Source organism: Pan troglodytes, chromosome 1, assembly GCF_028858775.2.
Source record: "Pan troglodytes isolate AG18354 chromosome 1, NHGRI_mPanTro3-v2.0_pri, whole genome shotgun sequence".
Taxonomy (NCBI): Eukaryota; Metazoa; Chordata; class Mammalia; order Primates; family Hominidae; genus Pan; species Pan troglodytes.
This window is the reverse complement of record NC_072398.2, coordinates 118816551-119104908: the sequence shown is the minus strand read 5'-3', so window position 1 is coordinate 119104908 and position 288358 is coordinate 118816551. Positions and strand designations below refer to the sequence as shown.

The following is a 288358-nucleotide window of genomic DNA, read 5'->3' as shown; positions in this document are numbered from 1 at the left end:
CATAGCTCTTTAAGAACACAGCTATGACAGTGAGGCAGATCATCACAAGCATCATGCCAAACAGAGGGTGCATTCTTAAACATTCTGTGCGTAATAGCTACCACTGCAAAGTGGATCACGATTTTTGGTAGTTTCTCGATTCTGCCAGGTGCCATCAATAAATAGGCATTAGCAATGTAAGTTTTCAGAATTCAGCTGAGCTCCCAGCTAAGTGAGAAATCCTAGGGCAACAGGCAGCAACTCTGTTCTGAATTGTATATTTCTTCCTCTTCATGATCTATAAACATTGGTCTAACTTACTGTTAAAAAGAAAGGTTTATAGAGAGCTAATGACATGCCAGGCACTCTGATAAGGGTTTATCATGCATGATCTCAATCCTTGAAACAATTCTACAAGGTGGGGCAACATCATGCCCATTTTATAGAGGCATGAATGGAAAGTGCTTCTAGGTCAAGTAACATAACCAAGGTCACACAGATAATAAAACATTTACAACTGGCTTCTCCCTTGATTTCCTTGCTATAGAGATTAGAAAGCTAAAATATTGCATTTTTTTTTTTTAGACGGAATCTCGCTCTGTCACCCAGGCTGGAGTGCAGTGGCGTGTGTGATATTGGCTCACGACAAGCTCCACCTCCTGGGTTCACACCATTCTCCTGCCTCAGCCTCCCGAGTAGCTGGGACTACAGGTGCCCACCACCATGCCTGGCTAATTTTTTTGTATTTTTTGTAGAGATGGGGTTTCACTGTTTTAGCCAGGATAGTCTTGATCTCCTGATCTTGTGATCCGCCCGCCTCGGCTTCCTTCCCAAAGTGTAAAATATTGTTTTTTATACTTTCTCTTGCAATAAGAAAGTCTGGTCAATAAGAGGTAAGTCAAAGTTTCTAGGTGAATCTCCTGGAACAATTTTTTTAAGAGACAGACTCATCTTCCATGCTCTTTGCCTATTCTTCCTGCCCAAAATGTGAACATGAAGCCTGGAACTCTAGCATCCATTTTATAACTCTGAGGATGGAAACCACATGATACCAAGACATAGCAGGAAGGAAAAAGGAACTTGGGCTCATAATGGCATTCCTGAGGAGATTCACAGCCTTAAACTGCCTAGCTCTGAACTTAGATGAGGAAAAATTAATCCCTGATAGCTCATGAAACTTTTGTTTTCTCTTATTTGGAACTATGCCTAATCCTAATTGATACATATGGTGATACTATTGTAATTTTTACTGTTATGGTTTCTTCTGGTTTGTTCTTGAGGTCTCTCTGTTAAGAGTATCCATAAGCCAAGACAGCCACTCTCCAAGAAAGCCCTAATTTGGGTAGAGGGGGAGGTGGAGTTACATTCAGTTGTGTTTGTCAGGTGAGCCACAATGAGGACATAAAACCAAAATGCATAAAACAGGAGAAATGTACAACTCACAGGTCCCCAAGAAGTTAGGGGTGCTGACTGGGGAACTGCTGGGAAGTCTGAAGGCAGCAGGAAGCTCAACCAGTGGACGGACAGTGAGAGGGAGTGAGGAAGTGAGAGAGGGAGAAAGGTGGAGGGAGGGGGAGCGAGATAGAGAGAGAGAGAGAGAGAGAGCGCCTGTGGGGCTATGCCTTTATTAATGTCCATGGGCATTATTCCTTAGGCTTTCCTGTGGGGGTTGCATATTGATTTGTTTTTTTTTTTTAAACACATGCATACGAGAGAACTTATTATTTACATGACTCTGGTGTTGATCATTAGGTTGTATCTTGGCCAGCAGCTGTGGGGTGTACCTGGCTTTCCATCTTTGAAAGGAGGAACAAACAGGCTGTGTTGAAACAACCACACAGGGAAGGGGAGCTTTAACTAGACCAAAGGCAACAAGGCAAAACTGGGTTTTGAATAACTGATGTCAGGTTTAAAAATAGATGCCAAAGCAGCAACTATATTAAACAAGTTTATGACAGATATGAAATTCAAATCTGAGACTATCAGACTCTAGACTCAAGTTTTTAGCTATTATATCTGCCTCTTTCCTAAATTCTACTATTTTCCCAGTAGAAAAGGACAAAGCATTAATGTTGAGTAGATAGGAGGGAAGGATTACTTAGTGCAGCTAGGGCATATACCATTCCTCCCACTCTCTCTCCCCTATCACACCTATAACCAACACAATGCTAACCAGAGATTTCAAGGATTCAGATATCTTAAGGACCCTTTTCCACTCTCTCACTCCTAGAAAGGATGGGTCACTCCACAGATGACATGAATGCTATTTCTACAGCTTAATATCACTTGGTCCTGGGGGAAGGAGAAAGGAGGAAACTTCAAAAACTTAGTTTCATTCATTACTTAAACAATGATGAGAAGAAAAGCATCTGTCCTGCTGATCCTTCAGAGGGTTGAGTGATGACCAAATGCAGTCCCTGATAGTTTTCTCGTTCACATATAGTGAGAGCAGCTGTTTTCAGCACCTTGGAGAGGGTTTATACTTTTCTGACTTTAAAACCTTGAGACAACGCAGAGATCTCCTGAGACTTTTCCAGATGCCTTGTGGCATAACCTGCACTTTATGGGGTCTGAATCAAGGATGTTGGCATCCAAGAGATTTTCTCAGCCTGTGTGGGGAGTTGACCTGCCCTGCTTTCAACCAGCTACTAAGGTCACATAGCAAGTTTCAGAACTTGTGTAGTGTACCACTGCCAAGAAAGGCATAGATGAAAGAGAACACTGAGAACAGTGCCTGGCATATGCTAGGAGTTCAATGTTATTGTTTAATAAATGAATCAATGCTGTATATCTGTCACCAGTGATTGTACCAATATCTTATGAGGACTAAATAAGATAATGCTTGCTTAACAAAATGCTAAAATATAAGATATGCATAATAAGTGTTAGCTATAATCCTAAGAAAACTACCTAAAATGTGAACAAAGATGCTTATCACAGCATTGTTTATAATACAAAAGTAGAAACAACCTAAATATGTAAAAATATCATAATCCATATGATGGAGTAAAGGAGTCATGAAATGATGTTTTCAAAGTTCCTTTGTGATAGGATGGTACTGATTGAGATGTTTACCCTTAGGAATAGTGCAGTTTATAGCACAGACAGAGAACTGTCAAAAACAAAGTGATTAAATATTACAGGGGCTGAGTTTAAAGGGAATCTGATTTTTAATCTTGAGATTCCTCATACCAACAGAGTTGACAAAACTAGAACTGATTTGGTGGCTTTTTATCACTGAGATATAAAATAAAGCTACCTTTTAATGAAGAACAGTGTTATGAAGAAAATTTACTCATTTTTATCTCTCCATGGAAGAGGAGATGAAGAAAATTTAACTTATTCTCATCTTCAAACCAAAAGAGGGGATCCCAGTGGGTGTCTCCAAGAGGGAGAGACTAACATCTTATTCCAAGGTTCTGCCATAGCTGGAGACAGAACACTGCAGGGTGTAGGGAGAGGTTTTGTGGTATGGTCAAGTGATGAGGGACAAGAACATCACCTGGGTGCCCACTAGACATTTTTTTCTTTCTTTCTTTCTTTCTTTCTTTTTTTTTTTGAGACAGAGTTTCACTCTTGTCACCCAGGCTGGAGTGTAATGGCGTGATCTTGGCTCACTGCAACCTCCACCTCCTGGGTTCAAGTGATTCTCCTGCCTCAGCCTCCTGGGTAGCTGGGATTACAGGCACGTGCCACCACGCCTAGCTAATTTTTGTATTTTTAGTAGAGACTGGGTTTCTGCACATTGGCCAGGCTGGTCTCTAACTCCTGACCTCACATGATCCACCCACCTCGGCCTCCCAAAGTGCTAGGATTACAAGCGTGAGCCACCGTGCCCAGCCCCACTAGATATTTCTTATACCCACTGGCCATAGAGTAGGGCCATAGAGAGTATATAAGCACGGCAGGAATGCTGAAGTTTGAGACAAAAGGGAGTAGCATGGGGATGGTCCCCACATCAGTAAGACTTGCAGGGTCCCCTGCCCATCCACGCAGACCTAGTGACTAAGAGCCAGACTAGCGGTGATGACCAACAGGAAGGGGCAGCAACTTGCCAAAGGTAGTCATGTAGGTAGGTGTTTTTTTTCCTTTTACTCCCCTACATATCCCTATACAGCAGGGGGTAAAGGCAGGGAAAAGAGAGGGTATGCATAAGAATGCACAGATTCTCCTTCTGCTCCCTCTTTACTTTTTAGTATAAGCTGCAACTGCAGCCCACCCTTTGGGGATAGGAGGAAATCTGAGGACATTCATGAATCAATTAAATACAAAATTAAATGTTTTAAATATGAAAGACTAAGCTTAAAACCAAAACAATGCCACCTTAATAACTGAATGTGACTGAAAGCTATGGAACTGGATAGTGTTGTCAAGAATCTCTTTTCCCCAGTGAGAGAGAGATGGATTTGACATGGCACAGTAATCGGGAAATATTGTAAAAGTAAAAGCATTCCATGTTTAAAACCTGGTGAGTTTGAGATTTTATCATCAAACTTGTTATAGCCCTAATGTAAAGTGCAAAAATCAAAATATAAAATTGTATATGTGGTAAGCTTCCATTTTGTAAAATATACAAAAGGCTCAAAGAAAATACATGAGAATGATATGGGTAGATGGAATGATGAGTAATTTTAATTTTCTTCTTTATGTCTTTTTTATTTTCCAAACTTCCTCAGTGGGTACATATCACTTTTATAAGCAGGAAAAAATATCCAGAAAACGTTTGTTTGCTGTGTAAGTTTCTTCCTCTGAGGTCCCACACTTTAGGGCAGGTGCCCCACCATTCTTGGCTGCCCTAGTGCTAAAGTTCCCTTCAAGGACAGAGAGACAAGTCTTATTCGGGAATGAAATAAGGTATCTGTCTAACCAAGATCCTATTTTAGATGTTGATTTTAGTGTTTGTGAAACCTTTACTTTAGGGATGCTGGGTCATAGCAATCCCAGGAGCTGGACCCTCAAAGCTCTATGGCTTTCCCCTTGGAGTCTCTGAAAACTTTTAAAAGAACCACATTCTCAGGAGCAATGGACTACTGTGTCAGCCGCAGTTGGTTTTCCTAGGGCCAGAATAGCAGAATAGCATGTGCTTGTTGTACATCCTGAGCAGCCTGGTGGGATTTTATCCATATAAATAATCCACATTATGTCAGCTCTGATTTTTCGTCCCTTGATATGGAAGTATGAATGGAATAAGGTTAGCGAAACAGGACTTTTCTAAGACATAGCTGTTTGCCTGAAGATGAAGCTTGAGTAAAATGGTCTCCACAAAGCTGCTGCTCTAACACCTGCAATACAGGCATCCAGAGGTGCTCAGAAGCAGTTAAACGGTTGGAACTATGCAACGGCCACTGGCTTCACTAAGGGAAGCCAGGAGAAAAGGATAGTCATAAGGGTTTGAGAGAAGGCAATAAGATGAGACTGCATTTCTGCCAACAATGAATTTTATTTGTCTCCAAGAATTTATGCCATTTTAAGTCCATTTCTATCAACAAAGAACTACAAAGAAGGAAAAGTAGCAGCATGCCAGAGAGAGAAATACTCAAAGACTCTGATCATTGCTGGGCTGTCACTTCAGAAAGTGCCTGTGTGTCCTGCCCTGCTTTTGGAAGATTTGGGAGGTTATAACAAGTGCTCTCTCTCCAGATTCTGAGTGTCTAACACCTTCTAAGAGGGATCAAAGCCTTTAATAAAATTAAAATGGAAGACTTGTGTAACCATGCCTCTGGGAGAGAGTAAACAGTTCCTTAGAATTACATTAAGGTGTAAATGACCAATGTAACTTCAGATCCTATGCTGAAAGCCAGTTTTCATGGCAGGTGAAGAGTAGTGATTAGGAGGTGGAGTGCCTGGAGGAGAGAAAAGAATCTACCTGCTAAGAAGGGAAAAAGGACAAAAGAGGGAGGCTCAGGGCAGCAAACTCAAACTAACTTCACCCTCTGGCTTATAATTGGTGCAGTTCCCAGGAGGATACAGAAAACTCCTGCTTTGGAAGTGTCAGACTGTGCCCAATTGGCCCTTTAGATAGTATGTTCAACTAGTGTTAATTTTTTAAGTGAGCTATACAAGAGCTTGGGGAAGAATCAGGAGATACAGAGTTAGGGACATCTACCTGCACAGTAATTACAAGACTAGCTACAATTTGCAAATCATTTATACTTCCTTTTTGGAGTGCTTTTTCATTATTGGCAATGTCTCCTTGACACTGCCTCTATGAATTATCCTCATTCTTTGACCACAGTATTTGGCTTTGTCATATACACGGGCTATTAGCCAGAGCTTGGAAAGCTTTTGTTGTGTATAGAGATTTCTATCACAGGGATGTCCAGTCAAAAAGTTGTGATGTGATTTCCCCCAATTAGCTCATGTTAACCTCAAGATGATCAGTTTCATTTCCTTTCCTGCTTCTTCCTCCAGTCTCACAACTGTTACCTTATCAATAGCTTCACCCCTTTCCTACCTCCCAAGGAAGAAGCACTGTCTTTCCTCCTGTCCAAGGTCACACCTTCTTCTGTGCTCTGTATCTTATTCCAACCAACCGGCCCTTGCCTCCTCAGGGGCCAGGAACCTTGTTCCTTCAATTATCTCCTCTCTTTCTTATATCTTCCTCTTCTCTTTTAAGACTGGCTTCTTCCTGTAGTCACACTCATGCTCAAGTCTCTCGTACCTTAAAATAAACAAAAACTTCATCGATTCAGTGTTCCCCACTTCTCTTTGCAGTTCAGCTTCCAGAAAGAGAAGATTTCAATTGCTACCTCCATTTTCTTATTTTCATTCAGTTCTCAACCTGCCTCATTCTGACTTCCACCTACCAGCCATCCATTCAGGCTGTTTTCATTGAAAAATTCTTATGTTTCCTGAGTGTATGAGACCTTTCCAGTCCATAAATTTGCTCGACCTCTCTACATTCAGTTTTGATGACCACACTCCTTGAAATGTGTCTTGACTTTCCTGACCCCATTCTATCTTTGTCATCTTCCAATGCTGAGGACATTCTTGATCTCTCTCATGGGCTTATCTTTCTCTGTCCACCTTTTGAATGCTGATGCTTCCCAGGATGCTGTCCAGAGCTGTTGTTGACTCCATGCACTCATCTTGGGGAAGTTCATCTTCTATGCTGGCTCAAATACCACTTATGCAATGATTCCCCTTTCTGTATCTCCTCCCCAACTCCAGCTTCCCCTGGATTCCAACCCAATATATCCCCATTGGATAGTTTAAATTAGATATATCTACATTTAACTAATTTAGATAGGAACTTCAAACTTATATCAAAAACTGAACTCATATCTTCCTCCTAGAATGTACAAATTTAAAGTTAGTTTCCTTTTTACAATCTCTCATTGCCTTCCTTTGACATTCAGGATAAAAGTCAAGCTCCTTAGTGTGGCCTACAAGGCACTTTACAGAATCATCGTTAGCCCTACCTATGTCTCCTGAAGATTTCCTGGTCCTTCCACCCATCCTGAAGCACTCATTTCCACTTTTTCCTCAGCAAGACAAGATTTCTCATAGTCCTATAAAAGGACCTTGCTGTTTCATGCTTTTCCACCTGTCTATCCTCTGTCTGCAATGTTCTATATCTCACTTCTCTTTTCTATTTACAAAATCCTACTAAGGACCTCTGAGGTCTCCCCATTATATTAGAGAGATGAGTCATTGTTCTGGTCCTAAACTTTGTACATACTTGGACTATTTTCTGTACAATCCTACTTTTTTATTATACATCTGTCTTTCTGACTGAGATTTTCTGCTTTTTATGGGCTAGGTCTGTAGCTTATTCTTTTTTGTTTTTTCTGACAGAGTCTTCGCTCTGTTGCCCAGGCTGGAATGCAGTGGCACAATCTCGGCTCACTGCAAGCTCCGCCTCCCGGGTTCATGTCATTCTCCTGCCTCAGCCTCCCAAGTAGCTGGGACTACAGGTGCCCGCCACCACGCCCGGCTAATTTTTTTGTATTTTTTAGTAGAAACGGGGTTTCACCGTGTTAGCCAGGATGGTCTCGATCTCCTGACCTCGAGATCCGCCTGCCTCAGCCTCCCAAAGTGCTGGGATTATAGGCAGGAGCCACCACACCCGGCCTCTTATTCATCTTTATGCCTCCTGAATCTTTACTTTTCTGGTTTCTAGTAGATGCTCAGTGAATGCTTTTGGACTAGGCTGATTTTTTTCCCTTGTGGATTGAGAAGCAAAAGAACTAATACCTGTGGGTATTCATTGTGAATAATGAATATCTTTGAAATGTTTATCATTGTTTTTGAAAAGGAAAACCAGTGCATTTTTTCCCTCCTATCCTTCCTCTTCTCTTTCCACCCTGGTTCTTCTTAACCCCTGAAAAATTTATTGACATTCCTCAAAAGTGCCAAAAACATGGAAGGACTCTTGTAGGAAAGTGGAGGAGTGAGGAGTGCTCAGCAGGTTGCACATTTGTTTAAGATTTACTCCCAAATGAACATGCATGGAAAATCAATACCATGTTTACTTTATTATGGGACAGCAGCTCAAAAAGGAAAACTCACTCATTCCAATGAGTATCAAAGTCAGCAATGTCAATGGAGAGGCAAACAGATGTTCCCAATTCTAAACATTTCAGGTGGAGGGGCAGGGATTCTGGATTGAGTTAATAAAGGAGTAGAGAGCAGCTTGGGAGGCATTTTATTTCTAATACATTGGAAAAGCCACTCTGTGAGTAACATCAAGAAAAACAGTGTGCATGGGAGCTGGAGGAAAGGCCTGGTAGATATCAGTATCTTCATATAAGGGCTTCTTTCCCTGTGGTTCAGAATCCTGGCAGAGAAGTCAGGCTAACCATGGGAAGTGTAAGGGCGGAAAGGGGGATCACCCCCTTTCCTCCCCATCACAAGGGTCGTGGCCAGCACTCCTGTAACAAAGGACAGGTTAACAAGAAAAAAGCACAACAAATTGATTTGATGATAGTTTTACATAACATGGGAGCTTTCAGAATGAAGACTCCAAGACACAGGGTAGCTATCTGACTGTATGCTTAGGTTCAATGAAGCAGGGATGGTTGTCTAGAAATGTGATTTTACAAAAAGGGTATGATCTAATGGTAATAGACTGAGTGGAAAACCAAGCAAGGCCTGTCCAGATTCTCCTTGGCCTCTCTGTCATAGCCTTTCTTCTTCCCATGTATGGGATAGGACCCCTCTGGAATGAGGGTCTTACTTCCTTTACAACCAGCTGTTACACAGAAAGAAATGAGAAGGTTAGAGTAATATTTGTAGGCTTTATGGCTGGTTTGGTAGGGGGAAGGGGTTCTGATTTCTATGACCCACATTAGGGAAGAGAAATTCTAGTTTCTATGGCTGCCATGGGGGAGGATGAGAGGTGAGAGACAGGAGGGCAGGAGAAGGTAAGAAAAAAACTTTGCCTTGGAGGCTTTCACTTTGGGTTATCATTTTCTGAGCTCCAACAGAAGAAAAAATAAATATTTAAACTGAGACAGAAACCCAAGATAGTGGTGCTTGTGAACCAAGTGGGCTTTTTCCTGAATGAGAAGCACATCAGGAAATATCTGTCCTTAGGCAAATCAGTCCTTGGCTGGGGTGGGAGGTAGCAGCAAAGACCCAAATCCTTAATGGCCCAGAGTACTCCTCTCTATGAGGGACCAATAGACCAATGCTGCTCCAACTTCTGCCACAATTTCAAATTGTGTGCTAATGATTTCACTGGAGGTTCTTTAAACACCTCAAACCCAACAGATTGTCTCTCTGAAACCCTCATCTATAAAAATCTCCATTTCCCCCTACTTTCCTGTTCCTCTTGCTGTCCTGCACTCGCCTTTACTCCTTCCCTCTCTGTATACAATCGGATGGCAAGTCTTTCCTGTCCAGTTTCACTGCCACTGCCTTTGCTTAGGCCATTATCCCTGTGATTAGATTTCTTTATTACAAAGGCCTGTTGGTCTGTACAACAGATGCCTAATACCTCAATTCCTCTATGTGGCTATTGGAGTTACTTCTGACCATTTCCCCCAACCTTAAAAACCTTCAAAGTCTCCCCATTGCACCCACTATAAAATCCAGACTCCTTATTCTCTAACACTTACTATTCATTCTCAAGTATGCTCTCTAATCTGTAAAGTTCTTTCTATTTTGACCACAATGTACATTTTCAGCATTATGTCTCCTGTTTACCTCACCCAGGTTCCTTTATCCGAGCCCAAATATTGCTTTTGCATTGCCATTTTTATACTGTCTGTTAGCCTTGAAAAATGTTATCTTCAAAATGAATACATCCCTCCAAACCTTCCTTCCCTGCCCCTAACCCAGGTGATCTCCCCCATATCAGTTCCCTTGCACTTGATATCTCTAGTGAGATACTAGGGACTTGCTTCCTTGCACTGTAATGTACATGTACTATCAACCCAACACTAGCCTGCAAGTATGTTTAGGGAAAAGACTGCATCTTATTGTATTAGCATTCCCACCATATTAATATAGTGTCATGCTCATAGAAGAAGGCAAGAGTGAATAGAATAATAGAAGAACAGACTCCTAGGACTTTAAGGAGGATGCCTCACCTTGGACCAAGATTCTCTAGAAGTATGGTCTTCAGTGTCACCCACCTAAAAAGTTCTCTTTCTTGGCACCCCCACTTGCCTCACACCTACCCCCTAACACAGCCACAGATAAATTTGAATTAGGAGATAGGCAGGACTGGGTAAGACCAGAATGTTGTCCTGGGCTAGGTGATTTAGGAATAATTTTGGAAGGAGAGCAAGGTGATATTTCAATTGGGGTGGAGGAAGAAGGGAAAGCATTCAGAGAAAGAGGTGGCAGATGAATAAACACAGAATTGCAGAGGGAGTGGTGTGGTTGTGATAGAGGACAGGGAGAAATTTCTCTTGGCTGGAGCAGAATCTCCACAATGGGAAGTGGGGGGAAATGAGAATGTTCAGATGGGATGGAGTGGGGTCCACATAGGGGCCCTAAAGTTCAGACAAAGCAAATCAGAGACTTTCTTCTCCAAGGCCTACTGCTCAGCTTATCTGCAGGGACTCGCTTGCTCAGGAAGTTTAATGTCAAGGTTAAACGTGAGAATGACCAGGTAATAATTCTAGCTCTGCTACTTCCTAGCTTATCTGGCATTGGGAAAGTAGTTTAATCTCTTTCTGTCTCAGTTTTCTCATCTTTAAAATAAGTACATAATAGCGCCTACTTTTTAGGATTATTATAGGATTAAATGAGTAAAGCACTTAGAATAGTGCCACAGCTATGTAAGCTAATTATTAGCTTATAATATTATTAGATAATAATATTTTATTATTCCTGGGGAGACCCCAAGACTAGATCCAATACTTGACATCATAACATTTGTCAAAGCAGAAAAATCTCAGGTCTTTTTTATACCAGAAAATATCTCTTAACATTCTTAATAAAGTCATACAAAACAGTACCAAAGCCGGGGGAAGGGCAAAGCCAAGACTCTAAAGCCAAATGTGGAGACCCATGTGGGGTCCTGATCCGGGAAGCCAACCCAGGAAGGCATCTGAGACAAGGCCTTGAAAGATGCTACCAGTTCCAGCAGGGGACAGGACTTAGCCGAGAATGAGTGTCTGCCCTGGGGACAGGAAGAGGGGCAGAGCGGGCTCCCCCAACCCCTGCCTGGAGTGCTGGGGAGAGGTGCTGAGCTGAGCCTCATTAGCAAGAGGAAGCTGACTTCAGAGACCACACATCCTTGTGCCATCTCAGAAACGCTCTGAGAAAGTCAGTAAACAGGTATTTGGGGAGGCTTTTAAAAAATCCCTGTGAACACATTCTTAGCTAAGAATATAAGTTGAGAGAAAGGAGCTGCCAACTTGTGAGAGTGGCTGAATATTATGAAGAGAATATTACATCCCCCTCTGGGAAAGATGACTGACACAGCAAAGAAACTTAATGAGACTCAATATCCTGCTTCCTCTCGCTGCTCCTTTGCAGAGATTGGAACGCAAATCTCTGGAGTTGGGGAGGTTATTTGATGCAGGGTAAAAAGCAAGGTGTTTTGCAGCAAGTGTTTGTTAAGTTTTCCTTGGGCTTAAAAGGCCAGCAGGGGCCTTTCTTTGCAAAACAAGAAGTAAGGGAAAAACAAAGCCTGTGTGTTGAGATCCTGCAAAGTTTACCTTTTCATTAATTCTTCAGAAACTACAAGAAAGGAGACCTCAGTCCTGACATGATGCCATCAGTTCTTCCAAGTGTCCCTGAGGGGGCTGGGCTATACCATCTGCAGGGCACAGCTCCCCAAGTAGAGGAAACACAAGCCAAGTTGGACAGACTTTCTTCTCACCAGGTAGCTGGAAAGAGCATCTCTTTTCTATTTACCAGGGAGGGAAGTAGCAATAAAAAACTTATCTAGGTGATTTGGGGGCAGGGATTAACATGATTCAACTGCCTCCAAATACTGTGTGCCAAATACTGAGGTAGGCATAATGTATAAATTATCTCTTATGAATGCAAAGATAAGATTCTAACCTTAGCTGAATTGATACATGATTAATTGAAAAGAAACAGAGAGAGACAGAATGAGGGAGGGAGGAAGGAGGAAGGAAGGAAGGAAGGAGGAAGGAAGGAAGGAAGGAAGGAAGGAAGGAAGGAAGGAAGGAAGGAAGAAGGAAGGAAGGAAGGGAGGGAATGATCTTACAGTTAAATAGACATCAAATCCTGGGTTGGCCCTGACAGTGCTAACAAGCTAGGCCTTCAGTTTCCTCCCCTAAAAATCAAGATTGTTGTTAGGTGGATGTGAAAGTTCCTAGCACAGAACTTCTTGTATAGTAGGTGCTCAGGAAATGCTTGCTTATTTATTAATTTGCCTAAAAGGTAAGGTTGTAGTTGTGAGAAGAGTGATATTCAGAATCTGCAGACCTGAATTCAAGTTTGACGTTGCCACTCATTAACTGCATGACTTTATGCAAATCATTCAGTCTCTCTAGGCTTCAAATTTCTCCTTCTTGATAAAAAAAAATCTATCAAATAGGATTGTTGTGAAGGTGAAATGAAATAATATCTGTAAAATGCTTAGCACAGTGCCTTGCCTTTTGAAAACTCTCTGTAAACAGTACTTAGTACCAGCTGCTTGGTGAAAGGGGTTTGGGGGTGGGAATGTGTAGAGAGCAGTTAGCATCCCGGTCATTTAAATAGTTACATGTACCGATTCCAAATATCTCAGCTTGATCTTGCATGAACGTGTAATGCTATAACTAGCCTGGCAGTTACAAAAGTGGAAGTCCACCACCTAATTGAGCTTTCATTATGATTGGTGAGGGCCAGTGAGTGGGGAAATGCTGCAAAGCTGCTCCCAAGGAATCTGCTGGGCCATCTACACAGGAGCCTGCTGATCCTTCCAACTCAGGCAGAAAAAGTGTTCGGAGCTCTGGGAGATCTGTTTCTACTTATGGTACTGTAACATCCAACTTGGAAAACACTGTTCACCCACCACTCATTGCAAAGAAGAATGTGTGGGCACCACAGACCACACACCAAATTGTCTTGCTGAAAAAGAAACAGCTAGACAGTCTCTCTTGACTGCAGACACAGTGGTATCACTGAGGGAGCATTTAGGGGAAGAAGGAGAAGGGAAAAGAGAAGGCAGCTAGCTGACTTTTCTGCACCATCCACAGAGACCTGTCCTCGAGGGCACTCCCCTCCGGATTCCCAGCACTTGGCAAGCTGGGGAGTTGGGATGCTCGAAGTTTTGCAGTCTCATCTTTCATCTTCAATGACAGTTTGAGTTTATTAAGAAGTAGGTACTGCATCTCTCCTGCCAGGTCTTGGGGAAGGTTGAAGTTGATTAATGCTCATGGGGCCAGAAAGAAGAGGGAGCCTGTGGTTTGGCCATCACACAGAGAGGAAAATGAGGTCAAATGGTATCTAAAGGGTAGCAAAGGGTGCAAAGTAGGCCCTGCAGGAACATCCCCTGCAGATTACCCTCTTTTGAAGTCACATGAACACAGTCAACCCAGGGCTTTTTTGGTTTATAGAGTCTCAGCTGACGTTCATTATGTTTGCTACCAGCTCCTTTGATTGGGACAGTCTTGCATTTTGGAAAACATCATGTGATACGATGAGTGGTTGCCAATTTACCTTCCAGTGCTTTTTTGACCTGGATGAACTGAGTTCTGGAAGGAGCTATCTTGGAAAAAGCCTAATAGAATTTTAATTCTTGCAAGGAATATCCATTGAAGAGGTAATTGCAAGGCGATTACCCTCAGCATGGCTAAGAGAAGATCTGAGTTGATATCGCCATTCCTTTCCTTACTGTCTGTTGGACTTGGAAAAGTCGGTTATCCCATCTGAGCCTTGGTTTCTACATCTGTAAAAAGAAAAAAATAATAATTATAGGGGCAGAGGGAAAACTTCCCGTCTGACTTCTGAAGGTTCACTGAAAAATCAACTGACAAAAGGCAGATTAATAGGAAAAATGGCACACAAATTTATTAGTGTTCACGGGGGAAATCACAGAGTTATTACCCCACCACACATGAAGATGGTACAGATAACCATCTTCTTAGGGGAAAGAGAAATGGGGAAGTGTAAATGATTTTAGAGGAATAGTAAATGATTTTTAGGGGAATTCAATGGAATTGGGACAAAGTCTGTTGGACCCACAGACCAGACAATTGTTGTGATAAAAGTCTGTCCAGATTTGTTGATAGACTTCAGTCTTTCTTCCTGTATTGTGAGTTCAGTTACTGAAAATTCAGGAAAGGGACCAGACATAATTGTTTTCTTCTTTGGTGGGTCCCAAGTTTAGGCAGATAAAGAACCTTCAGGAAACAACCTCATCCTGTGATTTGGGAGAGACAAAAGGCTGAGAGACAGAAAATGGGGGCAGGTGGGAAATGTAAGTGTCAGAGAGATACTGAGGCTTCTTCTTCAGTTAAGCATGTTAATCTTCTTCAGTTAAGCACCATATTTTGGGGTATCAATTTCTGAGCCTAACACCACTCATCCAATTGAAATTAACAGGTATTTATTGATCAATAGAATTATGTGCCAAGAATCATGTTAGGGATTCCAAGATAAATAAGATGTGGCTCCTACCCTCAAGGAGCTTACAGTCTAGTCTTCCTACTTGTGTCAGACATTCGTATGCACTACTTCAGGTTCTCTTGGAGTCATCGATATCTTGCCTCACCTACTACTGAGGTTTCCAGCTTTATGTGGGTTCCAGCTGACTTTACATAGGCACGGGCTGATAGTGCTTTATTTCATGCCCTTGCTGCATAACTCTTGCCTCCTTCAAGGCTTTCTTGTTGACACTGAGGCATGGAACATTTCTGGCCCCTGCTTGGTACCTACTTATATGCAACACAGAAACTTCGTTCTGAGTTTTGGAAGAGACAAAGGACTGAGAGGCAGGAAGTGGGCGGGGTGTAATTGGGGGTAAATCTTTGACCATTACATAACGAAATTAATCGGCAAATTGTTCCTCAGTTCTCTCCCTGAAACAATCTTGCTAAGATGCAGTTTAAATGACTTCTCGGAGGACTATCCTGTGAAGTCAAGTAATCGTCACAGTTAGCAGCTGCTAGTTGATAAAACATCCTCATAATTTGTCCCTGCTTCACCCTCTTGATATCATTCTTGTTCCCTGGGATGGCACTCCCTAATAAAGTAAAAGCACATAAGTCTTTTTGGCAGTCTTGTACTCTGGGGAACCCAGGATAAGACAGTTGGTATCAAGAATGGTCCTGGAAAGTAAAATCTCAAGGTGGGATTTTGGAGATGAATTACCAAGAATCTGATGGCAAGAAGTACCTCATTGCTATTGGTGAAAAGGGTAGTAATAATTCTGGCATACAGTGATATAAAAATACTAAACTTTTACCTGATGTTAATTGGAGAAAGTGTAGGATGAACTATTGAAATGTGTGATGGCTGTGGTACTTGAAAAATATGGAAGCATTGAAATTATATGGAGTGAGCTAGACTTTGTTAACTGCATTGGAAGACTTTACTAAAGAAAATGATAAGTTAAGGAAAACTAACTGCCAACTCAAGGCACAGTGTGAAAACCAGAAGCTCTCTATGACAGCTTTAAGGAGACTCATCTCCTGAAGCTGCAGAACACACAGTGCTGAAAATCAAGCCCACGGTCTAATTGTAAGGGTGCTATAACTTCCAAGAGAGTATATGCACAACCTTCCCTCTCTTATGTTTGAGTCAAGGCTTGGATAGGAAAAGAGAGGGCTTGTGAAACCAAGAATGGGGCATATGGGTGGACAAGCCTGAGAACTTTTAGATTCCCTTGAACGTTGAAAGTTGGTAAAAGCAGGTCCTTCTCCCTTGACAGGGAAGAACATCCTTCTCTTGCCTGGAGACCATGTAATGAATTCACCTGAGGTAGGTGCTTTATGAGATAATGACTATTCTCTTCAAAATCTTCTGATATCCCTCAAAATGAATCTTTGTCAAAAGGAGTCAAATGGAGGAATAAGTGTAAAATAGGAAATATTTTTAATATGGGAGATCTCACCTACATCCTGGCAAGGATACTTACAGCTTCTTCTTATAATCTATTTGGGTGACTCCTTAAACCTTGGACAGATAATGGCCTATAGTAAATTAGGTGAAGATTTTGGTAATTCTTTGGTATGGTATTGAAGGAGAGATCACAGGGCTCAAGAAAGCAGGAATATTAGAAACAAGGTACTATACAAGACTGAGAACCTACCACCTGACCATGTCTTTGAGAAGCTTAGTGACAGCTTTTGCTTTTTTTAATAGTAAGATAAAATTGCTGATGGGAGATGCTGCCAAGTAACTCGGATTCCTAGTATCAATAAGTTTGATACAACCAGCTTCTGGAAAAAAAAGCTGGTTTGATACAACCAGCTTTTGGAAAAAAAGAAAGACAACCCTTATTTATAGCATTTGCCAGTTTCCGTGATGTAAATACTTTCATCATGACCATTTTTAAAGCTACGAATCTGACTTCACTAGACATTGAGTTGAGGAGATATGCACAGTTCACTAGACTGGCTCCAGCATACTACATGATCCTGTCATGTAGGGTGTTTCTTGACTTGTGTATATAAAAAAGAAAAAGTAATTTAGCCATCAAAATGGAAAGTCATAGTCCCTCATTTATTTTCTTGATCTAAGGAAGTACGTAGACTTCGAACCCAGTGATTGGAGAGAAGACAGAGTTTCTTCTATGAAGGACCCTGCAATGCAACTGCAAGTATAAATGGTAAATATTCTTCTGATCCTTCCCAATGGGGACATGTGGCCATTTGCCAGTGTAAAACCAGGAGAATATCTTGACTTTTCAATAACTTTAAGAATTGTCACCGTGTAATATAAGTTCTGACCAAGGGACCTGAAATGCCATCGTAGTCCTAAAGTTAGAGAAGGAGTTTATGGAGGCCAGGTAGTAAATAGAATCCTAGCTGTAATCCATCTTACAATGGGTTCAATGAGTCTGCAGACACATTCTACCATTATATCCTGGTCTCCAAGTATATATTTGGGATAGATATAGCTGGCAGAATCCTCACATCGGTCCTCTAACCTGTGAAGTAAGGGTCAGTACGATAGTGATAGCCAAGTGGAGGCCTCTGAAGTTGATCAACTCCCCACTTTCTGCACTGACCAAAATAGTACTCAGAAGCACAACCCAGGAGAAATTGCAGAGGTCAGTACTGTTATCAAAGGCTTAAAAAATGTAAGGGTGACGGTCTGATTATATCTTCATTTAATTTACCTGTGTGGTCTCTGCAAAACCAACAAACAGACAAGCCAGGAATTAAGATTCATTTCATGCTGGACTAACATAAACTTAAGGAAGTGGTAGTCCCAACCATAGTTATGCTGGATGTGATATCTTTATTAAGACAAACTAACTCAGCCTCTGGTATGCAGCCACTGAGCTGGCAAATGCATATTTCTCAATCCCCATCGATAAGAGAATCAAAAGTAGTTACCTGCATATGACAGAAACAGCAGTATACATTCATTATCTTTCTCTAGATCTTTGTTAACCTTCCCTCTCTCCGTCACAATATAGTTCACATGGATTTTGATCATCTTAGAATTCCACAGCTTATCATTACGGTCTGCTATTAATGATATCTTTCTAACTGAACTCAGTGAGCAGGGAGTGGCAAGCATTCTAGACGCCCTCGTAAGATACATGCATATCAAAGGATGAGAGATAAAACATAGGAATGTTCAGAAGTCTGATGCATTGGTAAAGTTTTAGGGGTCCTGTGGCTTGGGGCACACAAGAACATTATCTCTAAGGAAAAGGTCAAGTTGCTGCACTTTGTACCTTCTCCCATTGAGAAAAAGGCACAATGCTGGTAGACTTTGTATTTTGGGATAGAATTTACCACACCTGGAAATATTGCTCTGACCAAAATGTTGAATGACTCAGAAGACTGCCAGTTACAAATAGGGCCAAGAACAAAAGAGAGCTCTGCAGTAGTCCAGTAGCAGAATAATCTACCTGCCACTGGGGATATATGACTCACCATATTCGATGGTGTTTGAGTTACCCATGGTGGATAAGATTGCACCTAATGTTCCGGAAAAAGACTATAACTTCTACAACAAGAACTACTTTCCATTTGAAAGACAGCTCCTGGTATGCTACTCGACTCCCTAGCAGAAACTAAATGCCTGACCATGGGATACCAAGTGATCATGTGACTTGAACTACCCATCATGAGCTGAAAATTATCAGATCCACCAAGTCATAAAGTTGAGTGAACAGCAACAATCAACTGTCTCAAAGAAATTATATTTTTGGAATCAGACTGAATTAGGCTCGAAAGGCATTAATAAATCACATAGATATGTGGTCCAGAGTTCCATGTCATTAATGTATGCTGCATTGATGTCTATCCTTCCATGCAAACCTATGGCCTCATGAGGGTTTCCCCATGACCAACTGATGGAAGAAGAAAAACTCAGGCCAGATTCACAGATGACTCAGCAGAATATATTGGTGCTAACTGAAAATGAACTGCTGAACTGATGCCACAATGCAGTCCCTTTCAGGGGTGACCCTAAATGTGACAGGGAAGAGAAATCATCCTAGAGGACAGATCTAGGAGCAACACACTTGTTCATCCATTTGAATGGAAGGAAAAGTGGCCTGAAATCTCCGCCCACCCCCCTCTTCATATATATCTCTATCCATCCATGTAGACACACAGACTCTTTGGCATTAGTCAATGGTTTATCTGATTACTCTGGGGTTGAAAAGGAGTAACATCAGAAAACTGGGAGATGAAGGCCTAAGGAATGGGAATAAAGTATGCAGATCTTTGTGTCTGAGTTAACACCCTCCAAAGAAAATTCACCAGAGAGAAGGCGATCCACAACTGGGTAAATGGGTGCTACATCATGTAATTGTCCTCAAGCCTCTCTTCTGCCACTCCAGTCCTGGTACAATGAGCCAATTAACAAAGTGAACATGGTGGCAGGGATAGATGTCATGGGTTCCCATTCACCAAGACTGATCTGTAGACTGCCACTGTGCTGATCCCTTGATATGCTACTATTCCTCAAAGAGATTAGGCAAACACTTGATTATGGATTAATTGTATTGGACTCTTGCCATTCTGGAGGGGCAGGAAACCATCATTGTTGGCCAATTCCTTCTGAATTCTATATAAGCTCTCGGTGCTGGTTATTCAGAAGGAATTGACTTATCAATATATTAACTTACCAATATATTAACCCATGCGGCATCATATAAAACCAAAGGACTTACTTTACAACAAAAGAGATGTAACAATGGGCATATGACCATGGGATTTATTGCTCTTACCCATCATCTCCACCTGGAAAGATGCTAGTCTCGTAGAATGATGGAATAACCTGTTAAAGGCTCATCTAAAATTCCAGCTTGGTGATAATAATTGCAAGTTTGGAGCACTCTCTTCCAGAATGTGGTCTGTGTGTCAAATCAAAGGCCACTAGATAGACCTGTAATCTAATAGGCTGGAATACATGGATCCAGGAACCAAGAGATGGAAAAAGGATTAACGCTCACAACCCCATTCTCAGTGAACCATGCTGTAGTCCTAGGTTCTACCAAGTTAGAGATTTTCTCTGTCAGGTGTCAGTAGAGTATGATTCCATTCAGGAACATGACAAGGGCTACAATTAACTTGAAATTATTTTTGCCACTTACTCACTTTGAAATCCTTATGCCAAAGGATCAGCAGACAAATAATAGGATTCCTGAACTTGTGAGAGTAATCACAAGTAAATCCTACCGAGAGAAGCTAGAGTTGCTTCTACTTGTAGGGGCAGGAGGTGATGGTGGTGGCAGAAAATATGTTGGAAACTCAAAATATTTTACTAGGAAATCTCTAACGCTTCTGAGTAATAACGATAAATGGGCAGCTTCAGCAATCATAACTCTACAACAGCTCAGACTTTGTGGGGATGAAATCCTGGCTTACCTCAACTGGCAAGCAGTCCAGACCAACAGAAGTGTTGGCCAAATTTGAGAGAAGTCTGGATAGAATAGATACGGCAAGAGAGAGATATGAGTATCAATTACAGTTTGTAACTATAGCTAGCTATAGGGATTGTATCTTATTTCTCTAACCCTCTTGCTTTTCATTTTTAAGAGGTTGCACATGGCCACCAATTTGAAAAAGACTCTTTGGTCAATTGTATTTGTATCTGATTTCTCTGGGAAGAATTGAGACCATTTTGTTATCACAAAAATGGAAGCTCCATATTGTAAAATGGGAACCAGACATACTTGAGAGAACAAGAATATTTGAGTAGTGCAAGGGGTGGACTGTAGCAGGCACCTTTTGTGTACCACTTGATTCTCTTAGAACTTGTCTCCTGTCTCTAGTTTCAGTCATCACTGTGTTAACCATCTCTGCTTGAGTGTTGACTGACTTCAAGTAAATACAACTTTTCAGTACCTGAACTTATGCCTGCACCTAGAGCATTTTGCCTCTTGTCATGGGTTTTTCCTGTTGTCCCTAAGGCTTAGCATGCTATAGGGTCCTGTTTGGCTCCCATATACTTGAAGCCCAAAAGTTTAATGGCCTCCAAAAAGCCAACCCTTGACTAGTGAGAGAAGGTAGTCAGTGGATAAATTTTTTCCCCTGTTTTATCCCATATGGACTAGGGTGAGATGTAATTTACACATTTCTCTGAGAGCTGCACCATAAAATCAAGCAATTAGTCGCAGTCACAGCAACCAGCTAAATAATGCCTCCATATACTATGCACTTTCCTTGCTTTGAGCTCATTTTCCCTTACTCCTGCTCCCTGAGCTTGCATTCCCTAATAAATTAGTGTTGCATAAACTTTATCTCATTCTCTGCTTTCTGGGAAACCCAGATGAAGACACTACTTGACAAAATTTCTGTGAGAAATATACTTAAAAATAATAGAAATCAAAATGCTTTGCAAGCACATTATGTAATAGCACAAGATGTAACTATTAGCTTATAGTTATTGAGTCTATTTCAAGTTTATGTTGCAAATAGAGTGGGACAGGAAAATCCATAGGCAGTATAGCAGGTAAACACGCTCTTGTCTCCACTCCAGTCCCTTACTTTGATCCTGGTAATTCTGATTTACAGAGTGATTGTCACTCCACCTACTCTCCTTAAATTTCCAGGGTTACCTTCTCCAGGAAGGCTCCTGGATTGACATAGCTCCTTCAGCCCTATCATGATCATCACCACCACTAAGAAACACAATTTCAGACCACATTTTATGGAAATCCTTGTTGACTAGAATTTCATCTTGTGTATTATATGTGAGTTCCCTGAGAGCAGAGTCTGAGTTCACCCTTTAGCATAACTTTAGGATAACTTCTAAGCTACGCGGCTGATTCTCCCTCAGGATGGCAGGTTTTCCTAATACGTTAGGACTGATTTATGCAAATTATTCCATACTTTCTCACCTGAGTCCCTTCTGACCAACAACCTAGGCATGATCACAGGGAGGCAATTTACTGTGGGTGACAGTAACTGGGAAAATAGGGATTTGTGGTAAGAAAACTTGACTCAGGTCCTGGATCTACCACTTAAATGCCGCATGATTCTGAGCCTCATTATCTGTGATGATTAATTTTATGTATCAACTTGACTGAGGTACAGGATGTTCAGATATTTAATTAAACATTATTTTAAATGTGTCTGTGAAGGTATTTCTGGATGAGATTAACACTTGAATTGACAGACTGAGAAAAAAGATTGCCCTCCCCACAACTGGTGGGCCTCATTCAATCCATTATAGTTCTCAGTAGAACAAAAAGCTAAGAGAGAATTCACAAAAGGTGGAGTAAGAGGGAATTCACTCTCTACCTGACTGTCTTTGAGCTAGGCCATCAATTGTGTTCTGCCTTCCAACTCAGACTTGGACTGGAACTTACATCAGCTCTCCTGGTTCTCACATCTTCAGACTTGGACTGGGCTATACCATTAGGTATCCTGGGTTTCCAGCTTGCCAACTGCAGATTCTGGACTTTTGAGCCTCCATAATGGTGTAAGCCAATTCCTTATAATAAACCTCTCTCTCTCTTTCTGTATCTTTGTGTGGGTGAAGAACCAATAAACAGAACCAACAGGAGATAGATATATATAGATATATAGATATATACACAGAAAGTGTGGGTGTGCATGTAAATATATGCATAAATATATAAAAATATATCCATAAATACATATATATATTCTATTATGTATATATAATAGTGTTATAGATACATTGCATATGTAATATATGTTATCTATGTAACATAATGCATTATATTATATATAATATTAGATTATATAATATATAGCACATTATATAATATATAATATATTATTGGATTATATATTATATACTATTAGATTATGTACTATATTATATAATGTAGTATATAATATGTTATATAATATACAATATAATATTAGATTATATAATATATAATATTAGATTATATAAAATATTATATAACACATTATATATTATATTGTATAATCCAAAATTATATAATATATTACATATTATACATTACATATCATTATTATATAATAAAAAATTATATACTATATAATACATAGTATATTATATTCACATATCTCCTTTTGAAGATATATGTAATACAGAATATTAGATTACATTAGATTATAATATATTAGATTATAACATATAATATAACATATAACATATAATATATTATATATGACTATATATTATATATTATATTTTATATTTATTTTTATATTTTATATTATATTTTATTTTAATAAAATATTTATATTTTATTATATATATTATAATATATAATTATATATGCAATAATATATTATATATTATAATATGTAATTGTATATGCAATAATATATTATATATTATAATATATAATTATATATGCAATAATATATTATATATTATAATATATAATTATATATGCAATAATATATTATATATTATAATATATTAATATATATTATAACATATAATATATAACATATAATATATAATATATTATCTAATATATAATATAACATATAATATACAATATGTTATATAATATATTATTACATATATAATATATTGTAATATATATTACATATATCTTCAAAAAGAGTTATGTGTATATAATACATATATATACCATATTATTGTATACATAATATATACATAAAATATTATATAATATGTATAATACTTTCTATCATATATTATATATACATATATATCTCCAGAAGGACATATATATAACAGTATATGTATATGTATAATATATATTATATAATTATATAGAGTATATATAGATATAGAGCTATATAGATATATGTATATACAATATATAATATATGATAGAATGTATTATACATATTATATATTATATGCTATATAGAATACATAGTATTATATAATATATATAATATATACATATATTATGTACAGGTGTATCTCAGAGATATTGCCCGTTCTGCTCCAGACCACCAAAATAAAGCAAATATTGCAATAGAGTGAATCACATGAACTTTTTGGTTTTCCAGTGCATATAAAAGTTATGTTTACACTATTAAGTGTGCAATAACATTATATCTAAAAAATGTACATACCTCAATTTAAAAATACTTTATTGCTAAAAAATACTAATGATATCTGAGCTTTCACTAAGTCATAATCTTTTTGCTGACAGAGTGTCTTGCCTCAGTGTTGATGGCTGCTGACTGATCAGGGTGGTGGTTGCTGAAGATTGGGATAACTGTGGCAATTTCTTAAGAAAAGGCAACAGTGAAGTTTTCTGCATCAATTAACTTCCTTTCACAAAAGATTTCTCTATACCATGGGATGCTGTTTGATAGCATTTTTCCCACAGAATCTTTTGAAAAATGAAGTCACTCCTTTCGAAAACTGCCACTGCTTTATCAACTAAGTTTATGTAATATTCTAAACCCTTTGTTGTCATTTCAACGATGTTACATCATCTTCACCAGAAGTAGATTCCACATCAAGAAACAAATTTCTTTGCTCATCCCTAAGAAGCAGCTCCTTATCTATTCACATTTGATCATGAGATTGCAGCAACTCAGTCACATCTTCAGACTCCACTTCTCATTCTAGTTCTCTTGCTATTTCTACCATATCTGCAGTTATTTCCTCCACTAAAGTCTTCCTTCCTCAAAGTCATCCATGAGCATTGGAATCAACTTCTTTCAAATTCCAATTAAGGTTGACATTTTGACCTTCTCCCGTGAATCACGAATGTCCTTAAATCTAGAATGGTGAATCCATTCTAGAAGCCTGTCAATTTATTTTGCCCAGATCCTTCAGAGAAATCACTGTTGGCAGCCTCATGAAATGTTTTCTGAAATAACATCACTTGAAAGTCAAAATGACTGCTTGATCTGTGGGCTGCAGGATGGATGTTGTGTTAGCAGGCATTGGGAAAATCTCAAATACACTCAAAAGTGCTTTTTTCCTATTCTCTCAATATAACAATCATCAACAAAAAGGAAGACTTCTGTGACAAAATTTAAGGGGGGTTTCTCCCTACCACCAAATGACTAATCAGTTCTGCAGCAGACACCCACAGGGTGTTCTCCAATTCAATTCCAGCACTATCTACCTGAAGTTAGTGTCAGATCCCACAGGTTTGGGGCTCAGTCCCCAAAACTTCCCCTGCTCCCGACACCAATCACAAGTCCACACCTCCCAAACTCCTCACTCACTGACATCAAATTGGAGTTCCCATAATCTCCTCTTTGGGTTTGGTTAATTTTACTGGAGTATCTCACAGCACTCAGGGGAACACTCATATTTATCAGTTTATTGTAAAGAACATTGCAAAAAATACAGATGAAGAGATGCCTAGGATGAGGCATATGAGAAGGGGCACAGAGCTTCCATGCACTCTCTGGGTGTGCTACTTTTCAGAAGCCTCCATGAGTCCACCTATCTGGGAGCTCTCCAGGACCCTGTTCTTTTGGGTTTTTACAAAGTCTTTATTATGTAGGTCTGATTGATTAAACCATTGATCATTGATGATCAACTTGACCTTCAGCCCCTATGGCCTTCCCCAGAGGTTGGGGAGTGGGGCTGAATGCTTTATTAATGCCTTTGTCTTCCTAGTGACCAGCCCTATCCTGAAGTTAGCTGTCAATCATTAGCATACATAAAGACATCACTTTGGAGATTCCAAGGATTTTAGAAGTTGTATGTCAGGAAACAGGGAGGAAGGCCAAATATATATTTCACAATATCACACCAGGCATGAAAACAACATTCATTTTCTTGTAGATCTCCATCAGAGATCTTGGATGACTAGATATATTGTCAATGAGCAGTAATATTTTGAAAGGAATCTTTTTTTCTGAGCAGTAGGTCTCAACTGTGAGCTTAAAATATTCAGTAAATCATGCTATAAATAGATGTGCTATCATTCATGCTTTGTTGTTCCATTTATAGAGCACAGATAGAGTAGACTTGGCAAATTCTTAAGGGCTCTAGGATTTTTAAATTCATTCCTCTTTTTATTTTTAATGCCTCTATTGTAGGTCTTTGTGTTATGATTTCCAAGAGGTTTACAAAAACCATCTTATGGATAAAACAAGTTAATTTAAAGAGATGACAACTTATCGTACATCACAAATAAAAGAATAGAAACAAAGAAAAAATAAAAAGTGAAAACTTCTACACTTTAACCCCATCCCTATGCCACATTTTGACTTTCAGTTGTCTCAATTTACACATTTTTATATTACCTATTTCTTGACAGGTTGTAGTAGCTATTAATGTTTTTGATAGATTTGTGTTTTGGGATTCATACTGAAGTTATGAGTTGATTGCACACCGTAATTAGAGAATTAAAACTTTCTGGGCTTGTCCATAGTCTTCATTTTACCAGTGGGTTTTATGCTTTTTTTGCACATTAGTGGTTTTTTTCTTTCAAACTGGGGAACTCCCTTTAGCATTTCTTGTAAGATAGTTCTGATGGTTGGGAAGTGTCTCAGCTTTTGTTTATCTGGGAAAGACTTTATCTTTCCTTCAAATTTGAATGATAACTTGGCTGGATACAATATTTTTTGATGACAGCTCTTTTTTTTCTTTCAGCACTTTGGAAATATAGTTCCACTCCCTCCTGACCTGCATGATTTCTGTTTAGAAGTCTGTCACCAGACCAACTGAAGCTTCTTTATGTATTATTTACTTCTTTTATCTTTCTGCTTTTAGAACTCTCTCTTTGTCCTTGACCTGTGAGAGTTTGATCATTATATGCCTTAGGGCAGTCTTATTTGGGTCAAATCTGTTTGGTGTTCTCTGGCCTTCCTGTACCTGGATATTTATATCTTTCTCAAGTTTTGAAAAGTTTTCTGTTAATATTTCTTTGAATAATCTACCCCTTGCTCTTGCTCAACTCCCTCTTGAACACCAGTGATTCTTAGACTTAGTATTTTGAGATAATTTTCTGTATCTTACATGTAATTTTCTCCTCAGACTGTGTATTTTCTTTCTTTCTTTATTATACTTTAAATTTTAGGGTACATGTGCACAACGTGCAAGTTAGTTACATATGTATACATGTGCCATGTTGGTGTGCTGCACCCAGTAACTCGTCATTTAACATTAGGTATTTCTCCAAATGCTATCCCTCTTGTCTTTGAATTCACTGATCCCTTACTCTGCTTGATCTAGTCTGCTTTTGAGAGCCTCGAATAAATTTTTCAGTTCAGCAAATATATTTCTCAGTTCCAAGGTTTCCGGTTTTTATTAATTATTGTTTCAATCTCTTTGTTAAATTTCCCTGTTAAATTTCTGAATTGCTTTTCTGTGATATCTTGGAGATCACTGAGTTTCCTTAAAGCTGCTCTTTTGAATTCTTGCTCAGAGACCTCACATATCACCATCTCATTAGAATCAGTTGCTGGTCCCTTGTTTTGTCCAGTTAGGGAGCTCATGGTTCCCTGTTTGCTGCTGTTTCTTGTGGATGTATGTCTATGTCTTTGCACTGAAGAATTAGTTACTTATTCTAGTCTTCTTTATCTGGGTTGTTCTGTTTTTCATTGGATATATTTGCTTAGAGGTTCTTTACCACTAGGTCACTGCCTCCCTTTTGGTTCTAAGGTGGAGCCTTAAGCCCGGATTCGCCTTGGCTCTAGTAAATGATCAGAGCACTGACCTTCCTGAATGGGGGAGGTCCCAAAGGGGTTGTCCTGGCCATGTGGGAAGGCTGGCTAGGGGACCTGTGTGATAAACCTCCTACTGCATGGTGCTGCTCAACAGCAACTCTTATTTGGCATCTCCTTTGGCTGTGTTACAGAGCAGAGCCTCCGTAACTGACGGTGGTAGTCCCATCTCCCTCCTTTGTTTCTGCCTGTCCTCAGGGATATTTCTCCCTTCAGGCACTCACAATGTTTCCCATGGGTTAAGGCAGGGATAAATCTCCTTTCAGGAAATCCAAGATAATAGGGAAGCTTGTTGTCCACCTCTATCTCAGTTTTTCTAGTATAGAGTAATTTGGGTGGGGGTAATTTTCATACATTTGGTGCAGGGAAGAATGTGGGGAGAGGCATCACAGATGTGGCAGTCCAATTCTCTTACTGTCTACTTCAAGTTTTTTCACTTCTTTGTAGCCCCAGAAACTATCTTATCTTCATATTTGAGTTCTGGGATATCACTGGTGATAAATGCAACACTGTATATTTGTTTTTGGTTTCTGGTTGGGAGAGTGATGCCAGCTTCTTTCTATGCCACAATTTTGGAATCAGAAGTCTCCTAGGGCCCTGGGATTTTTGAATGATAGACGAGCATTAGCTTCAACTTAAAGTAATCAGGCGCATTAGCTCCTAACAAGAGATTCAGCCTGCCTTTTAAAATTTTGAAGCCAGGCATGGATTTCTCCTCTCTAGCTACGAAAGTCCTAGATGGTATCTTTTCCCAATATAAGGTTGTTTTGTCTACATTGAAGATCTGTTGTTTAGTGTAGCCATTTTCCACAATTATCTTAGCTAGATCTTCAGGATAACTTGATGCAGCTTCTACATCAGCGCTTGCTTCCCTACCTTGCACTTTTATGTTATAGAGATGGTTTCTTTATTTAAACCTCATGAACCAACATCTACTAGCTTCAAAAGTTTCTACAGCGGCTTCCTCACCTCTCACAGCCTTCATAGACTGGAAGAGACTTAGGGATTTGCTCTGTATTTAGCTTTGGCTAACAGGAATGATTTTGCTGATTTGATCGATGTGTACCACTAAACTTTCTCCATATCAGCAATAAGGCTGTTTGGCTTTCTTATCATTTCTGTGTTCTCTGGAGTAGCACTTTTAATTTTCTTCAAGGACTTTTCTTTTGCATTCACTACTTGGCTTACTGTTTGGCACGAGGCCTTGTTTTCAGCCTGTCTCAGCTTGCGACATGCCTTCTTCCCCAAGCTTAATCATTTCTAGCTTTTGATTTCAAGTGAGAGATTTGAGACTCTTTCCTGCACTGAACACTTACAGGCCATTGTAGGGTTATTAGTTGGCTTGAATTCAATACTGCTGTGTCTCAAAGAATAGGGAGGCCCAAGGAGAGGGAAAGAGACAGGGAAACAGCTGGTTAGTGAGGCAGTAAGAGCACACACAACATTTATCAAGTTCACCATCTTCTATGGGTGTGGTTCATGGTGCCCTCAAACAATTACAATAGTACCATCAAAGATCACTGATCACAAATCATCATAACAGACATAATCCTAATCAAAAGTTTGAAACATTGCAAGAATTATCCAAATGTGACACTGAGACAAAAAGTGAGCACATGCTATTGGGAAAACAACACTAGTAGACTTGCTCAATGCAGGGTTGCTGTAAACCTTCAATTTGTAAAACATGCAATACCTGTGAAGTGCAAAAAAGCAAAGTGTAATAAAATAAGGTATGCCTGTGTATAATATACGTATATCTCCTGTTGGTTCTGTTTCTCTGGAGAACCCAGACTGATACAGTATCTTTGTGTACCAAATGGGCATACATCCACACTGAAGCATCCCCCAAGTATCATTGTGAGGCACATGTAAGGAAGCATATTGAAAGCAGATTTTGAAACTACAAAAGCATCATAAACCTATTAATTTGACTTATCACTGCTCTCTATGCAGAGAGGAAAAAAATAACAGGCCTCTTTTACTTGAGGAAGGATTTATTTTGCAATTCACAAAGCACAGTGGGGACCTTTTCTGACATTTGACTTTAGGGCCAAGAGATTTTCCCTAAGCAGCTGGGATCAAGGAAAGTGAGAGGAATGTAGCAAACAAAGCTTTGGTCTAATATTTCATTTTAACCAAAAATAACTTATATTTGTAAATCATGTTAGCATTTACAAAGTACATTTCATAAAGTGCATGTCATTTTATCCTCACAACTCTGTGAGGCAAGTATAGTTTCCCCCCCATTTTACAGATAAAGAAACTGAGTATAAGAGAGTTTAGAATCTGGTCTGAGGTCTCACAACATGAGAATACTGGGTCTGGAACTCAGCCAGCATCTCTTAGTCCTTACTGCATTCTTTTCTCATTAAGATTTGCTAGCTACACTTGGCCTGGTCCATCTTATGCCTTTTTTCTTCTTTTGCATCCTGGCTTCAGCTGTAGATCTCATATACTCCTGACCTTTAGGAGAAACCAGCCAGGCTGAGAGGAAAAAGGAAATCTCAAGTTTTTCTTAGGATCCTGACTCATAGATTAGGTGCTGCCCAATACCTTTGAAAAAACAACAAACAAACAAACAAACAAACAAACAGCACATTTGGTGTTTTGTCTTATTGCCTATTGAGGCTAAAATTATGGTCTTATCCTTTCAGAACAAACACCAACCCAAGGAGACCAGCCAAACTTCAGATTCTCCAGATGAGGCAGGAGAATAGAGTCTGGAGGCAGGGAACCTAAGACCAATTTGCACTGACTTCCTAGAACTGGATCAAAAGGAAAACCCCACCTATCCACACCCAAGTGACAAAAGATTAGAGGCTATTCCCTTTGCAACTCCCCTTTCCACTGCATTGTAGATGAAAAATGGAAAAGTACCTCTGATTGGCTGCAGGCCACACACGGGCCAATCCTCATTTGCATAAGGTGCCAATTCACTTCAGCCTTTGAGTAGTCATGGAACAAGCCTCCACTTCAATCTTTCATTTACATAGGGTGTAACCAATGGGAAATCTCTAGAGGGTATTCAAACCCCAAAAAACTTTCCTGCCAGGGCCCTCAAGCTTCTTGCTCAGGCCTACTCCCATTCTGTGGATTGTGCATTCACTTCTATTGCCTTTCACTTCAGCAAATTTACACTTTCATTGCTGGTTTGTGTGTGCTGTCCAATTCTTTGTTGAATGCACCAAGAACCTGGACAAACTCATGATCAGAACCTTCTATTCAGTAACACAGACACTTAAGAGGCTACTCATAGGTCAGGGACTAAGGAGAGTACACCCAGTCCTACCACATCTCAGTTACTGGGACACTTGTCCAGATCCAAAGGTCTTGATAAACAAGCATGAAACTTTCTGCAATGCTTCCTTCCTTGGGTCCTGACTGGGGTCCTCAAGGTTGCAGGAGGAAAAAGTGGTCCAATTTGGAAAGTCTCAGGAAAATAATAATAATAATAATAAGAGACAGCATATGGAAAACAGAGTAAAATTACTTTAGTGTGGCTCTTTGGAGAGAGATGGGTAATTTACCAAATGCAAGACTTTTCTTGCAGCTGGCTGGCACTGTGGAGCACCATGGAGTAATTGAGACTGAATTACAGAGACTTTGATTATGAGATTGGATTTTCTGTAAGGCCACCTAGGTGATACCAGCCACTTGTATCTTCTCCAATGGGAACGTGAATAGTTCACATTGGCTCAGATTTGCAAATGACTCTTCCCCTTCATTAGCAGCCCCATGGTGGAATAGAATTGGTGGTGAGATTTTAATGAAGCTGTTTACATTCTTCCTTGGGGCCACTGATAGTGCCAATAACCATTATTTCCCTTCATCAGACCAAAAGAAAGGCAACCAGGTCCTTCAGAGGTCATTCAGCCATCCCCTTGACTGTCCTTGTAGTTTTTCCTGAAGATTTGCAGGAATAGAAGCAATGCTAAATTTTCAGAGCATTTTCTTTCCTTCCCTCCTTCCATTGAGGGTCAAAGCTATAAAACACGAGACAAGGAAAGGGTTGTCTAGCATGTGACTTAAGACCCTGGGACAAAATGACAATCAATACAGTGTCAAGACTTCTTCCCCTCAAAGGGTCAGAGCAACCTGGTCTGACTGCTGTTACTGTCTCTTGCCTTGGTACTCAGTTGAGTACTGCTGGAAATCTTTCTCTGGTAGCAAGTAATTGAATGAGTCACTGACTCCGAACCTCTAAAACAGAAGCACAGAGTTCCCACGGACATTATGCTTTGGCCATTGAGATTTTTCCATCTCTGGCTTTTGTTTTTTATGCTTCAATTGTCTTTTTTTAAATAAATACATAAACATTTTTGTTTGTTGAGAGGCTATTATCAGCTGATCACTAAAAACATGTATTTTTGCATATTTTTTCTCAATCCTCCAAAAATTGAAGGAAGAGGTGTTATTTCCATTTTACTAATAAGGAAACTGAGGTACAGAGAGGTTAAGAAACTTGTCCAAGTTCATACGATAGTAAGTGTAATGGAGCCAGAATTTGACCCCACATCTGATCAATTCCATAGACTACTCCTTATCCCAGACTCCATGAACTTCTTTGTGTCTCTGGTGCTTTCTAAACACTGGCCCTGGCGTAGACAGAGCTTCTGGAGGTCATTGTATGTTAAATTTTGATTCATGTAGTACCTGTGCAAATAGATTTCTAATAGATATCGCAATGTTGTGATTGCTCACAAGGTGTTTTCGTGTTAGTTATTCCAGGTTTGAAAATTATTTTTTAGCTTAGTAGGTACATGACCTTGAACAGGTCATTCTTCCTCCATAGGTCACTATTTCCCCATCTGTAGAATGAGGATAGTGTGAGGAATCAATTACACAATGTATGTAAATATCTTGCAACATCTGGCACACACTAAGAATTTTATAAATGGGGATGGTGATAACACAGATGATGAGGAGGAGGAAGAAGAGGAGGAAAATCGATCATAGGGTGGCTCTAAGGAAAAACTGTTGGAAGAAAAGAAGGAGGGGCCTCTAGAGATGGTGCTTTTGTCTCCCAGAAGGGAAAGTCTCTTAGAGGAGAGGAAGTGGTTGCCTAGTGTATTAGTCAGCGTTTTCCAGAGAATCAGAACCACAGGGTTGGAAAATGAAGAGAGAGAGAGAAAGAGAGTGGTTTTACAGAATTGGTTCACATGATTGTGGAGGCTGGCAAATCCAAAATCTTCAGGGTAGCCAGCAGGCTGGAGACCCAGGGAAGAGTTGACATTGCAGCTCAAGGACAAGGCAGTCAGCTGGCAGAATTCTCTCTTCGTTGGGGAAGGTCAGTCTTTTTTCTCTTAAGGCCTTCAACTGATTAGATGAAACCCACCCACATCATGGCTTACCCATGTAATCTGCTTTACTCAAAGTCTGCTGATTTAAATGTAATTTCATCTAAAAAATACCTTCACAGAAACATCTAGACTAGTGTTTGACCAAATATCTGGATACTGTGATGTATTAGTCTGTTTTGCATTAGTATGAAGGAACACCTGAGTCTGGGTAATTTACAACAAAAAGAGGTTTATTTGGCTCATGGTTCTGCAGGCTGTACAAGAAGCCTGGCACCAGCATCTGTATCTAGTGAGGACCTCAGGAAGCTTTCAATCATAGCATGCTTGAAGGGGGAGCAAGCATGTCACATGATGAGAGAGACAGGAAGCAAAGCAGGGCTGGAGGGAGGTGTCATACTTTTAAACAACCGGCTCTTGCATAAACTCATAGAGTGAAAACTCACTCATTACCACACGGTGGCACCAAGCCATTCATGAGGGATCCACCCCCATGACCAAAACACCTCCCACTGGGCCCCACCTCCAACATTAGGGATCACATTTCAACATGAGATTTGGAGGATCAAACATCCAGACTATATCATGTGGCCTAGCCAAGTTGACACATAAAATTAACCATCACCACTGGCCTCCCGATTTAAATGTACTTGTTGTTTAAATGTACCAGAACCTCCAGGACAGGGACCACAGTCTTTCCCTATCTAAGCAGAGATGTATAGTCCAGCAAGCTATCCTTAGTGTGGCCAGGGCAAAAAGAGAGGGAAGGCACACAGGCTGGCCTTAATGGTACAGTGACTGGTTCTTTGTGCCTGTTTCCCTGCCCAAGGCTCCTTTTCTCTCTGCTCCCCTTTAACAAAGTCACCAAGCAAACAGAAAAACCAAAGCAGGAGATCGTGGTGGGCACCTGAATTGCAAGATGGAAGAGTTACTACAAATATTTTGGTCAACCAGCCCCAAGTCATGAAAGAGAGACCAGCCCTCCCCACTTTGCCCTCTCATCTCTGGATGCCCCAAAAGAAATAATCTGGATTATGTGGGCAGCTGCCTCCTGGAGAAACTCCAGTGTTATCTCTGGAAATTCTAGGCCCTCCTAAGCAGAGGATATAATATCAGGATGTAAAGAAATTTTGACAGGCTGAAATGAGTCTAACTCTAACAAAATGAACCTTAACAGATATAAATGTATAATCTTTCATTTAGGACCAAAACAAAATAACATAAAACAAAACACCTACTAGGAAGGATTCAAGGAGACCTTCCCGTTTAAAATTGCACCTGGCTAACATTTCTCAGTGAAGCCTTTATCAACTTCCTCACTAAAACGCTCATGGAAACATCAATAAGGATGAAAATCATGACACTGAAAACTAAGACTGATGGAAAACTTAATGACAGAATCTGGAGGGAATCTCTGCTTTCAAAGAGGCAAGCAGAATTGAGATAGAAAAAATATTCCCAGGTTTCATTTCATATCACATGGAAGCTCTGCCTCATTGTGGCAGAGCCTGCTGGTGCTTGCCAACATCCGTGCTCTCCTCTGCTTCATGGACCCACAGAGCCACTGCATTTTACAGCCTCCCTTACAGTTGGGTGTAGCAACATGCCTGAGTTCTGGCCAAAAAATATGAGCACAAGAGATGAGGGCCACCTCCCAAACACAATACTCCATACTCTCTCACTTCTCAGACTGAGTGGAGATGGTGCCAAAGACACAGAGGATGGTGGAAACACAGATAGAAGAAGCCTAGGTTCCTCCATGAGTAGGTTGTCCAGGACATGGACCCTGCTTCACTCTCCAACACCAGTGCATACTGTATTGTGATGTGCATGAGAAATGATCTTTTACTATGTTAAAACACCAGGATTCTGGAATTGTTTGTTATAGAATTTGTCTTCCCTGATATACTCACAAAATGGAGGTGACCTAGAAAGTTCACAAGATATGACATATCTGTCATTCTCTGGCTACTAATAGATCCTATCAGTGCATGTAAGAAAAGGGTCTAGTAGAAAAGGAAACACGTTGGTAGCTGTACATACTGCTTATTGTAATTGTCCACTTATTCATGCATTTAACAAATATTTATTATGTACTTACTATGTGCCAAGCTCTGTGTAAGTATTGGGGGTGCACAAGTAAGCAAAGTAGACATGGGCCCTGCCCTTGTATAGCTGACAGTCTGGTGGGATACCAAACATGAAACAAATTATTCTTATATGAACAGCTATTATGAAAGAAGACATTATAGACCACTGTTGGGAACAGGGGTCTCACCTAGACACCAAGGAGATCTATTTTTTTTTCCTATTTAGCACATCAAAAAACCAGGAAATGGGAGCAGGAGAGCCTGTGTTGCTAGGAATTAGACGGAATCATGAACATCACTCTGTCCACTGACTTGCTCCAGTGGATCCAAAGGACGCCAAGATAGTTCACATACCCTGCCTATAAGAAAACATCAGGTCTGGAAGATATTGCTTTGCTCAAGGTGAGTAAGAGAAAATGTCTGATAAGGAGCCCAAGATACAAGGAAAATATCATCCAGAAGACCAAAAAAGAGATATGCTAGTAAACACATGCAGAGCTCTGAGGCCAGGCAGGGGGTAGGTAGGGTAGAGAGGAGAGAAGATCACAATTTTTTCTGTTAGAAATATGATAAAACTATTAAAAGCATATTAAATCATTTGTAAAAGAAAACTAATGGTTTATGATTTTATTTAATCTGCAATCATATAAGGCAGATAGTTTTAAAGATCTTTTCATCAAGACAGAAAATTAAGACCAACTCATTTTCTAGTTTTCACTTAAACACACTAGACCACTAGACTTCACTTCCTTAGTGTCTAGGGAGACCCCTTCCCCCTAAGGTGGCCTATAATGTCTCCTTTCATAACACTCATCCATACTAGTAATAATTTGTTTCATCTTTGGTATTCCACTAGACTGTCAGCTATACAAGGGCAGGGTTCATGTCTATTTTGCTTACTGCTGTATTTCCAACACTTAGCACAGAGTCTAGCACATAGTAAGTAAATAATAAATATTTGTTAAATGAATGAATAAATGGAAAATTACAAAAAGCAGTATGTACAGCTACAAAGGAATTTCCTGCTGCTGATTCCAGCTACATCCTTTTCTTATGTGTACTAACAGGGTCTATTAGGAACCAGAGAGACAGATATATCATATATTGCAAACTTCTTAGGTCATTGCTTTATCCAAGTAATTTGTGTAACCATCATTTTTGTCACTCTGCTTTTATACCTCTTAAAATGATGTACTACTGGAGCTAGAAGAAAAATTCCAGAAATTATCTGACATTTTTAATAGAATGCAAAAAGACAGTGCTTCTAAGTAATATAGACAAAACTCAAGACACGATGAAATTAAAATAACATGGGTAAAAGAAATATAAATGATATATGGAAGAATTTGGAGGAAATAAAATATACACATAGATTAGAAGAGTTAGTGTGTACTTTGGAGTTAGTAAAGAGGAATACCTTTACTATGGAAAGTGGAATCATAATTTGACAATCTAGTGGGATACCAAACATGGAACAAATCATTCCTATATGATTTAGATGAAACAAATTGTTCCTGTATGATATATTATTCCTGTATGATATATTATTCCTATATTAATTTAGAGGCAAAGAATGAAGAGATGAAAGTGGGGGAGGGAAAAAGAAGACCATAAGAAGACCACAGGCATGTTGTAATGAATTGGGAAGGGGGAAAGAGTAAGCAATAGTTAAATTTTAGTCACCCAAAGATAAAATTTGGAATACCAAAGATAATGTTTCACTGTTTACTTAAAACATTCCATAAAATATAAAAAGTACATTTTTAAAATTTAAGAGAATTCAATATGGTACCACTGCATTCAAACAATGGAGATGACAGGAATAAAAGAATAAAAAAGAAGTCCAAATACCAAAAAATAAAAAAGGCGTCATGAGCGACAAATGCGTACATGGTGGATATTTGTTTTTTCTGGGTACTCAGCATCTGGCAGGTCTCTGACTCCCAGAATGGAAGCTGACAGGAGCAGATCATCATTTTCCTGGCATTTGGCCCTGGACTTCAATCTTAGCTCAGGCAGTTAGATGCTACAACCTGAGGCTTTGAAAGTTGAAGCAGTGGCACAAAGTATACTTATAGTCAGAGATTATTTGGGGTTGGCTGCTGTGAGATCAAGAGTCCAGCCATAGAGTGGAAGTAAGAAGAAATAGCAGAGTTGAGGGGTGGCAGCTGCAAGGGATCAGCTGCAATGTCCTGCCACATCCTTTTGCATAATTTCTGCTCTGCCTTGCCTTCCACAGTTCCTATTTATTCTCAGAACTTGATTTTCTCTTCTAGATATCCCTCTAGTACTTCGTTTTTCTGCCTGTGTTATATTAGGTTTCTGCTGTGTGTAAACAGGAACCCAACTGCTATAGCATAAAGCATGATAGCAGTAAACACAAATGTGTTCCTTATAACAATAAAAATAAATGGATCAAAAATCCTTTCCAAAGACAAAAAATCTCAGGTTGAATTTACAATGTTAAATGAGTTATTACAAGAGAGATACCTAAGTCAAAATAGCTCAGAAAGATTAAAAGAGTTGGTAAAGATACATCAGGTAAATGCAAATAAGAGAAAGCAAAGGTGGAATGTTACTACCATTAAAGTAGAAGTTAAGAAGAAAGATTAAATGGGATAAAGAGGTTAATTTTATTTTTTTATTTGTGTTTAATCACACAAATCATTATTATGAGAACAGGTTATTATAAAAATTAAATCAATACAGAAATATTTTTAATGTGAAAATTCCTTCTTCTATTCTTTGAATATTACTCCATTCCCAGAAGGTAAACTTCTGTTCAGTCGTTGGTGTGTATATTTCTAAAACTTTATGCATGTATATACTCACATACAAATATATGACTTTGAGGATTTTGTGAAATCATAGTTGTGGCCATGTGGTATGTCGTAGCTATGGCAGTTGAGGTGCAATTCTGAGAACTGGCAACAGCCTCCAGCCACTGCACCTTCAGGCCTACTTTAGTGTTTGAGCCAAGGTTATGCTCTCACTGGGCTGCAGCCAGCCAATCACTGAGCACAGAGGGGCTCCTAGGGTCTGGACAGTTCTGCCCAGGGCAGGACTCTTCTATGAGTGATCCTTATGCCAAGTCCCCCTGTTGCACCAGCTCGGAGCTGCAGTGCAGCCTCTGGCTCTTCCTTCCTAATCTCCCTTCCTTCCTCCTCTTCTTTCATGGAATGTCTGCAAAATGGTTTGAAAGTTTTCCTGTCTACTCCAGATTTCTCTTCCCTTTATCTTTCATGGGCATCTTTCCAATGAATCTCTTGCACTTCTAACCCCTTTCTGACATCTGAACAATACAGTTGGTACCAGAAGTGGTCCAACAAAACAGGGACTGAGATGGGGTTTTAAGACTGGATCACTCACTGCTCAGCAAGAAGGGAGGACCCTACTGAGTAGTATGTCAATCAAATAATATTGTGTTTATGATAATGTGCCCACAATCTAGGGCTTAAGGAATACTTAATAAAACCAACAATAGATTAGGACCTAAAAATAAATCAGTATATTTCAAAAAGCAGAACTTCTATAGGACACCGTCTCTGGTCACAATATAATGAAATTGAAATTAAGAAAACACACACACACACACACACACACACACACACACACATATAAAAAGCCCCTAACCACTTTGAGGTTAAAAAAAAAAAAGAAATATTCTGAAATAACTACTAGATCAATGTTGAAACCAAAACCACAATTACCAATCATTTAGAAAATAAGAATAGTATATACCATCAGTAACAAATAGCCTACCAACCAGAAAAAAAAAGCCCAGGACTTGATAGATTCACAGCCAAATTTTACCAGGTGTACGAAGAAGAGCTGGTACCATTTCTACTGAAGCTATTCCAAAAAACTGAAGAGGAAGGACTCCTCAACTCATTCTCTGAGGCCAGCATCATCTTGATCCTAAAATCTGGCAGAGACACAACAAAAAAGAAAAATCTTCAGGCCAATATGCTTGATTAACATCGATGCAAAAATCCTCAACAAAATACTTGCAAACTGAATCCAGCAGCACATCAAAAAGCTAACCTACCATGATTAAGATTAAGCTGGATTCATCCCCAGAATACAAGGTCAGTTCAACATACAAAAATCAGTAAATGTGATTCATCACATAAACAGAACTAAAAACAAAACCCACAAAATTATTTCAACAGATGCAGAAAAGGCTTTCAATAAAATTCAACACTCCTTCATACTAAAAAAACTCTCAATAAACTAGGTATTGAAGGAATATAACTCACAATAATAAGAGCCATCTGTGACAAATCCAGAGCCAACATCATACTGAATGGGTAAAAGCTAGAAGCATTCCCCTTGAAAACTGGCACAAGGATGCCCTCTCTTACCACTTCTATTCAACACAGTACTGTAAGTCATAGCCAGAGCAATCAGACAAGAGAAATAAATAAAGGACATCTAAACAGTAAGAGAGGAAGTCGAACGATCTCTGTTTGCAGATTACATGATTTTATATCTAGAAAACCCCACAATTTTGGCCCCAAAACTCCTTCAGCTGATAAACAACTTCAGGAAAGTTTCAGATTACAAAATCAATGTACAAAAATCACTAGCATTCCTATACATCAAAGCAAGCCAACCCGAGAGCCAAATCAGGAAGGCAATCCTATTCACAACTGTCACAAAAATAAAATGAAACATGTAGCTCCCGCAGCTAACCAGGGAGGTGAAAGCTCTCTACAATGAGATCATTGAGAATTACAAAATAAGAACTACAAAACACTGCTCAAAGAAATCAGAGATGACACAAACAAGTAGAAAAACATCCCATGCTCATGGGTAGGAAGAACCAGTATCATTAAAATGGCCATATTATCCAAAGCAATTGATAGAGTCAATGCTATGCCTATTAAACTATCATTGACATTCTTCACAGAACTAGAAAAAAAATACGTTTTAAAATTCATATGAAACCAAAAAAGAGCCTGAATAGCTAAGGCAATTGTAAGCAAAAAGAACAAAGCTGGAGGCATCATGCTACCTGATTTCAAACTATACTATGGGCTTCAGTAACCAAAACAGCATGGTTCTGGTACAAAAACAGGCACGTAGACCAATGGAAGAAAATACAGAGCCCAGAAATAAGGTCATACAGCTATGACCATCTGATCTTCAACAAAGCTGACAAAAACAAGCAACGGGGGGAAAGACTCCCTATTCAATAAACGGTGCTGGGATAGCTGGCTAGCCATATGCAGAATATTGAAGCTGGACCCCTTCCTTACACCATATACAAAAATCAACTCAAGATGGGTTAAAGAATTAAATGTAAAACCCAATACTAGAAAAACCCTGGAAGACAACCTAGGTAATACCATCTTGGATATAGGAACTGGCAAAGATTTCATGACAAAGACACCAAAAGCAATCACAACAAAAGCAAAAGTTGACAAGGGGGATCTAATTAAGCTTAAGAGCTTCTGCACAGCAAAAATAAACCACCAACAGAGTAAAACAGACAACCTACAGAATGGGAGAAAATATTTGCAAACTGCATTTGACAAAGGTCTAATATCCAGCATCTAGCATCTATAAGGAACGTAAACAAGTTTACAAGAGAAAAACAAACAACCCTATTAAAAAGTGGGCAAAAAACATGAACACTTTTCAAAAGAAGGCATACATGAGGCCAACAGACGTGAAAAAAAGTTCAGTATCACCGAGCGTTAGAGAAATGCAAATCAAAACCACAATGAGATACCATCTCACACTAGTCAGAATGACTATTATTAAAAAGTCAAAAAACAACAAATGTTGGCAAGGTTGTAGAGAAAAGGGAACACTTATACACTGTTGGTGGGAGTATAAATTAGTTCAACCATTGTGGAGAACAGTATGAAGATTCATCAAAGAGCTAAAAGCGGAACCACCATTCAACCCAGCAATCCCATTACTAGGTGTATACCCAGAGGAATAAAAGTCATTCTACCATAAAGACACATGCACGTGAATGTTCATTGCAGCACTATTCACAATAGCAAGGACATGGAATCAACCTAATGCCCATCAATGACAGATTGGATAGAGAAAATGTGGTACATGTACACCATGGAATACTATGTGCCTATAAAAAACAACAAGATCATGTCTTTTGTGGTAACACGGATGGAGCTAGAAGCTATTATCCTCAGCAAAATAACATAGGAACAGAAAACCAAATACCATATGTTCTCACTTATAAGTGGGATCTAAATGATGAGAACTCATGAATACAAAGAAGGGGACAACAGACACTGGGGTCTGCTTGAGGGTGGAAGGTGGGAGGAGGGAGAAGAGCAGAAAAGGTAACTATTGGGTACTGGGCTTAATACCTGGTTAATGAAATAATTTGTGCAACAACCCCCCATGACATGAGTTTACCTATGTAATAAATATTCACATGTACCCCCAAACCTAAAATAAAAGTTTTTTAAAAAAACAAAACACGATAAAGTCAAGAAACAAGCTAAAAAGCAGAATATCGTATACCAAAATTTATGGAATAGAGCCAAAGTTTTTTTTGAAGGAAAACACATAGAATTAAATGCTTTCATTTTAAAATAAGAAACATAAAAGTTAGCGTTCAACTCAAAAAGTTAGAAAAGACGAAAAAAATAAGTAAAATGGGAAGAAAAACATTAACAAAGTCAAAAGCATGAAATGAGGAAAATTTAAAAGTCAAATTGTTAAATAAATCCAATAGATGATTTGTTGAAAGTATTTATAATTAGACACATCTGTGGCAAATGCAATCAATGAAAAGACAGAGAAAACACAGGTACATGGAAGAGGTATGAGAGAGTGAATATGACCACAGAGGGGAACTAAATGGGAAAATATTAGAAACAATGGTATGCTAATAGAGTTGAGAATGTAGGTAAAACAAACCAACTTTTGGAAAATAGAATCTCCAATATTGCCTTGTGAAGCAGAAAACCTGATCAAAGCAATAACCAGGGGTGAAATCATAAAGATTTCTCATGAAGATCTTAGACCCAGAGACTTTCATTTCTTTCAAACATCCTAAGAAGGGAAGACGTTCCCACTAGTCAACCTGTTTCAGAGCCTAGAAAAAGATTTTTAAACTTCCATATTCATTTTATGAATCCAACATGTCCTAAAACTAAATCATAAACTAGGCCTCCTCCAAACCTCATCTACTAATATAGTAGTAAAAGTCCTAAACATGATGCAAACCATATTACATATTTCAAATGCACCATAACCAAGTAAGGCTTATTTTAGAAATGCATGGGCAGTTAGTATTGGGAAATACATTAACATAATTTGCAATGCAAACAAATTATTGATAGATCAAAGGAGAAAAATTATGATTAACAGATACCCCAAATCAAATAAAATTCAAGATGTCTTTTTGATTACATATTTTTAAAAACTTCTCAGAGAACTATGACAAGAAAGATATTTCCTTGACAAATGAATTTTTTGTCTCACACTAATAGCCAGCATCATACTTGATTATAATGTCTTAGACATAGCCCTATTAGTTTTAGAAAAAACATAAGGATGCCTGTTATCACCACTATTATTTATCACTGTTCTGAAAGCCCCAGCTAATTAAATAAGGCAAGGTGTACAGATAATAATAAAAAGACTAAAATTTTATTATTGCTATTAATATTATTATTATTTTAAGGTGGAGTCTTGTTCTGTCGCCCAGGCTGGAGTCCAGTGGTGCCATCTCAGCACACTGCATCCTCCGGCTCCCGGATTCAAGTGATTCTCCTGCCTCAGCCTCCCAAGTAGCTGTGACTACAGGAGTACACCAACATGCTCGGCTAATTTTTGTGTTTTTAGTAGAGACACGGTTTCACCATGTTGGCCAGGCTGGTCTTCAACTCCTGACCTCAAGTAATCCGCCTGCCTTGGCCTCTCCAAGTGCTGGGATTACAGGCGTGAGCCACTGTGCCCGGCCGAAAGACTAAAATTTTATTGAGTGCTTACTATAGTCCAGGCACTGCTCCAAGCACTTATTGGTTTTCACTTAACTCACATAATAACCCTAGGAGGTATCATTATTATGCCCATTTTACAGATAAGGAAATAAGTCACTGAATGGTTAAATAATTTGCCAAGGCAGGTAAAAGTAAATACTGAAAAGCGATAACACAATGATCACAATTTTCAGATGTCATAGTTGCCTTCCTGGAAAGCCTAAGAATTAGCTGAAACCCATTTAAAAAGTATTACTGATAACAAAACCTCCTTTATTTCACTCTTCTCAAGCTTCTCTAGAATGCCACAGAAGCCATCAGGCAAGACAGATGTTTAATTTAGTCCTGGCAAGAGGGTAAGATATCTATCTGTCTTCCCCATTGACTCATCTTAATCCTTAATTGCCACCCATCTTCCCCAAGCAGTCTATCTCATTTACTTTGCTCCCATCTGCAATCAAGGGCTGAGCCTCAAAGTCATCTGGAGTCTTAAAACCCAGTAGTAATAAGTAGAAACCAACACAAAACAAAACAAAACAAAATCTTTTAGAAATCTCTGACCATAGATAATGTGGCCCCAAAAGCTCCAGTCCCCAAAAGCTCCAGTCCCCAGGCTTAATATCAGTGGAGAAGAGGGAGGGTTGGCAGAGGTACATCCCTCTTTAAGACTCAGCATCAGATTTCAGAATTGACTGTGGCTGCCACTTAGCCAGGCTCTGGGTCACAGCACCAGGCTCTGTAAGTTCTTAGAGAGCCAGGCTCAGGACCCAGGGACCTGCCTGTGAAGGAGGCCTGTGGAGGCAGCATAGAAAGGGCCCAAGGCAACCTGCGGCATTTCAAGGACCCTGGACATCTGTGGGGGCAGTATCAGTATGTTAAGAGGAAGGAGAAATAAAAGAATGAGCACAATAACTAAAGCTTGCCCTACCAGGACAAAAATTACTGTTCTAAGGTCATTTGGCCTGAGCCACTATAATGGTTCCCAACTGTTTGAGAAACAGCATGGTGGAGTGAAAAAAACACCACACCAAGATCGAAAGACCTGCATTCATGCCCTCTCCAGGTCACTACTATCTGTATGTCATTTGAGGAACCCCTTTATCTTTCTGAGTCTATGTGCTGTATCAGATGGTTGTGGGAAGCATTACATAAGGCTAGAGTTGAGACTGACAAGAGAATGTGAGGAGCTAATGTCTATGTCTTGACTTTAATACACTAACTACTTTTCCAGCCTTTCTTGGGGATATGACACCCAGCAGTGGTCTGAGGTCTTGGACATTGTGTTTGTGAATCTTCATTGTAGGATTTTCCCTGCCTGCTCTGTGGAGGTCATCACCCAAACCACAGACTCCTGGGTGAAAGAAATATTCCTCTGCTTTCAATACAGTGGGCCTAGAAGAAATGCATAATAAAACCTATAACATGGAAATAGCCATTCCTTCCCAGACTATTTCCCAAGATTGTCATGAGTATTAAAAAAAATAGATATGAAAGTGCTTTGTAAACAGCAAAGCGTATACAAAGGTGATGGGTTTATTATCATTATGCTGATGTATCTTAAAATCACCTCTCATTTCTCCCTTCTGAGTTATCAGCAAAACGGGCATCATAATACCTTTCTCAGATTGACCTTGTTAGGGTATGGGAGACGTCACATGTAGAGCACATGTAAAGTGCATGGCCCACACATACTAGACGTATTTGTCAGGGTTCCTTAGAGGGACACAACTAATAGGAAATATATAAATATAAATATATATGTATATATTTATAAAGGGAAGTTTATTAACTTACACAATCACAAGGTCCCACAATCGGCTGTCTGCAAGCTTAAGGAGCAAGGAGAGCCAATCTGAGTCTCAAAACTGAAGAACTTGGAGTCTGATGTTTGAGGACAGGAAGCATGCAGCATGGGAGAAAGATGTAGGCTGGGAGGCTAGGTCAGTCTGGCCTTTTCATGTTTTTCTGCCTGCTTTATATTCGCTGGGAGCTGATTATATTGTGCCTACCAAATTAAGGGTGGGTCTGGCTCCCCCAGCCCACTGACTGGGGGAGTGTTAACCTCCTTTGGCAACACCTTCACAGACACACCTAGGATCAATACTTTGCATCCTTCAATCCAATCAAGTTAACCCTCATTATTAACCATCACAAGTCCACCCCTTGTCAATTTGAACCCATATACATTCCCTGAGATCATACATAATCTTCAAATGTAGACAATAATAAGGTTATAATTATGCCTAACATAATACAACTATCCTTCATACAACCGGAAACACACCAATCCCCAACCCAAACACTATTACAGAAAGTTAACAATACTTAAGTGCTGATATGAAGTCAATAAATCATATGTCACATGATAAAGAAGAAAGGAAATAAAATGAAGATAGTTTCTTAGCACAAGTGTACATATGCACAAACATGTTTTTAACAAAAGAAGGAGGAAATACTCATAACAATTACAATCCTCATTTCTACAGTTGGTCACGTGGTCATAGCTGGTATTGGTGACTACCTTCTTTTACTACCCATTCTGTATTCCCTTGGCTTTCAGTAAGCATCTTGGCAGGTCATGGTTTTTTTCCTGGTAGAGTGACCCAAACCTTCATTCCGGAGGGGTCTGGGCCATTTGTAGTCCTGCCTGGATTGGGCTGTTGTAGTTTCCCATTGACCTTAATCACAGTGCATGGTAATACTAAGAGACGCCCTAATGGATCTGCTGTATTCCGTTCAGCAGATCTTCCTTACCTCCGTTGTGGAGTAGTAGACTGATTTCATCTTGATAGTCTGGGTGAATCACGCCAGCCAACACCGTAACTCCCTTCTTAGCCTGTTGACTTAAAGATGGGAGGAGCCCAAAGTCTTCAGGGGGCAATCTTAACTTCCAGTTTAATGGAATCATTGTTCTGTCTCCTGGTGGCAACGTTCCTCCCTCTGGAGCTAAGACCTCCAGGACAGCAGAACATAATGTAGCAGGAACAGGAAGCAAAAATTGTGGTACTGGATCACTGGGGGTGATGGTGAATGGTGCCACTTCCACCCCTTTATTCCTGGACCTGTGGATCCTGGCTATGGGAGAAACAGTACCATATATTGGATGTTGATTCAGAGCATACACAATTTTCTGGAGAACTTTGCCCCAGCCCTCCAAAGTATTGTCACCCAGTTGGCATTGTAATTGTAACTTCAAAAGGCCTTTCCGCCATTCTGTCAATCCAGCTGCTTCAGGATGATGGGAAACATGGTAAGACCAGTGAATTCCATGAGCATGAGCCCACTGCCACACTTCTTTAGCCATAAACTCTGAGTGCCTTGGTCAGAGGCAATGCTGTGTGGAATACTATGATGGTGGAAAAGGTATTCTGTGAGTACACAGATGGTAGTCTTGGCAGAAGCATTGCGTGCAGGATGGGAAAACCCATATCTGGAGTAAGTGTCTATTCCAGTGAGGATGAACTTCTGCTCTTTCCATGATGGAAGAGGTCCAATATAATTAACCTGCCACCAGGTAGCTGGCTGCTCACCCCGAGGAATGGTGCCATATCAAGGGCTCAGTGTTGATCTCTACTGCTGTCAAATTGGGCACTCAGCAGTGGCCATAGCCAGGTCAGCCTTGGTGAGTGGAAATCCATGTTGCTGAGCCCATGCATAACCTCCATCCCCGTCACGATGGTCACTTTGTTCGTGGGCCCGTCGGGTGATGACGGGGTGGCTGGGGAAAAAGGCTGAATAATGTCCACAGAATGAGTCATCTTGTCCATTTGAATATTAAAATCTTCCTCTGCTGAGGTCACCCATTGGTGAGCACTCACATGGGATACAAATATCTTTAGTTTTTGACCACTCAGGTCCATCCACATACATTTTCCCCAAATTTCTTTGTCACCAATTTTCCAATCATGCTTCTTCCAAGTCCCTGACCATCCAGCCAAACTATTGGCTACAGCCCGTGAATCAGTATATAATCGCACATCTGGTCATTTCTCCTTCCATGCAAAGTGCACAACCAGGTGCACTGCTTGTAGTTCTGCCCACTGGGAAGATTTTCCTTCACCACTATCCTTAAGGGATGTCCTAGAAAGGAGCTGTAGTGCTGCAGCTGTCCACTTTCTGGTGGTGCCTGCATATTGTGCAGAACCATCTGTGGACCAGGCCATAGTCTTCTCTTCCACTGTCAACTGATCATAAGGAATTCACCATGGGGCCATCGATGTAGGCCGAGGAAGACAAGGCAGGTGGCAGGAGTGGAGACCAGGGGCATTTGAGCCACTTCCTCATGTAACTTACTTGCACCTTCAGGACCTGCTCAAGCCTGATCACGTATATAACACTTCCATTTTGATGATGGAATGCTACTGCGCATGACGCACTTTATGGCTAGATGGGTCAGAAAGCACCCAATTCATGTTAAGCAGTTCAGGTTGCATGGTGACTTGATGACCCATAATCAAATGTTCAGTTTCCACCAAAGCCCAGTAACAGGCCAAGAGCTGTCTCTCAAAAGGAGAGTAGTCATCTGCAGAAGATGGCAGGGCCTTGCTCCAAAATCCTAGAGGCCTCCGCTGTGATTCACCTAGAGGGACATGTCAAAGGCTGCAAACAGCATCCCTATCTGCCACTGACACCTCAAGCACCATTGGATCTCCTGGGTCACATGGCCCAAGTGGCAGAGCAACTTGCACAGCAGCCTGGACCTGTTGCAGAGCCTTCTCCTGTTCTGGACCCCGCTCAAGACTGGCAGCTTTTCAAGTCACTCAATAAATGGACCAGAGTAACACACCCACTTGAGGAATATGTTGCCTCCAAAATAGGCCCACTAAGTGTTGTGCCTCTTTCTTGGTTTTAGGAGGGGCCAAATGCAGCAACTTATCCTTCACCTTAGAAGGAATATCTCCACAGGCCCCACATCACTGGATTCTTAGAAATTTTACTGAGATAGAAGGTCCCTGAATTTTAGTCAGATTTATTTCCCATCCTCTGGCACACAAATGTCTCACCAATAAGTCCAGTGTGTTTGCTATTTCTTGCTCAGTGGATCCAATCAGCATAATGTCATCAATGTAATGAACCAGTGTGATATCTTGCAGAAGCGAAAAGTGGTCAAGGTCTCTCTGAATAAGATTATGACACACAGCTGGAGAGTTGATATACCCCTGAGCTAGGACAGTAAAGGTATATTGCTGGCCTTGCCAGCTGAAGGCAAATTGCTTCTGGTGGGCCTTATGGACAGGAATGGAGAAAAAGGCATTTGCCAAGTCAATGGTTGCATACCAGGTACCAGGAGATGTGTTAATTTGCTCAAGCAATGAAACCACATCTGGTACGGCAGCTGCAATTGGAGTCACAACTTGGTTAAGCTTACAATAATCCACTGTCATTCTCCAAGACCCATCTGTATTCTGCACAGGCCAAATGAGAGAGTTGAACAGGAACGTGTTGGGAATTACCACCTCTGCATCTTTCAAGTCCTTGATGGTGGGTGGCACTAATCTCCACAATCCCTCCAGGGATGTGATATTGTTTTTGATTTACTATTTTTCTAGGTAGAGGCAGCTCTAATGACTTCCATTTGGCCTTTCCCACCGTAATAGCTCTCACCCTACCAGTCAGGGAGCTAATGTGGGGGTTCTGCCAGCTGCTAAGTATGTCTATGTCAATTATGCATTCTGGCACTGGGGAAATGACCACAGGATGCGTCCAGGGACCCACTGGACCCACTATAAGTTGGACCCGAGCTAAAGCTCCATTAATTACCTGACCCCCCAAAAGCCCCTGTTTTAACTGGAGGACCACAGTGATATTTGTGTCCCCTGGAATCAACATCAGCTCAGATCATGTCCAGTAGTCCCTGAAATGTCTGATCATTTCCCTTTCCCCAATGCACAGTTAGCCTGGTAAAAGGCTAGAGGTCTCTTTGGGGAAGGATGGGAGAAAGATTCACTGCATAAATTGTTGGTCCTTCCTCAAAGAGACCCAGCCTCCCCTTCATTCAAGGGGTTTTGGGTCTGTAAACTGGCTCAAGTCTGGAAACTGATTGAGGGGGCATGATTCTATGTTTTTATAGTTCAAATTAGGCTTTTGTTCATTTGACCTAGAAGTTTTCTGTTTGTATAATTTTAGTAGGAATGCATTAGGCTTCCTATCAATTTCACTTCTAAGAACACCATGATTAATTAGCCAATGCCACAGCTATACACAAGTCACATTATTCTAATTGTTGCTTTGCCTCTGTTGTCCATTATGGTAGCTATGCCAACCTTTCCTTTGACAGTTGAGTGCCACCACTTGGCCCCTGCCACCTCAGGAATCAATTATTTCCATTGTATTTCAATTTTGTAGTTGAGTGACTACTGTTCCCACTGTTTGATCTGACATACGGAGAAGACCAATTACAGGGCTCTTGAAAGATGCAGGTGCTGCCCTCACAAATCTATTTCTCAAGGCATTGGTCAAGGGTATATCTCATTCCTAGCTGGGATGAGTAGGTCTAAAGTGACTAATCCACTCCACAATCCCAATCTCCCTAAACTTTTGGGTCCCTTACTTTATATTAAACCAAAGGAGATCAGGCATTTCCAGCTTGCTCACAGTGGGCCATCTTTTAATCCATATTTCAGCTAACCAAGCAAATAAGCGATTAGAACTTTTATGAACCCCCTGAGCTGCAACATTAAATGCAGAGTCCCTACTTAGTGGGCCCAAATCATTAAACGCAGCCTGATCCAACTCTGTGTTCCCTTGACCATTATCCCACACCCTTAATATCCATTCCCATGCCTATTCTCAGATTTCTGTTTATATAAGTTAAAGAACTCAAGCAGTTCTTTTCGAATGTGGTGCACCTCCTCATGGGTCACACTCTCAACCTCACCTCTAGGGGCCCGCTGGGACTTTAGTCTAGTTATAGGTCTAAAAGCAAATAGGGGTGTTGGGGGAGGCTCATGAGGAGACTCAACATTATTTTGCCTGGCAACTGCCTCAGGGGAGGCCATCACTGTTGCCACAGGCAGCAGGGTTTATCTTCTCATACAAAAGTGGAAAGGCTGATGGCAGCATGGGTTGGGGTGCAGATGTTGCCACTACTGGGGATGGGGAAGCTGCTCCTTCTGGCAAGAAAGTTTCATCAGAGTTTACAAACTCAGTGTCCCCAGCTTCATCAGGGTCCTCCCACACATCCCCATTCCAAGTTTCAGGGTCCCATTGTTTTCCTATCAATGCCCTCACTTTAGCAATAGACACCTGGCAAGGCTGTGCAAGCACCTTTCATTGCATGTCAGCCACTCACATGATAAGAGCTTGTTTCTGTTTTTCCACAATTTTAGCTCTTTCTCTACAGGAGATAAGACTCTCACTAAGAGCAATCTTAGCAGATTGAGACTCAGTATTTGCTTCTGAAGCCAGGAGACAGAATCCCTGAGAGTTCATCATTTTCTTTCATCACTTTGTCCACTGAACTTAAGGACAACCAACCAGCTTCATTACGTTCCTCGGTTCTATACATACTGTCAAAGGTATTATGTATAGAGTCACTAAACTCCTTGCCTCTCATGAGCAGTGAATCAGGAGGGTCAAATGCATTTATTTTGCATAACTCTCTAAACAGTTTATGCCAAGGACTATCAGTGTTCTCCATACTATTAGAAGTACAGTCCTTAGCATTTTTGGGTCTAATTATATTAAGCAGCCAACTCCAGAAACCCCAAAACCAATGAAAGAACTCCATCCTTAATATCTGTTCCTCTAGAATCACTCCTGGTACCAAAATCAGTTTATGGGTCCCCTAGAGGGGCAGAAGAAACAGGACATGTGTGTGTGTATATATATATATATATATATATATATATATATATATATATATATACACACACACACACACATATATATATATATGACAGAAGAAATAGTATATATATATATATATATATGAAGGGGAGTTTACTAAGTATTAACTTACATGATCACAAGGTCCCACAATAGGCCATCTGCAAGCTTGATGAGCAAGGAGAGCCAGTCTGAGTCTCAAAACTGAAGAACTTGGAGTCTGATATTTGACAGCAGGAAGCATCCAGCATGGGAAAAAGATGTAGGCTGGGAGGCTAGGTCAGTCTGGCCTTTTCATGTTTTTCTGCCTGCTTTACATTTGCTGGCAACTGATTATATTGTGCCCCCCAAATTAAGGGTGGGTCTGCCTTTCCCAGCCCACTAACTCAAGTGTTAATCTGCTTTGGCAACACCTTCACAGACACATCTAGGATTAATACTTTGCATCCTTCAATCCAATCAAGTTGACACTCATTATTAACCAACACACTAGGCAAGACCACAAATCAGGTTCCAGGGGCTCAGACCCCAACTACTCCCTGCCCTTCCACATTCCCTTTTAATTCGTCCAATAACCTTAAGTCATTTGCAGGATGATCACTTCCGATCTTGGAAACTGTTTTTTTACCCTTCCACTTCCCTTCCCCCTCCTTAACATCTTTCTATCTCCACACGTGTTCCCAACTTATGAGGTGCTACATATTTCGCCTTTGGATTATGTGAAGCCTGTTCTGCTCATGGGCAGGATGAGAGGAGTCCTTAAAAAGAAATCAGGGTCAAAAACTCCCTGGGGAGTGTTTTCTCATTTCAAGCCATGACTGCACCTTCTGCCTTCTATCTTTTCCCAACCCTTACAAAATGACAATGAGTGCACTTCATACCCGCTCTGTAATCCAAAGACTCTAGGCCCATGAGAGTCTGTCAGCCACACTTATCAGAGAAACTGATGCAGGGAAAGCAAAAAAGAGTAAATAGGAGATGAAAGGAATAATCCCAATCAAGATGGAAGATTCTTGGCCAGGCGCAGTGGCTCACGCCTGTAATCCCAGCATTTTGGGAGGCCAACGCAGGTGGATCTCGGGGTCAGGAGATCAAGACCATCCTGGCTAACATGGTGAAACCCTGTCTCTACTAAAAATACAATAAAATTAGCTGGGCATGGTGGTGGGCACCTGTAGTCCCAGCTACTCGGGAGGCTGAGGCAGGAGAATGGCGTGAATCCAGGAGGTGGAGCTTGCAGTGAGCCAAGATCACGACACTACACTCCAGCCTGGGTGACAGAGCTAGACTTTGTCTTAAAAAAAAAAAAAAAAGAGAGAGAGAGAGAGAGATGTAAGATTCTTTCCTCCATGATAAAATTACACCACCTCCCGGGCCTGTGGGCCATGTCCAAAGACAGGACTTTGGAGTGGACAGCAAGGAAAATTCCAGCCCCGTGTCTTTGGTGAGCAGGCACATTGGGGTTGGAGGTGGTGTGGGGATGCTAAAGGATAGTCTAGGAGGCCCCATAGAGCAGTAATGCCAGCCCCAGAAGTGGTTGCACCTCACAGGAGACTGGCTCGGTTCAGAGCTCTCCAAGGTCCTAGCCAGGAAGTCCCAGAAATTTCCAGATTTTTAGTGGCAAAAATAAAGGCAGTCAGGAGAGGCTGAGCTGATATAGAAGGATGCACTCTGCTAGCCAGCCAGGAAGGTGGAAGCCAGGCTGAAGGCTGAAAACAAGTGTGCTCCCTCACTCCAGCTCCCTCCTCTTGTGTTACCAGCATGACTTGTAAGTCACCAGAATTGTCTCTGGCTGGGAGAAATTCTACAGATATTATGTGGAGACTAACACTTGAATTATAACATGAAGGTGACTCACCTCCTGGGAGACCAGAGAACTGGGCAGTCATTGAGGTCTGCAGGTTTGGGGTGTAGAGATGAGAGGGGAAGCTAGCCTCAAGCAATCTGTCTTCATCTTATAGCCAGTCCCCGAGGTGCCTTTGCTAGCCTGAAGGTACAGAGTAATGTCCCATACAATTCTCTTGATTTTGAATGATCGACACAGGCTCTGTTCTGTGCTCTTTTTGCCTCATTCTCTCTGCCGACTCCATTTCTGCCAGACACCTTCCAAATAGGGCTGAACATATGAACTCTCTTGGTCTGGGGTCCCTGGGCTCCAAATTCAGTGTAGCCTCCTGATCCTTGATAGCACTGTAACCATGGGACACACAGGACTAAAACTGCTTGCAGTGACAACACTAGAAGCAGCCTTAGGCTATAATCAAACACTCCACCATAGTAAAGAACCTGAGGTCAAAGCCTGCCTTGAAGATGTTAAGAGCCACCTCATAAGCATCCTGTCTGTGTGAGAGACTTCTGGTGTTCTTGTTCCAGAGAGGGCCAGTTTATTGATGCCAGTCATCCTTCAGAGGACTGCAATGCAGCCTACATTCAACAGATGTGAGGCTCTTTGGGAGCTTGTCTTTTCCGTGAACTTGTTGGGGGATGGGTAAAAGCTTTGACTTCTGCTCTCAAAGGCTATACACCAGGGTTCTCTTCTCTCCTCCCCAGTCCACCCTTTCCCATCAGGCTCCCAATATGCTCTCTAACCTTTAAGCCTACTGTTTGGCCAGCTCCTCAGGACTACCTAAGATGGTCTCTCAAGTTGAACTGACTCTACAGGTGCTGAAGAAGCCAGTTACCTGTGCTGTGTGATTTCACATTCACCAAAAGATCTACTGCTTGGCAGCACTTCCTGTATTAGGAAGAGTACCGGCCAGAGTGTCTGAAATCTTACCAGTAAAAACAAATTCCAATGGGGTAAAGCAAAATGCCTCCAGAGTCCTCCATTAGGGTGAAAATGCCCTCACCAGAGAAAAATGCAGTGACCTGTAGCCCAGTGTAAATGCACCTCCTGTCTCCAAAATAGTGCCTGGGCATTCCCAAATGAGCCAGGGCCATTAATACACGCAGTTCTGAATGTTAAAGGATCAGGTTGTGGATGGCAGTACTGCCTACTGATGGAAATTATGGGCTAGGAGTCAAAATTAGACTCTAAACCCAGCCAAGAGAACTTGGGCAACTCATTCAACCTCTCTACGACTCAGCTTCCACCCCAAAATTATCTTTATTCTGACTCTCAGGGAAATCATTAGAACTTAGTAGAATTGCTCTGAGAATATGCTCTCTTTCTCTCTCTCTCTCCCCCTCTCTGTCTCCAACAGTCATTTATTTCACAATTCTCATGTACCAGGTCTTAAGTGAGTAGGTGGAAATTCTCAGATGACTGAAACTTGGCCCTTCTGTGCAAGGTGCTTCAAATTTAGTAGGGTAGATGATTACCATCAATATACTAAGTGCAGATACTAGACTATGCACAGGAGTCTATGGAGCCCAGAGGGCCAGCTAACCCTCTGGATATGGGCAAAGCAGATGACCCCTGAATTGGAACACTAAATAGAATAAACTAGGGAAGGGGGTTGGAAGAGGGGAAAAATAGCCCATATAGAAAGAATGACTTCAGCAAAAGTATGGCAGTGGAATATTAAGATATATGGGTAAATATGACCAATTAAGAATTACTAGAGTTTAAATTATGAAAAATGGAGTGTCAGGATATAAGGCTGAGGAATATGCAGGAGCTAAACCGGGGAGGACCTTTTGTATTAAATTAACGAAATTGGAGTTCATGTATCAAGCAACCCACCACAGAAGGGTTTTAACCAGGTGAGTGACAGTCAGTTTACTTATGGATCCCTTTGGGAGCAGTGTGACAGGTGGATTATAAAAAGATAGGCTAGAAAGTGCTCCGCAAGGTAATGGCAATAGAGGCATGGCCAGTCCCTTTGACTCATTGGTTGAATAGGATGCCGATTGAGAGCTGCTGTTGCTTGGAAGTTATGGCTGCCTGGCCCCATACAAGGCTGGGCCCTAGGAAGGGACTTCTGGCAACATCTACAGGGTGTTTTTCCAGTAGCTTTTTTTTAATGCCCTGGTATCCTAGGCTCATAGGAACATCTTAAAGGGAAGTCTTTAGTAGGATGCCACAGATCTATCTCCTGCAACATCCTGGCCAACATATCTGTCGATAATTGAATGAGACATCACCCCTTTAGGTGACACAAAGCTAAACACAATAGCTAATGTATTGTATGATAGAATGAAGACTAAAAATATTTTGATGGGCTGTAACAACAAAACCATTAGATCAACTTAACCAGATAAATGTTAAACCCTGCTTTTAGATTTCTTCAAAATCCATTGCCTAATTACAAGATTTGGGATACCTGGCTTGATGGCGAAATATTTATTCCTTCAGCAAATGCTTACTGAGAACCTACTATATGCCAATCTCACCATTCCCTGAGCTTACATCTATCACCATATACCATACATTTTATTAGAACCAGGTCTGCTTCCCTTCTTATAAGTTTTTCTAGGTGAGAAAATAAGCCTCACTTTGATATCTCAGGAGGCTAGGGTCACGTACAGGGAAAGACAAAGACTTCATGAATGCCTACAGGTGCCAATACCTTCCATCCAAAACCTATTTAATTCTTTTTTTAAATTTTACTTTAAGTTCTGGGATACATGTGCAGAAACTGCAGGTTTGTTGCCACATGTGCCATGGTGGTTTGCCGCACCTATCAGCCCATCATCTAGGTTTTAAACCCCGCATGCATTGAGTATTTGTCCTAATGCTCTCCCTCCCCTTGCCCCCCGTCCCTTGACAGGCCCCGGTGTGTGATGTTCCCTTCCCTTTGTCCATGCGTTCTCATTGTTAAACTCCCACTTATGAGTGAGAACATGCGGTGTTTGGTTTTCTGTTCCTGTGTTAGTGTGCTGACAATGATGGCTTCCAGCTTCATCCATGTCCCTGCGAAGGACAAGAACTCATTTGGTTTTATGGCTGCATAGAATTCCATGGTGTATATGCGCCAAATTTTCTTTATCCAGTCTATCATTGATGGGCATTTGGGTTTATAACAGCCCTATTATATTCGTTTTATAGTTGACAATGTTAAGTCTCAGAGGTATTAACTAAATTGCCTATAGTTTTGCTGCTAGTAGATTTCCAAGCTGACATTTGAACCCAGATCTATCTTTCGACTACAGCACACTGACTCCAAATTTGCATATAATCCCAATAATGTGCATGGGTATTGAGCTGTAGCCAGAGCTGTACAAAATGGAGCCTCTCCTCAGGTTCTGGAAGTTTAGTAGGTTTATTTTACCTCAGGAAGTGAGAGGTAAGGTGGAGGAAAAGGTACCAACTCCATATGTGCCTCCAGTTAGATGTAGCTACCCAGAGGAAATGGTTGCTGAGTCTGCTCTGATAGGATTATGAAATCCAGAACAAGGACTGTGTTGGCCCAGCTGTGCTCTGTGTTGCTCAGACTATATCTGGACTTCTGGTCCAGTTCCAGCCAAGACACCTGGGAGGGAACAATTGCCAACTAGAAATTATTTAGAAGAGGATAGTCAGCATGGTAGGGGTCTAGAAAGCATGTCATATGGAGAATTATTGGGGGAAAGGTAATATTTGGCTTGAAGAAGAGAAAGCTTAATAAGACAAATGATCATTGTCCTCAAATATTTGAAGATGCAATTGCATAGGTTTTCTGTTATGTGGGTAGACAATTACTGGTGTTTATGTATTGTGATTTCTGAATGTTGAAGGGGTTGTGGAGAAGAGAACTAACATTGATTTCAAGAGACCTTCAAGGTCTTTTATAATCTAGTCCCTGTTTACAGATACTTCCTATACATCTAATCTAATTCTCATAATTGCCCTGCCGAGTCCTCTACTTTATAGATAAGGGAGACTCTAAGAAATTTGCCTAACATCACAACTTGTAAACAGCAGAGCCAAGACTTGCACTGAAGTTTGTTTGTTGTTGCTCTTATGCAGCATGCCCTTATCTTTCTATATACTTCCTTATAATTATGTTTAGCCAGAGAGGACACCTGCAATGAACGGTCATCTTAAAGAGCATTTCCCTACATGAAGAAGAGGGCTCACAAATTCAGGAAGAATTCCTCTACCCATGTGTCAACTTCCACACTCCTGCCAACCAACTAGAGCCCTCAGTCCAGAATCCAGAACTGGGTCAAAAACTCTCAGGCTCTTTAGTGAAGGTGGCATAAAACTTGGGTCCAGCCCCTCATGGAGACCTTCAAGGTCCTTTATAATCTAGTCCCTGTTTATCTCTACATTCTCACCTCTCAGTGTCTCCTGCCTTCATGCCTTTCCCTCCACACTTTCCACCAGACCACTTGCTTGTTTTCCCACCCAGACTTTGTACACACTCTTCCCTCTGCCTAAAATACATTTACCACATCCCCTTCACCTGCTCTTCACCTGCTTGACACACCTTCAGTCTTGACATTGGAATTTGAGCATCATTACCTCTGGATGACTCCCCCTACCCTTGACTGACTCCAGTGTCTTGACTGCACTGACTCTGTGTCTATCTACATCCTAGCACTTTTCTCACTGTTGAAGCTATTCTGTAGCCACTTGAAGTCTGGGACAGTGTCATGCTCTTTTTATCCCACTATGTAATAGGCACAGCACAGTATGCCTATTACACAGTGTTGTTGAATGAATGAATGAATATGGGCTTTGGAGCCAGTCAAATCTGGGTTTGAAGACAGGCTCTAGAACTCACAGATTAGGTTAAAACCTTAGGCAATGTACTCAGTTTCAGAATTTCAGTGCCTTTCTCTGTTAATTGGGAATAATAACACCTATATCATAGAAGTTATTACGAGAATTCAACATATCAGTAAAGAAACTGGCCAATATAACATACATACAGTTAAGAATGATGAGGCCAATAGAGTATAATATTAGAGTCCAAACTGATTCACTCACTAAAAAGTTATCTTATTCTGGAAGGCATTTTTTCAATACCAAGGATTACAAGAATATATTAACTAAAGCATTTGATTCTGTGTCTCTGTATGGACAGAGTCCAAGTGGAGACTTCTACTTAGTGTCCTATCTATGCTTTCATGTCCAGTGTGGGTTGAGGAGGTGGATGGAACGGGCCAACTGCCTTGGGATGCCACAAACCAGTCATGCAAAATTTCCCTAGGTTCCCTGAAGACCTCACTCTCACCTGGACAGCCTGCCCTTACCTTTCCAGTAGCTAACTCCCAGGAGATTAACTCAGGCATTACACCCACCCTATTCCCTAGTCCTTACAATACTCAGCAGGGGCCACGTCTGTGTTTAGGTAGCTCCCTGAGATACCTCTCTGAACACCCGTCCCACTGCCCTGCTTCTCTCTGTCACTAGGCTGTGAGCAACAGGAGTAGAGGGGATAACTGCTGTTCAGCTGTGCAGGTCCACCTCCAGTCTAGTGCCTAGTCAAAGGAGGTATCACAGACTTCAGTGGGATTGTCTGACCAGCACCCAGCAGCTCTTCTCTTGGAATCATGACACAGTAGGTGCTCGTGCCACTGGGTTGGTCCAGAATATGGGCAACTGATCCAAGTAAGCCCATGTCCTCTTCCCGAGACTGAGAGACCTTCAGAGCCATTTTGTCCTGGTGGCTTGTATCTTAAAGATGTAAAGCCTGGAGCTCGAGACCATGTTTCTGAAGTGTGAAGAAAGCCAGTCAGGGATAGCGGAGAGTAAAGGAGGGATGAAGAGTCCTGGTAGCACACAGGGGTCATGGTTCAAAGTGCTCCTGAAACTCAGCCACGGTCTTGGGCTCCTGGCAGCTTGGGCTTTAAGCATGTTAATGACCAAATGAATGAATGCCTTCAAAGAATGTCCACATTGAACTTAGATGGCACAAGAGCAGTGGGTCAATTCAGTTAACCAAAACAATCAGAACTAACTCCTAGATGGGAGCTGGTATTAAAACAAAAAACAAAACAGTAGCTTTCTTGTCCCTCAGGGAGCTGACACTGCCTCTCATTTCACCTCATCTCTAGGGGGTCCCTATAAAGAGAGAGCTTTGGTTGCCCACAGCAGCAACCTGCCCATTAAGGCATGCTTTATGGGCTCCATCCCTTCTCTGACTTACTCCCCATTCCCTCATAGTGCTCCTGGGATCACCTCCCAATACACTCTTTACATACTCTTCCTCCCTATAAAATTCTCCAAGAGGAATACAGTAAGAAAGGATGCCGAGAAGAGGCCCCAAATAAAGCACTAATCAATTTTCCCTAATCTCCTTCCCAAACCACCATAGAGACAGCCACTCATATCTGGATATCTGGTGACTTTAAGAACCTCTAAATATGTAAATACATTGTGTTAAGTCATTAAGCTTGTAAGAAATAAGAAATTAATTAGCATTAGCATGTTGAATTGCTTAGGTGTCAGTAGCTAATATGGCTAATTGACATTTAATAAGTCTTGCCGTCTAATTTACTATGAATTACATTAGATATTAACTAATTGCTTAGCTATTCTTTACACAATTATTATATGTTAATGTGAATTTAATAGCTTATTATTTGGATGATTGTCCTAATGACAAACAAGTTACCTGTTAATTCTGGTTTGAACATATTCAAAACATTTCTAAAACCAGTCTTTTAAACATAATCAATTAATAGATTAATTAATATAATTTAAAACCTTTGAAAAAATAACCATCAGTTTACTGAGCCACAATCCTCTAAATTAGCAGAGCTTTCAGGGTTTGATCTGCTATCAGCAGCCATAACACAGAATATCATTACCTATTACATTAAGCCATTTCCTGGTGCTGATAAACTAGCACACTTTATAGTCTGTTATTTTTGGCCCATGTTTAAATCTCAGAAGTTTCATTAACAGAGTAATGTGGCTGACACAAAAGCGGTTGTGATTTTGGCTGCATTAGTAGAAGCATAATATCTAAAACAAAGGAGGTGATAGTCCTGTTCTTTCCTGTGCTGGTCTGACTGTATTTTGTCAATTCTGGGAATGACATACTTAAAGTGACATAAATTATGCCACATGAAGAATTCATAAAGAAATTGAAGATGTTTAGCCAGATTAAAGAGAAAATTCCTGGGAAGACAGAATCTCTGTCTTCAAATATATGATGAAGTTTGTGGAAGATAAATTAGTTGTTATCTTTTTAAACTTATTGACTCCATTGAGAATATTAGGATCATAAGTTTGAAGTTAGAGGAACAGATTTCGGGCTCAGTCAGAGCTGTCTGAGGAGGGAATGAGCTGCCTCTGGAATAATGAGCTCCCTGTCACTGGAGGAGTTCAAGCGTAGTCTGCAATCACTCGTGCAGAAGAGATTGGAGCTGTGGGTGGGTGGCTGGAGGTGACCTTTCCAATGCCTTTTAAGGCGGACATTCCACAATTCTCATGATAAATTATTTCCCCAATACAACTCACTGGCCTGAATACAGCCTGGAGGCCACAGAGACCACATTATGGGCTCACTTTCAACTTTAGAAAGAACCTCACAGGAATGCATAAGCACTTGGAATTCAGTTCTCATTGGTCACCTGGCAATGAACACTGTCTCTCCATCGTGGTGGAAAAGACTGACTTGGGAGGATCATCTGATGCGTTGGTTTCCTCTGGGTCTCCTGCACTGTGGCTTCCCTTTAGGTGTCCTCCAGCAGCCCACGGTTTGAGGCAAAGCTTAGAAGGGATCAGCTGAGCCACTGGAGCCATTTATCTTTGACAGGACAGCACGGGAGAAGGGGCAGGTGCCTGGCAGGCAAATAAACTTAATGAAGTTTGTAATAGACTGCGGAAATATCAGCCTCATGATCAAAGCAGGACTACAGCCACAAGAAACTATTAATTAAGACTCTCTCACTATCTCCCTCATCCTATTTCCTTCACCGTCGCGGTAACCACTGTAATTGTTCCCAGCCTTTCAAGGATTCCAGGGCGGCTTTTTCTTCCCAGGTTTCAAAGGGCTGTCAGAGGTCAAGTGTTTGGTGCAATCACTGGCAAGTCCTGAGGGTCCCTATGTTCCCAGCTTTGTCCTCTGCAAGAGGGAGAGATGTCTTGTGCCAAACTCCTGCTCCCCCATGCCCCACGCACACAATGTTCTGCCCTAGAATGTCCTTGCTGACCTTCCAAGCCTGACTTAAAATTCCTCTCTCCAGGAAGCCCTCTCTGACTCTGACCATTCGCCCTTACCACTTACTGCATGGTCATGCTGACACACACTGGTCGCTGCTGCTGGATCAGGGTACCAGGCTTGGGTCTGTTATTTTGACCATGAAACTATTCCTGTAATTAGGGTGGTTGTATCTGGGCAAGGGTAACATTAAATATTCAAAATATTTAATAGCCAGTATAGTAATATAAAGCAGCACACAAATCAATATATCAATAAAGAATTTCTAAATCTGTTCCCTTTAAATCTATTCTCTAACTTAAACTGCTTACCAAGTGGTGCAAGCTGTACTGCAGGTCATTCATCAAACAACTCCAATAGCATCCTATTTGTTGATTTTTTTTAAAGCTGTTGTGATCTTTTGTTTGATGCCGTTGTCACTAGCTAAATGATGGCCCTCTCTGTCTATGACTGGACATAGAGAACTGCATCAGCTCTTCCAATAACCTTCCTATTCACTTGCTAGTCCGGAGGTCCCCAGGGTCAGATCTTCGTGCAGAAGTCACACCATGGTTGGATGTGCACCTGATGCCAACGCTTACCACATGACCTAAATCTGAGGACCTGTCTTAGGTCCCCCAACAATGCCACCACCAACCCTACCTACCCTATGCCCTCTTCCATGTCTCATCAACAGTGGGCTACGTTGGAGAAGGGGGCGAAGGCTGTGTACACCCCCATGATTGATCTCAGTAAGCTCAGCAGTGGCCCAAGGTCCCCAGATCTGCTCCCCGCTGTTCCCAGACCTCATTATCCACCACTGTGGCCACCTCTGGGCAACATCAAATGGCGGCTCAACATCAAATGGTGGCTCAATAACTTATACGATTTACCAACTAGCATGGAAGTGGCTTAATATTTCAACAACTGGTTTGCTGCATTCACATATCCTGCCTTCCCACGTACCCTATCACCCCACTAAGAGCAGGTGTTCTAGAAAGCATCTGCCCCTTTCAAAAGAGAAAGCAAGTCTGCAAAGAGTCCCAAGATAGCAAAAAATGACAATGCTGTTTTGCCAGCCCATCAGGTCTCAAAAATGATCCCCACATTCTCTGTCCCCCAACACATCTTTGGACAAGTGGGGAATCCAGTCTCCATTCTCTGCTCCCCCAGTATACATCTCCCTATGAAGCAACAACGTATTAATAGATTCTGATTTAGGAATATATTATAATATAATATAGTATAATAATCCCATGGTTCTCTTCCTGGAAGTGTCAGAGGTAATCAGAGGGGCCAACAGACAGGGGCAGCCTCAGTTCCTGTATAAATTTCTACCTGCTCAGGAGATTTATAGAGATGGATGGCTGCATGGGGATGGGAGGGGTGAGAGCCAGTAGCAGAAGGGATGACTTGCGATTACTGTCGACACAGGCAGGCCCTTGTTGCTGGAAATGGCTTTCTTGTTGCCTCTGTTGGTTGAAGCCTCAACAAATGTAGAAAGATGAACTGAGGGTCTCATCAGGGGCTGAGGTTTTCTAAGGCGGAGATCATTAGCAAGAATAATTCTTCCCCATGCATAGCATTTATCATCCCTGCCCTTGGCAGGGGCTGGTGGATCTAGTAGTTCCAGAAAAGAACGGTGGCAGAGGTCGGTCAGGATGTGAATGACAATTGCCAAATCCAAAGTTATTATTACCTGCTCCCCTGCCATCACCGCCTTCCTGAGAAAAGTTGGCCTGTTCAGTTAGCTTAATGACATGGTGGGAGATGGTATTTTCAAACAGTGAAAACAGCTGGGCTGCGATCGCTGTGGTTTCTGGCATGAAGCACGTCTGGCAGCCTTGACTGTGGCACAGGGACCTTATCAGCATGACACACATTTTGGGAAATGTTGTAATTCAGCATTGACACCTCGATCAATAGCGTCATTTTGGAGCTGTCTTCCCAGGGAAACAGACAAGGTATTAGCCTCAAACGGTTCAGCAGTCTCTGCAGTGGCAGTAGGTACTTGTCCCTATCCCCCATTCTGGTTCTGCTGGTTTCTATGTGTGGCCATGCCATGTACTGCACACACTGTCTGAGTGCGAGCTCTGAAGTCAGGCATGGGCTCAAGTCCTGCTCTACCACTCAATCCCAGTGTAAGCCTGGGCAAGATACTTAATTATTCACCTTCCCCCCCTTAAGAAATGATACTGACAATCAAGTGTTATGGGCGTAAAACCATAAAGAGAATGTATATAACGAGATCTGGTCCCCGCCTGGCACACTGGAAGTTTCCCCTAAGCGTTAACTGTTGGGGCTGTCCTCTCTTCTCTCTCCTTTTCTTTTATTCTGCTCTCTTTGGTCTGTGCCTCTGTCTCTGTGTACCCATCACTAAACCTTTCTTAGTATCTCTCTCTGCTTTGGTCTTTGTCAGTTTGCCTCTGTTTTTAGTTCCTCTCTCTCTCCTCTGTGCTCTCTGGGTCTCTTTGTCTCGGCCTTCATTTCTTCCTCTATCTCTCTCCTTGGCTATTTAATATTTCCTGGAAGCTTAGACTTGGGGCATTATGGTATCAGAGGGTTTTCAAATCTTGTGCAGGGAAAATGAACTCTCCTGAACGTTGATCACCATAGGCTCAGTGAAGCTCGAACTGTGAAATCTAGAGTTTACTACTTAATTATCTTGCCTGAAGCTGTGCCAACTTGGCTGGACTGGCAAAGAAACATGCCAGTCAGGAGCCATTCTCCACCTTCCCATTGAACATGGAGATGCAGCTGGGTGCTAAAAATAGGCATCAGGAGGCTGGGGCAGCTCAGAGCAGGAGGCAAGCTAAAAATACACTTCTGACAATGCAGCCTTCCTGTGCCCCACAGACTGCAGGCTGGCAGGGGCAGGGGCTTCAGGAACCCTGGGGTCTGCAGCTGTGTGGCCCCAGCTGGGCAGGGGGAGGATGGGGCAGAATGAACACAGGCAGACGCTCAAGGCTGGCAGGTCCATCAGTAACTTGGGAGGCACACAGCAGGCTACAGAGTCACAGAAACTGTGAGGCTGCAGAGCACACTTAGGCAGTGAGATGGTTTATGGCTGCCACCCCATAACCAGAGCCAGTGAGAAGGGAGGTCAGCAGTGGGCACCTGGGTACATCCGAGGTTCCTTTGGCTTTGCCTCTTCACTCTGGCCTCCGTGATTCCCCCCAAAGACTACAACTGCATTCACTTTTTGCTTATGAACTCTTCTATTCCACCCACAGATGCCTCCTAGTCCCCAGAAGGGAGAGGTTTCCTGCCCTTCAACCTAACCCCCAATCATGCAGTCATCCAGAGCTGCCATCCTCTCCAACAGAGAAGACAGACATTTATCTTTGCTGATCACTGACTGGAAATCCCAGCAATCCTGTAGATTGGTATTATTATTTTCTTCAAATTACAGATGAGGAAACTGAGGCTTAGGGAGGTGCAGTAAATTGCCTGAAGTTTTGCAGCGAGTCAGTGAGAGACCAGATTTGAATCTCTTTTTGTCTGACTGTAACTTCTCTGCTCTCTCCTCTACATCAGTGGCTCTCAACTGAGGGTGGTTTTGCCCCACAAGGGACCCTTGACAATGTCTGGAAATAGTTTTGGCTATTATAACTATGGGAGGGATTGCTATACTGGCTTCTAGTGGATAGGAGCCAGAAACACTGCTAAACATTCTACATTAACAGCCCCCCAACCCCCGCCACAAGAAAAGTTGCTAGCCCCAAATGTCGAGAGTGCTGAGATTGGGAAGTCTCTGGTCTTCATCATGCTGCATCAGTGCTTTCAACAAAGTGGTTGTCAAACTTGGATCGCATCAGAATTACCTAGGGAGCTTGTTAAATCAGAGACTTGTACCCCACTCCCAGACACTCACATTCACTGAGTCTGTGGAAGCCCTGCTCCACCCTCCACCCTCATTCCAGGAAGTGCACACTTAGATATTCCATGTTTCCACTGAGAAACACTTTCCAAGAAAAGGGTGCAAAGGGGCAGATGCCAGGTCCCTGTCAGCTGTGAATAGACCCCTGACACAAGGTGAGCACTTGGAAAACATTCCCTTAGAGGGACCAAGGAACCAGGTAGCCTCAAAAGGTAAAACTCCTGTGGGCCCAGAGCACTAATTTTGTGGCCTCCCTTACCAGCATATCAAATGCCTGACAAATTGCTTACCTTGGCCCATGGTCAATGGAAGTGTGAATCAGTATGTCCTGCTCCCAACTCTTCTTCTGATATAAGCAAGGTGATACATAGCACAGATGGGACTGTTTGGATTAGCAGCTAAAATAAGAATGAGTGAAACCACAGGTGCATTGTCAAGATTAATATGCAGGCAGCTTCAGAATTGGAATGGTACCAGGTAACATCATGCCTCAATAGGAAGAGTAATATGAATTGACTTGAGACAAAGGGAAAACAAATGGAAAGTGACAAGCACAAAGGGGAGCAGCAAGAACCAAGGGGCTGTGTAACTAAGAATTCCATGTGGCCCATCACACAGCCTGCCCCCCTTGGCTATTTCTTCCCCATCATCCAGGAAAATTGCCCAGGACTAGGCTTCTAAGCATCTGGATACACAAAGCACCCTGCCCCATGTCAATAACACCTCCCCTATTGTTGTCAATTTGGTTCAACAGATGTTTACCTCAGACAGGGAAGATAAATGAGACACTATTGTAGGAAAGAAAAGCCAGGTGCTCTGAGCATCTTCACTTCATAGGAATCACAATTAGGAGTGTGAGCAGAGGTCTGAGCCAGGAATAAAGAAGGCTTCCTTCTTTCCTTCCTTCCTTCCTTCCTTCCCTCCCTCCCTCCTTTCTTCCTTCTTTCCCTCCTTCCTTCCTTCCCTCCCTCCCTCCTTTCTTCCTTCTTTCCCCCTTCCTTCCTTCCTTCCCTCACTCCCTCCCTCCCTCCTTCCTTCCTTCCCTCCCTCCTTCCTTTCCTCCTTCTTTCCCCCCTTCCTTCCTTCCCTCCCTCCCTCCCTCCTTCCTTCCTTCCCTCCTTCCTTCTTTCCCTCCCTCCCTTCTACCCTCCTTCCTTCCTTCTTTCCTTCCTTCTTTCCCTCCTTCCTTCCTTCCTTCCTTCCTTCTCACTCCCTCCCTCTCTTTCTCCTTCCTTCCCTGCCTGCCTTCTGAGAACATGCAAGTGTAGGAGCCCTGGTGGAAAGCACCCTCCATCCAGACTGCTAGAGCATCCCTAAGCAAGGCTTATGGGGAATGGGTTTTTAGTTTGTGATTTGGGTTAGTGGCAGCTTTGCTTTTGTCTCTACTGCTCAGATGGCAGGAACTTAGAGGTCCAGCAGGGCTCTATTAATTGGAGATTGTTACTGGATAAAGATAGGTGATCCTCAGAATCAAGAAGAAAATGAGTTTATACCCACAGGAAGAAGAATATTTTTAACTGTCAGGCTGACAAATTGGGAAATCTTGAGAGACCCAGAATTGGTGTGGAAGCAGGATTATACCAAATAGCTCTGATGTAGATCCTGCTTGCCATAGATTTCTACTATCTGCCAGGCTAGAGTAGGTGTTCAATAAATATCTGTTGAATGAGTAACTAAGCCCTCATTATACCAATGGAGATAAAGAATGGTGAGCCCTTTTCTTATAGCACACTTTCCATTGTGTTCTTTTTATTGTCATATTGACTGTTTTATACATCACTGAAATCTAGAGAGATACCCAGACTCTTACAAATGTGAGACTCCTAACATGCATGGTGTCCAATTTATACAGTAGCTTCCCAGTCTTGTATCTGTTGCTCATGGTACATATGTAGATTTGGTCTCAGGTTCCAATCCCTGTGGCTTCAGGTGATGGGGCTAGGCATGGATCCAACTCAAGCTGGGCCATTAATGCATGTAACAGATTTTTATTGAACTCCTAGGAATGCAAGCCCTAGTGCCAGACAGGGAAGATACAAAAATGAACAAAAAGATTATCCATTTTTGTCTAAACCACATCCTACATTTGGAGAATGGCATCAATCAAATGATAATAAAACTATAAAATTTAGCTGTGATTGAGTATCCTAGATGACAGTTACAGGACAGGATGTGATTGCTTGATAAAGTTGACCTAATGAGGCAGCAAGAAAGTTTTCCCTTGAAGAAGTGACGTTTTAGCTCAGAGCAGATGGATAATAGGATTTAAAGATGGTGGAGTGAGTGGGTGCAGTTTTCTGGGGAGAGGCCTAAAATGGTTCATCTCTGTGTCCCCGCTCAAATCTCATCTTGAATTGTAATCCCCATGTTACAGGGGAGGGACCTGGTGGGAGGTGATTGAATCATGGTGGTGCTTTCCTCCAAGCTGTTCTTGTGATAGTGAGCAATTTCTCACGAGATCTGATGGTTTAAAAGTGTGTGGCAGTTCCCCCTTCAAGCTCTCTCTCTCTTCTCCTGCCACCATGTAAGATGTTCCTTGCCTCCTCTTCCCCTTCCACCATGATTGCAAGTTTCCTGAGGCCTCCTCAGCAATATGGAACTGTGAGTCAATTAAACCTCTTTACTTTATAAATTACCCAGTCTCAGGTAGTTCTTTATAGCAGTGTGAAAATGGACTAATACAGAAAATTGATGCTAGAAGAGTAGGGTACTGCTATAAAGATACCTGAAAATGTGGAAACAACTCTGGAACTGAGTAACAGGCAGAGGTTGGAACAGTATGGAGGGCTTGGGAGAAAACAGGAAGATGTGGGAAAGTTTGGAAATTCCTACTGACTGTTGAATGGTTTTGACCACAATTCTGATAGTGATATGGACAATGAACTCAGGCTGAGGTGGTATCAGAAGGAGATTAGGAACTTATTGGGAACTGGAATAAAGGTCACTCTTGCTATGCTTTAGCAAAGAGATTGGCAGCATTTTCCCCTGCCCTAGAGATATGTGGAACTTGGAACTTGAGAGAGATAATTTAGGGTATCTGGAGGAAGAAATAACTAAGCAGCAAAGCATTCAAGATGTTACCTGGCTGTTTCTAACAGCATATACTCATATGCATTCACAAAGAGATGATCTGAAATTGAAACTTATGTTCAAAAGGGAAGCAGAACATAAAAATTTGGAAAATTTGCAGCCTGACCATGCTGTAGAAAAGAAAAACCAATTTTCTGGGGGAAAAATTCAAGCTGGCTGCAGAAATTTGCATAAGCAACAAGGCACCAAATGTTAATAGCCAAGATAATGGGGAAAATGTCTCCAGGGCATTTCAGAGATCTTCACAGCAGCCTTTCCCATCACAGGCCCAGAAAGCTAGGAGGGAAAAATGGTTTCATGGGCTGGGCCCAGGACCCCACTACTCTGTGTAGCCTCAGAACATGGCACCCTGTGTTCCAGCCACTCCAGCTCCAGCCATGGCTAAAAGAGGCCAAGGTACAGCTTGGGTCATTGCTTCAGAGGGTGCAAGTCCCAAGCATTGATAGCTTCCATATGTGTTGGGCCTGTGAGCACACAGAAGACAAGAGTTGAGGTTTGAGAACCTCCATCTAGATTTCAGATGATGTGTGGAAACACCTGGATATCCAGGCAGAAGTCTGCTGCAGGGGTGAAGCCCTCAGAGAGGACCTCTGCTAGGTCAAGCAGAGGGGAAATGTGGGGTTGGAGCCCCCACACAGAGTCCCCACTAGGGAACTGCCTAGTGGAGCTGTAAGAAGAGGGCCACCATCCTCCAGACCCCAGAATGGTAGATCTACCAACACTTGCACCATGCACCTGGAAAAGCCGTGGGCACTCAATGCCAGCTGTGAAAGCAGCCATGGGGGCTGAACCCTGCAGAGCCAAGGGGCAGAGCTTCCCAAGGTCTTGGGAGCCCACCCCTTGCCTCAGCATGCCCTTGACGTGAGACATGGAGTCAAAGGTGATTATTTCAGAGCTTTAAGATTTAATAGTTGCCCTCTGGATTTTGGACTTGCATTGGGTCTGTAGCCCCTTGGTTTTGGCCAACTTCTCCCTTTTTGAATGGGAACATTTACCCAATGCCTGTACTCCCATTGTATCTTAGAAGTAACTAACTTGTTTTTGGTTTTACAGGCTCATAGGCAGAAGGGACTTGTCTCAGGTGAGACTTTGGACTTGGACATTTGAGTTAATGCTGGAATAAGCTAGCACTTTCAGAGACTGTTGGGAAGGCATGATTGGTGTTAAAATGTGAGAAGAACATGAGATTTGGGAGACTGCAGGGTCTGAATGATATGGTTTGGCTCTGTGTCCCTGCCCAAATCTCATCTCAAATTGCAATCCCCTCATGGCAGGGGAGGGACCTGGTGGGAGGTGATTGGGTCATGGGGGTGGTTTTCTCCATGTTGTTCTCGTGATAGTGAGTGACTTCTAATAAGATTTGATGGTTTAAAAGTGTGTGGCAATTCCCCCTTCATGCACTCTCTCTCTTTCTCCTGCTGCAATGTAAGATGTGCCTTGCTTCCCCTTCCCCTTCCACCATGATTGTAAGTTTCCTGAGGCCTCCCCAGCCATGTGGAACTGTGAGTCAATTAAGCCTCTTTTCTTTACAAATTACCCAATCTCAAGTAGTTCTTTATAGCAGTGTGAAAAAGGACTAACACAAGGCCCAATATTGGAGGGAGCTTTCTAATTTTAAAGAATTTAAAACAAAGGCCAGCAAGAGATGAGGAGAGAGAGAGAAAGCCAGTATGAGTTACCAGCACAGGTGATTTAACAGTACACCTTCATGAGTGGTTGCCCAGAAATGTTTTTCCACTGAGTTTGTCCTCAGTAGCCTTGACTAAGCAAAAGCCAGTGTGGCAGAAATGGGAGAAGAAAGAGTGCACCAAAATATGAGATTGGAGAGACAGGTGGGCCAGAAAACGTAGGATGTCAAGGATTTAGGATTTTATTCTAATCCCAGGAGGAATCTTAAATCAGAATCTTAAGTCTATTTTCATTTACGCAATGAAGTGCTTTGATTAGGTTTGTATTTTTAAAAAAATTCTTCTGGCCCAATATAGAGAATGGTCAGCATATTAGAGAGAGTGTAAAAATGGTGTGGAGATACTCATTAAGAAGCTATCATATTAATCTAGGCAGTCTAATAGCTTGAACTAAGGAAGTGTCAAGGAAGATAGAGAGAAAAGATATTTAGGAAATAAAATATATAAATTTGATGATGGACTGGGTGTAAGGAACAAAGAAAGGGAAAATGTCAAGGACAATGACAATAAGGATATCCACCCATGGAAAGGAAAATGTCAAGGACAATGACAAAGAGCTCACTCTTGAATGGATAAGAATGTGTGAACACTAGAAAACTACCTAACTGGGTGGGGTGGGAGTGGGGAGGAAGGTGGGTGGAGAGAGTGTGAGCTTTGTTTTGCATATATAAAATTAGAATTGTCTTTGAAATTTTTTTTAAAATGGAGCAATCAAGTAGGCCAGTGGATGTATGGGTCTTGAGTTCAGAAGGAATGTCTAAGATGGTTTATACATTTGGGAATCATCAGTGTAGTCACTGAAGCCATGGGAATGGATGAGGTCACCAAGAGGGCTAGCATAGAACAAGAACAAAAGAGGCAAAGGTGGATACATCTGCAAAGGACTGAAGGGGTGCCAAGACAGGGGGAAAACCAGGCATGCAGTACCAATTGAATTCTCTCCCTGACAGGTGTGAGTTAGGACCCAGAGATTAACGTTAATTGGTTTTGAGCACCAGCACTAAAGGAGCATGGGTAGTAGGGCAGGGAGGGGACATTTCTGCCACATGCACACAGTGCCTAGAATGCCGGTCTGCAGGGAGTAATGAGGGGCAGAGCAGAAGCAGAGAGAAGAGGCCACACACCACACAGCCCAGACAGATGGGGTCTGGGCCTCCAGCTCCCCACCTTCCTTAAGCTCCATGGCCAAGGAGATACCTATGTGTGCTTCCTGTGAGCCCACTTTTCACCGTGAGCTGGTTTGAGTGTTGTTTTTCTTGCTGGTGAAGCATGAAGCCAGGAGACAGCAAGCCTGTGTTGGAGGTAGGAAGCTGATGGTCCTGAGCAGGGCAGGCACAGGTAGACAGAGCCCAGAGAGTGAGAGAAAGCCAGATCTATGGGGCACCACGAGCTTGGCACTTGCACACAGTCTCAACTGAACTTCATTGCAACCCTAAAAGATAAGAATTCTTACCCTTCAATTTAGGTGAGAACACAGAGGCTTAGGGACTTTCTCAGGGTCACAACACTAGTGCTCAAAAGATGAGACTAATAACTAATCCTTCCGATGTCTGGTGCAAGACAGTAGTTATATAGGGGAGAGAAAAGAGTGACTGTTTTGTAAGGGTCTGTAAGGAGAAATAATTAGGAACCAGTATAGGTATATTAGTTAGTGATTAATGGAATAAAAATGGCACCTGGGAAGGATGACTTGAATTGCTATGATAAGGATAGATTAAAGAGGAAAGCTGGAAAAGGGGAAGTTTATTCCAATATCTAGTCCTAGTAGGAAGTGGCAGCATCTCCTGACCCTACCACAGTGGGCAGGGGTGGAGAAAGCAGAAAAGGATCAAGCCCCTTCATAGGCTCAGAGTGAAATAAAGCTTTCAAAGACAAGTAAAGAACCTCTACAAGTAATGGATGAGCTGATTTGCTTGGACCTGTTTTAGGTCTCAGTGACCTTATAGCTCCTCACACCCTAGGTGTGTTGCTCTTTGGTTCCCACTCACCTGTGGATGGAGGATGATGAGAAAAGGAAGAGGCTGGTTTGGGAGAGGGAGACTAAGGTGATCAGGAAAGCTACCAACGTCCCCACAAACCAGGGGTGGGCTCCAGATGCAGAGGGGACAGGGAGAGTGATCTGTGACACCTATGCTAATGCTCCTTGAATTGGGTACTAGATTCTGAGAATGAGGGGCTGCCCTGAAAATGGGAGTCTGAGTTAAGAGTGGGAGAAATGAGCTTGGAATACGGGATGATCTGGAAAGGCAGGGTGATGCAAGGAAGGGGTCACTGTTGATTCTGGAGTGTTCTCGAATAGGGGGACTTGCTCGGAAGGGGAGAATAAGATCCGGGCATGTAGAGCTGCTCTAGGAAGGTGGAGACTATGGGAAATAGGAACCAGAAAGAGATGTTCTGGGAACAGGGCCGTACTGGAATGGAGCTTAGTGCAAGGAGTTGGAAAGCTAGTGAATGTAGGAGGCCTCAAGCCTATCCATGACACAAATTGCTTTCCTGAACTGATTTGGCAGGGATATCCCTTTTCAGAAAAGAGTGTCTCCGTGGCAAGTGTGAGGAAGGGACTTGCAGAGGGGGTCTGCACCCGCCTCAGTGGTGATGAATGGGCTGCAATCAGGCCAAGGGCTTGAAAATATTTTCCGTCAGATAGAAAAACCCTGTCATCTCTTTCCCCATTTTATTTCATTCTGTTTCACCTCATATTTCACTTAATGGGAGCTGCCAAGGAGACTCTGATTTTTTTTCCCCTCCTTCTCCAGCAGCTTATGCAGTCTGTCAGCCTGAGACATGGGTCTTTGGAAGACCCACAGTGAAATAAATTATAAAAGCCTCTAGTTTTAGGGTGTGTGTCCATGTGCATTTCTGTGTGTGCAGGCTTGCCTGTGCTCACCTGTGCACCTGAGCATGCATGCGTGTGTCAGCATAGGTGTGAGTGACAAAACTGAATCCATGTGGAACAAGGAGATGAATGTATGGGTTTGAGTTCTGCCTCTGATATTTAGCATCCCTGTGCACCCTGAGCCTCAATGGCCTCACTTGTAAAATGAATATAATAATACAGTCCCTTCATACTTCAGAGGCTTGTGTCACAGGGACATAAATACAGTCTGTGATCAATACATGCTACTGATAAGTACAACCACTATCTGTGTCCTTGAGGGGTTCCTCCTGATCCAGCCTGAGTTCAGTGTGGTCTGGTTTGATGCTGCCTCCTCTGACATGCTGGACCCCCAATGCCTTGATCCCCTCAGAGCCAGCACGCCAGTCCCTGATCTTAGCCCTGCTCCATTGACTGCCTCCTCCATGCCTGCCCACAGGCCAGAGAAAGTCAGCAAACACATTTTAATGGAGAACCCCTAGACTTATTCACCTATTTGCTTAACAAATACCTATTGAGCATTTATTATTGAAGAGATTCTTTCCTGAGTCTGGGCAAACAGTGTTGGATAAAACAAAGGCCCTATGCACAAGGACCTTTCAAACAAGTTCAATACTTAGAGTTTAAGATAAGGAGTATTATGGTAGATCCAAGCCTGTGGATGATAGCAGTGCAGAGGAGGGCCCCTGGCCTCAAACTGACCCCTGAAGGAGGGGAGGGAGTTGGCCATGTGAAGGGAACATGTGCGAGGACCCTCAGGCTTTCCACTGCTCAGCAAATCTTTAAGCCCTCTTTTGAGATCCCCCAAGTCTGTCCGCTAATTTCTCTTCCATTTTTTTTTTTGATGAGGTATCCATCACCTCAAGCATTTATTCTTTCTTTGTGTTACAAACAATCCAATCATACTTTTTTAGTTATTTTTAAATGTACAATAAATTGTTGTTGACTGAAGTCACCTATTGTGTTATCAAGGACTAGATCTTATTCATTCTAACTAACTACACTTTTTTTTTATACTTTAAGTTTTAGGGTACATGTGCACATTGTGCAGGTTAGTTACATATGTATACATGTGCCATGCTGGTGCGCTGCACCCACTAACTCGTCATCTAGCATTAGGTATATCTCCCAATGCTATCCCTCCCCCCTTCCCCCCACCCCACAACAGTCCCCAGAGTGTGATATTCCCCTTCCTGTGTCCATGTGATCTCATTGTTCAATTCCCACCTATGAGTGACAATATGCGGTGTTTGGTTTTTTTGTTCTTGCGATAGTTTACTGAGAATGATGACTCCCAATTTCATCCATGTCCCTACAAAGGACATGAACTCATCATTTTTTATGGCTGCATAGTATTCCATGGTGTATATGTGCCACATTTTCTTAATCCAGCCTATCATTGTTGGACATTTGGGTTGGTTCCAAGTCTTTGCTATTGTGAATAATGCCGCAATAAACATACGTGTGCATGTGCCTTTATAGCAGCATGATTTATAGTCCTTTGGGTATATACCCAGTAATGGGATGGCTGGGTCAAATGGTATTTCTAGTTCTAGATCCCTGAGGAATCGCCACACTGACTTCCACAATGGTTGAACTAGTTTACAGTCCCACCAACAGTGTAAAAGTGTTCCTATTTCTCCACATCCTCTCCAGCACCTGTTGTTTCCTGACTTTTTAATGATGGCCATTCTAACTGGTGTGAGATGGTATCTCATTGTGGTTTTGATTTGCATTTCTCTGATGGCCAGTGATGGTGAGCATTTTTTCATGTGTTTTTTGGCTGCATAAATGTCTTCTTTTGAGAAGTGTCTGTTCATGTCCTTCGCCCACTTTTTGATGGGGTCGTTTGTTTTTTTCTTGTAAATTAGTTTGAGTTCATTGTAGATTCTGGATATTAGCCCTTTGTCAGATGAGTAGGTTGTGAAAATTTTCTCCCATTTTGTAGGCTGCCTGTTCACTCTGATGGTAGTTTCTTTTGCTGTGCAGAAGCTCTTTAGTTTAATTAGATCCCTTTTGTCAATTTTGGCTTTTGTTGCCATTGCTTTTGGTGTTTTAGACATGAAGTCCTTGCCCATGCCTATGTCCTGAATGGTAATGCCTAGGTTTTCTTCTAGGGTTTTTATGGTTTTAGGTCTAACGTTTAAGTCTTTAATCCATCTTGAATTAATTTTTGTATAAGGTGTAAGGAAGGGATCCAGTTTCAGCTTTCTACATATGGCTAGCCAGTTTTCCCAGCACCATTTGTTAAACAGAGAATCCTTTCCCCATTGCTTGTTTTTGTCAGGTTTGTCAAAGATCAGATAGTTGTAGATATGTGGCATTATTTCTGAGGGCTCTGTTCTGTTCCATGGATCTATATCTCTGTTTTGGTACCAGTACCATGCTGTTTTGGTTACTGTAGCCTTGTAGTATAGTTTGAAGTCAGATAGTGTGATGCCTCCAGCTTTGTTCTTTTGACTTAGGATTGACTTGGCGATGCGGGCTCTTTTTCGGTTCCATATGAACTTTAAAGTAGTTTTTTCTAATTCTGTAAAGAAAGTCATTGGTAGCTTGATGGGGATGGCATTGAATCTATAAATTACCTTGGGCAGTATGGCCATTTTCACGATATTGATTCTTCCTACCCATGAGCATGGAATGTTCTTCCATTTCTTTGTATCCTCTTTTATTTCATTGAGCAGTGGTTTGTAGTTCTCCTTGAAGAGGTCCTTCACTTCCCTTGTAAGTTGGATTCCTAGGTATTTTATTCTCTTTGAAGCAATTGTGAATGGGAGTTCACTCATGATTTGGCTCTCTGTTTGTCTGTTGTTGGTGTATAAGAATGCTTGTGATTTTTGTACATTGATTTTGTATCCTGAGACTTTGCTGAAGTTGCTTATCAGCTTAAGGAGATTTTGGGCTGAGACAATGGGGTTTTCTAGATATACAATCATGTCGTCTGCAAACAGGGACAATTTGACTTCCTCTTTTCCTAATTGAATACCCTTTATTTCCTTCTCCTGCCTAATTGCCCTGGCCAGAACTTCCAACACTATGTTGAATAGGAGTGGTGAGAGAGGGCATCCCTGTCTTGTGCCAGTTTTCAAAGGGAATGCTTCCAGCTTTTGCCTATTCAGTATGATATTGGCTGTGGGTTTGTCATAGATAGCTCTTATTATTTTGAAATATGTCCCATCAATACCTAATTTATTGAGAGTTTTTAGCATGAAGAGTTGTTGAATTTTGTCAAAGGCTTTTTCTGCATCTATTGAGATAATCATGTGGTTTTTGTCTTTGGTTCTGTTTATATGCTGGATTACATTTATTGATTTGTGCATATTGAAGCAGCCTTGCATCCCAGGGATGAAGCCCACTTGATCATGGTGGATAAGCTTTTTGATGTGCTGCTGGATTTGGTTTGCCAGTATTTTATTGAGGATTTTTGCATCAATGTTCATCAAGGATATTGGTCTAAAATTCTCTTTTTTGGTTGTGTCTCTGCCCGGCTTTGGTATCAGAAAGATGGTGGCCTCATAAAATGAGTTAGGGAGGATTCCCTCTTTTTCTATTGATTAGAATAGTTTCAGAAGGAATGGTACCAGCTCCTCCTTGTACCTCTGGTAGAATTCGGCTGTGAATCCATCTGGTCCTGGACTCTTTTTGGTTGGTAAGCTATTGATTATTGCCACAATTTCAGCTCCTGTTATTGGTCTATTCAGAGATTCAACTTCTTCCTGGTTTAGTCTTGGGAGAGTGTATGTGTCGAGGAATTTATCCATTTCTTCTAGATTTTCTAGTTTATTTGTGTAGAGGTGTTTGTAGTATTCTCTGATGGTAGTTTGTATTTCTGTGGGATCGGTGGTGATATCCCCTTTATCATTTTTTATTGCATCTATTTGATTCTTCTCTCTTTTTTTCTTTATTAGTCTTGCTAGCAGTCTATCAATTTTGTTGATCCTTTCAAAAAACCAGCTCCTAGATTCATTAATTTTCTGAAGGGTTTTTTGTGTCTCTATTTCCTTCAGTTCTGCCCTGATTTTAGTTATTTCTTGCCTTCTGCTAGCTTTTGAATGTGTTTGCTCTTGCTTCTCTAGTTCTTTTAATTGTGATGTTAGGGTGTCAATTTTGGATCTTTCCTGCTTTCTCCTGTGGGCATTTAGTGCTGTAAATTTCCCTCTACACACTGCTTTGAATGCGTCCCAGAGATTCTGGTATGTTGTGTCTTTGTTCTCATTGGTTTCAAAGAACATCTTTATTTCTGCCTTCATTTTGTTATGTACCCAGTAGTCATTCAGGAGCAGGTTGTTCAGTTTCCATGTAGTTGAGCGGTTTTGAGTGAGAATCTTAATCCTGAGTTCTAGTTTGATTGCACTGTGGTCTGAGAGATAGTTTGTTATAATCTCTGTTCTTTTACATTTGCTGAGGAGAGCTTTACTTCCAACTATGTGGTCAATTTTGGAATAGGTGTGGTGTGGTGCTGAAAAACATGTATATTCTGTTGATTTGGGGTGGAGAGTTCTGCAGATGTCTATTAGGTCTGCCTGGTGCAGAGCTGAGTTCAATTCCTGGGTATCCTTGTTGACTTTCTGTCTCATTGATCTGTCTAATGTTGACAGTGGGGTGTTAAAGTCTCCCATTATTAATGTGTGGGAGTCTAAGTCTCTTTGTAGGTCACTCAGGACTTGCTTTATGAATCTGGGTGCTCCTGTATTGGGTGCATATATATTTAGGATAATTAGCTCTTCTTGTTGAATTGATCCCTTTACCATTATGTAATGGCCTTCTTTGTCTCTTTTGATCTTTGTTGGTTTAAAGTCTGTTATCAGAGACTAGGATTGCAACCGCTGCCTTTTTTTGTTTTCCATTTTTTTGGTAGATCTTCCTCCACCCCTTTATTTTGAGCCTATGTGTGTCTCTGCATGTGAGATGGGTTTCCTGAATACAGCACACTGATGGGTCTTGACTCTTAATCCAATTTGCCAGTCTGTGTCTTTTAATTGGAGCATTTAGTCCATTTACATTTAAAGTTAATATTGTTATGTGTGAATTTGATCCTGTCATTATGATGTTAGCTGGTTATTTTGCTTGTTAGTTGATGCAGTTTCTTCCTAGTCTCAATGGTCTTTACATTTTGGCATGATTTTGCAGCAGCTTGTACTGGTTGTTCCTTTCCATGTTTAGCGCTTCCTTCAGTAGCTCTTTTAGGGCAGGTCTGGTGGTGACAAAATCTCTCAGCATTTGATTGTCTGTAAAGGATTTTATTTCTCCTTTGCTTATGAAGCTTAGTTTGGCTGGATATGAAATTCTGGGTTGAAAATTCTTTTCTTTAAGAATGTTGAATATTGGCCCCCACTCTCTTCTGGCTTGTAGAGTTTCTGCCGAGAGATCCGCTGTTAGTCTGATGGGCTTCCCTTTGAGGGTAACCCGACCTTTCTCTCTGGCTGCCCTTAACATTTTTTCCTTCATTTCAACTTTGGTGAATCTGACAATTATGTGTCTTGGAGTTGCTCTTCTCGAGGAGTATCTTTGTGGCGTTCTCTGTATTTCCTGAATCTGAACGTTGGCCTGCCTTGCTAGATTGGGGAAGTTCTCCTGGATAATATCCTGCAGAGTGTTTTCCAACTTGGTTCCATTCTCCCCATCACTTTCAGGTACACCAATCAGACGTAGATTTGGTCTTTTCACATGGTCCCATATTTCTTGGAGGCTTTGCTCATTTCTTTTTATTCTTTTTTCTCTAAACTTCCCTTCTTGCTTCATTTCATTCATTTCATCTTCCATTGCTGATACCCTTTCTTCCAGTTGATCACATCGGCTCCTGAGGCTTCTGCATTCTTCACGTAGTTCTCAAGCCTTGGTTTTCAGCTCCATCAGCTCCTTTAAGCACTTCTCTGTATTGGTTATTCTAGTTATACATTCGTCTAAATTTTTTTCAAAGTTTTCAACTTCTTTGCCTTTGGTTTGAATGTCCTCCCGTAGCTCAGAGTAATTTGATCATCTGAAGCCTTCTTCTCTCAGCTCATCAAAGTCATTCTCCATCCAGCTTTGTTCCGTTGCTGGTGAGGAACTGCGTTCTTTTGGAGGAGTAGAGGCGCTCTGCTTTTTAGAGTTTCCAGTTTTTCTGTTCTGTTTTTTCCCCATCTTTGTGGTTTTATCTACTTTTGGTCTTTGATGATGGTGATGTACAGATGGGTTTTTGGTGTGGATGTTCTTTCTGTTTGTTAGTTTTCCTTCTAACAGACAGGACCCTCAGCTGCAGGTCTGTTGGAATAGCCTGCCATGTGAAGTGTCAGTGTGCCCCTGCTGGGGGGTGCCTCCCAGTTAGGCTGCTCGGGGGTCAGGGGTCAGGGACCCACTTGAGGAGGCAGTCTGCCCATTCTCAGATCTCTAGCTGCGTGCTGGGAGAACCACTGCTCTCTTCAAAGCTGTCAGACAGGGACATTTAAGTCTGCAGAGGTTACTTCTGACTTTTTGTTTGTCTGTGCCCTGCCCCTAGAGGTGGAGCCTACAGAGGCAGGCAGGCCTCCTTGAGCTGTGGTAGGCTCCACCCAGTTGGAGCTTCCAGGCTGCTTTGTTTACCTAAGCAAGCCTGGGCAATGGCGGGCGCCCCTCCCCCAGCCTCACTGCCGCCTTGCAGTTTGATCTCAGACTGCTGTGCTAGCAATCAGTGAGACTCCATGGGCATAGGACCCTCTGAGCCAGGTGCGGGATATAATCCCGTGGTGCGCCGTTTTTTAAGCCAGTCGGAAAAGTGCAGTATTCGGGTGGGAGTGACCCGATTTTCCATGTGCGTCTGTCACCCCTTTCTTTGACTCGGAAAGGGAACTCCCTGACCCCTTGCGCTTCCCAAGTGAGGCAATGCCTCACCCTGCTTCGCCCCGCACATGGTGCGTGCACCCACTGACCTGTGCCCACTGTCTGGCACTCCCTAATGAGATGAACCCGGTACCTCAGATGGAAAAGCAGAAATCACCGGTCTTCTGCATTGCTCACGCTGGGAGCTGTAGAACAGAGCTGTTCCTATTCGGCCATCTTGGTTCCTCCTCTCTTCCACATTTTTATCAATTACTCAAGTTGTTTTCACAGCCTCCAGATCTTCCTCCTCCATCAGCCCAATCCGTGACCACTGGGTTAATCTTCCCAAAGTATTGATACAATTAGGTCACTCACTGCTCAAACATTCCCATTTTATACAAAATGAAGTTCCAACCCCTTAACCTGGCTTCAAGACCCTCCACAAACAATGTTTCCAACTTCCTATCCCACAGTACCCAAATATTGGGTCAATGATAGCTCATTTCCAGTCTTTGCAAATACTGTGTTCTTTCCCCTTCTCTATCATTTCTTCCTGCTCTTCCATATGCTGGGAAAGTCCTACCTGCCTCCACATCCTGTTTTCCCCTTTGGGGATCACAGGCACACTTTGAGTCCTTGCCAAGATTCCACTGTCTCAGGATGCCTTCTAGAATCCCCTACCCCACATGCGAAGGAGATTTTCTCTTATCTATTGGATCAGGTGACCAAGAAAGCTCAATGTTGGACCCCACCACACATAGACAAAAGGGATTCTTTTCATACCAGGGACAAGAGGAAACAATCATGGAACTTTGGGTATCAAGATCAATGGCAGGGTGGGCATAGGAGACTGAGGTGCTCATAAACATCATTTCACCTAGGTTGCTGTGAACATTGACTCATGACAGAATAAATGCACATGGTTATATCTATTTCTTTCAAAATGCCAAATTTCTAAAATGACTTCAAATTATTTTTAAAATATAAATTCACAAAGACAAAGATCATGGAAGTAGAGACCATAGTAAATGAGAAATATCACATAATCTTTGAACCTGGAAAGAAGATGGGAAACAACTGATTTCCCAGGACAGTGAAACTTAAGTTCCATGGTGAAGAAGCAATGAGAGGCATCCCACCTGCATCAAATGCCTCCTATGCATCACTTCACAACCTCCTGGTCTTGCCTTTTGCCATTTACTCCTCACCATGTATTATGCCATAGCCAGCTGTTCATAGGATCTAAACAGATTCATGCAGGCACCAGCCACCAGTGCCTCACCTCATGTTTGCGCTGCCCTGCAGCTTTCCTGTTGACACTATGGGACTTGCTCAGTGCCCATCCTGCACAACCCAGAACTGCAGAGAAGTTAACTCCCTTTAGGTGAACTTTTGACCGGTGTGATCAAGGGATTAGTAAGTAAATTCATCCCTCTTCCTTCCCTCACATAGATTATACCAAGGTGCAGTCATATTTAAAAGCCATCGACTCCACTGCAGGAGTCAGTGGCTCTTGAACCATGTTAGATTTTCTGTTTCCTGGACTTGATATATTTTTCTTTTTTGATTTATTTGTGGCTTTTGATTTATTTGATGGCCAGCACAGGAACACATTTTGTGTTTGCTCTCCTTTACCCCTGCCTCACTCCCATTTTCCCTTACTCCTTTGTTCCTGGGATTGAGCTGCCTACTATAACACAGTACATAAAGGCTATGTTTTCTTAATCACGCTGAGACCACCAGAAAGCCAGAAAAATAATCAAGGACAGATAGCCCCCAGAGATCTTTGAAGGCAAGTGTGAGGGATGGGGCTAAAAACAGGAGGGTCTTTTAAAATCTATATGAGAAGTTTATGCTCTGAGATCCCCTTCCAGTCCCAGATGCCAGGCAACTGCACCTCTACCACCCTGCATAAGTCTTGAGTAAAGTTTATGCATTGGAGAAGCTTATTTATCTATTTTCTTTTTGAGAGACAGGGCCTCATTCTGTCGCCCAGGCCGGAGTGCAGTGGCATGATCATAGCTCACTGTAACCTCAAACTTCTGGGCACAAACAATCCTCCTGCCTCAGCCTCCCAAGTAGCTAGGACTACACGTGTGTACCACGACACCCAGCTAATTTTTAAATTTTTTTGTAGAGATAGGGTCTTGCAATGTTGTCCAAGCTGGTCTCAAACTCCTGGTTTCAAGCGATAATCCCACCTCAGCCTCCCAAGTTGGTATCCTCAAGTTCAAACTCTTATTGAAACTCCTGGCCTGGAAAAGTTTCAATAAGACTTTGAACTTGAGGATACCAGACACCACTGAGGGCAGGGCTGAGTAATCTTACTGAAAACGTGGAGACTGAGCATCTAAATATTAGAAAACAAAGTCCAAAGAAACAAATAAAGACAATAAACTTGAAGGGAACAGAGACAATGTATACAACAGAAAAGAACCATTTTAAAACAATTTCCCAAAAAATAAGATATTGCATCCATGAAACAAGAGCAGAGTACTATAAAAAATTGAAAGCACAGAAGAACTTTTGGAAATTAAAAATATAATAGCATAAATAAAAGTTTTAATAGATTGGGGGGGAAGTGAGGAATTGTTTTGATACTGAAACAAGAAGACAAACAGATGGAAAGCTATCTTTTTTTAAAGCGGGGAATCAATCTAGAGGTCCAATATCCAGCTAATAGAACTTCCAGAGAAAGAATAAGAGGATACTGAATGTGCCTAATATAATGAGTTTTAAAAGAACCACACAAGACACATGCTCATGAAATTTTAGAACAAGGATAAAGAGAAAAACTTCAGAGGGAAAAATACATTTAAAAAATCAGATAACAAAATGGCATTTGATACATCTACAAAAATATTAGAAGCTAGGAGATAACAAACCAATATCTTTAACATTCCAAGAGAAAAAATAAATTTCATCTAACCCGGAATTCAATAGCCAGCCAAACTTTCTCTTACTCTGTCTTACATGTTCAGCAAGGTCTAAAAAAAGACTGATCTACCATAAATCTTTCTCAGGAACCTCCATCAAAGTGAAAAAAAAAGGCAGGGTATGGTGGCTCATACCTGTAATCCCAGCACTTTGGGAGGCTGAGGTGGGTGGATCACTTGAGGTCAGGAGTTCGAGACCAGCCTGGGCAACATGGTGAAACCCTGTCTCTACTAAAATACAAAAAAATTAGCTGGGTGTGGTGGCACATGCCTGTAATCCCAGCTACTCGGGAGGCTGAGGTGGAAGAATCACTTGAACATGGGAGACAGAGGTTGCAGTGAGCTGAGATCATGCCATTGCACTCCAGCCTGGGAGACAGAGTGAGACTCTGTCTCTCAAAAAAAAAAAAAAGCCACAAATAAATCAAAAAAGAAGAAGATATCAAGTCCAGGAAACAGAAAATCTAACATGGTTCAAAGGCATGATTTCTTGGGATTAGAGTGAAGGGAAATCCCAAGGTCATGGCAGTGTAGTGAACCTTGGAGAGTGAGCGGCCCAGGGACAAGGCTGGTTGAAGGCTCCTGGCGGGTATTCATCCTAGGAAGAACTCATTAGGACACACAGACTACCTCATGTGTTCAACTTTACTGAGGGGAGTTTGATAATTTTGTTAAGGAGTCTGAAGATGAATTATGTATTTATTACATATTAAACAAACAACCAAAATGAGCAAAGATTGATCCCAGGGAAAACAAAAAGTTATTCAAGAACAGAAATGTAATCATTACAGCTTGACTGTTAACATTTGCATAGCAACAATAACAGATACGCTATCTAATCAAAAGTATTAAATAACTATATTAGATTGGGGGAAGGAAATATTTATGGTACGGTAGGTGGAGGGAGAGAGGGTGGTGAAAGATCCAATTCTCCCCTTCTGTGTTGGGAAAGCAATAAATAATAAGTAAAAATTTTTAAATCCAGAAGTGGTTATACATTTACATTATTTAGAAGTAAAAATGTAATTATCAAGAGAAATAGAAAAAGTTGGATGTGTTTGCCTTTGGGAAATGGGACACAGCATCAGGATGAATAGGAGAGGCAACTGCTTTCTTCTGTTATTAATCTTGTGAATTCCATTTGACTTTTAAAACTATGTACATTGTTACTCTGATTAGAAGTGGGGGGTGGGCAGGCTGGTTGTGAGAACTATAACAGTATGTTACATGGAATTTTTTTTTATTGTCTTGGAATTTGGGCTGAGGCTCCAAAACTGAGAAAAATGATGGTGAAATGCCCACACATTCTGAGAGAGTGCTTAGACACATCTCATATTCAGGGTTTGCACAGGAAAATTCCATCTGTGACCCTCACCCCATCACCTGCTTCAGTCCCATAAATAAAAGCAGGTAAATCAAGGACGGTTCAGAGAGCGGATTTCCTGGGACTTGTTACCTTAGTAAGGAGTCCTGTCCCCTCACCTCAGTCTTGCAGAGAAACACATTTAGAAAGCATAGGCCATCCACAATGAGCAGAAGGAAACCTTCACTCCATACGGCTGAAGCAAAGCAGGGAAAGAGCTTCTGGAGGACCTAAACTACATCTGGGGAGTTTGAGGGGCACAGAGACTAGGGACTGGCACCTGATCCTCACCTGGCAGCAGAAGGTCGGGGCCGGCTGGAGCTGCCTGTCAGAGCTACCTGGGAGCCCCGAGTCTAGTGGGGCTTTCCCTGGGATAAGCAGATGTCACAATAAGAGCCAGATTAGAGTTATCTTAAGAGGAACCTGCCCTAAAGGACTGCTTGCTGGGATAAAGTGACCCCAGCAGAGAGGCTGGGTAGGGGGCATGATCCTGGAGAAGGAGCTTAGGAGAAGTCATCGGAGGTCATCCAGAAGTCCTCATGTTAGAGAACACTGAGGGAAACATTTAAAGGACCCACGAAAGCACCCCATGAGGGAAAGAGCCAGCATCTGGACATCCAAAGAGCACAGGTCCCTGCTACCAAACTGCAGCAGCACCAATCTAGTTAGATGTGTCCTTCTCTCTGCTTTCCCCTCCCACCTGGCCCTGCAAGAGCCCCAGGCAGTGGCCAGTAGGGGGGATGGGATGGAACAGGGAGCTTAAGAAATAAACAGCCACCTTCCACCCCACCTCAGGCGGCTAAGCATGAGTAGGGCCTGAGTTGGGAGGAAAGAGAAAAGCTTAAATTGGATGTGAAATGAAAGTATTGATTTAGATCCACCTGGCCTTTTTAATACCTGTAAATAAAACTTCTAATATCTGAAAGTGACTGGAAAAGCTATAGAATCTGTCCAGGGGCAGAGAAGGGTTATCCAACAGGGCAGGTTTGAAGGACAAGTTGTTATTTGCTGGTTCATTTTTTGAAAGTTACCCTATTTTTTTTTAAAAAGGAACCAACATGGGTTGACACCTACTATGTGACAGGCATATACACAGATTATCTCATTTAATCCTCACAACAATCTTTCATGATAGTGGCTATTATCCCTGTTTTGCAAGTCAGGGAATTGAAATTCAGAGAGGATGAAGTTCTCAAGATTACATAGCTAGAAAGTAAGGGGCCAGGCTGGGCGGTGGCTCACACCTGTAATGCTAGCACTTTGGGAGGCCGAGGCAGGCGGATCACAAGGTCAGGTGTTCGAGATCAGCCTGGCCAGCATGGCGAAACCCCATCTCTACTAAAAATACAAAAATTTGCCAGTATGGTGGCACACACCTGTAGTCCCAGCTACTTGGGAGGCTGAGGCAGGTGAATCGCTCAAACCCAGGAGGCAGAGGTTGCAGTGAGCCAAGATCAGCCACTGTACTCCAGCCTGGGTGACAGAGCAAGACTCCGTCTCAAAAAACAAAAAATTAAGGGGCCAGGAATCAGATGTAGGACATGCCCCAGAGTCCATGCACATCCCAGACAGAGTGATTCAACACCCAGCGATTGATGTCAAACAGGACTTTAAACTCCTACGAGGCCAGTAACTGACACCATCTCTCCAGGGACAAGTTATTTCCTCTCCCTCAGCCTCACTTTCCTCATCTCTAATGTAGGAAAATAATGCTACCTATTTCACAGGCTTGTTATGGGGATTAAGGGAGATCATTCACACTGAGTTCAGCCTATTGCCTGGCACATAGCAAGACTTGATGAACAGTATCTACTGTTACTAAACTATACTGCACCCTGAATAAAAGATGATGAAAGGAAGCAATAATTCAGGAGTGCCTGGAATACCACAAATACTCAATAATTGGTTGAATGAAAACTGAGTTTCTTCTCTCCTGTAAAGATACATATTCTTGTATGGAATGGATTGCATTCTGCATTGTATTGTAGATATTTCATAAAAACAGAATCATAAAATCGGGAGGCATCTGGAACTCATTGAATTAGATATTATTTTCCCTGATAGACTGTGAACTACTTAGAGGTAGAGGCCAAATCTTGTACTTTATTCATTAACTTATTTATTTACGCATTCAAGAAATATATATGTGAGATCTGTGGGTAAAGTATTGCATAAGGTATTTAGAGAAAGAAAGAGATTGTTAGAACTTAGATCCTGCCCTCAGGAGCGTAAAACCTAAGCAAAGATGAGAATAGTGGCAGGAACAGAGGTGCAGATGGTGTCCTGGGACAGCGCAGCACATTTCACCCTGTGCAGCACTCCTCACAGTGCCCAACACAGAGAGAGCATGCACCAAATGGTGTGAACCAATAGTGAACAAACGTGCCTGTGACCAGGAGAGTATGCATGCCTAGGACAGGAAAATGAGTGACCTGAGCAGACACTGTGGGCATTCAAATTTGATGGTGCCATGGGAAGTGAATGAATGGTGTGCCAAGCTCTCTGTCCCAGGTTATCTCTTCAGTCCTTTCTTCCAGCCTGCTCTGTGCCCATGTTGCCCTCTGCACTATAGAAGTTTATTGGACTCATTTGGGAGCTCAGTGTTGATCTGATTAGATCATTTCCCAAATTCAAGACAGATACAATATCTGGCCAGGGCCTTCATTATGTCAGAAGGAAGAGAGGACTGAGGAGAGGGAGGCACGAGGAAGGTGACTGGCTCCAACTGCATCAGGTGTCTTCCCTCTGGGGCCCTTCCTTTAATGGTGTTGCCTCTGGAGGAGAAGTAGACCATGTGCGGTTCATCTTCACACTTTTTTTCTCTCGCTCTAGGAGCTCAAGTATTCACGAGAGCAACCACAGTTACATGTGCATTCACAGCATGCTCCAACAGATGCACCCCCAAGCTCTCACAAGTAAGAGATGCCACTCTTCACCCAGACACTTTGCATTGCAATGGTACATCAGGGAATCATCAGCCTTTCTTCTCCAACGCCCCCTACAACCACCACCACCAAAAACTGGGGCTTCCAATACTGGAAATTCTACATTGGCAAACACCCCAAGAAGGGACCCAGCATTCAACCTTCTCAGTCACTCATGCCTCAGGACAAGTGGGAGCAATGGATCCTTTCTGAGTGGGCAGTAGGAGACATGAAAATTGAGCAGACAGAGAGGGTCTAACTCCGTGCAGTAACAAAGAATTTGGACAAGGGCAGTTGGAGTTACCTTCTACTGTTTAGCTTAATTTCATCCAATTTCCATTATACTGTCCACCAACCACATCCTAGGCATTGTTCTGAGCACCAGGGAGAAACAGGGAATATGACCCAGATCCAGAGCAACTCACAGCTTAGCTGCTATCAAGTAAATAAACAAGTGGTACGTGAACAAAAGCAATAAGTTCTACAATTGAGGTAAAGATTAGGGTGATAGCACAGTGGAGGGACAACTAAACCCAGGCCAAGAGGCAAGGGTTAGGAAGGAGAACTTCTTAGAGATGGTACACACAAGAGCTGAACCTTTAAGCTTAGAATTAAGGGTGCACCCTGCCAATATTTTAAAATGAAATCTCCATAGGCCATTGAAATTGGACAGGAATGCTCCCTAAGTCTGGACAATTTCCACTCTCTAGAGATGTAGGGTGATATAGCAGAAAGCACAGAGACCCAGGCTGGGGCGCTCTGAGTTCATATGCCAGCCTCAACGTCCTCCAGCCAAATGGTTTGGGAAAGGCACTTAGCCTCTCTGAGCCTCATTTTCCTCAAGGTTCTATCCACCCTGTCTGCCTCCTCTGGTTGTTGTGAAGACCCGATGAGATAACCTGGGTGTAAACACTCTATCAACTATTACTGTATGAGCCATTGCCTTTCTCTGTTTTGGCAAATCCCTCCTCCCTGCCTCCCTGAGTGCCAGGGTGTGCTTAACAAAGGGCTTTCTTTCTTGACACACCAACTCCAAGCTTTCTGAAATATCCCTTGGGGCTGTCATGAGGGCCCCAAGCATCTGTTCCCGGCTCCAGGCTTCAGTCTCAGGAAGCAAAAGTCTCCATGGGGAGAAGCGTAAAGTGGAGACCCAACAGGAAATGAGTTGCTTGGGGTTTGGGAGTAATGAGCATATGAGCCAGCCGTATTAATAACTGCACAATAAGGACTCTAGCAATGGTTTGGCTCAGAGTCCTCTCCCTACAAGTGCCAGTGACCTGTCTAAGCAATAATTGTAATATTAAATATTAAGTGTTTTTATTAAATTAATAATACCTTTTTTGCTCTCTGTAATCACTCATATCCTTTCTTTGTACTCCGTTTATTCTGAAAATCCACCGACAAGTAGAAAATAAATAGAAGTTCAAAGATGGAAGGAAGGCCAAGAGCTAGGGCTGTCTGAGCCTCCTTGATTTTGTCTCTCAGAGATGTATCAATGTCCATGGCTTTGAGGGTTACAGTCTCAGTTACATGATAGCATTTAATGGAAGAACCAAAGGTTTAACTCCCGGACGGGCTGACCTTTGGCAAGAGTATGAAATATGTGAGCATGGCAAAATGGTGAAAAGTGCAATTACATTCCAGAGACTTGGGCTCAAATCCAAATACTGTCAGCTCACCTTTAGATAGGAAAGCTGACCTCTGTGATATTCAGTGTCTTATTCGTAAAATAATCACTGTCTCATCTCCCTCCTAAAGCTCTTGTGAGAACAAAATGAAATATTGGAGGTAAAACTGATCTGTCGATTGTAAATTAGTTAACAACATAGGTAAATATTATCCCACAGCTACCTCCTGTGTTGCAGGCATTTTCTTGTTCCTAGTCTGTTGCCCCAAGTACCATACTAGAGAGCCCTGTTAAAGCCTGCCCTCTGTGGACAGTTCCTCTTTTTATAAATGTAGCCCAGTTGCCTAATTTTCATGAGTTATTAGAAAACAAAGTGGCCATTTTACTAGTTTAAGTTAATGTGTGAATAAAGATTTATATTCAGGAGCTGTCAACCCTACAGGACCTGTTACTCCCAATGCACTAATCTCTAATGGAAACTCAAATTAAACTCTAATGAGCTCAAGGAAGACATGTTACAGGTGAATGGGACCTTTCCCATGTTCTTCAAATTGAATATACTCAACCTGGTCATATCACTGTCTATCTGTAAAGTCCATAGATCTCAGGATGATATTCAGGGTCCTTCATAATTTGGCTCTAACATTTCTTTCCAACTTTATTTTCCATTACCTCCATGAATTCTTCCCTTTGGTCACATGGAACCTCTGGTTATTCCACATTATATACCTCATGCTTTCTGGTCTCCATGCCTCTATTTATGCTATTGCACTTGCCTGGAATGTCCATGCCCTCACCTCTGCAGGTCCACATTCTACTCATTTTGTAAGACTGAGCTCAAAGTCCCATTTCAAGCACAAAATATTCCCTGATTCCTCAATACAGGGATGATCTCCTCTTCCTACATCAGGAAGGATGCCTCTCCTATAGCTTCCATTTTCTATCCTGTGTGATGGTTATTTGTACACACACTTTAGCTCAAGAAGGACCCCATTCCCAAAATATACCCCTCATTGATATCTGAACTTTTGTCTGTAGACTCTCAGTTAATCAGCATATTAATTTGCTTCTATTTGATTCAAAACAAAGTAGGAACCACGGGGAATATTCAGAAGTTTCTCTGAGGGAACCTGTGATTTCATTGAGGTGACTAGTAGTTGATACAAACAAGAAATGCTTTGGTAAAGACCAAGAAGAGCTCACCAACATTGAAATAGACCTTTCTTTGGGTTAAATATTGCCTTTCCAGAAATCTTCTTTTAATGCACATGTATTCCTGATAGTGAGTATCTCAGCATGCTTCCAACATGATGGCATGATGGGTGACAGAGCGAGACTATGTCTGAAAGAAGGAAAGAGAGAAGGAAAGCAAGAAAGCAAGCAAGCAAGCAAGAAAGAAAGAAAGAAAGAAAAGAAACACAGAGAGGGAGGGAGGAAGGAAGGAAGGAAGGAAGGAAGGAAGGAAGGAAGGAAGGAAGGAAGGAAGGAAGGAAGGAAAGAAAACCCAGAGAAGCAACTGGGAGATGAAACTGTGGCTGGTCTTAAATATTAAACTTTCAACAGAGTCCACAGCTCCTAAGAACTCTAATATATTAGAAATGCTGCTAAGACCCTTCATTCGATGTGCATCTTTCAGATTATTCTAGAATCAGATCAGGCTTCTAACTACATCATAACTAGTATAAAAAGAAAAAAGTTATAATAGCGCTTTACATTTATATAATTCTGTATAGTTTACAAACCAGTTACATATATCTTTTTTCTCTTTAGCCTGTCACACTGGAGATCCAACCACGTGCTGCAAGAAGTGTAGTTCACATTTCTTGAATAACAAAAACCAGAGGTGATATGTTGAGAGATCCCCATCCTCATTCCACAAGATGTCTTAGAAAAGTTTCTGCATTCTTTTGGTTTCATGACTTCTACTCCACATGGCTGTGTCTTTCATTCCATTTAGAATCAGGGAATCCAGGGGGATAGAAGGGGAAAATCAAAGATGAATCAAAATCTGGTGACCTCATCAGAGAGCTGTAATATGATGATGTCAATCCAAACGATGCAGTGAATTAGTGTTTATAATCTCTGATGGCAAAACCCCACTTATTTATGTCAATTCTACACAAATATCCTCAGTACACTCCTACTTCATATCAGTGTGATGTCCTTGTGCAGCTATGATGGGTCTAGTCAGTCTCCAAGAAACCCCAGAAAGCCTTCAGGGCCCAGAAGGCCAAGGCTGGCCACCAGAAGTCACAGCGGTGGGAGTTGTGACCCCTTGTTGATTCAGTAGATGCTTCTATGTGTTTTCAATAAAAATTTAAGGCAGTGATTCAACCTAGCTGCACACTAGAATCACTTATGAAACTTTTAAAACACACCAAAGCCTGAAAAATATTCTTACATATTCAGATTCTATTTTTGAGGCATGCTGCTGGTACCTGGCCTCAATATTTTTACAAGGCTCTAGGTGATTCTAAAGTGCAGCCAGTGTTGAGAACCATCACTCTAGATGCAGAGGTTCTCATATTTTAGTAAGCACCAAAATTACCTGGAGAGTTTGTGAAAACACAGATTTTAGGGCCTGCTTCCAGAGTTTCTGATTCAGCTGATCTGCAGTGGGAGCTGAGAATTTGCACTCACGACTGATTCCCAGGTGATGCTTATGATGCTGACCCAGGGACTATACTTTAAAAATCACAGCTCTAAAGTGTCACAAAGCCTTTTACTTACATATCAAAACCAATTCACCTAAACCTTTCTACTTATGAGAAACATCCCTCACTGGCTACCAGACAGTTCTACTTATTTAGGCTTAATTATTTGCCTGACTCAGTGTGAAACAATGAAGTACAGTGAACTCTCAATTTCGAGCCCTCACTCTCCCATTCCCTCTCTCTTTCCCTCCTCTCTATGCTTTGATGGAACCTGGAGAGCAGTTTGTTTTTTGAAAATCCCAAGAAGGTCATTTCTGAAAATTTGCCTGGGAGCCCTAAATGTCTACTCAATAGTTAGGGTTGCGTCATGCTGGGTCAGTTCTTGGCAGAGACTGATGGGCTCTAACTTCAGCACCTTGGAGAGTGGCCTCTGTGCTACACTCAGAGATGGAACAAGGACAATGGAACTGTGGTAATCATTCCCAGTGAAAAGGAGGAAGAATAAATGGCACACAGAATTCCCTGATCTGTGACAAATTTATAAATCCCATTAGGCAAGCATTGTAAAGTTCCTTGATATTACAAGTCCCTTAAAATTTAATGGGCTTCTGATCTATTTACTTCTAGTTACTTGCATGTGCCAATAACCATATAAAATTTTTCAGCTTTGCTTTACTTGCTTACTTTCCTGCCCATATGCCTTTTTCCTTCTATTTCCCCTTCCCTCCCCACCTGCTCTCTCTTCTCTATTAACGACAGCTATTTTAAGTCTATCAGGCTGTGAAAGGCTGTCTCTATCATTAAGAATAGTGCCTTGCACCTGGTAAGTGATCAATAAATAAATAATCATTGAATAAAGTATTTAGGAGGAAGTATACCAATATCTTCAATTTATCTTGAAATGCACCAAGATATTTAAGTGTGTCTGTAGTTTGAACACTCACCTGGAAGACTCACCTGGAGGGTTTGTTAAACCACAGATCATTGTCCCACTGTAGAGCTTCTGATTCAGTTGTTCTGTGGTCTGGAGTGGGACTGAGGTGGTTTGATAGATGGTTAGAAGGAGTTCGAGACCAGCCAGGCCAACATGGTGAAACTCTGTCTTTACTTTAAAAAAAATGCAAAAAATTAGCCAGGCGTGGTCGTGGGCGTCTGTAATCCCAGCTACCCAGGAGGCTGAGGCAGGAGAATCACTTGAACCTGGGAGGTGGAGGTTGAAGTAAGCCAAGATTGAGCCATTGCACTCCAGCCTGGGTGACAAGAGCAAAACTCTGTCAATAAAAAAAAAAGAAGGACGAAGAGATTATTATGTAATAATATAAATATACTAAATTGCTAATGGCAGAAGCTGGGTAGTGGGTATATAGATCTTCATTGTAAAATTCTTCATTGTGAAATTCTTTCAACGTTATGTATGCTTTTAAATTTCTATAATAAAATGTTGAAAGATGACAATGTAGTGCCTAGTGTTTGTGTACCTGGCTTTAAAGAGCACAGAAATTTACAGTTCAGATCTGTGCGTTCTCTCTCTCTCTCTCTCTCTCTTTCTCTCTCTCTTCCCTCACCCCCTTTCCCACTCTGCTTCAGCAGCTTGGCTAGCAGAATCCTGGAGTGGGTATGTGGCTCATTCAGGGATGGAGGGGCACTCCAATAACTGCCTTCTCCCAGGGACCAAAAGCTACATAGGAAGTGCTCTAAGGGCAGGCGGTTGGGAAAGATTGGAAGCCAGTGAGCAGTTGGAGGAGCCCCAGGAATGAGAGAAAGTAAACACAGCTGTCCTCAGCCACCAAGAGGCAACCTTAAGCCTACCACCTCCCTCCCTCCAGCTGTGCCACAGCAGGGGTTGCACCTCTTTCCACTGTCCACCCTGCAGGTCCAGGAAAGGAGTCTCCATTTGGATGAGGTTGCATTATAAACTGTGAACCACTGCAGGACAAAGCCTATGCCACATCCAGAATGGAGCAAATCGTCAGGCTGGAAAAGCCCTCCTGAGTTGTTTCCAAGCAAGAACAATGATCACGATGCCAAATCTGTTCCATTCTTTCCCTCCAAGAAACATGTGATTTTGGGCAACAACAAAAAGATTTGGATTAAATATAAGAAAGGCCTGTCCCAACATGTGGGTGCTCCACATATTGGCTGAGGAATCTGTGACATCTTATTTTATAAAGGTTCTCAAGCAACAGCTCTACATGGGCATGCTCCTTCCAAAGCCCATCAGCAATTTTCAGACTGTACTTCTTGCAGTGTGTTAGAAAATTGTACAAGTGGGAGAAGAAGGGGTATGGAGACTGCCTTGGGGCCTGGAAGCCTGGGCTTTGGCTCAGCTGCTTGAGAAATGTCTCTGTCTTCTCTCACTCCATCCTTTTGCTGCTGCTTCTGTCTTTACCCCCACCCCACAGCCACAGGACCAGAAGAAGCCCAAACTGGAGAAAAGGAAAGCAGAGCCAATGCTCCCACCTATGCCATACAAGAAAGCCCAAGTGGTTTTCTGTCATGCTTTCTCCCTGGTGCCTTTTTAATTAGCTTAATGAAGCTCTCCCACTTGTGGGTGCAGAAAAAAAAAGGAGATGGGAAAAAATGTGAGACTAAACAGCCCTGATGACTCAGTGCTGGAGGTTGTGTTGTACCCTGGAAATGGAGGAGGCTGGCTTTGAAGAAACAAACTATCCCTTTTGCCATCCCATAAAGCATCGCTGCAGCAGCTGGCGAAGGAGACAGCTCCACATCCCTGCCTTACTGGGGCCCCTCACATCTTGATCTCCCTAGGAGCCTGTCCCGGGGCAAAACAAACCAGAGTTTGTCCCATATGAGCAGTCATGGTGCCTCACTAGTCCTGTGATTCCAGTGTCCAGCATGCAGCTTGGCATACCACAGGAGCTCAGTTGATGCTGGATCCTTTTGTGTGTAAATGTATGACAGCTTCCCACGCGTTCACTCCCCTTCTCATTGCTCATTCCATCTGGATGGTAAGGTAGAGCTCCAGCCAGGGAGATGGCGGGGTCCTCAGTGCGTGAGTGCTTAACACTCTCCTCACAGAGCTGTCACTCTGGCACCAACGTGCTCTCCCTACAGAGTAGGTCCCACATAGATTTTTCTTCTCTGAATTATCCAGGAAGATATATTGATCCAGTCCAAGTGACATCAATAGACCCAGGTAACTGAATAAAACTTCCAGAGTTTGCCTTTAAATATGCATGATATAGCCTCAAGACAGCACCCGGTAGCTTTGCTGCCCTCCCTTCCCCTGTTCTTAATCCACTGTGACTATTAAACATCATCCTCATCTCAGCTCTAGCCTCCCCTTCCCAACCCAGGTACTTCTGGTCCAGTCCCAGGATAACGTGAGGAGGCCATGGGTAAAAATTAAAGGTGATAGTGACAGAAAATGGAGGAAACCATACAATTCCATCCCATGTTCCAAAGCAGACCTCATCAACTACCTGATTCAAGGATTCTCAGGGCTCTGGCCACTTCTGCTACATCTCTCACAATAAAATTACTTGAGGCCTATTTCCTCCTTAGGCTGGAGAGTGAACTCTGCCCTTCACCCTTCAAGAAGTCCCATGCCTCTGTGCCTAGTCAGTTTCCTCCTGGAGCTGGGACTGGCACTGACATGAGCTTGAAAGGAGGTGGTTTGATTCTCCTTGGACCCTACCCAGCCCCTACTGTGACTCCTTGGGACTGCTATATCATTTTCTCTCCTTAGGGATCCACAGGATATATGTTCACATAGACCACTTTGCCACCTACAAGTCCTGTGACCTAAAGCAATGTTCTATGCCACAAATCCCTTCTGTAACATGGAAATAATAATACCTACCTCATAGGGATTAACTGACATTAAATACATGAGGTGTTTAACCTACTGCCTGGTATACAGCATTAGTGGTAAAACCAACAGCTTCCCCCTCCTGAGTACTTATTGTACATTAGGCAGTGCTTACATTAATCACTCCAATCCTCATGACAACCCTGTGAGATAATTGTCTGAGCCATTTCACAGATGTGGAAACTAAGATATAGAGAGCAAAGTAACTTTCCCCAAACCCACAACTAGTAAGTGAGAGAGCTGGAATTTGAACCCAGTTCTTTTTTATTCCAGGGCTTGTGTTCCTAACTACTGGACCTATTCAAAATACATAAATAAATGTTACTTCCCTTCTCCGTTTCTACTCATCTCTCCCCACAACTACCACCTGACTGTGGAATTTTTTGTCAAGATGCAAGATTTGACAGTAAGGGTCAACAAATTTTCTATAAAGGGCAAAATAGTAAGTATTTTTAGCTGTGTGGGCCATATAGTCTCTGTTACAATTACAGTCGTGTGCTAATGACACACTTCAGTCAACATCAGGCCATGTACATGATGGTGGTCCTATAAGATTATAATACTTTCTTATGTCTTATATTTATATTATATACTTTTTATGTGCCTTTTCTATGTTTAGACACACAAATACTTACCTTTGTGTTATGATTGCCTAGAGTATTCAGTACAGTAACATGCTGTATAGGAGCAATAGGCTATACCATATAGCCTAGGTGTGCAGTAGGCTATATATCTAGGTTTGTGTAAGTACACTCTGTGATGTTCACACAATGAGGAAATTGCCCAACATTTCTCAAACTTTATCCCATTGTGATTCATGACTCTACTTACCTCTGCCAGTGTAGTATGAAGGCAGGCACAGACAATAGGTAAATGAATGGGCATGGCTACATTCTAATAAAACTTTATTGACTAAAGCAGGTGGCTAGATTTGGCCCAAGGGCCATAGTTTGCTGGTCCCTGCTCTAGAGTAACAGCACAGCTCTAGAGGAAACAGACTTAGGATAGAGAGTACCTGACAAACTGTGGGTGGTCAGTAAATACTTGTGGGTTGATTTTGAGGTCACTTTGTCCATCTTCTTGAATCCAGGTGGTAGCACCAATAGCCAGTTCTTCTTTGATTACAGTTTCGCAATAAAGCTGATTTCACTTTTACCTACATTGTCTTTGTGTCTCATTTATGTTGGGAAGATGCCTTTCTATCTTGGCTCATCTGTGAATTAAGATTTTCACTATTGAGAACTAATAGTGAAAATATATGCATCAAAACTAAACCTGCCTCCTCCCCAGGCCTTGAACAACTACATTCACCAAGAGACAATGCCACTCTCCTTGCAAAGCCACTGCATCCACAACAGAGGTTCTGTTTTACTGAAGATGGAAAAAGTCAGAAACTTCCTCCCTGGTATTTAGGCCATGTACTGTTGGAAGGGAAGCTCTTCACAACACCTCTGAGAGGAACTCGAGTTCCTGATACCACAGCAATGACTACAGCTTTTTGGTCTCCTAGAGGTAAGAAACCACTGTGGGTGGAATAGGTCCCTTCAAAACAAGGCCTGTGTGATGAAAGGATTGCCAGTGCAAGAGGAGCTAGGGAGACAGCCTATCAGATGGCAGCACCAGGGATCCTCACCTCCTCTCTAGTTGTTGCCACTGGGGCCGAGCCTGCAAGATACAGAGAGAACGTATTTTGAGCTCGTTTGTTTTCATTTGTATTTATTGGTTTGTGGGCATGGGATGTCTGAAATGCCCATATGGTCTTCAACACAAGCTACAGCAAGAAAAATAGTCTTGGGAATTAAAATGAAGCCAGAATTAAACAGCCAGTCCCAAGAACCACGCCATCTACAGTCCTGAGCACTCTAGAGAGGAGCAGAAGGCAGGAGAGAAGTTAAGTTCTGATGGCCACCAAGGATCCAACCAACTGAGCCAATGCCTAATTATTGGGGTTGCTTCATTGGCTCCCTTGATTTTTCTCATTCTCCCCTCTACTTCTTTCTGGATTCATCCTCTGCCACCCCATGCCCCATAAGGGCTCTCCCCAAGGCTAATGTCTCCAGAGGGCGTCAAAACCATGACGACAACGAGACCCCTCCACTCTTGGAGCAGGCTTAGCAAAAGAAAAAAATGAAGCTACCAGCTGCAGGGCAACATCTGTGGTTTCCACTCCTTGGAGCATCTCTGGCTCTCCCACAGTCACTGTTTGGTGTATCTCCCATGACAAAGAGAATACACCTAATCCTTTCCAGACTAACCTCCCCCTGCCCCCACCTTTCACAGCATAATCGAATTCTCACCAGTTGGCACTTTGCTACCCATCATCTTATATTCCTCTCTAAATATTCCAGATGTTACCTCCCCAAGTATAAAGGAAGCTCCTTAAGGGTAGGGTATATTCTATTAGGAGAATAATGATATGTGAAAATATTGAGGACAAAAACAATAATAAATCAGTCTTGGACTAGCAGTTCATACTATTCTGCCCATGGGCTTTGGTAGGCAGGTTTGTACTCATTCCTACTTTACAGCCTTTGCAAGATTGTTCCCTTCATCTGGTATACTTCTCCTGTACCCCCACCCTTTACATGTTGATGCCTTCACATCAATCAGATCTCAGCTCAAATGCCAAGTCCAAAGAGTCTTTCTCTTGTGACTCAATCTACAGTAATCCCAGTGGTAATCAATAAACATCTGTTGAATGAATGAATGATCTCCACTTTGCAGATGAGGAGAATGAGACTCACTGTGATTACAAAGTACTTAGCCACGGCCAAAGAACTACTAAAGGCATAAACTGAGGTCTTCTGACACCAAAATGCTTATTATTATTTCTCCTCCACTGTAAGTGCAACTTGGCAATTATAATTTCTTATTCAATATCTATCCAGCTCTGCATGCATCATGAGGACAGGGCCTGTATCAGTCATGTTCCTCCTTGTGTAGCTCCACTATCTAGTACAGGATGTGGTACATCCACATTGACTGTGGTAATGACATACACTAGTATAAATGAGTCAACTAATTGCCATCTAGTTGGGTCTCAATAAATATTTACCCATATACTGAGATTGGTGAACTCAAGACATAGATACAGGAGACACCCTTCACTTATTCTAGTCCTCTTTCTTCAAGTACTAAAACAGCCTATTTCTGGAATGTCACCTGGAATGCAGGAGTGACAAGGATGCTAGGGGAATTTCTTTGAAAACCTGGAACAAGAACAGGGAAATTGAATATCTAACATAAGCAGTTTTTGTGCCAAGTTACATATCTCAGCTAATTACAGCTCAGTACTGCTCCTTTGGGGTCCTTCATCTGGCATGAATTGCCTTCACTTGGGAATCAATGTTCATACTGCAATCTTCCCCAGCCCCTTCATTCCCAGGGTGAGCCTTGGTCTGGGTCAGAGGAGTAAGGTGCTGTTGGCTTATCTCAAGACAGACAGTTTCATGGCTGGGAGCAGAAACAGCAATAAAGACAGAAGTTATGAGTCTACAGCCAGCAGAGAAATAGAATGGGAAGCTGCTAACACACCATATTCATCTCTAGAAATTTCATAAGATTTGATTCACTCTCATGTCATATACTAATTTACTTTTTTTCCTTCAGGTTAGATTCCCCTTCATTTTAGTCAACTACTTTTTTTTGCAATATCAGTTACACTTGTCCTCTTAGGCTTTCTCTCCCTCTCTTTACATGCCACCTCTGCCTTCCATTGAGTCTTCCCAGTTTTAAGAAGGTAGTGTAGTATAATTGATTGAACAGGCTTTGCAGTCATGCTAATCTGGAGCTAAATCCTTGTTCTACCAGTTACTAGCCGTTTTTCTACAAGCAAGTCACTGAAATCTTCTGAGGCTCAGTTTTCTTATCTGTGAAATGGAGATAATCCTCATAGGTGATTTGTGAGGACTACACCGCATGTGTTGTCTGAAGGGTTTAGCATAATGCATGACAAATTCAATAAATGGTGGCCACATTATTCCTGTTACTTGTCTCATTTCCCCACACCCAGCTCCCTCTCTTTTTCCCTTTGACTGTGTGTGTCTACACACATGCATAGCCTGACTTAATAAAACACTGATTACCTTATCCATTTTAGTATCTCAAATTGGTCAAGATACTTGATCAGGCAGTCCCTGGTATTTCTGAATTTGTCTCTCTCTCTCTCCCTCCATTTCCCCATATCCTTTGCTCCTTGATACATTTTAATTTCTCCATCTTTCCTGAAAATACCTGGGGAGACAGTGGCCATCAGCATTACTTTGCAGTCATAAGTCCCACCTGGATTCTATTCAGAACATTTGGCTAAAAGAGCCAGAATATCTGCCACTTAGAGCCTCTCTCACTTAGCCCACCATGTTTAATTCATGTGTGTTGCAGGCCATTTAAAGGGGCTCAATGAGCTGTGAAGATCAAGATATGAGCCAAACAGATTGTACATTATTGAATTAAGATGCTAAATATGGAGACTAAGTGATGCCAAGGAGAGAATAGTGAAAGCCTTAATGGTTTATAACGATGGAAAGCAGGGTGGATCAAGTCAGTAGAAAATTGAAAAGATGCATGACTTCAAAGAAAGGGCCATTTATCATACTAGAGTCATCCTCAATTTCTCCCTCTCCCTCACCCTCTACACTCAATCCGTCACTAAGTCCTGTCAGTTCTGCCTCCAAATAAATCTCAGACGTCCACTTCTCTTCATTCCCACTGTCACAACCTAAGGTCAAGCCCTTATTCCTCTTCTTTGACTATTACCATTAGACTCACTGGTCTCTTTGGTTCTATTTTAGCTTTTTGTAAACCACTCTCTACTCGGCAACATTTCTAAAATATAGACCAAATCATGTCACTCTTCTGTTTAAAATCTTTCATTGCTCTTACAAAATCCAGATTCATTAGCACAGTTTTAGAGCTCTTCATGACCACTCATCTCGGCCCATACTTCTTCCCTCTTGCTTACTCTCCTCTGGCCAGTCTCGTCTCCTTTCTGTCTTTCCAACATGCTAAGCTCATTCCCACCTTAAGGCTCTTACATTGTTGTTCCCTCTGTCTATGTTTTATACAACCAGTGGCTTCTCATCCTCCAGGTCTTAGTATAAGGCAGCCTTCTGTGGCCCCCTATCAACATAGTCTGCCCTACTTACACTCCATCTCATCATCCTGCTGATTTTCTCAACAACCTTGCTTAATTCCTTTTTTTTTTTCTCTTACTCTGTGAAGACAGAGACTATATCTTGTTCATGATGTATCCCTTGTACTTTACAGTGCAAGTAATATAGTACTTGATCAATAAATATTTGTTGAAAAACTAAATGAGTGAATTTATCACAGGAATTTCCATTCCAGGATTTGATTTTTCATTAGCCAATTACATACTAAAATCACTTCTCACATTCCTTCTTGTTTTTGGCTCTAGGCTGCAAATCCATAGCTATAGAAATTATAGAATGTAACAGGAAGATACGGATGGTTGATCTTCAACAAAACAAGAGAAAACAACAAAACTTCCACATTAGTGGAAATAAACCACTCCTTCATTCAGTAAATACTGAACACCTATGTTGTGCCAGATAGTGTCAAGCACCCATAATACCCTGACATTTAGCATAGCACTTGAGTGAAGCTTACAGTCTGGGACAGGCAAACATCAAACATATAAATATGTAATTATACCTTGAATTAACTGCTCTGAAGAAAAGGGAAAATAACTTGTTGAGAATAACAATGGGGCAACAAGATGGTCAGGAAATGCCTCTCTGAAGAGAAGATAAAACATTTCAGCTGCAACCTGAAGGCTGATGAGTGAAAAGTGAAAGGGAGATGGCCCAAGGGAAAGAGTCTGACCCCCTGGATGGCCTGTATCCATGGATGAGGGAAAGTGAGGTCCCTCACTCCAGGGATCATGCAGGGAGCTCTTTGCCACTTTCTCACACACCCTTTTAGCCATAAGGGAAAACAAATTTTTAAAAATGAATTCTTTGTCTACAGATGTAACTTTTGCACTCCAAGTCTGGGTATTCGGACCTCAGAAGGAATACCAGACAGGTTTCTTCTTTGTTCCAACAGCTTTGTTCTGTATCTTCATTGTGTGTCTTTGACTTCTTGAAGGATTTGAACTGATTTGAAGAACCTCAGCATATTGATCTCTCCCTAGGTGGCGTGGATTTGTCTCTCCCATCTCCAGAAAGGAAACCATTTACCTCTTCTGATTCCTCTGAGTGTCTGACAGCAGCCCATTAGGGCGACACTTAGGCATTTATGGCATAATTTTCTGGGCATATTTATTTAGGAAAAATACCTTAATTATTTAATAGTCCATAACTCCTGCCAACTCATTATAAAGTCTGGGCATGTGAACCAGATGGGGAAGGAAGAATAAATAAAAGATCAGTGCCCTGCTGGAGCCCTGGGGCACTGATTCTGCTCTGCACAAGACCTTCAGTAAGCAACCACTCTTTGGTATGCCAGGAGGGTTCCCCATTCACTATGCTCCCAGTGAGCACATCCGGGGCTTCCCCCCTTGGACCTGGAGGGACCTAAGAAGAACAATGGACAAAACACTGGACTAGGAATCCACACACAAGATCGTAGATCTACTCATTGGCTACTAGAATTTGTCCCTACCTGCTGTGTGACTGTAGGCAACTCTCCTTTCCTTTCTAAATCTCAATATCCTATCTTTTTCTCATAAAATCAAGTCATCAAACCAGACCAGGGGTTTTCTAATATGTTTTTATCTGTAAAACCCTGTCTTCGGTGGAAATTTATATGGAGGTCTAATACAGTAAACAGGTAAAGTAGAGCCCACTTGTACTTTGTCCCCAGAAAGTGCTCCTTGGGATGCCCAATGCTCCTAGAAACACTGCTTGGAAGCCACTGAGTTAGAAGCTCTCACAGTCTTTGATTATAAAGGATTCAGAGATTGGTTTTCCCCATGCTATGAATTGAATTGTGTCTCTCCCACCAGCCCCCTGCAATTCACATGTTGAAGCCTTAATTCCTGATGCTACCGTAATTGGGGATATGGTTTTTAGGAGGTAATGGTTAAATGGCATCATGGTGGGGAGGCGCCTAATCCAATAGGATTGGTGGCCTTACAAGAAGACGAAGAAAGAGCAATATCTCTTTCTCCACAGCGTGTACCAAGAAAGGACACAGCAAGAAAAAAGCCATCTGCAAGCCAGAAAGAGAGCCACCACTGGGAATCAAAGGAGCTAGCACCTTGATGTGGGACTTCTCAGCCTCCACAACTGTGAGAATACATTTCTGTTGTTTAAGCCACCTAGTCTTTGGTATTTTGTTAGAGCAGTCTGAACCAATAAGTCCCAGCTGTGGAGCCAGTGGCCTCTTGGTCCAAAGATGAGAGTTGCCACATAACTTTGAATTTGACTCCTTTAATGTCCATAAGTCAGTGTTCCAGTTTGAAGGCAAAGGAATGTCCAGTTCCTCCACAGGACTTCCTCGTCTGCTCCAGCTCATAGAGACATCTTTCCTCCCTGGACTCTTCCTGTCCTCGTGTTTTGTTTGATTATCTCTTAATTGAATAAGGATAATCTATGTAACTTAAAATCATATAGGCAGGCAGTTATATCTTTTCAGTGCTCCCACTTAACTCTTATTTTATTCCTCTGTCCAACAATATTTGTTGACTCCCCAGCAAAATCAAAGAAAGATCAAAATTTCACATGCCCCATCCTTGCCTTTACAGCTCCCCTACACATAACCTAGGCAATGGACCAATCATTCTTCTACATGCTCTGTGTTTTTCTGCTTCTACACATTGTTTACTCTGCTTTTTCATATGGGACACTACCTACCATCTACGGCTGTCTAAATTCCTCCCACCCATCAAGGCCAAACTCAGATGCCATCTTCTCCATAAAAGCTTCCCTGAAACCTCTAGTTGGAAATATTATTATTACCTCTTCTGCACTTTCATTGCCACTGACTCTGCTGATGGTGGCACATAGCACCCGTTTTCCTGCTATAGCTATCTGACAGTGTCTTAAATCTCCTTCTAGACTGCAAATGTCTTGAGAACAAGAACCATGTCTTATTCATCTTTTAATCTTATACAATGCCTGGCATAGTGCCTTGTAATTAGAAGGTACACAATAAATAATGGTTAAATGAATGGATGGATAAATGAATTTGAGTATAACTGTACCTGATTAGGTGAGGAACAACTTAAATATAGACAGAGATTTTAATATGCCTGTGCATAAAAGAGGAAGTACGAACCTGGAATATGTGATGAGCTTGGGGGCAGATGTCAGAGATGAAAGGTGCAGTAACTCATAATGCATTCAACAGCTACATGTGTGTTAAGCACTAACCATATCCCAGGAAATGTTATGCTGCTGGTGAGCAAAACAGACAAAGCTCTTGCCTTCTTGGGACTTGCAGTGTAGTGAGAGAAACAGATATCAGGTATACACTTGAATATTATGTTAAATAATAATTATAACAAGTAGCTTGTTATATAAAGAAAAAGAAGACATTACTCTGAAGGAGAATGAGAAGGACACATAATTTAGATTGAAGGGTCAGCAAAGGGCTCCTCAAAGACTTGGCATTTTAAACAAAGGTTAACTAGGTTGAGACCTGAAGGGCCAGTAAGAGTCAGGCAGCCTTAGAGACATACAAGGCCCCAATATAGGAAACCGGTGACTGCAAGAAACTGCAAAGCCAGGACGGCCCAAGTGTAGAGGCAGAGGGATTGTTAGGAGAAGAAGATGGAGGGTAGATGAGGACTTGATAGTGTGGGGCCCTCCAGGTGAGAGGTCTAGGTTTCTTCTAAGCACAGTAGGAAGTCACTGAAGGATTTCAGCAGAGAAGGAACATAATCCGCCCTTCACTTTGACTGCTGCATGGAGAAAGATTGGACCGGCTACAGAGTTAAGTTAGGAGACTGTGGCAGGGAAGAGTTTAGACTAAAGGGGTGGCAATGGATGTGCAGAGAAGTGACAATATTGGAGAAATATTTTGGGAGATATAATATTTGAGATACAGTTATTGCCACCAAATTTCTTGAATGTATTTTCTTATTTATTGTCAATGTTTCACAATTAGAACATAAGCTCCATGAGGACAAGGACTTGTCTTATACACTGCTGAGTCCCACTGCCTACAACAGTGCTTGGCATATAGTGGGTATTGGGTAATATTTGTCAAATGAAATTATGATGGAATGACTTATAAATTTGAGGTAAAAATGAAAAAGAAGAAGGTGTAGAGAGAGAATTCCAGGATTGAAGGTGATATTTATTGAAATGAGAAAAATGAGGAGAAGCTATTTTGGAGGATAAGATCAAAAACTTATTTTTTGACCTCTTAAGTTTTCTAGATGCCTGTGAGGTATCCAAATGGTTACTGGTCTGAAAATTCTAATTTAGGTAATAGCTACACAGGTACAGCATCTCAAATCATGGTAACATCTAATACAGAATTTCTTGACTTGGAGAATATAGTGGCCAAGGATCTGTGCATAAAGGATTTCATAAACCTGAATGGAAAAAATATTATATCTTCATTTTTACTAACTTCTACCTGAAATTTAGCATTTTTTTCAGTTATGACTGACTGTAGGCAGCAACCTACAGCAGTATATGCAGTACCTGTGACTTTTGTGAACAATAGAATTTACAGATATTTCCATACATGTTACAACCATCACAGATACCTTGCAAGATCATTTGTGCTCATCACTACCTCAACATGATAGAAATCATTAGACTCACCATTATATCTTCTTATTTAACACACTGATTTTAAAGTATATCTATTGTTATAGTACAAATTTGGTTTTTTATGTTTTTGTAACTGTTTTTCAAAATAACATGTTTCCTTTTTTGTCCTATAGAATTTACTTAATGTATTTAAAATCATTACTGTGACAAAGGGTGCACAGGCTTTGCCAGGCAGCTGGAGGGTCTGTGTCTCAGGATAGGTTAAGAGCCTCTAAGAGGAGCTGGAGGCTGCATCTGGGGAGGAGGGAGCTACTAGGAAAGCAGGAGCTGTTGGAGGAGAAACAGCCAAGGGGAGAGAGAAGCTGACTAGAAAAACTAGATCAGACCAAGGATGAACTAGTTAGGGCTGAGAGAAGCAGGAAGCTATCAAGAACAAATTGGAAAAATGAGGAAATGAATGAACAGCTCCAGGAGCTGACCAGGGGGCTTCACACCCAGTGGAGACCAGAGAGAGAATTCTGGAAATGGAAGAACGGGGAGCACAAGTTAGGCTGCGGCCTGTGAATGGCCGAGCTTGGGCTGGAGACCCTGGACGACATCTTCCAGAGAGAGGCTGGGGGCTCCCAACCTGGGTATAAGGATGCCTGGGGCAGGCACGTTAGAGAAGGGATCACTGGGCTGGGAGAACAGGGATCCAGGCCCTGCCCTTGACCAGCTCTGAGACTTTAGTCCAATCTATGTTCTTCCCTTGGGAGGGTGAAGGGTGGTCTGTTTTCTTATCCTATAGCTGAAGAAGTTGAACTAGAAGATTCCTCAGGGTCCCCTAATACAAACAGTGTAGGATTTGGTTAGTCCTCTGTTCTGGGCCTGCTGTGATACCAGCTGGCTGGAAGTGGAGTCTCCTGTATTCACCTGGCTGCTCAGAGCCTCCCTTCTTTGTATTCTCCTTGTACATTCTTCAGGCTTCTATTACGACACCTTGTGGCACTTACCCATTTATAAACCTGTCATTCCCACTCCCAACCCTACCCATAGACTATGAGGTTTTAAGACTAAGGATTTTGCCTTGCAGATTCACTTTTTTTCTCTGCTACCTAGCTCAGCAAACATTTGCTGAGTGAAAGAATGAATTGATATAACAATTCCATGAATAAATGATACAACAATTTATATACTTTGAGAATAATTATTTGATTGGGACAAGAGTAATTGAAGTGCAAATAGATGGTTAAATATATCAGCGTCTATACTAAAAATGGTCTATAGTCAACAGGTGGTATCAAATTTTGTTCCTTCACTTTACCTACATATTTATCTCTACACCCTAGAGAAAAATAATTTTCATAATAAATTCCCTCTGGTCTCTCTCTGGCAAGTGAGGTCTCCACCATCATCCCTATCCCTCCCTCTCCTAGGCCCCATGGAGAATGAGTCAAATTCTGATCTCACTGGTCTGATTTCAGGCTATTGATTGGCCCTCTCTTCTGCCTCCTGTCTCAGGAACAATAACTGAGCCCACCCACTCAAGCTTGAAGACCAACTGCAGAGAGGTCCTCCTTGGGCTTAAGCTCAAGATGCATACTCTAATTGACTTTACTCAAAGCAGCTGAAGTATCAAGCCCTAGCTCGACCAATAACAGAGTGCTTCATGGTTTCCCATTTGCCATGTATGTATATAGCCATCTCAGGCACATTAAGGGATAATTTGTGGCTAAGTCAAGGCAAGATTTGACTATTCCTAGATCCACCTGGCCTTTAACAGAGAAATCCCCATTCCTTTAGATGCTTGAGGGAAAAGCACTCTGAGTCAGAGTATGCAAGTCTTGTGTAGGGTTGGAGAGGTGAACCGAGGAAATAAGAATGTCTCAAAAGCTGTTTAGTTACAAGGAACAGAAAATCACTTCAACTAACTTAAGAAGAGAGACATTTATTTAAAGATACAAGAAAATTCAGAGAAAAAAATTGTATCATGAGGAAAGCAGAAGATAGATGGCACAGAGATAAGAAGTTAGTGAAAGAAAGTTTATGAAGTAGAGATAACAACCGAGGATGGCTCTTTAAGAAATTCAGCAATAAAACAGAGATGTGCGTCAGTAACCCAAGAGAGTATTGCAGAAGACAATGTTCTCAGAATGTAAATTGAGGGATAGGAGTTAGAGAAGGGGCAATAGGGAAAAGAAAGATGACATAATTGATACACAGTAGATGCTCAATAAATACTTGCAAATCAATTGAAACCACCTGGGCTGAGGAGAAATGAAGTTAAATGTCTCAAGGGACACTGAGCATATCTTTATCTCTGTCCTACAAGGTAGGCAACTACTTTCTGATTTCTCAAGCGCTGCAGTATGAGACTCAGACATCACCCTCTGAGGAAATTGACAGCTCTCTCAGGCCACAGCCAGGGGAACAGGCATATTGTTGAAGTCTCAAAGCCACCATGAGTTTCTCATGCCAGCTGCCTGTGATTCCTACATATTGTGAGACCAAACAGATTTGAAGAGAGCAAAAAGTAGTCAGGAATAGCCAAGATCACATTTATAAATTGGCATTATGAATTATTACTTGCCAAATACAGTCCCAACAGAGGCTGGCCTTTCTCTTAAACAGGATTCTTGCTTTTGGGTCAGGACTACAGGAGGTCTGGAGAAGGGGCTAGTAGTTCAATCTAATTATACTAGCCATTGTATAAGAATTAAAGAGGTAAACTGAGTAAATGAGATGTCTTAGAGATATTTTGGTTGCAAGGAACAGATGTTCACTCAAGCTAATTTGAATAAAATAGAATTTATTTAAAAAAAAATCAGAGAGATCTCCTAAAGCAAAATTGTCAGAAAAAATTATAATGAGCCTTAGAAGAAATGGGGAGTTGACATGCTGCTGTTCCCTCTCTTCCTCCTTCTATCTTCTTTCCTCCTCAAACCGCATGTCTTTCACATCTTCCATGTTATCTTCATGATAATAGTTCTCTGTCCCTAGACCAGTTTCTGTACTCATGATGCCACTTTTACACAGTCTGTCATGAATGCCCTGAAATGGTGACCTCAGCCCCTAGTTAATGGAATCTTGCAGGAATGCTCCCACAAATTAATGACTCAATCTCTGCACTCCCATTCTAAATTCCCTACAAGAGCCATCTATTGGCTCAGCTAGGACCAGCTGTCTACACTATGTAATCAGATATTACTGATGTAAAGACACATGGTAATTAAAGCCATCCATTTCAGGCTGTGAATGGGAAGGTTTTCTACGAATGAGGTGGCATGAGGAAGAAATGACTGACACACTTAGTTCAGAGGATCTGGCTGAATGCCACACTGGGCTGAACCTGATTTGCCAAGCACTGTGGGAAAAGCTGACTCTGTTTTCTTACCTTCCTTTAGGGAAACTCTGTTCAGATTGGGAGCAAAGGGAGGGAAATGCCTAAGGATCTGCCTAGTAGATTACAACACCTCCCTATTGCTTTATGCCATGCTTCCATTTCCATACCTTATCCTGCCCAAGATGTGAACTAGCCAACACACTGTGACTGGATGGGAACCATTAAGAACTTGTCACTGTATTTGAAGAAGCATAACTCCCTTGGGAAAAGCTGGTGGCCTCAGCTTTTCTTTCTCTGTATTGGACCAAGGCAAACTCATTCTCTCCCTTTCAGATATAGCTCTAATGCCATCTCCTTTGCACTGCTTTCTGCACTCCCCCAGGGAGAGCTGTCACAACTCTGTGCTTCCATTGATCTCTTTTCACATCTTCATTAACCTATTAATACATGATCAACATCTGTCATAAATCTGCCTTTTCCAGACTGTGAATCCCAGGGGAAGCATCTGGATACTTATTCCAGTACCATCATCCCACAGCATGACACATGTTGAGTGTTTGATTAGTTTAGTGAGTAAATAAACCAGCAGTGGCCACTCTGGATCCATCTAACAGTCTGGCTTGATGCTCCCAGAGACTTGTTGAGGTGTGGTTTGGGGTGGTCCCCAATGACTAAGGACATGCCCAAATATCCTGAAGTTGGGAAGATGAAAAGGGGGAGATGTTTGGGTAGAAAAAGAATAGGCTAACTGTCTTTATGTGTCTGAAGGCCTTTCATGTGGAATTAAAATAAAACTTCCAATGAATGACCACAAGGGAAAAAAAAAGGATCAAAGGCAAAAACTCTAGGGAAATAGATTCCAGTTCAACATGAGGGTATTCTAAGAGGCAGCAATATCTAAAGATGGATTAGGCTAGCTACAGAGGTGGTAAGCAACTTGTCACAGGGATGCTGAATAACAACACAATTCTGAAATGGCTCATTGGACAAGATATTTGATTTAGCTTCATTTAAAATTACACAATTAATCTATGTTTATTGTTTAAAAATTTTTAACGGTGAGTGAAAACAAATGCTCTTAATTTCACAACTCAGAGATAATCAGTGCTAAAATGTTGATGTAGGGTACAGTCATCCCTCAATATCCATGGGAAGTTGGTTGCAGAACACCCAAGGATGTTCTGCAAAATTCACGGATGCTCAAGTCCCTTATATCAAATGGTGTAGTATTTGCATATAACCTGTGCACATCCTCCTATAAAATGTAAATCATTTCTAGATTACCTATAATACTTCATATAATATAACTGCTATGTAAATAGTTGTTATACTGTATTGTTTAAGAACAATTATGACAAAAAAATCTGTACCTGTTCAATACAGATATAGCCATCCTTTTTTCTGAATATTTTCAATCTACTATTGGTTGAATTCACAGATGCAGAACCCACAGATATGGAGAGCTAACTGTATATCTTTATAGTCTTTTTCTTTGTATTTAAACACTTAAAATCTATATTTGTTTACAAATATAAAATATATTACTTGTAATTTATTGTATTAGTAAAACTTTGAGTCTTCTTCAAATCCTACATTACCTTAAAACATCTATGCAATACCACTCATGTTTACTTAAAGTCTTCTTGAAGCTATTTTTTTTTTTTTTTTTTTTTTTTTTTTGAGACGGAGTCTCGCTCTGTCACCCAGGCTGGAGTGCAGTGGCGCGATCTCGGCTCACTGCAAGCTCCGCCTCCCGGGTTCACGCCATTCTCCTGCCTCAGCCTCCCGAGTAGCTGGGACCACAGGCGCCCGCCACTACGCCCGGCTAACTTTTTGTATTTTTAGTAGAGACGGGGTTTCACCTTGGTCTCGATCTCCTGACCTCGTGATCTGCCCGCCTCGGCCTCCCAAAGTGCTGGGATTACAGGCGTGAGCCACCGCGCCCGGCCTTCTTGGAGCTATTTATTCACCAGAGGTAGAGTAGTAAATACTCATTTGTATTTATGTATTAATTACTGATGACCCCTTGTGATATAGTCAGGCACAGTGAAAGCAGTACTTATTGAGTTACAGGTTAAGAGATCTGGATTCTAGTCTCAAGTAAGGTACTTATTGGCTGTACGACTTGTCTCAGTCTTAGTTTACCCAGCTGTAAAATGTAGAGTCTGGATGAGGTAATCCAAAAGCTTCTTTTGGGGGTTAATTACTTCACTAGTAAATGAGCACAATACTCTGAAAGTCACTTAGGGGGCTACAGATTGGTAAAATGTTTTCTAGAAGTTTACAGTTTCATTGAGAACTTACATACATGAAATTGTTGAGTAAAAATTTAAGATCATCGTTGATGGAAGTGCCAAAAATCATAGTAGGAGTAAATTATACTGTAGTGAGCCTATTTCACCACTAGCACTGATGATTTCAAGTTCATATTACTAGAAACCACTTCTATAGAGGGTACTGTGTGTACTGCCTACATTTCACCTTTGGGAGTGCGAAACTTAATACCCCAACTGCCAGGATTGTGGACTGTAGATAATTTACAGCTAAATCCCTCTCCAGAATTTTCTTTTGGCCAAAGAGAGCTTCCTCGCTTATGGTTATGCCACCTTCATAAGGGCAGCCCACACTCAATGATCAGTCAGTGTGGGGCTTAGCCCCCTTGTCTGAATTTTAGACAACTCTGAAAGGCCACTTCAGCTTCAGAGATCCCCATAGGATCGGCTAGTAGCTCTCTTCTCAGTGCACTGCAGTTCAGATTTTTCACTCTGCCCAATGCTGCTCCTGTCAGTTGTTGTTCTTGAGTGTGTACCCCAATAAACCTCCTGCATGAAAATCTACATCTAAAGATGTGTTTCCAGGGAACCTGACCTATGAAAACCACCTTTTATTTATCCTAAAATTTAAAAAATCAAACTACAGATCCACAGATCCAAGAAGCTCTATAAGTACTGAGCAGAAGAAACATGAAGAAAACCACACCAAAGAATATCAAAAATCATCACATTGTTGGAAACCAGTAATACAGATAAAATCTTAAAATAAACCAAAGGAGGGTGGGGGTGGGAGGAGATATGTTACATACAGAGGAACAAAACTTAGAATTACAACAGATTTCCCATCTGAAACAGTGCAAGTCAGAAGATAGTGGAGTCACATCTTTAAACAACTGAAAGGAAAAATCCTGTCAGTATACAGTTCTGTACAGAGTTAAAATGTCTTTTAACAAAAGAAGGCAAAATAAAGCGTTTTTAAGGTATGCAAAAACTGAGATAATTTATCACCAGAGGAGTAGCACTGTAAGAAATGTTCAGATTTCTTACGGGAAGGAAAACAATGCAAGATGCAAATTAGGATCTACACAATGGAATGGAGTGCACCAAAAACGGCAAATATGAGAGTGAATATAAAAGATGTGTTTTCTTATTTCTAAATCTCTTTTAAAAATAATTGACTGTTTAAAGTAAAAATATTAACACACATTTGGGGTCTTTTTAAACATATGTAAAAGTAAAATGTGTAACAACAAAGACATAAAGGCCAGGAGGGAAAAATAAAAATGGAACCATTTACTATTATACGGTTCTTATATAATATGTGTAATGGTTAATATTATTTGAAGGTAGACTGTGTTAAATTAAAAGTATGTACTACAAACCCTAGAACAACCACTGAAAAACAAAAGCAAAAGCAAAGCAAATAAGTCAATAAAGAAGATAAAATGATCATAAAAGATATAAAATTAATTTTTTAAAGTCAATAAAAGTAAAACTAAAGGAGGGGGAACAAGAACACATGAGTCAAATAAAAAAGAAATATGGTGGCAAACTTAAACCCAACTATATTTGATCATCATATTAAATGTAAATAGTGTAAACACGTGGATTAAAAGGCAGGATTATAAGAACGTATTAAAATACATAAGGTTAAGAGAACAAAACTAACAAACCTAGAATTCTGTGTCCAGCAAATAAAAACTGAGAAAATTTTCCACCAGTAGACATGGTCTGCAAGAAAAAGTAAAAGTTCTTCAGAGAAAAGAAAAGAATATATGTCAGAAACTTGAATCTACATGAAGAAAGAGCACTAGAGAAAGAATAAATGAAGCCATAATAAAATCTTTAGTTTTCTTATTCTTATCTGATCTAATAAATAACTGGTAGCTCAAAATAAAGATGTCAACAATTCTTTAGGTTATTATACCTTATGGATAAGTAAAATGAATAACAGCAATGATATAAGGAATAGAAGGGAGAGATTAGAAATACCTTCCAATGCCAACACTATTTGTGAAGCAGTATAGTGTTACTTGAAAGTGGACTCAGAGTAGTTGTAAATGTGTATTGCAAATACTAGGACAATTACTAAACTAATTTTTGGAAAAGAAGTATAACTGATAAGAGAGGAGAGAAAATGAAATCATATAAAATGTTCAATTAAGATAGGAGATGGCAGCAAAAGAAAGGAAGATTAAAAAAGAGTCCAATAATAGAAAACAGTTACAAATTTGGTAGATATTTGTCCAACTATATCAATAATCACTTCAAGTCGAAATGGTTTAAGTACAGCAACTAAAAGACAGAAACATCAGAGTAGATTTAAAAAAAAAACCCATCTTTAAGTTGTCTATAAGAAATCTTTTGAATATAAAGATACATATAGATTAAAAGGAAAGGAATGGAAGCAGGGCAGGGGGAGGAAAGAATTAGTGTTTAACGGGTATAGAGTTTCAAGTTTGCAAGATGAAAAAATTCTAGAGATTAATCGCACAACAATGTAAATATGCTTAACTCTACTGAACTGTACACTTAAAACTGGTTACAATGGCAAATTTAATGTTATGTGTTTTTTGCTACAATAAAAAGGTAAAAGAATGGAGAAATCTATAACATGCTAACACTAATTAAAAGAAAGCAGGAGTAGCTATATTAATTTCAGACAAAGCAGACTTCAGAACTAGAAAAATTAGCCCTGATAAAGAAGTCAATTCATCAAGAAGACATAACAATAATAAATATTTATGTGCCTAATAACAGAGCTCTAAAATGCATGAAGCAGAAATAAAAGTGCAGAAAGAAATTGACAAATCCACAATTCTTGTCAGCGATTTCATACTGCTATCTAAATAATTGATAAACCCCATAAACAGAAAATAAAGATATAGAAGACATGAACAACACTACCAACCAACTTGACCTGACATTTATAGAATATCCTATCCAACAGAAGAAAATACATTCCTTTCAAGTGTATACACTAAATATTTACCAATATTTACCGTATTCTACATCATGAAACAAGTCTCAAAAAATTTAAAAGGATTAAAATAATCCGGAGCATATTCTCTAACCACAATGGAATTTAAGTAGATGTCAATAAAAAAATACATGAAAAAGATCCAAAAATCTGAAACTAAGAAACCTCCTTTTAAGTAACCCAACTTACTTAAGAGCCAAACAATAAATTGCAAGGAAAATCAGAAAATATTTTGACTGAAAAAAAAAGAAAACATAACATATTAAAATTTCTCCTTGAAAAAAAAGCTAAAGCAGGGCTTACAGGATAATTTGTAGCATTAAAATCTTATATCAGAAAAACAGAAAAATTTAAAATCGATGACTAAGCTTCCTCTTTAAGAAACTAGAAAAATAAAACCAAACCCAAAGTGAAAGGAAGTAAATAGTAAAGAGTGGAAATCAATGAAATAGAAAACAGAAAAAATAATGGAGAAAACCAATGAAATCAAACCTCTTTCTTTAAAAATAACAATAAAAATGATAACCTTATAGACAGGCTGATCAGGAGAGAGACAGAACAAATTACCAATATCATCCTGAATGACAGAAGGGCCATAACTATAGATCTTACCAACATTAAAAGGAGACCAAACAAATATAAAAATTTTATGTCAATAAATATAACTTTAGATAAGATAGAAATGGGAAAATGAAATAATATAAAATTAAAATTGGAGAAGGCAGAAGATTAATGGAAGATTTAAAAAGAGTGCAAGAATAGAAAACAGTTACAAATTTGGTGGATATTTATCCAACTATACCAATAATCACCTTAAATCTGAATGGTTTAAACTCCTTTAAAGACACAAACTGTCAAAACTCACTAAAAAAGAAATAGCTTGAATAGCCCTGTATCTATTAAAGAAATTTGGGTTTGTAGTTTTAAATTTTCCCATAAAGGAAACTCTAGGTCTAAACAACTTTACTGAAGAATTCTACCAAAATTAAGAAATATGTAATATTTATTCTACATAAACTCTTCCAAAATTAAAATTTGAGGGAGCACCCTGAATTCATTCTATTACTTAAGCATTATCTTGATCCCAAAACCAGGTGGTTATTCTAAGAAAACTCACCTACAAACTAATTTCCACCATGAACATAGAAGCAAAAATCCTTAACAAAATTTAAGCAAATTGAATCCAGCAATATATAAAAAAGCTAATACATCATGACCAAGTGGAGTTTATCTCCAGAATGCAAGATCAGTTTAACATTTAAAAAAATGTATCAAAGCGTGGTGATTAGGTTTTCACACTCATGTGTGAGATGTGCCTCCCTTGAACTTTGTTACATTGGCACTTTACCCATTTGACATGGGGGAAAAAAAGAAAATTTAAAAAAAAATCAGTGTAGTGGCCATATTAACATTCTAAAAGGAAAATCACATGATCATCTCAATAGTTACACAAAAATCATTTGCCAAAATTCAAAACACACATTTATGATAAAAACTCTCAGTGAACTTAGAAGGGAACTTTCTCAACCTGGTAAAGCTCATGCATGGGAAACCTACAGCTAGCATAATAATAAATGATGAAAAGCTAAGTTTTTTATCCTAAGATCAGAAGCAAAGAAAAGATGTTTTCTCTCCCTACTCCTAGTCAACAGAGTACTGGACATACTAGCCACGTGCAATTCGGCTAAAGAAATAAATAGCACCCAGACTGGAAAAGAAGAAATAGAACTATTCTAAAATTAACTTTCTCCAATTTCATTAGCCATGATACTTGGGTACAGACTTAGGTAGGATGAGGCTCAGAGACTCAACTTCTCTCTGTTCTTGGTTCTGAGCTGCCTTCCACCAGGCAAAAGGAGTCATCCATATGGCATACAAGAAGAGCCTGTGAGATGTAGTGCCACAGCCTCACAGTGGTAACACTGGAGCATTTGCCTGACCTTGCCCTCTGCACACACTGCTTTCAGGAACACTTCAGAGTTGTCAATGTCTGGCACAGACAGCCAGGGACTCAAAAACCTAGGTATCTGTCACGTCTTGCTCAATCTTTCCATTACCAGCACTGTCATATGCCACATAACAACGTTTTGGTCAATGACAGACCATGTGACATGGTCCCAATGACAGACCATGTGACATGGTCCCATAAGATTAAAATTGAGCTGAAAAAGTTCTATCTTCTAGTGACGTCATTACCATGATAATGTTGTAGCATGATTACTTTATTTTTTTTCATAAATTTGGTGTAGCCTAAGTGGATAGTGTTTATAATCTCTACAGTAGTGTAGACTGTAGTGTACAGTAGTGTAGTACTGCCCTAGGCCTTCATGTTCACACACCACTCACTCACTGACTCACCCAGAGCAACTTCCAGTCCTCAAGCTCCATTCATGGTAAGAGTCCTATACAAGTATATCATTTTTTGTCTTTTATATCATATTTTACTGCACCTTTTCTATGTTTAGATGCACATACACTTACCACTGTGTTACAATTGCCTACAGTATTCAGTACAATGACATGCGGTAGAGGTTTGTAGTGTAGGAGCAAAAGGCTCTGCCATATAGCCTAGGTGTCTAGTAGGCTCTACCATCTAGGTTGTGCAAGTGCACTCTGTAACGTTCGCACAGTGATGAAGTTGCCTAACAATGCATTTCCCAGAATGGATCTCCATCATTACATGGTGCATGACTATATTGTGATTACCCCACAGAGGCAGAATGAGCCATCCCTCCTCACCCAGAATTTGCTTCCAGATGTCAAGATTGATGATGCCATACACCCACATGCCAAGAGGGTAAAAATGTTTATTCTTCATATAATGAGATTCTCTGGGAAAAGCAGGATAGACTTCTAAGTAGGGTCAAAAATGGTTTTTAGAGAGAGTAGCAAGGGACAACTGAGTTGGAGTTTTATGGTGATTATGGAGTGGGGCTGGGGTGAGGGCCTGGGCTTGCATGGTTTGAGCTTCCCACTGATACGAAAGCAAAAAGCACCCTGGCTCTCATAAGCCTCCCCAGATGAGAGGGTAGAAAGAGAAAAGGGATTGGTGGGGCTAGGAAGCTGTCAGCAGTCAAACACCACAAATGGAGTCAGATTCTTTATTACACCAAAACTATCGGTAATTCCTTTAAAGAGCTGCCTCCCAACTCTTCTACCCTCAGTGTGACAAGCATCCCCCCAAGCTCTCACCCCAGAAACACCTGTCTTGGGAACAGCAGGCTATGGGGGTGGGAGTGTCACTCCCACACAAGGAACAGCCATAAGGTGACAGAACCTAATGAGCTTGCAGGGAATATTTAAATTGCTAAACAACATAGTATATTTACTACCGCATTTATCCCTAAGCATTTGCAGTAAAAATCAAACTGATGCCATTAGGTGGTCCTCCAGTGGCATGTACTTGGAAGCTCTCCTTTTTTAGCCAAAATTGATTTCAGGTTGTGTATACTTCTGTCTTTCAAACAGCAATTGAAAATCTGAATGGTGGGGAATTAAGCAGAGAAAAAGGGATGAGCTTAAAGCAAGGGCAGGAAAGAATCTGTTCAGCTACCCCTGGGAGATGGTTATGACAGCCTCATCTGTCTCTGCTGTCCTATTACAGGGACTATCAGCAGCATAGTGTGAAAGAAAGCACCTCAGCTTTGAAGCCAACTGACAAATTTCAACTCTGGCTCAGTCACTTAATATGTGACCTTAAGAAATTTATTTTCTCATAACCTTGTTTATATCATCTATAAATTAGGGATAGCAATACCTACAACAACAAGATTGTTATAAGGAATAGATTATAAAGTTTGTGTAAGTTTCCAGTATAATGTGTGCCACATATATAATAGGTACTCAGCAAATGTTAGTGCGTTTCTACCACCGTACTCATCCTTAGGACAACCACCAATAACAAAGAATTGTGGGTTTTAAGAAACATCCACGTTTCTTATCTCTCCATTATTCTATCCATCGTGCATACATTGCTCTCCAAAATTACCAAAAAAAGATCATCTTGTCTGCACTCTAAAACCTCCAGGAACTCACCACCTCCTCAGCACATTCCATCTTCCAGACATGCTAACAGAAAGCTCTCTCTTAAACCAAACTGAAATCTGGCTTGCCATGGCACAGAATCTTCCAAAGAGCTGTTAATAGAAAAGTATTCTGGAAGATGCTAGCAGTTGAGTAGAAAATAAAGGAAGCCCTTGATTTCAATTCCTGACCATATTTCAGACCAGAAATCTTGAAAAACCACCAAAGTACAAAGAACCCAAGAAGGTAGTGTGAAATATTTTCAGATATGTTTTTTGTTTGTTTTGCTTTTGCTTTTGTTTTGTTTTGTTTTCTTGGAGACGAGCTCTCACTCTGTTGCCTAGGCTGCCATCATAGCTCACTGTAACCAAACTCCTGGGCTCATGCTATCCTCCCATCTCAGCCTCCTGAGTAGCTGGGACTAGATGAATGCCACCATGCTCAGCTTATTTTAATGTCTTTTTTTTTTGGAGCTTTTATGTATTTATTTGTATATATTCCTGGGGTACAAGTGCAATTTTGCTACATGGATATATCGCATTGTGGTGACTTCGGGGCCTTCAGTGCATCACTGGAACAACACACACTGTACCCACCAAGTAACCCCCCATCCTCCACACTGCCTCCCATCCCCTCAGCCCCCAACCTCTGAGTCTCCACTGTCCATCATCCCACATGCTACATCCATGTGTACACATTTTTTTAGCCCCCATTTATTAGTGAAAATGTGTGGTATTTGTCTTTCTTTCTTTTCTTTTTTTTTTTTTTACTTAAAATTGATTTTTTTTTCATAGAGAAACTAAAATCCAACCCACTCTTTATAGGGTGATTTCCATTTTGCAGTGTCTCCAAAATTGCTTTTTATTATTATTATTATTATACTTTAAGTTTTAGGGTACATGTGCACAATGTGCAGGTTAGTTACATTTATATACATGTGCCATGCTGGTGTGATACACCCATTAACTCATCATTTAGCATTAGGTATATTTCCTAATGCTATCCCTGCCCCCTCCCCCCACCCCACAACAGTCCCCAGAGTGTGATGTTCCCCTTCCTGTGTCCATGTGTTCTCATTGTTCAATTCCCACCTATGAGTGAGAATATGCGGTGTTTGGTGTTTTGTTCTTGCGATAGTTTACTGAGAATGATGATTTCCAATTTCATCCATGTCCCTACAAAGGACATGAACTCATCATTTCTTATGGCTGCATAGTATTCCATGGTGTATATGTGCCATATTTTCTTAATCCAGTCTATCATTGTTGGACATTTGGGTTGGTTCCAAGTCTTTGCTATTGTGAATAATGCCGCAATAAACATACATGTGCAGGTGTCTTTATAGCAGCATGATTTATAATCCTTTGGGTATATACCCAGTAATGGGATGGCTGGGTCAAGTGGTATTTCTAGTTCTAGATCCCTGAGGAATCGCCACACTGACTTCCACAAGGGTTGAACTAGTTTACAGTCCCACCAACAGTGTAAAAGTGTTCCTATTTCTCCACATCCTCTCCAGCACCTGTTGTTTCCTGACTTTTTAATGATTGCCATTCTAACTGGTGTGAGATGGTATCTCATTGTGGTTTTGATTTGCATTTCTCTGATGGCCAGTGATGGTGAGCATTTTTTCATGTGTTTTTTGGCTGCATAAATGTCTTCTTTTGAGAAGTGTCTGTTCATGTCCTTTGCCCACTTTTCGATGGGGTTGTTTGTTTTTTTCTTGTAAATTAGTTTGAGTTCATTGTAGATTCTGGATATTAGCCCTTTGTCAGATGAGTAGGTTGTGAAAATTTTCTCCCATTTTGTAGGTTGCCTGTTCACTCTGATGGTAGTTTCTTTTGCTGTGCAGAAGCTCTTTAGTTTAATTAGATCTCATTTGTCAATTTTGGCTTTTGTTACCATTGCTTTTGGTGTTTTAGACATGAAGTCCTTGCCCACGCCTATGTCCTGAATGGTAATGCCTAGGTTTTCTTCTAGGGTTTTTATGGTTTTAGGTCTAACGTTTAAGTCTTTAATCCATCTTGAATTAATTTTTGTATAAGGTGTAAGGAAGGGATCCAGTTTCAGCTTTCTACATATGGCTAGCCAGTTTTCCCAGCACCATTTCTTAAATAGGGAATCCTTTCCCCATTGCTTGTTTTTGTCAGGTTTGTCAAAGATCAGATAGTTGTAGATATGCGGCGTTATTTCTGAGGGCTCTGTTCTGTTCCATTGATCTATATCTCTGTTTTGGTACCAGTACCATGCTGTTTTTTTTACTGTAGCCTTGTAGTATAGCTTGAAGTCAGGCAGTCTGATGCCTCCAGCTTTGTTCTTTCGGCTTAGGATTGACTTGGCAATGCGGACTCTCTTTTGGTTCCATATGAACTTGAAAGTAGTTTATTCCAATTCTGTGAAGAAAGTCATTGGTAGCTTGATGGGGATGGCATTGAATCTATAAATTACCTGGAGCAGTATGGCCATTTTCACGATATTGATTCTTCCTACCCATGAGCATGGAATGTTCTTCCATTTCTTTGTATCCTCTTTTATTTCATTGAGCAGTGGTTTGTAGTTCTCCTTGAAGAGGTCCTTCACGTCCCTTGTAAGTTGGATTCCTAAGTATTTTATTCTCTTTGAAGCAATTGTGAATGGGAGTTCACTCATGATTTGGCTCTCTGTTTCTCCGTTATTGGTGTATAAGAATGCTTGTGACTTTTGTACATTGATTTTGTATCCTGAGACTTTGCTGAAGTTGCTTATCAGCTTAAGGAGATTTTGGGCTGAGACAATGGGGTTTTCTAGATATATAATCATGTCATCTGCAAACAGGGACAATTTGACTTCCTCTTTTCCTAATTGAATACCCTTTATTTCTTTCTCCTGCCTGATTGCCCTGGCCAGAACTTCCAACACTATGTTGAATAGGAGTGGTGAGAGAGGGCATCCCTGTCTTGTGCCAGTTTTCAAAGGGAATGCTTCCAGTTTTTGCCCATTCAGTATGATATTGGCTGTGGGTTTGTCATAGATAGCTCTTATTATTTTGGGATATGTCCCATCAATACCTAATTTATTGAGAGTTTTTAGCATGAAGCGTTGTTGAATTTTGTCAAAGGCCTTTTCTGCATCTATTGAGATAATCATGTGGTTTTTGTCTTTGGTTCTGTTTATATGCTGGATTACATTTATTGATTTGTGCATATTGAAGCAGCCTTGCATCCCAGGGATGAAGCCCACTTGATCATGGTGGATAAGCTTTTTGATGTGCTGCTGGATTCGGTTTGCCAGTATTTTATTGAGGATTTTTGCATCAATGTTCATCAAGGATATTGGTCTAAAATTCTCTTTTTTGGTTGCGTCTCTGCCAGGCTTTGGTATCAGGATGATGTCGGCCTCATAAAATGAGTTAGGGAGGATTCCCTCTTTTTCTATTGAATGGAATAGTTTCAGAAGGAATGGTACCAGTTCCTCCTTGTACCTCTGGTAGAATTCGGCTGTGAATCCTTCTGGTCCTGGACTCTTTTTAGTTGATAAGCTATTGATTATTGCCACAATTTCAGAGCCTGTTATTGGTCTATTCAGAGATTCAACTTCTTCCTGGTTTAGTCTTGGGAGGGTGTATGTGTTGAGGAATTTATCCATTTCTTCTAGATTTTCTAGTTTATTTGCATAGAGGTGTTTGTAGTATTCTCTGATGGTAGTTTGTATTTCTGTGGGATAGGTGGTGATATCCCCTTTATCATTTTTTATTGCATCTGTTTGATTCTTCTCTCTTTTCTTCTTTATTAGTCTTGCTAGAGGTCTATCAATTTTGTTGATCCTCTCAAAAAACCAGCTCCTGGATTCATTAATTTTTTGAAGGTTTTTTTGTGTCTCTATTTCCTTCAGTTCTGCTCTGATTTTAGTTATTTCTTGCCTTCTGCTAGCTTTTGAATGTGTTTGCTCTTGCTTCTCTAGTTCTTTTAATTGTGATGTTAGGGTGTCAGTTTTGGATCTTTCCTGCTTTCTCTTGTGGGCATTTAGTGCTATAAATTTCCCTCTACACACTGCTTTGAAAGTGTCCCAGAGATTCTGCTATGCTGTGTCTTCATTCTCATTGGTTTCAAAGAACATCTTTATTTCTGCCTTCATTTTGTTATGTACCCAGTAGTCATTCAGGAGCAGGTTGTTCAGTTTCCATGTAGTTGAGCGGTTTTGAGTGAGTTTCTTAATCCTGAGTTCTGGTTTGATTGCACTATGGTCTGAGAGACAGTTTGTTATAATTTCTGTTTGTTTACATTTGCTGAGGAGAGCTTTACTTCCAACTATGTGGTCGGTTTTGAAATAGGTGTGGTGTGATGCTGAAAAGAGTGTATATTCTGTTGATTTGGGGTGGAGAGTTCTGTAGATGTCTATTAGGTCTGCTTGGTGCAGAGCTGAGTTCAATTCCTGGGTATCCTTGTTAACTTTCTGTGTCGTTGATCTGTCTAATGTTGACAGTGGGGTGTTAAAGTCTCCCATTATTATTGTGTGGGAGTCTAAGTCTCTTTGTAGGTCTCTAAGGACTTCCTTTATGAATCTGGGTGCTCCTGTATTGCGTGCACATATATTTAGGATAGTTAGCTCTTCTCATTGAATTGATCCCTTTACCATTATGTAATGGCCTTCTTTGTCTCTTTTGATCTTTGTTGGTTTAAAGTCTGTTATCAGAGACTAGGATTGCAACCGCTGCCTTTTTTTGTTTTCCATTTTTTTGGTAGATCTTCCTCCACCCCTTTATTTTGAGCCTATGTGTGTCTCTGCATGTGAGATGGGTGTCCTGAATACAGCACACTGATGGGTGTTGACTCTTTATCCAATTTGCCAGTCTGTGTCTTTTAACTGGAGCATTTAGTCCATTTACATTTAATGTTAATATTGTTATGCGTGAATTTGATCCTGTCATTATGTTAGCTGGTTATTTTGCTCGTTAGTTGATGCAGTTTCTTCCTAGCCTTGAGGATCTTTATAATTTGGCATGTTTTTGCACTGGCTGGTACTGGTTGTTCCTTTCCATGTTTAGTGCTTCCTTCAGGAGCTCTTTTAGGGCAGGCCTGGTGGTGACAAAATCTCTCAGCATTTGCTTGTCTGTAAAGGATTTTATTTCTCCTTCACTTATGAAGCTTAGTTTGGCTGGATATGAAATTCTGGGTTGAAAATTCTTTTCTTAAGAAGAATTTTAACATTAAGAATGTTCAATTAAGAAGAATTTAACATTAAGAATATTCAACATTAAGAACGTTGAATATTGGCCCCCACTCTCTTCTGGCTTGTAGAGTTTCTGCCGAGATATCCACTGTTAGTCTGATGGGCTTCCCTTTGTGGGTAACCTGACCTTTCTCTCTGGCTGCCCTTAACATTTTTTCCTTCATTTCAACTTTGGTGAATCTGACAATTATGTGTCTTGGGGTTGCTCTTCTCGAGGAGTATCTTTTTGACATTCTCTGTATTTCCTGAATTTGAATGTTGGCCTGCCTTGCTAGGTTGGGGAAGTTCTCTTGGATAATATCCTGCAGAGTGTTTTCCAACTTGGTTCCATTCTCCCCGTCACTTTCAGGTATACCAATCAGATGTAGATTTGGTCTTTTCACATAGTCCCATATTTCTTGGAGGCTTTGTTCATTTCTTTTTATTCTTTTTTCTCTAAACTTCCCTTCTCGCTTCATTTCCTTCATTTCATCTTCCATCACTGATACCCTTTCTTCCAGTTGATCGCATTGGCTCCTGAGGCTTCTGCATTCTTTACGTAGTTCTCGAGCCTTGGCTTTCAGCTCCATCAGCTCCTTTAAGCACTTCTCTGTATTGGTTATTCTAGTTATACATTTGTCTAAATTTTTTTCAAAGTTTTTAACTTCTTTGCCTTTGGTTTGAGTTTCCTCCTGTAGCTCAGAGTAGTTTGATCGTCTGAAGCCTTCTTCTCTCAACTCGTCAAAGTCATTCTCCATCCAGCTTTGTTCCGTTGCTGGTGACCAACTGCATTCCTTTGGAGGAGGAGAGGCACTCTGCTTTTTAGAGTTTCCAGTTTTTCTGCCCTGTTTTTTCCCCATCTTTGTGGTTTTATCTACTTTTGGTCTTTGATGATGGTGATGTAGAGATGGGTTTTTGGTGTGGATGTCCTTTCTGTTTGTTAGTTTTCCTTCTAACAGACAGGACCCTCCACTGCAGGTCTGTTGGAGTTTGCTAGAGGTCCACTCCAGATCCTGTTTGCCTGGGTACCAGCAGCAGTGGCTGCAGAACAGCGGATTTTCGTGAACCACGAGTGCTGCTGTCTGATCATTCCTCTGGAAGTTTTGTCTCAGAGGAGTACCCGGCCATGTGAGGTGTCAGTCTGCCCCTACTGGGGGGTGCCTCCCAGTTAGGCTGCTCAGGCGTCAGGGGTCAGGGACCCACTTGAGGAGGCAGTCTGCCCATTCTCAGATCTCCAGCTGCGTGCTGGGAGAAGAACTGCTGTCTTCAAAGCTGTCAGACAGGGACATTTAAGTCTGCAGAGGTTACTGCTGTCTTTTTGTTTGTCTGTGCCCTGCCCCTAGAGGTGGAGCCTACAGAGGCAGGCAGGCCTCCTTGAGCTGTGGTGGGCTCCACCCAGTTCGAGCTTCCTGGCTGCTTTCTTTGCCTAAGCAAGCCTGGGCAATGGTGGGCGCCCCTCCCCCAGTCTCGTTGCTGCCTTGCAGTTTGATCTCAGACTGCTGTGCTAGCAATCAGGGAGACTCCATGGGCATAGGACCCTCTGAGCCATGTGCGGGATATAATCTCCTGGTGTGCCGTTTTTTAGCCCATCTGAAAAGCGCCATTTTAGGGTGGGAGTGACCCGATTTTCCAGGTGCTGTCTGTCACCCCTTTCTTTGACTAGGAAAGAGAACTCCCTGACCCCTTGTGCTTCCCGAGTGAGGCAATGCCTCACCCTCCTTTGGCTGGTGCACAGTGCACTGCACCCACTGTCCTGCGCCCACTGTCTGGCACTCCCTAGTGAGATGAACCCGGTACCTCAGACGGAAATGCAGAAATCACCTGTCTTCTGCACCGTTCATGCTGGGAGCTGTAGACAGGAGCTATTCCTATTCGGCCATCTTGGCTCCATCCCCCTTTTTTTTTTTTTTTTTTTTTTTTTTTTTTCAGAAATGAGGTCTCACTGTCTCCAACTCCTGAACTCAAGAAATCCTCCCCACTTGGCCTCTCAAAATGCTGACATTACAGGTGTAAGGCACCATGCCCAGCCTCAAATATGTTTTTAAGTGAATAATGCATAGCAGAGGTGACATGACAATAAGGAAAATCCTCAAAAATCAAGAAGACATAAAACACCAACCCAGAGAGGTGTGAGTGCTGAGCAGCCAGTTGCCCTGAGGACACCTGCTCATCACTGGCAAACTGAAGTTTCCTTTTTCAATCAGCATTTTCCTGGAGAAAAGGAAAAAAAAGGGGGCCCTTGGCTTATAAAATGTAAGAAGTTAATCTAAGGCCTCTGCATAAATCGGAGACCCTTAAAAACTCAGTGAAAGACTGGGCATGGTGGCTCACGCCTGTAATCCCAACACTTTGGGAGGCTGAGGCACGTGGATTAAGAATAAAAAACTTACCAACCTTAGATTTTGACAAATTAAGATCACATGTTATAATTTTAAATGTAACCACTCAAATAATAGAAATAGAATGTGTAACATCTAAACTAGTGGAGGATAAAAATGGAAAGATTTTAAAAACCCAATCCAAAAGAAAATAAAAAAGAAGATAAAAAGAAAAACAGAATATCGGAGAGAACAGAAAGCACAAAACAAGTGGTAAATTTGGAATGAAATATATTTGTAATAACATTAAGCATAAATAAACTAAATTGTTTAGTTAAAAGATAAATATAAAGACAGACTAGATGAAGAAACAAAATCTAACTAAATATAAGGACACTGAAAGATGGAAGGAAAAGGCCAGGCACGGTGGCTCATGCCTGTAATCCCAGCACTTTGGGAGGCCAAGACAGGTGGATTACCTGAGGTTGGGAATTCAAGACCAGCCTGACCAACATGGAGAAATCCCATCTCTACTAAAAATACAAAATTAGCCAGGTGTGGTGGCCCATGCCTGTAATCCCAGCTACTCAGGGGGCTGAGGCAGGAGAATTGCTTGAACCTGGGAGGCAGATGTTGCAATGAGCCAAGATGGCATCATTGCACTCTAGACTGAGCAACAGGAGTGAAACTCTGTCTCAAGAAAGAAAGAAAGAAAAGGAAGGGAAGGGAAGGGAAGGGAGAGGAGAAAGAAAGAAAAAGAAAGAAAGAAAGAAAGAAAAAGAAAGAAAGAAAGAAAGAGAGAGAAAGAGAGAGAAAAAGAAAAAAAGAAGAAAGAAAGAAGAAATAAGGAAAAATGATGAAAAAGATACACTTTGCTAATACCAACCATAGTAAAGCTGGTAGATTTCTGCTTCCAACCAAGATGGAGTAACAGGGACTGGATTTACCCTCATGCCAGAAACAACCAAAAAACCAACAAACTATATGAGAAAAAAAAAAAAAGCCAGAACCCTGCACATCAGGTAACAAAGGACAATGATCCCTGAGAGATAGAAAACAAATAAGATGAAACTTACACCTGCCCAAGCTTACTGCACTGAGAGAGATGCCAGGGCATGGCACAGGGAGAGGACACCAAGGCAGAACCCAAAGGACTTCAGGTGAGAAGATAAAGCTGAGAGTCCAGATAGATCAAAGCATATCTAGTAGGCTAGAGTGCCAGAGAAGAGAGAACTGCACAGAGAAAGAACTCCAGAAATCTGCAGGTGTCCCTCTAGCATTCAAGAGTATTGATCATCATAATGCATGTGAGGACACAACACAAAGCCAGGAAAAGAATCACCCAAAAGGACCCGAAGTGATAGTGAGCAGCAATCACACACAGCTAAGAATAATGACTCTTCCAACAGCCAGACTTGAAAGCCTCAAGACTCACAGGGTATTGAGCATATTGCACAGAAAGGTCCTGCCTTAATAATGGGGACTAACTAACCCTACACTGAGCACCACTCTGTTCCCACCTGACAAATCATACAAGCAAAGTCCTGAAAGGATCAGTTTCCAAGTGATTTAAATGCATCTTAGAACAAAGCTCAAGAATACTGGAAATAATTCAAAAATAACCAGCATCAAATAAGGTAAAGTGTACAATGTATGGCATCCAATTAAAAATTACCAGTCATACAAAGAAGCAGGAAAATATGACCCATACTGAGAAGAAAAATTGTTAAGCCAAAGCTGATCCAAAACTTATACAGATGTTAGAATTAGCAAACAAGAATGTTAAAATAGCTATTGTCACTGGTTTCATATTTTCAAAAAGTTAAGTGGAGACATAAAAGACATTAAAAGATTCCAATTGAACTTCTAGAGATGAAAACTGCAACACATGAGATGAAAATATACTGGATGAGTATAACAGCAGATTAGCATAAAATAAGAAAAAATAGTGAACTTGAAGACTTAACAATAGAAACTATCAAAAAAGAAAAGCAGTATGCAAAAAAGTCAAAGACAGGCTGGGCAAAGTGGCTGATGTCTGTAATCCTGGCAATTTGGGAGGCCGAGGTGGGTGGATCACTTGAGGTCAGGAGTTTGAGACCAGCCTGGCCAACACGATGAAACCCTGTCTCTACTAAAAATACAAAAATTAGCCAGGAGCAGTGGCAGGCACCTGTAATCCCAGCTACTCGGGAGGCTGAGGCAGGAGAATCACTTGAACCCAGGAAGCAGAGGTTGCAGTGAGCTGAGTTTGCACCACCTCACTCCAGCCAGGGCGACAGATACACTGCCTCAAAAAAAAAAAAAATCAAAGAGAATTTTAAAATATATTGATTGTGGTGATGATTTCATGGGTGTATACATAATATCAAAATCTATCAAATTATAAACTTTAAATATGTACAGTTTATTGCATGCCAGTTATAACTCAAGAAATCTGTTTTTAGAAAAAGTTGTGCAGCTATATTAATATCCATCAATAAATTTTAATATATAAAGTAAAATGAAAATTAAAGAGGCACACTTAATAATGATCATTTCAATTTACCAGAAACATATAACACTAAGTTTCTGTGTATATAAGAACACGACCTCAAAATACAGAAAGCAAATTTTGACAGAACTACAGAAGACAAATCATTATGGAAAATCTTAATATTTCTCTTTCCATAATTGATAGAACAAATAAATCCAGTGAAGCTGTAAAATATTTTAATAATTTGATTAACAAACTTGACTTAACAGTCATATGTAGAACACTGTATTCTACAACTATATAATAAAGATTCTTTTCAAGCACACATGGAAGAATTATAAAAATATAAGAACATGTACTTGGCTGTTAATCAGGTTTCAACAATTTCAAAGGATGGAAATCATACAGATTGTGTTTTCTGATTACAATGCAATTAAGCTAAATGTAACAAACATTAAAAATATTTACCATATTTAGAAATTAAACAGTATACTTCTAAATAGCCTGAAGATTAAAAAATTATACTGAAAACTTAGAAAATATTATAGTCTTCATGATAGTAAAAATACCATATATCAAAATTTATAAGATGTAGCTAAGCAATATTTATAAAAAGTTTAGAAAACAAGAAAGCCTGAAAATTATGAACTAAATATCTATCATGAGAAGTTTTATAAAAGCCTTTTGTAAAAGCATTAACCCAAAGAATGGAAAAGAAAAATAATAATAAAAGTAAGAGCAGGAATCAATAAAATAGAATACAAACATAAAATAGAATAGTCAAAGCCAAAAGCTGCTTATTTGAGAAAAAAACAAGTTAATAAACCTCTAAACAAGAAAAGAGAGAGAGAGAAAAAAGGCACAAATAAATGTTAAAAGTGAAAATGGAGACTTTATTGCAAATCTTACAGATATTAAAAAGGTATAATAAATAACCTTATTCCAGTAAATTTGGAAATTTAGATATAATGGATAAATTTCTAGAACAATAAAATTTACCAAACTGAACTTGAAAAGAAATAGAATATACAAATAGTCCTATAACCATTAAGTAAACTGAATTTGTAGTCCTCAATCTTCCCAAAGAAAACTCCAGTTTCAAATAATTTCACTGGTAAATTCAATAAAATATTCAAGGAAGAAAAAATTTTATCTTTTTTTACACATATATTTTTTAGAGAATAAAAATAGAGGACATAGTCCCCAACACATTGTATGAGGTACCTTGATATTCATACCAAAACCCGAAAAGGCAAATATTATTTTAAAAAATCATAGGCCAATCTTAGTATGAAAATAGATGCAAAACTCCTAAACAAATATTGGTAAACTGAATCCAACAATACATGGGCAAGTCTTGCTTTGCACAGTTCAGAAATGCAGACATTTCAGTTACTACAGTTTAAATAATACCAGTCCCCAAATATAGTAATTGCTAATAGTTACATAAATACAAAATTCACTGTAGATCTTCAGTCCACAAATGACTATGTAAATAACAGATTGCAATATGATTGGTGACTCATCCTATAACTGCCTTCAAAATCTGTTGGTGATTGGTCACTGCACATTTGTTATTCAGGTCACACACAGACAGCAAAGCATGTAGTTGTGTTGCCTTTTTGTCTCTCAGTGATAAGCTCATGTGACATAAAAATGGATAGTTTTAAAAGGGAATAGGCCAACAAAGATGAAAGGGCAGCAAAGAAATGAAAAGTGATAATACTGAAAGTGAAATTCAAAGAGAATGCAAATAAAGTTGTAAAAGAAATAGATGGTCATGGGAATGTTGACACTGCCTCCTTCAAGAAACTATACATAGACAATCAGAGAAACTTAGTGAAGACAAACTTACTGATGTAAACAAAGAAGGTGGTTGTGACGAAAATGATGAAGAGATCCCAGAGAAAGTGACACTAGTGACAAATTTCACATTAAAAAAGCTCTCAGAGATATTTCACAAAATGGATAGCATAAGAAACAAAATGTTGGAAGTTAGCCCAAACCTAGAAAGGCATATGACAATTCTCCAAGGCATATAAAAGATGCTTGCTTCAAAAATTATATAACCATAAGACAGCAAGCACTATTCAAACTACTCTTTGATCAGCTTTTTTGCAAAGAAATAAAACATTTTAATGCTCAATGTTTCAGTGTTTTATAGTGTACTCAATAAGCATCACTTTTACTATTTTTTCATTTCTCCATATGTTTATAACAAACAGATAGTTTTTAGTGTTTTGAAAAAATTTTTAAAGATCATGGAAAAATTGTAATTTTTTCTATGGATTAAGATTGCTTTGCATTACTGGGTATATACCCAAATGACTATAAATCATGCTGCTATAAAGACACATGCACACGTATGTTTATTGCGGCATTATTCACAATAGCAAAGACTTGGAACCAACCCAAATGTCCAACAATGATAGACTGGATTAAGAAAATGTGGCACATATACACCATGGAATACTATGCAGCCATAAAAAATGATGAGTTCATATCCTTTGTAGGGACATGGATGAAATTGGAAACCATCATTCTCAGTAAACTATCGCAAGAACAAAAAACCAAACACCGCATATTCTCACTCATAGGTGGGAATTGAACAATGAGATCACATGGACACAGGAAGGGGAATATCATACTCTGGGGACTGTGGTGGGGAGGGGGGAGGGGGGAGGGATAGCATTGGGAGATATACCTAATGCTAGATGACGAGTTAGTGGGTGCAGCGCACCAGCACGGCACATGTATACATATGTAACTAACCTGCACAATGTGCACATGTACCCTAAAACTTAAAGTATAATTAAAAAAAAAAAAAAAAAAAAGATTGCTTTGCATGGTTTCAGCTTGCATAATCACTTTTACCATTGTGTACCACCACACAAAGTGAGAACTGTTTATATACATATATATTTGTAACAGTCATGACCAAGTTATGTGTGTTTTGGGAATGAAAGACTAATTTAACATTAGAAAACCCATCGGTTAATTCACTATAGTAACAAAATAATTTAAAAAATGAGATCATCACAGAGATTTCAGAAAAGTCTTTGAAAAATTGTAACTCCAATTTAAGATAAAAACTCATAGCTAACTAAGAATAGAAAGGAATTTCCATAATTTGATAAAGAATAAAAAAACTAAACAAATAGTAAGCACAAAATCCATAGTAAAAATAAATCCAAATGTATAATTCATCACACTAAATGTAAATGGAATAAACAAAAATTATGAGAACCAGTGTTTTTTAAAATGCCCTTTAAGACAAACTTCACCTGTTCTCATTTACTTGTGGGAGCTAAAAATTAAAATAATTGAATTAATGGTGATAGAAAGTAGAATGATGGTTACCAAAGGCTGGGAAGAGTAGTGCAGAGGTGAGGTAGGGAGTGGGGATGGTTAATGGGTACAAAAAAAATAGAACTAATGAATAAGACCTAATATTTGAAAGCACAATAGAATGACTATAGTCAATAATAATGTAATTGTACATTTAAAAATAACTAAAAGAGTACAATTGGATTGGTTCTAACACAAAAGCTACATGCTTGAGGTGATGGATATGCCATTTACCCCGATGTGATCATTATACATTGTATGCTTGTGTCAAAATACCCCATATATCCTATAAATATATACACCTACTACATACCACAAAAATTTTAAAAATTGTTAAATGCAGTCATATTACTTTGAATAAACAAATAACTAGAACATAAGAACATAGAATAATGGGGTAAAGAAAGTTACCATATAATAATAAAAGGTCTCATTCACCAGGAATGTGTAACAAATCTAACCTCATACACACTTAAAACATAACTCAAAATATGTAAAACAAACATCAAAAGAACTCTTAAGAAGAAACGCTCTACTCTTACGCCTTCTCCATGTTGGGAGCTCGGGGCGACTTCCTCACAGCCTCTGCTTCCCTGTGATCTGCAGGTCCTTGGGGATGCATAGCTAAGATACCAGGACATCCTGGAAGCTAGGAAATAACCTACAAGAAGCCTAGTTGAGAACATCTGGGAGGAGGTTCCAAGATGGCCGAATAGGAATAGCTCCAGTCTGCAGTTCCCAGCATGAGTGATGCAGAAGATGGGTGATTTCTGCATTTCCAACTGAGGTACTGGGTTCATCTCACTGGGGCTTGTCAGACAGTGGGTGCAGCCCATGGAACAGGGTGGGGCATCACCTCACCCAGGAAGTGCAAGGGGTCGGGAAATTCCCTTTCCTAGCAAAGGGAAGCAGTGACATACGGTACCTGGAAAATCGGGACACTCCCACCCTAATACTGCCCTTTTCCAATGGCCTTAGCAAATGGCACATCGAGAGATTATATCCCACACCTGACTCGGAGGGTCCCACGCCCATGGAGCCTCACTCACAGCTAGCACAGCAGTCTGAGATTGAACTGCAAAGTGACAGGGAGGGTGGGGGAGGGGCGTCCGCCATTGCAGAGGCTTGAGTTGGTAAACAAAATGGTTGGGAAGCTTGAACTGGGTGGACCCACCACAGCTCAAGGAGGCCTGTCTCTGTAGACTCCACCTCTGGGGACAGGGCATAGCTGAACAAAAGGCAGCAGAAACTTCTGCAGACTTAAACGTCATGTATGACAGCTTTGAAGAGAGTAGTGGTTCTCCCAGCATGGAGTTTGAGATCTGAGAACAGACAGACTGCCTCTCAAGTGGGTCCCTGACTGCCGAGTAGCCTAACTGGGAGACTTCTCCCAGTAGGGGCAGACTGACACCTCATACAGCTGGGTGCCCCTCTGAGACAAAGCTTCCAAACCAAGAATCAGGCAGCAACATTTGCCATTCTGCAATATTTACTGCTCTGCAGCCTCCGCTGCTGACACCCAGGCAAACAGGGTCTGGAGTGAACTTCCAGCAAACTCCAACAGACCTGCAGCTGAGGGTCCTGACTATTAGAAGGAAGCTGACAGACAGAAAGGACATTCACACCAAAACCCCATCTGTATGTCACCATCATCAAAGACCAAAGGTAGATAAAACCATAAAGATGGGGAGAAACCAGAGCAGAAAAGCTGAAAATTCTAAAAATCAGAGCACCTCTTCTTCTCCAAAGGAACTCAACTCCTCACCAGCAATGGAACAAAGCTGGATGGAGAATGACTTTGATGAGTTCAGAGAAGAAAGCTTCAGACAATCAGTAATAATAAACTTCTCCAAGCTAAAGGATGATGTTCGAACCCATTGCAAAGAAGCTAAAAACCTCGAAAAAAGATTAGATGAATGGCTAACTAGAATAAATAATGTAGAGAAGATATTAAATGACCTGATGGAGCTGAAAACCATGGCACAAGAACTATGTGACACATGCACAAGCTTCAGTAGCCAATTCGATCAAGTGGAAGATAGGGTATCAGTGATTGAAGATCAAATGAATGAAATGAATCTAGAAGAGAAATTTAGAGAAAAAAGAGTAAAAAGAAATGAACAAAGCCACCAAGAAATATGGGATTATATGAAAAGACCAAATCTACGTCTGATTGGTGTACCTGAAAGTGACAGGGAGAATGGAACCAAGTTGGAAAACACTCTGCAGGGTATTATCCAGGAGAACTTCCCCAATCTAGCAAGGCAGGCCAACATTCAAATTCAGGAAATATAGAGAATGCCACAGAGATACTCCTTGAGAAGAGCAACTCCAAGACACATAATTGTCAGATTCACCAAAGTTGAAATGAAGGAAAAAATGTTAAGGGCAGCCAGAGAGAAAGGTCGGGTTACCCACAAAGGGAAACCCATCAGACTAACAGCAGATCTCTCGGCAGAAACCCTACAAGCCAGAAGAGAGTGGGGGCCAATATTTAACATTCTAAAAGAAAAGAATTTTCAACCCAGAATGTCATATCCAGCCAAACTAAGCTTCATAAGTGAAGGAGAAATAAAATCCTTTACAGACAAACAAATGCTGAGAGATTTTGTCACCACCAAGCCTGCCTTACAAGAGCTCCTGAAGGAAGTACTAAACATGGAAAGGAACAACCAGTACTAGCCACTGCAAAAACACGCCAAATTGTAAAGACCATCAATGCTAGGAAGAAACTGCATCAACTAATGAGCAAAATAAGCAGCTAACATTATAATGACAGGATCAAATTCACACATAACAATATTAACCTTAAATATAAATGGGCTAAATGCTCCAATTAAAAGACACAAATTGGCAAATTGGATAGAGTCAAGACCTATCAGTGTGCTGTATTCAGGAGACCCATCTCACATGCAGAGACACACATAGGCTCAAAATAAAGAGATGGAGGAAGATCTACCAAGCAAATGGAAAACAAAAAAAAAGCAGGGGTTGCAATCCTGGTCTCTGATGAAACAGACTTTAAACCAACAAAGATCAAAAGAGACAAGGCCACTACATAATGGTAAAGGGAGCAATTCAACAAGAAGAGCTAACTATCCTAAATATATATGCACCCAATACAGGATCACCCAGATTCATAAAGCAAGCATTTAGAGACTTAAAAAGAGACTTAGACTCCCACAAAATAATAATGGGAAATTTTAACACCCCACTGTCAACATTAGACAGATCAACGACACAGAAAGTTAACAAGGACATCCAGGAATTGAACTCAGCTCTGCAACAAGCAGACCTAATAGACATCTACAGAACTCTCCACCCCAAATCAACAGAATATACATTCTTCTCAGCACCCCATTGCACTTATTCTAAAATTGACCACATAGTTGGAAGTAAAGCACTCCGCAGCAAATGTAAAAGAACAGAAATTATAACAAACTGTCTCTCAGACCACAGTGCAATCAAACTAGAACTCAGGATTAAGAAACTCACTCAAAACCGCTCAACTACATGGAAACTGAACAACCTGCTCCTGAATGACTACTGGGTACATAATGAAACGAAGGCAGAAATAAAGATGTTCTTTGAAACCAATGAGAACAAAGACACAACATACCAGAATCTCGGACACATTTAAAGCAGTGTGTAGAGGGAAATTTATAGCACTAAATGCCCACAAGAGAAAGCAGGAAAGATCTAAAATTGACACCCTAAAATCACAATTAAAAGAACTAGAGAAGCAAGAGCAAACACATTCAAAAGCTAGCAGAAGACAAGAAATAACTAAGATCAGAGCAGAACTGAAGGAGATAGAGACAAAAAAACCCTTCAAAAAAATCAATGAATCCAGGAGCTGATTTTTTGAAAAAATCAACAAAATTGATAGACCTCTAGCAAGACTCATACAGAAGAAAAGAGAGAAGAATCAAATAGATGCAATAAAAAATGATAAAGGGGAGCTCACCACCTATCCCACAGAAATACAAACTACCATCAGAGAATACTATAAACACCTCTACACAAATAAACTAGAAAATCTGGAAGAAATGGATAAATTCCTGGACACATACACCCTCCCAAGACTAAACCAGGAAGAAGCTGAATCTCTGAATAGACCAATAACAGGTTCTGAAATTGAGGAAATAATTAATAGCCTACCAACCAAAAAAAGTCCAGGACCAGACAGATTCACAGCCGAATTCTACCGGAGGTACAAAGAGGAGCCAGTACCATTCCTTCCAAAACTATTCCAATCAATAGAAAAAGAAGGAATCCTCCCTAACTCATTTTATGAGGCCAACATCATCCTGATATCAAAGCCTGGCAGAGACACAACAAAAAAAGAATTTTAGACCAATATCCCTGATGAACATTGATGCAGAAATCCTCAATAAAATACTGGCAAACTGAATCCAGCAGCACATCAAAAACTTATCCACCACGATCAAGTGGGCTTCATCCCTGGGATGCAAGGCTGGTTCAACATATGTAAATCAATAAACGTAATCCAGCATATAAACAGAACCAAAGACAAAAACCACATGATTATCTCAGTAGATGCAGAAAAGGCCTTCGACAAAATTCAACAACCCTTCATGCTAAAAACTCAATAAACTAGGTATTGATGGAACACATCTCAAAATAATAAGAGCTATTTATGACAAACCCACAGCCAATATCACACTGAATGGGCAAAAACTAGAAGCATTCCCTTTGAAAGCTGGCACAAGACAGGGATGCCTTCTCTCACCACTCCTATTCAACATAGTGTTGGAAGTTCTGGCCAGGGCAATCAGGCAGGAGAAAGAAATAAAGGGCATTCAATTACGAAAAGAGGAAGTCAAATTGTCCCTGTTTGCAGATGACTTGATTGCATATTTAGAAAACCCCATTGTCTCAGCCCAAAATCTCCTTAAGCTGATAAGCAACTTCACCAAAGTCTCAGGAGAGAAAATACATATGCAAAAATCACAAGCATTCCTATACACCAATAACAGACAAACAGAGAGCCAAATCATGAGTGAACTCCCATTCACAATTGCTTCAAAAAGAATAAAATACCGAGGAATCCAACTTACAAGGGATGTGAAGGACCTCTTCAAGGAGAACTACAAACCACTGCTCAACGAAATAAAAGAGGATAGAAACAAATGGAAGAACATTCCATGCTCATGGATAGGAAGAATCAATATTGTGGAAATGGCCATACTGCCCAAGGTAATTTATAGATTCAATGCCATCCCCATCAAGCTACCAATGACTTTCTTCACAGAACTGGAAAAAACTACTTTCAAGTTCATATGGAACCAAAAAAGAGCCCACATTGCCAAGACAATCCTAAGCCAAAAGAATAAAGCTGGAGGCATCATGCTACCTGACTTCAAACTATACTACAATGCTACAGTAACTGAAACAGCATGGTACTAGTACCAAAACAGAGATATAGACCAATGAAACAGAATGCAGCCCTCAGAAATAATACCACACATCTACAACCATCTGATCTTTGACAAACCTGACAAAAACAAGAAATGGGGAAAGGATTCCCTATTTAATAAATGGTGCTGGGAAAACTGGCTAGTCATATGTAGAAAGCTGAAACTGGAACCCTTCCTTACGCCTTATACAAAAATTAATTCAAGATGGATTAAAGACTTAAATGTTAGACCTAAAACCATAAAAACCCTAGAAGAAAACCTAGGCAATACCATTCAGGACATAGGCATGGGCAAGGTCTTCATGTCTAAAATACCAAAAGCAATGGCAACAAAAGCCAAAATAGACAAATGGGATCTAATTAAACTAAAGAGCTTCTGCACAACAAAAGAAACTACCATCAGAGTGAACAGGCAACCTACAGAATGGGAGAAAATTTTTACAATCTACCCATCTGACAAGGGGCAAATATCGAGAATCTACAAAGAACTTGAACAAATTTACAAGAAAAATAAAACAACCCCATCAAAAAGTGGACAAAGGATATGAACAGACACTTCTCAAAAGAAGAAATTTATGTAGCCAAGAGACACATGAAAAAATGCTTATCATCACTGGCCATCAGAGAAAAGCAAATCAAAACCACAATGAGATACCATCTCACACCAGTTAGAATGGCAATCATTAAAAAGTCAGGAAACAACAGGTGGAGAAATAGGAACACTTTTACACTGTTGGTGGGACTGTAAACTAGTTCAACCATTGTGGAAGACAGTGTGGCGATTCCTCAGAGATCTAGAACTAGAAATACCATTTGACCCAGCCATCCCATTACTGAGAGTATACCCAAAGGATTATAAATCATGCTGCTATAAAGACACAGGCACACATATGTTTATTGTGGCACTATTCACAATAACAAAGACTTGGAACCAACCCAAATGCCCATCAATGATAGGCTGGATTTAAAAAATGTGCCACATATACACCATGGAATACTATGCAGCCATAAAAAATGATGATTTCATGTCCTTTGTAGGGACATGGATGAAGCTGGAAACCATCATTCTCAGCAAACTATAGCAAGGACAGAAAACCAAACACCGCATGTTCTCACTCATAGGTGGGAATTGAACAAAGAGAATACTTGGACACAAGGTGGGGAACATCATACACTGGGGCCTGTCATGGGGTGAGGGGAGGGGGAGGGATAGCATTAGGAAATATACCTAACGTAAATGACGAGTTAACGGGTGCAGCACACCAACATGGCACATGTATACATATGTAACAAACCTGCACGTTGTGCACATGTACCCTAGAACTTAAAGTATTATAATAATAATAAAGAAGAAGAAATGTTCACTACCATAATGAAAGATTTTAACACCTGTTTTTCAATAATTAATAAACAGCCAAAAAATCAGCAAGCAACATAACTTACAAGCTTAACCTAATAAATAGCTACAGAATATTGACTCAACATTGGACTATATACATTCTTTTAATATATTCATGAAACACTGATAGAAATATATCATGTACATGACCATAAAGCAGGCCTCAAAACTTTCAGAAAATTGGTATGTACACAGTATTCTGTAGGTACAATACAATTAAGTTATAAATCAATGCAAAGAGATAACTTTTTAAATCTCCAAATAAATTTTCAAACCTAAATATGATGAAGCCTCTCTACCTGTCTACCAATTCCCCAGAAATACAGGAACAAAGAAATATGTCAAATTACACCACGAGGATGCAATGATCAAAGCTCAGGCTGTGCTAAACTCTGTAGGACAAACAACTCAGCTTCTTAAACATATAAATGTATAAAATTTGGAGGCGAGGAAAGGGGAAATGGAACTCCTTGAACTCCTTTCTCTCTTTCTCTCTATAGATATATATACAGAGAGAGAGACATTTCAGTTAGTAGCAATGTGTGGATTCCATTTGGATCCTGATCCATAGAAACTGTTGAAAGGGTGAGAAGACATTAAGAGAAAGTTAAATATTCAGGTGTTTACTGAATATTGATGATATTGAGGAATTATTATGGGAGTTGCTTCAAAATAAAGGGCAGGGTCTAGAGAGGGGCATATAAGTGAAACAAGATTGTCTATGAATTGATCATTGCTGACTGGCTGATAAACATGGAAGTTCATTAAATTATTCGATTATGTATTTTAAATTTTCAATAATAAATGATTAAAAGAAACTAATGAATTTAGAATGGGAATGAACATTACAGGCCAATCTCCCTCATGGCTATGTGTGCCAGTTATTTACCCTGTTACACATCCTTGGCAGCTCAGACCTACCCTTTAGTACTGTGTTCTATACTGCCAAGGCTGGAAACTGCAAAATACATTCCTCAGCTTCCATTGCCAGTGGCGTTTATTTTAGATCCTACTAATGGGAATTTAAAGTCACTGTTGGAAGATCAGAAGTGGACAAAGAGGGAAGTTTTCTGCTTTTGCCTCCAACAGTGTGGCAGTTGCTGGTTGTTGTTGTAGTAACAGTCAAGATAGAGATTCTGAACTCCAGAAGCTTGGCCTAAGGCAACATCTTGTCTGTGGTTCCAACCCAGGTCAACATTTGATGGGTCCAGAACTGACTGAGATAGTTCCTCCAACAGCACAATGGCAGATGCTGTTAATAGGTTCCAATCCAGGGCATTAGCAGCTTCTAATCTTCAGGTGTTACACTTTCCTCCTCTTGACTCCTCCAGCACCTTTCCTTCTCCTTTTTGCTTCTGCAGCCCTTCCAAAAAAAAAAAAAAAATAGCCAATTCCCTTTATTAAGTTCCCTTTATTCAAAATACCTAGAGTGCTTTCTGTATTCCTGAGTAAAGCCTGACTGATATCAGTACTTGGTGTCAGGAGTGCTTGCAGAAAGAGAACCTCATAAATGGAATCCTGGGGTTGGGTTCCTGACCTGTTGAGTAAGAGTGCAGTGATCATCTCATTACATGTGGGAAATGAGATATTGTAAATTTGTGCCTTGTGGTGCCATTACAATTTCTCAAATCATCACTTGTGAATGTTTGGAATGTAGTGCCTATTAAAGACCAGGCTTTGGAAGGCCAAGTGGCTAGGGTACTTGACTGTCACGACAGTGACAGTGACTGTAAAGACTGAGATAGGCTAGCTATTTCTGATGAAACTGGAGAGCTTACACAAAGAAAATGACAGATTCAAAGACTTAAACTTTCAGAATAAGGCGCGGTCAGAGAACTAGAGAGTACGTTAAAGCACTAAAATTATCCCTTAATTCTTGTAGCCATAAAGCAGACATGGCTGAAAATAAGATTCCAAATGTGATTGTACATGTTGCAGAATTACATTATAAGTTTAACTTATAGCTTCATCAATTCTCCTATGTGAAAATTAGGACATGGGAGGATTAGGAACCTGCAACTTTGAATGGAGATATTTTGTAGACTAGAAGAAATCTAAGAAATGAAATCTCCCAAATCCCCCAAGCTTCCCTTACCAACAGGAATAGTTACTTCTTCTTCTTCCAGGGAAACTAGCCAACCTTTGCTATAGTAACCTCATCTGAGGCAGTTGTCTTTCAAAGGATTCCTGTACTCCTCAAGCTCATGCCAATATACACCTATTGCTTCCAGATTCATAACTATAACCAGATCCCAGGAAAGTCTCATGCAAGAAGACATAGGCTATACACACCAAAAGAATTGCATGTTTCTGCTCATTTTTATTATTAGAAACCCAGAAAATATGTATTTATGTTTAGGAGTAGATTCCAAGGAGGATAGAAATAACCTTGGATAAGACAGAATTGATCAATATAGGGAATATATTAATCAATATATGGGAATCTGTATTTAATGCATTGGCTTTAGTAGTCAACAGTTTGCTTGATTGACTAAAATTTGGACTCAACACTGGTCTACGATAAGTGAAATTGAGATGCCAAAATTCTCTGGCATAAAACAGAGAGATAGAATTAAGTTGGAACTCCGGGGGCAGCAGCATTCAATAGTATTCCCTTTACAATGATATCCATTTCACCACTTTTATTCAGCTTAACACTCAAAGTCCTGGCCAGAGCAATTAGGCAAGAGAAAGAAATAAAGAGCATCCAAACTGGAAAGGAAGTAGTCGAATTATTCTTGTTCACATATGACACAATCTTATACCTAGATAAACCTAAAGACTCCACCAAAAAAGTGTTAGAACTGATAAAATAAATTCAGTAAAGTTGCAGGATATAAAGTCATCGTAAATAAATCAGTAGCATTTATATATACCAATTTATATATACCAATAGTGAACAATTTGAAAAAGATATCAAAAAAATCACATTTGCAATAGCTACAAAAAAAAATCTAGAAATCAATCTAACCAAAGAAGTGAAAGATCTACAGAAGGAAAACTATAAAACTCTGATGAAAGAAACTGAAGAGGAGACAAAAAAATCAAAATATTTTCCATGTTCAGGGATTAGAAGAATTAATATTGCTAAAATGACAAATATTACAATTTACAAATTATAAAGCAATTTGTAAAGCAATTTACAAATTTGATGCAATCTCTATCAAAATACCAATGACATTCTTCGCAGAAACAGAAAAAACACTCTAAAATTTATATGGGACCACAAAATACCTTGAATAGCCAAAGCAATCCTGAGCAAAAAGAAGAAAGCTGGAGGCATCAGACTACCTGACTCCAAAATTTATGACAAAGCTACAGTAATCAAAAGATCATATAATGGTACTGGCCTGAAAACAGACACAGAGACCAATGGAACAGAATAGAGAACACAGATATAAATCCATGTACCTACAACCTACCCATCTTCAACAGAGGTGCCAAGAACATACAATGAGAAAAGGACAGTCTTTTCAAAAATTGGTGTCAGAAAAACTGGATATCCATATGCAGAAGAATAAAACTAGACCCCTATCTCTCACCACAAAAATCAAATCAAAGTGAATTAAAGACTTAAATCTAAGGCCTAAAACTATGAAACTACTGGAAGAAAACACTGGGGAAGCACCCCAGGACTTTGGTCTAGACAAAGATTTTTTTATGTCAGACAGCAATAGCATGGGCAACCAAAGCAAAAACAGACAAACAGGATAACATCACGCTCAAAAGCTTCCACACAACAAAGGAAACCAAGTGAAGAGGTGACCCACAGAATGGGGAAGAATATTTGCAAACTGTCCATCTAACAAGGGATTAATAACCAGAATATATATATATATATGTAAGGGACTCAAGCAACTTAATAGCAAAAAAAATTCGATTTTAAAATAAGCAAATATCTGAAAAAATATTTCTCGAAGACATACAAATAGCCAACAGGTATAGAAAAATACTCAATATTGCTAATCATCAGAGAAATGCAAATTAAAACTACAATGAAATATTTCACCCCAGTTAAAATGACTTGTATCAAAAAGATATGCAATAACAAATGCTGGCGAGGATATGGAGAAAGGGGAACCCTCATACGCTATTGATGGGAATGTAAATTAGTACAGTCACTATGGAAAACAGTATGGAGGTTCCTCAAAAAACTAAAAATAGGGCCAGGCACAGTGCCTCACATGCCTATAATCCAAGCACTTTGGGACACCAAGGCAGCAGATCACTTGAGTTCAGGAGTTTGACTCCAACCTGGGCAACACAGCGAAAAACCATCTCTAAAACTAAAAAAATAAAAAATAGAACTGCTATATGATATACTATGTGATCCAGCAATTCCACTACTAGGTATATAATCAAAAGAAAGAAAGGAATTCAATACATTAAAGAGATATCTGCACTCCCATGCTTATTGCAGCACAATTCACAATAGCCAAAATATGGATCCAACGTACATGCCCATCAATGGATGAATGAATAAAGAAAATGAGGTATATATATGCAGTGAAATATTATTCAGCCATGAAAAAAGGATGAAATCTTGCCATTTGCAGCAACATGGATGGAATTGGAGGCCACTGTGTTAAGTGAAATAAGCCAAGCACAGAAAAATAAATATCACACATTCTCATTTACATGTGGGAGCTAAAAAAGTGGATCCATGAAGATAGAGAACAGATTAGTGGTTACCAGGGAAGGGGTAGAGGGGAAGGGAGATGAAGGGGGAAAAAGAATATAAATGTAGTTATTACCACTTAACTGTACGCTTAAAAATGATAAAGATGATAAATAATTCAAAAAGAAAGACAACATCAACAAATAGAGATGTTAAGGTGCCAAAGTAGGCTACAGGACAAGCAAGCTACAGCGAATAATGGCATAATAGTTCCAGGAATGCTGGTAGCTGTTTCTTGGTGTGGAATTGTTGAGTTTGAAGTAAAATTTTATCTGCACCTGACTCCTCCCACCCCCAGTCTCCCTGCAAAAACACTAGTATTGTCTTTAAGTGGTTCCCTAGCAGCAGTGGCCTGTGTAAACAGTAGTGATTCAAAACCAGAACGGCCCTGTGGAGTGAATCCTACCGTGGTTCCTGCTGGTCTTCCTTGATTCTGGACCTCTCCCTGAGCCTGGTCCTCCAGCCTTGCTGTAGGTACTGTCTTTTCCATGATATTTCATTCAAAATTCCTTTTCCATTGAAGTCAACCGGAGTTACATATAACAATAAACCATGAATTATGCAGTTTGCATTTTTATCTTTCAGCTACAAAGGCTGTTTAGTAGCCCACATCCTATTAACTTTAATTTCAATGATAATCTCTGTTTCTCACTGGAGAATACTGGGAGAATAGTGGTGGAGATAGCAAATTAGGGAAATGCAGATTAAAACCAGAATAAGGTATTATTTAACACCCACCTAGTTGTAAAAAATATGAAAATTCTGAAAATACCAAGTGTTGGTTAGCATGTAAACAGTGGTTGGAGTGTAAAATGGTACAACCACTTTAGAAAACAGTTTCTAGTAAAGTGGATGATGTGCACAACTCCCGTGACCCAGCAACATCTACTTGGAAGAATAGATTGTAGAGAAAGGCTTATTCATACACGCAGGCGAAAAGTCCAAGAGTGTTCACATGGCATTGTTTGTAATAATTACAGGAGAAAAATGAATGTACCCCAAATGTTCAATAGGTAAATAGACAACTAACTTGTGATGTATTTATACAATGGAATATTAAACAGCCATAAAGATGAAATAATTATAGAACATGTCAACATAGATTAATTTTATCAATATGTTTAATGAAAAAAATGCTATTCACAGAAGGTTGCAAACAATGATTTCAAATGGCATAATATTTGAAAAAGGTGAAGTTAAACAATATTGTTTGGGGATACATAGAAAAGTGGTAAAATTCAAGTTGGAGTTACCTTTAGAGAGAGGAGAGAAATTTGAATGAGGAGGGACACACAGGGGAACTTCATAGGGACTGGTAATAATCTATTTCTTGACGTATTGTTTCTCTAATTTTTTGAAACCACTTATATGTATTATATATGCAGTTTTATAATTACAAAATAATCATAATTTTTTAAAAGCAATTTTGTGACTCAGCTGGCTGCCACTTCAAATGCTCATGAATTTGAAAAAAGTCATTTAAAAAAAGAAAATGTCTTCTGCCTACATAACCCTGTTTACCTACTAAACAGGTTTGGTTTTGTTTGTAATCATAGGATTCAGCGTCTTGTATAGTCTTGTGAATCATGAATCTCCAAGAGAAGAATTTAAAATTCCATAATTTCCAAACTTTTTAAACCATGGAATATTTAGACTTGGAATACCTAAAATACAGATATGGTTCGAGAAAAATACTTTTCTACAGATGTGTCCTAGTTCTGTGCCACACCTCCCACCCCCAACCCGGAGCTATTCATTTCTGCATTCTTGGTCCCAAACCCTAGCTGAGTGTCTAGGACGCTGCTTCCCATCTGCCTACCTAGACTCCTGTTCACTGCTGGCTCCTAGGTTCCTAGAGATGTTGCAAAACCTGCTTGCTTGGAAAAGTCCACATTCTGGCCTTCCACTCTGGCCTGAGACAGGATTTCTCCGGGCCTGTCGTCCTCCACATACCCCTTTCATGCTGTGTTCTACCTGCGGCACTGGCGTTCCTCCCAGCACTTGCGGAGGGGCCTGTCTGCTTATCGCTTACTCCAGCACAGGAGGCAGTCATTCCAGATCATCCGACCCTGCCCTGCTCCCCAACCAGTCAGATCATATTGGATGTGACTTGATATAAGATCATGAGACTTGAAAATCATATCCCTGGGGACAAGCAGAACTGGAGTGACAGAGAAGAAAAGACTTAGGCAGACAGGCACCAGAAAAGTATTGCGGCATTTGCCCGTGAGGTCACCACTAAACACATGGTCATTTCTGAGGCTCAAAGTGTAGCCCAGAATCATAGCTGAAATCTCTGGGTCTTCCAAAGAGAAGAATCAGCCTTAATAGTTGATTAGTGGATATGACTCAAGCAAGCCAGATGGCCCACAGACAAATGGGCCATGGAAGAAGAAAACCCTTACAAAAGCAGCACTACCAGCAATCTCTGAGATAGACAAGCAGAAGGCTACAGGGCTACCAGGCAGTGAGAAGCGCAGAAATGCTATTGTGGAGGATCTTAGGAGGCAGGACCTGAGTTCCGGACAATTGCAGCTAAGGGTGAAATGAAGCCAGGTAAATACTGTTGTGACTATATTTTTGTCCCCTCTGTTTCTCTCTCCGTCTCCCTGACTTATGTGGCCTGGGGAAAGAGAAGTTATGTTACAAATGAAATTCAAATTAGTATGTTGTGACTTACTAAGTAGCGTTTCAAACTTTAAGACAAAAGTCAAACAGTATAGGGTTCTTTAAGCAGTTCTGGCTAGCGTTAAATGAAAAGGAATATTTTTGAAGAATATCAGATAACTCACAGAATCAACAGAAAGCTGGAGAACAAGGCCCAGAAACACGATGGAAACCCAGGATGGCCAGTGGGGACTAGCCAGGGCCTCAGGACCCATATGGGTAGGGCAGTGTCTGTGCTGCCCTAGGCCACCACAGCCTAGGGGTGCTCAAAACCAACAGGGCTGACTGCCAAATCTCAAAGGCTCTGCCGCCACCATAAAGAAAGTCTGACCTGTTCCAGATTCTTAGCAAAGTTCTCTTAAGAGTCAAAGTGTGAGATGGTACTGCCTGTTTGGCTGAACCAAGATCACAGGCTGGCTCCTGCATGGCCTTTGGGCTGGGAGAGAGGAACTCCCCCCTTTGGTTTCCATCGTGAAAGAAGAGCAGTCTGCACACCCAGCAGGCGGGTGGGTGGGGAGGTCCCAAACCCAGAATGGTGCGTAGCTGGCTGAGCAGCACAAAGAAATGACGACTGTTCATTACAACATTATAGTGTTGTGCGGTGCTATAAACTAACAGTACTGTGAATAATAACTATTAAAATGAGTGTGAAATGACTTAATGTGAATAAATGAAGAAATGCTGTATGTGTGTGAGTGTGAATGACTATGAAGTTGCCAGCTGTGAGCAACAAGAGGATTGCAAGAGGAAATCAAAGGACACAGCTTCACAGGTGACAGCACAGAGGCCAGAGAACAGAACTAGCACAAGGTTCCCAGACCTGCAGGGAACTGACTAAGGAAGAGCTAGAAGCTTCTGTCAGGCTGGGAAGGGGCCTCAGCATGAACAGAAAGTCCCCGTCCACTAGGCTCAGAGAGGCTGGTACCTCAGGGGTCTTCTTAAGGAAAAGCTCAGCTGAATAGAGCAAGTTCTTGCCAATAAAACTCCCCAGACGATTCCATGTCAACCACAGCTGCAAATGGAGAGTGGTCATCTCTGAATGATGGGGTTGATAGGAAGTATTTATCTCTGTTTAGAATATTCATATGCTAAGCTTTCTATGGTAAACATGTGTGGCTTTTATAATCAGAAAAGAAAGAGTGAAAGAAACAAGACAAACTTCGGTAAAAGCTGCCCCTTTCTTTTCTCTTCCTGTAAGAATAAATAAATCATCTTAGGATAACAATTAGAAACTGAATGTGCCAGAGGGAATATGTGTCTGATGTGTGTGTCAAAGAGAAAATTTAGCATATTGTAAATCTGTAAGAAACTAGAACTTGGCCCTCATGGCTTCAGTTTGGACTGGTTTGGATCGGGTTGTCAATTTAATCGCTACTAACTGGGTTCTCACTTTGCAAACAAACAAACAAAAACCCAAAACTTATTTAATTTGAGAGGACAAAGATCTTTATCTTTAGGGTTAACACCCTGCCTTCAGCCTCTTCCTCCACCACACTCGTATTTTTCTGGGGGTCCCCTCTGTTGTTCTCCAGAGCAGCCCATTCAGCCCCCAAAGAATGTGCATAGATTATTTTGTCACAGGAATGGCTCCTTGGAGCACGCAAATGCACCCTGCAGCAGGTGCTAGCTCGCAGAAGGTTGAACACCAAGGGGGCCAAGCCTGCAAAAGGGAGGCACCAATGCAGGATATGCAAGTCCCCAGGGTGGCAAAGCCTTTTCATATTCTAGACACCAGGGAAGGGTGGAGAGGAAATCCAACTCAGAGAAGGATGGCGAGTGGTGTGACTGCAGGTGTAGTACAGAGGGTTCACTCTTAGGAAATCCACCTGAGGGGAGGCAAGGGGAAGCCCCAGGAAAGGGCCGGGGTGCTGGAAATCTGAGAAATCTGAGCTGAGAGGCAGGCAGGGTCTATTTTCATGCACCACATGCCCAACCTAACCTGGGCCTTCAGGGAGCTGTCCACACCCTGTCCACAAGCCATGTGTTCAGGACTTGACCCACAAGCCACCCAGCCTTCTGTACCCATTCCACACCTCATTCCATATTCTGGTCTCTCCATGTTTATTGTCCCTGCTTCCTTGGTCCCTTTCCAGTTCTCTCCTATAGCATACCTTTCTTACTAAAGAAGTAACTCAAAGTAATTCATCATTCTTCTTTACTAGAGACAAATCAATGCTAAGAAGTGGTTAAAAAAAAAAAGAAAGAAAAAGACAGAGAGAGAAAGAAAAATGTTAAAAAAAAAAAAAGAGCTCCTTAAAGAGATTTTCTTCCTTTGTAGTGAGAGGAATTGAAAGAGCATTGAATAAAAAGAGAATTGTACAGATAAACAGTGATATACCAAGGATGGAGGCTGGGGAGAGTTGTCCATCAAGGTGAGGAATATTTTATCACTGACATTGCTTAGAACTGTCAGTGCATGGTGATAATAAAAAGCAGATCGACTTTTTCTTGTATCTATTATTGTTTTAAAATTCTCCATGACATTGCACATCCTTATTTCTTGCATTCAAGGCAAAGCACTCCAACCTCCTTTGGTACTGACCAGCAATCTGAGTCTCTGTGTTCCAAGTGAATCTGCACATGGCAATCGTTTTCATCAATGGACTTTGATTTCTCAATCCATAAAATGGCATCCACAAAGCAGAAACAATGGAGGCCAGGGGAGATTTAGATATCATTTAGTCCAATCCTCTCATTTCACAGTGAAGGAGATAGGTGGAGATAGGTGACGTGACTTGTCCAAGTTGGTGCCAGAGCTAGGTCTTAACCTCAAGTCTCTGGTTCTCTACATCCAGGATTGTATCTAGTACAGAAAGGGGCAGAGCTAGCTCAAAATTTTACAGTTATTTTTAGGTCCCTTTCCCAATTCAACCAAGAACTTTCTCTTAACTACTGAAGGCTCTAATAAAATAACGTGATCTGTGCCTGAGCCTGAAGACAGCTGTCTCGGAAGAGGATCAAAATCCCTCCCCTTACAGTCACTCGAACATGGACTTGATGGCTCCCCTGGATTCTATTCATAGAATGTTCCTGCATTATTGCAATAAAAAGTGCAAAAAAATCCCCTTTCCCAGGCATGTTGCTTCCTGCACTGCTCCAACTTTTATAGCTTCTTCAATTGGCCACTCCATGTAGCTTGTGGCATTAATTACTCTGCACCCTTCATTTGGAAGCAGAGCTTCTCTAAAACCTTCAAGTTTTTCTCAGCTCCAGCCATTGCAGCAGCCCCAGCACCTGGGAGCCATGAGGTCATTGCCACCTTTCCAGGTCCTACTGATATCTTAGAGATGCAATAGTGGAAAACATTAGCATATCTGGAACTCAGTTATGTTTTTATTCTTCCATCCTTGGCAAGAAGAGTTTCTTTTCCCAAACCCCTGTGATACAGAGATGGGCATGATGGCTGCGAGCGCTCTCAAAAACAACCAGATTTAACATCAGCTAGAATAAAGGTTCTAGAATGAATGAAGCAAATCAGCTGCTCCCCCACTGCAGAAATCATGACCTGGTGTGCTCCACAAGCAGGCTGATGTTTTTTCCAGTTGTCCATTATTTTTAGATTATCCATGTCATTCTTCTCATTAGCCCAAGTCATTGAGAGTTCACAGTTGGTATTGCTGAATCATTGCCCAAGTGACTCAGCCTCCTGATTAAAAACAGATCAAAAAAGCTTGTTAGTTCATCATTACTTATAGAAGAAAGGCTCAACTCCCTAGCAGGATGTTCAAAGCTTTCCTAAACTGGCCCCAACCAACCTCGCCAGCTTCATCACCCATCATGACTGTAAAGCTCTTGTCTTTCCTTCTCACACTCCCACTTTCCATGTCTAATGCTCACTCATCCTCCAAGATTCAGCTTAAGTCATCTCCAAGAACTCTACTTTGACAGCGTCTAGGCCCTTACTCAGAGCTCCCTTACCTCCATCTTAGACTTGTCACTCTGCTTTCATGTTTCCTTGTCTGTTTCCTCCACTAGACTGTGATCTCTAGGGGCGCCACTGCATGACAAATGTGTGACTGTGAACAAGTCTTTTACCCTAAATTTCAATTTCATCATTTGTAAATGAGAATAAGAATGGTACCCTCTCCAGCAGTTATCAGGAAGAATACATGGGTTAATACATATAAAGCATTTAGTAAGCTCTCAATAAATACTTGCTATTATTATGATCAGTATTCAAGGCATAGACAAGGTTCATAATTCTTGGTCTTCCCAATATCTAACTCAACACCTGGCACACAACAAATACTCAACAATTACTTGTTGAGTTAATTAATAAATAATAAATATTCCATCCAAACCTACTTGCCATTTTCTAAACACTCCATGCCTTTTATGGCTCTTTGTCCTTACACACTCTGTTTGGAATATCTGTTCCTCCCTACTCCCCTTACCCCCATCCCTTTTCTAACTTCAAGACTAAGATCAAATGTCACCTCCTCTTTTCAACACCCTGGCGTCCTGGAGCAGATTTAACTGAGTTCGCACAGAACTTTGTTCATGCCATTGTCATCATACTCATGGCATTATCTTACAATTATTATAATAGTTTGCTTACAATACATTAATTTCTCCATCTCTACAGTGAGCTCCTCTAGAACAATGACTGATTCATGTATCCCCTAACCCAGTTTCAACTCAGTAGCTAGCACAGTGCTGGCATACATTAGGCATCTAATTGACAAAGAATAGGTTCCCCAGTGAGTCCAGAGGTTGATCCCCCTGTTTCAGAGATAGTGAGATAAAACCTAAGGACCTTTCCTGGAGAGGCAGGGAATACGGCTGTGTGCTTGGAGCAACACTGCCATTTCTTTATTTCTCCTGCTTACTACGCAAACACCCTAACAACAGTAAAGCAGTCATTTAAAAGGGAAAGCAGCATCATCCACTGTACTATTATACTAACACATCAACTGCTTTCATTTTTCTTTGTTCCCCTAAAGTCTTTTATTTATATGCATGCATAAGTTTGCACGGTTGCACTCATAATGTAGACACATTTTAGCATATTGCTTTTTTACTTAACCTTCTCTCATAACATATTTGCAAGTTACTATACTGTCTACAAAATGATTCTGGCTGTATAATATTCCATTTGGTGGTTTTAAGTTACCACTATTAAAAATAATGCTATACCAAATATCTTTTTGCACAGAACTTTTCTTCTTCTAATTGGTGGGATTTTTTTTCAAACACTCCTTTCTAAGACTTTGTAATTTTTCTGGAGCCTTGACAAAAGAGCTGACTTTTTTTTTTTTTTGAGATGGAGTTTCGCTCTTGTCACCCAGGCTGGAGTGCAATGGCGCAATCTCGGCTCACTACAACCTGTGCCTCCTGGGTTCAAGCGATTCTCCAGCCTCAGCCTGCCGAGTAGCTGGGATTACAGGAACTTGCCACCACGCCCAGCTAAAATTTTTGTATTTTTAGTAGAGACAGGGTTTCGCCATGTTGGCCAGGCTGGTCTTCAACTCCTGACCTCAGGTGATCCACCCACCTCGGCCTCCCAAAGTTCTGGGATTACAGGCGTGAGCCACCGTGAACAGCCAAGGGCTGACTTTTTCTTTTAAGTCACAACAAACAAACAGTGAAGTACAGAAGGTCAGTTAAGGCAGACCCCTAGAATAATAGTTCTCAGTCTCTGGACAGGCTTTAGGATCCAGAGAATTACTTGAGGATCTTTTGAAACTACCAATGTACAAGTTTCACCCCAGATCAACTGAATCAGAATCTGGGAATGGAGCAATAGAATGTTTTAAAAGGTTACAATGCCAGTGAAAGCCACTGGTCTAGATTCTATCTGTCTCTACCAGGTCAAATAATTAGCAAGAGCATCATGGCAAACAGTTTAATGAGTCCTAGTTCTAGAGCAGAGACTGATGTCACCTGCTGGAGGTGGCCTGTCTGGACTACAAGGATTAGTGATATGCAGAAGGACATTGGAGACTCATGGGACAAATCTGACTGGTCTCATAATCACTCACTCAAGAAGTATGTTTTTGTCTTTTTTAGACAGGGTCTCTCTCTGTTGCCCAGGCCAGAGTGCAGTGGCACAGCCACTGCAGCCTTGACCTCTCAGGCCCAAGAGATCCTCCTGCCTCAGCCTCTTGAGTAGCTGAGACTACAAGCATGTGCCACCATACCCAGCTAAGCTTGAAATTTTTTTTGTAGAGACTGGTCTCACGATGTCACCCAGGCTGGTCTTGAACTCCTGGGCTCAAGCGATCCTCCCACCTTGGCCTCCCAAAATGCTGGGATTACAGGTGTGAGGCAATGCGACTGGCCGAGAAGTACTTATTGATTGCCAAACTGAACTAAACTACATCAGAGTTTTGAATTCCAGTCAAACATATCCCATGGCCTGCTCTACATTCTTGCTTAAACATAAACAGACATCTTGAACTTGACGTATTTAAAACCTAACACTGATTTATCCTGATCAAACCAGCTGGTCCAACAGTCTTCCACATCTCAATTAATGGAACCTCCTACCTTCTGATTACTCAGGCCCCAAACGTTGGTATCATCCTTGATGCCTCTCCTTCTGTCGCATTTTACATTCCAATCCATCAATGAATCCTGCAGGTTTTCCCTTCAAAATACATCTAGAATCTAACCACTTCTCACCACCTCCACCCACTGTCACCCTGCCCCAAGCCACCACCATCACTTGCCTGAATTATAGCAATAGCTTCTGAAAAATTGTCCCTGATTAATTGTCCCTTGCCCCTTGCAGACTTTTCTTCACACAGCAGCCAGAGTAATTTTTAAAAACATAAGTCAAATTATACCACTTATCTCTAAAACTTACAGTGTCTTCCAATCTCACTCAGAGTATGATGTGCCAGTTTGACTGAGCCATGGAGAGCCCAGATGTTTGCTCAAATATTATTCTGGATGTGTCAGTCAAGGTGTTTCTCAATGACATTAACATTTGGATCTGTTGATAGTAAAGCAAATTGCCCTTCTCAGTGTGGGTGGGCCTCATCCAATCAGTTGAAAGCTGACTAGAACAAAAGGGCTGATCCTTCCACAAGTAAGGGGGACTCCTCCTTCCTGACTGCCTTTGAGCTGAAACACTGGCTTTTTTCCACCCCTCAGGCTTAAACTAAAATATTGGTTCTTCCCAGGTCTCCAGCCTGCCAGTATGCAAACTAGAACTACACCACTGAGTCTCCTGGGTCTCTAGGGTGCCAACAGCAGATCTTGGGACTTGTCAAACTGCATAATTGCATGAGCTAATTCCTTACGATAAGTCTGCTTATATATACACCCTGTTGATTCTGTTTCTCTGCAGAGCCCTGACTAACACACAGATCCAAAGTCTTTACCAAGACCTCCAGGGTCTTACATAATCAGACCTCCTATTACCTCTCCTTCTCTCCATCTTCCTCCTCATTTCCTTCCTCTCCCCTTCAAATGCTGTGCTCCCACAATGTTAGCCTCAAATAAGTCAAACATATGTCCACCTTGGGACTTTTGCACCTGCTGTTCCTTCTGCCCGAAAAGCTCTTCTGCACAGCTCACTCCTTCACTTGCTAAAGGTCTCTCCCAGCTCACTGATGTCTTATTGGAGAGGACAACCTTGACACACACCTCTGTCCCATATAAAATAGCAATCCATCCCCATATGACATTCCTAAGTCTTCTTCTCCTGCTTTAATTTTCTCTGTCACACCCTTGACTGCCTGATATATTAAATATTTGTCTGCTTACTGTCTTTTCCCACACTAAAATGACTCAGACAAAAAAACACACAGATAGAAAAACAAGTAGTAAAGGAGGATAAAGCATGAGAAGGCATTGTCTCAAACAGGGGAGTTAGGAAAGGCCTCCTTGAGGAAATGAAATGGATACAAAGCCTAGGTGAAGTGAGGGAGAATCAGGCTGAAAATGGGAAAGAGAGGCTATGAACAGGGCGCCCCACTCATATCTCCTTGTCATTCTTTATTCAGGTAAGTGCCAATGACGTCCTTCTGCGAACACCTATCACCCCTTCCTGAAGGCTTTCCTCAGCCTGCACATGGGGCAGGTCAGATGCACAGGGGCAGTGGGCAAGGATTAATACCCCTCAGCCAACAGCCCTCAGCAAATGATGGCAAGCAGTTAGAGAATAAGGACCATGGATCCAGCCAATGATGGCGAGGAGTTAGAGAATAAAGACCCTGGCTTCTTCACCCTTTCTATGGGACAACTCTGAGTCATGTTCAAAACCATCTCCTGGAGTCCCCAGTGGGACTGAGCCCACATGCCCACAGGGTTAACCTGCTCCAGGACACATTGTTTTGGCTTTCTTCCCTTCTGTACCTGCCAGTGCTTCCTGGGTTCAACGCCCCCTGGATTCATTCACATTGAAATCCTCATCTCAGAATGCAGCCTAAGACAAAAGAGAGCTCACCTGGTTGCTGATGGCTTTTTAGCCTTGAGATGGGGATACTGTGGGAGTGACATGCAGTGGGAAGGAGGCCTCTGCCTGGGGGAGCTGTGTGCAGGGTGGGCCGCAGGCGCAGGGAGTGGGGTGCTGCAGCTGTCTAGGGGAGGCTTGTGATCCACACATCTTTCACCGCCCCACACAAAACAGAATGCAATATTCAAATCAGGCTGAGGTCCTGGAGGGAGAGAGAGGCTACACAGGCCTGGTGGTGAATCTGCAGAAGCAGATTAACCCAATCTGCATACTAAACAGCATGTAAATTACGTTATTTCAACCCATAAGTTTAGACATGTCCATAGGAATAAAAATTTATGACAGTGATAAGATGTATGGTTGGCGTAAATAAGCTAGCCCAAGCAAAATATGCTAAAAGGGCTATGGAAATTCTCCAAATCAAGTGAGTGAAGCCAGCCCCAGCCTTCAGCCCGGAGGTGGGGAAGTTGACTCCTGGCCCTCAGGGCACTCTGCTGCCTCCAGACACTACAGGAGAGGGAGAGAATGGTCAGTGCTCATGCAAAGATGGGGGAGCTGCAACCCCTGGGAAAAGGGCTCTGCCTTTGGAAGGGGTCACCTTTACAGATGAAGCAGAAATCATTCCAGGATCCAGGGTAAATTCTTTCAATAATGGTAAATAATAATAGTAGCTAATATTTTTGAGGACTTAGTATATGCCTAGCTTACTTCTGTGCCCTCTATGTGTTCTATTCATTTAATTCTTATAACCACCCCATGAGGTAGGTATCATTTTGTATTCCATTTTAATATGAGGAAACTGAGGCTCAGAAGTTAAGCTTGCAGTAAGCAGTAGAATTGAACTCGGGCAGCCTGGCCCCAGAGTCTACGTATTTAACCATAATGCTCTACTGCTTCCATTGAATGTTATGTGGAAAAGAAGTTTGAGAGTAATTTATTTCATCCCTCTCACCTTACAGATGAGAAAAATTGAGGCCAAGGAGATGCAGAGACATGCTCAAGGCCATGCAGCTGGGATAGCAGAGCCAAGATCCTGGCTTAGGTTTTCAGACATCATGGTCAAGGTCTTTCATGTGCCTAGGGCACCTCCTCCCTGTGTCACTTGCAGTGGTCTTGGAAGGCTTAAGGGGCTGGAATCAGGTGAGAAATACCAGCCTGCATTTTCTTTCCTGTATGGCCCTGAGTAACAGACAGAGAAGGTCTGTCTTTAGTAGATTTGCATAGGGCAGAGCAGAAGAAGTTTAGTTTCTGCTCTCAGAAGTGTTCTTTCATAGCCAGAATACTCTACCCTGCCTGTCTGGGGTGAAAGAACTCCGCAGAATGTATACCAATGCTTGCCTCAATGCCAGGCTCCTGTTCCAAGTGTCTTGACCCTGTCACTTGGCTAAATTCTCATGATTCCCAAGGGCCAAGACTTTTTTGGCCAGGGTTCATTCAGTTGAAAGTGATCAACCCAAACTCAAACCAGCTATGCCAAAGAGGAGGTTTCTGGAGGGATTGGGAAGCCAGGGTGGAGCTGGCCAGGTCCAGGAGAGACATGCTGTGTCCAAGGACTCCAATACTGTCTTGAGGACTTGATGCCTCCATCTGCGCTCCTTGTGCCTGGGAACACACACTCAGGGAGGTGCTCTCCACACAGTGGGAGAGAGAACAGCCCCAAGCCCTCATTCTGAGCAGGGAGCAGAGACTCCCTCTCCCAGAGCCGATATGTCAAGTCTATTTATTCTTTCAACAGGATGCAGGGAGCCCCTATCGTGGTCAGGCACCAGGGATACAGCCATAAACAAAACAAATGTAAATCCCATGCTCTTATGGAATAAAACGTTCTATTGGAAGAAGGGTGGAGAACAAATAAAAAGCTAAATGAGTAGGTAAAATGTATAGTATGCAACATAGCGATAATCACAAGGAAAATAAAACAAGGAAGGGAGACAAGAGTACCAGGAGTTATGTTATAAATTGGAGGTAGAGGGTAGAGAAGAATTCACCGAGAAAGTGGCTGGCATGGGAGCAAAGAGCTGAAGGAGGCAAAGGAGGGTGCAACGCAGGTATGTGGAGGAAGAGCATTTCAGGCAAAGGGAACAGCCTATGCACAGAGCCTGAAGTGGAAGTATGCCTGGCATGATGGATGCACAAAGAAAGGATCAGTGTGACTAGGCAGAGCGAGAGAGAAGGAAGTAGAGATTACAGGATCAGAGAAATAATGGGCGTGACTGGGAGGCGCATTATACCTTTGGCCACATAGAAAGGGAAATGGGTTGTCACTGAAGAGTTTGAGGCAGAGAAATGACATGACCTGACATACATTTTAAAAAGCTCACCATAGACGTGGCACGGTGGCTCACACCTGTAATCCCAGCACTTTGGGAGGCCGGGGCGGGCGGATCACGAGGTCAGGAGAGCGAAACCATCCTGGCTAACACGGTGAAACCCCGTCTCTACTGAAAACACAAAAAATTAGCCAGGCATGGTGGCGGGCGCCTGTAATCACAGCTACTCGGGAGGCTGAGGCAGGAGAATCTCTTGAACCTGGGAGGCGGAGGTTGCAGTGAGCCGAGATCGTGCCACTGTACTCCAGCCTGGGCGACAGAGCAAGACTTCGTCTCAAAAACAACAACAACAACAACAAAAAACTCACACTGGCTGCTGGAACTGACTTGACTGTAGGGGGCGTGACTGATGCTAGCAGACTATTGTAGTAACGCAGGCAGAGATCATGGTGGCTTCCACCAGAGTGGGACAGTGGTAAGATTTGGAGCATGTTTTGAAATAGAGCCAAAATGACTTAATAATGACTGGGATGTGGATTGACAGAAAAGTGTCCAGAATGATTACAAGATTTCGAGCCTGAGCAATAGGAATGCTAGAATTATCATCAACTCAGATAAGGACGACTAAGAAAGGCCGGTTTGGGAGGTAGGCAAACAGTCGAAGAAAACCCACTGACACCGGCAGGATTCCATGCCTACATTGAGAGGAATCATTGCGCAAGATGGATGAATGGGGTACTCTGGTTGGCCAGCCTGTGTCAAGAGCCCTCCAATGTAGGAGGCAAAGCCTCATGATTGACAGCCCCATGGGATGGGAAAGTTATAATTCCTCAAAGGAAAGGTATACCTTTCACACAGATAGAGAAGCCACAGAGAGAATCTAGGTGGCTTGTCCAGAGTCACACAATTTCTAGGAAATAGGAAATTTCTCTCCTGCTTCTCTTTACCCACATGCACAAAATCTGGCTGACTGCAGGCTGAGTCCCATCACCTGATATCAGTAAGAGCCTGTATGGTACACATTAGAATGAGCTCAAGTTGGCAAAATACACCCACAGGCACTAAACAGGGCCATCGCCCGTCAGAAGCAACAGCCATCTCTGAATCCTCAGGGTCTGGCACAGTGGTAGACACATAGTAGGTGCTCCAGAAACATTTACAAACGAAGGAACAAAGCAATGGAAGCCCCACCGTGCTAGCCACTGGAAAAGAGGTTCTTTTGCTCAACTTCTTCCTAGGCTACAAAGAGATATATGCTATGGCCCTACTCTGGCCCCTCCCCTGCCCACTCCCCAGCAAAATTCTCTTTGAGCAAAATCTGTAGACATACAGAACCACTTGCTTTCCTCTTCCATAGTGGAGGAGAAGGGCCCAGAGCTGTGGTGCTGAGCAACACAGGTGGTTACTTGCTACCCAGAGGCCTGTGGCTTTGGTTTGGGGGAGTGGGAAGCTGAGCAGAGAGCCTGACCATCCAGGCTGCCACACACTCTGGCTTGTAGCAACTTCCCATCCCTGGCTCAGAAGCTACCCCTGCCTCTGGGCTGGTCCAGGGCTGGCCTAGCAGCCAAGGTTCTTTCAGTGAACCGGAAGATGGGAAAGAAAGGCTGAGAAGGAGGAGACGAGAGAAGCAGTGCCTGGGTGCCCAGAGTCAGAGGGACAAGTAACGCCTGTAAAATTTGGAGTCTAAATGGAGGGCAAGAGAAAAGAAGAGCATGAAGGAAGGAGGGAGAAAGGAGGGGAGAGGGAGGGATTGATTCCTCCAAATCAGGCCAAGCCCCCAGGATCTGGCTGCTCCTAGAATCATCCTCCTGCAGAGGAGAAGTGAAAGGCCTCCTGCCAGTGGTCAGTGGGTGTGGACAGGAGAGACAGGAAGGACCATATCCTGACCCCTCTCCCCATCCTTTCTCCACCCTTCAGGCCCCAGGAGGCTGACACCAGAGGACTGTCTCACCAGGCTCCCTTGCTGTGCATCCAGTAGGGTTTGTAGGGGGGCCAAAGCAGGAACAGCTGGCAGAGTTCAGAATATGGGAAGAGAGAAAAGTCAGGGCATTTCTTCCCTATGCCCTGCCTGTTTCAGGGCCACGTCTCTGGCTCTATCCCTGCATGGCTGTAGCTCCTGCAGAGTGGCCTCCTTTGCACAGTTGCTCCAGGGGCACCATTCTCTACCCCACTTCAGTCCCATCTCTCCAGCCTTAGGGATAGTGCAGCTTGTCTCTAGGTGCCTCGCCATTTCTTGTTTTCCCTCCATGCTGCCCGCACTTCTGTAAATCATCCCTAAGTTAAGTCCTCTTCATTTTAACCATCTGGGATGAACCATCTGAGATGAACCCATTTTCTTTTGGAGACTGTGGCTAATGCAGGCCCCAAGACTCCCTGAGAAATCCTGAGCACCAAACAGTGACTAAGGGGCAAATTCGCTCATCCAGAACATGGTTACTAAAGGTCTGCTCTGTGCCAGACACAGTGAAAGGCCCAGAAATGATTCAGATTTGGGGCCCACTCTCTAGAAGCACATTGTCTAGCCAGAGCTGAGGCTGCAGAGACTTGGGGTCCCCAGCTGCCTGGGGACTCCTTAGCACACCCAGCCGCTCACTGCAACCAAAGGCTGGGGCTGCTGTCTCCCTGCCCACAACTGCCTCAGGCTGCTGCTTTGTGATCACTTTTCCCTTCAAGGTTGCCCTGGATCTTCAATTTTCCTTGACTTCTGGAAAAGGATGGAGTTGGGCAGAGGATACAGGAGAGAGGAGAGGTCCCCAGTGGGCTTTGTGTTGCTTCCACACCTCTTAACGCTTAGACCAGAGCCAGCACAGGGTGTGCAGCCAAAATGCATTTATCAAAGAAGCAAGTGTTCCTCCTGAGTAGAGGGGCAAGCATGCAAGGTCCTGGCAAGATGCAGCACTGGGCTGCACACAAGGAGAAGGAAAAGCCAAGGCCCCTGGTGCGCACAGCTCCATCATCAATACAACAGCTGCCTTCAGACAGAAATGCTAAGTGCAGAGTACAATAGCCAAGCAAGGGACCCCAGCTGAAGGGTCGCACCCAACAGAATACACCACCAAAGGAGAGCAAGAAACTTGTGCACTGGAGTGATACAAAGCTGACGAAGAGTTTATATAAGCATGGTTAAGAACACAGACTCTGGAATCGCAGTGCCCAAGTTCAAATCCCACTTCTGCCCCTTACTTGCTGCATGACCTTGAAGTTACTTAACTGCTCTGTGCTTCACTTTCCTCACCTGTAAATTCTGTAAATTGAGGATGATAATAGTATCTGTCTCATGGGTTTGTGGTGGAGACTAAGTTAGTTATGAAGCTAGTAAGTTACAAAGCAAGTGCTCTCAGAACAGTCAGCCACAGGCGCGTAATAAGTGCTATATATGTGCTTGCTATTATTAGTATTTGCTATTACAAAAGAGCAAAGCTGCATGGGCACAAGGGCAGACTACAAGCTGTGTAGACATGATAGTATTGAAAATTATCAGCCAAGTGACACCAAAGCAGACTTTACTTTTTGTATTTTCTACATGACAAAAGTTTTTTGACTTTTCTTGTACCATGCAACTTTGAAGAATAACCACACCTTATGCTTCAAAGTTGCCCAGCTAATTTCATCTTCTTTTGAAGATGGTTTTATAATGTTTCTGATACAATTTTCTTCACTTCCATGAAGTTGAGGGGCACCTGCCAGTCCAATCCAAGAAAAGAGGAATCACAGTTTTGCCTGGAACTGGATCTAAAGGAAGCCTCCCAAATGAAGACCAAATGGCAGGTGTGGAGAAGTGGTGCCCCACAGAAGTAAAGAACAAGGATTCTGGCATTGCATTGGAGTTCAAATCCCAAATAGACCACTGACAAGCTGTGTGACCTTGGGAAAGTGGCAACCTCCTCAAGCTTCTGTTTCTTCACCCATAGTTAGGAGAGATAGCTCCCTCTTCCAGGAGCTGTAAAAAGATCAATTAAGTAAATCAAGGTCTACAGGATGCCAAACTCCAAGTCTGCTTTGGCATAGGTGCCCATCGCCCTTTCCACTTTCTTTTTCCTGGAGAAATGGCCCTATTACCCACAGGCTGCCTGGGCTCAAGGAAACAACAGCAGGTGGCCAGGCCCTCCTGGTGTGGTCTCACACCAGGGAGCTCTGCCTGAAGAATAAGCTGCTGGTTCGATCCCAGCTGCTCTGAGGCCCCCCTGAAGTGACCCCATTTCCAGAATTGGCTAAGGGCTCCTCAAATAAGCAAATGCCTCCAGGAGGATGAAAGGAAGACTCGTGCAAAGCTTTGAAGCCTGCCATAATGCTGCACCAGCTCCTCCTCCCTGCTCAGGACATCTCCTGAAGGAGGAGATGCAAAGAGAATCTGTGATGAGCAAATGAGGGACAGCCAAGGGCCAGGATTTGTAGCAACAGCTTAAGTCTCTGCTTTCTTGTCAGCCCTGATGGCTGGCAGCAAGGATAATTCTAAATGAAGAATGGTTTTCAAGGAGGAGCAAGAATCTCTCATCTGAAACAATTTGTTGTCCAAAATTGTACTGCAGAAGTTGTTTAGAAGGTGCAGATTAAGTTGTGCATAAAAATATAGTCAGCTCTTGATTATCCACATTGATGGATAATCCAAAAACAACACATACCTCGAAGTGATTTGTCTTTGGTTTCATAACACAGTATTATTTTTCCTTCAACATTTTTAGCTTTCTTCATTTAACTGTCTTCAGGATATAATCAAGGAGCTAGGGGATCTATAACCTTCTGTTAATTACAGAATAACCAATGTTTCAGCACCATGCCCTCCAAGGTAGGAGTTGCCTGAATGGAATTTGTAGATAAAAATACTATTTAGGAAAATGGTGAAAAAGAAGAAAAACTATTTAACATTTGTACTTCCTACACATAGACAAAGAAGAGGCAATTAAGAGCGTAGACTCTGGAGTCAGACTGCCGAAATTCAAATCCCAGCTCTATCTTTGAGTACTTTATTTAACCTCTGACAGCCTCAGTTTTCTCATCTGTAAATTGGGGTTAATAACAATAGCAATGTTAGAAGGCTGTTGTGAGGATTAAATGAGATCATCTATGTAATATGTTTAGCATGGGGCCTGGCACACAGGAGGTATTCAATGGATGTAAATTAATACCAGTAAATGTTAGTTACAACCAGCTCTCAGCAAACTGGGCAGCTCATCTCCTGCAATTGCGCTCAGTAATACCTTGTGGAATTCACTGAAGGACCCCAGGGACTGTAGACAGTTTGCCACCCCCTCCAATCCCCCAGGGTGGGGGAATGATGCCAGGTTTCATGGGGAGAGAGGCAGCTGCAGCTGTGGACAGATACTGGGGTTCTCTGGAGAGCCAGGACAGCTGTTGATTCCTGTGTGTGCTGAGCAAACGGCCCACCATCCTATCTTAATTATCCTGCCTAATGGGGTAAGGCGATTATGATTCATGGAAAATTGGCCATTGGCAGCTTGGCTTAGGAAAGCAAACAGCCCTCAATGGCCCAGCACAAACAGCAGGTCAGGAGAAAGACTCAGGTGTGCCCAGTGAGAGGCAGCTGCCATGTGTGAAAGGGGAGGTCAGAAGGCCTTCAGCCCACTCATATATGGCACTGAGAGGTGGGGAAATGGAAGTAGGGGATATAGAACTACCCAGGTAGAGTTGAGTGCAGACACCAGGAGAACTGCTCTGAAGCTCAAAGGTCCAGAGTTCATCTCAATCATCGCCCTGCCTCTGAGGAACCCAAAACAGCTCAGGCCAAGGTGAAGTTACAGAATAGCACTTACCTAGAGTAAGGTGACCTGAATTCTAGGTCTGGCTCTGCCAGGAACTTAATAATAATAATAGTAGTAGTAGCAGTAGTATTAACAGCCTCTTATTATGAACCGGATACTGTGCTAAGCTCTTTACATAGATGATCCATTTAATCCTCACAACAGCTTTATGAGGAGGATATTAGTTTTGTCCTCATTTTTCAGATGAGAGGATGAGTCTCCTATTATAAGGAAATCGCCTTAAGTCACCCAGCTAATAAGTGGGTGATCTGGGATTCAGACCAAAGTCCTTGTGACTCCCAAGTCCCTGCTTTTAACCAATCCCCTGAGCCACTCATTTCAGTGGGACAAGCTCAGTTGCTTCATCTGCAAAGGGATATCCAGCCCAAAATTTTGGAGGAAACCCCAGAACGAAAACTGTCAGAGACAGGAGCTGCTGCCTTCTGCATTCTGCCTAAGGGCATGGGGCCAACCCACTTGAGGGAGACAGAGGGGCTCAGGAGTCCAGGCTTGAAGGTTAACAATGGTGATTTTCTTTTCACATTGTTTATAGCAAGGGCTTTGAAGTGTCTCCCAGTGTTTTCACACACACCCTCTGAGGCCCGTCCAGCCCAGGCCTTGGATCATAGACAGCCAAGTGTCCACAGATGCCTTGGGTCAGGTGCACCACTGACACTAGGCTCAGGCCCATCCTGCAGCCTCTGCTCAGCCTCTCCCTCTGAGCCTAGTCTCTTTCTCTGCCTTGGGCTGCCCTGCCACAGGCCACTCATGGACAGTCAGCAGGCTTTAGGTCTGGAGCCCACTTGAAGCTGCCCTAGACCCCAAAAGAAGAAGGACACTGAGGCACTGCTTCTGAAAGGGTTTCTGACTACCCTCCTCTCCTTTTCTCTACCCTCACTCCCCACAGCACGTCCAGATACAGAGGCATGAGCTGGAGAAGGGCAGCTCAGACAGTTCGGCCTGGGTCTGAATGAAGCTGGGCCTGCTCTTCTAGTTTGAGAGATCTAGCACCAGGCTGATCAGTACTCAGGTCACAATGGGACTCACTCCCCTTCCCCTGCTGTCCTCTCAGCCCTCCAGGAGCCTCAGCTGCAGAGCCAGCATCATGTGCTAAGCAGACTGAGTTTTCTGAGTCTGTACACAGTCCTCAACCCTCAATCCATCATCTCTACTGCATCTAACTCATCTCTTTGTATTCTCTCTCTCCGATTTCTCTCTGCATTTACCCTGGCTCTCAACCGCCAGGCCGTCCTCCATCCCCTCCTCTGTGGCAAAGAATTGGAGAGAAGAGTGTCTGTGCTGGAAGGGACCTTACAGATTGTGTGGTCCAAACCTTTCATTCTATAGGTGAGGAACTGAGGCCAGAAGGCCAGCTGGACCAAAGTCATGTGGTTGGTTCAAGGCAGAACTCTGGCTGGACCCAGGGCTCTTGCATTCCTGATCAGTGTTACCCCTTTCAGAGGGATGCTTGTCAAGTTCTGGGAGCAAGTACCAAGCCCAGGGCAGGGCTGGGCACTCAGGAGCCTCTCAACAAGGGGCTAACTGGCAGTCTGTCTTGTCTCTCCACTTGCTCTCCCTCTGGCTTGGCAGGAGGGAAACGCATTAAACAATGACTGCTGGCCTCATTGAGCCCTGCGATCCAGTGATCACTTCTATTCAGTCTCTTCCCAATATAAAGAAAAGCTCCTGAGACTCAAGTATAGATCAGGAGATGGGCTTTGTAGCCAATGAAGAACTTTAGCCCAAACAAACAGGTCATGTGTAATTAGCCGCAGTTCCCAGAGACTGCTCCATCACCCTCTCTCCTAACTCCACTTCCACACCTACCCCCACTCCCACCCTCCACCCCCACCCTCAGCTCTCTGTCCTTGGATCTCTGAGCATTTGGATCTCTGAGCCAAGAATTTGCTTCTCAGAGAGTAATTGCCCCTGGCTCCCCCTCACTTCTAATCAACAAGCCAAGGTATTAGTTCCTGGGAGCATGATTGATTTCCAGGGACTTAGAACTTAATTACATTTTAGCAAAGTCTGTTTGGAATCCTCAGAGAAGCGAGACACTTTCAGTTATTTGAACTTACCATGTAGGAGGGCTTCCAGCATCTCAAATATTCAATTCATCCTTCCTCAGGCCAAAAGAGGGGCATTCTATGGCTGTCAGTTTTAATTTTTTCTTACCCAAGATCTCCAACCTCTAGAGCCTGGCCAGAGGAACTTGGCTCTCTCATGCTGAAGAATTCTTCACGTGGTCCTCCCCACGCCAGCAGCTTCCCCATCATGCCCAGGGAACCATGAATCCCACCTGGGATCCAGGTCTGTGTGCTCCTTCCTGGTCTGCAGGCAAAACCAGCAACCCACCTGCTGCATCAAGCTGGTCCCAGCCTCTGGCTCCCATCTCCACCTCACGAGGTATTCTTTTTATTATTCTAACCATCGTCATCTTCATCATTATTAAAAACTACCATGATTGAGCACTCATTGTGAGCTGGGCACTGTAAGATACCTTACACACACCAGCTTATTCCATAAAGCCCAACGAAGTAGATGTTAATCTCTTTACTTACCAGTGAGGAAATAATGGCTCAGAGAGGTTTAGCACTTTGTTCAAGATCACAGAGCTAGAATTGGGCATGTTGATCTTTCAGTGACCCCATCCCTCTGGAAAATTGCCTCAGTGACATTTTCTGCCTCAGCACATTTTCTGCTACTCTGCTGACCTGCCCTGTCCCCTGTCTCTCCAGGACCACCTCGCCTCTGATCACATGTCCCCTCTACCCCCGAACACCTCCCTTCTTTATAAAATAGTGTAGACCAATGGGTGAGTTCAAATCTAGTTGCTGAGTATCCATGTCAGTGAAAAATGCTGCTTCATGAAAAAAGAGAGATAGTGTGAACAGCCCTGAGGATGCGCAATTTGGGGAGAAGTGTGGACACTGCCACATAAATGGGCCAGCCTGTGACCTCTTCCACCCATTTCCTGAGCCTGGGCCTGAGAGTTAGAGTGTTGCCCTTGGCTTTCAAGAGTACCTAATAACATCATGAAACAAATGGGTCAAAATGAAAACAACTGGTAAACCTAGGTACAGGCTAAACAGGAATTCTTTGTGGCATTTTTGTAACTTTTCTGTAAATATGAAATTATATCAAAATTAAAAGCTTTAAAAAATAGAGTTCTGGTTCAATTTATGGATCTATTTATAGTTGTTTTTGCAACCCCAGTCTATACTGGGCATTTCACATTAATGATTTAAAGCTCAAGAACAATTTTAATAACATCTATATAATAAAGCCACATGAGATTGCTTTTGAGATGACAGAGTGTTATAAATAAGTAAATGCTGTAAGAAGCAACGTAGGGAAATGTACTTGATGACAACCACATGCTTGTCTGGCCTCCAAGAATCACATGAGCTGGATTCCTTGTCTTTCTGTGAAACCCACCTCTCAGAAGGCCTCTCACCAGAGCTGTCCCCTCCCTTGCCCTACACCCTTAATGCGGACTGCTGGATGAAGCCACTGCTTCCTGCCTCAGGTACTTACTCACAGCAGTTGTTTCCTCCAGATGTGCCCCTCCCCACAAATGGGTCTAGTTCAGTGTCTGCCCAAGCCTACAGGGTCGTACTGTGTCCCAAGATGTGGCTCGAGCCCTGAACCATTGAGAGTATCTCAGACCTGAACCCAGGGAAATCCACTGTCTTGCCCCATTGCACTCTGCCTTCTTTCATAGGTCCAGAGCTTGTGTATTACCAGACAAGATGCCAGTTCATTTGGAAGTTCTTGCTCGCAGACTCGGATTTTTGATCCTTGGATGGATTTTAGTGATGTTTCAAATTTGGGAGCTTCCCAGGGGTTATGGATCTGGTTAGATCAGCACAACTCTTGAGGACATATTGGGGAAGAGGCCTAATGTTTTTAGAAATAGATTTACAAACTCAGATCTTTATAGAATAGTGCAGACCAATGGGTGAGTTCAAATCTAGTTCCTGAGTATCCATGCCAGTGAAACATGCTGTTTCATAAAAAAACATAGATACTGCGGATAGCCCTGAAGATATTTGCATATCTGAGCAGCCCAATCTAGGGAGAAGTGTGGACACTGCCATATAAATGGGCCAGGCTGTGACCTCCTCCACCCATCTCCATAGCCAGCGTATATATAGTGCCAAACAAGAACCCTCTGTCTTCAGACATTCTCAAAGGATTGGTAAGCCAGTGTCCAGGAACATGATTCATCATCTTGCAGATATGTTGCTCCACCCTAGCCCTGCACAGGGCAACCCTGCCTCTTCCCCTGACCCTGGCTGGGATCCAGTTCAAAGAACACATCGGGGGGTATCTTGGCTCACCAACATCTGGAGTCCCTGCAAGGGCATGCTCTAGAGATCATAAGATGCCAAACTTCTCTAGCTGTAGGCATCCCTGAAGACACTTGTTATTCTGAGAGCCACTAAGTCATTGCTGGAAGTGGAGGAACAGAGAGGAAATGACAATGATGAAAGAAAGCTGAGGACTGGAGTGGAAAAGGGAGGAGAATCCATGACTGTGGAATTTCCAAACCTTTCAGTGAGGGCAAGGAGAGCCACCCTCTTATCTCATCCCCGCCCTCCCTGCCAGCCACTTGCCACCCCCATTTACATGGACCCATTTGTCAAATGGCCCGGAAATGTCCACAGGCAGCCAGATCTGACCTTCCCCAGAGAGCAGTGAAGGCCAGGCCTGCTCAGCAGCAAAGCCCAGCTCCAACCACCCCAGGAATAAAAGTGAAAAAGGGAAATAGCACATGGCACAAGGATGTGGCAGAGAGAAGTGAGTGTCTGAGCCTACGCCCAGGAGGGAAATCACATAAAGATATTCTCAGGAAATCACATATGTAATCCCAGCACTTTGGGAGGCCGAGGCGGGCAGATCACGAGGTCAGGATATCGAGACCATCCTGGCTAACACAGTGAAACCCTGACTCTACTAAAAATACCAAAAATTAGTCGGGCATGGTGGCAGGCACCTACAGTCCCAGCTACTCGGGAGGCTGAGGCAGGAGAATGGCGTGAACCCGGGAGGCAGAGGTTGCAGTGAGCCGAAATCGCGCCACTGCACTCCAGCCTGGGTGACAGAGCGAGACTCTGTCTCAAAAAAAAAAAAAGGAAATCACATAAAGAGTGCACAGCCAGGGCCACCTTGAAGCCCCACTGTGGGAGATAATGATGAAGGCCTGGTGCTTGGAGCCAGACACTCTGTAGGACAAGTACCCTTGGAAAATATGAAAGTGAGGTCAATTCCTACCAAGACGGAAATCAGAGCAATTTACAATATTAGGAGCAGAACTTACTGGAAGGTGGTGGGAGCTGGCAGAGGCACCCCCAAAAGGAAAGGGTATGGGAAGAATAGGCCTTGGAATTGGGCCCAGCTGCTTTACACTTTCCAGAGATTGGGTCTAGCTGTTCTCTCATCACTCCATTCTCTATGATCCTTTTCTGTTTTAATGCTTAGCTGAAGATTCTGGTAGCTTTTTCTTATTTCCAAGTTAACTGAGCAACAGTGCTTACCATCTTTACCACACCCTCTCTCTACCCCATACACACACACATTCATTTCAAAACAGTGACCCTGGGCCTCTCCTTCCTTTTGAATAACCCTATCCTTTTCCCTCTCCTGCCGTTGTCCACAGAGCCCAGCCTTCCCCCTTCACTCCTGAGACCTCCTCCTCTCAACCGTCTTCCCAGGAGGTCTGCCTGTAACTGGGAACTGGAAACTACAGGGAGAGAGACTAGGAAACAAAAGATCGTGGAAGAAACCCATGAGTTTGAGCTCAGGAGCTGCAGGCTTTCTATGACTGGCCTGAAATGACAAAGAAGACAGCCCAGCAGCAGCTGCAGATGAAGCCCAGCCCCAAAGCTGAGGAAAGGGCCAGGGACAAGTGAAAGGGAGTGAGCTGATATGACAAATATCATCATCATTATAAATACTCCCTCTTTGATATTTACTATGTGCTAGGTACATGGCTAAACTCCCTATCTCATTTAACCCTCAAAACAGCCTTTAGGTAGGAATTTTCTCCATTTACAGATGCGAAATCCAACTTAGTTAGTGATATAATTTGCCCAAGGCCACAAACACAAATAAGACCAAGATTAGAGAAATCTGAAGCTAAGATTGTCATTGTCTGGTCCCAGTGACAATCTTAGCTTCACTACTCATCTCCCACTTCTCACCAGCAGGCGAAAGAGGGTAGATGTGGAGGAGGGGCTGTGCAGAAACCTCAGAAGGACCCCGTCCCCTGACTCCATCACCAGCTGAGGTAAGGGCTCTTCCCCAGTCCTGTGTCTGGGTCCAGGCTCCTCGCCTGACAGCACCTGAGATCAATTCCAGGTACATTTTTAACTTTTCCACAACACAGGTGGCCCCGTGGGCTGAGACTCAGGAACCCACCTCATCAGCTGGTTCTGCTCACTGCCTCTTACTGTGATTTTTTTTCTTCTCCCGGCCTCGATTTATCTACCATAAAGTGGCTGACAGTTACCAGCTTCTCCTTCTGTTCTACAGAACTATCTGAGAAAGCATTGAAGGTTAAAAAGAAAAGATTGACACTCTTAAGAAGAATGATGTTAGTCGTTGTTGATATTAATATTTTACCTGAACAATAGGAGGTTCCTATCCAGATCCTCTGCCCCCTTGGCTGTGGGAGTGCCATGGGGAAGAATGAGAATCAATCAATGAGCTCAAAAGTTGTAGGACTCAGAAAGGGGCCAGGTGCCCTGAAAGAGACAACCCAATAGTGCTTTTCTCCACTAGAGCAGGTCAAGACACCAAAGTTCTGGCCGAAGCCAAGTGCAGGCAGAGGAGGTCTATCATTTGGCAGGGAAAAAAAAATGAATAAAATATAGAGGAGGAAGGGAGAAAGGATCTTGTTTCCTATATCTAAAAATGCACCCACAAGATCAAGCTTAAAAAGCTGTGTGAGCTGTTCAAAATAGACAAAAACTCTGCCTAGCTGTGATGGGCTGGGCTGGACTAAGAAGACACATTTCTAAAACATCAAAAGGAATGTACCAGTAACAGCTCACAGCCCTCAGACCCACCTTCTCTAGGAATTTCTTTCCAGGCGGTATTTCTAGGATCTCATGCGTGGGAAAGCCAGGGTTGGAGATTCACTTGGTCAACCTCCCTAGTTACCTCAATAACTAATCATCATCACCCTTGAGGGAGGTAGGAAGGATTGAGAGCCTCAGAGGAGAGAGGTTTTAATTAGCCAGCTACATGTTTTTGCACATAGACAATGATGATATGTCCAATCCTTCAACTAATATTTATTAATTACTCTGTACCAGACATTGTGCTATACTTCTGTGTGGGTGAGAGGTGGTTAATACGTGGTCCCTGTTCCCCAGGAATTCTTGACTAGTAGAAGAGACCGACACACGGACAACTAGCCACTAGTGCACATGATGCTGAGTGCAGTCATGGAGAGATGAAGAAAGTGCTAGAGGAACATAGAGGCAGGACCCAAGGAGTCTTCACGGAAGATGTGACACTTGATCTGGTTATCAAAGGATGAGTAAGAATTCTCCAAGGAGACAAGAGGCATGAGAATCTTCTAGCAGAGAGAACAGCTGCAGCCAACGCAAAATCATATAAACAAGTATGAGTGATTTGGTTTGACAGGAATGTGGAATACATAGGGCCTGGTGTGGTAGGTGATGACCAAGCATCATGAACAAACATTTACTGGGCACTGGGCATGGGGCAGAAGGACCACTATGCTCTGTCCCTAGGGACAAAAAAAAGTCCCTAATCACAGCCCTTCCAGAGGGTAGTCATGTTGGAAAGAGTACTCAGTGTTTTACTGGATTCCTAAAAGGATCATTGGGTTATTTTACCAAAGTTCCCATTTCCTTCCTGAAGCTATTCTAAAATCAGAGAGATTTTACTAGCATTTGAGCAAAAAAAGATCCTGGACTCTCCTTCCCCAACCCTTGAACTGAGGCTGTGCTAGTACTGCACATGTTTACCCTCAGATACATTCTTCACCCTTTCTTTGCTCTATTCTGTGTTATGGTGAGGACAGGGGAAACTGGGCCATGCAAGTTGCATCTCCCAGATTTCTGGCTGGATTCAGCCAGTGGGAGGTACTTTCAGAGGACTAGAGGTGAGGAGGAATGGAGAAGTCAGGATATTTCTCCCTCTCCCTCTTTGTTTCAACTACTGCCTCTTCAGCAGCTCTGACTCCTCCATGTCCCACTAGACACATCTACCCTGGTTCAAGTTCACACTGAACACTTCCGCCATGGTCCCAGTTTCCACCTAATGACCTCAACCTCTGAGCTCTGGTAACATCTCACCCTCCCTTTGTCTCCCCAACCTAAGGTGGTAGTGTCTTCCAGCTGATTTCTGCATTCCCATACAGTTTCCTGTTTGGCTTCCCAACTCTTCTATTACTAGTTTCTTGTATTAAATTCTCACTGTTATAAATACTTAAAGTGATCTCTGTCTTCTGATTTGTACCCTGACTAACATAGAGACTGCATTTTAGTGGTCTTTGAGTCTCCCACAGCACCTAATACAGTGATTTTATGTGCTAATTTGTTAGATGAATGGATGGGCAGATGGGTGGATGGATGGATGGATGGATAAACAGATGGTTAATTAAATAGATGAGCAGTGGTATGATTGGATGGATGAGAGTTGAATGGATGTTCATAATTTAATGAGGATGTTTTAATTTCATAAATATAAAGGAGTAAATTCTAAAAGAACTATGCAGAAAGTGATTCTAAGACATACAAAAATGGCCAGAAATTTAGAACAGCTGTGCTGCCACAAGTCAAGCCCAAAAAGAATCCAGCTGCTAGAAAAGCACAAGAAGAGAAGGAGACTTTGTGAAATTTATTTCTTGTTGCATCTGAATTGAGTCACTCATTTCTTCATTCTCTTTCTGGATCTCTTCCTATATTGGCAGAGAGTGGTGGGGGAAAGACGTGTTTATGGCAAATAGTCCTAATTTTCATCTGGCAGACATTTCCATCCCATTTATTATGCCTGAGCCTCTGCAAAATGAAGGAGATATAATGGAAAGAACCTCATCACCATTGATTCTTAGTCATGTACACTTGAAGAAGATGCCAAATGGCTACAGTCCTGGGCTGGAAAGAACCTGATTGGCCAGATACCTATAGTCCGTAGGGTTCTTAGGGACTTTTAACAATTACATTCTCAGAATCCTGCATCCTTTTTCTAAGTATATTGCCTTGAATAATTAACAACATAGAGACCAAGCCCTTCCAAAGCCACTTTGTTCATTCCCCTCATTAGCAGGGTTGTACTGAAAGATATTCAATAAAAGATGTTTCCATCTTAGCCACTGACACTGGCATATGAGAGCACTGAGCATCCAAGTTCCTGGATCTGCCACTTATCTGCTGAGTACCACAGCAAAGTCAGCACCCTTCCATGAGCTTAAGATTCTTTGCCCTCTCCTTCACCAAATTTTTATGAATACCAGATGAGATGACTGTGACAGATAGTTGAAAACCATACAGCTCAACACCATGATGTCATCTGTTTTATGGTCAATCAGTTGCCTACACAGATCTAACCTATTAATAAAAGCCTCTAGTTGAACTGTAATCTTGTCCTGTCATCTAGAATGGATCCTCCTACCGACAAATCAGAAAGCAATAGGTCATATTCAGAGTAAGAAAGAAACAAAAATTTACTTAATAAAAGGGGCTGCCACCAATCAGATCTGTATTGATGAAAAATTACCAAAATAAGTGAAGTGTATCTTTGGTTTCCTCACCTCCTGGTACTCTCTTCCTTAACCCAAGAAAAATTTCTCATCTAAGGTTCCCTCCAAAGACCAGTGCTCTGAGTCTACCAGATGTTGTTCATGCTTCCCATTTCCCTACATCAGCCTCATCCTCTTCCAGTGCTGCTGATCTCCTCTCATTGTCAGGATTCAAAAGTGCCAGTCGGGGCTGGGTGTGGTGACTCATGCCTATAATTCCAGCACTTTGGGAGGTTGAGGAGGGCTGGATCTCCTGAGATCGGGAGTTCGAGACCAGCCTGGCCAACGTGGTGAAACCCTGTCTCTACTAAAAATACAAAAAAAAAAAAAGCCAGGCGTAGTGGCAGGCGCCTGTAATCCCAGCTACTCAGGAGGCTGAAGCAGGAGAAATGCTTGAACGCGGCAGGCAGAGGTTGCAGTGAGCCGAGATCACATCACTGCACTCCAGCCTGGGTGATGGCAAGGCTCCATCTCAAAAAAAAAAAAAAAAAAAGAGTGCCAGTCGGGTCGAGTCACACTAAGATATAGTACAATGTGGTGGAACCCCTGTACTCCTCTCATGTGTGGAGCCCTAACCTTCTAATGGCTGAACATTAGTCCCAATGTCTTCAGTTGATGTTTCAGACAGAGCAGAGGAGATATTTGGAGAGTGGAAAGTGGAAGAGAAGGCCTTTAAGAAAGCCCCAGTTACACTTCTAGGAACAAATTATTCAGACTCAAAGTAAGCCCACATGGTACTGAGGAGAATCTTTCCTTCCTTCTACTCTTCTTTCTCCCAGCCCAATTCAAAGTTGTAAGTCAGAAGTAAATTTCTCCAGAGGATTTTTATCCCCTCATATCTAGGGGGATACAGATGTAGGTTCTTTGTGTTGATAGCTCTTGGAAGGGGAGCGATTTCCTCCCTATCCAAGACCAGTTTTTAGTCAACTCCCAAGCATTCTCATGATGACGAACCATTTTATAAAACTTCTCTGAGTTCATGCCAGGCTGGCTTCCCCTGCCATATTGGCTGTGCCCTTGCTTCCTCTCTGCACCATGGGTTAGTGATTGTTCAAAGCATAAAACTACTTTTCAGATTAGCTACAACAAGGCATAAGGAAATAAGGATGTCTGTTGGCACTGACTCATACAATATATTGCAGAGCCAATTTAAATGATCAAGTCGATCAATAGTTACTTATTGAGCATCAGCCAGCTCTGGCTATTCTCTGCTCAGAATATGTACTCCTCACTTCCCCTTCACAGCCCTTTTTGAGACCTTCCTTTTACTGACCCACCACCACCATCATCACTATCACTAATAATCAATGTGACACCCCTCCAGGAGCTGCCCAGAATTTCAGCACTGCATGTCAAACTAAGTGGGGGTGAGGGTGGGGGTTAACTGGCTTCCTTTTTCTCCCTTTGTCAGAAGCAGATGGGAAAGGTGGGAGGAAAGGGATTGCTTATTTTCTAATCTTGCCCAAAGCCATCTCTATTTTGAGGGTCAGTTCCCTCCATCCTCATCCCAAGCCCAACAGTAGCTTGACTGACAGTGGCCCCCATCCCAGCATAATTCCAAGAGGCCCTAACTGACCTTGTTTACATTGCATGGAAATGCCTCTGCACTGCAGAACTTTCAGTTTCAGGGTTTTGCAAATTTTATGAGAATTTTCAGACAAGCTGATTTTTAGCTCCCCCTTTCCCCTCCAGCTAAAATCAAGATCTTTCATCCAGCTCTGATCTCAGAGGGACTTTTTTCTAAGCACTTGGGACATGATTAAATAACAGGCACATGTGCACATACCAGCCCAAAACCCTTTTTGTTTCCCAGATCTTTCTTCAGTAACGAAGCCTGAAATGGAAAACTACTGTGCAAAGAAACTGTAGCTGCAAGAGGAAGAGGAATAGTCAACATGCCAGCCTGGCTCCTTCTGGAGAGAGAGGTGAGAAGTTTGCTCCCGAAACAAGGGCAAATAAAATGTATGTATCAAATGGAAGCCTTTCCAAGGAGAACTTTGGGAAGTTTAGTGATTACTAGTTGGCGGTCCATCAGCTGTAGATAAAGGGGAGTCAGGAAACATCTGTCTTCCATACTCTCCAGAGAGCCTGAGAGGGTAAGAAGAGCACTGGCTGCCAGGAGCATGGTTTTCATTGTCCAGTTGACGTGATCATTAACTCTTCCAATTATGGCAATATAAAGAAATCATTAAAATGCAAATATTACAGCTGTATAAGTTTATAGCTGCATAACTACATCAAAAGGCCACCTTTGTAGGTCTTTATGTGCTCCATAAACCTGAATAAATTGCAGCAAAGAGAAAAAGATTACTTCAATATGAATCAAAAGCAAATTCAAAATTTTTGTCCTACTCTGTGGAGATAGCAGCAATGAATGGATTGGCTCCTTCATGACCCCTGGCCTGCTAGGTACCTGCAAGAGTTTTCTCTTTGCCCTAGGTTTGCATCTCCCATGACCTGTCTTTGGTCAAACTGATCCAAACAAATGAAAGCCAATTAAGTGCATAAAAAAAAGTTATCACAACCTCATACACTTATATAATGTTGTATAGTTCTCACACTTAACAACTTTATGGCAAGATAAGATAATTAGCCCCATTAAATAAATGAAAAGCTAATAATCAAATAATTTTTAAGGAACTTGTCTAAGGTCACAAGGTGGGCTGGATGCTGTCAGTTTGTCCCCCACTACCCCACCCCAGATCCACTCTCCACCCTTCTCCACCCTGCTCTGTGCCCTAGGAGGCTAACTTCTAGGAAATGCATCCATAGGTTCTCCTACCCTCTGATTTATAGTTGGATTAGGCCAATGGGAGGCAATAGCAAGAAAACAGGGTGTGAGAAGAGAGAAACTGGGATTTTTCCTCCTCTCACCCCTCCTTATTGGGTCATAGTCTGGCAGTGACTGTGGTCCTCTGTCTACAGCCTCAGGGGCTGTCAGGCAGCCCTCTCTGTGATAGCCAGGGCCTTCTCCAGGTTCTGACCATCAGTCCCTCCCTTTGCCCCTGCAGGCCTAGAGATAGTAGCAGTGTCCCTGACATTGCTGGCCCCAGACAGCATCACCATTCTTGGTTGATTTCCCTTCCCCCCATGCATACCCCTTCTTTAAACCCTCCTCGTTGTTTCTTTTGAATGTGCTCATTGTTTCCTGCGAGGTCTCTGACTGCCACACACAACTAATGAGTGCTGGGACCCGGACTGGAACCCAAATCATCAAAAACCCTAAGAGTCCAGGCCTCAATAATTTAGAAAATTTAATTTGCTCCAGACACAACATGCTAATTGTCATCACCATCCAAGTTCTACCTACTTTAGTTGACACTGTGATGGGGCACTTACAGAGAGAATTATAAGAAGAAAAACCCTGCTGTCCAGGAACCTTCATGCTGAGTCAAGCACACTGAGATAAACTACTATGTATAGTACATGCATGGGACAGAGACATCCCAAACTACTGCCTGGACAGACAATGATGGGGTGAGAGGTCATTGTGTGGAGTGAGGGTAAATGCTTTGAGAGTCGAGGACTGAATATCTAGAAAAGCAGATGTTCTGTTTCCAAACTGGGTAGACGAGAGCAATTGGTCAGATCATTCAAAATTGCAAATGATCCTGAAACATTTCTATTTGGCCTAGACATGCATAACTAGACAATATGTCATTGATTTGTTTGGGGATTTCTACTGCAGATATGCCTACCTAATTAATTTTTATTAGACTAATAGTGAAGAGAGTTAATATTCTTGAAGTTCACACACACCTCTGCCACCTGGGAGGTAGAAACAAAGCAATTTGGCCTCCAGTGCTCCTGAAAGTGGGCTACAGAGCAGATTATCGGTACATAGCCCACCATAGTTCACTGCCCACTTTTATGTAGGCCTGACATTTTCACTCTGTAAGACCTGAGATCATGGGTTGTGGAATGCGGTTCAGCTTCTCGGGACACAGCAGGCCCTTGTTGATCTACAATGACTCTATACTCCTTCCTCTGAAGATTCAAATGCCTCAGAATAGCAAGTTGGATCATAGACAGAGGCAGCAGTAAAAACCTGGTGTGGCTGGAGGTCAGAAGACCCTGATCCTTGTCCATCCAAGTTAAGTCTCCCTGGAGAAGTTCCTGATTTCCACTGAATTTTAGTGTTTTATGTTTTACGATGGAGAAAATAATACTTACATCAAGAGTTAAAGTAAGACACTGCGCCTGGCACATAGAGCACTCGCAATGATGAGCAAATGCTTTGTCAATGTTAACTTCTACATGTCAGCAATATTATTATAGACTTTTAGTGTTGGAATCAGTCTTGCCTTGTTTGCAGATAAGTTATACTGAATTCCAGCCGTAGTAAATTAATAGTGCTCTGATTTTTTCTTTTACGAATAATGACAGCTAATAGTTCTATGTTGCTTACTATCTACCAGACTATATTCTAAGCACTTTACAAAGATAAAACCATTTAATCCTTGCAATTACCCTCACAAAATAGGTACTATAATGGTCTCCATTCTAGAGACGAAAAAGCCAGACTCAGAGAAGTCACATAGCTACTAAGTAGCAGGGCTGGGATTCAAATTCTGGGTCTGGTTCCAGAATCTGTGCTCTTTACCACAGTGCCCTCCTTCCACAAGAATTGCTGGGCAGCAAGGTAAAACTCAATGTGACAGAAAAATAATACAAATTATATGGTATCAGAGCACTTTCCGGCTGAAGTGATGGAAGAAATTGTGCACAGAGAGATGAGATGGAAGAGGAACAGAGTAAGCAAAGGCATAGAAGTGGGAAACTGCAGGACATATAAAAAAACAGCAAGTAGTTCCATCTGGGGTCATGAAGAGGTTTATGGGAGACAAGAACTAAAGTTTTGAAGATGGGTTACAGTGAGGCAACCCCAGAATGTTAGGCTAAGCTACATAGATTTTTTTCCTCCCTAGAAGGAATGGGGAGCTGCTAAAATGTTTGGGCAAGAGTCCAACAGGATCAGAATTGTGTCCGAGAAAGAGTTAATGTGACAGCTGTGTGTAGGCTGGTGACAAAGGGAGAGACTGCAGGCAGGCAGACCACGTGTCCCAACCATCTAAGGGGCTGCTCTCCACCTACTGAGATAAATAAAGACTTGTTGACTGACTGACAGGCTGATAGACACACTGCCTCCAAACCATAAACCATCACCATCAGAGAACCCCTCCTTCACCATCAACACACAATGGCAGCTCTGCCTGAAAGTAGGCAAGGGCTCTGAGGCTAAAGTGATTGGACAGAGCCACCATGCTGCATTTGTAAATGGAGAAGAGCCAAAAACTAGGAGACTCATTCCCCACCAAAAACACCTCGAAAGAGGGAGACCAATAGCAAAAGGAACACCCCCCAGTGAATGGAACATAACCCCAATTCTTTTTCCTTTTTTCTTGTATTCCTTCATCATGAAGGGAAAATGCATGGCAGCTGCGTAAAAAATGATGGTTTTATTTCCACATGTGAGGTTGTCAGGGAATTTGGCTATAACCTTTTATTAGACATTAATAATTTAGAAAAGGAAGAAGCATTCCCCAGTCAAATCTAATCTCTCACAAATAAATACTTTGCGGGGGAACGAAAGCGTCACATTCATCCTGAGATGAGCAGGTGATTATCAAGCCTCCGCACGTTGCTGGCATCCATCAGCTAGGCCATTCACTCTGGTTAATGACAATTGCATTACTTTCCTTGGGTCTGTTTTCAGCAGTTAGATTCATAGCTCTGGGTGAATCTCTCCTATACTGACTCTCCAAGGCTTCCTCTATGTGTCTGTGAGGATCTATGTTCTCTGTGTGTTTGAGTGTGTGCTGCAATAGTTATATAGAGGAAATAGTCTGGAGTGCTTGATGTTCATCAACAGGCTAACGTCCAGTATTAACCCAAGAGGCCCCCTGCAGCTTAATGTTCAATTAAGGCCAAAACATTCACTTTAGAGTGCAGAAGCAACTTTCACTTCATGCTCACAAGGAGGGGCACTAGTGTGCAAAAAGCCCTGGTTGACTAGATGCATTTGAGTATTTGCTTCACAAATTAGGCATTTTTTTGTCCCACGGTTCACATTTACAACTGGACATGAGTCAGCTCTTTGCAGCACTGTGCATATTGTCAGCTGTTAGCCTGCTCTTAAATGTTAGTCATAACATTTAAGACATTCTTATATTGAGGTTTCTGATTGCAAAGTCACCCCTTCCCTTAGTAAAAGAAAGTGAGCATTAAGGAAGCAAGGATGCAGTAGATAAGATAACCAAGAGAGGAATGTGTTGACTAGGAAGTATAACTGAGCTAATTTTTTCACTGTAAACAAACATAGTCACTGTGATACATTTTCCCACTGTCCTGGGTCCATGGACCAGATAAGAAGCTTGGCCACAGCTCTGCCTCACTTGGCAGAATGGAGGTTTATTCTCATTCACTTTTCTACTACTCTCCTAATGCCAACCTTCCCACCCTCAGGTGAATCAATTCTCAACCAGGCCAGAGCCCCGGACAAAGCCATAAGGATCTCAGGCAGTTGCCACTCTCCCCACAAAGTGCCCAGAAATGAGGATAGCTCAGTAACCTACTGGTAAACCAGTTCCCCAAGTGGGCGGGAAACATAAATCCTGAGTTATAGTATTTGCCCATTTCCATGATGTAAATACGCCCACTACAGCCCATTTCAAGCAACCAACAGTTTAACAGCCAGCTTTTAACATTCCTGAACATTTAACAATCCGCCAGTGAGAGTCAACTTCAGCACAGCACTACCAGGTCTCCGTGCCCCGCACTGTCCCTGAGGGCCTCCGGGCTTAGACAGGTGGTGGGAGGCCCTACCCCATGCATGGTCTTTGCACTTGCTGTTCAGCCCCTGGAGTTTGTGCAAGAGTCAGAACCCAACATACTTCTTAATCAACATCTTGTTCAGAAAGTGTCACTTGCCATAAATATGGGCTTTTAACCTGTCTCCTTGGCAGCCACCTCCAGGAGTAGGGACGGGGAATTCATCATAAATTTCAGAGCTGGTAGATTTCAAGGGAGCAGGAGAGGCTCTTCATCCACAGGAACTATGGAGGTAGCATGTCTTCCAATCCCCATCACAGAGGAGGAGGACAAATATCCAGCCTTTTTAGTGTCTGTCACTGTTCTGAGTGTCCAGGCCAGAGAAAGAAACAGCCTGGACTTTGTTTACATAAAGTACAAGAGGGAGAGTAAGGGAGTACTGACCTCGGTGGTTTGGAGATTGGAGATCTGCATGGGTTCAGAGTTGGAAACCCATCAACAGTTATTAAGGGGATTACAGGAAACATTTTGTAACCATAAAAGCTGCTGCCAGAAGCTAGAGAGAGGAAACAAACAAGACACAGAAACAGGGAGCTGGGAACTGAGACAGGGTCAGAGGCAGAAATGAAAGGGGAGAGAGACAGAAACAGATGGATAGAGATCGTACTGAACCAGATTCTGTTAAACTTAAAAAGCCTGAGATGGACATATTTCTTTATTGATTCTAAACTCTTGGGTGCAGTTCAAACCCCATTCAACCAATGTTCCCTATCCCCTACCTCAATTCATGGTTTAATTTTTCATCAGACCTGACAACATACCCTCCATTTTGTTCAAACTCATAGGCCCTAGCAAAATGCTCTAACCCGACTCTGTGGCTTTATGTAGGCCATTTCCCTTCTAGAAACATTGTCTTCCCTTCCAAATGACTTTCTCTTTCCCCGAACTCATTCTAACTCTCACTTCCTCCAGAAGACGTTCCTGGTTAACTGCCCTGGCTTTGAGCACTTTATTTCTCTCTTGCTCTCTTACCACTTAGGTGCTCAATTTGGATGAACCTTTATCCTGGTGATCTAATACAATTCTGCAACTATTCAGTAATGTGACTGACCTTAGACAAGTCCCTCCTTGCACCTTCATTTCTTCAGCTGTTTGAGGAACTATCTGACTGCATGACTTAGTCTCTTTGCAGCTCTGACATTTATCAACTCTAAGCAACAGGGGCCACAAAGAACAAGATCAACGGGTGGAGAAATGTGCCAATGAGAGAGGGACAGATTTATGGGGTGGCCAAACGAGGCCTGAGAGGGATTGATGGCAACAGTGTGGCCATGATGTCTAGTTGTCCCAGTAGCTTCTCTTCTCCTCTTCCATAATAACAGCTGGCTACCCAGAGTAAAGGCTATATATCCCAACTTAATTTAATGTACTTGACTAAGTGCTGGCCTAACAGACATAAACAAAAGTAATACATAGCAGCTTCTAAGACCCTGTCTTATAAGACAGCTCATGGTCATCCTTTGCTCCCCTTTCTTCTTTAGTCCTTCCTCCATCCTGCTGCCTGGAATGTGGATGTGATGGCTAGGGCACTAGCCTCCCTCTTGGTCTATTAGGATGAGAACTACAGGAAGCTGGAAAGATCCTGCATCCAGGAAGACTTCACAGAACAGAAGTTCCCCTCCAGTTCCAAACCAGATGCCTCTGGACTTTTCCTGCGGAAGAGGTAAACTTTCTTGTTTAAGCCACAATTATTTGGGGTTTCTGCTACTTAAAGCACAACTTAATCCTAAATGATTCAAAGGGAGTTCTAAGGTTGAGGAGGAATTACCAAGAAGCCCAGACAGTCAGATGGTGGAAGGTGACTGGTGGTTGTGGGTAATAGACCGCAGATTACAAGAAACAGGGAAAGAGTTGGCAACAAGGGCAGTGTAATCTCCTAGTTTCTTCACCACCAGAACCAGTCTCAGACATCTGTGAGCAGTTTACAAGGCCCATCTTTAAAGCCTGTCTCCAGTAAATCTCTTTTTGTCCAGCCCAGCACCTCAAGGACCTCCTGTCCTCAAAGCTCCTGGGGCACTCTATATTACTTATTTGGCACTTGCCAACATGCCTGATACTGTCTTTTTTAGTGTTTCCAACTTGCAATCCCAGCTAGATTATATGCTCCTTGAGAAAAGAGATTTTTCTTGCTTTTCCCCCAGACACAATGATGACATCTCAGGTTTTCTGGGCAAACTAGATTTCAAATATTCTGTCCTGGTGCTCCCTAAATTTAAAAAATGTTACTGTTTAAACTACATCTGCAAAACAATCTTTTTTAATGTAAGACCAGAACAAAAATCCCAATCTGGGACTCAGAAAATCTGATTCCCATATTCACAGACCTACCTAGATGCTCAGTTAAAAAAAAAAATCATTGATATTTTTTTCCCTTGATGGATTGAAAGTGTCTTGATAAGGGCCCAAGGGCATCTAAGTGGAGAGAATGATGTACAGGAATAGGGAAGGTGATGAAGCATGACAGGTGGAGGGAATGTGATTGACAGGGTATCATCAGGACTGGGAGAAGATGCTGGGCCTAGACAGTGACCAATGGGCCATCACACAGGGAGAATAGCAGCTTTCCTGCTAATGCATAAAGCCTGTGCCGGGTGTCTGGGGCCTTGCTTAGTGGGAAACTGGGAAAGGTCTTTTTTTAAGTGATAAAATTCAATGGCCAGACTTCCTGTTAAAGGTAGTGAACTGAAGACACACATCTAATTTCACTCCCTCCCCAAACCTCGCTAAAATTACAGCAAAGGGATTGTTTACAAAGGTGTAAACCCACAAGGACAAGACAAAATGGGAAAGGAGAAAATAGCAATAAAATTTTGGAAGCTGCAAAGTGGATAGGCAAAGGATAATGAACTTGACAGATTTGAGAAATCTATGTGAGGAAAGCTAAAAGTCAACCTGATGTATACCACAGAATCCTCAAAATGCCCTGGCATTGGCAGCACAAAATATTTCTGGAAGTAGAAGTGAAGAGAAGTTGTCAAAATAAGGAGAACAGGTAGAAAGCTGTTTCAGCAGCAGCAGCTCTCAAGCCTCCTCCATTCCAGCACCAGGCAGCGCCCATCCCCTATGCTGGCAAGAGACTGCAAGTTTACTGTCTGCAGAGGGTGAACCTGGGGGCTCCCAGGTGCCATTGTGGCAGGTTCACTCTACCAGAACAGGGAGGCCAAACTCTGGAATTCCAAGTGCTTTTCCAACATTATGAGACATTGAACAAGAGCTCATGTGAAAAACAGAAAATAGAGACCAAAAGAAACAGAAAAAAGCAACTAAAAACGTCTGAAGCTATGAAGAAGACCACTTTATAACTAGGCCTCATTAGAAAGTGCCAGCAGTTCACATCCTTGGCTCCACTGGCCCTTCACTTGCTTCTCTGTGCCTGGGAAGACCAACAGCACACAGCCATGAATGTCAGTTTGAGGGGCCTTACACCATGTCTGTCCAATAGTTCTCACACTTACCTCTGGGAAGCCTGGGCTTCCAAGAGCCGTTCAAGGGCCATGGTAAGGGCAGGACTCCGGCTCCTGTCCTGCTTCAACCAATATGCTTTTTTTTTACTGGTTTGAAAATCAGAGTTTTTTGTAAATTCTTGTTTAAAAGGTAGTTCTCTTGTTTTTTAAAAAAATATTTTAAATGCTGTAAGTGACAAATCAAATTCAGGCCCTATTTTTGGAGATGAGGAGACCTAGGAGCTTGTTATGAGTCAGGCTCCTGCCCAGAGCTAATGCTGGCTGTGCAGTGGCCCCAGCAGATGCTGGGGATGTCAGACAGCCAAGCAAAGTCCCTGGGCCAAGGCCATGAGCCCTCTCTCCCTAGAGACCAATGACCCTTCAGCCTGGAGGCTGGCCTCCTGCTGTCCTCTTCCTCCTGTTGATGCTCTAGGGAAGTCCCCCCAGCCCTGAGGCCTGACAGCCCTGCTGCTCTGCCCTCTCTGCCAGAGATACTCCCCAGCACCCCTGACAAAACCTGAGCCTGGCTAGTGCTGGAATATAAGACACTGGACATACCGGTTTTCCTGAAAAGGCAGAGAAAGGAAAGCCAAGGTCACACAGAAATGTTCTCCTTTCTAATAGGTTTGAGTCCCTGACACCATCTGTGTCTTCACTGGACTCATGCCCCAGGACATATGGATTCCCCTCCCCTCTTCCACCTTCCCGATCTTCTTTCTCCCCCCCATTTTGAGAGCCCTCTAGAGACTGGGTGATACTGCTTGTTGGCTCTCCCTGAGGGATAATGCAAACTCAGCAACCCTTATCTTCACAATTCAGTCCAAGAACTGACTCAGCAGAGGATGCCTGTGACATGCTTGCAGAAACTGGAGTAATTTTTGACATGCTTGTAGAAACTGGAGTAATTGGCCATACTGTTACCCAGTCCCATCCTCCCCCAGCAGGCTTTGAGTACAGGGAGGGCAAATTTGTTGGTTAAATGATGTCTGTTTGGCATCATCACCCAAGCCTCACACAACCCTGCAGAGATACAGGGGTATTTGATGATAAGACAGACACTTGGCTTGCTGCCCTCTGATGTACTCTCCACCTCAGGTCAGCAATAAAGTTTTTGGATCCCCTGCCTTGTTTCTGCCTTCTGGAAAAGAAAAAACAATACATGTACTGTTTAAGTCATTCTACAACTAGAACGTAAGCTCCTTGAAGGTCCGTTTTTTTGTGTGTTTTGTTCATAGCTATATCCCCAGTGCCTAAGATAGAGCCTGGCGTAAAGGGGTATTCAATATACGTAGATGAGTTGAATGAACCAATCTTTCTGCTATGGTTTGAATGTATATGTCCCTCCAAAGTCCATATTTTGGAATCTAATACCCAATTGACAGTATTAATAGGTTGGGTGTTTAAAAGGTGATTAAGTCATGAAGGGGAGTCCTCAGAAATTAGATTGATGCCCTTATAGAAGACGTTAAAGGGAGCACCCTACTTCCTTTTTGCCCCTTCTGCCATGTGAGAGGAGCAACAAGAAGGCACACGCCCTCATCAGACTCTAAATCTGCTGGAGCCTTGATCTTGGACTTTGCAGCCTCCGGAACTGGGAGAAATAAATGTCTTTTCTTTTGTTTTCACCAAGTGTAATCCCAGACTTTAAGAAGAGAGAAATAAATTTCCTTTATTTATAAATTACCCAATTTGTGGTATTTTGTTAAAGCATCAGGAATAAACTAAGACACTTTTTCTCTCTCACTCTCTCTTCCTGAAAGCCTTCCTCATAAAAGTCCTGGCCCACTCTCAGAGTGAAGTCCAAGTCATGGAGCAGGACACTTAAAGGACAGATAATCCTGCCATCTAAGTGGAGCAGGGAAGGAGAGAAGAGAGCGCTCCCCAAGATCCCTCCATGCTCTGTGATTAATGACTCCACCAAAGCAGCTCCCTTTAAGTCCCAGGACCATTTGCTAAGGGTGAATGACAATATGGTAATTTAGAAAGAAAATAAAATGATCAGAACCTTCAAGAGAGTTCTAGAGGGAGCTGAAGCAAGAGAATCCAAGCCTACCTCATAAATCAACCTCAGCTTCAGAGTATGTGGCCTCCAAACTGGAATCTGCCATGGTCTCCACAGATCCCTGCTATTCTCACTTGCTTTACCAAGTAGCTGAGCACTGTGAGATTAACCTCCAATATGCCAGCAGAAGTCTGTGAGGACACAGAGGTAGTGGTGGCTGTTAGCAGGGAGGGGCACTGGGTCTTCCTAGCCACCTTCTCCCAGTCCCCATCACATGAGCTGGCTTGCTCAGGAGGCAGTTCTCAGCATCACCTCTGCCCAACCACACTGGCAGAGCTCCTCGTGCACCCCACTCAAGTCCTTGGATCTATGCTGCATGGGAAGGTACACAACATCCCCTGGGCACAGAGAGTCCATGCAGTCCACGGAGCACCCTGCAGCTCTTACCACCTCACCTGACCATATGCTCAGAAAGTTGTCTGAGTACCACTTTTCCTTTCCGTTCTTTCATTTAAACATTTTTTAAAAAAATAAAATAGTTCAATTCTGTCAAATTCCTAAGGTTTGCCTTGCAGTAACAACAACAAAAAGTTAGCCCAATGAGGACAAAAGACAGTATTTCTTATACCCAAGCAATCCAGATCATTTGGTGGTTGGCAAGGAATGGAGGGAGGATGGGAGGGAGTGGGCTGAAATGGGGCAGGGGAGCAGCAGTGGACACAAAGCAGAGTGAGAGACAGCCACCTGGACCATATCTTCCAGGAAGAGATCTGCAGTGTTTCAGAAGCAGCATAGGAAGCCTGTGCTCCTTCACATCTTCCGTCTCCCCAGTAAAACCAGTAAGTCACTTTCCCATGCCCCAACCAGATGCTCCTAAGGTGTGAAGGTTTTCTATGTTGTGAGTATGGATGATCCTGGAAAGAGCCTTACCTTTAACTGGGACCAGCCAACACCAAGATTGTCAGTTAACACTTAAGAAGAAATGTGTTAACAGTCAGCAGCTAAGCACAGAGGACAGAGATGACATCAGAAGAAAATAAATGCATACAGGTAAGGGGTGTGAAACATCACCGGGGCAAGCTGTCCCTCTTCAGAAGTCTGGCAGCACCTGATGTGTCACCTTTGGAGGATGCCATGGTTTCATTCCATCCATTCTCTACACACATTTACTAGTGTCTGCTATACACCAGGTGTTTTACTGAGCATTAGAAAGAAGGAGATGTGAAGATCTGTCATTACCCTCAGAAAGCCATGATCGAGGAGGGAGGAGCACCAATGTAAACCACTAACTAAATAATAGAACAAAGTCAGTGCCAAAGGCTGTGAGAACAAGGAATGAAGAAATGATGAATTTTTAATGAAGTTTCAAATAACTTCACCATGGAGGTAGCATTTGAGGTGAAACTTGAGAGAAAAGAAAGTTTTACAGGATATTATGGGCTGAGAACTGGGGAGCAAAGGGGCATTGAAAATTGTATGTTGGTTTCCTGGGGCTGCTGTAATAAATTATGTCAAGCCGCATGGCTTAAGACAACAGAAATTTATTTTCTCACATTTTAGGAGGCCAAAATCCAAAATCATGGTGTCAGTAGAGTTTATTTCTTCTGAAGGATAGGAGGAAGAACTGTCTCATGCCTCTCTCCTGGCTTCTGGTGGTTGCTGGCAGTCCTTGATGTTCCCTGGCTTGTAGATGCATCATCACTCCAATCTCCGCCTCCGTCTTCTCATCATTGTCATCACCTTCTCTGTGTGTCTCTCTGTGTCCTCTCCTCTTCTTAGAAAGATGTATCTTTTGATTAGTTCCACCCTAAATCCAGGATGATTTCATATTAAGATCCTGAACTAATTACATCTGCAAAGATCCTATTTCCAAATAATGTCACAGCCAGAGGTTTTGGGTGGATATGAATTTTGGAGGGACACATTTAACCTACTGCAGGTGGTAAGTAGATGCAGAAGAAATGGCTTGGCTTCTCATGAGGCATGTCATATTCAATTACATAAATGTTTGCTTCACCCATTTAGGAAACGTGGATCTGTTTCTAGATCCTGGCTGGACAAGGGCTGAAAGGTAGTAGTAATTCAGACCCTGAATCCCAATGTCCACCTTTTGATTGAGCTTGTAGATGCCACCTTCAGGTGAAGGAAAGGGCAAGGTCAAAGCTCCAGGCAAGCCAGTGAATGAAAACTCCTCTTAAAGTCCTCAGTTTTCTGTTCATTCAAAGTTCAGGCTTCAATTTTAACATTTTTAGAGTTTGCTAAGAAAACAAGTGATGCTTTCTCAAGTCTCTTCCCTCCCCTCTTCTCTCCTTACAACTGGGTACAGCGTGTTCTGAACAGAGAGGAGGCTTCAGTGAGGTATGAAATGAAACAAATCCGCAGGCAAACAGCAAAGAAAGCTGGTGTATTTTTAATATGCAGGCACCATTTTGGGGATTGTGGAGAAAATTTTGCCTCTTCATATTGAAAACCCAATGCGCCGGAAAGGGAGCCAGAGGTGGGGGAGGAACTATACAGCTCTCTCCCTTCAGCACAGCCACTTCTTAAAGAAGCAATTGATTAAAGAGAAAGTGTGGGGAACCAACTGTTCACACTTGCCAAATATTTCTAAAGGCTTCAAAATCACTCAAGGTGGTGAATTTTTTTTTTCCCATAAAGTGTCTACAAAATCTGTCACCTCGACACCCAGTGTTTAAACAGGGCAGTGTCTTGAAAAATGACTTTGTTCTCTAGATCACTCACGGTGCTGGCCTGACACTGCTTCTATTTTCTGCTTCAGTGTGAAACCTGCTGCAAAAACAGCTGCACAAGAGCTCAACTCAACAACTGCCAGAAGCCAGGAAGAGTAGCCTTCACCCCCTCAGGCTGTCACTTTGGGCACCCCCTCTGTCCCCCATCCCCTGGTGCTCTATGACTAGAAGCAGTCCAAGGGCACATTGCCTCTTAGTTGGAACAATGTGAGCTAGAATTGTCTACTCCACAGAAGCCAAAGGGGAGTGGTAGAGCCTCAGAAGAACCGATCTGGGAGCAACTTGAGTGACCATCTAGTTTACACCCTTCTTTCTAGGGAGGAGGAAACTGAGGAACAGAGAAGGCAATAACTTGCTCAAGGGCTAATGGGCATCTACCATTTGTTTTGGCTGTTCAGCAACTTAACTCCTGCCTTTGGGCAATTCCCCACCTTAGGAGCCTTGGTGGGGAACCCATCTCCCACTGTGGAAGCCAGAAATGCCAGGTATTCACTTTCCATGCTATTTTTTTTCTCCAGGGCAAAGACACTGGACATAACCTCTTGCCAACCAGACACTCCTGTCCCATGTTGTGACTGGTAGATGGTAACTCAATGAAAAGGCAATAGAGGAAGATTTTATCTCAAGGGTCATGATTTTTGGATGCTGTTCCTTCCTGGTTCAGTAAGCTACCCAATATCCTTTTAATCAATCTTTTATTTTTCTCCACAATCGATTTATGTTGCTTGCAAATAAAAACCTTGGCTAATGCCAAAATATTACCAAGAGTTGGGTAGAAACAGACCCTCCATAAATTAACAGGAATCCGAGATGGTTTGTTTCACATGCTTAGGGCTACACACAGTAAAAATTCAGCTTGGAGTAAAATATGGGACTCTGCCACAACACGGTAAATAGTGGCATACCATTAGGTTTCTACCTGTAGTCACCTGGAATTAAATACCTATTAAAGTCAAGGTTTAGGGTATGAAACAGTTGCCACCATACAACAATATTAAAAGCATGAAAAAATCAAGGACTATAGGATAAACTGCTTGCTTCCAATAGTGCTAGGTGGATTTTTTAAAACAAAGAATAAAAACACACAAATTCTTAAGTTCTCAAGTCAAGACACAAAATAAAAACCACAGATTTTCTACCTGTTGCTTGAAGAATCTCTTTTGTCTTACAGCCACAACCCTGAAATAGACAAAAATCAGACACAAAGTTTGATCCTACAGGTTGCTGAATTAGAAGATTAGTTTTGTTTTTGTTTTTGTTTTTGTTTTTTGAGATAGAGTCTCCTCTGTTTCCCAGGCTGGAGTACAGTGGTGCAATCTTGGCTCACTGCAACCTCCGCCTCTTGGGTTCAAGCAATTCTCCTGCCTCAGCCTCCTGAGTAGCTGGGATTACAGGCACACACCACCACACCTGGCTAATTTTTGTAGTTTTAGTAGAAATGTGGTTTCATCATGCTGGCCAAGCTGGTCTCAAGCTCCTGACCGCCAGTGATCTGCCTGCCCCAAAGTGCTGGAATTATAGGCATGAGCCACCACACCCAGCCTAGAAGATTCGTTTAACATGTAGCCTTCCAAATTTTTGCTTAGGTGAAAATTAGAGCATAGAATGGGAAAGAGGTAGACCTAAGAATTGGAACAGAGATTTATGACAGGATTCGGATGACTCAGGGCATGAATCTCTGAACTTTATTGATTCCTATCTCTCTTGTTAGCCAAATCAACTCCTCTTCCCTTCCTATGCAAGTATTCCCATCTCGCCTAAAAATCCTGCAATGATCTAACCTGAGGGTATTATCTTGCAAAGGGAAGTTCATTCTCTTCATGTTCCACCTGCTCTACTCCTCATTGTCTCCTGTAACTAGGGTTAGATCTCAACATGTTCCTGGGAGTAGAGTGGGGTAGAGGATGAAGCACATCCATATACAATATCTTAAGGGAAAAGCTTACAGACAAAAGTTTATGACTCTGATCATTGTATTAGTAGAGACCTGAGAAATATGTGAGGGAGTAGATTCTGAGGGTATTAGACCAACAAGGGAAAAGCATACTTTTAGATTAAGTTGAGTTTATTGATATGCTGTTATGTGCAGTAATTCTGTATTTGATGCACTAGCTTGAGCATCTAGTTATTTTAATTGTTTGCTGGGTGAGTTGACAAAAACCTGGACTCATTAGTGCTCCATGGTACAGTACATTAGTGCTCCAATGCAGTCAAGATGCCAGAAATTACAAGCTATAATTTAGAGAAAGTAAATTCAAAGACCTAGGGAGAGAGCAATGTTAGAGCGGATTTATTACAAGTGCTTCCCCAGGTCCTGTATCTCCCAAGAGGACCCAAAACACACTACCTTCATTAAGGCAATGGTAAATACATTAGTGACAGGAGTGCCAACATCTTTATAAAAAGCATGGCTATTCTCTGTAAGCCAAGAATGCTAGTAGAGAGAAGATATAGTTGGAAATGAGATGCACGATTTCAATTTGTCTGGGAAAAATCACAAAGTAGCACAGGCCTGGGAAGAGCAGTAATTACCAGAGCTTGGTTACCAGAAGAGGCAGCTGACCAGCCTGATAATCAGAATGGGCTGACTCTGTGAAAGTTAATTTTAGGCGTCAACTTGACTAAGGAATACCTAGAAATCTGGTAAGACATTATTTTGGGGTGTGTCTGTGAGAGTATTTCCAGAGGAAGTTAGCACATGAGTCTAAGTGGATTGTAGGTGGGGAAGATTTGCACTCAATTTGTGCAGGCACCAGCCAATCTGCTGGGGACACAGAACAAAAACAGGTGGGAAAAAAGGTGAATATGTCAATCTATCTACTGAAACCAGGATACACTCTTCCTCTCCTGGACTTGGACAAAAACTCCAGGCTCCCTGGCCTTTAGACTCCAGTACTTACATCAGCGACCTCCTGGGTTCTCAGGCCTTTGGTTTCATACTGAGAATGGTGAGAGTTACTGAGAGTTACAGCATTGGCTTCCTGGTTCTGAGGCCTTCAGATTTGGACTAAGCAACGCTACCAGAATCCCAGGGTCTTCAATTTGCACATGGGCTGTCATAGAACTTCTCAGCCTCCATAATCATGTAAGTCAATTTCTCTAATAAATCCCTTCTCATATATCTATAGATATATCCTATTGGTTCTGTCTCTCCAGAGAACACTGACTAATACAAGCCCATACGGATCTTTGGCATGGCAGCTCATGGAGTCCCAAGAGTAAAAGAGATGGACATGTGAGTAAAGTCTTTATTTTGATTTAACAGGCCTGATGAATAGAGTCCTGACTTGTGTCTTCATGACTGAGAGTTGCAGTTGATAGCAGACCTTGTTCACTTACCATCCAATAAACTACTCACCAATACTTTTTCCTCCTTTCTAACAGAAGTCCAGTTGAGACTTCCAGGAGAGAATTCCTTCCTCCAAAACACAGACTCTAAGGAAGGAATAATCTCTCATATGTTGGACATAATCTAACTGCATGTGGTCCCCACAGCCAGGGTGGAAGCCCACTTGCAACCACAGAGGGAAGCAAACCAAGACACTGGGAAGGGCAGAGCAAAGAAATATAAGGAGCCCAGGTCCTCAGTGATATTTTTGAGCTTTTGAATTAACCAGCTCTTGTACTTCTTAGTCTGCATGCATTTCTTTATGCAATGTACATTTTCTTTAATTTTCAAGCCAGTTGAGTCAAGATTTTCTGTTATTGAAGCTTAAAATGTCCTACTGATACTTGGCTCTTCATTCAATCCCTATACCTCAGTTCATTCAGATTCAGTTCTCCATGTAGGAAGAGGAAGATGAGTACCCTTCAGTAAGAACCCTGCAATTACATGGCAGCTATACCTTTAATCTTTCTCCCAGAAGTCTCCCAAAGAGTCCTGCAGCCATTTACCAGAGTATCTATGTCCTGGGGGAAAGTAAATACCCAGTGTCTTCCTGAAAATGTCAGATACTGGCTGTAAGAAAATAGCAAAATCTGAAGACCCAGAACACTACTGTGGTGTGAGCAGGTACTAATGAGAGACAAGCAATAAATGAGGGTTTACCTAAGTCCACCTCATGGTAGGCCCAGTTGGACCACAAGCCCAATTAGTGGGTGGGATCCAATGGTGGAGGTCATTCTTTCTAAAATAAGACAACTTTCTGTACCTCTTACAATGAAGAGAAATGGCATAACATTGCAAGGATCTCCTTGGGCTTTGGAGATAATGTATACCATATTTTGTTTACTGATCCAGTTCATTTTCCCTGAAACCAGCAAGGTTAACAACTTTGAGCAAAATTCAGAGGTAAAGAGGGCTCTCCAACTGGTTCAGGCTGTAATATAAGCACCTCTTCACTTGGCCCTTGTGATCCATAAGATCCAATGACATTTGAAGTACTTTTGGCAGCTCAGGGTACTATATGGAGTATGAAGTAAGGTTGAATAGGAGAAACATAGACTAAGCCTCTTAAGGTTTTGGAGAAAGCCAGATCTTCTTCAGCAAGTTACTACTGCATACATATATCAAAATTGTCCCCCATAAATACATACAATTATTATATGTCAATTTAAAAATAATGATTTTAAAAGAAATAGCTGTTAGCTTGCTACTAGGCCCTGGTTGAGAGTGAATGAGTGATCATCAGACACTAGATAATCATGCATCCTGGACTACTCATCCTGAACAGGGTATTATCGATCCACCTACTTATAAAATCAGGCAGGCTTAGCAGCACATCATTATCTATGGAAATGATACAAGCAGGTCAGGCTCAAGTAAGTCCTAATGGTACAAGTGAATTTCATAAGCTTATATTCCCAGTATGCCTGTTGCTAATGTGTTGCTACTCCTCACTCAACCCATTTCCATCGCTGAGGTACTGTCTTGCGGAATGAAGTATATTCTTTGAATCATCAATAATGCTGTTTCTGTTGAACTCATGGAGATAGAGAGTAGAAGGGTGGTTATGAGTGGCTGGGAAGGGCAGTGGCAGGGGGTGGAGGGAAAGTGGGGATGCTTAATAGACACAAAAAAATACAAAGAATGAATAAAACCTAGTATTTGGTAGCACAACAGGGTGAATATTGTCAATAATAATTTAATTGTACATTTAAAAATAGCTAAAAGAATATATATAATTGGATTATTTCTAACACAAAGGATAAATGCTTGAGGGGATGGATACTCCATTTACCATGATGCGATTATTATGTATTGCGTTCCTGTATCAAAGTATCTCATGTACCCCATAAATATATACACCTATGTACCTACAAAAATTAAAAATTAAAAACAATAATAATACTGTTTTTTAGCTAGCCAGAAATCATGACTCCAGAAACCAAAGGGTGAAAGTGGGATGATACATCTAACTGCTACACTAAATGATGCATTAGTAAAGCTTTGGCTTCCAATCCTTATAACTCTGGATATTGCAGGCTTAGAAATTTTAGCATCCAAGGAAGAAGGCTTCTACTAGGAAACACAACAACTAGTTCATTGAATTGCAAGCTGAGTCCAACCTAACCATTTATGGCTCCTATTCCCACTGAATGAATAGGCCCTCCCCCAAGAAAAGGATTACTGGAGCAATTGCTGTAGATCATCAAGGGGAAATAGGATTGCTGCAATACACTGGGGCCACAAAAGAGTATGGATTGAACACAAGGGATCTCCTAGGGTGACCTATCTCCACTTCCAGTGGTAATGACTGATGGAAGACCATTGCAACCTCACATAGATAAAACTACTAAGAGATCAAATCCCTCTAAAATGAATGTTCCATCGACCCACCAATTATAAAAACTAGAACTGAGTACTGAGTGAAAATAAAGGAAACATGGACAAGTTAATCAAGAAGGAAATCTTAAATATCAACTGTAGTGAAAATATATCTATATTTCAACTAAGTGAAAACAAGGACAGGAGTACCTATGTGAATTATTTTCTATGTTGTATTATATAAATGTTTATGTATTTCAACAAATGTTATGCTCCATTTTTTCCCTTTGCCTCATGTTTTCATGTAGGATATGTTCATTGTGATTAGGTTCACAATTTATTCTATAAATTACAGAATATTAATGCAAATACATGCCAGAGCTAGAGGATAAATAGATATCAACCACAGATCCTAAACTTGAAGCTAGATGCAGTATCTGATGAGAATCTAGAGAGAAGATGAGCTGGCTTTGATTAAGCAGGAGATAACTGAATTCTATTAGGAAGAAAATTTTTCTTTCAGAAATATGAATATGGAAAGAATGGGGTACATTGATGATTTGGAAAAGGGGTGGACTATAGAGAATGTTGGTCATTGTTTTTTGGCTCGCTTTCTACATTTGGAAAAATCACCATCTTACAAGTCTGCCTCCCATTATAACAGCTTGAAATGACAGATATTTACTTTCCTAGATTCCCTTGTAGCTAGGATGCAGACACTTGCCCTAGAGTTGTCCAATCAGAAGCACCACCCTCGACACTGAATCAGAAGCTAGTGATGCAAAGAAGCAAGGATAGTAAAGGATTCTCTGTCACTCTGGCATCACAACCGAACACAGTTGAACTTGTGGCATAACCATGGAGGGATGCTGATGGCAGCAAATTTAGGAACATGTTTCTGTCTGAGTAGCTCTGATCATAGTATTTCAGCCATTCTGATGATTCAATATCCTTTAGATAAATTACTATACAGATCAAATTAGCAAAAGCTGATCTTGTTTTGCTTAAATCAAGAACTGTGATTGATACACAAAGTCACAGGGTAAGTGGGTGACTGTGCTCTCATGAATCAATTATCTATTGCTGCATAACGAACCATCCCAAAACTAGTGACTAAAAAACCTTAACAATTTATTGTCCCTCATTATTCTGTGGGTTAACTAGATGGTTCTTCCAGTCTTGCCTGAGCTCACTGTGGCTTCATTAACCTGATGGGTTGGCTGGGTCCCTCTCTCCATGTGTTCTTCCATCCTCGAGGGGACTAAATCAGGATTTTTCACAGCATGATGGTCTCAGCGTGCCCAGTGGATGAGACCTGATGCTTCAGGGCCTTTTGAAATGAAAGCTTAGAAGCCAGATGTGCGAGTTCCACCACATTTTATTGGTCAAATCAAGTCACAAAGCTATCCCAGATTCAAGGGGAGGGAAAATTGACTCTATTTGTCTATGGGAGGAGACAAAATCTCATTGCAAAAAAGCATGCACACAAAGATGGGAGAAAATACTGGGGTCATCTTTGCAAATAATTTGTTACTTGTGGAATCATATAACTGAAACATACAGAATCCACCACATCAGGATCTAAGTGCTCCAACATTGTCAGAATTGTCTCTCTCTTTATCTCCACACTTGACTGGACAGTGACCAGCAGCTCTGACCTGGATGACAGGGCCCTTACTGACAATGACCGTGGAGTAGCTTCATCAAAACCTCATGGAAGAAGTTCCCCACAGGAAAGGAGGATTCTGTTTACTCAAAGGAGAAAGGGGTGCAGGAGAGACAGTGTCAGAGGCAAGCCTAGAATTCAGATGTCATGTCTCCTTGGCCTGGTCTCTTTCCACTCTAGTGGTTATCAATAACTGCTTCACATTTCCAGATGAAAAGAAAAAAATGGATGTGGGGAGTTAGTTTTCTTCATATCCTGGAAATTCTGCCCCAACTGTTTGGCATTGGAAGGATTTGCCCTCCTCTATTTAGGGGAGTGTTCCATCATAAGAGAACCTGGAAGGCAAAACCTTGGAAAATCAAGTTGGACCGGTGATGTGTTTCCCCCGGCAAGTCATTCATATCCTCCAGATAGTCTGTTTTCTCCTCTATACAGAAAGTCTATAGACTGGGCAACTGGAAGGAAGACACTCCCACCTGCATTACTTATATCAACATGGAGTTAGCCTCTTTAAACACTGAGACAAAGTTTGAGCATCTACACTTCTCCTCTCTGAACTCATGCTTTGGAGACAGGCAAATTTAGGTGTAATCTAACTCTCCATTTACTTGGCTTGATTACCTTAGGCAAGCCACTCCATCCCTCTGAGCCTCAGCACACTCAGCTGTAAGATGAGTTGACACTCCCTACCTCATAGGGGAATTGTGAGGATTAACTGAGGAAATGTATGCATATTGCCTATCACAGAGCATGTCACTGGCAGATATTTATTTGTTCCCTCTCCCTGTTACTGGAGCACAACCTCTGAACTTCCCATGCTGTCTACTTCAAACACACATTCAAATCTTTCTATCCGTTCTTGTCTCTTCCATTATTTATAGCATTTCCACCCTGCCTGCCCTCGGAAAGCTGCCCCTGAACAGATTCTGCCCCCATGACACATGTGCCCTGTATCCCCATCACCCTCACACTCTTAGCTTATGCTCTGTCCTCTCACACTCAGTGTCCCTCTTTCATTCCCTCTTTGTGGGTTCTGCGTTAATTCTTCCCCCTTGGAACCCACTATATAGCTCCCCCACACAACACAGAATGGAAGACAGAAGAGGAGGGAGAGGATGAGCTCCTCGAGTCTCCATGGAGACAGTGCCCTGGATGCAGGAAGAGCCCTTGGACTCTTAGGTGCAGCTGCAGCCTGCACAATAGACCATCCCCATGCCTCTCAGACTTTAGCTGTCTCAAATGTCTCACAAAAACTCTGGGCAGTGAAAGGCGATCTTCTGCCTACTTCTCAACAAGGCTTTATTCCATGTTGTATTACATAAATAGTGCCTCCAGATGCTTCCTTTGAGCTGAGCTTTCCCCAGCCAGTGGTAATCTTAGCCTCCATTAAATTATGCTCCTGATCCCTCTGTAGCCATGTTAATTAAATACAAAAGTTGTCATCACGTTCTGAACCTGGCCTCCTTCACAGGCACTGTGGACCAGGAGCTCTTCCCATATGCCAGCAGGCTTTGTCCTGTCCTATTTAAATCATTTTAACTGCACATTGGTCAGAGCCCAGACAAGACTCATTCCATCCTTCCCTGTCCAAGGCAGAGATGGTCTCTTTATGCCCTTCCAACATCAATTTCTCAGGAAGAGTTGATGAAATGATGAGCATACACCCAGTAATACACAAAGGATTCATTCATTCGCTCATCAACAAAGGCTTTTTGAGTAAGACTTCCTATATGCCAGGTACCTTTATTAGTGCTGTGAACATAGCAGTGAACAAAAGAGACCAAGTCCCTACTCTCATAAAAATAGCATTCCAGTGTGGTCTTAGTTAAGACCAGTGGTTTTTCAACCTTGGCTGTACATTAGAAATATCTGGGGAGTTTTAGAAAGCCCAATACTCAAGAGGTTGTATTAAATAAGAATTTCTAGTAGTTTTTAAAGGTTTTCAAATCATTTCTATGTGAGACTGTAAATATTTCCTTTGATCACTCCACCTTGTCCACTACTAAAAGAAAAAAAAATCATCTCTCTCTAAAGAACACTCTCTAAAAAGGAGACGCAACCATTGCCCTTGGAGTTGTAAGGTTGGTATTTCAAGTTCTGAAGAAGCCCTCCCTCAAAAGAAAGGAAGAGCTTGATAGGTTCAGCTCCTCTCTCATCTGAAGCACCTGTTGGCGTCCAGAAGCAGGTAAAGGGGCTGACCTGGAACAGGTCACATCATCCCTGCATGACCAGGATCTCCAGGTCATCTTGGACCACTACTGTTACCACCCTGTTCCTACAAAATTGCCCAGAGAACAAGCCCCCAAGCTGACAAATGGGCTATCCCAGCAGTCGCCATCCTTTTTGGCACCAAGTGACTGGTTTTGAGGAAGGCAATGTTTCCACAGACAGCGGGGGCCAGCTGGAGGATGGTTCAGGATAAAACTGTTCCACCTTAGATCATCAGGCATTAGATTCTCATAAGGAGCACAGCCTAGATCCCTCACATGCGCAGTTCACAGTAGGGTTCCTGCTCCTATGAGAATCTAATGTCACAGCTGATCTGACAGGAGGTGGAGCTCAGAGAGTGATGCTCGCTTGCCCACCGCTCACCCCCTGCTGGTTCCTAACAGGCTCCTAGCTGGTCCCAGTTCCTAACAGGCCATGGACTGGCATGGGTCTGTGGCCCAGGGATTGGAGACCCCTGGGCTAACCCCACTAGTTCACTTCTTTTCTCTTCTGTATTCAGACATGATGAGAGGCCTTCAGCTAAGAGCAAACTTGTCCTCAGGGCCAGTCAGGGCCTGGGGCCAGGAGATCCTTAAATTGGTGACAAAAGCCTAAGGAGCTCTTCCTTAGAATCAGGTGGCTCCCTTTGCTCAGCAAAGCCTAGGTCTGATTCCTAGACCAAGAGCTCCTCATCCAAGGAAAAATGCTTCATAGAAGGGAGGGAGGTGCAAGGGTTTTTCCTTCCCCCTGGGGCTGTCTTGAAACCAACTCTGACCTTGGAGGGGGTGACAACAAGAGAGAAAGCTGTCTCTGGATCCCAGCATACTCAGTACTCCCAATAGAAAGTAGAGGTGTGAGAGTCAACGTAACTGATGGCTCAACTGGGCTTCAAGAGCTCTTGGTTCTAGTGTCAGTCCTGTCACCAATTAGCTGCTTAACCTTGGGAAAGTCTCATCCTCTCTCTGGGGGCATCTTCCTTTTCTGTAAAGTTAAGATAGTCTAAAGGTATCTGAGATGCCTTCTAGATTTGGTTGTCTATGAGTCTAGGATTCTAAGAGGATGAGAGCAATTGCCCACCCAACTGGCCAAGAGCACCCAGGGGGATAAATAAGAGGCTGGAGGGGTCGGGCATGGTGGCTCACGCCTGTAATCCCAGCACTCTGGGAGGCAAGGTGGGTGGATCACCTGAGGTCAGGAGTTCGAGAGCAGCCTGGCCAACATGGTGAAACCCCATCTCTACTAAAAATACAAAATTAGCTGGTTGTGGTGGCACGCATCTGTAATCCCAGCTACTGGGGAGGCTGAGGCAGGAGAATCGCTTGAACCCAGGAGGCAGAAGTTGCAGTGAGCCGAGATCACACCATTCCACTCCAGCATGGGCAAAAAGAGCGAAACTCTGTCTCAAAAAAAAAAAAAAAAAAAAAGGCTGGAGGATGCCCTGCTCAGGTGGAGTGAGTAAAGATGTTGATTCAAGGTCAGATTCCTCACTCTCCAGACCAGGGAGTATTAAGCCATTTGCCTGGTGAGCAAGTGAAGAGGGGTGAGTGGCTGCGGACTCATTTGCCATTTTCATGTACCTGCAAAGACATGGCAGAGCATGCCCTCAGACCCTGGGAATTCTTTCCTGGGCCTGGAGACAGAGTGAAGCAGTGAAGGACCCCAAAGGCCCCAAAGCCAAGTTTGATTCCTATTTAAAGTTGTCAGAACAGCAGGCTGAATTCTGAGTGGTCTTGGTCTCAGGGGGCGTAAGGCTCCTCCTGGCTGCCTAAGGAAATTATTCATTCGGATAAACCCAAATTAGACTACAAAAAGTAATAGCACATTTCTCTTTGTCTTCCTGATGTCTGGAGAGTTTCGCTACTGCCCCACCCTTCCACACGTACCTTCCTCCCTCTCCCTTCAACCCCCTCAAGTTACAAGCCTAGAAAATTCTCAGACCTCTGCCATCTCCAGAGTTTGTCAGAGACGTTGGATAATCCACTGAAGTCCAGTAGTGCTAGAGCTGGTTGTGTGAGATCCATTAATAGGCATGGTTGTCATGGAAAAAAAGAAACCCACGGGCCTTGCAAATAAAGGCGATTGCTCTAGACCTAAAAAGATTCAGTGCAGACATTAGGAAACCTTCCCTGACTTCCTACCTGCCAGCTGCACCTACTCTTGGTGAAGTGTCCTCCCTTCCTAGTTGCACTCTTGAAAAAAAGAAAAGAAAAAGGAAGGGGGGCAAAGGAGGCTGATTATAGGATTCACAGAGATTTTTCATTGGCCATATCCACCACCCTCCTATTCCCTGCCCATGCCTGATTGGTGAAAGGGTATAGACACCTGACCCAATCTGGGCCAATCAGGTTCTTCATCCTAGAATGCAGAAGACATGAGTACAGTCACACAGAGTCTAGGCAGTCAGAGCTTACAACATTCATTGTCTTAGAGACAAAATCCAAGAGGACTTACCAGTAGTGGTGACCCTGGCACTGCCTGGTTATTCAGGTTTCCCATTGAAACTGTGAACAAACATGATGTCCTTCATCTTGACCTAGCTGGAATCAATTCAATTGTTTACCTCTAAAGAAACCTAACTGGTAAAAGCTCTAAGCCCCCATTCCTTCTCCCACTCAGTACATACACATTATTGCAATCATTACTTTCTCTTTGTCCAACTCTTTCCCTAGACCAGAAACTCTTTTGTGTCCTGACCATGGATTGGTCTTGCCTTCACCTCCCACCCACTCTTCACGTGGCTGACTCTCACTCTTCCTTCAGATCCCTCGTGAGACATCAGGAGCCTTCCCTGACCACCTCCTGCATTCCTTGCCTGGGTTAAGTGCCCCCCTGGAATGTGTTCCCATTGCACCAGGCACTTCCCTGTGGTAATGTGTTATGTAGTTATCTATCTCCCACAAGACTGTAACTCCTTGAGTCAGGAGCTGTAGCCTATCTGATGTTCTATCTTCAGCACAAGTACAGTGCCTAGGACTTGGTAAGCACTCAGTAAATATTTATGAAATGAATAAATGAATAACTAAAGACATATACTGATCTTCTCCCTCCTTCTAACAGTAAAATAATAGAAATTAATTACCTGGTTCAAATTATTATTCATCTCAGAATACAATCAGTCAGTCAACAAATTAGTACTAATTGATGTGCCAAAAACTATATTAAGCACTATACAACTGCTATAAAGATGCAAATATAGGCAAATAGGGGAGGAGAAGATTGTCTCATGAAAATCTAATATAATCTGTAACTAGGAACTCTAACTTCCATTTTGCCTGTTCTGAAGCAATCTATGCCTCCATGTTCTGTATCTTGAAGCTGGACGTGTAGGAATTACCATCAATGATTTATTGGGTTTGCAACAGGCTCATGAATCAATGGACAGAAATTTCCAGAATAGTGCTAGGTTCAAATGAGGTAAAAACCTTTGAGCAAAATTCCACATCCAGACTGGTTAATGCTTTGGGCCCCGAATCACTTCATTTCTGCCTCCTGCCGGGCTCAGAAGAACCACTGTACAAGATTGTGGGCTGAAAGGCTCCAGGACAGGCAGACAGGAGAGGGGTCTCTGAACCTCTGTTTCCAAAGGAGTCTGTCCCTGTGTCCCTGCTAATCTGGCAGATGTTGAATTGAGAGAGGGACCTCTCCCGCTGCCCCCAGGCTAGCAATTACAGAAACCAAATTGTCTCCTGCAAGAGGCATTGTCACCCTGGTGTCATTTCAGCATAAAATAAATTGCACTGCCCATCAGCCTGATGGAGGCCAGCACTTGCTGGCAGCTCCCACAGGCCCCCAGAAAGAGCCTACTCAGATGTGAAGACAAGTCAGCCAGCTGCAGCCAGCACTGAAAGTAACCCAGGGAGCATGATTCTGTCACGCAAGAACCCAGCATGTCTAGAAGGGCACAGTTTCAGCCTGGTACTGTCGACAGCTCTGCCAGGCTGATCTCTTATTTGTCAAGTCCCAGCAGAAATCAGGATAAACAAAAAAACAAACAAAAAAAAAGAAATCAGGATAAACAATTCAGAGAGCTACAGGGTAACCATGCCATAAACGTGCAGTCTGTTATTCTAGATGTGTGTTTGCATGCATGTGGAGTGGTATATGTGTGTGTGTGTGTGTGAGTCTCTGACACTGCCTAGTTCCAGTCTTCATCACCTCCTGCCTAGACTGTTTCGATAACCTCCTAATGGGTCTTCTGACTCCATTCCTGACTCCATGTTCTCACTCCTCATCAGTCCTCTCCCGTGTCTTAAAATTCGTATTTCACCATCATTCTGAGCAAAGTATCGCAAGGACAGAAAACCAAACACCGCATGTTCTCACTCATAGGTGGGAATTGAACAATAAGAACACTTGGACACAGGGCAGAGAACATCACACACCGGAGCCTGTCATGGGGTGGGGGGTTGGGGGAGGGATAGCATTAGGAGAAATACCTAATATAAATGATGAGTTAATGGGTACAGCAAACCAACACGACACATGTATACATATGCAACAAACTGGCACATTGTGCACATGTACCCTAGAACTTAAAGTATAATAAAAAAAATTCATGTTTCAAAATCATAGATCTAATTATGTTAAACCATGGGAAACAAAGTCTAGTATTCACCACCATCCTTGGCCCCAAATTATCTTGTCAAATGCATGTCAAACTTTCTGGCACCCTGTACTCCGGCCAAACTGGACACATCTCTGCTGTAACATGCACCCCCATTTCAAATATTTAGATCATATTGGAACTTTAAGATCCAGACCAAATATCCTCTCCTTCATGACACTCTCCCTTTTACCTTCACTCTGCCACTCCAGAAGCTGGAAGCTAATTCTTCTCCCCTCCAAAAAATAAAAAACAACCAGCATATATTGAGTGCCTGTTATGTGCTTTATACTTTATGCACATCATGTCAACACTATTATTATCCTCATTCTATAGATGAAAATGCTGAGGGTTAGATGGTTTGCCTAGAACCACAGAACTCCTAAATTGCATAGCCAGAACTCGAACCCAGAACTACTGGCTCCACAATTTATGCCCTTAATTAATATGCAGCACTCTCTTTTAAGCTCTAAGGGGTAAGTAGGGTGGATTACCTGTAATTTCCATCACCATCCTAAATAAATTTATAATCTAAGCAGTGATCAATTTATTTTTATGCCAATAAAGTTTTAAATGTCAAGGATCCTCATTCCAGAGACCCCTTCTAAGATTCCAAGAGAGGCACCTGGCAATGTATTCAAAGATTCTTATGACGTTTTTGTAAAACTTTCTAAAGTAATATATTTTAACCAGAGTTTGTTAAAGCAGTTAGTCTGTTTCCATCTCAACCTCCCTTCATCATGCTTCCCTTCATGTCAGTGGTGCCCGAGTGTCCATGGGTGCTTAGCTAATAGGGATCTAGCTAATAGGAAGCTGAATTGGGAAAGCTGTTAATTGGGCTTGTTATATTTCATTTGGAGTATAGTTAAGTTATTGCTAGCTGTCTCAATGTAGAAATGACTCTGGGAGTACACTTACTACCAACTGTGCCAACTTACTTGGCATCAAGACATAAAGGTGCAAGGCCAGAGGTTGTATTGCACTGTGAACATGCCCATGGAAACATTCCATGTTCTGATAAATTCCTCATGCTGGAGTTTATCAGAATTCCTGAGAGGCTGGGGCACACACCTGTAGCATAATCACGAAAGCAAGTACATCTGTATGTGGGGCCTCATGATTTACGAATCCTAACTATCAAAAATAAAAAAACAAATTTTGATCAACTGTGCTAGAAAGAAGACAGAACTATCTTCCTATTCTCTCTTTAGAAAATAATATGCCAAAATTATTGTCATATGAAGAAGCATTAAAGAGTATACAACTAAAAAACGTAGGAAAAGCTACAGCTCCCAGCATGAGCGATGCAGAAGACAGGTGATTTCTGCATTTCCAACTGAGGTACTGGGTTCATCTCACTGGGGTGTGTTGGACAGTGGGTGCAGGACAGTGGGTGCAGTGCACTCAGCAAGAGCCAAAGGAGGGCGAGGCATTGCCTCACCCGGGAAGCACAAGGGGTCAGGGAATGCCCTTGCATAGCCAAGCAAAGCTGTGACAGATGGTACCTGGAAAATCGGGTCACTCCCACCCTAACTCTGCACTTTTCCAAGGGTCTTAGCAAATGGCACACCAGGAGATTATATCCCGCGCAAGGCTTGGAGGGTCCCATGCCCACTGAGCCTCACTCATTGCTAGCACAGCAGTCTGAGATCGAACTGCAAGGCAGCAGCGAGGCTGGGGGAGCGGTGACTGCCATTGCTGAGGCTTGAGTAGGTAAACAAAGCAGCCTGAAAGCTCGAACTGGGTGGAGCCCACTGAAGCTCAAGGAGGCCTGCCTGCCTCTGTAGACTCCAACTCTGGGGGCAGGGCATAGCCGAACAAAAGGCAGCAAAAACCTCTGCAGATTTAAATGTCCCCGTATGACAGCTTTGAAGAGAGTAGTGGTTCTCCCAACACAGAGTTTGAGATCTGAGAATGGACAGACTGCCTCCTCAAGTGGGTCCCTGACCCCCGAGTAGCCTAACTGGGAGGCACCTGCCAGTAGGGGCAAACTGACACCTCACACAGCCAGGTACCCCTCTGAGACGAAGCTTCCAGAGGAATGATCAGGCAGCAACATTTGCTGTTCAGCAATATTCACTGTTCTGCAGCCTCCACTGCTGATACCCAGGCAAACAGGGTCTGGAGTGGACCTCCAGCAAACTCCAACAGACCTGCAGCTGAGGGTCCTGACTGTTAGGAGGAAAACTAACAAACAGAAAGGACATCCACACCAAAACCCCATCTGTACATCACCATCGTCAAAGACCAAAGGTAGATAAAACCACAAAGATGGGGAAAAAACAGAGCAGAAAAGCTGGAAATTCTAAAAATCAGAGCACCTCTTCTCCTCCAAAAGAACGCAGCTCCTCACCAGCAACAGAACAAAGCTGGACGGAGAATGACTTTGACGAGTTGAGAGAAGAAGTCTTCAGTCAATCAAACTCTGAGCTAAAGGAGGAAGTTCAAACCCATTGCAAAGAAGCTAAAAACTTTGAAAAAAGATTAGACAAATGGCTAACTAGAATAACCAGTGTAAAGAAGTCCTTAAATGACCTGATGGAGCTGAAAAACATGGCATGAGAACTACATGATGAATGCACAAGCTTCAGTAACCCATTCGATCAACTGGAAGAAAGGGAATCCGTGATTGAAGATCAAATGAATGAAATGAAGTGAGAAGATAAGTTTAGAGAAAAAAGAGTAAAAGGAAATGAACAAAGCCTCCAAGAAATATGGGACTGTGTGAAAAGACCAAATCTACGTCTGATTGGTGTACCTGAACGTGACGGAGAGAATGGAACCAAGTTGGAAAACACTCCGCAGGATATTATCCAGCAGAACTTCTCCAACTTAGCAAGGCAGGCCAACATTCAAATTCAGGAAATACAGAGAACACTACAAAGATACTCCTCGAGAAGAGCAACTCCAAGACACATAATTGTCAGGTTCACCAAAGTTGAAATGAAGGAAAAAATGTTAAGGGCAGCCAGAGAGAAAGGTCAGGTTACCCACAAATGGAAGCCCATCAGACTAACAGTGGATATCTCAGCAGAAACTCTACAAGCCAGAAGAGAGTGGGGGCCAATATTCAACATTCTTAAAGAAAAGAATTTTCAACCCAGAATTTCATATCCAGCCAAACTAAGCTTCATAAGTGAAGGAGAAATAAAATCCTTTAGAGACAAGCAAATGCTGAGAGACTTTTTCACCACCAGGTCTGCCCTACAAGAGCTCCTGAAGGAAGCACTAAACATGGAAAGGAACAACCAGTACCAGCCACTGCAAAAACATGCCAAAGTGTGAAGACCATCAATGCTAGGAAGAAACTGCATCAACTAATGAGCAAAATAACCAGCTAACATTTTAATGACAGGATCAAATTCACACATAACAATATTAACCTTAAATATAAATGGGCTAAATGCTCCAATTAAAAGACACAGACTGGCAAATAGGATAAAGAGTCAAGACCCATCAGTGTGCTGTATTCAGGAAACCCATCTCACATGCAGAGACACAGATAAGCTCAAAATAAAGTGATGGAGGAAGATCCACCAAGCAAATGGAAAACAAAAAAAAAGCAGGGTTGCAATCCTAGTCTCTGACAAAACAGACTTTAAACCAACAAAGATCAAAAGAGACAAAGAAGGCCATTACATAATGGTAAAGGGATCAATTCAACAAGAAGAGCTAACTATCCTAACTATATATGCACCCAATACAGGAGCACCCAGATTCATAAAGCAAGCACTTAGAGACTTACAAAGAGACTTAGACTCCCACACAATAATAATGGGAGACTTTAACACCCCACCGTCAACATTAGACAGAACAACGACAGAGAAAGTTAACAAGGATATCCAGGAATTGAACTCAGCTCTGCGCCAAGCTGACCTAATATACATCTACAGAACTCTCCACCCCAAATCAACAGAATATACATTCTTCTCAGCACCATATCGCACTTATTCCAAAACTGACCACAGAGTTGGAAGTAAAGCACTCCTCAGCAAATGTAAAAGAACAGAAATTATAACAAACTGTCTCTCAGACCACAGTGCAATCAAACTAGAACTCAGGATTAAGAAATTCACTCAAAACCGCTCAACTACATGGAAACTGAACAACCTGCTCCTGAATGACTACTGGGTACATAACAAAATGAAGGCGGAAATAAAGATGTTCTTTGAAACCAATGAGAACAAAGACACAACATACCAGAATCTCCGGGACACATTTAAAGCAGTGTGTAGAGGGAAATTTATAGCACTAAATGCCCACAAGAGAAAGCAGGAAAGATCTAAAATTGACACCCTAACATCACAATTAAAAGAACTAGAGAAGTAAGAGCAAACACATTCAAAAGCTAGCAGAAGGCAAGAAATAACTAAGATCAGAGCAGAACTGAAGGAGATAGTGACACAAAAAAACCCTTCAAAAAATCAATGAATCCAGGAGCTGGTTTTTTGAAAAGATCAACAAAATTGATAGACCACTAGCAAGACTAATAAAGAAGAGAGAAGAATCAAATAGATGCAATAAAAAGTGATAAAGGGGAGATCACCACTGATCCCACAGGAATACAAACTACCATCAGAGAATACTATAAACACCTCTATGCAAATAACCTAGAAAATCTAGAAGAAATGGAAAAATTCCTCGACCCATACACCCTCCCAAGACTAAACCAGGAAGAAGTTGAATCCCCGAATAGACCAATAACAGGCCTGAAATTGAGGAAATAATTAATAGCCTACCAACCAAAAAAAGTCCAGGACCAGACGGATTCACAGCCGAATTCTACCAGAGGTACAAGGAGGAGCTGGTACCATTCCTTCTGAAACTATCCCAATCAATAGAAACAGAGGGAATCCTCCCTAACTCATTTTACGAGGCCAACATCATCCTGATATCAAAGCCTGGCAGAGACACAACAAAAAAAGAGAATTTTAGACCAATATCCCTGATGAACATCGACACAAAAATCCTCAGTAAAATACTGGCAAACTGAATCCAGCAGCACATCAAAAAGCTTATCCACCATGATCAAGTGGGCTTCATCCCTGGGATGCAAGGCTGATTCAACATACAAAAATCAATAAATGTAATCCAGCATAAACAGAACCAAAGACAAAAACCACATGATTTTCTCAAAAGATGCAGAAAAGGCCTTTGGCAAAATTCAACAACCCTTCATGCTAAAAACTCTCAATAAATTCGGTATTGATGGGATGTATCTCAAAATAATAAGAGCTATTTATGACAAACCCACAGCCAATATCATACTGAATGGGCAAAAACTGGAAGCATTCCCTTTGAAAACTGGCACAAGACAGGGATGCCCTCTCTCACCACTCCTATTCAACATAGTGTTGGAAGTTCTGGCCAGGGCAATCAGGCAGGAGAAAGAAATAAAGGGTATTCAATTAGGAAAAGAGGAAGTCAAATTGTCCCTGTTTGCAGATGACATGATTGGATATTTAGAAAACCCCATCTTCTCAGCCCAAAATCTCCTTAAGCTGATAAGCAACTTCAGCAACGTCTCAGGATACAAAATCAATGTGCAAAAATCTCAAGCATTCTTATACACCAATAACAGAGAAACAGAGAGCCAAATCATGAGTGAACTCCCATTCACAATTATTTCAAAGAGAATAAAATACCTAGGAATCCAACTTACAAGGGATGTGAAGGAACTCTTCAAGGACAACTACAAACTACTGCTCAGCAAAATAAAAGAGGACACAAACAAATGGAAGAACATTCCATGCTCATGGACAGGAAGAATCAATATCGTGAAAATGGCCATGCTGCCCAAGGTAATTTATAGATTCAATGCCATCCCCATCAAGCTACCAATGACTTTCTTTACAGAATTAGAAAAAACTACTTTAAAGTTCATATGGAACCTAAAAAGAGCCCACATTGCCAAGACAATCCTAAGCCAAAAGAACAAAGCTGGAGGCATCATGCTACCTGACTTCAAACTATACTACAAGGCTACAGTAACCAAAACAGCATGGTACTGGTACCAAAACAGAGATATAGACCAATGGAACAGAACAGAGCCCTCAGAAATAATACCACACATTTACAACCATCTGATCTTTGACAAACCTGACAAAAACAAGAAATGGGGAAAGGATTCCCTATTTAATAAATGGTGCTGGGAAACTGGCTAACCATATGTAGGAAGCTGAAACTGGATCCCTACAATATAAAAATTAATTCAAGATGGATTAAAGACTTAAATGTTAGACCTAAAACCATAAAAACCCTAGAAGAAAACCTAGGCAATACCATTCAGGACATAGGCATGGGCAAGGACTTCATGTCTAAAACACCAAAAGCAATGGCAACAAAAGCCAAAATTGACAAATGGGATCTAATTAAACTAAAGAGCTTCTGCACAGCAAAAGAAACTACCATCAGAGTGAACAGGCAACCTACAAAATGGGAGAAAATTTTTACAATCTTGTCATCTGACAAAGGGCTAATATCCAGAATTTACAAAGAACTCAAACAAATTTACAAGAAAAAAATTTAACAACTCCATCAAAAAGTGGGCAAAGGATATGAACCCACACTGCTCAAAAGCAGACATTTATGCAGCCAACAGACACATGAAAAAATGCTCATCATCACTGGCCATCAGAGAAATGCAAATCAAAACCACAATGAGATACCATCTCACACCAGTTAGAATGGCGATCATTAAAAAGTCAGGAAACAACAGGTGCTGGAGATGATGTGGAGAAATAGGAACACTTTTACACTGTTGGTGGGACTGTAAACTAGTTCAACCATTGTGGAAGACAGTGTGGCAATTCCTCAAGGATCTAGAACTAGAAATACCATTTGACCCAGCCATCCCATTACTGGGTATATACCCAAAGTATTATAAATCATGCTGCTATAAAGACACATACACACGTATGTTTATTATGGCACCATTCACAATAGCAAAGACTTGGAACCAACCCAAATGTCCATCAGTGATAAACTGGATTAAGAAAATGTGCCAATTATACACCACGGAATACTATGCAGCCATAAAAAAGATGAGTTCATGTCCTTTGTAGGGGACATGGATCAAGCTGGAAACCATCATTCTCAGCAAACTATCGCAAGGACAGAAAACCAAACACTGCATGTTCTCACTTATAGGTGGGAACTGAACAATGAGAACACTTGGACACAGGAAGGGGAATATCACTCACTGGGGCCTGTTCTGGGGTGGGGGGAGGGGGGAGGGATAGCATTGGGAGATATACCTAATGTAAATGACGAGTTAATGGGTGCAGCACACCAACATGGCATATGTATACAAATGTAACAAACCTGCACATTGTGCACATGTACCCTAGAACTTAAAGTATAATAAAAAATAATAAAAATAAAAATAAAATAAAATAAATGTAGGAAGAAAGTGCTATAGAAGTATGTCAGTCAGCTAGTTAGCATTTAAATTCCATTATTATTCTGGATTTTGTGATGTTTGTGGTATTGTCAGCTTTTAGAATGCATAATTTACAATGATATATTTTATTATTTAAAATAAATATTCAATTTTACACCAAATCCTGTCTTCACGATTTTGTTTTCTTTTTCTTAAATAAGCTCCCTTCCAATTAATAAACATCAGATCACCCCAAAAAAACCTGGATCTGCATTGAATTTCAGTAAGAAAAGTACTCTTGCTATGCAAACACCACTTCGAGTGCCCTTGCCCCTCTCTCTGTCAAGTTATGACTCACCGATGCCGTTCTGTGTGGGCGTCCTAGGCCACAGCTGCAGCTCCTCATACCCCTCTCACAGCACTCATCACTGTTTACTTACATTACATTTATTCACATTCCTGTTTTATTTCTTTCCAGCAACCACCTCAGGGCCTTACGTGGCATTGCACATAATAAATGAAAGGCCTCGTGGAGCCAGAAGACAAAGAGTAGACCAAGTGGAGGGGCAGGAGGGAGCCCTTCACTCCTGGGCCTGCACCCTGGTCATGGCACAATATGTCTCTGATGTTTATCTTTTGTATAATGAAATTGCATGGGTAAAAGTTTTCCTTCTCTCTTTCCATGTATCTCAATTCCTTACTCTCTTTTTGTCTCTCTACTTTGTATTCATTTTAGTCTGTTTCATGTTGCTATAACAGAATACCTGAGGCTGGGTAATTTATAAAGAAAAGAGTTTTATTTTAGCTCATGGTTCTGCAGGCTGGGAAGTTCAAGGGCATGGCCTTGGCTTCTGATGAAGATTTTCATGCTGCATCATAACAAAGTGAAGAAAGTCAAGGAAGTGGACATGTGTGAAGAAGAAAAGCAAGCCCTAGGGGTATCCTGCTTTTATAACAACCCACTCTCAAGGGAATATTGCTGTGAGAACTAAGCGGGTCTAGTGAAAGCAAGAACTCATTCACTATTCAGAGAATACCAAGCCATTCATAGGGGATTCCCGTCTGTGACTCAAACACTTCCCACTAAGCCCCACCTCCCAAACATTGGGGATCAAATTTCAACAGGAGTTTAGGTGGGAACAAACTTAAATCGTAGCACTATCTTTCTCTCCTCTTTCTGGCCCTGATGCTAATAGGGCTAATATGGCAGTCTTTGAAGCAGGACCAGAACATGGGAGACAATCATAGCCCCAAATCTTCCCACCCCAGGCAGAGAATTCAGTTCTCTGCATTAGGCAGCATTTCAGGGAGGGGATAAATCTGACTGATGCCATGTGTTTCTCCATCAGCATGGCTTGAACCAGAAACAGTCCAATACACCAAGGTTTCCTGAAAGCAGGGGCCAGTCTTGTTGGTGACAAGTGAGGTTGGACGTCTTCCATTGGAGGGAAGCTGAGCAAGGAATTCGATTTCAAAGATCACAAGGTGTGGCCCCCACCCAGGAAATGAATCTTCCATCCAACTAGATGAGAATGAAAAGGAAAAGTATTCAAATTGCACAATTACTGTCTGGCTAAATTAATTGTTGCATTCATCTAAATGGATTAGACACTTTAATTAGAAGGGTCTGGTTATTTGCTGAAATTGAATTTTTGGCATGTGGGTGTTACGTGCACATGTGTGTTTGTTTTAGCAGAGCCCGCACTGGAGCAAATCTACAATGATTCCTTTCTCCATAGAAAAAAAAAAAAAAAAGAAGAATGACAGTCAGTTAAGAACCAGCCTTCTCTCCGCAGACCCCCAACCCCAGGGAAAGGGGGGATGGAGATTCCCCCATCCTGGAAGGAAAACCATGGCATTCTCACCTGGCCACCACAAGAGGCTTTGCAGATGGAAAAAACATCTGTGGGCTTAGGAGCAGCTGTGAGAGGAGAAAGGGGGTATGGAGGAAAGAAGGGGAAGTGTGTAATGGAAAAATGTTAAATTCAAAGCTTTCCTTTGGTTTATACTAGGTATGGAATCTCCCAAATTAGCCTATAGAATGTGCACCCCCAGGGGGCAGCAGAGCACCAACCCTTGAGAAGCCAGCAGCCTAGTTACTCCATTTGGCCAGAGATGAGCTGTGGTTAAAAGGGGTGTTTAGTGGCAGGAGGAAGAGCAATCCGAATAGGAGGACAAAGATTTGAACCACTCTGAGCCCTTGGGAGGCCAGTGCCAAGAGGGTGGGTAGAAGAGCCAAACGGAGATAGGAAAAGAAGGAATTGAACAAATTAGGGCTAAAAGCAGGTTGTCATCAGTCTCAGGAGATAAAATGGGAGTTAGAATTCCTGAGCAGACCCAGCAAGGTGCAAGACGTGTACTTTGAACAGAATGAAGGATGGAACAGCCAGGCCACCACCCCAAATGCCATCTATAAAGAGAATCAAAATATCCCTGGAGATGTAGGAAGCTGGAAAGTGTTTGCCAGGATTCCTCTCAAGAAGAGGACTGTAGGAGTTGGTGGGGTAATTTGCTATGCCTCACTGAGACTGGGGTGGGGGCTGGGGGTGGTTGGAGAATAAGAAGAGAACTCGGAGATAAAGGAGGCAAAAGCAGAGAATGTCCTGATGATAGATGCTTGCTAGACCATCCCCCCTTTCCTGTGGGGCTTTTATTTCACTAGGTAACGTATGCAAGTTTGGGGCCAGCACTGAATTTCTGGGGATAAGAGAAGAGAGGCAGGACCAGCCACCAGAAGTTCCTGCTCCACCCTTCCCCTCAAAGCTCTCAGCCTTGCCTATAAATAATTGAGCCAACTGGAAGGGAACCAAATCATGATTCTGCCTGGGTCCCCTATCTAAATCTGGCCCTGCTTATAGCAGGCTGTGTCCATAGAGTCCTAGTGCAGGTGGGGCCCTCCTTCTGTTTTTTGTCCCATTTACCTACTTTAGGGCCTGGAATAGTAGAGACCTGAGCGTCTTTTTGAAAAGCTGAAGGAAACTTTTCCTTTGTCTTCCCCACACTGGGTTGGAGAAAAAGCCTTCAGCCTGGAGGCAGAGATAAAGAAGGCTTTGATTCTGTGATTCATTTCACCTCAGAGTTTGCAACTGAGTTTGAACAGCAACTCTGCTCCCATCTCCTAAGGTTTGTTTCACATCTGTTATAAGCGATGGCAATAACCGCTGCTCATGGTTATGTGGCTGATGGAGCAGAGGCAATGAGATTGTCTCTGGGCAGGGAGAATATAATCTCATTTGCTCTGTCTCTTTGATCATGGGAGCAGGTAGGAAAATGGAATTTCATGCAGGTTATTCCTTTCTGCTGCAACTGATGGTAATGGTTATTTAACTTTTCCTGAGTGCCAAAAAGCTGCTAGGCATTGAGGAACCTCTCCCCAGCTTAGAAACTGAATTCAGCAGACAGGCATGAAATTGTTTCAGTGAAAGTCAAACTTATCAAGTTCAGTTTATTCAGGACTTATGCCTTTAGATAAGAGTATCCATAAATGTTGCAGAAAAGAAGGAGTATGGCCAAGTCTTACATTTCTCCTGCTGGTCATTTTGGAACACAGCTTGCACTCAGTTTGAATTCTCTCTTTAGCATCAGTCCCCACTCCACCTGAACTATTGCTGGCTTTTAGCCCATTTCTTCTTGATATTTGGAGTGGGTAGGGAGTGGTGCTAGGGAGCTAGGACAATTGAATCTGACCCTCTCAAATGAGAAGACTCTAAAAACCCTTCCGCCCCACCATTCCTGTACCCTTTTCCAACACACCCCATCAAAATCATCCTGTAAGGATAAGGGAAGCTAACAGGCTGAAGGTACTTGAATAAAGACTGCTTTTCTCTGGTCTCAGTTTCCTTATCTGTAAAATGACAAAGTCAGACCAGACGATGTTTAAGATCTCTTATGACTCTGACTTCAGATGAACTCTCAAAGGGAAGCAGCCCAAGGAGAAGGCTTAGATCAGCTCCCAAGCTGTTGGATTGGCCTCAGCTGTGGCTGCAGTTTAAGGAGGGCATGGAAGAAGAGGAGAAAAGAGGGTTGAAGGAAACTATCTTAAAATGAGTCTTTAGAGTGTATGAGGTTATTTCTTCTGAGCCTTCCACTGACAGCAACTTGAAACAGAAAGTCTGAGTGCTTTGGGTGGGAAAAGGCAGGGTCTTCTTGGAGCACATGTGGCACTTTATGAGGTCCCAGCAGAGCCCTGCCCTGGGATGGTGTTTGCTGCCCCACTGACCCCCATGGTCAGCCATGAAGAGCCCAGGGTCGAGGTCAAAGCACCACAATTCATTCCACTGTGAGAGGTGCACTAAGGCATGGGGGCTGCGGAGGTCTGAGGACCTTTCTCTCTCGTGCCAGCAGACAGAAAGACAATCTGGCAGACTCTAAAAGCACTAAAGCTGGGCAACAGTGTCGGGGGAAAATGGAAGATACGGTGTGTGTGGGAGGTTTTATGGAGTGATGGTAATAACCCCTCCATTTATACAGAGCTTTCCAGTTTATAAAGCCCTCTCATATCCATTACCTCATTTGAGCCTCTGTGAAGCTCTAAGAGGCAGGCAGAGCGAATGTTCTTTTCTTCTGTTTTATAGGTAAGGAAGCAGGAGGGTAGATGAGTCAAGTCACCTGCCCAAGGTCACAATGACAGCTCATGACAGAGCAGGATGATTCCAGCCACCTGGGAGGTAATGCCAGACTAGCAGGCAGATGGACCCAGGACCCATCCCTGCTCTTCCCCACGACCATTTGCTTCTCTGAGCAGTAAAGCTCTGAGTGTTACTGTTTTAATCTGCAAAACTGGATAATAATAACAACTTGGGCAATTAAGGCAGATGATATGTGTACAGGGCCCGGCCCAAGTAGCCAATCAGCATGTCTACTCTTCTCTTTTCCTCTGCTAGCATTTAAAAATCTTCCTTCCATGGGGTAAATAGAGAATGAGGTCATTATGACTCTAGATAGGAGTATGCATCTTGGGGTCAAACAGGCATGGTTTCAAATACTCCTTGCCACTTCTGGCTATGTGATCCAGGGGCAAGTTACTACAGTCTTTGGCAGTTTACTTCTCTGGAAAAGGAGGATCCTAATGCCCACCCCATGAGGATATTTATATACTGCACTAGCACCATGTCTGTCTTAATAAATGCAGTTTTCCCCTTTTTTCTTCTTACCACTATAGCACATGAGATAGTCACCTTCCTGGAGCCTGCCAACAAATCCCAGAAAGCTAGACAGAGTTTCCAGGCTCTTGTTGTGCCACACCCCCATAACCCAGAATTAATAATAATAAGTATTGCTGCAGTTTTTTGGGGTTTTTTGTTTTTTTTGTTTGTTTGCTTGTTTGTTTTGAGACAGAGTCTCGCTTTGTCTCCCAGGCTGGAGTGCAGTGGCACAGTCTCAGCTCACTGCAACCTCTGCCTCCCAGGTTCCAGTGATTCTCCCACCCCAGCCTCCAGAGTAGCTGGGATTACAGGCGCATGCCCCATGCCCAGCTAATTTTTTGTATTTTTAGTAGAGATAGGGTTTCACCATGTTGGCCAGGCTGATCTCGAACCCCCAACCTGAAGTGATCCACCCACCTCGGCCTCTCAAAGTGCTGGGATTACAGGTGTGAGCCACCACGCCGGGCAACTGCAGTTATTATTATTTATCAAGTGCTTGTTCTGGCTCAGACACCATGTTCAGTGCTTTACCCATATTGGCTTACTTAATTCTTACAATAGCATAGAACTATTAGCCTTATTTTGCAGATAAGATAACTGAGGCACAAAGAATTTAGGAACTTACCCAAGGCTTTACAGATAATAATGACAGAGCTGGGACTGAGTTTTAAAGCCAGAACTCTTAACCTAACTAACCTCTAACTAACCCTGTGCCTATTTCCCGCTACGGACCTGGGGGCAAAGGCCCTTGCTCTTCATCATGCCTGCAATGACACTTCCCTGAGGATGGAGGGACTGAGCAAGCTGGGAAGCACCCTGGCCAAATTAAAAAGACCAGATATAATCATTTATGCAAATGCCAGGATTCTATTCGCTGAAGAGGTTCCAGGTTGAGTTACATTTGAGAAGCTGGAGAATGTGGATGATCCTGGAAAGCCGTTTAGCATACAAAGAGATATTATCCCTTGCCCAAAAAGCCAGGCAGACACTGAGGATATTGAGAAAACTTACTCTGCGTGCAAACTTTTCAATTACAGAATCAGCCAGTGGGATTAGTAGTAGGAATGAATGTGAGGTGTGGTGTCCCCCCTTGCAATCTGGAGAGGAAAGACTTTAGTGTGAGGCCTCTTTCCAGAGCAACTCATGGGTCATGGCAGATAAAGTGTCTCATAAAGGTCTGGATGCCCATTGCCCAACACAGATCCCTGCCCTTTGTCAATGTTCAAGAAGGATAGCTGGAATAATGAACAAATCAACAAAATAATTATCTTGCCAAAAGGTAACAAAGAATCTGGAATGTTTCCCAATATACCATATCTTAGGAGATTTTGAGAGAACCCCAGTCCTTAGGAGAGACTTGAAAAAAGAACTTCTTGACTGTGTAAAATAAGAAATAGATGAATGAAGAGTGAGGGAGGATATGCCAGCTCTAAGAAAGTGGCTCCTAAATGTAAGGCCAGGTCCAGAGGAACACCTTTCCTAGAGGCAGGGAGATGAATAGAATGGCATCTGCCATTGGAATCCTAAAACAATGAGAGATTTAACAGCAAAGCGTCAATCTAAGTGGAATATAAGATGTTAGCACTTGATTTTCTAACATACTTAACCAGATGCTGAAGTATTAGAAAAATCAGAGTGGCCCACCCCCATCATTCTCCTGCTCCCGCACCCCAACCCCATCCAAAATGTCAGGAGTTTCTCATCAAGTGACAATTCTACAGGACCTACCCTGAAGCAAAGTCCACACTGGTTATACCTGTGGGACAATTCTCATCAGGATGTGTCTGTCTTCCAGCTCTGGGCCCATATTTGTAAAAGTCCTTCTCTTCCTAGAGCTGATGGTCACTTTAGAAAGTAGTGAAAATAGCTACAATTCAGAGGGTGCTTACTAAGTGCCAGGAGCCAGGCCGAGGGCTCACACGAATTATCTCATTTTATCCTCAGAATCAGCCAATGGGATTTGGTATATAACTAGCCCTATTTTACTTAGAAAAACCCTAAAACTCAAAGAGGTTAAGAATTTGACCTAGATCACATGATTAATAAATGAAGAATTTAGAATTGGGAAACTCCAAGGCACTGAAATTTCCCCCAAATATTATGCAAAAGACAAACCAAAATAGATCATAAAGTAAATGTAAAGAAATCCGCAAAGTTCTTTTTTTCCCCATGATTGTTTTAAATAAAATGTTTTTAAATACTTCATTAACTATTGAGTCATGTATCAGGATACAAATTCAGTTCTGTCTATTCCAGGCCTGACTTCTTAACCCCTATCTTTCGTTAGTAAGAGAACTTTGCTTTTTCCCAGCATCCAGAGCCTCCAAGCTCTTCCAAGAGGACCAAACATTTGATTTTTCTCAGAAGAGTTAACAAAGTAGATACTACAAGGGGTTGGGGCTGATGGGGAGGGTGATTGAGGTTGCTTGAGTTCAAATCTTAGGAGATTACAGAAAATCTGCTGGTTCACCAGCCACTTGGACGCCTTATCTGAGCCAAAGTAATCACTTGCAGAAGAGCAAACCCATCTGTCACTGCAGCCAGTGTGGGAAGATGCTTTTCTTTATCTTTACCAGAGCTGAAGAGCTTTTGCCTTTGTAATCAGCTTCTGTGAAGGAGCTGACACTCAGGCTTGGCTAGGGGAGCCCAGCAAGGGCCGGGGCCCACAGGATCCTGTCATGGTGGAGAATCTAGGGGTGTTCTGGTGCTGCTTTCCTCACACCAGACAAGCTGAGTTCAGCTCCAATTTGAGGGTCAGACTTCATGGATCCCATGAGGTTTTGATCCCCAACTGGGATGTACAAGTCCAAAGTAATGGGATGAAGAGCTCAGGTGAAATGACATGGGGATATCAGATGTGCCAGACTTCGTTCTTCATTCTGTATTTAGTGTAGGAGGAACTTCCTGTTGAACTTGCCTTACCCCCACCACTCCTCCACCATCACAGGCCACTCATTTAAGGATCAGCCCTGTCACTCAGAGAGGAGCACTCATGTGCCTGTGTTTGTGGAATGTGACCCTGTCCCCTATTGGCAGCTGATGGACCAGGGTGAGCACTTAACCTCAGCTGTGCCAATCACGCTTGTCTTCTATAAATGTGGACATGAAGAACTGGAATATAGTTTGGCGCCACTGGAGCTTAGAGAGAGGATTAATGCCAGGGAAAGGCTGACCATATTCTGCCATATATACAAAACAGCAGAGAAAACTCGTCTGCCAAGAAAGAGGAAAATGAAACAGGTGCACAGGGGAAAGGAGATGAGACCACGTAACTTGGACAGTAGCTGTCCCAGTTGCTGATAACTTTCGAATTCCTGGCTCTTGACTCTAATGAAGCTGAGCCTTATGTCCTGCCCTTAGGTCTAGGCTCATCTCCACCCCATAGAGTTTCCTTCTTCCTTAAGCTCCTCTGAGTCTGTTTCTATTATCTGCAATCAAAAAAGGAGTCTTGAAAAGCAATTAACATTATCATTCTGATTAGAAGTCTACTACTGGTTATTGAATACCTATTTTGTGCCAGGTACAGTTCCAGAAACATTGCCAGTGATTTATCTCACTTATCATCTTCATCAGCAACATCATAAACATTAGCATCAAAAAGTGTTTACAAAGAGCCTGCTTTTGTGTAACACTCAGCTAGACACAAAAGCAGAGACAGCAGTAAGGTCCACGTCCCCTGACAGCTTTCTAGATGGGTATGCTGATGTTAAGACAAATGTACAGGGCATTAAATTAAGACATGAAGAGACAGTGAGATATTTGCCTCGTTATCAAGAGCTAGGTAAGGATAAGGAAACAGCTGATAAGGAAACAGCTGAGGGTATTCTAAGTGGGGGGTGAAGGGCTGAATCCCAGGTAAGAGAAAGCTTCAAGCTTGCTCAATTTGGACAAGGAAATATATAGAAAGGAACATAAAAGAGGCTGCAGGACTGAGTCAGTTACAGGGGCCATCTTTACCCATCAGGAGCACCTATTTGGTCTGTGAATCCAGGAAGAATTGAGGGGAGACAGAAGCAGGCAGCAGGGCTGGAAAGGCTGAGAGAAGAAGGACCAAAAGAAACCTTCAATGTTGGTATTGATCCCCCTGGCAGATCTCAATAAGCATCTGAGATGCAAGCAACGGAGTCAGCAGACAGCTGGTAGGAAAGAAAGGCTGGAAGAGATAAACACGCAAAGTAGAAAAGTAGAGACTTATCTCTATTTTGAAAAGAGAGGGCCAAAGTGATCTACAGATAAAGGAAAGAGGCTGAAGAAGAAAAACGAGACAAGAACAGAGGGTGCAGGGTGGGATCAGAGGCAGGGAAGGCCAAGGACTAAAAAATGTAAAGAGGGACAAAGAAAAACAAAAACTGAATTACAGAGGGTCAGAGATAGAAGCAAAGAAGGCAGGGCTGAGAGATACATGGGACAGAGGATGTACAGAAGGAAAAGACAAAGGAACATTAGTCTAAGCTTTGGAGAGGGAGAATGGGAGACCAGCAGAACCCTTGAGAAACGGGGTGCTCTCCTGGCAGACCTTATCATCGCCCTTGGAGACATTTCCATTCTCTTCATATTTCTGGCTGGAAATCTTTTAAGAGTTTTTTTCTCTCTTCCATTCTGTATATAGATAGCTAGGCACTGTGCTTTGTCATTCTTCCAAACATCTCTGACATTCTCCACTCTCACATCACTTTGGATGACTGATGCTGAGCTTGGCCCTGCCTCTGTACTCTCTAAATGGTCTTTATCCCATTACCAATAACAATAATCTCTCCCATTTACCTACTTTTTTACAACGAACTTACAAAGTGACCCTGATCCTATAAACTGCTCTGTGAGCTAACATTATACCCATTTGAAAATCCATTCATTCATTTTTTAAAAAATAGGTCTTGAGAACACTTCTCAGTTCCATGCTCTGTGCCAGGGATTCAACACTGAACATGATGGATACAGCACTTTCCTTTGTGGAGCTTAGAGATCCACAGCAAAGATATATACTATACAACTAATTACAACTGTGACAAGCACCACAAGAAAGTAGTGGGTGCCATAAAGAAGTATGACAGAAAACCTGATTTAATCAGAATAACACGGCAATAAAGTTTCAGCTGAGCTCTGAAGCAATGGAGAAGCTGACAACTGGAGAGTTTCTCAGACTTGTCCAGGGTCTAGAAGCTTCAGATCCGGGCTCAGAACTGTCCTCTTCTGAATGTTAGTACAGTGCTCTGCCCTCCTTGTATCTGTGCCCTTGGGGTAGACCATCTTGACATATACAGGAGAGAATCCCCTCTTCCAGAACTTCGGTGGCTCTCTCCAAGCCTATCACATCAACCCAACTCCTCTGCTGGATCCCCAGGCCCCCATAATCTAGCCATACCTTACTCATTCACCCTTCTTCTCCACCATTCTGCAGTACGGGGCCTGCATACAAGTTGATCCATCTCCCACTGTCCCTGGACATGGGGCATTCTTGACTCCATTTGCATATGTATTCATTCACCCAACACTCTTAACCTCTACCATGTGCCAAGCAGGTATACTGTTCATGCTATTTCTTCTACCTAAAATTACATTCTCTTTACTTTTCACTAATAGAAATCCTGCTTACCATGAGTCTTATCTCCTCTTCTTTAAATCTTTGACATTTTATAATAAAAGGAATAAAGAACCCAAAGTCAGAACACTCATGTTCAAGTCCATGTATAGCTTAAATTTTCTCAACCTCAATTTTCCCATCTTTAAAATGGTGAAATAATAACTGCCCACAACAGAAATATTGGCATAAGACTCAAAACTCCAAAATAAGATACATTTCTGTATGAAAGCACTTTGTCAACTGTGGCACAAATTTAAGGAAGGAGAGATTAATTCACACCTGGCTCACTGGAGCTCTCTCTTTTCCACACTCCTGTCCATGCATACGTAACATCAAGCACTTATGTTTTCTCCACTTGAATCAGGGTGTTGGTTTTCCCTCCTCAACTAGATTACAGAGAGTTTAAGGGACAGAGAAACACCATACTCTTTTACATCCTCCATGGCGCCTAGGGGAATGATAGGCACTTAGTAAGTATTATCTGGGTTTGTTAATTGAGCTCTCCTGAAGTGTAAGCAGGCTGTCCAGAGAGTATCTGTCCCAATACAACATGGAAAGGGAAAAGGCAGACAGATGAACTCACACTTCAACTTAATCAGCAACTGTCCAGAGCTAACATCTTCCAGGCTGTAAAGAAATGGGCATTCCTGTTCATGCCATCTGACCTCAGGCTTCCCATGTCCCAGAGCTGCCAGGAGCCCTGATGCCACCACACCTTGGAGATAAGAACCACCAGCCATCAGATTGAGATAAGAACCACCAGCCACCAGATTGATTTAGGGACGTAACTTGTTTTTTCTAGCAATTGCTGGAGTTTCTCTTCCCTTTGCTAGCCTAGCTGAAGCCTTTCTATAGCCCTAGGATTCTAGCAATAAATTTCCATTTAGCTATGACAAATGACTGCTTCTCCTGTCTCCCTCCTCTCACCCGCACCGCCTTGTTCTGAAGTCTCCCTCTCAGAGGTAGCTCAAGGGCCTTTCCTTTATGTGGCACTGGCAGGTTCTGCCATTTACAATCCCCTAGAGATGGTCTCATTCCAGAACAGACTGATTGTGACCCAGAGGGGAAGAGAGGCTGGGATGGGAGACAGATGAAGAGAAGAGGAAGAGAAAAGCTGGGTTGCAAAGAAGAGCCTTCCCTAGGTAAAACCCTTGACGACACACAGCACAAGCAGGAAGAGGAAATTTGAATAATAAGAGGCTGATGGCAGAGGGGGAAGGCAGAGGGGAAAGGAGGAAGAGGCAAAAGTTGTTCATTAGTTGCATTGATTCAAGGGGAAAGACAAGTGATAAAATAATTCGCCCCCAAGGAAGAGGCTCCTGTTCCTGCTTTCCTTCCTTGGCAGGAAGCAGAGATAATTTCTTAGCTGAGTGGTTCTGCCTTGCTCCATCTGAGCTGGGGTTCATAAGGGGAGGGGAAGCAGGGCCCAGGAGTGGGACTCCATAGCCAGCTCTCAGCAATGCATACTAATGAGGGAACAGCTGTGGGGTCAGCGTCCAAAGTGGATGATCCCCAAATCGCTTCTCTCCCTCTCTCAGGGATTTATTACATGGAGCATAGGTATGCTGAGCTCAGTTAAGCCTAACCTTAATACGTGGCCTAACATAAAAGCCTGTATTCCCTGAGGCTAGGCGATGTGACTGAGGGAAGTGGGAGGAAAGAAAGATGGATAGCTGGAAACCAACAGGGGCTGGAAAGTTTTACTTCTGCAAAGTAAGCAATCTTCATTCTCAAAGGCAAAAGTCAATGTGACAATACTCAGAAGGGAGGGAAGTTAGGCATTTATGTTGTTCCTACTATTGTTGATTATTGATTGACTAACCAACGTGTGTTGTCCCTCTGTTATTGGCCAGGCACAGAAGTGCAGAACCAGGAAGACACAGTCCCTCAAGGGTCTCTCAGTCTATCTAGAGGGACAAAGTGTCAACAAGTAATTTTCTTCCAATATAGTAAGGGCTGAGATGAGGCGATGTAGAGTGAGTGAAAGGGTGGGCCAAGACTGAGGCTTTCTGGAAGGTTTCCAGAGAAGGAGTGTGCTGGGGCCTCTTTGTGTGGCTGACTTTGTCGGACGGAGTTGATTCAGAAGTTGCCCCTGGTCTGCTGCCCCTGGATGTTCTAGCCCACACTCCTCACCCAGTTCACAAATTCATGGAAGGAGTCTGTGAATGTGTGTGGGCACACATAGCTGTGCACTTGTGTGGGGCAGCTACTTCGGGCAGCTGCTTCTTAACTGTACTTTGGCTGTCTTCCCACCTATTTCCTTTTGCGACCCTGTGATTGGCTCACACCCCAGGCCCTACCTGCTGGCGCAAGGTGTACTCAAGGCACTTTACAAGAGAACATGGCAATCTTAATTAAAGCCTTCCTCGACACGGATTTCCACAACAGAATTTTGGCCTGCCAACTCGGTACCATGTTTTTGGCAGGTAACAGGCAACTTTTAGAGGCATTCTTTTTCAATGCACTCCTTAATATACAGAGTCTTAAAATAAAGTACAAATCCAGCCTGGGTAGACAAGAGGGCCCGGCTGCCCCTGGGATGCTCCTGCCCTCAGAGAGAAGTAGGAGGTGGGCTCCTCCCCAGCCTTCTTCCCCCACATTCTTCTCTCATTTTTGGCCAGGTGCATCCACTTCCTTTACCAAGGATTTGGTAGCAGCTAATTCGAAGAGTAAGAGCAAATCTTTTGTCTGTAGAAAGTATTCCAGAGGGAACTGAAAATTAGTAACTCCCAAGTGAGCTGAAAAAGAATTTAGGAGGTCAGATAATTTATTTTGAATTTCCAGAATGACTTCATGCTCTCCCTCTTCCAGTCCAGCGATTTCAACTCCTGCTTCCCAGGTAAGCATTGCACCTGTGGGGGTCTCACAACAATTCCTAAAGAGTTTTGCCTTGGCTCTGCTTCCTCCCTCTGTGGGTATGTACTTGATGGGCAAACCCCACTTATCTAGGATGGAGAGGACACCAGCAATGTCCCTCTCTGACCTAATTTTTCCACTCAACTTCCAGAATCGAGCCAGACTTCATTTCTCCATTTTCTCAGGTGAAGCATGTGGTTTGACTACTCCCTCCACCACACCCCACACACTAACGTACCAAGGTCCCTAGAAGGCAGCCCAACAGGTTGATCAAATTTAACCAACTTCAGCAAAAGTTTAAACAAGAAGCTCTGAACATTTACAAATGGTAGCCTCTTCCCTCCCAACAGTTGCAGCCAAAGGTGCCAATGGCCATTTAAGAAACTGGACTTTTCCCAAAGTAGCTGCCTTGCACATATGCACAGACAAGTGTGCACACACATATACACAGAATCCTTCCTTGACTTGAGCAGAAGTTAGCAAAGGAAAGGGGGCATGCTGAGTGTGGCCAGCAGGGGCACGGCCATGGATAAGAGTAGAGATATAGACTGGCCCTGACAACTGAGAGTTTCTTACACCATTTAGTCTACACTTTTTGGCTGAAAACAATTTAAAATAGCTGCCAAGTTCTAAATTTGGGATCCAAGTGTTAGGAGTTGGGGATCATTGCAAGGTCTCCCCTTTCTTGATACTCACTTTCGCTAAGAATTGAAGTGTATAAGGGACCTGAGATATCATCTAAGCCAAGGTCCTGAGGCCCAAAGATTTTAACCAAGTCAAACTTAGTGTAAAATCTAAAGCAGACTTCCAGGTTCTGGCTCCCAGAACCAGGCTTTTGTACCATCACACAGCTACTGGTTCTTCCAAATTAGGGATGGCAGAGAGGAAAAGGAAGATAAAGACTGACAGAAAGACATTCACAATAATAATCAGAAGGGCTATTTTGGGACCCACCCCCAAGCACTGTTGCAGAAATCAATCACAAAGTATTTATTGATCAGCTACTATGCACTTAATGATTTTCAAGGCGTTGTGGAGAGTGCAGAAGAGAAATAAAAACAGGGAAGCACCCAGTACAGTCTCTGGTCCTGAGTCACATCACAGGCACTCATTAAATGATTGTTGTCTTCCATTAAGCCATGATAATGCTGACCAATATTTATTGTCTGCTTACTGTGTGCCAGGGACCCTGTTCTAAGCTCCTGACATGCATTTATTTATCTCATTCCATCCCTTCCACAACTTTAGAGGTAGGTACTTCTTCCTACCATTTTTCAGATAATGAAACTAAAGTGCAGAGAGGTGAAGCCCAAGGCCATACACCTAGTAAGTGGTAATAATATTGTGCATTCAACCACCAGATTATGGAAGATGTGAGACACCCACATTCTATATCTCTGAATCTCATTTGAAAATGGGGTAGAATACTGACTACCTCACACAGCTGCTGCAAGGATTCATCAGATCCTGCCTAGTGGGCTTCAACACTCACTCTCCACGTTGTGTAACACACCCCCTTCCCTCTGAGAGCCCAGCATAGGGGAGGAGAACTAACACACACACATGCACGCACACACACACACACACACACACAACCAAAAGCAAAGAGTGCCTCCATTTCCTTACCAGCAAAATGAGGACAATGCTATTATTTACCTCATAAGGCTATTGTGAGAATAGACTGCATAAGACAAAAGAGTACTTAAAAGAGAGCTTGGCACAAAGTATGCACTTAGTAAATGTTAGCTATTCTCATTATTATCCTCACTATATCATCATCATCATTATTATTGGTTATGGAAATTTACTACTACTAGACTTCAGAAAACTGGGCTGGAGTATTGGAATCGCTTTATGAAGGAATGGATGGTGAAATGTTGCTAAGAATCATAGGGGCACTGAGAAGAGATGTTGTCTCAGACGAATAGGAGCCAGGGACGCAGGACTCTAGCCTCCTCGTGGGCAGGGGAACATTTGTCTAGAACTGGAAGAACTTGCACTGCTTTCCCCTCAAACTGTGGGCAGTGGAACCTGTGGCACATTCTTCCTGGTGGCCTCGGCTTGGGAACACTAGCCCTGGGGAGGGTGACTGACCTTCCTGAGAAGAGATCAAACCAGCTGGCTCCTAGGCTCTTGGAGAAGCAAGGAGTCTGCATCCTGGGAGCCTCACAGAGCTGCTCCATGCTGCAGCTCCTGCAAAGGGCATGATGCAGGACAGCTCCCCAGATGGGGACGTAATGGCACTTCCGTTCCCACTCCACCTCCCCTCAGCCCCGGCCACAGTGGCAGCTGTTGCTGGTTGGACGTGAGATTTGTATGCTGTTTACAGTGCTGCCTTTTTACTCTTGAACCTGAAAGCTTTACTGGGTATTAAATTCCAGCATCAGACTGCTGTTTGTGCTCCCAGGTGAAAGAAAGAGAAAGAGAGCTTTAACACTGTCAAAAAGTGGGGCCTGAATCATCTATGAACGGGCATCACAGGAAGCCCAGAGCCTGTATTCGGACAGGAGTTGCTTCCAGAAGGAAAATGTTTACTGTGGAAGGTCCAGCTCTGCCCTCACCCATCAATCCCTAAGCCCTTGTTAGCAGGATTACATGAGTTGTTCCTTTCATTATTAAAGAACATCCCGGTGGTGGAGGATGTTGTGAGAGGAGGCTGCCCACACGTTAGGACGGAGCCAGCTCCAGCAGTTATTTTTCTGTGATAAGAGAGAGCCTCTGCTCTGGCTGCCGCAGCTTATTTAGCTTTAGCTTTGTTCTTGTTGGAATTTTTAAGACCACTTGTGACTCTCCAGGGGCTGGCTGAGCCACCAGCGGGTGGGCTGCTTCAGTGAATCAAACCCAAGTGGATTGTGGAGCTCAGCCACTTTTCCCAGCCCCAACCTCAGGTGAGGAAGGTGCAGATTCAGAGTCAAACAGCTCCTAGGATATATTTTTTTCCTTGGAGCCACTAGCTCAATCCCTTCCTTAGAAAGGCTATCATCGCAGAATGTTTCATTTAGAATCACGAAATTGCAGTGCTGAAAGGAACAGGAGAAAAACAGAACAAGAGTTAGCATCGCGAGCATCTGGGGTAGGTCCTTCTCCAGACCCAAACCACCCCTCTCCTATTCATCTCCAAGCATGTCTAAAAATGTTTAGAATAAAAATGCAACTTTCATTCCTCTGCACACCTGGAAGGACTTTGTAATTCCCAGCCACCATGAACTAGCCACCCACTTCTTATGTATACCCTTGGAGTAGCTGAGACACTGAAGTCCAGAACAGACAGGCTATCCCCAGAAAGGTCTTGGCAGTGCTGGTCTCCAGCACAGGTTGGTGTCCGCCAGTACCCCTCTGAGGAATACTGCAAACCCAAGGAGGACCAAGAAGCCTGATATCAGAGCACCGGGCAGGACTCTTTCTACCTCTGGGGAAAAAGGGTGATTGGTGATCTCCCTATTTGGTTGAACTGTCAGAGCTGTTGGGGAGCTCATGGTGGCCATGTTGGCGATGGCACCTCACATCCCAGAAAGCAAGGGCAATGGCTCATGCTCCGGCTCTGTCACTAACAAACTATGGGACTTGGGGAAACTTCTAGACGAAACCTCCTAGACAAAAGGAGTGACGTCTCCTAAGAGCTCCTCCACTCTGTGATTCTGGGTGGCCCTTTCCCCTGGGCCGTAAGTCTCCTGGGCCTGGGTGGTGACTTGTGGGACCTGAAGGGGTGGGGAGAGGGGGAGCAGCAGAGGTATCTGTCTGCCCTGCCCTGAGGCCCATGTCCCCACCCTTAGCAGGAGCCTTGTGCCAACAGCTGGATGCTAAGGACAGTTACCCAGAGATGCCTCACAAGCTGGAGTGAGTTTCTGGCAGGGAATGAAATGTTCCAGCAGCAAGAACATCAACAACCTCCCCTCAGGGTCTGGGGTCAGGCTGGAGGAGAGTGTGATGCACCAAAGTGCCATTCTTGCCTGGTAGCTGGTTTACCTCTCAGAAGAAAAAACTACCCTCCCCACTCTCCCTACTTTTTAGGCTGGAGGCTGCCTCCTAAAAAGTTCTGAGGAGAGATCGAGACCATTCTGGCTAACACAGTGAAACCCCGTCTCTACTAAAAATACAAAAAAAAAAAAAAAATTAGCTGGGCGTGGTGGCGGGCACCTGTAGTCCCAGCTACTTGGGAGGCCGAGGCAGGAGAATGGCATGAACACAGGAGGCGGAGCTTGAAATGAGTCAAGATCGTGCCACTGCACTCCAGCCTGGATGGCAGAGCGAAACTCCATCTCAAAAAAAAAAAAAAAAAAAAAAGTCCTGAGGAATGTTCGCCAAATGCCAAATCCAAGCCAATTTGGAGTTCTGGTGATGTCCAGTGGCGTCTCTGGTAGGCAAAGAGAATGCGGAGAGAGGGCTGAGTGTTCTAGGGGCTGGGAGGGCAAGAGCACAGAGCACCCGGCCAAGGGTGAAGAGCATGACCCAGGGGTGAGTCCTGCATCCTAGGATGGCCCAAGATGGGAAGCCAAGGGGGCTCAGGAGGCACAAGAGTCTGATGCCCAGAGTGAGGGAGCATCTGGGCAGAAATATAACGCTTGCAACAAGAAGATTATTTTAGCAGGAAGCAGAGCAATACACAGAAAACTGTGCCCTGGGAGTTAGAACTGAATAGCCGTCTGCCAGCTTGCCCCACATTAGGCCCTCAGTTCATCCTCTGAGAGTACAGCAGGTCAAGAGAATCCCCAGGAGGCTGAGCTACACATCACAGAGTTCTTTCCAGCCAAGGTGCACAGAAAGCTGACAAATAGCCTACTCTTCTAGAGGGAGCGCCGTGGGGAGAAGAAGAGGGAGCTATTGCTTTCAGGTTTCGAAGAAAACATCTATTGAGGGATCCGAGAGTGTCTTCCTGTTTCTGGGCCTGAGTTTCCTCCACTGTCAAATAAAGGAGTTGGATTTGAGAGTTCCTCAAGTTCCTTCTAGCTCTGACATTTTGAGAGTCTGTGATTATTATAAATAAATAAAAGAGATGTTATGCAGTAATTTGTCTTTCGGCATCAGGCTTGTTTCACTTAGCGTAATGTCATTCGGATTCATCCATGTTGTCACAAATGACAAGATTTTCTCCTTCTTTTTAGGGCTAAATAATATTCCATTGCATACATAGATCACGTTTTCTTTATCCATTCATCTGTTGATGGACACTTAGGTTGATTCCATACCTTGCCTACTGTGAATAAGACTGCAGTGAACATGGGAGTGCAGATATCTCTTCAACAAACTAATTTCATTTCCTTTGGATATCTACCCAGTAGTGAGATTGCTGGATCATATATTTTTAAATTTTTTCTACTTTTTAATTTTTTTGAGGAATCTCTGTACTGCTTTCCATAATAACTGTACTAATTTACATTTCCACCAACAATGTACAAGAATTACCTTTTCTTCACATACTTGCCTCTAAAAAAGTCAAACTCACAGAAGCAGAGAGTAGAATGGTGGTTGCCAGGGGTTGGAAATGGTGGGGGGGTTCGGGGGAATACAGTGATGTTAGTTAAATGGTACAAAGTTTCAGTTAGGCAGAATGAATAAATTCTGAGGGTCTATTTTACAGCATAGTGACTAAAGTTAATAATCATGTATTATATACTTGAAAATTGCTAAAAGAGTCTATCTTAGATGTTCTCATCACAAAAACATGATATGTGAGGTGATGTACATGTTAACTTGCTTGATTTAACCATTTCATCATATGTACACATATCAAAACATCACATTGTACACAATAAATATATACCATTTTTACTTGTCAATTATACCTTAATAAAATTTAAAACAATAAGAAAAAACAGGGAGAAGAGACAAAAAGAGGACGGTAAGAAAGAAAAGTTTGAGGGAAAAAAACAGTAAGATAGCAGAGGAGTGGGGAGAATTGGCCACTTTTTAAGGCAGATGAGCTTTGGAGAGTGGGATAGTGCCCTTGGTTGCACTAAGAGGAATTAATCTTTCAAGGCCTAAAATTTCTCTGTAAAGCCTCAGCCCCGGTTGCAAGAGGTCCCATGTTGATTAGAGCCCTTCGACTCTAAGCCTAGCGATTGCTTTGGAAGCACCAAGCAGACCCAGATTCCTACCCTGGAGAACTCAACTCTAAGACCAGAGGACCCTTGAGCTCTAATTACACTGTCCGCAGAAAGAAGCCTGAGTGGTTCCTGAGCCTGTGGCCACAGCCCAAGTCCGTAGCTCATGCCTAAGTGGGGCAGGGCTAGCCCAGGCGGGAGGATTAATGACAGTGATTGAATATTTTATAAGTGGAATATTGTGTATTTTCCAAAACCAAATGGAATGTCATTTTTTTCCCCCAAGAGAGATGGGGGATGTCACTGTCCTCGTTTCCCATTCAAACCACATATTCAGTGGCAAACAAGATGAATGGGTCTTGGAGTTTCCAGGGGAGAGGGCAGAGACAGAAAGGGAGGAAAAAAATTCTTTTTCACTTTTTCCTCCCCCTGCCAGCCTGTCCTCACGTTGCTGCTTTCCTCGTCACCCAGTATTTGAACCCACTGTCCCCCGGACCACTCCAGCTGCCAACCAGGGATTACATCCCCTTCCCTGACCCCTGAATGGCCTCTGTCCATAAGGAGATTAAGTCACAAGGTCACCTAATCCATCCTTCTGTTTCCAAGAAACACAGGGTATGAGACATGAAAAACTTGCCGGAAGATCTTCCTTCACGTTCTTAGCCCAAGGTCTTATTTTCTTTCTGTATAACTTCCTTTGGTCTAACTGAAGTCCATCTCATTGCAGATGAAGGTCGTGCCCTCTAAATGTTGACTTTTGTGGAGAATGAAATATAATTGCCCTCCCTCCTTAGGGTGGAAGCTCTGCCTATTCTTCATATGAAAGTCTTGGGATTCAAGTGCTTCAGAAACCCTGGATCTATCATTGCCTCCAACTCACCCTCTTGAATGCATTACTGGCCTGTGCAAATGCAACTATTTGATTAGTGCTGGAGTGGTGAGAGGCCCCTTCCCTTCTCAACACCCTATTATATGCTCCAAGGCCACCCACATGCTCCGCTGCTTTGCATTTGCCCTGCAATCTTTCATGCCAGTTGACTTTTCATCTCCAAATCCCTTTTCACATTAAACACAAACCCACACACTCTGTCCCATTTTCCTTTGAAATAAATCATAAGCCCATGCCAGAAACGACTCAGGGTGTTCTCTGGAATTTGTAAACAGCATTAAAGTCTTGTGGGAAATGTCACAGAGTGTTGGTCTGAATTTATTAAGTAATTTCTCAGCTTAAAATATATCTTTCCAGGCTGCTGTCTGACAACATTTACCTCTAATGGAATTTTATCCACTCTTGATCACTAAACTAAGCACACTCCTATCCCAGAGTGCAGATTCCTGAGCTCTTCCTGTTCGGCTCTCAGTTAGGTAGGTTTCAGACACACTAGCCATGCCCCTGCCTTTCAAAACCACTTGGAGCTCTAAGTGCCCAGCTATTCTCTATATCCGAGGGTGCCAGCACGCCATTACACCACATGTACATGGATGCCACTGAACTTACGAACATGTTAATAACATCCACATTCAGCACTCGCCAGAGGCGGAACCAGGAAATGTCTCAGAGAAGGTTCTTTCTTCCTGCCAAATCTCCATCAGCTCCCAAGCTACCCCAAATAAACATACTTTTTAAAACAAAACCATAGTTGACTGTACAAAGTAACTACAAGACCAGTTCCATTGCCTGCCTCCTCTTTTCTCAACCAATTGTCATCTGTTAAGCCCCTCCTTTGGAGAAATGTTGGCACTGTCCTTGGGTCATTTTGAATTCTAGTTTCAATCAGTCAATTAAACAACACATCTATAAAGAGCAGCTGTTTTGTACAAAGTTGAAATTAAGTGAGGGAATGAAGAGGCTGTCAGCTTATGTCTTTCCCAGATCCATCCGCTTTCTGTGGCCTCGGGCCTCGTTGGTTCCAGGACTCATCCTAACCAGGGCAAGAAGCCGTTTCAGCAACACAAGCCCAGCACTTGTTGGGGCCTGGCATGGGTCATAATACTCTAAGCCCAGAGTCCAGGTTAATTAACCCCAGGCCTTGTTACAACTCTGAATGTCAGTGTCCCCTACCCTGTAATACACAGAAGATAGTAGAACACACTGGTCAAAAAATCTTCATCGTGGAATCAGACAGAGTTGGAATCCAAGTTCTGCTACTTACTAGCTGTGTGGCCTTGGAAAGGTTGCTTAACTACTCTCTGCTTCAGTTTCCTTATCTCTATAATGATGATAATATTATGCCTGCTTCATAGGGTTATTTTGAGAAATAAAATTCTAGATGTAAAAATGCATAAAATAATGCCTAGATATTCTTAAATAATGAACCATTAATCATAATTAACAAAAAGTCATTATTAGTTATCATTATTAAATGCTTGCTACCACTTTATTGTTTGGCTGGCAGTGTACCCTTAGCTTCTTGTCTTCTAATTAGACATACCAGTCCCTCTGTGTCTATAAACCATTTACTGCCTGGTGACTGGAAAGAGGCTCAGGAAGTGGCTGCCCAGGCTGGATATGCCCAACACTTGCCTCCAAATATGGCTCTTCTCCTGGTACTGCTTTGAGGATGCAAGAACACATTCAGCTCTCAAGAGGTTTGCATTTCTGGAACTGAAGGTAAAACTGCCCACCCTGCCTTCTTCCTGAAAGAGTGCCAGGAGTCCCCTCTTCGTGGCTAGGCCAAAAGCTCCCTAGTGGCAAGTGTAGAACCAGGGCAAAAGGAATTGAAGGTCTTAGTGGAAAGTGAAACTGGTTTCAATAGCCAATCTTAGAATGGAAGTTTAAAGCAACAGTTCATCAGAATATCATAAAAGTGCCAAAAAAAAAAAAAAAACTAGTAAGAAACAAGAAATCTGAGACAAAATATAAGTGAATGAAAACCCATAAGGCCAGGTTAAGAAGCCAAGTATAGAACTGAAACTTTGAGAGTATTCCTATTAAAAATGTTGTCTTGTTCTGGAACATATGTTCTGTTTGAACATACCCGTTCTCTGTTCTAAGAATATACTGACGAAATAGATGGAAATCGCAGGTGCATGTGCTGGCAAATGTTTATTGGTGTTCCTTTTTATCTGGACTCAAGACAGTACCCAACCTTCTGTTTGACAACATCACCTCAAACATGTTACAATTAATTATACAACTTTTCTTCACATCACATTTTAATTTGGAAAGACGTGGGAGACATCTTTGTTTCTTAAGAAGATTTGCAAATTAATCTAAACTCACTGAAAATACATTTACAAACTCACAGTGGGTTAGTTATATGTATTCTAACCTCGTTCTCATTTTTCAACTTCAAAGGATGGTTTTCTAACTGTGTGTCTGAAGTCTAGAGGATATTTTGAGTCATTTGAGAGATGAAATAAACTATACATTTATTTGTTTACTTCATACTTTGGATTTTTAAATAAGCGTGAAGAATATGACAATTTAAAATGTTTCTTCTATGTCTTAAACCCTGATTAAAGCAATGGAGTGAAAGAATGTTCCTACATGTCAAGACAAGCACTCAGGCAGTGGGCGGAAGGCAGGACTCTGTGCTGGGCATGTCAGTGAGCAAGCCTGACCTGGGAGTCCGCGTTAGGGCTATCAAATCCAACAGTTAATGAGTAAAACTACAGAAACAACAGAGAGCATGAGGACAGGTAAGAAGGTCAAATGCAAACTGGTCAGAGCTGAAAATAAACCTAGGATTAATTATAAGTGAATTAAACCTACCAGCTCAAATGAAGTAGCCAATTTTGCATTTGACATGTATATTTGTTAGTATCATTTTTATAGGTGTGTGTGCAAAGAGAACTTATTCTATTTGTACTTTGTCAACTTTCGTAGGAGACTTCTTATTCTTTAAAAAAAAACAGTATTTTAAAAATTCATGTGATATTTCTTGTCAGTAGGGTTGGTTTTGCAAGTCATACCCCTGGGAAGTTGTTTTCAAATCTTGATCTGCATCAGAATTACTGGGAGTCTCTGAGGCAGGAGGGCTGGGTGTCTGCATTTTGTACACATTTCTCAGTTGAGTCTAAGGACCAGTAACGCTTAAAAACCATTACCCTAGAAAACAGCTTTGTCTTCCTCTACAGCACGTGAGCTACATGACTAATTGCTACTTAGTGCTTTTATTCTCTCACTTCTCTCTTTCATTTCTACTTAGGAACTCATTAGAATATAAGGAAAGTCACCTGGTTATTAGGAAGAACCTCCTTGAGATGTTATCCCTACCTTCCAGTTACTTACCAGGAGAACCTAGTAGGAAGACAAAGCATAGACATGGAAGTTCATTACTAATATAAGCAACCTGGGATGGGGTAAGGGTGGGAATGTCCTGTTGGCACATATCTAGAAGTTTAGACAAGCAAAAGATAGGGGTACTGTGACTGGAGATGACTTTGTAATAAAAATGAGTCTTGGGAGTGCTAAAGGATGGGTAGGGTGTACAGAGACAAGTACTTGGAGGAGTGTTGCCGGGTGAGAGAAGGCTGCAACTTGAGGTTGCCGAGCAATTATCAGGGTTCCTCTTTGCTGTGATAATATGCTAATTAAAATTGTCTTCAGCTTCCACAGGCACTATCTAGTTAATGCTCAAAAAGGAGGAATTTTTAAAAAATGAGTCCATAAAATTTAGTACCAACTTAATTTTTATTCATTGTGAATCAATGCAGAAACCAGAATAGACCTAACACATCGTTGTTGAGTGTGTTTTGGAATCACGACACATTCTTGGCTGGAATCAGAAAGGTGTTAAAACTAAAGAGAAGGTCCCAGGTCTGCAATTCCACTTGTGCTTGCGCTTCTGCCCTTGGCATCTTCTAATAGGAACATCTCCAGGAACAGGAAGTCAGCAAAACCCATTAATGGGTATAGGGTAAAGCTGCAGGGCATATATACAGTACCACCCTGGACCTGGGTAACCAGGACCTCTGCCCTTGGCTCCACAGTTTAGAGACCCCTGTGGTCCACCCCTCTTCCCTCTTATCCCTTCCTCAAGGGTGATGAGTCCACAGGTGAAGAAACATGCCCTCCAAGAGCCTATGAACTCCCTTGTAGATGACACTCTGGGTACTTGGGACACTGGAATTCCCTGCCCTTCACAGGCCACTTCCACAGGTCCATATTTCCAAGGGCAGTCAGTGCCAAAAATATGCACACCCCTCATACCCACTTGTACAAACATAGCTTGGACAAGTGGGTAAAGGCCTTAAAGGATGGATGGGTGAGAGTTGAAGTCAGCAAGGGAAAGGGCTAGGAGATGGGGTGGAGGGACCTCAATTTCCACCCTTCCCTGGACCATAGTAAAAATATTAAGGAGGTCACCAAAAATCCCAACCCCTTGGGATTTGTGACAGCCCCTTTCTATTTCCTGTCCAAAAGTCAAATATTAGGGGGCCATACCCTACATCCTATGTTTCCATGGGGAAAGGGACATGCCACTTCATTCCCAGGGAAAGAACAGTAAAACTCTCTCCATCCTCTCTCCACTCCCTCTGGTTCTCCCCAAAGGAGAAGAAATTACCTATCTGATTGGCGAAGTTGGAGAAATGTTTGTGAATGCATAACTCAGCCCTTCCTGCATCTTATAAACCCTACCTGCCTGTAGCCATCACCTTTTCTCCTCCGTGTGGGGATTAGGTCCATGCAGGGATTAGAGGGAGGCTCAAAACTTTTCCATTCTGTGAATGATATATTTGTAGATCCAATTCAGGGAGGGTGAAGTAGAAAGCCTGTATGTGGCCACAGATCTGACAGCAATCATAGCTGTCTCCAGCTGCAGACCCAGCGTCATCTTCTGCATGTGGAAATGGACCGGCAGCTCCACAATGCCAAGTCTGAGATAAGCCACGAGGGTTTTGATGGAGAATAAGACAGTAGGAAGTGAGAAGGGGAAGGAGACAGGAAATGTCTTATCAGTTTAGGAGGGAAAATAACTAGAACAAGGGATGACGAAACATGGGGAACAAACTGTAAAGGGCATTCGAGGAGAGTTGAAAGAAATAGCTTTGTCTGGATAGAGTAGAGGAAAAGGGGATTGAAAGGGAGATAGTAGGTAGGGGACATAGCATTAGTGGAATTTAAGTAGGCCGTGAAGCAAAGGATTTTTAGGTACAAGAGAACCTAAAAGGGCTCTGGAAAATGCAGATAACGTGCATAGGAGTAAAGGCCTGGAATCTAGTGATCTTAAGGGCCAAGAATGACTGCAGGATGTAAAAGTTAATCTATGTTAAGCTTGGTCAAACTGCATCTAATGAATGACTAAGTTGAATGCATATAATATACCTATTTCTATCTGTGCATGCCTTGAAACCTGGAGCTCCTCTCACTATAAGGAAGGAGTTTGTACAATGAATAGCTGATTGGACAGAAGCATGCTTTTGAACCTGGATGAAACCACAGTGCAGAGCTCAGTCACAATTTCAAAGTTAAAGCTAAAAATGACAACAAAACTCTCCAAGTTTCTGTAGCTGGAGGTGACGGAGGTGGCCATTGGGGCTGCCAATTACTGCCAGATGTCCTGTTCTTTTATGCATACTTTTAGTTATCTAAATTAAATGATGGTTTGGCAGGGAGAGATTATTTCATTTTGTGTTAGAGTTTCCTGTCCGCACCTTGGTTTAATTGAAGACACCATGGGCTGTCACATAACTAATACTGGAGTTCATCATACTACACATTTGGGATGGTGTGAACCCAAAGCTAGAGACAAATTAATATACAAAGGCTTGGATGATGTGAAAATGGAAAACAAAGAGACATAGCTAATAGTTATTTCAAGAGAAGAAAATTTAGATGAAAAAAAGACATAGAAACAGAAGCAGGAAGATTTTTTTAGTTGGAAAGAAAGAAGGAAGGAAGGAGGATGAAGTAGAAAGGAGGCAAGGAGGAAGGGAAGCAAATGATTGGGTAGATAAACAGGGAATAGAGACAGGAAAGGAGAAAATAAATGTTCCGTAAGTAAAAATATACGCATGAAACAAGGGTATTTTCTCTATTTCATTCAACCTCTTTGTGGTTGTTTTGTTTTTAAAAGCAGGGAATATCAAACAGCTGTTTTTACAGCTTCTGTCACTTTGTCAAAGCCGGCCTGCACACTCTGACTGCCAGGCACACCCAGACAGCATGCTAGTGGCAAGGCGCTCTGGTGAGCAGATGGGCCAAGCCTGCAGCCACACAGAAAGGTCAGTGCTGATGCCCATCAGGCCCCTCAGGGCTAGAGCCGAAACCAAGACCCTGGGAACCTGCTGGAGAGAGATAAGCAAACACTCAAGGCAGCATTTCTCTTCCAGATTAGAAAAAAAAAGAAGAAGAAGAAAGAAAGAAAGAATTTGCCTAGAGATAATCTTCACTCAGTGCAAGCAGCAAAAAACTCAATGTCAGATGACATGAACTTAGGCCCCAACTCTGCCATTTCTGACCTATGTGGCCTCAGGCTGTTTGTTTCGCCTCTGAAAGTCTCAGTTTCCCCATTTATGGAATAAGGATAATACTTCACAGGGTTTTCACAAGGATTAAACAAGGTAATAATATGGCTCACAGCCTAGAAAATAGAGGCCCATGGTCACTATGTTAAAAACTCATGTTTGGAAAAAAGAAACCAACAAATATAGATGATAGACAGATGGAGGGAGGGTGAGAGATTAGACGGACAGGTTGACTGACTGATAGACAGGTGACAGATACATAGATGAAGGAGATCCAGGAAAGTCTTTCAAATAAATTTTTGGTTTCTGATAAATGTAAGAAGGGTCTTCTACTCTCTTCCTCTCCTCCCATTCCTGCCAGTAGCAGCCAGGCCTCTTGGAAATCACAAAGGTGACTCTCCTTTCCAAGTCCCTTCCCAAACAAGCCCTCCAGTAGCACTGCTCATGGGGAAACACTGCCACGTCCAACAGAGGTCTTTATCAGAAGCCCTCAAGGAAGGGGCTTCCTCCCCTAGTGGTCTGTTCCCTCCTAAGAGTTATTGCACTACTTCATGATGTATCTGTGATGGGATGGGAGTAGGGGACACATAGAGATAAACAGTAGGAAGAAGAAGAGGTGCGATCTCAAAAGCACCAGCATAAGAAGGCAAGAGCAGCATGTCTGTCTCTCCCCCCACAAGCTGGTGAGGTCGAGGGCATGGTCAAAGGTCAAAGAGGATATGCCTGGAAGAGGGCCCTTTCCTCACAAGACCATAGCTTACCCAAGTGCCTCTTTACAGGGCTCCTGCCAGCTCACCAGCACCCTCATCTTTATCATTATCATCCCAGAGCAGAAGATTCCAGAAGACAAATGAGCCTTTTCTGCAGGGCCTGGAGAAGCACGCAGTGTCTGCCTCCTCACTGGGCACTTGGCTTGCCAGTCTGAAAGCATGGCCCTTGGCCTGGCCTCTTTGAGACACTTAGATGATAAATAGAGCCTGCTCTCACCACCAACTGCACTTGGGCCCACCCCAAACACTTAGCCAGGAGCACAATGGTTAAAATTATAAATCAAGTTAACAAACTGTTAAGAAAAATATACTCTACCCTCCTACCTTGATAAATATACCTTCATAAGCCTGGAAAGTTTAAATTTAGAATTTCCAGGCTCCTGGGAGCTTGCACTGGCAAATGGAGCTATGGAGAAGGATGACTTCCCACCCCCAGGCTGCCCCCCACCTCTTCCCACACTGGGCTCTGTCTTGCCCTTGAGGGACCTCACACACATGTGGACACCCAGCCCGTATGTCCAAGCTCTGTCCACAACCCCAGTGGGACAGTCCATTCTCTAAAGGAAGTACTGAGAAGAAGCTTACACAGACTCAGGAGCAGGTGTGGAGCCATTTGGCAGGGAATTGCAGGTTCTCAGGTACCTGAAGTATGGTGTAGAAAGAGGGTCACCGTCCTTGGGTGGGTGTATCCTCCTGGCCTTAAGGATTTATTGCCCTTTGGGGAGGAATATGGCTGGAAGGGGATTACAGCGGGCAGGTCCAAAGCAGAGGTCCCTATGCCCAGATCCTTGCTGTCAGCATCCTCATCAACATCATGCCCTACGCCCAATAGCATGCTCATTCCCATCCCAGGCAGTGTAGAGAACATTACCATTGGATTCGCTGCCTGCTTGGGCCCTTGCTACACCCTTCCAGCCACAGTTTTACCAGCTTCAGCCAGGAACTCGAGTTTCTCAAGCCCGAAGCCCTTTTGGGAAGAGACTGCAGGGGCAGAGAGAGGAGAGCCAGGCTGGAGACTGAGGCAGGTTTGAGTGGAGTGATGACTCCTGGGGCAGGTCCCATTGTTAAGGAGGCCCCCCACCAGATTTAATGGAGCGTTTCTGCTGTTCTTTTCACAGTGTTGTGGCTCTTAATAGGCTCCCCTGGCGGGCCGTTCAGAGCCCACGCTGCCTCTGAGCAGCTGCTGTGCTGAGCGAGAGAGCAAGCGGCTCGTTTGCAGACCACGTGCCTGTCGCCTTCTTAGGAAGCCATCACGGCACGTCCTGGAACAGGCTCCCGAGGAGGCATCACAGTTTAGCGTAATTCGTCAACTTCACAGCTGCTACTTGGGAGGGAGGGGGCCAAGGAAGCCAGCGCCAAGCCACTCAGGAATCTCAGTAGCATTCCCCAGGCCAGCAGAGAGAAGGTGAGCCCCAGCAGGAGTAGGCAGAGCTTCCAACGTGCTGCTAGCTTCACCTCCAGCCCTGGCCAAGATCTCTACTTGCCCTGAGGGTGCCAGCAGACTGGAAACTGAGGGAAACAGCTGGGTCTTCAGGGTCAGAGAGAGTGGATTCAAGCCTCCTCATCATCCATAATCTATGTTGTAACAAGCTTTTCGGTGATTCTGATGCACACTAAAGTTTGAGAACACCTGGTCAAGCCTCCCCCACCCCCACCCCAGTGGTCTCCCCATTTCTCCACCTTGGCCTCTCCCTAGGATTACCCTGACCTCCTGACAATCTAGCAACTAAAAAGTCAGCGCCTGGCACAAGAGCAACCTCCAGGACCTTGCTCCAGCTGCCTCCATTCTGTTTGGTCAGTGCCCATTATTATACCATATGAGGTCTGCCTATCCTATGGGGTTGTTGTGGGCATTAAATAAATAATGCCTGTAGGGTGCAAAACAGAACACCTGGCATAAAGAAAGCACTTGACTGGTGGAAGATACTTTGATGTTATTTTGGGGGTCTCTTACTTTCTTTGCAACCTCTGGATGCACAGTTCTGCCCTGGGCCAATTTCCCCTTTCTTGTCTTCCTTCCCTCTGCAGCAAAGAGCCAGCCTGCTTGCCGGCTTCCAGTGGTCACCAGAGCTTCCTCAGCCTAACCCACCTAGGAACATCACAGCATCTCTGTTTTCCACCCCATCCATCCTATTCCAAAAGAAAACATGTAACCTCAAAAAGTTAATGTTTTTTGGATTTGTTTTTTTTGTTGTTGTTGCTGTTGTTTTTTTTTTTTTGAGATAGGGTCTCACTCTGTTGCCTTGGCTGGAGTACAGTGGCACAATCATGGCTCCCTGCAGCCTCCATTTCCATCACCCGGGCTCAGGTGATCCTCCCACCTCAGCCTCCTAGGTAGCTGGAACTACAGGCTCACACCACCACACCCAGCTAATTTTTTGTAGAGATGGGGTTTCACCATGTTGCCCAGGCTGGTCTTGAAATCCTGGGCTCAAGCAATCCATCTGCCTTGGCTTGCCAAAGTACTGAGATTACAGGTGTGAGCCACCATGCCCAGCCTGGTTGTTTTTTTAATAGATTGTTTTTTAGAGCAGTTTTAGGTTCACTGCAAAATTGAGCAGAAAGTACAGAGTTCTCATGTATTCCCTTGTCTCCACACAAGCACAGCCTTCCTCACTATTGTTTTAATCAATCAACCTACATTGACACATCATTATCACCCAGAGTCCATAGTTTATATTAGGGTTCACTCTTGGGGTTGCAGATTCTATGGGTTTTGACAAATGTAGAATGGCATGCATCCACCATTATAGTACCATGGAGAGTAGTTTCACTACCCTGAAAATCTCATGCTCTGCCTGTTCATCCTTCCCTTACCCCGAACCCTGGCAACCACCCATTCTTTTACTCTCTCCATAGTTTGGCCTTTTACAGACTGTCATTCAGTTGGAATCACACAGTATGTAACTTTTTCAGATGGCTTCATTCAGTTACTAATATACGTTTAAGATTCCTTTACATCTTTTTATGGCTTGCTAGCTCATTTGTTTTTAGCACTGAATAATATTCCATTGTCTGAGTGTACCCATGTATTCATTCACCTAATGAAGGATATTTTGATTGCTTCTAAGTTTTGGCAATTATGAATAAAACTGCTATAAACATTCATGTGCATGCTTTTGTGTGGACACAATTTTCAACTCATTTGGGTAAATACCAATGAGTACAATTGCTGAATCATATGGTTAAGAGTATGTTCAGTTTTCTAAGAAACCACCAAACTGTCTTCCAAAATGGCTGTACCGTTTTGCATTCCCACTAGCAATGAATGAGAGTTCCTGTTGCTCCACATCCTCAGCAGAATATGGTGTGGTCAATGTTCTGGATTTTGGCCATTCTACTAGGTATACGCAGTAGTGCAGCTCATCATTTTAATTTGCAATTCTCTAATGACATATGCTGTTGAGCATCTTTTCATATGCTTACTTGTCATTTGTACATCTTCCTTGCTGAGGTGCCTGTGTGGGTCTTTTGCCCATATTTGCTTTCCGATTGTTGAACTTTAAGAGTTCTTTGTATATTTTGGATCACTGTCCTTTATCAGAAATATCTTTTGCAAATATTTCTCAGTCTATGACTTGCTTTCTCATTATCTTAAGGTTCATTGATTTCTAATGTTTTTTTCTCTTCTGTTTTGTTTTAGTAGCAGAGACAAAGGGAAAAATAAGAAATATTTAGTAAAAGTGAATGTTACAAGCACTCTAAAAGGCCTCACAGTGGAAGTTCTCCTGAGGTCTAGGGATAGAGTGCAGATGTCTTTCACAAGTCCCCCAACTCCTGTCTTTCATTTCCATTCACCCACACCTTGATTAAAAGCTCCATCCTTAGATAAGGAACTCCCCAGGCAAACTTCCTCAAAACAGTTTTTTGTTCCAATAGACAAATGATTAGCATTTCTCAACACCTTTGGGCCCACTGGCCTCTCTGAGAATCTAATCAAAGCCACAGGCCCATCCCCATTAAAATGCATATAGACACATAAGCCCACACTCTTACATGCCCTCTCAGGGTGTTCACAGACTTCCCGAAGCCCATCCAACATTTGGTGCCACCAAATTAAGGGACCCTGCTGGAGAAGAATAAAAGAAAGAACAGAGCTGCTAACAGGCAATCAGGCAGGGCACTAAGGAGCAAAGTTAAAGGCATTCTCTTTTCAAAGAAAAACCCAAATTCACAATTTCTGATCTTCAAAGCCCCTGAGACCACTCTCTTGTCAGCGCCTTGCTCTTTTGAGATTTGGGGAGGAAATAAAGAAATGCAGTCCTCCTCCCGCTGCAGCAGCACCGCCCTCTCAGCTCTGCCCCACAAGGCCTCCTAGTGGGCCATCAGTGGGCTTGCTGTCTGGGGCCTTCGTGGTTGACACAGGAGGCAGGTTAGGGCTAGGGCAAGGTGAGTAAAAAACTCATGGTGCAAAATGTAAAGGGACACTCACTCTCTGGGCTCTGCAGAGAAGTCCATCTAGGAGACATTTGGCCAGTAGCCTTCACCATCTATGGAAACAGTCAGCTGCCAGGAGGGTAGAAAACTTTGGCCCAACCAAGATAGAGTTGGTTTGTACCAACCACAGCCACCTCAAAGCAAAGCTCTCTGGCATTTCACCAGCTCTCAGACCACTTCTGGTGACCTTTGAAAGTGAGGACAGTCCAGCTCCCACATGGGAAAGAGAGCAGGGACCTTGTTATCACTTGACACGGAGCCCCAGAGAAGCTGGCTGGGAGCCCTGAGGAGAGGGTCTTTCTCCATCCCCCTCCTGGGGTGGTGGCAGTCACGCTTGCTGGAGTGGCTCCTTCCCTGTGGTGAGATGAAGGGACCACCTCCAGGAGGTCTGAGTGTGGACGCTGGGGACTGGTCTTCACACACAGTCGTCTTTCTCTTCAGCACCATTCACATGCAGCCTCCATGAGCTCACCCAAGTCCTTCCCATGGCTCCTGGGCATTCACACCACCCCTTTCCCTCTAGAAATAGATTCCACTGCCCCACAATCTTCAGCTCTGGGCTCCCTCCCTCTCCTCTCCTCTCCCCATCTGTCAGCTGCCTGAGGCTTCTCCAGTCTCCCCAGGCCTAGGAAATACCAGCCCACCAGAGGAGGGGCAGAGCCCACCCACCCACCTTCTGCCCCAACCCTGTGGCTGCGGTGGCTGAGGATAGGGGAGGGAAGTGTTGTAGAACAGACAGTAACTGAGAATGGCAGGGGAAAGGATCATCAACAGCTACTCAGGTGCGAAGCTGGTGAGCCCTGGAAAGTTAAATGGGGTGTGAAATTCATCCTTCCATGTCTTCCAGAAGTGGGAGTCTTCACATGCTGGGTGCCCCAGCCCAGTCAGCCAAGGAGGCAGAACAGGTGAGGCCGGCAAATCCTCACTTAGGGGGAGACTGCCCCTTCCTCTACCATGCACCTCTTTGTTCTCCTAACCTTCGCCCCATTACCCAAACTTCATCCCATTCCCCTGTCACTGCTGTTATGTCAGGCCTTGGAAAAGACTGATGCTGAGGTCACTGGAGGAGATGGGGGAGCACACATGTGCCCCCCCCTACACACACACGCAGACACACGAGTAACCTAGAACTTGAAGGGATTTTTCCTAACCCCCATCCCTTAGGGAAGGCGGTTTTAGGATTTTCAGAATTTTCAGGGATGGGAGAGTGAAGGCAATGAGCCTACACAAAAGTTGTCCTATGAATGATGAGACTATAAATAATTTAAAGTCTTCCTAACAAGGACTTGTTGTGCCATGGAAGGCTTGAGGAAGACAGGACAGGAGTCCAGAAGTCAGCCATGTGACTTCATGATTCTCTGTTGCTCTTCACTTGGAGGCATCTCACGGTATGTCTTGCCTTCCTGGACCTCTGGTTCGTGACATAAATATTTATTGAGCATCTTCATTGTGACAGGAACTGTGCTAAGTATTGGAGATCAAACTAATAATAGCTACATGCTTTTTATGTATGGGCATAAAAGTTCCACGTGTTCTAAGCACTTTGCTTATGTTATCTCACTTAATTCTCACAATAACCCTAAGAGGTAGACATTTTACAGATGAGGACCCTGAGGCACAGAGAAATTAAGTAAAATGCCCATAGTCACCCAGCTAGAAAGTGGTGGAACAGGGTTTGGACCCAAGTTGTCTGATCTCAGACCATGCTCTTTACCACTATTGTATACTCCCTCTCAGACAAAAACAGACACACTCCTTGCTTCATGGACCTCACAGTCTAGTGCAAAGTATGCCCTGTGGGCCAAATCGGGTCCACTGCCTGTTTTTATAAAGAAAGCTTTATTGGAACACAGCCACGCTTGTTTGTTTACCTATTATCTATGTCTGCTTTCATACTACAATGGCAGAATTCAGTGGTTGTGACAAAAACTGTATGGTCCACAAATCTCCAAAATATTTGCAATATGGCCTTTTGTAGAAAAACTTTGCAACTCCTGATCTAGTGGAATAGAACCATCTTGCCTTTCCCTGGGACATCAGGAGGACACATGAGGTGATGGTAGAGACAACACCTTGAGCCCATTAGTCTGAGGAGTCCCAGTGAAACACAGCCAGAGTATGCCCAGCCTATTCATCCAACTACCATTCCACCTCCAGGATGGCCAGCCAGGATGTCTCGGGAGCAGCCTGCTCCTAATTGTTCCCACTATCACTCAGTGCCTAAGCCCAGGGGAGAAACACCAGGCATCGGCTGGCAAGAGTCATAGCTAGCTACAGTCAGAGGATCCACCTAAAAGAGGGAATCAATACGTTCTCTGGGACCCAGACACTGCAGGCAGCTTGGGAGACGGTGAACTCTGCCTCCACCCAGTGGGTTGCTCATTGATCTACCTAATCATTCAACATTCAATAAGCATTCACTATGGGCCAGGTCCAGAGTGAGTGCTGTGCTCACAGGGAGTCATGCTACGGATATGGCTCAGACAAAATCACACATTGGACAAGGATTAGACAAAAAACACCATACTATTCCTCCTAATTCTCGATGCTATGCTTTGATGTTCTCCTAGGGTTTGCATCTTTGCAAGGAAGGCCTCCAAATTTAGGTCTCAGGTGGTACGCAGGAGAGGATCAAATTTGAGTAAAGCTGCCCCACTACTTTTCTCGCTTCCAAGGCAAGCTTCCAGCTCTTTCCAAACCTACCCCATTAGATTGCAGAGCAGCTCTCTCAGCAAATATTACAAATAGATATGGAAATATATATTTCCATATATATTTTTCCACATATATATTCCATAGATATAGTGTACAATAAGCCCCAGATTATTCTATTCAGCCATGATTAAATGGCAGCTAATGAAAAAAACATTCAGAACAAACATGAAGTAAAGAAGCTGTTGACATAAGTGCTTTGAAGATGTGAAACCTCAGGCTAGCATGGGACTTTGCTTAGACAGATGAAAAAGGTGAGAACATATTTACATATCTGATACAAAATTTAGGTTAAATGCATACTTTTTCTCTATCTTGTCATTGTTGAGTTTCCATCTAGGTCTATTTCTTAAAAAAATGCAAATAACTTTTCTAACAGTATTGAATGGTTTAAGAGCTCTAAGATGTGTTGACTTATTAACTAGTAGACCACTGAAGTTTGCTATAGGAGACAACATGTGTTAAAATATTTGCTGTAGAAAATTGTTCCCTGAAAGTAGCTAAGCTGTGTTTATCAAAGCAGGTTAAATTTTCTCACCAGCCTTGCCATCATTAATCTACTGACTACGACCTCCCTAGTCTTGTTATAATTCAACCAGTGAAAACGACTCGGCAGAGCCTCTTAAAATTAGGAGCATGACTAAAGGCATTCCTTCCCTAAAAATGGGTTATTTTGAAAGTAAAATAAACAAGTGTTTCTAACAGATTAACTTTAAAACACCATGTAAAATCTCGATTTTCCATGACAGGGGAATTCTCATATAAGGAAGTTTAATGAGACTCTGCCTAAAGAATTTTCCCTTTCTAGCGCCAACACATTGGCAGATCTTTAGGTCACCAGGGTGTATTTCTAGAGGCCCAGCTGCTGCTTATTCCTCCTACTTCATTCCAATTCTGAGAAAAATACACAAAGTGCATCTTTTCCACAAGCCACTAGCCAGAATCCTCATTACCTTTCCTGGAGCTCATCACCACAGAAGAGTCTGGGAAAACTGGCAGGGAGGCTGGAGCATGGGGAAGCTCCTGGGAGGACTCCCGCTGTTCTCTGACCTAGCCCAGAGCCTTCCTGAGCCAGAGACCTGGGACTGGAGAAGTAATTTACTTTTTAATATATTTCTCCCCTCAGACAGGATCAGAGAAGTGGTGATGGCTGTTGCTGAAAGCTTTATGGGTTAGACACAAACATTAATGGAATGACAGCTGGAAAGAGACAAATATAACATTATTATGCCAGGCTTCTCTCAGGGGAGCTGGTTAGATGGCCACAGCAGGCATACCAGAAAACCATGTGGTGGCATCCATCAGTGGCCTCCCAGGCCAGGCGTGTCCAAACTAGAATGAATGACTTCTTCCGGATACATCCTGCACACATTCCAAGAAAAAGCAGGGACATGCTGAAGGTGTGGCTTGCATGGCCCAAGAAAAGACGCAGAGGAGGGCTAGGTTTTGAATAATCAATTGCTCAGGTGAAAACAGCTGAAACTGTTCTCAGTTTCTGGGCGAGGCTAAACTGGGAAGCAGCTATGTACCAGAGAGGCATCAAATCCTCATCTATTCTCAGGCGCTAAAAGACACCCAGGCATCCCAGGGGCAGCCCACCACCTCCCTTCCCACAGAGAAAACACCCAACTCAAGGTAAAAACCTCCAGGGGGCAAGTGTCTTCCTCCCACCCCTTGCTTTTCCCTTCCTTTCTGTGTTTTGCACCATCTTAGCTGCTGCCTATCTCTCCTTTTCTTCCTCTCCCCTTCACTCCTTCCACTTTCCTTCTCCCCAACACCCCCCTGACTCCCTCTCTATTCCCTTAGTCTGGTGACCTCTGCCTGTTCACCGGAGGCTTCAAATGCTCACAGACAGGAGTTTCTCCCAAACTCAGGAGAAAAAGATGTTTCTCAGTAGACAGACTTGCTAGTGAAAAGAGCCAACACCATGAGGAAGCCCAGGGCTGAATCAGGGGGTCTTTCTCAGCCTTGACCTCTTCTTTGTATCTCTACCTTGTTGGGAAGGCTGCAAGATACAGTGTCAGGACATGGGCCTTTAAGACAGAGACACTGAGGCTTGAATCCTGGCTCTAATATTTACAAACCGTGTGGTCCTGGGCAAGTGACTCTACCTCCGTGGCCTCAGTTTCTTTATCTGTAAGAGTGAGAATAATACCTATTTCAGAGTTGTTACAAGGATTAAAAGAGTTAATGTAGATAAAGTGTTATGGCCCATGACTGGCGATCAATAAAGTGAGCCCAGCCCTTTTCCTTCCCTCTTCTTTCTGTGATTCAAAAGTGTGGTCCCCTAATTTTTCGTGACTTCCTTGGAGAAATGGCCCAGAAGACTGGCGTTTGGATCCATCCATGTCACACCCCACTCCTCGCCCACATCACAGGACAAGTCAGTATCTCCAGGGTGTTCTGTGTCTTCTACCAGACCTCTGCTAGGCCAGGCCAGAAGGCTATGGTTAAAAGTCAAGTGTGATCAAACACTGGGAGCAGCCGCGTATCATGAGAACAGAACTCTGGGTGGCTCACATGATCAACAAGGCTTCCCAGGTCCTGTTAACAATTGATCCAATTTCACCTCCCTTTTTTAGTCCTGGTGTAGCTCAGCCCTCAAGCAGTCACTTTTAAGACAGCCAGCCCCGGGCTCTTCTGATGGCCCCCGGTGCTGGATATTGCCACCCGGTACCTATTTTGAGATATGGCTACTCCTCCACGAATGGGGTCTTCTTCCTGCAAGGAGTCTTTCCCCTGACACCCACTCATGCACACGTATGTACAGTCAGACCACTGCATATTATCCAGTGGCCTCTCCTCTCCATCCTTGAGAAAATGCAGGGACTATACGGAGCCCTCCCAAAAAAAATCCCTAACTGTGCACACAGAAAGTTTTCTAGAATGAAAGCCATAAATGGTGCAGTGGCCATTTATGGCTGTAATCCCAACACTTTGGGAGGCCAAGGTGGGAGGATCATTTGTGCCCAGGAGTTTGAGACCAGCCTGGGCAACATAGTGAGACTTCATCTCTATTAAAAAAAAAGTTAGGCTGGACTCAGTGCTTCATGCCTGCAATCCCAGCACTTTGGGAGGCCAAGGCCAGTGGATTACTTGAGCCCTGAGCAACACAGTAAAACCCCATCTCTACAAAAAATAGGGAAATTAGCCAGGCATGGTGGCACACACCTGTAGACTCAGCTACTTGAGAGGCTGAGGCAGGAGGAATGCTTGAGCCTGAGAGGAAGAGGTTGCAATGAGCCAGGATGGTGCCACCGTACTCCAGCCTTGGTGACAGAGTGAGACCCTGTCTCAAAAATAAAACATAAATAAAAATAAAATAAAAATTAGCTGGGCATGGTGGTACATGCCTGTAGTCCTAGCTACTCAGGAAGCTGAGGCAAGAGGATCACTTGAGCTTAGGTGTTCGAGGCTGCAATGAGCTGTAATTACACCACTGTATTTCAACCTGGGCAACAGAGAGAGACCCTATCTCAAAAAAAAAAAAAAAAAAAAAAAAAAAGCTGTAGTAACAACCAGTATCATTTTGAATAACCAGTAGCATTTTGAAATTTGGAACATTTTATCCATTTAAACTCTGTCAGAGTAGGCCAACTGCTGTAAAGAATGACCTGCAGATTTCAGTGGCTTACCATAATGAAAGTATTTCTGGTTTTCATCACAATTCAATATAGGTAGGTAGAAAGGAGAGGAAACTCTGTCCCTCATAGACATCAGGGACCCAGGCTCCTTCATCTGTGGCATTGCCATCCCCCAAGTCTTCCTTAAAGTCGGAGCCTCTATGTCTTTTTCTCACAGTGCACAGACCAGGAAAGAGAGAGCAGAAGATCCCGGGGGATGTTTCTATGAGCCAGGCCTGGAAATGGGGAACATCAATTCCACCCACATTCATTTGCCAGAACTTAGTCACACACTTACTTAATCCTGAGGGAGACTGGGTGCTTGGAACAAAGGAGACCACATTTGGTAAACAGGTAGTACTGCACTGTCTTTGCTATAAAACCATTAGATGAGTATTTTTCCACAGAACAGGAAACTATGGCTTGACTCACCCAAGACACCACTGTTAGTAAATGGACTTGAACCCAAGTCTTGAACCCAAATCTTCTAGCTCTGATGCATTCTTTAATTCATGCAGAATTTCTTCCTCCTGTGGGTACATGTTGCTGAGCAAGTTACTGAGTCTTAAGAATGACCAGGCCCTGCCATGTCATCTCCTTTTCTCTTTACCTCCAGGCATTTGAATAGCCAAAGAGAAACATCACTAAATACCTCCCCTCCACTCGCTCCCAAACAACCCTTCCTTCTCCTGCATTATAGGAGTGGGATCCAGCCCTCTCCTACTGACATAGCCATGAAAATAAAGATGCTTGAGCACATCTACATCTTTGATCCTGTACTCATCCTTGGCTTAGAAGAGCTCACAGTCTAATGAGATAGACAGAAATGTTAAAAAAGCTGTAACTAGTCTTGATTAGACAATAACAGAGGCCTCTACAGTGTTGTACAGGAACACTCTGAGCAAGAAATTGATTTATTTAGAGAGTCAGAGGAAGTTACAGAGAACAGGTAATGTTTGTCCTGGGCCATGAGTCGGGAATAGCCTAACAGACAAGACAGGTGAGGCACCAGAGCCCAGGGAAGAGCATTTGCACAGAAACAAACAGGGGAAAGGAGATATTCAGGTAAGTCCTTGACAAGGAGAATCCCGGAAGGCTCCATCCAAGGCCCCTTCTTACCTCCTGGTTCTTTTGGAAGCCTGGGAAGATGGGAGACCTTGAAGAAGGTCATAGTCTGGACAGATTCCCAAGGTATTATGATACAAAACCAAAGGATAATATCTCCACATGGGGCCCAACACCTGCAGTAAAGTTAGCTGTCACTTACACAACACTAATATTTAGAGGCACTTTTACACATTATCTTATTTCACTCCTTTTTTTGCAGAAAAGGAAAGCAAATCTTAGAGAAGTTAAGTTACTTGGCTAGCAGGCCACAGGACTTAGAACTCAACCCCAGATCCTGGACTCTAAAACCCAGGGATTTTCCACTGGGACTTTTGTCCATAGGACAGGAAGGGGTACTATAGGGAGGGCAACCACAGGGGACTTTTCAGGGTCCCCGTCAGGGTCCTTCCTAAAATGGATAGCTTATTTCAATTCTTTTTCCTTCCCTCCTCACACATGGAGTCAAGACCTAATCCTGAGAATCTGCTTCTAGAGAGATTTCCTCGTCTATCTCCCTGACCTAAGGAATAAACAGATCTCCTCTGATCCCAGAGAGCCCTAGCTTTCCCATTCCCAGGTCATCTACAGTTCCTCTGCCTTATCCTGATCATTCTTCCAGAAAGCCACCAGAAGACAGAAGAACAAGAACAGAAGCAGAACCCGACACGGAAGACAGCTTCGTCTTCCCCACGGTCTGTGAACCTCACAGGCCCCCTTGTGACCTCCACAGAAGAGCACCGGACCAGAAACAACTTTCTCTGCGGTGTCAACTCCACTTTCTCCCACCCCAGTGCCGAGGGCCCCTCCATTTCTCTTTCTCCTAATCCTGCTGTTCTTTATTTTCTTTCAAATCAGAATTGGATCAAGAGAGCAAAGACTGATGATGCTGTTTTTGATGAGGTTCTCTGACCTCTCTGGAAGGTGACCAGGAAGGAAGTATCCCTTCTGAAGTTGATCGGGGTTCCTCTCTTCCTCTGCCAGAGAACAGCTGCTAGGGGAGAACATTGGTGTTCACGAGAACCTGGTTCTCCTCCCACGGAACCTGAGGGCTGGGTACGGTGGGAACTGCTAAATACAGCTAGAGGCACAGATTCTCCCAGGAGTAAGCAAATGTTCCAGGGTAGAGGCTACTTTCTTTCTCTCTCTCTCTTTTTTTTTTCTTTTTTTTTTTTTTTTTTTTTTTTTGAGATGGAGTCTTGCTCTGTCACCCAGGCTGGAGTGCAGTGGTGCAATCTCAGCTCACTGCAACCTCCGCCTCCCGAGTTCAAGCGATTCTCCTGCCTCAGCCTCCCGAATAGCTGGGATTACAGGCATGCACCACCACATCCAGCTAATTTTTGTATTTTTAATAGAGACAGAATTCACCATGTTGGCCAGGCTGGTCTCGAACTACCGACCTCAGGCCATCCACCTGCCTCGGCCGCCCAAAGTGCTGGGATTACAGGCATGAGCCACTGTGCCCAGCCAAGGCTACTTTCTATCTTTGTTCACATATAGGAGCAGCCAGATGTTCCAAATCAAAAAAGGGGATATAGCCTACTCAAGGGAATTTTTTTCTCATTTATTATATTTGTTTATATGCAAATCCCTACAAAGGTATACAAATTAAATCACATGAAGTTATCTGTTAATTGAATCACATTTACTCAAAAGAATAATGCTATACATAGATGTAGGACTCCCCCCAAATCCAGTGTGTAGTGCTGCCAGGGGTACTAAAGAACATAATCCTTTCTGTAATCTTTTCTTCCCTGCAATGGTTCACAAAGAAAGAAACAGGAGGAATGTGGTGTTCAAAACTGAATAAGGAGATTTTGGAGCAGGGCTCCTCAGACAGCACCTAGGAGAGGAAAGAATCTAGAACCTTCTTAACTGTGTTGAAAAAAATCCCACCATTATATGCCTCCCTGATTGTATTTATCACATTATCTTGTAAAACTTTTCCCACTTGTTTTTTGTATACACCAGGAGTTCTCTGAGGCCGAAGTCTTCACTGTGTTCATCTTTGAATCCCCTGCGCCTAGTGCAGTGCCTCACAAGGAGCTCAGTAAACACTTGTTAAGTGATTCTTCTATGAACTGGTAGACTGTAAGCTATGCCAACCAGGAACTAATGCTCTCTAAACCCTTTCAGGTCTCAACTTTTAAATTTGTTTTGTTTCCTTGATTTCAAAGTAAAATTTCTGTTTTAAAAAATCCAGGCCAGGCACAGCACAGTGGCTCACATCTGTAATCCCAGCACTTTGGGAAGCTGAGGCTTGGTTGCATCACAGAGGGATTTTGTCCATGCCTACGTATAGTGCCTACGTGTAATGAAAGTGAGATCAAGGTTCATTTTAAGGATAGATGAAGACTCCACAAGAAAAAAACTGTTAAGTCTCATGCAAAAACTCTTAATAGAAACAGAATAAACAGTGTGCAACTAAGCCCCAGGCTATAGAAATTTTAAGGGTCATTCAACACTGAGGAGCCAGAAAACCAGTCTGAGAGTGGAGATATGTCAAAAAAAAAACCGAGAGCGTGAAACAGTTGGGCCAGGAAGATCTGGCATCAACCTGCTAAGATGAATTTCCATCAAAAGAGTCCCTAGAAATTCGTCACAGGAATCTTTTATAGATGCAGCCAATTGTGCTGTAGCATCTATCTCCAGGGTGTCTTAGGGGCAACACAGATCAAGTGGAAGACCATCATGACTGCCTTTTGCTGACCATAGGGATCTCTCACAGACTCTTCTTTGCTTGTGACTTGCAAGTTCGACCCCTGATAAGCCCAGAAGAGGGACTCACACACAGTGAGTTTGATGACCTTAGGGAATTAAGAAGGACATGAGTGCTATCTGGGCAAATAAGGGAAAGCAGCTGGTTCCCTTTAGTTATTTACTACAATTCTGTTCCATTTGCAGGAATAAACAGATCTTCCTCACCAGGGAACTCAACAAAACATTTATAGAGCACTTTCTATATATTAGACACAGTGGATACAACCATGTATTAATTAGTGCAGGCTTAACTTTGGTAACAAACACCAAAAGTTTGGTGACTGAAAGCACAAGAAGTTGGTTTATTTTTCATGTGACAGCCCGGGGAGAATGCTTCAATCCTCCACAGAAGCCTCCAAGGCCACTGTGGCTATCACCAGCCCTTTGGGCCTTGTCGTCAACTGCAGCAAGCCACAGAAGGGGAAAGGGAACACAGAGGGGCTCATTCATTCGCACCACTGCACTCCAGCCTGGGCGACAGCAAGACCCTGTCTCAAAAAGAAAAAAAAATCATTAAACAAATAATTTCCAAGAGCAATAAGATTTTTTTAAAACCTCCCAAGTTCAAGCAATTCTCATGCCTCAGCCTCCCAAGTAGCTGGAATTACAAGTGTGTGCCACCACACCCAGCTAATTTCAGTATTTTGGGTAGAGATGGGGTTTCACTGTGTTGGACAAGCTAGTCTCAAACTGCTGACTTCAAGTGATCTGCCCACCGTGGCCTCCCAAAGTGCAGGGATTACAGGCATAAGCCACTGCGCTGGGTCAGCAATAAGATATTTAAGGGAAATAAAACTGTCACATGAAAGAAAGGTCCAGGGTCAGAGGACTCACGTTAGCAGAGAGGCTGGAAAAGCCCTCTCTGAAACCCAGCAAAAGAGAAGGAGCAGCCATTCAAACACAGGGGGAGGCTTGTGCCAGGCAGCAAGTCCCGAGTCCTAGAAGCAGGAATGGGCTTGGCACGTCTGAGGGTCAGCTGGAAGGCCAGCATGGCTCATGCCCTGTGGGAAGAGGAGTGGCCTGAGATGAGATCAGAGAGATCGAGGGATCTACACCACAAAGGGAGAGCTGGGGTAAGGTCATTCAGTCACTCTGCAAACATTTATTGAGCACCAACAAGTCCAGAGACTGAAGATACCACAGTGAAGATAAATCCCCAGGACATAGGCATGGGCAAGGACTTCATGTCTAAAACACCAAAAGCAATGGCAACAAAAGACAAAATTGACAAAAGGGATCTAATTAAACTAAAGAGCTTCTGCACAGCAAAAGAAACTACCATCAGAGTAAACAGGCAACCTACAAAATGGGAGTAAATTTTCACAACCTACTCATCTGACAAAGGGCTAATATCCAGAATCTACAATGAACTCAAACAAATTTACAAGAAAAAACAAACAACCCCATTAAAAAGTGGGCGAAGGACATGAACAGACACTTCTCAAAAAAAGACATTTATGCAGCCAAAAAACACATGAAAAAATGCTCACCATCACTGGCCGTCAGAGAAATGCAAATCAAAACCACAATGAGATACCATCTCACACCAGTTAGAATGGCGATCATTAAAAAGTCAGGAAACAACAGGTGCTGGAGAGGATGTGGAGAAATAGGAACACTTTTACACTATTGGTGGGACTGTAAACTAGTTCAACCATTGTGGAAGTCAGTGTGGCGATTCCTCAGGGATCTAGAACTAGAAATACCATTTGACCCAGCCATCCCATTACTGGGTATATACCCAAAGGACTATAAATCATGCTGCTATAAAGACACATGCACATGTATGTTTATTGTGGCACTATTCACAATAGCAAAGAATTGGAACCAACCCAAATGTCCAACAATGATAGACTGGATTAAGAAAATGTGGCACATATACACCATGGAATACTATGCAGCCATAAGAAATGATGAGTTCATGTGCTTTGTAGGGACATGGATGAAATTGGAAATCATCATTCTCAGTAAACTATCCCAAGAACAAAAAACCAAACACCGCATATTCTCACTCATAGGTGGGAAGTGAACAATGAGAACACGTGGACACAGGAAGGGGAACATCACACTCTGGGGACTGTTGTGGTGGGAGGAGGGGTGAGGGATAGCATTAGGAGATATACCTAATGCTAAATGACGAGTTAATGGGTGCAGCACACCAGCATAGCACATGTATACATATGTAACTAACCTGCACATTGTGCACATGTACCCTAAAACTTAAAGTATAATAATAATAAAATAAAAAATAAATAAATAAATAAAAAGAAGATAAATCCCACGCTGGTAGAGCTCACAATTGCCAAGGAGACATAAAGTCAACAAATAAATGAATAAATAAACCATATCGCATCAGATACTGGTAAGAGCTCTAAAGGAGAAAAAGCAGGATAAGAGAGTCGATTGCTATTGTAAATAGGATGGAAGGCGAGTCCTCTGGTGAGGTGAGCCAAGACTTGGAGGGAGAGAGGGAACAAGCCACATGCATACCCGAGGGAGCAGTATTCCAGAGAGCCCTCAAGGTCGCCAGACAAAGCACGGGATGCCGAGTTACATTCGAAATTCAGGTGAACAAATATTGCATGGAGCATACTTATACTAAGAATTCTTCATTGTTTCTCTGAAATTCAGTTTTGATGGGGCATTCTGTATTTTTATTTGCTAAATCTGGCAACCATTGGAGAGAGGGAACAGAAAGTGTGAAGACTCTGAGGCAAGAACATGCGTGGCACATTCAAAGCACAGCATGGAGGCTCCTGTGGGGCATGTGGTAGGAGGGGAGGCTGGAGAGGGAGGCAGAGGCTTGAGCACACAGGGTCACATGGGCGTTGGTAAGGACTTTGGATTTCATTCTCAGTGGGATGGGGAGCCTGGAAGAGTTTGAGCAGCTCTGTGAAGGACAGCAACAGAAGACACAGGGTTGCTACTTTAATCATCCCCCTCCAGAAGGGCCATATGGAGGAGTTGGAAGTGCAGGCTTATTCCACATCCAAGCATCCCACTGCGCTACACCTGCCACCATGTAGCATAGATATGGGAACTAAGGAGTTCCAACTCGAATAGGTACCTCATTCCATGAGCAGTGATCTGGGACACCCTCTCTCGACTCGCCTTTCTCTCATTCTGCTTGAGGTATCTTTGAATCAGCGGGGATCAGAGAGTTAATCAGAGTGTCCAAGGCTCCAGGCACCACTATTTCATCATCCTCTAGGGAAAGTGCCATTAATGCCACTGCCCACTGACCTCTGGCCACAGCCGTGGAGCCCACTGGCACCAGCCTCCATGGAAATCTACGCCACTGCTTATCTCCATTCAAAATGGGGCAGAGAAAGTTTCCATCCTGGAAGAAAGTTGCCTTAGATGACCCTCCTCCTCTTCCCTTGACCTGACTCCTTTTCTGTCAAGTCTAGGGTTTTGATCATGGGAAAGAAGGGACCGGGTTTCCTTTGGTCTAGCCACTGCCATTGACTCTTTCCCCTCTTGTCAGCAGTCCTGTGACTACAGCCTCGGCTCCTGGTGCTCCAGCTGTCGGCTTTAATAAACAACAAGAGTAAATACAGGCAGATGCTGCCTGTTCCCAGGATGCTCTGTAAAGCTTCTCACACACAGCTTGAAAAGCAACATTTTCTGGGATTGATTTAGGACATGTGACTCTATAAGCATCCAGATTCCTGCTGAAAGGGGACAAGGAAAGAGCTGGGGCAAGGAGGTGCTTCCCTTAAAGAAATGAAGGAAGGAGATTTCTTTGTGACTTCTTAACACACTCTAGACCTCAGTTTCCAATAGCAGCATCTGATTCCAATTCCAGTGGTTGAATGATCCCCTATAAAAACTATTGATTTAGGTACTGACATAAGAGCCATAGATCTACCTAGAAGGGGTTGTCCAGTGATTTGTCTCTGTCCTTGGTTTTGTCCTGTAAAATATCTACTTCAGCAGCTTAAATTCAACCATGACAGTTAGGTTTACAGAAAACCCAAAACTAAGACGTAGTGTGATGTAGGGGGAAAGTGCTGAGCCATCTAAGCAACCTTGGGTGATTTGCTGAACCACTCTGAGCTGCAGTTTCTGCATGTGTAAAATGGAAATAATAAATCTTGCTTCTATAGCTTGCTCTGAGGATTAACCAAGAGGCCCTTGTCAAAATCTAGCACAAAGGACTCACTCAAGAGGTCATAGTTTCCTTCCCTCAGTTTTGTCATCTGCAAAACAGGGGCAATAGAATTACAAATGTCGTTAGAACCTGAAACTCAACTGACTCTCAAAAGGAAGAATTAGTTGTTGGATAACTACCACAGGCTAGAATACTAGATCAGAATCAAGGCAATGAATATTAATAAGCCAGGCAGTTAAAAACTAACAATAGCATGGAGAATGCAAGCTTGATAACAATTCCAATGAAAAAGACCCAAGAGTTTCAATTAGCCACGAGCTCAGTTTGAAACAAGAATGGGACACATTTACCATGAGAAGCTGTGTAACTATATATTACATCGTAATAATAGTTAACATATATTGAACACATACTATGTCCCAAGTGATACTTTAAGTACTGTACTCGACTCATTTAATACCCCCAATAATCCTATGAGATGCTACTTTTATCACCAGTTTACAGGTGTGCCAAACTGAAGCAAAGAGAAGTAAATTGCCTGTATTCACAGAGTTTGTGAATAGCAGAGCTAGGACTGAATAGCTTCACTCTGTGCATGGTTCACCTGGAGCTACTGGGTTAGTTCTGAGTACCATGCTAGGTACAGCCATACTTTCCCTACCCTGGTGTCACCCCTGCCTTCAACTGTTCTAAGCCAACAGGCTGAAGAGGATGTTAGGGATGGCACTGCTTGTGATTAAGCCACCAACCTAGGCCCAGGTTCTAAAGGCCAAGCCAAGACTTCAAGATGCCCACATTGTTCTCCATATCATCTCGCTGCAAGGTACTCTGTGCCTCAAGGAAGGACTCTGGGTGCCCTTATTGCCTCTAAATTGTCACTTAACTCTTCCCACTTCCTCTTGCACACAATCTGTTCAAATGATCCCCATAAGTTAATGGCTACCTGCCATAAAAAAAAGATACAAAAGAATGAGTCAAAGGATATTTCTTTGAAGTCTCATATTTTCTCCTAAAAATTCATATAAATTTTGTACTCTACTCCATACCATAACTGGGTTGGTTTTAATATTAAAATAATATTTTAAGCAACTTAGCACTGAATAAAATTGATGCTCTAGTGTGATGAACAACAATTTTCCTGCAGCTGATAGAAACTCTGGCACACTGCTACATGTCCCCATTTGAAAAGCTCAGAATTACAGATGCATATTTCATAACATGAAAAGATGTCCAAGGCATATCATTAAGCAATAAAAGCAGGTTACCAAACAGTATGGTTCTGTTTTTGTATACATTTTGGAAGGCTATATATGTATACCAAAATATTAACAGAGGATATCTCTGGGCTGTAGGAATCTGGGAGATTTTTATTTTTCTCTTTTTCCTTCTCATATCATTTAATCTTTCTACAATGAGCATACGTATTGTTTGTGGAGGTAGAATATAAGGTTTTGTGATGATGGATTTCTTTGGGGAGGATGTGGTTAGTTTTGCTTTGTAAGATTTAAGAGTTCATGGCTGCCTGAATTGTGCAGACGCCTACTTCAGCAAACTACACCTTTCACATCCTGAGACCCTCTGAAGCAGGGAACCAAACCACAAGAAAACGTCATACACAAGAATGTCATCAGGCATCCTCCCTGGCTCCCCACCTTGTTGCTTTGTTAACTCTGCCAGTTGTGACCTCAAATTCCTGGGATATTCACACAAATCCCTCTCACCTCCAGAGTTTTCTGTGGCACACCCCAGTGGCCAAATCCCCAACACTGCTTAATCGTTCACCAATACGTTTCCTGTGTGCTGCCCACACTCTCCTAGCAGCCAGCTCCAGGATTTACCAGGTTTTGCCTTTCATCTCGTCTTAACACTGACAGTTTGCATGCTTCGCGCAGACCAAGAAGTAGAAGCTTCCCCAGATTGGACTGGTCTTCCTCACACTAGATACTGCCTGAATCTTGTTGCAGCTCACTGCACATTTGGCACTTGTGGCTTGACTCTCACCTTATTCCCCCAGAGGCTGTCCCACTGCAAGTTCAGTTTCCCATCCTTCTGCCACTACCTAGACCTAAGGTCTCAATCCAGATCACCCTTCCTATCTCACTCGTGAGGTCATTAATCATAGTTAATAATTTGTTGCCTAATTATTGTGCGGCAAGCACATGCTAAGTACTTTTTATGCATTGTCTTTTAATTTTCACAGTAATACTCTAAGGTAGACTTCATAGTCCTCATTTCACAGATAAGGAAAACTGAGGCTTGAGAGCTCCAGCAAAGCCTAAGATCGCTGTTCTGATGATCTATTGCTGCGCAATAAATCACTCCTAAACTTAGTGACTTAAAACGATTATTTTATTCTGGGGCTAACTGGGCTCAGCTGGGTGATTCTCGCCTGAGGTCATTCATGATGTTGCAGTCAGATGGCAGCTAGGGCTGGAGCCATCTCAGTGATTTCCTCACAACATGTCCAGTGCTTGACACTAACTATAGATGAGGACTTCAGCTTGGCTATTAGCCAAAACACCCACATGTGGCTCTCCATGGGTTCTCTCCACCTGGGTCAGTTTTGGCTTCCTCGCAGCACAGTGACTGAGTCCCAAGGGTACACAACTAAAGAGGACAAGGTGGAAGTGCATGGCACTTCTATGACCTAGCCTCACAGCACCCCTTCTGCCATCACTTACTGGCCATGTAGTCACAAAGGTCAGCCCAGGTACAAGTGGAAGGGACATAGACCCCACCACTTGATGGGATGCGTGTTACTACACTGTAAGAAGAATATGCGGGATAGGAAGTATTGTGGTAGCCAACTTTGGAGAATGCAATTGGCCACAATCACACAGCTATTAAATTGGGCAGGGCCAGGATTTAAACCCAGTTCAGCCCAACTGCAAAACCTGTGCCCTTAAATCATGGCAGTACACCGCCAACAGAGATTCATAACATCTCAAGCACTGAGCCTGAGATACAAAATGCATTACATCAGGGAGTTATTAACCAACAATTCATCTGGGAAAGGGAGGCCAAGATGTTGAGATGCCTGGAAACAATGTCATATGATTTAACAAACAGTTGAGGATATTTAGCTGGAAGATGACAAAACTGAAAAGGGACCTGACAGCTTTCTTCACATATATTAAGGGCAAGTGTAGAAAAGGGAAGATGTTGTGTATTGCAGCCTCCAGCAGACGAAAAGAGGCAGGGAGGCAGACAGGGCTATCAGCTCTCCCCACTACATCGAGTCCTCTGTTAGACAGGCATAAGGACTCAGGATCCACCAAGTGTTGGGTACCAGCTCAGAGCTTTAGGATCCATTGATTTATTTAGCTGCAGTGGGGGGCTATGAGCGAAAAGTATTCTGGCCTGCCTTGGGCAGAACGGGCCCAAGGGAGGGATGGGTCAGTCAAATCTCAGGATCACAGCAGGGTCTCAGTGCCCTGCCAGGGACAGTGTCCCCAGGGCAGGACAGCAGTTTCCTCCCCCTAACCTGCCACTTCTCCCCTACCAATGCAGTCATGCCTGGGGTAGGCGTCACAGTGATAAATTTCACTCTCTGATGGTAAAACTCCAGGGCCCCATCCCTGTCTGCCTGTTAAGCTGCAAGACCTTTCCCTGGCTCACCAGGGAAAACCTCAGAGAAAAGGGAAAAAGACTGGGTTTCCAGAACATTAAACTTCCATTGCCACTACTGCCTGCCAATCTCCCTGCTAATCACTTGGAGAAAAGAAAGCCAATGTACCTCTGAGGGAGTCAGGAATGGGGCCCTGCTCTCCACAGCAGTGCCTGCTGACAAATCCTTGTCTTTTCAGCAGGAAGAGACCTTGGAAGGTCAATTCATCTCTTCTTCTGCCCTGGACCAGACTCACTTCATGCAGTGAAAGAAGCCTGGCTGAGCCAAAGGGACAGTTTTCCCTCCATATTTGGTGACAAAAATATCAACCAGAGTTTACTCAAGAGCCAGCAAATATTTAGTACTTGCCACGTGCCAGACACCAGGCTGAATAAATAGGCATCCAACATTCCGTCTCCAAAGTTTATAATCAGGGGCTTAAGCAACAAAGTCCAAGGAAGGGAATGGTCCTCAGATTTGAGGATATAAATGTTGAAAACCTTTCTTCTCCACCCCACTCTACCACCTCCAGCAACCCACAATGTGCACATTCTTCCTGCCTTCTTTTCTGACATGGCTAGACTAGGAAAGATTTTTATGTGCAGCAGCACACTGTTGCAACACACAGGTTCAATGAAGTTTGGCCAGCAGTGAAATATAGCAAAAAGACCATGCACTGAACATAGAGGCAAGAGCCTGGACCACAATGTGAGCCTGGACCACAATGTGAGCCTAGACAAGTCACTCAACCTCAGTGATTTTCAGTTTCCTTATAAGTAAAGTGGGATTAATTATAACTCCTGCTTCATAAATTGTTCATCTCATTCCAGTCTCTTCAAACAAGCCTAGCTCACCATGCTGGCATACATGATTGGAGGACATTTTAGAAAACATGCACAGAAAGGGTGTAGGGAAATGGGCCTTGTTAGGCATTGTCAGTGGAAGTATAAGTTGGTGCACCCTTTGGGAAGATAGGTGACAAAGTTTCAAAGTAAACTTACTGCACTCACCCTTTTCCTCAAAATCTTTCTAGGAATTTACTTTGTATGTGAAATAATACATGCTGCAACAATGGTCATCACAACATCATTTGTAATTTGTCTGTTTTTATTATACCATAGAAAAAGGACATATAATCAATATTTACATTTTAAAGAATAGCCATATATAGGCCAGTAACCATAGGCCGGGCACGGTGGCTCACGCTGTAATCCCAACACTTTGGCCAAAGTGGGCGGATCACGAGGTCGGGAGTTCGGGAGTTCGGGAGTTCGAGACCAGCCTGACCAACATAGTGAAACCCTATCTCTACTAAAAATACAAAAATTAGCTGGGCGTAGTGGTGCTCCTGTAATCCCAGCTTCTCGGGAGGCTGAGACAGGACAATTGCTTGAACCCAGGAGGCGGAGGTTGCAGTGAGCTGAGATAGCACCACTGTACTCCAGCCTGGGCAACAGAGTGAGACTCCATCTCAAAAAAAAAAGAAAAAGAATAGCCATAATGGGCTGGGCTTGGTGGCTTATGCCTGTAATCCCACCACTTGGGAGGCCAAAGTGGGTAGATCACCTGAAGTCAGGAGTTAGAGACCAGCCTGGCCAACACAGTGAAACCTCATCTCTACTAAAAATACAAAAATTAGCTGGGCATGGTGGTGGGTGCATGCAATTCCAGCTATTTGGGAGGCTAAGGTAGGAGAATCTCTTGAACCCAGGAGGCAGAGGTTGCAGTGAGCCAAGACCATGCCGTTGCACTCCAGCCTGAGCAACAAGAGCAAAACTCCATCTCAAAAAAAAAAAAAAAAGAATACCCATAATGAAAAAAATAAGCAGTCAGTACCCAGCAACCACCTTAAGAAACAGAATGTTTGAGATACTTCAAAGCCAAGCCCTCTGCATGCTCCAAATTTTTCTTTTTTTTTTTTTTTTTTGAGACGGAGTCTTGTTCTGTTGCCAGGCTGGAGTGCAGTGGCACGATCCCAGCTCACTGCAACCTCCACCTCCTGGGTTCAAGCAATTCCCCTCCCTCAGCCTCCCAAGTAACTGAGACTACAGGCGTGGGCCACCAAACCCAGCTAATTTTTTGTATTTTAGTAGAGGCGGGGTTTCACCATGTTGGCCAGGATGGTCTTGATTTCCTGACCGTGTGATCTGCCTGCCTCGGCCTCCCAAAGTGCTAGGATTACAGGCGTGAGCCACCGCACCCGACCCACTACCCCAATTTTGTACTAATCATTTCCTTTCTTTCCTTTATAGTTTAATCACACATCTATGTATATCTAAAAAAGAAGAAGTTTCATTGTTCCTGTTTTGATCTCTATTCAAATATGGTCGATTTGTGTACTTTTGTCCACGATTTTAGTTCTAACTTGATTTTTACTGTAATAATTTCAGTTTAATAATAATAAATTAGGTATTATTATTATTTTATACAATCAATATTTATTTATACATACAAACATTTACTATTTTCTTCACCATTTCTTCTTGCACTTCAAACCTCCTTCTGGGAACACATTTCTTCTTCCTGTTATGTATCTTTATACATTTCTTTAGTGTCTCTTAGTGTCAATTGTACCAATTCTGTTTGTAAAAACATTTTTAAATTGTCCTTATTTTGCCCTCATGTTTGAGAGATAATTTTGGTGGGAGTAGAATTCTAGCATAATAGGTATTTTCACTTAACATTTCAAAGCTGCCATTCCATAGTCTTCTGGCTGCTGTTGAGAAATAAGCAGTGGATTGAATTCTTATAGCTTTGTAGATAATCTATCTTATCTTTCTAGCTTCTTTTAGGATCCTCTCTTTATCTTTAGTGTTTTCAGTTTGTCTTTTCCTTTTTTTTAATTATACTTTAAGTTCTGGGATACATGTGCAGAATGTGCAGGTTTGTTTCAAAGGTGTACATGTGCCATGGTGGTTTGCTGCACCCATCAACCGATCATCTACATAAGGTATTTCTCCTAATGCTATCCCTCCCCTGCCCCCCAACCCCCAACAGGCCCCAGTGTGTGATGTTCCCCTCCCTGTGCCCATATGTTCTCAGTGTTCAACTCCCACTTATGAGTGAGAACATGCGGTGTTTGGTTTACTGTTCCTCTGTTAGTTTACTGAGAATGATGGTTCTCAGCTTCATCCATGTCCCTGCAAAGGACATGAGCTCATTCTTTTTTATGGCTGCATAGTATTCCATGGTGTAGATGTGCCACATTTTCTTTATCCAGTCTGTCATTGATGGGCATTTGGGTTGGTTCCAAGTCTTTGCTATTGTGAATAGTGCTGCAATAAATGTACATGTGCATGTGTCTTTATAGTAGAATGATTTATAATCCATGTTTTCAGTTTTTCTATAAAATATGGGTTTCTTTTCCTTTATCCCACTTAGGATTCACTGAGCTTGTTAGAGCTGAGGACTGTTCTTTCATTAGGACTGGATATTTTTCAGTCATTATCTTTTCAAACACTTCTCTCCCACTCTCACCATCATTCTTTGAAATTCTGATTATATGTATGCTGTATCTCCCCACTATGTCTTTTATATCTCCTAAATCTTTCATATCTTTGTCTTTCTATTGTATTCTAGGTCATTCTTCAGAGCAACTTCCAGATCACCAATTCTCTTTTCAGCTGTGTCTAAGTTATTATCATATTTATTGAGTTGCTAATTTCAATGATTTTTTTTCCTAAAAGTTCTATTTATTTCTTTATTATATCTAACTAGGTTACTCTTAGTCTTTTGTTTCCTCATTATACTTCCAGTACTCTCTTTTATTGCATAAACAAATTAAATATATTTATTTTTTATTCGATATTGGATAAGTAAATCAAGGTCATTACAGTCTTCCAGAAACATGCTGCTCTCACTCAGGGTAATTTATTTTCTTATGCATTTGTTGAATTTTGATTGGGAAGTCCATGTCCTTTAGAACGTTATCTGTGAGAATTCTCTGAGACCAGGGTTTAAATTATGTTCTGTCTGGAAAAATGTGCTGCTGCTGTTATTGGAGCCCTAGGGACAGTACAAATCTAGGAGACTTCAAATTTTCTAATGGTGTCTAAGTTTAAGATTAGAAATTCTCCAAGAAAGACTTTTCTTTGTTTTTTTCTTCTATTCCATCAAGAGTCAAGGATGACAACCAAATATCTTCACCAACTCTCTTTCTCCCTCTGAGTGTGCTTTTTCTAGTTCATCTACTGAAAATTTCACCCCTCAGAGATCCCAATTTTGTATATGGATTCAACCTGCTTGATCCCTGGACTATATCTCCCATCTCTCATGTATATGACCCATATTACCACTGAAACCCAATTAGGCCCCAAGACAAAGCCTAGCTCTACAGCTCACTTATTCTTTTCATTTAATGTTTTTTTCTTGTTTCTTATTCCCCTTGGCTGGGTGTGGTGACTCACACCTGTAATCTCAACACTAGGAAGAAGGAACGCTTGAGCTTAGGAGTTCAAGATCAGCCCGGGAAACATTGCAAGAGCTCAACTCTACAAAAATAATAACACTAGCCAGGCATGAGAGTATGCCTGTCTTTGTTATGCACCTGTAGTCATAGCTACTCAGGAGGCTGAGGTGGGAGGATCGCTTGAATCCAGGAGTTTGAGGCTGTGGTGCGCTATGAGCACACTCCAACCCGGGTGACAGAGCAAGACCCTGTCTCTAAAATAAATAAATAAATAAATAAAATTTTGTGCCAAGTCAAACATGCATTCATGTATTTTTAAAGGTGGGGCAGGAATATATATATATGTGTGTATGTATATGTGTGTGTATTAGTCTCTCTATATATACATACATGTATGTATATACACACATACCATCATTTGGAGGCATACTGTCCCTGGAGGAGTTTCATAGAACATCTAGTCTACTGTATTTCATGGAAAGATACATTTAATTATATTTATTGGCAAGGGAAGATGTCAATATAAGGAGTGAATGTAAAAAAATCAACTTATATAACAGTGTTCTCTCTGTATTATGGGTTAAGTGATGCTTGTCTTGTCTTTCTATTTTTCCATATTGTTTTACTTTTTGTAATGGGAATTTATTATTTTAACAAATCCCATTGTCTCAATTCTACTCATATTTTTATGCAAATATACAAAACATTTATGACTTCTTTGTTTCTCTGTAACATGCTTAATTGTGCTTCTGGAGTCTCCATCCTAGTGGAAAGTACAGGACTATGGAATAGGAGTCTACTGTACCAGACAAAGTATATGGGTCTCACCAGATTTGCTCCACTTGCCTCTCCCCTCAACCACATACTCAATGGATAGTCCCAGCAACTACCACCACAGCCTCATCTACTGACACTGTATCTATCTCAGCCTTCTCCATGGTGAGGGCTTCAGCAGGTACTTGTGGGTCTCCCATGGCAGAAGACAAGGCTCTATTGCTCAGGTCTGACTCAACAGGACTTATGAAGGTTCAAGTTCCTCTCACCACTTCCAGACTCAGATAAAGGGTGTATTATTACCTATTGCTTTTTAACAAATTACTTCAAAACTTGTGGCTTAAGCAATAAACATTATCTCACAGATTGAGTTGGTCAAGAATCTGGGAGTGGCTTAGCAGGATGGTTCTGGCTGAGGGTCTCTCATGAAATGGCTGTCAGGATGTTGACAAGAACTGCAATCATCTGAAGGCTTGACAGAGCCTGAAAGATCCACTACCAAAATGCCTCATTCTCATGGCTGTTGGCAGGAAGCTTTAGATCCTCATCATGCAGACCTCTCTATGGGCTGCTTGTGTATTCTCACAAAGGAAGCTGGCTTCTCCCAAAGCAAGAACAGTTGACCCTTAAACAGCATGGGTTTGAACCAAGAGGATAAACTTACATGTGGACTTTCTTCTGTGTCTGCCACCCCTCAGACAGCAAGACCAACCTCTCCTCTTCCTCCTCCTCCACAGCCCACTCAAGGTGAAGATTACAAGGATGAAGCTTTATAATGATATACTTCCACTTAATTAATGGTAAATATATTTTCACTTCCTTACAATTTTCTTACATATAACATACAAAATATGTGTTAATCAACTGTTTATATTAGCTATAAGGCTTCTGATTAATAACAGACTATTAGTAGTCAAGTTTTGGGAGGAATCAAAATTATACATGCATTTTTGACTTTGCAGGGGTTGGCACCCCTAGTCCCCAAGTTGTTCAAGGGTCAGCTGTTGTTAAAGAGTAAGGAAGAAGACACAGTGCTTTTTATGACCTAATCTCTGCAATCACACAGTGTCACATTCACTTTATTCTATTTGTTAGAAGCAAGTCTCTAAGACCAGCCCACACTCAGCTAGAGGGGAATTAAGCTCCACCTCTTAAAGAGAGAATTATGAAAGCATTTGTGAACATATTTTAAAACTACCGTAAAGGAATATGGCTTGAGCATTGGAACTCTAACTTCTTCAGAATCCTACCATAGGGAACAGGTTATATAACCTCACAGTGTAATAGAGTTAATATACCATGGGGCAAATGATGATCACTGAAAGACAAGAAAGAAGAGAATGCAACAGAAAAATTCAAATCACCCCTCCCCACACAGACTATTTTGAGGTATGATGATCTCTCATGGCCCATCTGGAGGAAGTCCCATATGTCTGAAACCAAATGGGCTTTTTGTGAGACTATGGCTTACTTCTCCCCTTCCCTGCCTCACTTTTGTTTTTTCCCTTATTTTTGCTGTCCTAGGCCTGCATCATTCAGTAAAGCTTTAGCATATAATCTTTATCTCAAATTCTGTGTTCTCAAAACTTGACTTAAGACAAGAAGTTAATCTTGAAAATTACTAGCACTGACATAAACATGTTTTCAGATGGTTCAGTTTCTCCAGGGCAAATGTTCAGACTTCCAAATTTCCTCCCTAGGCACTCCACCACTACCCTGACTTTTCCTTAATGGTAGCAGGCACATCATGCATCCTACTTCACCTTGTGGTAATGGGAGAGAACTAACCTCTGGTCCAAGCTGACGTCTGCCTGGGTTATTCGTCTAGTCTGTTTCCTAGACTCTTTCATAACTGATTCTGACTTGTCAGAATGATGCATGAGCTCCCACCACTAAAAACCACAGGTTTGGTCCTTTCTTTCCAGTTGCGAAGTCCCCTGTTCAGTGAACACTTTGTTCCATCCCCAGGCCTCTGCTGGACTACAAGCTCTCCCAGCACCTCAACCAGGGCACATTAGAACTCCTAAGTTCCAGTGCACAACATTCCCAGGCCATGGAGAACAGGAGCACTGCCTCAGTCTCATCTAATTACCCATCTCCTTTCACTTTAGCTCCTGTGCCATGTTGAGGGGAATGTAAGGCTGGAGACATTAACCCCCATGTTCTTAGCTTCCTTCATATCTATCTGAATATTTCTTTTTCTTTTTCTTTTTTTTTTTTGAGATGGAGTTTCACTCTTGTTGCCCAGACTGGAGTACAATGGCATAATCTTGGCTCACCGCAACCTCTGCCTTGTGGGTTCAAGCGATTCTCCTGCCTCAGCCTCCCGAGTAGCTGGGATTACAGGCATGCACCACCACACCCGGCTAATTTTGTATTTTTAGTAGAGACAGGGTTTCTCCATGTTGGTCAGGCTGGTCTCGAACTCCTGACCTCAGGTGATCCGCCCGCCTCAGCCTCCCAAAGTGCTGGGATTACAGACATGAGCCACTGCACCCGGCCTCTATCTGAAAGTTTCTACTGTGTTCAGTGATTTGGCCTACAGGAATAAAAACGAGGACACAGCACTCCGACTCCATTGTCTTTCCTCCACCTCTCCCTTCTTTCTCCATGCCCCTCAGGTGAGAAGGGGTGAGCTTCCCAAGTGACTTCCATCATACCGTAGTCTGAATTATCTCTACCCTATTGTTTACAGGGAAATTCTATCATATTATTGGAAAGTTGCTGAATGTAGAAATTTATTTGCTTTCTACACAAAATCTTACTTTCAAGACTGTTTTGTCTTGATGGACTCAAAAACAAGACTGTGGCACTGAGATTTAAACTGAACAATAACCTCTGCGTTGAGGTGGTTGCTGCCCTTCCTAAAGCACTAAAATCTATTGCTTTCATAGGTGGAGAACCCCAGGAAAACAAAATGTACAGGATATGGATACACATCCAAAATACAGTTTAAACATGCTATCTCTGTCTATTGCCTTAAGCAATTGGAGTATTTTCTCCAAAAGTATCATTATTGTCATCAATTCTTCATTGAGATCACCTCCAACTTGTCTATTAAGGATACCCTCCCCCTTCCTCCAGACCCTAGTCCCAGCTACTAAATCCCTCTTTATAGACAGCTCAGTTTGGACCCATTGTCCCAGCTTTGAACTTAGCCATTCTTCAAGCTTGTGAGTTCCAGTACTAACTCTTCTTAACCCAGGGTAAGAAAGAACTTACCCAGCCCCATTTCCTCACCTCACAAGAAAGATCAAACACCATGATGTTTTAAGACATGGAAAGAAAAGATGTATGTGAAGTCACTTTGCAAACTGTAACACACTGTACAAATATCAAGTATTATCTCATAAAAGAAGCCTTCTCAGGCAACTGAGAATGGTTCTTTTCATATTTTGAACCATAACAGTTGTCTCCAGGGTCCAGGAAAGATAAAACTAGTGTCAGAAGGGAGGCTTAAGTCATTGAAGCAAAAGGATGAAGGAAAAGGGGCCACCTGTGGAAAGTCAGTTTCAGATGCTTCTTATCTGCCCAGACAACCACTGGCTTCAGGCTTCTGCTCGCAGAGCAGTATTAGAAAACACAACTTAGGGATGGCACTGAGGGAGGTCCAAGTCACAATGTTGAGATGGTGGCAAACAAGAACATCAAAAACTTCAGGCTGGCATCTTCTGTGGCCATGGGCAGAGATCTGCTCAGGCTGCTGTCCAAATTCACTCTGTTGGGCAGAAAGGAGCTGATTTATGTCTCCAGCAGGTATGCCAGAGAAAATTCAAATTGATCAAAAATTAAATATTCATAGGACATTATTCATTAAGATTCATCTCACCGAGTGGATGAAATGAGGCAAGGGAAGAAATTAGCTTGCTTGAGAGTGTCAAAGTGATTATGTGATTAAATTGCAATTTATAATTTCTCCTTCAAAAAAAGCATTACTTCTTGATTTGTGTTTCTCCTCTTGCTGTGCCCCCTTTGTTGTCTAGGCCTGAGCCAAGGACACACAGGGTTAATCGGAGACAGGAAGGCTCCTAACACAGTGCCTGGTCTGCTTCCCCTGTCCTTCCCTATCCACCACTGACTCCGAGAGAAGGGCCTTTCCACCCAGCCTCAGGGCTCTGCTCTTGAGGCTGAGAACAGGGCTTCCAATAGCAGAGGCCAGACAAATCCCCACAGTGCCACTCAGCTGGGGGATTTTCCAGCCTCAGTCCACTTCCCCTCCTTCCTCTACAAGCAAAAAGGTACGAAGTACAATTTCCCAGTAGCTCACCGGTCATCCCTGTAGAGCATAACCGAATAGTCTATAGGGAAGTCCACCCTGGCCACCTTCCACACTTAAAGAGAAGGGAGATGTTCTTCCTGTACTCTTGGCCTCCCCTCCTGAACTTGATGTGGAGCCATGACAAGCCTCCTCCAGGCAAAGTCTGGATCAGGTGGTTGACTCTTGAAGCTCACCAGCTGAGATGCCATCCTTACCTCAAGGTCAACAAGCCAGTACCTCAGCTCCTGCCAACAAAGATCCTCAGGGAAAGTGAATATCAAAGTTCAAGAACCCAACAGGTTCAGGGCAAGAGAGTAGGTGTTCCCTTGGGTAACCCACCTCCTTCACCAACTGGCATATCCACTCTACCACACCCCCTTTCTGGGGGACTCTCAAATTCGGCTAAGCCTGAATCCCAGAGAAGAACCAGGGACACTCCCAAAGGCTTGCCACCCAGAGGCCAAGCAGCTTTAATTTTCCAGCTGTGCTCTCCTGAGCCCTGAAGACCCAGAAGACACAGGGCCTGCCCTGTGCTGCGAGAGGGGAGGGGCTTGGAGGAGCAGCAAGCTCCAAATGGGGCAGCTCCACTTTCATCTGCTTTATACACGGCATTTCTGTGTATGATTTCATTTCAGGAAAAGGTTTTGCTGCTAAAAATAATTCTGAAACCACTGAATTAGATGACCTCTCACAAGCCCCTTCCAGTCCAGGAGCCTCTGATTCTCTGACTTCAATGATATGGAAGCAAAATGTACTCTGAACTTGACAAAGGCTCTATTTTCTCCTATCTCTCGCTCTTAGGAAACACAATCTGTCTGTATCTCCGTCTGTCTGTCTACGATCCAGAGTATAGCTAAGGTGATATGGATGGGTATGGAGGCAGATGGCTAGCTGCGTTTATCTTCCTCTGTCACTCTATCTCCTTCCATCTTCACCTCTTACTGTCTCTATAACTCTCTGTGTCTCTCTCTTGCTACTACCCAATAAAGATTTAGAGGCTGGTTCCAGCAGCTGAGAACGGCGATATTAATTCCAAGCTTGTTTCCAAACACCATGGAGGCCTACCCGGGTTAATTAGTTGTGCAGGCTTTTCTACAAGTAAGCGAGCCGGCAGGGTTTTTTACAGCTCTGTCACTGTGTTTATTTGTTCGTTTTCTGTTTTGTTTGGAAATACATTTATCTGACAATAAATAACATCCGCCATGACTAGAGCCGATAAAGGCAATGAACAGCCCCTTCAGGGCCTTGGGGGCCATAGTGAGAAGGCTTCAAGATCGGGTCCCCCTACTGCAAGGGGCACTACCAGCCCTTGAGAAAGATGAAGAGGATGTGGGTAAAACCAGTGGAGGGAGGCTAGAAGAAGAGGTAGGATCAAGGGCCATGGACATGGCTAAAAGTGAAGAAAGGAAATGCCCACTGAGGAACAGAGCCCATAGCAAGGAGTCAGGAGCCTGAGGCTCTTGGCAAATGGCAGTAAGGGTACCCCTTTGGCATGACAGGGGGGAGGCAGAAGATTTGTCTGTGGATCCCAGTTCCAGCACATACAAGCTGTGTAACCTCAGACAAGTTGCTAACCTTCATGCCTCCGTTTCCTCACCCATAAAACAAGAGTGATGTTAACACTTTCTGCTCAGAGTGGTTGCAAATATATCTAGGAGACAATGAAAGTAAATGCACTATGCAAACAATAGAGATTCTCATTTTTCAGATGAAAAGTATTTCTCAGGAGTATATGGTCAAGATTCTAGGCCTCCCTGGGAAAAAATTAATCTAAAATGTTAGAGCAGGATTTGTCCTTGTGTCCAAAGGCTCTGTGCTAATGACTTCAACATGACCACACAGCTTGGCCCATTTATAAGTTGACCACAATCTCACGAGGGCTAGTTCAGCTCTTGCACAAGCCCCAACTGGGAAGATTCCGTTAGTCTAAACAAAAAAATATCATGGGGAGTAGTTCACTGTGAACCACATATACTTATTTAAGGCTTTCGGGGTAAGGGATGAGGAGAGGCGAGGAGACAGAGGGATCACAGTATGAAACCAAGTAGGCAGAACAGAGTATCGGTAGAGAGTAGAAGCTCCGAGTTCAGCGTGCCTCTTCACCTCACTTTCTGACTATAAACCTTAGAGATGCTATTTAACATTTCTATCTCAGTTTTCTCATCTGTAAAATGGGGACAGTGACGGTACCTAGCTCATTGGATTGTGGTGTGAGGAGATGAGATGAAGTATGTGACGTGCTTGGGACAGTAGATGGCACATGGAAGAGCTCAATAAACACTAACTATCCTCAAAACACATGAAAACTACTCAAGAGACATTTCACTTGCAGGCACATGAACTTACTACCAATTGAGAGTCTCAGCGCTGAGGTTGTGCAGTGAAGGAGCGTGTCAAATGGTGGGAATTAATCAAGAAATCCTTTCAGGAGGAAGGACAACTTCAACACAGGTTAAAAGAGAAGAGACAGGATAGCACTGCCTGCAGCTGTGCATGTCCTAGCGTGTGTCCCCATTATGCTAGACCCACAGCCAAGAGGAGCCAAGCAACCCCACAGAATTACCAGCAAGCTGCCAGCAGATGGAGCCAGCCACCTCCACACACTGCTGTTCAAGGCACCAGCACCCTCTAAATGGACCGGCACCCAGCCCACGTCCAGTCAGGAGCAGGACTGAGAGAGACCAAGGGAGAGTCACCCTTCACGCCCCTGTGGAGATGATAAGGGTGCTTTCCTGCCCCAGTGTGAGGGGAGAGGGAATCCAGACTCTCCCTGATGCCTCAGAGGCACAGCTCACTGTCAGAGTCCTTGCCATCCTGGAAGCCTAGGACTGCAGCCCAGTGCCCTTGTTGTTCACCTACCCCACTGTGGGAAGGAAAAGCAGGATGCCTGATGAACTTGCTTTGAGGGCTGGGACTGCACTTGAATGTAGAGGCTGGTACCCATCTGAGTCCGGGAGATTCTGAAAGCAAGAGGCCCACTACAGTAGCCCATCCGGCAGGGCTCGAAGGACCCTGGGGCAGCATGACTGGGAAGAAGATGGGGGCAGCTCTCCCTTCCCAGATCTGTGGGGCCCTTGAAGGATTATGGGAGAGGATTCCCGCAGGCCCTGTGGCTCTGCATGGAGATGCACGGAAGTCAGTGGAAGGGCAGGAGCTGAGGGTTTGCCCAGGTACCCATGGCCAAGTCAACAAAGGGTTGTTGGGCGCCTGTACCACTGTTGAGGCTAAAGGGAGGTGCATCCGTGTGAGGGAAGGAGGGGGAAAGGGTGGTTTTCAGTGATGGAGGAGGGTGGGGTGAGATCATCAGCATCTAACAGAGCCACAAAGAACAGGAAGGGGAAAAGGACACTCCTGTAAAGAGGTCTCTTACTCTCCATCCCTCCTCTCTGCCCAAATACAGATGCTGAGGCCTCAAAGAGGGAGGAGGTGAGGCCTCTTCAAGCCAGGCCCTACTTCCCCTCCACTGCTCCAAACAGCCAGGACCCAACTCTCACTTGTGCTGGAGGGAAGGGGAGAGAAGAGCTCTGAATCGAGTTTGCGATGAAAGTTTTAAAAATATAAGAGACTGAGTCTTAATTACTGGAATGAGACTGTTATAGTAACCGAAAGTGGCTGAAAAGTTATGGAACCAGACCAAGACGTCGTTAAGGGAGCAGCTCCTCAGCAGGAAAGAGAGATCTGGCACAGCACAGCCAGGGCAGTTACTGGAAGAAATAAAATCTTTTCATGTTTATACCCCAACGAGTTGAGACTCCCCAGTGAATCAGGCACACAGGAAGTACCTGGGCCTTGGACACCAGTGTCCCTGTGGTCAGAGTACCCCATGAAGGATGATGTCACGCGGAGCACAACCTCCTCTTCCCATTCAGGTGCTATCTCACCTCCCAGGGCAAGAGAAGCAGGAGGAATTTGTCCTCCAGCTTTAATGAGGCACTTAGAAAGAGGAACAGGATGGTTTCTTCTTACTGGAATCCTTGATGGAATGCAGGCACAGGCAGCTGAAAGAGATGGTGCAATTTGCATACTTCTGGTGGATTCCAGGAAGCATCAGCCCCATTTCACCCTAACAGCCAGTGGACTCTGCCTGGGAGGGCCAACAGCCAAAGAGAGCTTTCAGTCTCCAGGCTGAGAAAGTCAGGAGAGGAACAAGTCAGGGGACACCACCAGCCCTGGGACAGCGTGGCAGCATAACCAGAAGATCAGGAAACTGCCGCAGAGGCTTGGTCCCCTACTGGAAATTGAAAGAAAATGAAGTTTAGAAAGAGCAGGGTGGGAACTGGTTTGCAGAACAGAATGTTCCCTTGGCTTATTTTCATGTGGGGGAAAGGGAAGAACTAATACTTATTGAATGCCTGTGCTGTATCAGGCACTATGTTCACTCTTGTCTTATTTAATCCTCCCACAACCCTGTAAGGAAAGCATTTTCTCCATTTTACAGATGAAAAAACTGAGGCAGAGTGGTTGCCTAAGGTCACATGTTGTTGGAATTTGAACTTCATGTTTGTCTGTGTGGTAGACAGACACAGAGATGCCATGCTTACATTGCCCCTTCAATAAAGGACTCACTCCCCTGCTACCAAGAATGTTGGTTTTATTTGCCCCCAGCAATTAGTTCCTTCAAGGACCACCTGAGTTTTTAAGCCACAGTCACTCTCTTCTTAAGGCAGCCCCTAGCCAATGGCTGAGCAAGGTGGTAGTACAAAGGCCCATCCCTCTTCTACCAATGTGGAACTCCTCTAACAAGCAATTTTTGCTCGGAGCACCCTGTTAGACTGGCAGAGGGTTTGTCAAGTCTGCATCAGAAGCCAAGAGCTCCTCCTGGCCAAACTGCTTCCTCCCTTTTCCATTCACAGGTGATCCTCCCCTTTGCACTTCTACCTCTGTTGCAGCATCTAGTTCCAGAGAACCCAGTGGAGACTCCTAACAGCCTGACTGCAAAGCTTTCCCTTTTCCTGACACTTTATCTTCATTTTCACTTGTCCTTAGGTAACATTGCTGCAGTGCAGAGAGTGAGCTCCTTCTTGGTAGCAGGGGCTTCACCCCTTCCAGAAGAAAGCTACTGAAGGTTTAGTGATTAGGGCAGTTTCCAAAGAGTTAGTTATCCTTGATGATTATGTGCTCAATGCTCAAAGGCAGTTGCTAACATTCAGACTTTGAGGTCTAAAGTCCAAGTAAAGAGTCTACCCCCACCTTCTCCCTCTCCCTGACATCAATTCCACCCCCTTAAATTGCTACAACATGGAATTAAGATATATAGTTTTATTATTTGTTGTGCTTAATGGAAAAGCTTTAGGATTTCTGAGTTTAATTTAAAAAGCAGATGGTCATAAGCAACAAAAGAAACAAATATATAAATTGGACTTCATCAAAACTAAAAATTTTGTGCTTCAAAGTACGCTATCAAGAAAGTGAAAAAGTAAGCCAGCACCCATAATCCCAGCTACTCAGGAGGCTGAGGCAGAAGGATCACTTGAGCCCAGGAGCTCAAGGCCAGCCTGGGCAACACAGAAAGACCCCATCTCTAAAATAATAATAATAACAAAGAAAGTAAAAAGACAAGCCAATTAAATATGGGCAAAGAATTTGAATAAACATTTTTTCAAATAAAATATACAAATAGCAACGTGCACATGAAAAGTTGTTCAACATCATCAGTCATCAGGGTAATGCAAATCAAAACCAGAATGACACATCACTTTATATCCACTAGCATGGCTATAATTTTTTAAATGGACAATAACAAGTGTTGAAAAGAATGTGGAGAAATCGGAACTCTCATGCATTGTTGGTAAAACTGTAAAACAGTATGGCTGCCTTGGGAAACAGTTTGGCAATTCCTCAAAAAGTTAAATAAAGAGTTACCATATGACCCAACAATTCCACTCCTAGGTATATATCCAAGAAAATTGAAAACTTGTGTCCACATAAAAACTCATACTCAAATGTTCATAGAAGCATCATTCATAATTTCCAAAAAGTAGAAAGAACCCAAATGTTCATCAATTGATGAATGGATAAACCAAATCAAGTATATCCACATAATGGAATATTATTCAGCCACAAAGAATGAAGTACTGATACATGCCACAACATGGATGAACCTTGAAAACATTATGCTAAATAAAGAAGTCAGATATTAAAGCCCACATATTGTATGATACCACTTATGTTAAATTTGCCAGAATAGGCAAATCCATAGAAACAGAAAGTAGATTAGTGGTTGCCTGGGGCTGGGAGGAGGGAAAAATGGAGAGTGACTGCTTAATGGGTATAAGGTTTATTTTAGGGTGGAATTAGATAGTGATGATGGTTTCACGACTTTGTGAATATAATAAAAATCACTGAAATGTGCAACTTTAGAGGGTAAATTTTATGATATGTGAGTTACATCTCAATAAAAACATTTTTAAGCTGCTGAGTTGACTATTTTACATTTCCCTAAGGAGACCAAACCACTTCAATTAAGGTGGCTTATTAAGTGACTTTTGACTGATTTCCTCCCCCGACGTCCATGGCCTTTGAAAATATTAAACTGCCTATCTTTGGTCTAAGAGGCTCATATTTCAGATACTTCAGGACAGAGACTAGATTAACTAAAGTCATTGAAGCTTTCGTTTAGGGGAGAAAAGAACACAGCTAGTTGTGACCCGGTGAAAAGCCAGATGTGGCATTAAGGACAATCAGGAGAACAGATCAGTCAACCAGAAAACAGAAATACTAGTCTGTCCTTCCTGTTAGAAAATGAGTTCAACATCAGGGCTTAGAGGACAATCCAAAAGACAAAGGTCCTCTGGCCAAAGCTTGGTCCAGCACTTTGGATCCATTTCCATGGTTCTTACAGTCAGTCATCAGACCCCAATAGTCAAAGTGGTGAAGCAGAAGAGCAAGTTTGCTTTTCAGGAAGGCTCGGATGCTACAAGGGATAAACTTGTAGTTGACTTCTCAGCCACATGATGTGGGCCTTGCAAAATGATCAAGCCCTTCTTTCATTCCCTTGCTGAAAAGTATTCCAGTGTGGTGTTCCTCAAGGCAGATGTGGATGACTGTCAGGGTAGGATGTTTGCTTCAGAGTATGAAGAAATGCATGCCGTCTTCCAGTTTTTTAAAAAGGAATGAAAGGTGGGTGGGCTCCAGTTTTGGGAGCTAATAAGGAAAAACTTGAAGCCACCATTAATAAATTGGTCTAATCATGTTTTCTGAAAACATAATGAGCCACTGGCTATTTAAAACTTGTAGTTTTTTTATTTACCAAAAAAATGAAGTATGGAGACTGTATACCCAGCTGCCATCTGATTATAAATGACAAACAAATATTAATTCTACCCTTTAAAACAAAAAAAAAGTTATCTGGCCTTATAGGAATAATTCTATCCTGATCTGAGGCCAGTGCCTAGTCCAAGTTGTGAAACTAGATTAAACCACAAACCTCAAGAAAGGATCCAAGACTATGAAGCATCACGTCTTCATAACGAACAACTGATATGGCTCATTAAGTTTATGAAATGGTCATGTCTTCTTTAAAAAAAAAAAAGAACTTATGACCCACACATATATATACAACTCATTTTTGACAAAATTGCAAAGGCAACTCAGTGGAGAAAGGATAACTTTTCAACAAATGGTGCTGAAATTATTGGATATCATATCAAAAATAAAAATAAGAAGTCTCTCTGTGCATGCTCTGGCTTAAGAGGCTGGCCAAAGATAAAAAGATTAAATTAAATTAAAAATAAATAAAAATAAACTTCAATCCACACATTTTACTACATACAAAAATTAATTCAAAATAGATCATAGATCTAAATGTAAAACCTAAAACTATAAAACTTCTTAAAAAATAGAAGAAAAATTTGTGTGAACTTGAGTTTCAGGTAAAAATTTCTCAGCTAAGGCACCAAAAATACAATCCATAAAAGAAAAAAATGATAAATTGGACTTCATCAAAACTAAAAATTTTACTCTTTGAAAGACACTGCTAAAAGAATGAAAAGACAAGCCACACACTTGAAAAGACTCTTTGCAGAAGACGTTTCTGATAAAGGTCTTATGTCCAGAAAATATAACAAACTCTAAAAATCCAACAAAAGAAAGCAACCGATTTTTCAAATGAGCTAAAGGTTTGAACTGACACTTCAACAAAGAAGATAGTTGGAAAGTAAGAACATGAAAAGATGCTCAATATAATTAGTCATTAAGGAAATGCAAATTCAAACCATAATGAGGCACCATACATACCCATTGGAATGGCTAAAATTTTTTAAATGGCCATACAAGTGTTGGCAAAAATGTGAAACAGGTGGAACTTTCATGGTACAACCACTTTGGAAGACAGTTTGGTAGTTTCTTTAAAAGTTAAACACATACGAAACATATTCCAAGGTATTTACCCAAAAGAAAAGATAGCGTAAGTTCAGAAAAGATTTGTATAAGATTCATCAGAGCAACTTTATTTGTAATAGCCAAAAAATAGAAACAACCCATTTGCCCATTCATTGTAAAATGGAGAAACAAATTGTGGTGTATCTATACAGTGGAGTATTATTCAGCAATTAAAAAATGAACTATTGATATGCAGAAAAATGTGAATGAGTCTGTAATTATGCTAAGTGAAAGACTCTTGAAAAAAGGAGTACATATTATATGATTCCATTTATATAAAATTTTTAGAAATACAAACAAATGTATAGTGACCGAAAGCATATCAGTGGTTGCCAGAGGCTGGGGGAAAGGGGCAAAAGTGGGTAGGAAAGACAGACGGCAAAGGGATACAGAGAAACTCCAGAGGATGATGGGTATGTTCACTGTCTTGATTTTGGAGACGATTCTGGGGATGTGTTTTAAACTCATGAAATTGTAAACTTTATGTGTAGTTTATTGTATGTCAGTTACACCTCAATAAAGCTAGAGAGACAGAAAAAAAAAGAAAGAGACAGAGAGAGAGAATTCATGAGTAAATATACAATGTATCATTAGGCCGGGCACAGTGGCTCACACCTGTAATCCCAGCACTTTGGGAGGCCGAGGTAGGTGGATCATCTGAGGTCAGGAGTTCAAGACCATCCTGGCCAACATGGTGAAACCCCATCTCTACTAAAATACAAAAAAAATTAGCAGGGCATGATGGCAAGTGCCTATAATTCCAGCTACTCGGGAGGCTGAGGCAAGAGAATCACTTGAACCCCGGGAGGCTAAAGAGCGAAACTCCATCTCAAAAAAAAAAAAAAAAAAAGGCCGGGCGTGGTGGCTCACGCCTGTAATCTCAGCAAGTTGGGAGGCCAAGGAGGGTGGATCACGAGGTCAGGACATTGAGACCATCCTGGCTAACACGGTGAAACCCCGTCTGTACTAAAAATACAAAACATTAGTCGGGCATGGTGGTGGGCACCTGTAGTCCCAGCTACTTGGAAGGCTGAGGCCGGAGAATGGCGTGAACCCGGGAGGCGGAGCTTGCAGTGAGCCGAGATCACGCCACTGCACTCCAGCCTGGGCGACAGAGCAAGACTCCGTCTCAAAAAAAAAAAAAAAAAAAAGTGTCATTATAATATCCTACAAAATGGAAAAAATGTGACAGAATCTGAGACTGCTGCTCAGATTCTGTCCCACCTAAAAGACAGTGTTTCAGGATGGAATGATCCCAGAAAGCCCAGTTGGCTGACACTTCCCCAGATCTTTTACACAAACTTTTCCTTTACTAGAACACCTTTCTCTCACCTTATTGCTGTTGACTATCAACATATTTTTCAAGCCCAGCTCAAATCTAAACTAATCCCTGAAGCTTTCCTTGTCTTCTCCAGGCAGAGTTAGTTTGTGGCTCAGTCTGTGCTTTCCCAGCAACTGGGAATCCAGTAATATATCCCCCTTGATAATCTAGGATGTAAGATTTGTGGTTTCAGCTGTTCCCAAAAGACCATAAAGGTCCCCCAACTTGTACTGATTTGTCATTTTACTGAGGCACAAATTTGATTCCAGCCAGCTATGAAGTCCCTACAGAGAAGGAGTAGATGAGATAGTGAGTAAGATGAGCCCCCACCTACCCCCAAGACTTCATAACCCAAAACAACTTTGTTGGCATCTACTTAACATAACAAATTTTAATTTTTCTTTTATGAAGAATGGACTGCCCACCCCACCCCCAACGAAAAAAAAAACAAACTATCATCTGGTGATGGAAATGATGAGTGAGTGAAACAGTCCAAAAATGGAATGGTCCTTAGCCAGAAAATAGCTTTATAAATTACTTTAATCTTGTCTTAAGAATCTGGAAGGATCACTTAAAAATCTTAGTTGTACTTCACAGCATTTTATGGGGAGAAGTTATATACTACAGTGAAATTAACTGGATTAGAAATTTGAAAAGGCTTTGGGCCTTGCCCCTCAATAATGTTAAAAGTTCCCAGTAGCTCTAGTGAGTACTCATCACATTGCATTATAATTATGTGTTTAGCTATCCATCTAGCCTAAGAAGCAGTCATCTACACCCTAGAGCTACATCATCTGGGTTCAGATCACAGTTCACCTAATAACCAACTTGAACAGGTTACTTAACTTTTAGGTGCCTAGATTTCCTCATCTTTAAAATAGTAAAATAGTACCTAACTAATCACATTAATTTTGAGTATTAAATATGGCAATACATAAAAAGCACTTAAACCAGAGTCTTACCCATCAAAAGTGATTGATAAATGCTAGTAACTAGTTTAAGAGTTTGCTCAAAGGCAGAGTTTATGTCTTAGGGAGCTTTTTTAAAATGTGTAGTTCTCCAGCGGCTTAATGCAGTGGCTTATGCACATGGTACGTGCTCAATGAGAGCTGAAAGAATGAGTGAATGAGTCAGTGAGTAAATGAGTTATGGCTCTGCCACTTTGTCTGTAAAGTAGAAATTGCTTTATTCTAGTATAATAGCGGCATTTTGGCTTGGCTGGTCTGGTATTCAGACATAACTAATTCTGGCCAACATTCTCACAACTATCAAATCCACTACTGCAACCAATTTGCAACTTTTGAGAAACATGGTGCTATGATTGAGAGTGAGTAAGAGGAGCAGAAAGGACTGACGGAGGGGCAAAGCTTGACCTCTGACATGGTTTGGATGTGTGTCCCCTCCAAATCTATGTTTAAATGTGGTCCCCAATGTTGGAGGTGGTTCATGGCGGAGATGTCTGGGTCATGGAGGTAGATCCCTCGCCAATGGCTTAATGCTGTCCTCACGGTAATAAGTGAGTTCTCACTTTATTAGTTCACATGAGAGCTGGTTGTTTAAAAGAGTCTGGCATCTCTCTCTTGCTACCTCTCTCACCATGTGACATGCCTTCTGCCATAAGTAAAATCTTCCTGGGGCCTCACCAGAAGCCGAGCAGATGCCACCACCATGTTTGTACAGCCTACAGAATCATGCGCAACATAAACCTGTTTTCCTTATAAATTACCTAGTCTCGGGTATTCCTTTATAGCAATGCAAAATGGACTAACACCTGTTGACCATGGTGGAGAGATGAGGAATAGAATCTGCCAAAACTGTTCAAGAGATGCAGACAGACAGAGCTGCCTTGGCATTCAGGTAGCACCCTTGCCCCCTGAAGTCTGTGTTCAACCCAGCACCCAGTGTCATCCTTTTAAAATGTAAATTGGATCATGTCACTTTCCTACAGAAAACCCTCCAGTGGATCCTTGTCTCACTTGGAACAAAACCCAAAATCCTCCCAATGGCCTGGAAGGTCATGATACAACCAGTGGTGCCTCTCCCCTCCCACCTCCTACCTTGCTCCTCCTTGCACTCTCCACTCTTGCCTTTCTGCTGGATGCTGGCCTTCTTGGTGTCCCTCAGACACTCCCAGGAGACTCCTGCTTGGAGTCTTTGCACTTTGCTAGTCCCTCTGCCGGGTATGCTTCTCCCCAGAAGTTCATGGCTCACTTTGCCACTTCATTTGAATATCTGCATGAATATCCTCTCCCTTCTCTGTCCACCTACCTAAAACTCCATAACTTTTGTGACTTTATTGTATGCATTGCTCTAGCACCAATACCTGGCCTAGTGCCAGGTACTCAATAAATACTTGTTGATTGATGTAGGTGAATAAAACCCCAGGAATCCACTTGGTTTCTGCTTCTATCTCCCTTCCAGGGCTAAGTCCTCCCCAAGTAGAAGCTTCTCCCTAGTAGTGAACTATCTGTGTCCAAACATAACTCCTGCACCCCCAGCAAAATAAGGGAGATAAAAATGTGTTATTGAAACAAAAAGGAGCTGCTGATTGTATAATCCTCTGGTGGGGAAACTCAGGGATCTTTGGCTTGACAAAATGAGTTTGCATTAGCCATTGTTTTCAAGGAAAGGTGTAAGGTATAAGGCGTTCAAAAAACAGAAGTCCTGATTACTGTGACTGTTCAACAACTTAAGTAATGGAAGGGAATGTGGCATGAAAAGAGAGAAAGAAAAGGAAAAGTCTAAATCATTCATGAGGCTCCCTCAGGGTGGGGTTCAAGAACATGCATTTTAACAAGTTCCCTGAGCGATTCTTAAGCAACCAGCTTAAGACAGGTCCTTGGAAATGGGCTTAGAGATTTAGTAAAGGATGAGTTCACACATTATGATGGGAAAGACATGAGCCATTAAAGCCAAAAAGGCCTGGGTTCAAATCCTGCCATCACTGCTTATTATGTGTGTAACCTTCTGCTATTCATACCTCTCAGATGCTGATGTTCAATTTCTAGTTACAATAGATAAATACATCTATCCTATTATACTGTTATGATGACCAAATTGAATAATATATGCAATGTGCCTGGTATATAGTAGTTATATAGATGGTAGTTTATTACTATTATTTTTATGAATTCTGTTTTCTGAGCGCTTACAACCTCCCTAGAATGTTCTGTGGCAAATTGGCATTCTTACCCCTCACCCCACTATGTGACCTGACAGAAGTGAAAACATATAGTCAAAAGGACCAATTCTTCTGCGAATAGGAAAATCTTCAGCCCATACCTTCCCTAGAGTTCCTCTTCTCTAGAATAGATCAAGGAACATATTTTTGCTCTTAACTACCCATTAAGCATTAATAATAAATCCTTATATTTTTAGAGTCTTCACTCTACCAAGGCTTTCACATATATTTCCATTATCACTCACTCTCAGAGGTCCAGCAAGTGGCCTGTGTGCCCACAGCACTGGGACTTAAAACTCATAAACCCTGCGAACGTTCCATTAGATGACATTCCCCATCATCAAGACCTTCCCCTCCCCGGAGACAACAGGGCTCTGGAGTAATGGTGGAGAGTGAGAAGGTAGCAAAGTCAATCTCCCAAGCTTGACTCTCCATGAGAAGGTAGCAATCTCCAGAGCTTGACTCTACATACCGTAGGGATTATTCCATCCAAATCAGAGGGTGGCAGCAGCGCCGCGTTCCGCTCAAGGCTGCCAGCCTTCTGCGACTCCACAGCCCCACCTGCTGGAGACTGCCTTGCACACAGCCTGACAGTCCACAGCCCGCCCTGGACTACTGCTCTCCCTGAGTCCCAGACGCCACCCCTCTGGTAGGTACCAGTACAGGCTGGTAGCCTCAAACTTTGACTGAGAGAAGCATCTTTATTTCTTTCACAGTCTATGGTAAATCTTAATCTATTCTGTTGAAAGAACTCTTTGCTTTTTCTGAACTTCAGCTTCTCCCAAGTTGTAACCAGAGAGAGATTTCAGCTCTGGCTTTCCAGGCCCTCCTAGGGTGTTACACCACAGAATAATAAGGCACTGACTCTGCCAGACGGAAAGAATTGGGACTTCGGAGAGAAAACTGCTATAAATTTCAGAACTAGGGGGATAAAAGCAGCAGCACTCCCCAGGAAACAGATAGAAAAATGAAGTCTCAGAGAATCAAAGTAAGAAGCCACAAGAAATGGATTGTATTCAGCCATTCACTTCGCTGTATTAAATGAGCACCTACTATGTGGCTGATACTGTGATACATGGGTGAAACAGTCTCTGCCCTTTAGGTCTTTTCACTGGGACTTTCACTGTCACTGGGACACCACCTGTCTCCTAGCCATCTTCCTGTCAGTTTTCCTTCTGTGTTTTGGTAACCTCATTCCACTAAAAACAAATTCTTCTATATCCACAACAACCTGCAAGAACTTTCACTATACCTTCCTCCTCCTTACCGTAACTGAAGCCTGGCCTTGCCCCAAGGACACTGGTTCTCTTGCAGCACTCTTAAGGGAAAGCTGCTCTTCCTCCCACGAGTTCTATTTTCCAGCCAAGAAGGGGGCACTTAGGGTCAGCAGTCTCCCAGCTTCCCCTGCCAGTTCTACATGATTACTTTTCTACCTTTGTCAAAGTCCCCCTCATACCAAATGGTTCATTGCCCTCTACTTCTTCTGGCTGTCATTGACCCTGGCCCACAGCGGCTGAAGACTCCCCCATTTACCTTACACATTAACTCCCACCATCATCCTGAGACAAATTGCTGAACCCAATCCATCCCACACCCTAACCTTCCCCTAATCATTTCAAATAACCTTCTGCTCTACTTACACTTTTCAAGGCCACAATTAGACCATTACTACCATAGCTCCACTGCCTCTCAAAAAAACTTTGGATCCTTTCACAGTTCATAAGCGTGATGACTGGGTTTTCACTTTCATGTGTAAGATGTGCCTCCCTAAAACCTTGTTACAACATTGGCACATTACCCATCTGATGTGGAAAAAAATGAAACTTCAATATCCCACTTGAACCACAATCCTCCCAGCTCTATTCTCTTCCTCCCACTTTACCACTCCTTGGCCTCGCTGAGTTCCAGCCCTTTAATCCCTTCGTGGCCTCACAGTTTATCTTTACTTTCCCCTCAATTCCCAGGCTTCAGTCTTTTAAAACCCAAGCTAGACCTCTGGCCAACAACTTGAATTATTTCCCGCCAGCTCCCTCAGTACCCGTGCTCCCTTTTCCCTCCACTCATAAGTGCTGGAAAACCCTGACTACAGAACCCAGTTCTACAGCTGCCCACGCTCGTCCTAAACCTGGAGCTCCAAGTCCTGGTACAGAAAACTGTACACTCTGCCACAGATTTGTCTTTCGAGAGGTTCATGAAGGACTAATACAAATCCACCTCATTCTCCCCACCCCTCATCAGATAGCCTGTCCTCCTGCTTCACTGAGAAAATTAAATCCAAGAACTCTCAACTTATCCCCTTCTTTCATAAGTATACTTGCATTACCCACCACATAGTCTTCTTGAACCCAGTAAAGACATCTACAAGCTGGGCACAGTGGCTCATGCCTATAATCCCCGCACTTTGGGAAGCCACTTGAGCCTAGGAGTTCGAGACCAGCCAGGGAAACGTAGACTCCATCTCTATAAAAATAGATAAATCATTAACATCTACAGTGCTTTGTCTGGGTAACATAATGACACCCTACAAAAAATAAAAAATTAGCTGGGTCTGGTGATGCACTCCTATAGGCCCAGCTACCCAGAAAGCTGAGACGAGAGGATGTCTTGAGCCCAGGAATTTGAGGCTGCAGTGAGCCACATTCACGCCACTGCACTCCAGCCTGAGTAACAGCAAGGCTCTGTCTCAGAAAAAGGAAAAAAAAAGCAACCTAATGCTTACATCATACTTCATGGTGAAAGAATGAATGCTTTCCCTCCTAAGATCAAAAAGAAGGCAAGGAGATAGCTGCTCTTTCTGCTTCTATTCAACAATGTATATAGCATTTCCAGTACAGAAGGGAAAGCGACAGAGATAATACAAGTTGTAAAGGAAGAAGTAAAACATTCTATATTCACAGATAACATGATTGTGCCTATAGACACTCCTAAGGAATCCACCACACACACACACACACACACACACACACAAAATATATATATATATATATATATATGAAAATGCCAGGCATGGTGGCTGATGCCTGTAATCCCACACTTTAGGAGGCTGAGGTGGGAGGATCACTTGAGCCCAAAAGTTCAAGACCAGCCTGAGCAACATAGTGAGACCCTGTCTCTACAAAAAATAAAAAATTAGCTGGTCATGGTGGTGCACATCTGTAGTCCTAGCTACTTGAGAGGCTGAGGTAGGATGATTGTTTGAGCCCAGGAGGTTAAGTCTGCAGTGAGCCGTGATCATGCCACTGCACTCCAGCCTGAGTGACAGGCAAGACCCCATCTCAAAAAAAAAATTTTATATTTAAATTTTTTTAAAAATTCCTTTTGATCGGGCACAATGGCTCATGCCTGTAATTCCAGCACTTTAGGAGGTCAAGGCAGGCAGATTGCTTGAGCCCATGAGTTCAAGACCAGCCTGGACAACATGGTGAAACCCTGTCTTTACAAAAAAAAACACAAAAAAAATCAGCTGGGCATGGGGGCACGCACGTGTTGTCCCAACTACTTGGGAGCCTGAGGTGGGAGGATCATCTGAACCCGGAGGTCGAGGCTACAGTGAGCCAAGATTGTGCCACAGTACTCCAGCCCAGGCAACAGAGTGAGAGACCCTGTCTAAAAAAACAAAAACAAAAACAAACAAACAAACAAAAATTTAAGTGAAAACTAATATGTGAATTTAACAAGGTTACCATATACAAGGTCAAATATCAAAAATAAAGTATTTCTCCATAGACTATGAATAAATAATGGGAATTTTTTTAAAAAACTTTAATACCATTTAAAAGAGCATCAAGTAAGGAAAATGTTATACACACACACACCATGGAATACTACTCAACCATAAAAAAGAAGGAAATCACGTCTTTTGCAGCAACATGGATGGAATTGGAGGTCATTATCCTAAGCGAAATAACTCAGAAACGAGAAGTCAAATACCACATGTTCTCACTTAAAAGTGGGAGCTAAACAATAAGTACACATGGACATACAGAGTAGAATAGCAGACATTGGAGACTACAAAAGGTGGAAGGGTGGGAGGGAGGGTGTATTAGTCCATTTTCACACTGCTATAAAGAACTTCCTGAGATTGAGTAATTTATAAAGGAAAAAGGTTTAATTGACTTACAGTTCCACATGGCTGAGGAGGCCTCAGGAAACTTACAATCATGACGGAAGGGGAAGTAGGGATGACTTACATGGTGGCAGGTGAGAGGGAGAGCATGTGAGTGAAGGAGGAACCTGCCAAACACTTATAAAACTATCAGATCTCATGAGGACTCACTATTATGAGAACAGCATGGGGGAAACTGCCCCCGTGATCCAATCACCTCCCACCAGGTTCCTCCCTGAATACGTGGGGATTACAATTCAAGATGAGATTTGGGTGGCGACACAGAGCCAAACCAGATCAGAGGGTGAGGTCTGAAAAATTCCTTATTGGGTACAATGTGATAGGTACACTAAAAGCCCAGACTATTTTTACTACGTAATATATGCATGTAAGAAAGCTGCACTTGTACCTCCTAAATATATAAAAATAAAAAATTAAATAAAATAGCATCAGGACTTCTAATTCTGAGCAACATGGAGTAACAGGGACCAATTAAAACTCCAGGCACAACATATGAAACAACAGCTTTCAGACATTAAGCATCAGGCAGCACAGACAGTGAATTCAGGAAACAAGCAAGGTGTGTTCTATGATTTTCGCAGTCTGTGATAGGAAAGGGTTTCCAGGCTTCAGCACAGGAAGGGGGAATGCAGGCAGAGCCCAAAAGTCTCCCTCAGTTCAGGAGAAAATGCTGGGAATCTGAGGAGGCCAAGCCAGCTAGAGTTCACCTGGCAGAGCACAAGAGCTGAGAGAGCAGCACAGAGAGAGAGCTCCAGGGATCTGTGGAAGGTCTGCAGCTGAAGGCTGATCTGCACATTCGTGTGAGGAAACTACCACAGGCTAAGAAAAATTACACCTGAAAAAAGTACAGGGAAAAATCTTCAGCATTCACCTACTAGCCACAGTAGAAAACCTCATAATTAACAGGTCATCAGGTAGAATATTCAGAAAGGCATTGCTGTAGTAGTGGGCAATATTAGCCATACACCAAAGAATTCTGGTCATGTCTAACAAAGCAAGCTTCAGAAGGACCAAACAGTTTTCAAGTAACTTAACTACATCACAGAACAACGCTCAAGAATATTAATAAGAATACAAAGGTATTCAGTACCCACAAGGTAAAATACGTGGTATTTGGAATTCAATAAAAAACTATAAGACACACAAATAAGCAAGAAAATACAATTCGTAATGAAGAGAAAAATCAATGAGAACTAATCTAGAAATGATATGGATGATAGAATTAGTCGACAAAGACATTTAAGTGGTTATTAAAGCTATATTCATATGTTCAAGAAGGTAAAGGAAAGATTGAGCATGTTAAGTAAAAACATCAAAGATATTTTTGAATTACCAAATTGGCTGGCTGCGGTGGCTCATGCTTCTAATCCCAGCTCTTTGGGAGGCCGAGGTGGGTAGATCACTTGAGTCTAGGAGTTCAAGACCAGCCTGGGCAACACAGGAAGATCCCATCTGTACAAAAATTTTTTAGAAATTAGCCAGGCATGGTAGTATGCACCTGTAGTCCCAGCTACTTGGGGATGAGGTGGGAGGATCGCTTGAGCCCGGGAAGTCAAGGCTGCAGTGAGCCAAGATTGGGCCACTGCACTCTAGCCTGGGTGACAAAATTAGACCCTGTCTCACATATAAATAAATAAAAATAAGAGGCCCAATTGAACTTGTAAAGAGAAAAATTAAAATATTTGAGATTAATAACAACACATTAGACATTGAAAAAAATTAGTGAAGTTTAAGACAGAGCAATAGAAACTATCCAAGATGAAACACGGAAAGAAGAAAGACTGAAAAAAAAAAATGGCCAGAGCATTAGTGAGCTACGAGGCAATCAGACTCCAAAGGGGGGGAAAAAAGAGACAGAGAGAGTGAGAAGGGAGGTCAGAAAAAAAGATATGAAGAAATAATAACTGAAATTTTCCAACTTTTATGAAAATTAGATGTCCAGAAACCTAAGAAACTTAGTAAACCCCAGGCACAAGAAACATGAAAAACCAAAGCACATCATAAAATTGCATCAAAAACATAATATGCTTAGGAATAAATTTAACAAAATATGTGCAAAATCCATACATGAAAAACTGGAAAACATTGCTGAGAGAAATTAAAGAATACCTAAATTAATTGACACATATATTTTGTCCATGGATTGGAAGACACAATATTGTTGTCCACTCTTACCAAAATGATTGATAGATTCAATAGAATTCCAGTAAAAAACCCAACATGCTTTATTTCACAGAAATTGACAAACTGATTTTAAAATTTATATGGAAGTTCAAAGGACCTAGAATATCCAACACAGTTTTGAAATAAAGAGTAACAAAGTTGGAGAACTTGTATAACCTCACTTCAAGGCTTATTATAGAGCACCCTAGATAATACAATGTAATATTAGGGTAAGGAAAGACAAATATACAAATACAACCAAATAGACCAGAAATAGACCTCATGCATGGCCAATAAGCACATGATAAGATGTTTAATCATTAGTCATCAGGTAAGCAGAAATTAAAATCACAATGAAGTACTACCACACACCTACCACAATGACTACAAATTAAAAATTGTAATGATACCAAGTTTGGTGAGAAAATAGAGCATCTAGAAATCTCATATATTACTGAGGACAGTATAAAATAGTTGAATCCATATCTTGGTTATTGTAAATAGTGCTGTAATAAACATGGCAGTCCAGATATCTCTTTGATATACTAATTTCCTTTCTTATACCCAGCAGTGGGATCACTGAATCATACGGTAGTTGTAGTTTTAGTTTTTTGAAGAATTTCCATACTGTTTTTCATAGTGGCTGTATTAATTTACATTCTCACCAACTGTGTGCAAGAGTTCCCCTTTCTCCACATCTTCACCAGCATGTTATTTTTTATCTTTTTGATAATACCATTTTAATTGGGGTGAGATAACATCTCATTGTGGTTTTGACTTGTATTTACCTGATGATTAGCGATGTCAAGCATTTTTTCATATACCTGTTAGCCATTTGTATTTCATCGTTTGAGAAGTGTCTATTCAGAACATTTGCTCACTTTTTACCTGGATCTAATTTCATTTTTCTGCATATGAATCTTCAGTTTTCCCAGCACCAATTTTTTTTTTTTTTTTTTTTTAGTTTTCTGACAGAAAAGTCTCTCTCTGTCACCCAGGCTGGAATGCAGTGGTGCAACCACAGCTCACAGCAGCCTCAACCTCCCAGGCTCAAGTGATTTTCCCATCTCAGCCTTCTGGGTAGCTAGGACCATGGGCACACACCACCACATGTGGATAAGTTTTTTATTTTGTAGAGTCTTTCTTGCCAAGGCTGGTCTCAAACTCCTGGGCCCAGGCATTCCTCCTGCCTTAGCTTCCCAAAGTGCAGGGATCACAGGTTTTAGCCACTGCACCTGGCCCCCAGCATTATTTATTGAAGAGATTGTCCTTTCCCCAGTGTATGTTCCTGGTGTCTTTGTCAAAAATGAGTTGGCTGTAAATGTATGGATTTATTTCTGGGTTCTCTACTCTGTTCCACTGGTGTATGTATCTGTTTTTATGCCAGTACCATGCTGTTTTGGTTACTATTGCTTTGTGGTATAATTTGAAGTCAGGTTATGTGATGCCTCCAGATTTGTTATTTTTATTCAGGATTACTTTGGCTATTCAAGGTCTTTTGTGATTCCATCCAAATTTTAGGATTGTTTTTCTGTTTCTGTAAAGAATGTCATCAGCATTTTGATAGGAACTGCATATAATCTATAAGTTGCTTTGGGTAGTATGGACATTTTAAGAATACTAATTCTTCCAATCCATGAACGTGGGATATCTTTTCATTGTGTATGTGTTTCCTCTTCAATGTCTTTCCTCAGCGTTTTATAGTTTTAATTGTACAGATCTTTCACTTCTTTGGTTAAATTTATTCCTAGGTATTTTATTATTAATTTTTTAGCTATTGTAAATGAGATTGCTTTCTTGATGTATCCTTTTTCAGATTGTTTGCTGTTGGCATATAGAAATGCTGCTGATTTTTGTATGTTGATTTTGTGTCCTGCAACTTTACTGAATTCTTGTATTCTAACAGTTTTTTTTGTGGAGTCTTTAGGACTTTCTAAATATAAGATCATGTCATCTGTAAACAGGGACAATTTTACTTCTTCCTTTCCAGTTTGAGTTCCCCTTATTTCTTTCTCCTGCCTAATTGTTCTGGCTAAGGCTTCCAGTGCTATGTTGAATAAAAGTGGTGAAAGTGGGCATCTTTGTCTTGTTTCAGATCTTAGAGGAAAGGCTTTCAATTCAGCATGATGTTAACTATGGGTTTGTCATATATGGCCTTTATTGTTTTGAAGTATGTTTCTTCTATACCTAGTTTGTTGTAAGTTTTTATTATAAAGAGATGTTGAATTTTATCAAATGCTGTTTTATGCATCTATTGAGATGATCATATGGTTTTGTTCTTTATTCTGTTGTACAGTTTGGTGTATCACATTTATTGATTTGTGTATGCTGAACCATCCTTGCATCCCTGGAATAAATCCCACTTGATTCTGATGTGTTATCTTTTTTTTTTTTTTTTTTTTGAGATGGAGTCTCGCTCTGTCACCTAGGCTGGAGTGCAGTGGTGTGATCTCCGCTCACTGCAAGCTCCGCCTCCCGGGTTCACACCATTCTCCTGCCTCAGCCTCCCAAGTAGCTGGGACTACAGGCGCCCACCACC

General features: G+C 42.3%; 1 long non-coding RNA gene, 2 other non-coding genes and 1 pseudogene across 3 annotated transcripts; 3 read left to right on the top strand and 1 right to left on the bottom strand.

Annotated features, from left to right (window-relative positions):
* Window positions 1–113962: 113962 nt before the first annotated feature.
* Window positions 113963–114067, top strand: LOC112207558 (small nucleolar RNA U13). The gene has a single exon (XR_002941992.1). It is a non-coding gene; the product is annotated as a small nucleolar RNA U13 (small nucleolar RNA).
* A 28614-nt stretch (window positions 114068–142681) lies between these two features.
* On the bottom strand, window positions 142682–270861 carry LOC129144229 (uncharacterized). The gene is made up of 3 exons (XR_008548455.1): window positions 270616–270861; window positions 151054–151182; window positions 142682–147891 (listed from the first exon to the last, which is right to left on the bottom strand). It is a non-coding gene; the product is annotated as an uncharacterized LOC129144229 (long non-coding RNA).
* A 2616-nt stretch (window positions 270862–273477) lies between these two features.
* LOC107973650 (thioredoxin-like) lies at window positions 273478–273836 on the top strand (annotated as a pseudogene).
* Window positions 273837–281234: 7398 nt separating this feature from the next.
* LOC112207424 (small nucleolar RNA U13) lies at window positions 281235–281338 on the top strand. Its single transcript, XR_002941852.1, has one exon. It is a non-coding gene; the product is annotated as a small nucleolar RNA U13 (small nucleolar RNA).
* The last annotated feature ends 7020 nt before the right edge of the window (window positions 281339–288358 follow it).